This window comes from Patiria miniata, unplaced genomic scaffold (genome assembly GCF_015706575.1).
Source record: "Patiria miniata isolate m_02_andy unplaced genomic scaffold, ASM1570657v1 HiC_scaffold_1, whole genome shotgun sequence".
In the NCBI taxonomy this organism is placed as follows: Eukaryota; Metazoa; Echinodermata; class Asteroidea; order Valvatida; family Asterinidae; genus Patiria; species Patiria miniata.
In genome coordinates, this window is record NW_024037047.1 from 37,220,605 (window position 1) to 37,508,962 (window position 288,358).

The following is a 288,358-nucleotide window of genomic DNA, read 5'->3' on the forward strand; positions in this document are numbered from 1 at the left end:
TGTCCTGCCCCCAGATCTGAAAAGAAGACAGTGATCCAATTTTTCAGACCTGAGTTCAAGAGGGGGTAACATTTACAAGTACTTAACTTTGAAATTGACGAAAGCTCAGTGTCCGGCGTCTTCTTCTTCACCAGAGACCTTCAACTTGGTCATCATGGACCTGCACAGGACACACGGACAAAAAGACAAAAAAGATACTGGAAAAAAAAGAGAACAATGTTAATCACCAGTCACAAATGTACATCTTTCAAAATTCCACAAAATAACACATACACATACAAAGAAAGAGTTCGTTTCCAGCCAGACGCGATGCTATTTCGTTGCTCTTTTCATGCGGTGCGCACTCAATTTGGACTTGTTGTCATACAATAAAGCTCCCAAAATATAAGAACTTTCAGTTGCCTAATTTCAGACATTTTGCGCAAGTGTTGCAAGTGGCTAGATCGCGGGCTTCGGAAATCAATTCTTTGACTTCAACACAGAGACAAGGGCCCACATTACATCAAACAAAACAACACGGTTGTCCTGCCCCCAGATCTGAAAAGAGGACAGTGATCCAACTTTTCAGACCTGAGTTCAAGAGGGGGTAACATTTACAAGTACTTAACTTTGAAATCGACGAAAGCTCAGTGTCCGGCGTCTTCTTCTTCACCAGAGACCTTCAACTTGGTCATCATGGACCTGCACAGGACACACGGACAAAAAGACAAAAAAGATACTGGAAAAAAAAGAACAATGTTAATCACCAGTCACAAATGTACATCTTTCAAAATTCCACATAAATTACACATACACATACAAAGAAAGAGTTCGTTTCCAGCCAGACGCGATGCTATTTCGTTGCTCTGTTCATGCGGCGCGCACTCAATTTGGACTTGTTGTCATACAATAAAGCTCCCAAAATATAAGAACTTTCAGTTGCCTAATTTCAGACATTTTGCGCAAGTGTTGCAAGTGGCTAGATCGCGGGCTTCGGAAATCAATTCTTTGACTTCAACACAGAGACAAGGGCCCACATTACATCAAACAAAACAACACGGTTGTCCCGCCCCCAGATCTGAAAAGAAGACAGTGATCCAACTTTTCAGACCTGAGTTCAAGAGGGGGTAACATTTACAAGTACTTAACTTTGAAATCGACGAAAGCTCAGTGTCCGGCGTCTTCTTCTTCACCAGAGACCTTCAACTTGGTCATCATGGACCTGCACAGGACACACGGACAAAAAGATACTGGAAAAAAAAAAGAACAATGTTAATCACCAGTCACAAATGTACATCTTTCAAAATTCCACATAAATAACACATACACATACAAAGAAAGAGTTCGTTTCCAGCCAGACGCGATGCTATTTCGTTGCTCTTTTCATGCGGTGCGCACTCAATTTGGACAATAAAGCTCCCAAAATATAAGAACTTTCAGTTGCCTAATTTCAGACATTTTGCGCAAGTGTTGCAAGTGGCTAGATCGCGGGCTTCGGAAATCAATTCTTTGACTTCAACACAGAGACAAGGGCCCACATTACATCAAACAAAACAACACGGTTGTCCTGGCCCAGATCTGAAAAGAAGACAGTGATCCAATTTTTCAGACCTGAGTTCAAGAGGGGGTAACATTTACAAGTACTTAACTTTGAAATCGACGAAAGCTCAGTGTCCGGCGTCTTCTTCTTCACCAGAGACCTTCAACTTGGTCATCATGGACCTGCACAGGACACACGGACAAAAAGACACTGGAAAAAAAAAAGAACAATGTTAATCACCAGTCACAAATGTACATCTTTCAAAATTCCACATAAATAACACATACACATACAAAGAAAGAGTTCGTTTCCAGCCAGACGCGATGCTATTTCGTTGCTCTTTTCATGCGGTGCGCACTCAATTTGGACTTGTTGTCATACAATAAAGCTCCCAAAATATAAGAACTTTCAGTTGCCTAATTTCAGACATTTTGCGCAAGTGTTGCAAGTGGCTAGATCGCGGGCTTGGAAATCAATTCTTTGACTTCAACACAGAGACAAGGGCCCACATTACATCAAACAAAACAACACGGTTGTCCTGCCCCCAGATCTGAAAAGAAGACAGTGATCCAATTTTTCAGACCTGAGTTCAAGAGGGGGTAACATTTACAAGTACTTAACTTTGAAATCGACGAAAGCTCAGTGTCCGGCGTCTTCTTCTTCACCAGAGACCTTCGACTTGGTCATCATGGACCTGCACAGGACACACGGACAAAAAGACAAAAAAGATACTGGAAAAAAAGAGAACAATGTTAATCACCAGTCACAAATGTACATCTTTCAAAATTCCACAAAAATAACACATACACATACAAAGAAAGAGTTCGTTTCCAGCCAGACGCGATGCTATTTCGTTGCTCTTTTCATGCGGTGCGCACTCAATTTGGACTTGTTGTCATACAATAAAGCTCCCAAAATATAAGAACTTTCAGTTGCCTAATTTCAGACATTTTGCGCAAGTGTTGCAAGTGGCTAGATCGCGGGCTTCGGAAATCAATTCTTTGACTTCAACACAGAGACAAGGGCCCACATTACATCAAACAAAACAACACGGTTGTCCTGCCCCCAGATCTGAAAAGAGGACAGTGATCCAACTTTTCAGACCTGAGTTCAAGAGGGGGTAACATTTACAAGTACTTAACTTTGAAATCGACGAAAGCTCAGTGTCCGGCGTCTTCTTCTTCACCAGAGACCTTCAACTTGGTCATCATGGACCTGCACAGGACACACGGACAAAAAGACAAAAAAGATACTGGAAAAAAAAAGAACAATGTTAATCACCAGTCACAAATGTACATCTTTCAAAATTCCACATAAATTACACATACACATACAAAGAAAGAGTTCGTTTCCAGCCAGACGCGATGCTATTTCGTTGCTCTGTTCATGCGGCGCGCACTCAATTTGGACTTGTTGTCATACAATAAAGCTCCCAAAATATAAGAACTTTCAGTTGCCTAATTTCAGACATTTTGCGCAAGTGTTGCAAGTGGCTAGATCGCGGGCTTCGGAAATCAATTCTTTGACTTCAACACAGAGACAAGGGCCCACATTACATCAAACAAAACAACACGGTTGTCCTGCCCCCAGATCTGAAAAGAAGACAGTGATCCAATTTTTCAGACCTGAGTTCAAGAGGGGGTAACATTTACAAGTACTTAACTTTGAAATCGACGAAAGCTCAGTGTCCGGCGTCTTTTTCTTCTCCAGAGACCTTCAACTTGGTCATCATGGACCTGCACAGGACACACGGACAAACAGACAAAAAAGATACTGGAAAAAAAAGAGAACAATGTTAATCACCAGTCACAAATGTACATCTTTCAAAATTCCACATAAATTACACATACACATACAAAGAAAGAGTTCGTTTCCAGCCAGACGCGATGCTATTTCGTTGCTCTTTTCATGCGGCGCGCACTCAATTTGGACTTGTTGTCATACAATAAAGCTCCCAAAATATAAGAACTTTCAGTTGCCTAATTTCAGACATTTTGCGCAAGTGTTGCAAGTGGCTAGATCGCGGGCTTGGAAATCAATTCTTTGACTTCAACACAGAGACAAGGGCCCACATTACATCAAACAAAACAACACGGTTGTCCTGCCCACAGATCTGAAAAGAAGACAGTGATCCAATTTTTCAGACCTGAGTTCAAGAGGGGGTAACATTTACAAGTACTTAACTTTGAAATCGACGAAAGCTCAGTGTCCGGCGTCTTCTTCTTCACCAGAGACCTTCGACTTGGTCATCATGGACCTGCACAGGACACACGGACAAAAAGACAAAAAAGATACTGGAAAAAAAGAGAACAATGTTAATCACCAGTCACAAATGTACATCTTTCAAAATTCCACAAAAATAACACATACACATACAAAGAAAGAGTTCGTTTCCAGCCAGACGCGATGCTATTTCGTTGCTCTTTTCATGCGGTGCGCACTCAATTTGGACTTGTTGTCATACAATAAAGCTCCCAAAATATAAGAACTTTCAGTTGCCTAATTTCAGACATTTTGCGCAAGTGTTGCAAGTGGCTAGATCGCGGGCTTCGGAAATCAATTCTTTGACTTCAACACAGAGACAAGGGCCCACATTACATCAAACAAAACAACACGGTTGTCCCGCCCCCAGATCTGAAAAGAGGACAGTGATCCAACTTTTCAGACCTGAGTTCAAGAGGGGGTAACATTTACAAGTACTTAACTTTGAAATCGACGAAAGCTCAGTGTCCGGCGTCTTCTTCTTCACCAGAGACCTTCGACTTGGTCATCATGGACCTGCACAGGACACACGGACAAAAAGACAAAAAAGATACTGGAAAAAAAAAGAACAATGTTAATCACCAGTCACAAATGTACATCTTTCAAAATTCCACATAAATTACACATACACATACAAAGAAAGAGTTCGTTTCCAGCCAGACGCGATGCTATTTCGTTGCTCTGTTCATGCGGCGCGCACTCAATTTGGACTTGTTGTCATACAATAAAGCTCCCAAAATATAAGAACTTTCAGTTGCCTAATTTCAGACATTTTGCGCAAGTGTTGCAAGTGGCTAGATCGCGGGCTTCGGAAATCAATTCTTTGACTTCAACACAGAGACAAGGGCCCACATTACATCAAACAAAACAACACGGTTGTCCCGCCCACAGATCTGAAAAGAAGACAGTGATCCAACTTTTCAGACCTGAGTTCAAGAGGGGGTAACATTTACAAGTACTTAACTTTGAAATCGACGAAAGCTCAGTGTCCGGCGTCTTCTTCTTCACCAGAGACCTTCAACTTGGTCATCATGGACCTGCACAGGACACACGGACAAAAAGACAAAAAAGATACTGGAAAAAAAGAGAACAATGTTAATCACCAGTCACAAATGTACATCTTTCAAAATTCCACAAAAATAACACATACACATACAAAGAAAGAGTTCGTTTCCAGCCAGACGCGATGCTATTTCGTTGCTCTTTTCATGCGGTGCGCACTCAATTTGGACTTGTTGTCATACAATAAAGCTCCCAAAATATAAGAACTTTCAGTTGCCTAATTTCAGACATTTTGCGCAAGTGTTGCAAGTGGCTAGATCGCGGGCTTCGGAAATCAATTCTTTGACTTCAACACAGAGACAAGGGCCCTTAACTTTGAAATCGACGAAAGCTCAGTGTCCGGCGTCTTCTTCTTCACCAGAGACCTTCAACTTGGTCATCATGGACCTGCACAGGACACACGGAAGCTGCCCACCAGAGCCCATCACATTGACAGGAGAACGCTTTTATCACTTCCCGGATCACCCCTAAAAAAAAGTTGTGCAGCCCATCGCCATTTTGAAAAACGATGCCTACGCTCCATTGCAAAATAGAGCACTTTCAAGGTCCAATGTCGTCAAAATTTCATAGAAATACAAGCTCTCAGTCGTGTGCACGGCTTCCGCCATTCTTATTTACAAATTCTCAAGTTCATGGCCTACAATTGTTTTTTAAACGAGAGAATTTGAGGGCATGCAAATCGTGATTTGGCTGGCGTAGGCCATTTTTGGTCCAATTACCGGCTTGCATCATGATACATTTATGTAACAAGAGGTTTCAAACCAGAAGACCAGAATTTTAAAAAGTTCTCTTTGGCATGAAACAGCAATTCCATGTCAAAATTATTCGTTATTTATTGCTGCGTCGACGCTTACTTCAGTTGACACCGTTAACATAATCACTGGAAACAATCTAATGTACATGTAGTATCCTGACGTTACTCCTATGGTTATGTACAAAATCTATGTGGAATATGTTGAGTGTATTAAATTCGAACTGTTTCTCTGTCCCAAATTCGTGTCTTTTGTTGCAATAACTGACCTTTATTGGGATGATATATGATGAAAAAAGTGGCGTAAGGATAAGCGGCGTCAGGACGCAATTAACATTCTTTCCTGGGTACGAAGGACCGGACCAGCCATCCCTAAAAATTTAAATATGACCCAACTTTGTCGGGTAAAGAATGTTGCAACCTGACGCTACCTGGCAGTTGTGTACAAAGTCTGTGGAGAGTCAAAACAATTTTCTAAGTATTTCATAACGAAATTGGAAATGTTTTTCAGTCCCAGATTCATGTCTTATCATCATTTTTGCAATGACTGACCTTCATTGAGACGATATATGAAAAAAACAGCGTCAGGTTGCAGCATTCTTTTCTTTTGTCGGACCAGCTTGAACCTAATCCATGCTGCAAATAGCCCAAATTACATGCAATGGAAAATGTACGTATCTTCTGGTTTTTATTTTTCGAGAAAACGCGGTAAACGTTGAATTATGGTAATAATCAGCGATCAAAAGTATACCGACCCGAGTTTGGAGGAGGATGCAAAAATAATTATGCGCGTAAATGTTAAAAAAATCAAACAGAGTAACTTTGCAGTTCCATTCCCTCCCCGCTACAATATTGGGGATAGGCCCTAAATGAAATTATCTGGTATCTTCCCAATTTCGTAAAAAAAAAATTAACAAAATTGAAATTAAACGAAATAGAAACAAGAACAAATTTTATGCATGTTTTCTTTTTAAAATGAAATTTCAGGACCACTTGCTCTCAAGAATGTTTTTACATCGTATCTCTTCTTTCTTTGAAAAAGTAACCAGAAAACCCCCCCCCCCCCCAAAAAAAAAAAAACACCCTGAAACAAGGGAAAAGCATCCAACCAAACATCTGTGAACACACACATTTGAAACTGGTACAATTATTTAGACAGCACAAAAATGGTGGTTTTAGGTTTTTTCTTAAGTTCAGTATGGATATGACGCGTCATTGATCCCCCCCCCCAACACGAAAACATGGCAAGGCAAAAGCCTCGGTCCGCTACGGGTAAAAGTCCTTTTCTTGTCATCAGTTCATATTTTTAACCCTACATTCCTAAATCCACAAAACTCCTCTTTGCTTAATTGAGGATTTTGCAGGATTGATGCAAGACAACATACATTTCGACCGAATTAGAAGAACTTGCAGGATTGAAGTATAGTGGTCACCCCTCCAAGGACCACATTCAAGAATTAACAAATGACTTTGGAGGATTGAGGCTGGTAGGCTATTTGTAATGTTTACATGGAGGCACTTTTGGCATCAAAAATCCCTCGGGAGTTTTGGGTTAAAGAATATTGCCGCTGCTCTTTTGGAATGGTGCTTCTAATTTGTATTCACTTTTGAATGGGACATTGGACGCAAATAGGGAAAGAATGTTGCATTCTCACGCCACTTTTTCTTTCATCATATATTATCTCAATATGAAGGTCAGTCATTGCAAAAATGTTGAAAAGACATGAATCTGAGACTGAGAAACATTGCCAATTATATAAGAAGTTACTCTGAAAATGCAATCAACTGTCCACAGATTTCGTTTCAACCAAAGAAGTGGCATCAGGATATTCATTCCCAAAGGAAAGAATGTTGCATCCTTTTTTCAATCATAAAATATATAATCTCAAGCCAATAAATGTGGCCAATTTACTGGACTACTTCCGTAAATAAAGGCCACACTTCCACCATGTACAAAAACATGTCGAACTTTGTCAAATTTAGATTTTCGCATTTAGACATAGTTTGTAGTTTATTTTTGCTTTAGAAGCATACTCACCCTCTTTATATGCTAACCAGAAAGTGCTGCCTTTATCGGATGTCTAATTTTCGTGAAATTGCATGTTGAAATTTTGACACGCAAACGTGTGCAAAGGAATCTGAAAATTTCACGAAAATAAACATTTGAAAAAGGCAGCACTTTCTGATTAGCCTATAAAGAGGGCGAGTATGCTTCTAAAGCAAAAAAACCCCTACAAACTAAGCCTAAATGTGAAAATCAAAATTGGACAAAGTTCGACATGTTTTTGTACATTGTGGAAGTGTGGCCTTTATTTACGGAGGTTGTCCAGTAAATTGGCCACATTTATGGGGCTATACAATAAGGTCAGTCGTTGCAGAAAAATGTTTTGAAAAGACATGAATCTCAGACTGAAAAAAAAATCCGATTTTGTTGGAAAATGTTCTCTGAAACTGCACGCAACTCTCCACAGACGTTGTACACAACCAAAGAAGTGGCGTCGGGATACCGCAGTACACCAAGGCCTACATTAAATAATGAAAGGTTTGCGGAAACACCATGTGCGAATAATTTCTCAACTAAGAGAATGGTTCTGAAAAGAACCAGAGGTATAAACTCGACGTTCCGGTCAGTATGCTCTGACCGTCTTCAGGAGAGTGCCTAAACTCTAAGAAAGTGAATACTTAAGTAGCAAAAGGTGAAATCAATGGAGTGTGAAGTTGCATCCTGTGAGGATGCCAAGTAGACAGGATCCTAGAGCAAGCTTGGTGCCCACTGAAGTGGAACAGTCATTATTTAGTATCTTCACCATGCAAAGCCTCAAATCTTACTTAAGGCCTACATTCTTCACCAGGTGATTTTCTGACTCCCATCAGCATCACACTTAATTTTAATACTAACATAAGGTTTGATTTTTGGGACAGGGTTTTTTATTTTAGACAATTATGCGCAATGCGCGTCGGTGATGTAAGATGTTCTATCCTTCATACACCAGGCACTATGAGGGCTCCGATGACCGTGAAATCCTTCCAAGAGGTCCAAGGGATAAACACATGTGTTGATGATCGATTTCATATTCAAATCCAAGATGGCGTTTGCCGCGTTTTCGAGTAACGTTCGCCTCATACAGGCTGTTTGTCAAACAACAAATACAAATCAAGAAAAACATTACGCCAAAAACTCACCAATAAGATCCAACATTGAACAGGTTATAATGAAAGAGAAAAGTGATATTTACATCCAAATGAAGATAAAAACACTGCATGCAAACACGGAAATCGAATGGCGGTAAACTAAACTTGGGGTAGGTATCGGCAGGAATATCCCGCATCGAATTGTATACGAGCTGGGAAAGAAAGTAGGCCCTATGCACCAGCTTAGCCTATTATTCATAGTATCACCTGTACCACGTGTGTATTCACGCAGTTGACATACCGTGTATTGTGCTAAGCGAACAACACACATTTTGCTTCTTAACAGAAACAAAACAAGACACGACCGCTTTAAACATCTGCAAGTGGAGATCTCGCCCAACGTAGACAATCATTCATTATTGGGCCTATGCGTGGCCGAAACAGCCATGGTGCATTCCAGTCTACCCGCCTTAGCCCCTGGGTCGAGAATATTCGTCTTTTCAGATCAATTCGTCTAAAAATTAAGATGTAGCCGAATTCATCGAATTCGCCTCATATAAATCAATTAATTCCGGGACGAAAACGTGCTCATTGCTTGAATTCGCTTTAAAATTGAATGGTATAAATGACCAAATTGGTCTCCGTAAAAGCATATAAACCTCCATGGTATAAAAACGTGTGAATTTTTTGTGTGGACAAAATTGAATATTAAGTTGTTGAATTTGAATTAAAAAAAATAAAAAAATAGCCCGGAAACCTACATTCGTTCAGCAACATCGATTAAGTGCACTTCCAATGTTTAATTTCGTCCGTCAGCAAATTCAGTTCAAGCAAATTCAAACAGTGAGCACACGTTTTCGTCCCGGAGTATTGAATTTTGTCTCGCCTATGCCAAACCTTGTTATTCAGAAATCGATTTCGTCGAATTGATCATAGACAAATTACTGAATGCTTCCAATTGGGAGGTTAGACAAGAACAATCTGTAATGACGAATATTCTGGACCCGGTGGTTAAAGAGGTGTTCATTGCTCAAACTTTAAAACTGAGTTATTTTGTTAAAAGCGTGTGAAAATTGAATAATATAATTCAGGGGCGTAGCAAGGTCTTTTTATTGGGGGAGATTTTTTTTGAAAAGATACTTGCACATCCGTGCTGAAATATTGACACGTTTTTTTTTTATCCAGACACCTTGGCCTCCGTAAAATCAAGGGGGGGGGGGGGGGGGGCTGGTACCATCTCTCGATGAGGGCGCTAATTTGCACTTTTCGGGGCGACATTTAATTAAGTAAAAAAGGCACTCGTAAAGGCTGCTGGCACAAAAAGGGCACTATTTTGTTTTTAAAAAAGGGTACTTTTTCAGAAAAAAGCACTTTTTAACAAAAGAATGGCACTAGGGCGGGGGGGGGGGGGGAGCAGGTGCAAAATGGGCTTTTCAATGGAACAGGGCAGTCTTCACAAAATATTGGGGGGGGGGGGGGACCCTTACCGTAACGTGTTAGTAACGGTGGCTTTCAGTTTCACCACATTGATCCTCTAATGATGTCTCTGTGCATCGGTTATGGCCAGGGCCATTTCTTCTTTTTGGTTTTTTAATGCACGGTTTACCCTTGTTCCAAACATGGCCATTTTAAGATTTTCCCAAAATTGTTAGGCCTACCCCTTAGGCCTATATCAAAAAAAAAAAAACAATCAATTTGCGCACCTGGGATTTGTGTAATTGGGGAGGGTCGACTAATATTTGTGAATAACAGGCTTTTTGGGTGGCTAGTCACAAATAGTTTTGTAATTGAATACTTCATCGGCAAAGTTATGCCCCTTCCAAGTTCATGACATCTCAGAAGTGAAAACGGAGACATTCATTGTAATCAGATATAAGTGTTGGGCGGGGGATTTTTTTAAAATTAAAATCACATTGATTTAAACAATCGCTGATTTAAATCACATTGATTTAAGCACTTGGTTTGTTGGGGTTGTTTTATCATTCGTTTTTGTTTTGTTTGTTACAAAAGGGGAAGATTGGTTTTCGTGTTTTTGTTTTCCTCCAAATCTGTCTGTTGTTCCTTCCTTCCAGCCCAGCTACAAAAAAAAGTAAAACGGGAAGTAGCTGCTAATGAGGAAGGGCGCCGCCACGTTCCTGGTAGGTAAAAAACACATTTGCTGCAACTAAAGCCTAAACTTTTTTTGACACACGTTACATTACAAAGCAGTTTATTCCCCGACAAGATAATTTACTCGATCATGATCGGGTAGGTCCTATGTTGGGGTTTGGGGAAGAGTAAGGGGTAAATTGGTTGAGAATACGGTAATCCTATGGAAATGCAAGTGCAAGAGATACAGAATAAGAACTCTAAACCCGCACATGCGGCTAAAACAAATTTGGTAGATTTCCCTGTAACAGTCAAAATGAAAGTTTTGTTGGGAAGTGTCAAGATCCCTGGGAAAATTGATGTTGGCAGAGTAATTGCAGTACAAAATTAAATCCCCCCCCAAAACAACAGTCCCAGACACGAAAAGACTCTTAGGAGGTTTGTGAGAAAATAGAGCTGCCCCCAACAAAACCCACCTGAACTGGAACTAGAGCAATAACTGACCCTGAAGCTCCATGTATAGATTTCCTGTCACATGCAATTTTTAAATATTTTGCTAGGAATCGTCATATGTGGAAAACTTTAGTTGAAAGACTGTAGTTTGCTATAAGGCCGCCAAAAAACTACAAAACTGAAACAAAAAGTCATAAAACAGGCCCAGGTCGATTGTGTGTAGTTTGGGATAATAATTTCAATAACACCTCAACTGCTCAGCTACTTACATTGGGCTATAACCGAAGACATAATATGTTGGAAGTTGGCAGAAAATATTTTGTAGATAGAGAGGGCAGATTTATTTTGGTAAGAAAAATAATTGGGTTTAATATGAAGACAATGACGGCAAAGTCACGGCACAAAATAAAAATGGCGACAATGCCGAAACGAACGGATTTCTGCCTTCTGCCGTTGCGTCAGATCATTGTTGACTCGTGGAGAAAGTGTTCCTTCCTCCGTGGTTGACGTGGCCTTGTTCAATGCGGTCTCTCGGCTTTTTGTCGAAGGGAGATAATCGGGCCCTACACCCACAATCAACGCGGCTACGTGCGTGTACCACCGACCCTTGTCCGTGCGTGTACCGTATACCACCGACCCTTGTCCGTACGAACGGTTTGGTACTAACTACAACCAGCAAGCACAAACACGTGAGTACGGACTGTACGCATGGTGTAATAAGGCAATAAATGTAGGCCTACTATGTTCTGCGTGTGGGTGTACGTACGTACGTGTGGGGGATATACGCGCCGCGTTGGGTTACGCGGACTAGCTCATGCATGTACATGTACATGTACATGTACATGTACAGTACTGTGTGTGCATGGCTGTTGTACGAGTACGTGTGTGATGTACTGTACATGTACGTGCGTACGTACATGTACAAGCATAGCCTTGCTGTATGGTACAAGTTACTTTCTCACTAGCAGCGTACGGGCATCGATATGTGCACGCAATTATGCCTTGCCAAGTTGATTAGGGATTTTCTTAACGGCGATTTTTTTTTCGGCGAATCGATAAGCCCAACGCCTTGGTCAAGGCTATGGTTGACGCAGCAGTGACGGCATGTGGTTGACCATGAGGCCCGAACTGTCATGACTGTACTCCTACAGCGCTTCAACACTTCGATCTAAAAAAAAAAGTGCAGAAGAAGGAAGCGTGTTTATTTGAAGCCCACTATCGATAAACCACAAAATGAAAAGAATTATAAAACACAGTGTAACTGGCCTATGTGAGGAAAATACTCAAGAAAATAGCCCGAACAGAAATCGGTGACCGAAGTCTGGGCCTGGCCGCAGTTCTAGTTAACACGGTAGCATCCCGTAGGCCTTCCACAAACTTCGTGCCCAATTTCCGGACACCATCTCCTGTTATTTTTGACACAAACGAAATTTGAATTGGCAGTGTCAGACTCGTCAACAAACAAGTTCTCTTTTACGAGATCTTACTTGTAAAAGTCGAGGAAAAGCACCTTTCAACTTTCATGCAAACAGCTCCACTAACGTGTGTGGTTAATACCGTCCGAGTCGAACAATTACAACCGCCACTGGATCATACTGCAGCGAACTATTACTCCACGTGCAACAGAAGTAAACGCAAGATATCAGCAGGGTGACCGTAACGTCAGAGCCGAATTCTGCTAAATACACATCAAAAATCTGTCAGATTTATAAAAAATCTGCCAAATTCCCCAGAATTATTCGAAATACACTATACTCACATGCAGATTGGTAGTATTGCCTTAATTAAGGTTCAAATTACATTATAAACAATCTATAGTCACATAAAGATGTTATAATAGTGGCAAATTTCGGGCAATTTAACACGGATCCGGCCACGACGAAGTCCGTTTCCCAGTAAACCTCGGCACCTAGACCAGCCAACCTGCCCCATTATGCAAGGGTTTGTTTGAAAGGTTTGAAGTTTTTTTTTTTAAATGTACACTTTTTGGTTCAAATTTGCTGTTTTTCTGTCAAATAACCCTTTTTGCAGAAATCTGCCAGAAATCTGCCAAAAAAATCCATTCTGTCCAATTTTCTGTCAAACTCGTTTTTTTAACAAATTTTCTGTGAAAGTTAGCACTCCCTCTTTTTCTGGCGGTAACAGCGACGAGGAACTGAAAGTGTACAACAGAGGGTAGAGACGCGATTCATGCAACAGCTAGACGACAGCCACTGTAAGTATTGTTGATGTACCATCTTCTTCATCTTCATCTGAATACATGGCAACAGGCCAAACTTGGCCCATGACGCCATGGGGTACCCCAACGTGGCGCGGCCCCTAACGAGTAACGTGGCGCACTGTGATTTTTCGCCTGATAGCGCCAAGCTAGGGCAAAAGTGGGCCTAATTTAACTAAATTTCACAGAAAGTGAAATGTCATGACGTTCTAAACACTCCCGTTCATAAATCACGAGTTTATTCACCTGGTACAAAATTAGAAGAAACATTTATTTCGGCGTGATTTTCCGATTTTATTTCGAAGTGCACAGTGATCCCGTTGAAAATCGTCACCGTTTCCACGAAGGGGCGAATTTCATGAAAATCGTCCGTTTTTCTAAACAATTTTTTGTGTGTGAAGATGAATAGATATATCAATATCTACAACCTGGTCAGGCTATACTTAACAAAATTAATTGAAATCTTAATTAACGAATGGGCGAATTTGCCAAAAGTGCCCTTTTTGCGTTTTCACAAAGGGGCGAATTTCTGCACTCTATGGAATTTATAAATTTGCAGTAATTAAATACATTGTCATACATTGTCATACATTGTAATACAATAGCGCGTATATCACGAAAAGGCGAATTTCAGGCGCGTGCACTAAAACGTTTTCACGAAGGGGCGAATCTCAAGGCGCACGCGCAGTGGGGCAGAATCTGCGCGTACTGTACAAAAAAATGCATTGACTCAGCCCGCAGAATAGTCTTGGGGCTAGACGTTGTTCTTGTTTGCTACACCGATAACTTCGCTCGTACCCCCCGCCCTGCAAACAGGACGCTGGGATACTCTGATGAGCTTCACAGAATCTTGTGAAGGAAATGGCCTATGACCTAGGTATAAAGCATCTGGCTGCAGGCGTAAGGCACGTCACAAATCAACCACTAGTCGACTAATGGTCCTTGCCCGAACTTGGCCTAATATATCACTCTTCGCTCGTACCCCCCGCCCTGCAAACAGGACGCTGGGAATGGGATACTCTGATGAATTTACGCTCTGATTGGTTTGATTTTGCGTGACCTGTGACCTGCGCGTCATCACGGTCATGACTCTGCAAGGTTTGAAACGGCCGTTATAGACTGGTTCATTACTCTTTTATTCCAGTTTATAGAGATGTTTTTTATTCGTTGAAAAGCGTAATAATGTTGGAAATTCTGTAAAACTTATCTGTGTTGTAAATTTACAATTCCCGTCACTTGCTCAGGCTCCGTTTCGAATCACGAACGGTCGGATTGCATTATGTGACGCTCAACATTTTGTCCACATGGTCCGCAATGAAGCAGAAATCACATCCGATATGGAACGTGTGAATTTCTATGGGAAATTTTCGGATAGCATTTGCGCACATTGTATGACTGCGGTCTTGAACAGATGCTTTATACATAGGTCATAGGCCACTTCCTTCACAAGATTCTGTGAAGCTCCAACCTCGTCCCCAGTGCTTACTTTATTTCCAACGTTGTTTCCAATAGTAAACCCTGGATAGGGAATTCCTTCCTGCATCCTGATTCGATACCGCAATTGGCTAATAGAAATGGATTTATATTGTGTACTTGGTGTTTGTTATTCACAACGTGCAGTACGTGTTTTCGCGATCATTCGTCACGACTTCTCGAAAATATTCATTTCCTTTTCAGTTTGTTAATGTTAATATGAAATGTGATACTGCGTGTTGTCTCGTTAAGACCGTAACAGTTTAATTAAAATAAAATCATGTTTTCGTAACTCACGCCATGCTCGCGCTGCGACGTATCGATTCTGTTTTTACCCCAGACACCGCATACAAAAACAAACGCAAATGTAACGCACATGCAGGCACCAGACTACTCCTAATTTGCATACGCGTTCAAAAATCATGCACATGCAAATGATCCAATACCTGGGTGAGAGAGAGCAGGTAGTGGTGGGCGCGTACTGCTCGACACCCCGGGGACGAGCCCACCACTACCTGCTCTCTCACCCGTGAACGTGGCTTGGACGTTATTTTGCCCATGTAATAAGTACTCACAATATGAAACTGTCTTGAAATATGTTTGTATTGTACGTCAAAACTTGCATTTGACGAAATTTGAGGAAAATTCTGGCCCCGGTTCATGAAGTCCTGCTACTGGGCTAGCTGCCATTTTCTCCCAACTGACGCATGCGCATTGCGTTTTATTGTACCGTCCTGTTTCGTATGATTCAACGGCTGTTTACTGTCGCAGCTAAAAGAAACATCGTTTTCGACAAGTTTCAAGTCCTTTTCTCTCTCACCGCACTGCACGCGGGTGCACATGAACACGAGATGAGCCGAGCAGCCAATCGTCTTCGGGGTTTTTTTTCGGGGTTGCGACATGAAACAGCCGTCAATCTGTCCAAGCGACAGGAAGCAGGCGGGTAGCTCAGAGGGCTCCGATAATTTTGCACGCAAATGACCCGGGTACTCATCCGGGGTCATTTGTCAGAGTCACTTGTCAGGTTAAAATCTAATTTCGGTAATCCTTACTTTTAGGACCCCGTTCCTATAATAGGAAGGGAAAGACTCACCAAAACAGTCATGACAGTTGACTAAATGACACTCAAAATTGACATTCTGATACTTCTTGGCACATCTGAACAATTGGCAATGACACCTTCTTGAATATCAGCAGGTTTAAGTTTGTGGAAAGAGGGCAGGGCTTTGATTTATGAGGGAAATTCAGGGGTAAAAGACGACGATGATAACCAGAAAACAGCCTCAAAAACCAAGATGGCAAATGTGAAAGCTCGATGCGATGAAAGCTCGATGCTGATTGGCTGATAAAGAATGAACATCTTATATATTTTTAGTCTGATTCCTTGTTTTTGGACGTGCGTGCGTGCGGCGCCGTACGTACATGTACTATTGATCTCATCTTCACCAATCGACCCGAGAAGTTTTCTGCGGTGGAGTCCGCTGCAAACCCAGTCTGTAGTGATCATCACGCAGTGTCCTTCCTATTTAGTGCCATCAAAGCTCCTCCACAACCTGCAGTTATCCGCTCGTTTCTGCAGTACAGAAAAGGTGACATGGCGCACCTGGAGACTCTCCTACATCTGGCTCCATGGTAAGCTTTTATGGATGATGACAATCCCGATGCATCATGGGAAGGCTTCATGGACATCTTCGAAGCAGCAATCCATGACAGCATACCCCGTAAGCAGTGTCGTCGTAGTAAAATCTCACCTTGGATATCACAAGATCTTAAAAAACTTATTCACCTAAAGCATAAGCTATTCAATAAAGCGAAATACTCCAAATCCAGTTCCGCATGGCTCGATTACAAGAACGCCCGGAATCAGGTGAAGAATTCGACTAAATTAACCTACACTAACTATGTTGATGGTCTATTTGCAACTGCGGACAACAAGCGAAGTTTCTGGTGCTTTGTGAGAGACCAAAGAAAATCCAAGTGTCCTCCAGCCTTCCGTCAAGCCGACAAGGTGATCCACAAGCCTGCTGATATTGCTGAAGCCTTCAATGAGTTTTTCACTTCAGTTCATTCGCCTGCAGTCAATTGTCCAGCGACTCCACCACCGTGTTCCCTCCCTATCCCCAAACTCCCTCCAATAAGAATCAATCTAGGATTTCTGACCAAATCGCTGCTAACTCTCACCCTCATAAAGCACCAGGCCCTGATGGAATCTCACCCACAATCCTACGAGCTACTACATCATCAATTGCTCCCCCATTGTTGCGCTTGATGAATTCCTCACTTGCACAGGGTGCTCTCCCCATGGACTGGAAACTCTCAAACATCACACCTGTGTTCAAGTCCGCCAACCGAACTGATATTACGAACTACCGTCCAATTGCCCTAACTTCCGTTGTGTGTAAGGTGATTGAGAAGGCTGTGGCAGATGGTATTCATGATCATGTGTCCTCCTTTTGCCTTGGCAATGATAAACAACATGGTTTCTCAGCCCGAAAATCGTGTGTGACACAGCTAACTAATGCCATCCACGACTGGGCTACAATCCTGGACAAGCCACGCCCACCTAGAATTGACATTGCTTGCCTAGACTTTTCTAAGGCATTTGACATGATGCCTCATCACACGGTACTAGAGAAACTCGCTCGCAATTTCAACATACGAGGTCAACAATGGATGTGGTTGAAATCTTTTTTGACTGGGCGTCAGCAACGTGTTATGTATCGTGGCTCTTTTTCATCATGGTCACCAGTCACATCCGGCGTCCCCCAAGGAAGTGTGCTCGGCCCTCTGCTATTCAACCTGTTTATCACCGATATATCTAATAACCTTTCTTCCAAGTGTCTGCTTTTTGCAGATGACACCCTCATTTACCGGCCAATTCTTTCGCCCCGAGATGAACTCAACTTCCAATCGGACCTTGATGCTCTTGCCCATTGGAGCATAACAAATGGAATGAAACTCAACCAGGGAAAGTCCAAGATAATGCACATGACGCGTACAAAGAAAACAATAGTCCTCCCACACTACACTCTCCAAGGAATACCCCTCACAGTTGCCCCTACCTTCAAGTATCTTGGAGTAACCGTGAACAATAAGCTAACATGGAATGACCACGTCGATGCTGTTGTGTCTAAAGCTAACAAAACTTTGGGCTTCATATGGCATATCGCAGGTGGATCATCGTCCAAGGCTCTCTTGTCACTTTACCGAACCCTAGTCCTGCCTGTGCTTGAGTATGGGTTGCCTGCCTGGTGCCCATACACAGCCACGTTGGCCGCCAAACTCGAGCGAGTGCAAAGACGAGCCACCAGGATGATCCTAAAGCAACAGAGAGGAGCCATGACCTATGAGGACAGACTGCATACACTGAACTGGTTAAGCCTTGAAACTAGACGACACAAACTCACTGTTCAATTTACCATTAAATGTTTGTTTGGCCTCATTGATTGTCTCAGTATTACATCCCATACAGTAGTCAATACCCGTCACCTGGACACAGTTTCATTTAATCACCATTACGCCAGAACCCTAAGTTTAAGGAATTCCCCTGTTCATGCTTTTCCTCGTATATGGAGTAATCTCCCAATCCACGTTAAGGACTCATTGATACTTGATTCATTTCAGTGTTTTAATCGTGAATTATGTGCTCATCTTATTGATGGTTAAATGCCTGTAATGTTTTGTCTATTTGTTGCTTTTGATCTAAATTGTGTTTTCGATATTGGATGAGCGGGGAGGTTTGGCCGAGTCGGGATTCGGGCCCGGGACCTCTGTATTGCTGTTCCAGCGCTGGAACGGTAGTCCAGGGGTCTCGGGTTCGGGTCCTGGTTCGGTCAGATTTCTTTGCTCAACTAATATTCATTTCAAATTATACCAGTCAGTTTTCTTTCCTTCATGAATCATTTAATTTTTTTTTCGTATAGAGTTCTCTTATTAACTTTTGGTTTGTTTGTTTGTTTGTTGGGGTGTTGGGCTGTTTGTCGTTTGTTTGTTTTTTGTTAATATGTTTTGTGTGGGTGTGTGTGTGTGTGTGTTACGTTTGTACATGTATTAGACTGTTCATATAATTGTAACTTTGCTTGTCTGTTTGCATGTGTACGGTATCTGTTATGTTTTTTTCTGTATGGTTTTATCTGACTGTTCTTGTCTTTGTTAAGATGCTTTTTTCAACTCGTTTGTATGTTTCATTGCTTACTTGTTTATCACTTATTGTGTTTCTTACTGAATTATTTTATTTATGCTACTTTTTTATTTTCATTTAAATTCATTTACATATTTAGCAGATATTTATTGCCCCATTTTTTTATTCATATATATTACCCTCCATTATTATAGCATTTTTAATTTCCATATTTATTTTTAACTTTTCATATTACTTGTATTTAATAGTTATATTTTAAAGTTATTTCATGTTACCAACCTAGGATTGGATGAACAGGCTTTTGAGTCACAGTGGTTTCACTTTTGTTCATCCTGGCCATCTTAGATTGGATTGTCTTTACTCTGCTTGTTGAACTCCCTCCCACTTCCACTCTTCCCAATCCGCTCCCCTTCTATACATTCCTCATCCCCACCCCCATTTCTTCCCCATCTCATTCTTACCTACTGTACCTATACACATCTATTCTTTTTGATTGGTATTTGTTACACAATTTATCTTTCATCTTGACTGTCCTTGATGTATGTCATTTCTTACATTGTATGTACATGTACATGTTTGTATTTTGAATGTTTTGGCCGAATAAATAATAATAATAATAATAACATGTACATTACTTGTAGACAACAGCCCAGTACGTGCGCGCATGCACACGTACGTCCGCGCGGCGGTGTGCATGCACGTACTGGGCTGTTTTTTTTATGTACATGTACATATGTACGTACGGCGCCGCCGCACGCACGTCCAAAAACACGCGGTCATACGTCACAGACTGTTTATGCATATTCATGAGTTGCAGCGCGGCCGCCATTTTGAAATCGCATGGGGGAGCATTTTCGGGACGATATTTGTGGAAGATGATGACTGAAAGTCGTCTTTTGGCCAGATGGATGAAAATATTGAGACCAAAGAACGTTTTTTCGAAAAGGTTAGAATTGCTCTACGACTAAGAACCTTAACTGTGGAAATTTTTGTCCTGGATGAAAAGATAATCTCGATCAAAAGATGTAGCAAAATCGCTACATCAGCGGCCAAAAAAATTCAGTCTTTTTGGAAGCATTCAGCGTCTGGTCGTACTACAGAGCTTGCGATAGTACTGTACGGCCAGACGCAGTCGGGCTATCTGATTCCCAGACCAAAAGATTCAGGAATAGTCAGAATCTTTTGGTCTAAGAACCAGACTAACTTACTTATTTTTAGGCTGGTTCCATGACCAAAAGATTCAGGAGTTGTCAGAATCTTTTGGTCTGGGAACCAGACTAATTATTTTTTTTTAGCAGCCAATCAGCATCGGGCTTTCATTATGTAGGGCTTTCACGCGTGTGAGAACTACAACATGCACGTCTGACTGCGAAAAAAGGTAGGAAAGTCACATTTTCTTAGAAAGTGCTTTCAAAACTACAACTAACATGAGTTTATATGAAGAAAAAAGACTGCTTTAGCCTGCAAAAGTCACTTTGGTACTGGACAGTCATCTGCAAAAGTCAGTTTTGAACAGAACTTGTAAAAAATAGAGGTGTCCTAAAAGTAAGGATTACCCTAATTTTATTTTAGCCCAGGTTGGACGAAGTCTTCATTGCAATACGACTAACGTCCAGGACAAGAATTTTCTACATGAAACCACCCAACATTTTTACCAGAGTTTTGTTATGTTTTACCTCGTTATAGAAGCTTATTTCACGCCTACATATGTATCCTTATCTGTTGGGTCGCTGGGTTCAGGAATTCCATATGCGATGCTGACTGACGTTTATCAGGAAAATAAACTCCAAAGCAACGTTAAACTTGTACGTGTTTGTAGTCTCTTTTCATCAGTTTATTCCCAGAGTCGTACGTCATGTACAATGTACATGTACATGATATGTACAAATGTACGTGCGTACGATCTGAAAGCGCGCACGCACGCTAGCGCCCTCATTTGTTTAGTTTTGGTTGGAACCGTGACGTCACTCCAGCCAACCGATGTCACGAAAACGCTCAACCAATGACCAAAGCCGAAACGTGTTTCTGGTAACTGGCGCGAAAACACACTCGGTCATTGGATTAGCGACCGCGCCTTCAAGTAAGTGCGCGTGCGTATGAGGGTGGTTACTAAGCAAATCGCGCGTGCGCACTGCATATTCATGCAGCATAGTCTGTCCCCCGGACCAGATGTGATATGAGCGTCGAGAATAATTGTCCGGTCTAGGGAACCAGACTACACGCTGCACAGACGTACATGATGTACGACTAGAATAGACTCGGCGGTGAGAAACTGATGAAAAGAGACTAAAAACACGTACAAGTTTAACGTTGCTTTCGAGTTTATTTTCCTGATTGACGTCAGTCAGCATCGCAAGGAATTCCTGAACCCAGCCGCCCAACAGATAAGGACACATAGAATACTACGACGTAAAAATTAGCTTCTCCAACAAGGTAAAAATATTGAAATTATTGGTCAGAAATGTTTCCGTTCGGTTGTGAGCACCTGTGTACCCAGGACTCCCTCCGTAACGTAGGGAGGAAAGGGAGTCCTCCAGGGCTAACCCTAATTTCTACATGTTCGTATGGGTCTTTATTGATGGCAAATTTCGTCGAAATTACACAGCCTGAACAATCGGACGGGCAAATTTAGATTTCTAGGTGAGTACTCAACATCCATACGGAATTATGTGTGGCGCACCCATAGCAACCGTGTTGTGTACGCGCGCGTCAGTCTCACGCGAAGGTGGTTGAAGCGCATGTGCAGTGCTGTATTGTTACAAGCTGCCATATGACTGTTGTAAATTTGGCCAATCATTGCCTTCCATTGGGCTGGATCAATGCTGGTTCAGGGGCCATTTTTTCGCTTGTTCTTTGAAGCCAGTCTTTATATCACCGTTAATGCACCCCCACGTGATCGAGTCTCAACCAATCAGAAACCATCAACTCTCCAAGGTATTTATTATTTGCATTTCATGACGTTTGTTGGGCGCGCAGCGTGGCTGGCCATACAAACACGAGGTCATGAACTGAATAATGCATATTCATAATCTTGCCCAAGCGCGCCTGCATAATGCATATATTACAATGCGGCCGCCATTTTGAAATCGCATGGAGGAAAGTTTTTGGGACGATTTTCGTGGGCGATGATGACTGAATGTCATCTTTTGGCCAGATGGATGAAGATTTTGGGATAAAAGAACGTTTTTATCGAAAAGGTATGAGTTCCTCTACGACTAGGAACCTTAACTTTGGAAATTTCTGTCCTTGATGAAAAGATAATCTCGATCAAAATCGGTAGCAAAATCGCTACATCAGAGTTCAGCGTGTAGGGGAGCATTGGCGGTCTGGCCGTACTACAGAGCTTGCGATAGTACTGTACGGCCAGATGCAGTCGGGCTACCTGACACTGTACTCGCCTTTAACCTAAGTTATATTGCAAGGTGTGCCCCTCTATATAGGCTAATCAGAAAGTGCTCTCTTTTTCAGCTGTTTATTTTATGTGAAATTTCCAGATTCCTTTGCACACGTTTGCGTATCAAAATTTCAACATGAAATTTCACGAAAATTAGACATCTGAGAAAGGCAGCACCTTCTGATTAGCCTATAAAGAGGGCGAGTACTGTAGGCCGGATGCTTCTTAAGCAAAAATAAAGGCACAATTGCAGAATACCCCGCCACTCAATCTATCCACCTCATAGCCGGCTACGGAGTAACGGTTGATTGCCCTCAATAAACCTTCTCAGCGCTACTTGTATGTACTATGCGACATGCTCCACTGCACTCCCACTCCGTATCCGCTTAGCCGCCAACAGGGTAGGCCTAGTTGGTTTGGACTTCGAATTTTTTCAGCAACTCTTATTCCTTTTGTGTTGCTTCGTTCTCAAGCAAATTCAAGGGGACTCCCACTCCGTATCCGCGTAGCCGCCAACAGGGTGGTTGGTGGTTACTATGCGTCATGCTCCACTGCACTCCCACTCCGTATCCGCGTAGCCGCCAACAGGGTAGGCCTAGTTGGTTTGGACTTAGAATTTTTTCAGCAACTCCCATTCCTTTTGTGTTGCTTTGTTCTCCAATAATGGACCCTCACTCAGTATCAGCGTAGCTGGCATGGACTTGAATTGTTTATTTTCCAGTGATTCCAACCTTGTAGCCAGAGAATGTAGGGGTGTATTTGTGTAAGGACACAATACTGGAGAACAAATTAGGGCCATGGGGACCAAAAATAAAATTGGTTGTATTAATTTTGTTTCCCTTTTGTAATGCTCGACCGGCCTTCCGTCAATAGAAAATAATAATGAGAAGATAAGTTTTATAGCATCTTTCCTTTATTAGCAGCTTTATGTTGGTGATAAAGAGAAAGTTAATGTTAGTTACACGGTGTCCACTTCTTGCTTGTTACCAGACCATAATTGTCAGAAATGGAGATTATTATAGTTTCTTTTTTGCAATAGAGCTATTCATTGCTGAAAATCAAAAATTTAGAAGATTTTTTTGTGTATAATATTTTGTCGCAAATTTAACAAGTGGACACCGTAACTAACGTTAAATAAAATGAGAGATTTAGCTGTTAAACCATTTTAATAGCAGATCAATTGAAAATGTTATGACCTCTCACAGTAAGGACCTCAGAGGGAAATTCATCCATTAACCCTAACCCACCTCACTCCTCCAAAATCCTCCTGGCGGTTTTGGAGGATTCTAGAGGATTGAGGATGAATGGTGATTGAATCAAATGAGGATTCTGGAGGATTGAGGATGAATGGTGATTGAAGCACATGAGGATTTTGGAGGATTGAGGATGAATGGTGATTGAAGCACAAGAGGATTTTGGAGGATTGAGGATGAATGCATTTTGAGGCAGGACTGTCTGATGATTTTGAAGGATTTGGCGTTGGTTATCCTTCATTTAAACACGAGTGCAAAGTTTTGGGATGAGGAGGATTTTGGAGGATTGAGGATGAATGCATTTTGAGGCAGGACTGTCTGACAATTTTGAAAAATTTAGGCGGAGTTGCAAAATTTTTAAAAATTTTGGAGGATTTTGGAGGATTGAGGATGGTTGTAAGCAACAAGGGCCTAGGGGGTTAGGGTTAAACATTATGTTCCTTTCACGATCTTATATGGACCTCTTTTGACAATCTCTGTATCAAAATGTTACGTAAGTTACATGTGGACACCACATAGGCCTTCACAATTTACATAACTTTATATTATTATTGAGCCCAAAACTGATATTAAATTGTTGTTCTCCATACTACCAAAGGGACCCATTTAAACTAATAAACAGCAATATTCCACTTGAAAGTTGTTGCTTGGAGATATTAACTATTGTATTATACAAAGTGCACATTGTACCGGTAACTAATGCAACTTTGGTGTCCAGCTGTAAATAACGTTAAATCACATGCATGGCATTTGTACTCCTATTGCTCTGGATATCACAGTAAATATTTTAAACTGCTAGATACTCCTTAGAAAGTAATGTGCTCTTCAAAACCATTTAGGTATTATTTACTTTTCTACCCCTGTAGCTTTATAATTACGTTAGGTACACCATTTAGTGGACACCATTTATCATTAGTTACATAGTGTAGAATGACTGATTTTTTTTATGTAGATCAAATGTCCTAATTGTGATTAGATATATTGGTACACATGTAGAGTACAACATCACTGTTAGAGTATTTGGCCTTCCCTCCTAACACATAATGAATCAGGCATTCATTATGTTGAATAAAAATGGACACCAAAGTGGTGACCCACCCTTAAATCTGAATTAAGGAAAGGTCAAGTTTAAAAGTTTATGTCATTGTGTATAAAGGAACTGATATTATGCTTCTGAAGACTCTATCATCAGAAATTACGGTTGGATACAAAGGAGGGTTTATAAAGACCTTAGTAAATATGCTAAATAGGTGGACACCAAACGTAACTTCGTTAAATAGTTTATCTGGCGTCCCAGTGCACAAACCAGAAATATTTTGAATACAGGTTACCTGTATTTGTAAAATTCATTCCATTACTAACAACTACAATACAATATTCATCTGAGGAAATAAATTGTAAGTGTGTTTTTAATTCATTCAAAAAGGCTTACTTGTTATGTCCAGTTTTTAAGTGGTATTTCGAGGTAAATTTTCACCAAAATCAAGAATTTTACCACTAAAAAATGAAAATTGTGGATTTTTAAAAATTTTACTTATCCCTTCATACTTGTACCTAACATGTTAAACCACCAAAACAGACTTTACCCAACTATTTAGTTATCAGGAGTGACAACATTGAGTTCCACCCTAAAATTAGCCAGTATTGTGTCCTTACACATTTCCGAGTGGCAGGGTATTCTGCAATTACTCCAAAATAAACTACATGTACAAACTAAGCCTAAATGTGAAAATCAAAATTTGACAAAGTTCGACATGTTTTTGTACATGATGGAAGTGTGGACTTTATTTACGCAGGTAGTCCAGTAAATTGGCAACATTTATGGGGCTATTTCCCAGGCCACCTTAATCATAGTCAAAAGGCTTATGGGGTCAGGGAACCAGACAAGAGCTTTAATCATCTACTGTGCGTGCGTCAACTTTGGCAAAGCGCACCACGGCTGTTGCCTGTCATTCCAAAATCTTTGACACTCTGTGATGTACCCAGATGCAATACGCGGCTGCAAATGAAGAGCGCACACAATGCAGAGGCTTCAAAGATTTTGGAATGACAGAAAACAGCAGCGGAGCGCTTTGCCAAAGTTGACGCACTCTCAGTAGATGATTAAAGCTATTGTCTGGTTCCCTGACCCCTTTGGCATATTGACTATAATTAGGGTGGTCGGGAAACAGTCTAGTAAATATCAGAGACGCCATGCTTTTCAAAACCAAAGATACCGAATTGAACGATTTTGTGTTATTTAGCAGTCATACTATAGCTGGGTTGATTAGATTTTTAAAAATGTTTATGGTTTTCCCATCTCTTCCCTGTGAGTAGCCGTGGTTTTGTTTGTCCGCATTGTAAAAGATAATTTTCATTGTCCCAATTTCCCTTCTATATCAGCCTTCCCGATATCGCTTTTAATATCTTAATGATTTTGCAAATAATGCCCCTGGCCCCCTACCAACCTGGTCACGGCAGTGGATCAGAATATTACTACTTAAGGCTTGCGCAAAAACGGTTGACCTAAGTTGACTTACCTGTAGATGTTAAGTTCATAGCCTTCTTTTATTGCATGTTGAGAATAGCGGTCATTTTACAGACACGATTGCCCCAATTAGTTTCAGTGTTGTCATTACCAAAATGTTAAGTGATCATTAACCAACTTGAAAAAAAGTACCCTGACAATTTTACACTTATCTAGACATCGACACCATTAGATATTTTTAAAATGATTTTAGAACCCGAATCTCTGAAACAAAATGGTAGGGTCATTAGCATGTTGACAACTTTTCAAGTATCATTCAGATGATGCCTCTGAATGTAGACGAGTACTTAAAACATGCTAAAATGCTGTAGAACTGCTGAATATACATTGGCACTTTAAAAGGCTTTGTGATAAATTGTTAACTTGAACAATTACTGAATTGGAAGGGCTACTGTAAAATTAAATGACGGTTGCCCTTAACTTTTTTTTTGACTGGCCAGCCGGACCAGTTGGCTAGAATTTTGACTGGTCCGCCAGGTTTTTGACTGGTCCGTCTTATACAGCGTGTACCCACCAGTTAATCAGTTTCACATAAGTCATAACAAGACTATAGTCATCAACACCCATGTCATCATGTCACCAATAGAGGTCTATTTTCTTCCTCCATGATCTGAGGGCGCAAAAAAATATATAGTTCTGCCTCAGATTACATGCCTTTTAAAAATAGGGTCGGTCGGTCAGATTTTTTGGGGTTTTTTGGGCCATTTTTTTTTATGCCGCTTGAATGGGGTATTCAATTAGGCCTCGGTATGCGAAGTTTTAGCCTGATTTTATTTTCATTGCACTAATATGAAAGCTATACACAAAAAGATGGCCACAAAAAGTGAATAAAACCTACCTTAATTAGGCCAAAAAAATAGTTCTGCTTCCGATTACATGCCTTCCAAAAATAGGGTCGGTCGGTCGGAAATTCTTCTCTTTTTTTGCCATTTTTTTATGCAGATTGAATGGGGTATTCAATTATATGCGAAGTTTTAGCCTGAACTAGTTTCATTGCACTACGAAAGCTATACACGAAATGGCAACAAAAAGTGAATAAAACCTACCTTTAATTTTTGTCAATTATATATTTACGTTCGATAATTTCAAAAAATAATGGAAAATTCAGGTCGTTCGCACCATATGCACAACGCTAGTCAATACGCGGGGAGCTGGCCGAAACTCCGAGGTGTGTGATGCGTGCGTGTGTGGCGAGCAGCCCACCATGGGCCGACAGACCCGTTTTTACCGTCAACAATTTCGGGAAACACGCGGCATGTATCACTCCAAATACGAGTAGTGCGATCTCAAAATGAACTCTTGAACACAGAAAATACATACACAGATAAGCTAGATCAATTCTGTAAATTAACTTGCAAAGATGTTCTTTCTCCATCGGTGTTTTCTTGGCATTTTTACGATGTCGAATCCGACCAGTTGACAAAGCACGTGCCTGGCGCCTGCATCGATCGGTACTCCTCGAACGAAAGTATGAGGCTCCACGTAGAGGAGCCTCATAGATTAAGAACCACGCAAAATTGTTTTCAGCACAAAACACTAATCAAGTACAAAAACGTCCATCAAAATGCAGAAATTTCCAACAGAACTGCTGCACAGTTTGCCCCCAAACTCCGTACCACACCTCATGACATACTCACAAAATATGCGCGGAACAAACATCGCTGGATTTTGTCTTTTTGTGGGGCTAAAATGATGAAAAATATGCTCTTTCCGCACTGAGCCAACCTGACACTTGAAACGTGCACGATGATTTTCGGTTCGCTCGGAGCGCGCCGCGGGGGGTACGGTACAAGCGAAATGATAGTATGCGCATGCGTACAAGTGCTTGTACCGTACCCCCCGCGGCGCGCTCCGAGCGAACCGAAAATCATCGTGCACGTTTCAAGTGTCAGGTTGGCTCAGTGCGGAAAGAGCATATTTTTCATCATTTTAGCCCCACAAAAAAGACAAAATCCAGCGATGTTTGTTCCGCGCATATTTTGTGAGTATGTCATGAGGTGTGGTACGGAGTTTGGGTGCAAACTGTGGAGCGGTTCTGTGGGGAATTTCTGCATTTTGATGGACGTTTTTGTACTTAATTAGTGTTTTGTGCTGAAAACAATTTTGCGGAGTTAATTCTTAATCTATGAGGCTGGTAGTGGAGCCTCATACTTTAGTTCGATCGCATAGCCGTGCACAGACTAGTTACCGCATTTTCATCGTGTCTTCTAAATTGGCGCGGCGGGAACCAGTCATCGCCGCATTGAGCTGGGTTTACGCACATGATTATAGTCACCGTGACATCGAGTTGCGAAGTAGTCATATCGCGAAGCGAATTTGTAAAAATAACGGAGGTCTCTTTTGAAAAAAATAGTGAATGTAAGTAAGAAACCAAATAAATACAACAAGCATTTTTTTGACGCAGATTTTTTTGGCTGGCCAGCCGGACCACTTGGCAAGGTGTTTCAGCTGGTCCGCCGGCAATTCAACTGGCATTTGGCCAGCGGACCACCGCTAAGGTCGAACCCTGCAATGTGGTACATGACACTGAATATGTATCACGATTCTATTCTATGGAACACCTTCTCGTGGTCTATATATAATGAGAGAGGCACTATCAAAATGTTCAATAGTTGCGTTATAATTTGCATCTCAAATAAGCATCTGAGATTTTGTATATTTCTTTCCGACATATGCCACAGATTGATCCCTATGATTTAAAAAGGGCATGATTCGTTCTTGAGTACATGTAATACTTTTCAAACGAATTGAATAAACTACACTGAACAAAATGATACGTCTCCAGTGTTTTTTTTTTTAATTACATACCTCCGCCCCCTTGTTTTCTAAGGTCGGGCGAATCAGAAAATTATTTTTGAAAAAAGGACCGAAAAGCTTTTTATTTTATGGGTTTTCTTTTGGGGGGGGGGGGGGATGGGAGTTTTCAGGTACTCAGACTGGTGTGGTGCTTTTCCTGTAGTGTGTATTTCCCGTTTTCAGGTGTGAACTGTATTAACCATAGAGCAACCCCGAGGACAGGCACACCGTAGCCCTGGAGCTATAGGGGCGCACATAATTGGAGAGAACGCGTAACGACAAGTACTTTGTGTTCTCGGGCGTTTAATTGTCGGGCTTTTGTTGAAATGTGTGAGTACAGCACTACGTCATACTCATTTATACACTATATAGGCTACACTTGCACCCGAACTGAGGGAGAACAACATATTCTTGCTTGAATGGCAATGAATGGACTGATCCAGTAAGCACCGCCCCATGGTGTTCTGACCAATCACAGCCGTGATTTATATCCAACATGCTTGCACTAAAGTCCGACATGCGTCCGACATGCAGCGTGGCATTGGAGAGGAGCACGTGTTAATTTGCCCAGTGCGCAGTGGGCGGGGCTTGCTGGATCGGTCCATTCACAACGTAAAAGCAGATAATGCCGTGTCTAGGTTTTATTATATGTCTATGATATTTTTGTTTGCGGATCTCGTTTGGGAAAGCTCCCTGGCTGCGTGCGCGCCGAAACGAAAGCAATATTTCCGATGTTCACTTCTCAACGTCATAATCTTCAATTATTTGTGCACAGTGTTTTGTCTGTACAACAAAAATGAACTTCTCGTTCAACTATTTCTTTCAGAGACTAGTACCTGTGCGGTATCCACGGTGATTATTTTACAAAATTTTGTCTATGCCTCTGTTCTGCCTTGCTGAACTTACGACCTTTTTTACGGAAAAAGATGTCTGCAAAATCGATTTAAGAATAAGTAGTGTTCTACATGAAACATTTCCATCAAAACAAAACAGGCACCGTATTTTCTTTGTGAAATGTCAGAGAATTGTTTCCCTTTGGCTAGCTTACATACACACGTGATTACGTTTTCACTTGGCATGTGGAGCGAAATTAAGAACAATCTTGTTCAAAAGATGGTCTGGATTGTGTTGTTTGATCTGCCACGTGGAAGACGCAAAATCCAATACACGTGACGTTAGTCAGTTGGTTCCGCCCCTTAATAGGTAAGACCTTGCGGTACAATGCGGTATAAACAGTGAATTTGTGGTTTGCGGTTTTTCATGGGCGCGCTTTAGCCGCTCTATTTTAACTTAAGTGGTGACTTTACAAAAGCGGTACTACAAAAGAATATTGTGATATTTTTCGGCGTATCGAATTCCACGATGTGTCAATTTTTATGCCCCGCGGCGAAGCCGAAGGGGCATACTGTTTCCGCCTTGTCCTTCCGTGGGTGGGTGGGTGGGTGGGTGTGTGTGTGTGTCCGGACAAATCTTGTCAGCGCGATAACTTGAGAAATACTTAACATATGAACTTCAAATTTGGCTTGTGGATTGTCCTTGGTAATCCTAAGAAGCCTTTTGCATTTGGGGCCGAAAGGTCAAGGGTCAAGGTCACAGTGGCTGAAACAATAGACATTTTGTCAGCGCGATAACTTGAGAAATACTTTACATATGAACTTCAAATTTGGTTTGTGGATTGTCCTTGGCAATTCTAAGAAGCCTTTTGCATTTGGGGCCGAAAGGTCAAGGGTCAAGGTCACAGTGACTAAAACAAAAGAAATTTTGTCAGCGCAATAACTTGAGAAATACTTTACATATGAACTTCAAATTTGGTTTGTGTCTTGTTCTTGGTAATCCTAAGAAGCCTATTGCATTTGGGGCCGAAAGGGTCAAGGTCACAGTGGCTGAAACAATAGAAATTTTGTCAGCGTGATAACTTGAGATATACTTTACATATGAACTTCAAATTTGGTTTGTGGATTGTCCTTGGCAATCCTAAGAAGCCTTTTGCATTTGGGGCCAAAAGGTCAAGGGTCAAGGTCACAGTGGCTAAAACAATAGAAATCTTGTATTTATTCTGAGATCATAGGGATTAAGGATTAATTCATATAAAACCTACAGAAGACACTAATGCTGTCAATGAACGTTCCATTTGACCAAGGTACATGTAAGTTGATGTTAGAGTGGTGTTATGTCATGGAAACAGTCACGGTTGCGGGGCATTTGTGTTTGTAAACACACCTGACTTGTTTTTTAAAGAGATCGATACGATTTCCGATATGAAAATTAAATCGAAATATCGTGAAATATCGTCATACCGAACAGGCTTATACCACTCGATCACCGAGCTAACGGGATCGATTGGCTGGTTTGAATCTTATGTACAAATTCCATCTTATTAAAAATACTTCGCAATTCGATGTCGCGGTGACGATAAACACGTGAGAAATGCTAGCTCAATACAGCGATGACTGGTTCCTGCCGCGCCCACCGCTGTTTCGGCCAGTGTGTAAAGCGACATGAAGTTGTGCGCATGTGCCAGTTTTACATCGAGGTCAATTAAAATGCATAATTCATGAGGGGTGACCTGTGACAGAGGGACGATCTAAAACCTAAAATTATCGATAGGCCTAATAATTGACATTGGGGGCTTTTCAATTTTCATGAGTTTGTTCATAAGAATATCTGTGATGTAATAAACCCCAAAACCAAAGAAATGCGTATCAGCTTAAAATCTAAACTCAAATACAGACGCTCCGTTTCGGTGGTCATTGAAGAAAGGATAATTTTCATGACAAAATTGACTGTGAAGATGAGTATTGCCAAACTTAAAAAATGGTTTGTATAAATAATCAGGTTGTGATCTCTCTGAATCATGCGTTTTCGTAAGAGCAAACCCAGCAAGTGATAAAAAAAACTGTGTTTGAATATTAATTTTTTTTCAATCTTGAACAGAGTTTTCCACAACGCGATATTGCGGTCTAGTATGGTACCCGCGTAATTGAGTCTCATATATTGTTTAAGGACACTTTCGGTGATACACGGTTCTAGATTTCGGACCCTATGGGAAAAATCTCGGGGTCCAATACTGTTTTACATTTTAATTTTGCCGCGTATTGGGACCGAGATTTCCCCTCGGGTCCGAAATCTGGAGCCATGTATCCCCACAGCTTTATGTCGCTTAAGCAACAGCGGTGCGCCGCGCAGGGACCAGTTTGGAAGACATGATGAAAATTTGGTAACCAGTCTGTGCATAGCTATGCGCTAGCGCATAGCATGGCAGGCCACGCGGTGCACTGTCAACTGGTCAGTCGGTTTCGACATTCTAAAAATGCCAAGAAAACACCGATGAAGAAAGAACATTTTTGCAAGTTAATTCACAGAACTTGATCTCTCTTGTCTGTGTATGTATTTTCCATGTTCAAGAGTTCATTTTGAGATGGCACTACTCGTATTTGGAGTGATACGATGCAGTGTGTTTCCCCACAATTGTCCACCGTAAAAACAAGGTCTGTCGCCCGCTGGCCACACATGCATTCACGCATTACTGAGTTTTGGCCAGTTTCCCGTCTTGACTAGTGTTGTGCATATGGCGCGCATGACCTGAATTTTCCATTATTTTTAAAGAATTATCGAGCGATAAAATATTAACAATAATTAAGGTAGGTTTTCTTCACTTTTTGTGGCAATTTTTTTGTATAGCTTTCGTAGTGCAATGAAATAGTTCAGGGCTAAAACTTCGCATATACCCCATTCAATCAACATAAAAAAATTGCAAAAAAATAAAATAAATTTTGACCGACCGACCCTATTTTTTAAAGGCGTGTAATCAGAAGTAGAAGTAATTTTTTTGGCCTAATATAAATGTGTAGCCAAAGTATGCCTATTCGGTTGAGCGCTAGTACGGAGGGTACCGTAGTTCCAGCGCTTCGCTCAGTAGAGCTATGATGTCCTCCATCAGCAGATGCTTTTTGCCGTGATGTTGTTTGAACCGTCATGACACGCTTAAGTTGTTGCGTATCGACTACTTCCGTGTTGCATTTAGAGTACACTTTTAAAATTCAATCCATCTATTTTGATTGTGTTCTACAAACACGCACATGAACATGATAAAGTCAAAATGGCTGCGCCCAGGATGGCTTGAAAGCGTCTCCGCGCGCAAGAATAAAGAGTTAGCGCTCTAGTAACTTAATATAGCTCTATGGTTTCAACGGAGTGGAACACCATAACACAGAAATTTATTGATGTAAATACATTTTATGCATCAAAATTAGGAATATCTATTGATAAACTAGGAGTTCCAAATCCCCTTCTTGTCAGAATAAAAACACCCACGTGTAAACAAATGGAATAGTCCAAAAGGCTATCTGCACATGACATGCAAGGTGGGTATGGACAATTTTTGTTACAGGGTAGAAATATTTAAATCCCAAACTTGGGGTGAAGCTCTGTTCAGTTAAACACGAAAATGGAGGTAAAAGAAATACATTGAGGTGCATGTACATGCACCTCCATGTATTTTTACCTCCATTTAGTGTGCATATGGAAATATATTCTAATTCGTGCCTTTAAATCCCCTTCTTGTTTTTGTCCACAAGAAAAAGTTACGTGAACAAAGAACCTATTGATAGGTTTAATACATGTAGTTGGGGTCATGTATCTTTTCTTTGTGAACTCTGTCTTACTACAATAATCATAACCATTTTTTTTTTTCAGAAGTAGTTTCGCTGAGGTGCACCCTACATTTCCACCATGGCTAAACAGTACCGCAGCCAAAGCTTTTATGTTGGACCACGCTTCTGTGACCTACAGCCCCTTGGTTTTGGGGGTGGGGGTCAAGTGTACTCTGCTATTGATGTGGAGTGTGATAAAAGTGTAGCCATCAAGAAGATAGGACTGGCCAACCAGAAAAATTGCAAGGTACCAGTTCCCATGTTTTGATTGGATGGTGATTCATAAAGAATCGCATTTAATCTTGTCTACACATCTTGAATCAGAACAATTCTTCAACTTCAAATAATTCCAGAATTGTATTAATACAGTAATCGTGTGTAAGATACTGGTAGATGTATGTAACCATAGGCGTAGGTAAGGGGGTATTTACCCCCCCCCCCCCATTATTTGTAAAGACTGCCTTTTTCCATTCAAATGCCTTTTTTTTCAACGGGCTTACCTCTCCCAATAATTTGTAAAGAGTGCCCTTTTTTTACGAAGTGCCCTTTTTTTCTGAACAAGTGTCTTTTCAAAAAAGAATGTGTGCACTTTTTTGTGGCTCCTGCCGTTGTGGGTGCCTTTTTTTTCTTCAGAATATCGCACATGTGTCGCCCTGAAAAGCACCATATATTGGCCCTTTGTGTGCATAATTGTCCGCCCCCATCGACTGATGCTACCAGCCCCCCCCCCCCCCTTTTGATTCTACGGAGGCCAAGTGTCGGGAGAAAAATACCTGTTTACACTTCAAAAATGTGCAAGTGCCCTTATCAAAAATGTTTACCCCCCTCCAATAAAAACGACCGTGCTATGCCCCTGGTAATTCTCTCACAGGTGTATCAAGTGCTTAATTTCGGGGCCTGAACCTTATTTGAAGATTGGTATGATTGGGGGAACTCATTGATAAACCCATTTATACCACGTAAAGAAGTTTGCAAAACTTTGGAGAATGTAACTTTAACATGCAGTGTCTATTTGTCTTGATGTCTTCAGGTTGCACTGAGAGAGGTGCGAATCCTTCGTAAGCTGCAGCATGAGAACATAGTCAAAATACACGATGTACTGTATTCTGATGGTGAGAGAACCAACCACTGTGAAGGTACTACATGTACATGTACTGAAGCACCTGCTTTGTACATAGTGCAGGAATTGCTGGACACTGACTTAAGGAATATCATTGCTGGAGGCACTCTCACCAGTGAGCATGCTCGGCTCTTCATGTATCAACTGCTTCGAGGCATGAAATACCTACATAGCGCCAATGTTCTGCATCGGGACCTGAAGCCGGACAATCTTTTGATTAATTTTGAAGATCTGGTGCTTAAGATTGGCGATTTCGGCATGGCCCGAATCCTTGATCCAGACTACTCACACAAGGTATTTTGCACTTTTTGGAAATTGTACAATTTCCTGTACATGTTTACTGAATCTTTTCAAGGGAAAATACACTGTAGTTCAAATTTGTTATGGTAATCTTCTTCTTTTTTTCTTTTTTTTCCTGGACAATACTCCTAAACAGTTTATGGTATGAACTTGTAACTTTCAATATATATCGACCCTCATCCCTAGTGGTGCATGTTACTCTGACATTGTGATGACGTCATTGGTGTCAAATTTCAAGCAATGAAAGATTTCTAGATTAAATCTTTGAAAATCTTTATAAAACCAACCGTGAGAGATCTGAACTTGATTTTTGCAAAGAATTGATAGAATAATCCAGGATCTTCATTTTATCTTGTATGTGCTTTAATAATCACATGACCCTTCCGGTCGAAACAGGAAGTGCCTTATAATTTAAAAGTGGGTCATTCCATGTCAATTCAACATGATTTTGGACCCGACCCTCACAGATTGAAATGATATTTGGTGTGATGATTGGCCTGTATGAGAAACCCCCTGAACTGAAATTTTTTGTAACTTGGCTTGTTAGTTTTTGAGATACGGGTCAACGAACTTTTGACTTATTAGCATGAACTCTGAACTTTAAATACTTGCATCTCCAAAACTATATAGCACCTACAAAGCGAAGTTGTACATCATATATATATTGTATATGCATAAGCTCTTCGAAAGGCCTCCGTTTCATGAAATAAAACCAAATTGTAGCATGAAGAGCAGACAAAATAGGTAACAAAATGACCGTTGACCTTGAATTACGAAAATAATTATGCTTCAAATTCCATAATTTTGGATATTTTTGAGATGGGCACTCTTAAAGTTTTCAAGTTATGATTTTTTAAAGATAGCATGTCCAGGAAAAAAACTAACTTGCATAATTTCAAACAAATGTACAGACTGCATATGTGCAGGTTTACCTGTACACACTTGCCCTTTACAGCCTTTATGTGTTGTGTTGATTGTTTATGCAGCATCTTGCTACAGTGTAGCTCTAGATAATGGCATAACTACGGGGGTAGCAGGGAGGGGATGGGGGAAGCATGTGTCATCCAGTAGATGTCCTTACCCTGAGGTGTCTAACAGCCTTCCCCCTCCTATGCTAGGCAACTAATCTAAACATGGAAAGGGAGCCAAGACCCAATAGAATTGATTGACCGCTAAAAAAAAAAATCCCACAAGATTACCCTTTAAGGGGCGGAGCTTAATATCGGTAACGGAATTACGGACGGAGGACAAGCATATTTGAGTTCTTGCATAAATTAATAAAACTCTCTGAAGTTTTGAAATTTTAAAATTGGACACTACCTGTTATTTATAGAGTTCAGGGGTGTTGTTAACTACAATGCAGAACAAAGTTGAAAAAATAATCACTCTTCATAATTTGCATTTTAATCACGGTAACGGAATTACGCCTGGGCGGTAACGGAATTACGCCATAGGTTTACATGTAATAGGTAAATGCAATACTTTTACATTGAATTCAACATAAACTCATCACAATACAAATTTTAGAAGTTTATAAAATGCCACAAGGGGAAAGCTAAGTGAAAATTAGCAGATCAAAATGTAAATGTAGGCCTAAACATGTCTGGGCTTCATTTTTAAGGTCAAAGGTCAAGGTCAAATGAAAGCAATATGTATATGTATATTTTTTTTTAACGAAAATCTAATTTTACTATGAACAATTGTATTATCGTATTTCACTAGTTTATCGTGGAAAATACAATAAAACTGCACTGGTTGGCATCTCTGAGCAAGGGAAGATGTTAAGTTATGCCAAGTAGAAGTACAAGTACAGTCTGGTACTCAACTTTCATATATACTTGTTGTGGAATATATTTTCTGTTGGTACCAGACAACGGCTTTGGCAACACATATTTAAAGGGAATGTACATCATTGGCTTTTGCTGTAATTTTAAGAAATGAACTATTTGAGGGGTTAGTATAATAGATCAAATATTGTTACACTGACATGTTTGAAGTTTTGCGTTAAAAAATGCTGGAAAAACCAAGAAAAAAAAACTGTTCAAGTAGTCTGGTTCCCTGACTCCACTAAAGGTAAAATGGATCAATTTATAGATGCCGGAAAATTGGAGGATAAGGGAACCAGACTAGCTGGCCTGCACCCGTTCATGAACATGTAACAAATAGCAAACAAAATTTGGACTGGAAAGAGTGTAAAGTTGGAGCAGTAGTTGAAAAATAGTTGGGTTTTTCCAACGGTGGTCGGCCGACCACCGTTGGAAATGTATACAAAAATATCATTTTCTTGAAAATTACTTCACACCAGGTGCCATAATTTTACAGGATGCTTTAGACTGTCATTTACCAACATCCTAGTAAGGTATTTTGTAAAAACTTGGTAGTTTTATTTTCTGATGTTTGAAAATGTTGTATATTCCCTTTAAGCATCCAAACAACTATTAGCATTTTTTAAATAGTAAAAAAGAAAACGTAAAAGTAAAAAATATCAATGGAACACCTGATTATTTTTAATTATATAATAGCAAATTAAAGAGGGAAATGATTTAACAAGTAATTTAGTATTTAAAGTTATTGTCCAAGGTTACAAGCAAATCTCCTATTTAATAATATGTCATGTACATAATCTGGAGGAAATGTGCATACTTTGTGCATGCGTAATTCCGTTACCGTAATTCCGTTACCGTAATTCCGTTACCGTAATTCCGTTACCGTAATTCCGTTACCGTTTCGTAATTCCGTTACCACTTGGAAAAATGCCAAGAAATTACTATTTTAAAGTTTTTATTTTTCATTTATGTTTGTAGTAGGGTCTTTTCTCAACATACATGATTTGAAGAAAAAAAACAAGAAAATTTGTGAAATAAGTAACTTTTGCCATTTTTTCGGTAACGGAATTACGTGCTAATTTTGACATTTTTAAATGAAGGCCTACACTATATATATATATATTTATATTTTTAGAATTTTTTTTAATGACCCTGAGTAATGTTAGTAACTTGTAACATCATAAAATAAATCAAATCTTTTCCCTATAATTCAGAAAGTAATACATACACTAAATTTTATTTTTTTACTAAATCTGAATGTTTTTAATCATAAATTGCAAAAATCACTGTTTTTACCAGAAATATGTAATTTTTTTCAATTTCGTTTTTTGAACTGAATTCCCCATTTAATTGAGGCCTGGAAAAAGTACAAAAAAGGTTTAATATGTAAATATTTATTTTTGACATTTTTTGCTCTCCCATGGAGAATTGCCCAAATACAAATTAGGTTTTTTTCCTGGACATGCCATCTTAAAAAATCATAACTTGAAAACTTTAAGAGCCAACATCACAAAATATTCCAAGATTGTTGCTTACATCATAAACTAACATCTGAAAAACAATTAAGAAATTTGAAGCATATTTATTTTTGTAATTCAAGGTCAAAGGTCTTTTCATGACAAGTGTATTGCATGAATTTGCAAAGTGTCATGAACATATTTTGCACTGTAAGTCATTGCAAATATTTTTCACAAAGTTTTGCTTTCATTTTTGGGACTCGAGTCTTGTTAGCTTTCGCTCAGGTCGAGTTGAGTCTTCTGGTAAGGGACTCAAGTCAAGTCGAGCTCAGTCATTTGCTCGCAGTGACTCAAGTTGAGTCATTTACCCATAGGGACTCGAGTCAAGTCTGGTCACCAAAAATTGTGACTCGAGTCGGACTCGAGTCATTACAACTCTGATAATCAGATGATGTGTGTGGCTAAGTTTGCGGTAATCATTTCAAAATTAGTGTTGACCTTAATATAGACAACACCTGTGGGTCATTCCGTGCCAATTCAACGGGTGACGTATGGTGCCATGGCACCATAGGTTTTGACGGGACATTGATAGACGCAAACTGGAAGTGCCTTAGGCCAAAAAAAAATAATACTTCTGCATCCGGTTACCCGACCGACCCTATTTTTAGGCTGCGACCCTGAATTGATTGAATAAATAAAAATAAAAGCTTGTTGTCTTTTCTGTCTTCACAAAATACCTCTCAACAACCCATTTGCGTCAAAAAAATGCTTGTATATTTGTTTTCTTACTTAACATTAGCTATTTTTTTCAAAAGAAACCAAATTCGCTTCGCGATCTGTCATCATACCTCGCAATTCGATGTCACAGTGACTATAACCTTGCTCAGTGCAGTGACGACTGGTTCCCACCGCGCCGCGCAGGGGCCAATTTAGAACACATGATGAAAGTGTGGTAACCAGTCTGTCATGGCTATGCGATCGCTAGCGCTAGCATGGCTATGCATTAGGCACGTGCACTGTCAGTGTCAACTGGTCGGATTCGACATCGTAAAAATGCCAAGAAATGGAGATGGAGAAAGAACCTTTTTTGCAAGTTAATTCACAGAATTGATCTAGCTTGTCAGTGTATGTATTTTCCATGTTCAAGAGTTCATTTTGAGATCACACTACTCGTATTTGGAGTATATCACTCCAAATACGAGTAGTGTTTCCCGAAATTTTCAACTGTAAAACGAGGTCTGTCGGCCACGGGCAACACATGCACGGTGCATCACACACTTCGGTGTTTTGGTCAGCTTCCCTTCTTGACTAGCGTTGTGCATATTATTCGAAAGGCCTGAATTTTCCATTATTTTTAAAGAATTATCAAACGTAAATATATTGACAATAATAAAGGTAGGTTGTATTCACTTTTTGCGGCCATTTTGTGTATAGCTTTTGTAGTGCAATGGAAATAGTTCAGGCTAAAACTTCGCATATAATTGAATACCCCATTCAATCTGCATAAAAAAAATTGGCAAAAAAAAAAAATTCCGACAGACCGACCCTATTTTTGAAAGGCATGTAATCGGAAGCAGAACTATTTGTTTTCCGGCCTTATAATTTGAAAGTTAAAAAAACCCTGTGAACTTGCTTTCAATGATGTAAGTCTCTGGCTTGGTTGTAATTTACAAAAGAAATTACCGGTGACGTCATAAAATGTTAGAGCGCCATCTAGCGGCATGTTGAAAAGGTTTAAAAACAAATAATCAGTTGATGCATGTGGCGAAGTTTGCTGAAATCACTTTAGGCCTATAACTGATGTATATAATCAGCCTAATCTTTAGAACAAGTTAAGGTGGGAAAGATTGATGACGTCACCAGACCGGAAGCCCTTTAAACCTTTAAAAACTGCTGAAAAATCAACCGTGACAGATATAATCGTCGTCACGATGACGTCATCAAGTATCAGATTACAAGCAACCTACGATTTCTAGATTTCACCTTTAAGATTCAATATAAAGTCAACTGTTGTTTACAGGAGTTGATAGAATAATCCAGGATCTTCAGTTTTGATAACGTGCAAAATCACGTGACCCTTCCTTCCAGTTGAAACTGGAAGTACATTGTAATTTGAACTACAGGCCCGATTGGGTTGAAGGTTGGTATGTAGCTAAACCGGGATGTGTTATAGATGAAAATTTATGTGATTTCATGATGAAGTCATTACTTGACATGTGACAGCATAATTCAAAGCCCATAAGAATGTAACCACATTTTATATTACCATTTATTATAAACAGAACTACACATCCTTCCTAGATGGAACTTAACTTTACATTTTACGTCACAAAAAAAGTTGCCCTGTGTTTGTCCACAAACATAAATCTAGTTTTATCTTTTCCCTGGAAAGTCTAATTATATAAACTAAATTTCAACAGATTTGATGAATTGGGCACCGCGACATTGGTGTTGCGAGTGCAATTTTAATAAATAAGTTCTACAAGTCGTCAGTGCACCGATTGTATGGTAGATGCACATAGGCTTGGATTGTAGTAGTGTACGGCTGGAAATCTGTATTGTAATCATAAACTACGTCAAACAGAGCTTCAAGGTTGTTGCACGTGGAGTTCAACTGCAATGATTTCCTGCATTTTTTAAGGATTCAGATTTTAGTTGTACAGAATTGCACTGCTTTAAAAATCAGGATGATGAATCTGGGGATGGCGAAGAGAGCAAGAAAAATTTCAGTGGTGGTTGTGAGACCACATGTACGTGTTTGCGCAGTGTACAAAATGTTCTAAATACGCACACATGTTGCTCAAAATTTCTTCGAAATACGGCACGGCTCATGCGCATCATGAAAATTTGACTCACAAAATGCCGATGAAAAATAGAGAACTACATGTATGGGGGCGTCATTGTAAAGGATTCAGTGCATGAGAGATCGAAGTGAATACAGATTATTTTCCAGAATTTGTCTTTCGATACTGGACTATAAATACACACATTTGGAGTAGAACAAGAGCTTGAACAACACCAGGAGAAACCAGAAAGTGTTAAAATTATAACTTTAAAAGGGCTATTTCTATGACTATTTTGCATTGCCCTTTTTTACGAATGGAAGAGGTACACAGACTACCGTAGGCACTCTGCTCTCGCCCCATCTATCTGCCCCCCCATGAAACATTCAGTTGTGTAGTGCAAACAAAATTACACAGGGTAACCGTTTTCTGCGTCCATGTTTATGTCCATACATGTATCATGTTACATGGGTAATGATGCACCAGTCATTGTGTCCGTCTCTTGTGTCATAATGTTGTTTTGTTCTATTTAATTTCACTTAGCTTCAAACACTGAAATGATGTTACTGGTCATTATCTCCTGTCACTAGCAACAAATTTGGCTTGTCTTGATCTGCTAAAAACATTTTATAAATCTTTGCCCTGATTACCATCATGCAGTGATTACCCACATAACTCTGGTGACAGGATACCAGTCATGAAACATCCCTCAGGAAAATGGAAAGGTTGTTGAAGATCACCCGAGTCAGAAACTCATCTCAGTGAGTGGAAAACACCATAAGAAGTCAACCAGGGGTCTATCTATCTACATATTTTACAGGAGGGTGAAATTACAGATATAACGATTTGACGGAAAGTTAGGACTGAGATTTCTTTGGCTGAGAAGCTTTACCATGGAAACATTCGCTGTGATGATATGTGCTACACACAAGACAACAAATCTACGTGTATAAAACAGTCATAACCAGGTGGGGTACAAGGCTTCAATTGTTTTGATCTAGCAAGCGATTACCCATGTAACATTTTGACGGGTGCAGTTATGTGGGTAATTGTATTTTTGACAGTTTGCGTGTATTTACAAGCGAGCTCGCAGCAGTTATGTCTTATTATTTACATCTAGGAAAAAAGTCAACTCTCATACATTGTTAGTGTAGTGTAATACAGAGACTGAACAGAGAACACAAGATATAGTTTCCTGCCCATCAGGAAATGTCACAATATTTAGTTAACAACAAACCCGTCAGCCAATGGTTTTCGTTTTATTTCTGATATATCTTTAATACATACCGGTATCTCTTCTATGTGTGACCGGGTTTAAAGTAAAGGTGTAGAGGAATACACTGGGTGGCTTCTGGCTATATCCTTCCTGATGTTTATTCTAAAAATAGACAGAAATTGCATGTTTTGAACGGTCTTCGCCAAACAGTGATTTAAACCTCGGCGCGAAACTGTAGGTAAGTGCACCTCGCATAATTTAAATGATAAAAGCCACGCAAGAGTGACTACATTACGATGTAAATTAACTTATGAATATGATAGTGAAAAAATAAATAGAGGGGGGCTATATTATTTATACTCGTGACACTCTTCTCCTTTTTGAAAAAATGTCGTCCTCAACTGATTACCATCATACAGATACAATCATACATTATTCTGTGATGTTACTTACCCTATTCAATCTACTTATCAAACCGGGCACTGGTTTTATAAACAGTCGTCAAAATCAATCCATCAATAAAATCGAGGAATATACTCCCGTAACACCACAAAGTAATTATATACAAGTAAAAAATAGATAATTTATACAAAATAAGGAACACAAGGCTTGACTTGTGTGCGTCTTGTACTCTTTGAGTCGGATGTGAATCAAATTTCAACTAGAATAAATAATAAGTCAAATGAACAAAGCAAAGATATCAACACTTTCAAAAATCTTTGATATAGATTAATCATCATAACCCGGAATACAGTAATCCAAACCAAATCAGGTAAATACCTAAACAATACATGATAAATCCAACAAAATCAATGTACATGTACATAGGCTAATAGAAGTACTGAATAATTGCTGAGAATGAGAGCCAGAGAATATTATTTGGGGTTGTGTTCTTGCAGCAGTAATCTGGGGCCAGCTCTTCGTCTTGCTTCAGCCATTGCAGGTCCTTTCCACCTCTCCAATATCAGTTTTCCAGCTTTCAACCTGCTCTTGTATTCGTCTGAAGTCAGATATCTTGTGACCCGATGTTGCCCCGATCACCCAGCGTTTGTACTCAACAAACACGAATCTCTGGTTGTGTTCATTGCATTTGCACTGATATCGAAATAAAGTAAAGACAATTGTATTTCTGTGAAAATAAAAATAAAGACAATATTTTTATGGTCTGCACAAAGATTGAAGAGCATGTGTCGCAGCGTCTTGGTGCAGTGCTATGATGGTTGGTTTTGTGTATGTCTGTATACTTCACTACAAATATGGCAAAATGGAAAATGTGTTAAAACTTCCCTGACAGGTAGTCTGAGTATCACCTGTTATCCACGTAACCAAGTCTCCTGTATAGGCCTAATGTCTATATGTCTAAACCATAGAGCTATATTAAATTACTAGAGTGCTAACTTCTCATTCTGCACGTGGAGACGCTTTGAAGCTGTCCTCGGTGCAGACATTTTGAATTCATGTGCGTGTTTGTAGAACATAATAAAATTAGATGGATTGAATTTTAACGATTTCCCAAAAAGGGCATTTGCATATCCGTGCTGAAATGTAGACACATATTTTTTGGAGTGGGGTGGGGCTGGTATCATCTGTCGATGGGGCCGCTGTTCAAAACCGATGATTATGCACACTAACGGACAATATATGGCACCTTCCAGGGTGATTCATGCGCGAAATCCAAAAAAAAAAAAAAAAATGGCACTCGTAACAGTAGCTGGCACAAAAGTGAACAATTTCTTTTCTTCAAATAAAAACCACTGGAAATATGTTGTAAACTTCATAGAAAATGCTGAAAAAAATTTGTTAAAATTTTGAAAATGTTCATTACTTTTTTGAAAATGACCAAGTATTTTGTGATGAAATATACATGTAGGAGACATTGCTCATGATTGTACCATGTGCATACATGTATGTATTTAATGAAAGAGTCGGCAATACTTGAACATGCATAAAGAACATGCATATACACTGTATCTCTACTTTCCAGGGCCATCTCACCCAAAATGTCTCAACTCGCTGGTACCGATCTCCAGAGCTCATCTTCTGCCCATGTGACTACACAGAGGCCATAGACGTGTGGTCTGCAGGGTGCGTCTTTGCTGAGATGTTGACTGGTAAGCCACTCTTCGCTGGGGAGCATGATCTGGACCAGATGCTCCTGATCCTGGAAATAATTCCAGTCAGTGATGTAGATCTTGTGGAAGTGGAGGACTCCATCCCAAGAAAAATGCTCAAGAACTACAAGGGGACACCTCGTATTTCTCTGTGTGATGCACTTCCAGGTGTTGAACCAGATGGTAAAGAGAACTCCTAAATCTGTCAAAGCTTTCATTAAAGCTTTGATACTGAACATTTTAATCCTTAAACGTTCATGTAAATTCCATTCCAAAGTCAGTACCAATTTTTAAATGAAGTTGCCTGTGATTCTAATGATGGACTTTTCACAACATTTGTGACAATATGAAAGCTGTGTTTTTAATTTTTTTGCTTGAGACATTCCTTCAAGACTCTGCAGAAAACCAAATTGGAAATAGTTCAGTGGGATTTCATCTTGTCCCTGATTGGAACCTGAGCAAGTGCATGAAGTCATACATATACAAATGGACATCACGATGATCAGTTGATATTTTTTTCATAGTGTTCACATATTTTGTACTTGCACAATTTGCTATATAAAATCAGATCAACTTGTAACGTGGCAAGATTCCAAGAAACAGTCCATTTCATCATGTGATGCCATGCGCTTAATGTTTTTAAACCCCAAAGTTATATTTGGTGAACATAACATCATTGACATGCTAAATTCAAAGACATTGTACATGGTTTTCTGGAGTTGCAGTGAATTGACCTATCGCCTTTTCGAGTAAGCCATGCCCATTAGACAACCCAATGGAAATTTGTACGTTACATTTTGTTTGTCTCAGATTTTGTGCATTCTGCGTCCATTTGTCTGCGTCAACGCCATTCTATCGCGATAGGTTAATGGGGCTGATCCCCGATCACCATTTAGGGCTGATCCCCAATCACCGTTTTGAAATGGTAATTTTTTTTCTTTGTTGGCTTTTCAACAAATTTTATGGTAAAGTCTTTCTTTTTGTTCAGATTTTTTCCGGCTTTTTCGCAAATTTGTGAAAAAAGCCTTTGTTTTTGTTGGCTTTTTGAGCGGAAAAGCCTTTGTTTTTGTTCTGATTTTGTTTTTTTCTTCTTTTTGATCTTTTTGGGTCCACCCCAGTCCCATTGACTTTGCACACATTTTTGGTGTGATACACTTTTGACCTAAAACAAAGTCCAATTCCAATGAAACTTATCTCAGGTAAAGATACTATAGTGAAGTTGTGTCTCGAAGAGTGACGTCATGATTACGTCATCATGGGTCATGTGACATCATCAAAAAAGTGCATATTTTGAAGGCCTATATCTACAGAACTGTAAGTCCGATGGGGTTGAAACTTGGCATATTTGTAGACCAGGATGTGTTATAGGTAAAAATTGAGGTGACGTCACAATGACGTCATCGTGCGATTAAATATAATTTTTTGAATTTTTGGAGCTTTAAGCCATATCTCACGAATGCAACTTGCAAAATTGAAAATTCTTTTTGTATTATGTTTGTTAGGTAATATGTGTATCCCCAAAATTTAGAAAAAAAGTTTGACGTCACGATGACATCATCAAAAATGCCAATTTTGAAAACACATATAAGGGAAGGCCCAATTGTCATGAAACTTGGTGGATAGGTAGATGGTGTCACAAGTATGCGAAATCTGAAATGACGTCACCATGACATCATCGGTTGATTTTTAATGATTTTTTAAATATTTAAAATTTTATTATACTAACAAAATTTAACAGTTTGTTTCATTGGATTAATGTCAAACTTGGTGCATATCAATACCACATTAAAAAAAAAATGGCACTGACAGGTATTGTTACGATGACTTCATCATGGGACACGTGACATCATCACAGACGTGCATACATGTATTTACGCAAGTTGCGGTACAGAGCTGTAAAACATGCACAGGACTTCCACAATGTGTATAGCACATGCACGTACGTTGTACATACGCACATACATGTACATCGTATGTCAGTCAGCCCGCAGCGCACGTGTTGCTGAGGTCAAATCCTGTCCACAGTGACCGTTTAAAGCTATAGTCCATCATTGTAATTTGTGCATTTTGTTCGTTTGAAGCAACAAAAGAGTTCAAAATCTAATAAAGGATACTAAGCAACTAACCTGATAAAGTTTCAGCTAAGCTTCAGCTGTACATTCCGAGAAAAAAACAGCATTCTAAGAACTCAATTTCAAATCAAAAGTTACTGAATCATGTTTTGAATTGCAGCTATACGCGACGTCGCGCACTGATCCGACGAATTATAACAACCGCGCGCACATGTGTGTCGTTCCAATACTTGCGCGCGCTGCGCTAAATAACAAAACGAACTACTAATTTAAATTTTCCTACGGTGCTTCTTAAGAATCACCGTTGGAAATGCCTTCTTTCGTTGATTACTTCAAAATGACAGCTTCCCAGAAAGAATAATTTCACAGGGAGTTTAGTTTCCTTACTATCTTTCAACTAAGTTTGTTTTTCAACAATAATTACGCCAGTTACTTTTCGGATGGCTGCAAATGATGGACTATAGCTTTAAGCCGATTTTTCGGCTAACTTTGACAGATTTTATGTTCATGCATAGTCAGGGACGTATTATTGATAAAAAAAATCATAATGCGGAAAAGCCCTATGTTCTGTTGCAAACAGACATAGATCTCTAGTTAGCTGTTCCCAATTTCAATTGGGAACAGCTATTGTTTTCGTTAAAGTTTTTTAGCTGTTCCCAATTTCAATTGGGAACAGCTCTTGTTTTCGTTAAAGTTTTTTTTTTTTTTTTTTTTTTTTTTTTTTTTTTTTTTTTTTTTCTTTTTCCGCTTTTCCCATAGGTTTTGTACACGTTTTTATTCTACAAGCCACTTTGGCAATTATTTTAAATCCGATCAACTTTAAACTCAGCATAGTTATTAAGCATCATCTGAAGATGTGTGCCGAAACTTTTCGTCATGCTGACGTCATCACCTGATTTATTATAGAATTTTGAATATTTAATTTTTCCTATAGACTTTGTACACAGAATTTTTTTTAAAAATGTCAATTTTCAGAGGGCATTTTCGACTCTTTGCCAGTAATTCATTTACACCAATCTTTGTCCAAGCAAAGACCCTTATTCAAACAACATTGTGTAATGATGACGTCATGATGACGTCATCCGGTGTTTATTTATAGGCAATTAAATTGTGACACTTTTAATATTTAAAAATGCATAAGAAATCAACCGTACGCGTCCGCAGCATTTTGTTGCCGGCAAGTGGTAGAGTAGGTTGAGGTCTTTATTTCATTCAGTGTGCGTGAAATCACGTGACCCTTGCTTCCGGTCGAAAAAGGCCAAAACCGGAAGTGGCTTATTATTTAAAAGTGGTAATAGATATGAACTTGCTTTTAACGGTGTTAGTCTCTTGGCTAAAAGTATTCTTCAAATCATTTACCGTTGACGTCATGCAATCTTCGAGCGCCCTCTAGCGACAGGTTGAAAATTTGCAAAAATGTATTTTGAATAGATGTCTGTGGCGAAGTTTGTCGGAATTGCCTAAATATTGGTGTATATGATGACCTTGACCCACTTAAGACGTGTGCGAAGTTTTAGGCGTATGACGTCATCAGACCGGAAGTTATAATGAAAAGACCCTTTTTCCTTAGAAAATTCCTGAAAAATCAACCATGGCAGTTTTTACATTTGTTTTTACTTTAATTGTCTATTGAAGGGTAGGTCTAAAACAGTTCAAAGCTTCAAGGCAATAAGCAAACTCGGACATGCCCTGCGCACGCTTAAAACTTCAGGTTGACAATACCTCTGCTTTAAAACATGCACAGGACGTCCACAATGTACATGTACATGTACATGCACGTACGTTGTTCATATCGTATGTCAGTCAGCCCGCGCGCAGCGCACGTGTTGCTGAGGTCAAATCCTGTCCACAGTGACCGTTTTAGCCGATTTTCAGCTAGCTTTGACAGATTTTATGTTCATGCATAGTCAGGCACGTATTATTGATAAAAACAAATCATAATGCGGAAAAGCCGCATCTTCTGTTGCAAACAGACATAGATCTCTACTTATATGTCTATATCTCGTACAAACAGACCTGTTCCCAAAAATATATTTTTAATTTTATGTTTTCAGAACCCAACCAGCTTCTCTTCGGAAAATGTGTCCCGAACAAGACCATCACCGATTCATATTATAATTTCAATTTAAGAGTAAAATTTGTTTAGAACAAATCATTGAATCATTTTGTACTGTGCAATAGACAATCAAAAACATGTTGGGAACAGCTCTGTGGTTGTTCACTCACAACCACATAGTTCTAGTTTTTTTTTTTTTTTTTTTTTTTTTTTTGGCTTTTCCGCAAAGTTGCGGAAAAGCCTTTGTTTTTGTTCTCATTTTTTTTTTTTTTTTTTTTGGCTTCTTCTTTTTGTCGCCTAAATCCCATAGACTTTGTGCACGTTTTTTCTCAACGCCACTTTTGGCATTAATCTTTGTCATACATCATTCAAAGTTAGCATAAGCATAGTCCCTATAGCAAAGATGTGTCCCGAAAATTGACGTCATGGTGACGTCATCGACTAATTTATTATAGATTTTTGAATATTTAATTTTTCCCATAGACTTTGTACACAGAAATTTAAAAAAAATTGTCGATTTGCAAAGGGCATTTTTGACTCTTTGCCAGTAATTCATTTACACCAATCTTTGTCTAAGCAAAGACCCTAATTTAAACAACATTGTGTAATGATGACGTCATGATGACGTCATCAGGTGTGTATTTATAGGCAATTAAATTGTGACACTTTTAATATTCAAAAATGCATAAGAAATCAACCGTACGCGTCCGTAGCATTTTGTTGCCGGCAAGTGGTAGAATAGGTTGAGGTCTTTATTTCATTCAGTGTGCGTGAATTCACGTGACCCTTGCTTCCGGTCGAAAAAGGCCAAAACCGGAAGTGGCTTATCATTTGAAAGTGGTAATAGATATAAACTTGCTTTTAACGGTGTTAGTCTCTTGGCCAATAGTATTCTTCAAATCATCTACCGATGACGTCATGCAATCTGCGAGCGCCCTCTAGCGACAGGTTGAAAATTTGCAAAAATGTATTTTGAATAGATGTCTGTGGCGAAGTTTGTCGTAATCGCCTAAATATTGGTGTATATGATGACCTTGACCCACTTAAGACGTGTGCGAAGTTTTAGGCAAATGACGTCATCAGACCGGAAGTTACAATAAAAAGACCCTTTTTCATTTGAAAATTCCTGAAAAATCAACCATGGCAGTTTTTACATTTGTTTTTACTTTAATTGTCGATTGAAGGGTAGGTCTAAAACATTTCAAAGTTTTGAGGCGATAAGCAAACTCGAACATACCCTGCGCATGCTTAAAACTTCACGTTGACAATACCTCTGCTTCAAAACATGCACAGGACAGGACGTCCACAATGTACATGTACATGTACATGTACATGCACGTACGTTGTACATAGGCACGTACATCGTATGTCAGTCAGCCTGCAGCGCACGTGTTGCTGAGGTCAAATCTTGTCCACAGTGACCGTTTTAGCCGATTTTCGGCTAACTTTGACAGATTTTATGTTCATGCATTCGCATAGACAGGAACATATTATAGCACTCTTGGCATTAATCTTTTTTAGATATCATTGAAAGTTGGCATAAGCATAGTCCCTATAGCCAAGACGTGTCCCGAAGAGTGACGTCATGGTGACGTCATCAAGTGATTTATTATGGATTTATGAATAATTAATTTTTCTCATAGACTTTGTACACAGCTTTCTCCACAAGTCTTTCCCTATACAACACTGATACATCTTACTGAGTAGTTCTGAACTTCGGCTGAGAATTACTATGAGAAGGAAAAAGAAATCGTATTTTTTTACGCCTTTCATTTGATTGAAAATATTCCCAAGAGTTAGAATAGCAAGTAATATTTTATAAAATGTTTCAGTTTAAAGGAAAATCACGCATTTAAAGGTGCAGTTTTTCTGCTGTGGGATTTTTAACCTATTGACTTTGTACACGTTTTCAAGCCACCATTTTCGTATTTTGGCGATCTGGAATCGTCATCAAAGTTACAGCCAAGAAAGACCCTCATACAAAAATTATGCCAAGACTATGACGTCACGATGACGTCATCACCTAATTCTTTATTGATTTTTGAAAATTTACCTACATATTGTGAAGTCTTATATCTACAGAAATGTAAGTCCGATTGGGTTGAAACTTGGTATGTGGCTATACCAGGATGTGTTATAGATTAAAAATGAGGTGACGTCATGATGACGTCATCCTGAGATTTTATATGAATATTTATTTGTTTGGACCTTTTAGCCATATCTCCCGAACGCAACATGCAAAATGCAAAATTCTTTTTGCATTTGGTCTGTTATGTAATAGCTATTTGCACAAAACTTGAAAAAAATGTGTGACGTCATCATGACGTCATCAAAATGCGATTTTGCAAAACTCATATAAGGAAAGGTCCAATTGTCATGAAACTTGGCGGGTAGGTAGTTAATCATACTAGTATGCAAAGTTCGAACTGACGTCACGATGACGTCATCAACAAATTAAAAAATATTTGTCGATTTTCATTAGTAATTTATTTAGATCACTCTTTGTCCAAGCAAAGACCTTGTGCACACGCACATACATCCTATTGCCGAGGTCAAATCCTGTCCACAGTGACCGTTTTAGCCGATTTTCGGCTAACTTTGACAGATTTTATGTTCATGCATATTCAGGGCATATTATTGATTAAAAAAAATCATAATGCGGAAAAGCCCTATGTTCTGTTGCAAACAGACATAGACCTCTAGTTGCTTCTTCTTTTTGTCGCCTAAATCCCATAGACTTTGTGCACGTTTTTTCTCAACGCCACTTTTGGCATTAATCTTTGTTATAAATCATTCAAAGTTAGCATAAGCATAGTTCCTATAGCAAAGATGTGTCCCGAAGATTGACGTCATGGTGACGTCATCGACTAATTTATTATAGATTTTTGAATATTTAATTTTTCCCATAGACTTTGTACACAGAAATTTAAAAAAAATTGTCGATTTGCAAAGGGCATTTTTGACTCTTTGCCAGTAATTCATTTACACCAATCTTTGTCTATGCAAAGACCCTAATTTAAACAACATTGTGTAATGATGACGTCATGATGACGTCATCAGGTGTGTATTTATAGGCAATTAAATTGTGACACTTTTAATATTCAAAAATGCATAAGAAATCAACCGTACGCGTCCGCAGCATTTTGTTGCCGGCAAGTGGTAGAATAGGTTGAGGTCTTTATTTCATTCAGTGTGCGTGAAATCACGTGACCCTTGCTTCCGGTCGAAAAAGGCCAAAACCGGAAGTGGCTTATCATTTGAAAATGCTAATAGATATGAACTTGCTTTTAACGGTGTTAGTCTCTTGGCTGATAATATTCTTCAAATCATCTACCGATGACGTCATGCAATCTTCGAGCGCCCTCTAGCGATAGGTTGAAAATTTTCAAAAATGTGTTTTGAATAGATGTCTGTGGCGAAGTTTGTCGGAATCGCACAGGACACGCACAGGACGTCCACAATGTACATGTACATGCACGTACGTTGTACATACGCACATACATCGATGTCAGTAAGCCCGCAGGGCACGTGTTGCCGAGGTCAAATCCTGACCACAGTGACCGTTTCAGCCGATTTTCGGCTAACTTTGACAGACTTTATGTTCATGCATTGTCAGAGACGTACATGTATTATTGATAAAAAAAAATCATAATGCGGAAAAGCCCTATGTTCTGTTGCAAACAGACATAGATCTCTAGTTTTCTTTTTCCGCTTTTCCCCATAGGTTTTGTACACGTTTTTATTCTACAAGCCACTTTGGCAATTATTTTAAATCCGATCAACTTTAAACTCAGCATAGTTATTAACCATCATATGAGGATGTGTGCCGAAACTTTTCGTCATGCTGACGTCATCACGTGATTTATTATAGAATTTTGAATATTTAATTTTTCCCATAGACTTTGTACACAGAATTTTTTTTAAAAATGTCAATTTTCAGAGGGCATTTTCGACTCTTTGCCAGTAATTCATTTACACCAATCTTTGTCCAAGCAAAGACCCTTATTCAAACAACATTGTGTAATGATGACGTCATGGTGACGTCATCCGGTGCTTATTTATAGGCAATTAAATTGTGACACTTTTAATATTCAAAAATGCATAAGAAATCAACCGTACGCGTCCGCAGCATTCTGTTGCCGGCAAGTGGTAGAGTAGGTTGAGGTCTTTATTTCATTCAGTGTGCGTGAAATCACGTGACCCTTGCTTCCGGTCGAAAAAGGCCAAAACCGGAAGTGGCTTATTATTTAAAAGTGGTAATAGATATGAACTTGCTTTTAATGGTGTTAGTCTCTTGGCTAATAGTATTCTTCAAATCATTTACCGTTGACGTCATGCAATCTTCGAGCGCCCTCTAGCGACAGGTTGAAAATTTGCAAAAATGTATTGTGAATAGATGTCTGTGGCGAAGTTTGTCGGAATCGCCTAAATATTGGTGTATATGATGACCGTGACCCACTTAACATGTGTGCGAAGTTTAAGGTGTATGACGTCATCAGACCGGAAGTTTTTATGAAAAGACCCTTTTTCCTTAGAAAATTCCTGAAAAATCAACCATGGCAGTTTTTATTTATATTAGTTTTTACTTTAATTGTCGATTTAAGGGTAGGTCTAAAACATTTGAAAGCTGCGAGGCAATAAACAAACTCGGACATGCCCTACGCACGCTTAAAACTTCAGGTTGACAATGCCTCTGCTTTAAAACATGCACAGGACGTCCACAATGTACATGTACATGCACGTATGTTGTACATATCGTATGTCAGTCAGCCAGCAGCGCACGTGTTGCTGAGGTCAAATCCTGTCCACAGTGACCGTTTTAGCCGATTTTCGGCTAACCTTGACAGATTTTATGTTCATAGTCAGGGACGTATTATTGATAAAAACAAATCATAATGCGGAAAAGCCCTATGTTCTGTTGCAAAAAGACATAGATCTCTACTTGTATGTCTATGGGTCCAACAGATAATCAATATTGGGAACAGCTCTGTGGTTGTTCACAACCACAATTTCTAGTTAGCTGTTCCCAATTTCAATTGGGAACAGCTCTTGTTTTCGTTAAAGTTTTTTTTTTTCCTTTTTTTTTTTTTAGCTGTTCCCAATTTCAATTGGGAACAGCTCTTGTTTTCGTTAAAGTTTTTTTTTTTCCTTTTTTTTTTTTTTCTTCTTTTTCTTTTTCCACTTTTCCCCATAGGTTTTGTACACGTTTTTATAGTACAAGCCACTTTGGCAATTATTTTAAATCCGATCAACTTTAAACTCAGCATAGTTATTAACCATCATCTGAGGATGTGTGCCGAAACTTTTCGTCATGCTGACGTCATCACGTGATTTATTATAGAATTTTGAATATTTAATTTTTCCCATTGACTGTGTACACAATTTTTTTTTAAAAATGTCAATTTTCAGAGGGCATTTTCAACTCTTTGCCAGTAATTCATTTACACCAATCTTTGTCCAAGCAAAGACCCTAAATCAAACAGCATTGTGTAATGATGACGTTATGATGACGTCATCCGGTGTTTATTTATAGGCAATTAAATTGTGACACTTTTAAAATTTAAAAATGCATAAGAAATCAACCATACGCGTCCGCAGCATTCTGTTGCCGGCAAGTGGTAGAGTAGGTTGAGGTCTTTATTTCATTCAGTGTGCGTGATATCACGTGACCCTTGCTTCCGGTCGAAAAAGGCCAAAACCGGAAGTGGCTTATTATTTAAAAGTGGTAATAGATATGAACTTGCTTCAACGGTGTTAGTCTCTTGGCTGACAGTATTCTTCAAATCATCTACCGATGACGTCATGCAATCTTCGAGCGCCCTCTAGCGACAGGTTGAAAATTTTCAAAAATGCATTTTGAATAGATGTCTGTGGCGAAGTTTGTCGGAATCGCCTAAATATTGGTGTATATGATGACCTTGACCCACTTAAGACGTGTGCGAAGTTTTAGGTGTATGACGTCATCAGACCGGAAGTTATAATGAAAAGACCCTTTTTCCTTAGAAAATTCCTGAAAAATCAACCATGGCAGTTTTTATATTAGTTTTTACTTTAATTGTCTATTTAAGGGTAGGTCTAAAACATTTCAAAGCTTCGAGGCAATAAGCAAACTCGGACATGCCCTGCGCACGCTTAAAACTTCAGGTTGACAATACCTCTGCTTTAAAACATGCACAGGACGTCCACAATGTACATGTACATGCACGTACATCGTACGTTGTACATATCGTATGTCGGTCAGCCCGCGCGCAGCGCACGTGTTGCTGAGGTCAAATCCTGTCCACAGTGACCGTTTTAGCCGATTTCCGGCTAACTTTGACAGATTTTATGTTCATGCATAGTGATAGTCAGGGACGTTGATAAAAACAAATCATAATGCGGAAAGCCCTATCTTCTGTTGCAAACAGACATAGATCTCTACTTATATGTCTATTGGTCCAACAGATAATCAATATTGGGAACAGCTCTGTGGTTGTTCACAACCACAATTTCTAGTTTTTTTTTTTTTTTTCTTTTTCCACTTTTCCCACAGGTTTTGTACACGTTTTTATTCTACAAGCCACTTTGGCAATTATTTCAAATCCGATCAACTTTAAACTCAGCATAGTTATTAAGCATCATCTGAAGATGTGTGCCGAAACTTTTCGTCATGCTGACGCCATCACGTGATTTATTATAGAATTTTGAATATTTAATTTTTCCCATAGACTTTGTACACAGAATTTTTTTAAAAAATGTCGATTTTCAGAGGGCATTTTTAACTCTTTGCCAGTAATTCATTTACACCAATCTTTGTCCAAGCAAAGACCCTAATTCAAACAACATTGTGTAATGATGACGTCATGATGACGTCATCCGGTGTTTATTTATAGGCAATTGAATAGTGACACTTTTAATATTTAAAAATGCATAAGAAATCAACCGTACGCGTCCGCAGCATTTTGTTGCCGGCAAGTGGTAGAGTAGGTTGAGGTCTTTATTTCATTCAGTGTGCGTGAAATCACGTGACCCTTGCTTCCGGTCGAAAAAGGCCAAAACCGGAAGTGGCTTATTATTTGAAAGTGGTAATAAATATGAACTTGCTTTCAACGGTGTTAGTCTCTTGGCTGATAGTATTCTTCAAATCATCTACCGATGACGTCATGCAATCTTTGAGCGCCCTCTAGCGACAGGTTGAAAATTTTTTAAACTGTATTTTGAATAGATGTCTGTGGCGAAGTTTGTCGGAATCGCCTAAATATTAGTGTATATGATGACCTTGACCCACTTAAGACGTGTGCGAAGTTTAAGGTGTATGACGTCATCAGACCGGAAGTTATAATGAAAAGACCTTTTTTCCTTCGAAAATTCCTGAAAAATCAACCATGGCAGTTTTTATATTAGTTTTTACTTTAATTGTCTATTGAGGGGTAGGTCTAAAACATTTGAAAGCTTTGAGGCAATAAGCAAACTCGGACATGCCCTACGCACGCTTAAAACTTCAGGTTGACAATCCCTCTGCTTTGAAACATGCACAGGACGTCCACAATGTACATGTACATGTACATGCACGTACGTTGTACATATCGTATGCCAGTCAGCCCGCGCACAGTGCACGTGTTGCTTAGGTCAAATCCTGTCCACAGTGACCGTTTTAGCCGATTTCCGGCTAACTTTGACAGATTTTATGTTCATGCATAGTCAGGGACGTATTATTGATAAAAACAAATCATAATGCGGAAAAGCCCTATCTTCTGTTGCAAACAGACATAGATTTCTACTCATATGTCTATGGGTCCAACAGATAATCAATATTGGGAACAGCTCTGTGGTTGTTCACAACCACAATTTCTAGTTCTTTTTCTTTTTGTCACCTAAATCCCATAGAATTTGTACACGATTTTTCTGCCCACCACTTTTGGCACTAATCTTTTTCATATATCATTCAAAGTTACCACAGGCATAGCCCTTATAGCAAAGTTGTGTCCTGAAGAGTGACGTCATGGTGACGTCATCATGGGTCACGTGACGTCATTTTAAATGTGCATATTGTAAAGTCCTATATCTAGAGAACTGTAAGTTCGATTGGGTAAAATTTGGTATGTAAGTAGACCGGGATGTGTTATACATATTTTTGGAGCTTTAAGCCATATCTCACGAACGCAACATGCAACATTCAAAATTCTTTTTGTATTATGTTTGTTATGTAATAGGTATATGCACAAAAGTTTGAAAATGTTTGACGTCATGATGACGTCATCAAAAATGCGATTTTTGAAAACACATATAAGGGAAGGTCTGATCGTCATGAAATTTGGTGGATAGCCAGATAATGGAACCAGTATGCAAATTCCGAAAAGACATCACCATAACATCATCAGCTGATTTTTTTTATGATTTTTATTCATATTTACAATTTCATTGCACTTCCTAAATTTAACACTTCCTTTCACTGGATTGACTTCAACCTTAGTACAAACCAAGACCACAATGCAAAAATGTATAATTGTATAATTGTATAAATGTATAATTGATGTATATAATCAGCTTCATGCTAAGAACAAGTTGAGGGGCAGAAAGATTGATGACATCACAAGACCAGAAGTTACAATGAAAAGACATTTAAACCTTAAAAATTGCTGGAAAATCAACTGCAAGAGATATAATCCAGATTTTTTATTCAAATAGCACAGTTCACATTGCCCTCAAGCCTTCTGGTAATGATGTCGCAATGACATCATCAGTGTACAAGCAACCAAATATTTTTGGATTTAATCTTTGAAAATCACTATATAATCAACTGTGAGAGATCTGATTTTGCTTTTTAAAGGAATGGATAGAATAATCCATGGTCTTCTTTGTTGATATTATGTGCAAAATCATGTGACCCTTCCTTCCGTTCCAAACGGGAAGTGCCTTATAATTTGCAAGTGGAAAAAGATGTGAACTTGCTTTCTACAAAGTCAGTCTGTGGCTAGGTTGTACTTTACAATGAAGTTACAATGAAAAGACATTAAAACCTTAAAAATTGCTGGAAAATCAACTGCAAGAGAAAAATCCAGATTTTTTATTCAAATAGCGCAGGTCACATAGCTCTCGAGCATTCTGGTAATGACCTCACGATGACATCATCAGTGTACAAGCAACCAGAGATTTATGGATTTAATGTTTAAAAATCAATATATAATCAACTGTGAGAGATCTGATTTTGCTTTTTAAGGGAATTGATAGAATAATCCAGGGTCTTCTTTTTGGATATTACGTTTTAATCATGTTTCCCTTCCTTCCGGTCCAAACCAGAAGTTCCTTATAATTGAAAGTGGAAAAAGATGTGAACTTGCTTTCTTCCAAGTCAGTCTGTGGCTAGGTTGTACTTTACAATGAAGTTACAATGAAAAGAGATTAAAACCTTAAAAATTGCTGGAAAATCAACTGCAAGAGAAAAATCCAGATTTTGTATTCAAATAGCGCAGGTCACATAGCTCTCGAGCATTCTGGTAATGACCTCACGATGACATCATCAGTGTACAAGCAACCAAAGATTTATGGATTTAATGTTTAAAAATCAATATATAATCAACTGTGAGAGATCTGATTTTGCTTTTTAAGGGAATTGATAGAATAATCCAGGGTCTTCTTTTTTGGATATTACGTTTTAATCATGTGACCCTTCCTTCCGGTCCAAACCAGAAGTTCCTTATAATTGAAAGTGGAAAAAGATGTGAACTTACTTTCTTCCAAGTCAGTCTCTGGCTAGGTTGTACTTAACAAAAAAAATTACCAGTGACGTCAAAAAATGATAGAGTTAAAAAAATGTTCAAGGAATTTTTAGTTAATTATTATAGCAAAGTTTGCAGTAATCACTTCAAAATCAATATATATGATGAACTTTATGTAGAGAACACATGTGCGGCAAAAAAAATTGATGACTTCATCAGAAGTTAGAATGAAAAGACCTTTTTTCCTTGAGAGATTTCTGTTTTAAATGTCAATGTAAATGTAGGTCTGAAACTTCCATGTGTATCCATTACAATGTTGACGTTTGGATCCCTAATGCTGTGAAGCCATCAAACCAAAAGCTAGCTGTTATTAATACATACACTTATATTTTCCATATTTTCATAGTTACGTCATTTAAATTCATGATGGACATGTTTCCTCTCAGAATTAAATCAGTATTTGCTTCCCTTTTTTTTAACTGATGGCGTCACAAACCAGAAATTACATGTACGTGTACATGGAAATGTATACTGAAATTTATCATAACCTTTTTTAAACAAAATAATTGGTTGTACTGGAAAGGTAAAATTTTGTGATCCTTTGTACTGACAAAGAAATATTCATAACTTACAAAGTACTGGGCAGTCTTAAATGACATAGTTGTCTGCCCGACCTCTCTGCGTTTGTAACTCAACAAACGCGAACCTCCAGTTTTTTGTTGTAATCAATGTGATATCTTTGTGGTCTTTAACTTTTACATATGGGATAATTGATATATATCAAATATTCTCGATATTGGATTTCTGATATATCAATATTTAAAATTCTGATATCGACGGTGCTTACAAAAACCCTATGCCCCCCAACCAGATGTTTAGCTGTAGCAAAGCAGTTCATTTTTTTTTTACATTTCCATTTGTTTATATGCAATAACCTTATGAGCCTAAGCATGTTTGACAGGTTGGCGCTCTGGATAATATAGTATACATGTACATGTAGGTCAGTGTTGGGACATTGCTCTGATGACCATTTCTGATTTTGCCGTGGTTAGTGGCTTCACTTATTAGGTGTTGGGCCTTGAGCCCAAAACCTATTGTTATTCTATGAATTCAATATTCTTGGGTTTTTTTTTTATTCAAGAAAGATTCTTCTCCGGAACTGTTTGTCAAAATGAAAACATATATGAACTTCAATTGTCAATACACGAATGCCCAACCCACTGCAGATTAATTTTTTTGTAATTACGTCATGACATCATTGTGGGTCACATGACGTCACTTCAAAATATAATTTAATCTTTGGATTTCAATATAAAATCAACCGTAAGAGACCAGAACTTGATTTTTGCGGGAATCGACATGATAATACATACTCTTCCTTTTATCCTGTGCGCGTCAAATCACGTGACCCTTCCTTCTGGTCGAAACCGTAAGTGCCTAATAATTTGAAAGTGGAAAAAGATATGAGCTTGCTTTCAAAGATGGCGGTGTCTGCTTGGATTAACCTTTCAAAAAAAAAATAGGTGACGCCATGAAGAGTTGGTGCGCCCTCTAGCGGCAGGTTAAAAAACGTGAAAAACGCATTTTCACTTGATGTCTGTGGCGAAGTTTGCAATATTCGCTTCAAAATTAATGTACATGATGACCTTAATGCAGACAAGACCTATGTGCAAGAAAAAAAATTGATTACGCCATCAGATCGGAAGTTACAATAAAAAGACCTTTAAACTTGCTAAAAAAATCAACCGTGATAGATATACTGTAATCAAGATTTTGCTATAATATAGCACAGTTAAAATAGCTCTTGAACTTTCTGGTAATAACGTCCCAATGACGTCATCAAGTATCATATTATAAGCAATCAAGGATTTCTAGATTTACTCTTTGAAAATCAATATAAAATCAACTGCTACAGATTTGATTTTGTTTTTATGGCAGTCGATATAATATTGCAGGGTGTTCATTTTTGGTATTAAGTGCAAAATCTCGTGACCCTTCCTTCTGGACGAAACCGGAAGTGCCTTATTATTTGAAATTGGCAGAAGATGCGAGCTTGCTTTCAAAGATGTGAGTGTCTGCCTAGGCAGAACTGTATAAAATTTTACAGGTGATGTCATCAAATGTTAGAGCGCCCTCTAGCGGCATGTTGAAAAAGTCAAACATGGATTTAAACATGCATATTTTGAGTTGATGTGTGTGGCAAAGTTTGCGGTAATCCATGGCCCAACACCGTGTGGTTGTTCCTACAACCTCTAATTTAAAGCTATCCTTCTTTTTCCAGAATTGTTAATTTCCTCAGTTTGCTATTACATGTACATATAAATTCGCTTGAACTTTATATTTGTGTGCTCCTCTCATAACCATGTTACGTAACATGCTTCAAAACTCATTGTCATATGTCCCATTTTTTCTTTGATATTTGAACATTTTTTTTAAAAGACCCTTCTTTTTTTTTTACAGCATTAGATCTCCTTAAATCCTTGTTGACATTCAACTCGAATGACAGAGCATCTGCTGAAGAAGCGATCAGTCACCCTTACCTGAAACTCTACTCGTGTGCCTCGGATGAACCACAGGAATTGGAGCCTTTCCACGTGGAGTGTGAGGTTGATAACCTCTCTCCAGTTACACTGCGGAAGATAATTCTCAATGTGAGTAAGACTAGAACTGAGGATGAGGACCAACCGCTGCCAAACTCGTTACCATTGTTGGCAACTAATGATTCAGAAGATGATTACAAGTGGAAACTGGAGATGCTGAACTTTTCCTCAAGGGATAATTCAGACTTAGATTCAGAGGAAGATGCTTTGGAGAAGTTAGACCTAGGAAAGACTTCCTTTGAGCTGACCCCAAAAGGGGTATCTGTCCCGGACAAAAGGAATGAGAAGAATGAAAATGAAGCCAGCAGAAAGTTACATGTGGAAAGCAAGGAGAATAAGCTGCTTCTCTGGGAGCACAATGCATCAGGGAGGGATTCCTCATCGGAAAACCTGGAGAAAGGAACCACTGAGTCTGATGGAGAATCCAGTGAAAAATTAGAAGCTGAAGTTGCAGAAACTGAAAAAGATGTTAAGGGGAGGATTACCAATATCCGATTCAAGAAAGTGGTAGGGGTTGTATCCTCCATTGCAGAGTCGTCCCCAATATTTGACAAGAACGTTCTCTCCAAAACCAACATGGAAAATAAGAATGGAGAAAAGCAAGTGGCAAATGAGCACAATTTGACAACTGATTTGTCTGAAAAAGCTGTTGGCGATAAGCTGCAGAAGGAGAAACAGAAGAACTTTACCAACAGACAAAGTATAAAAGAAACGGAGATACCCTCAAAAACCGAACAAAGCGTGCGTAGAAAAGAGTGTGAGAACAAAGAAATGCACAAAGATCACACTTTACAGTTGACAAACAATAAGGTAATTTATAATGAAGGAAAAACCCTTCAGGAGTGTCTTGAGAAATCTGGCCAAGTTGAAGATGCCCAAAATAGCAACAAAATGCATAGCATTTGCCAGAGTATCGATTGCAAAGGTACAGGGATCCCAGGTGGGGAAGATTCTATCTTGCCTTTACACGTAGCCTCCAGCTCTAATAAGGGAGTTGATTTTCAAGAGAAGTCATTACAGCCAGTGGGATTGGACGAGTTGCTTTTTGTAGAAATCCCTAAAACTTCCAGCATCCTTTCAGCACCACTCTGTTCACCTCCTAGGGATGGGGACAGGTCATCTTCAACACAGAGTCCCAAATCTAAGGGGAGTAACTCACCAAGAGAGAAGAGTGTAAGGCCCAAGAAACAGCATTGGTTTTATATGCATAAAGGGAGTATCAACTAAATGTCATCTATTGTGTGCAACAGATAGATTTTGTTTGTTTATTAATTCAGGATATTATTTTCCTTAGAACTTATTTGTAACATGTAAGTAAGTATTACGTGATACAGACACTTTATCTGTGGCTAGTGGAAACAATGGGCAAGCTACTTCAGTAGGTACATTTTGAGCATGGCACTGTAACCATGCTGACTGGACAAAAAACACAAACCAAGAATTCACTAAATTATATGACCACACCTCATGAGTATTCATGATCAAATTGGAGCACGTCATTGACCGATTCCGCCGCGCGTCTGGGAAGTAAAAATGATACGTACCTATAGGTGACGTCATTCTGGTGAGTATCCAGCTTGCTGCGGTGCGGTATTTTTTATCCCCCTGGCTGTAATTATTATTATCCCCCTGGCTGTAAGCCGGAGGGAGATATTGGGTCATCCTGGTTGTGTATGGGTGTGCATGCCTATGGGTGTGCATGCCTATGGGTGCATTTGTTTATGGTGTGAATCGAGGACAAACACGTGCAACATCATCGTTGGATCGAGTCCAGAAACCGAATCGAGGACTCCTCGGTTGGCAAAGGTGTATAAAACCAATGAGAGCTGTTACGAAAAAGTTGAAGTCCAAACAAAGGAAAAGGGAAGAGGAATAAAAGAAAATCCTCGATTTGCACCATAAACATTTAAAACAGCCAGCATGCCAGGGGGATTTGGCAAGTCTCACTTGCAGTATTTTTTTCTGGTAACACCAAATATTCCCGCTGGAACCCGCCTCGTAGACATGTAGTCTGTGGCATGTAATGTTTATGGAACCAGTCTGTTGTACTCTTCGTGACTACTGCAGTAAAGACACATTACAGAGTGTTGGTATCAGACTATTTCATTGACCCTGACGAAGAACTTGAATATCTTGTACTGAATCATAAGATGCAAAATCTATGAAGGCCGTTATCGACAAGGCAGTGAGTCTATTAAAAAGGCAGGTGTAGTAAAACAAATAAAGCATGGTTTATTTCTGGAAAATTATTCGAATTACTTGTCCCTCGGTGTAAGTCGGCTTGACTACCTCCCGACGCGAACCTCGGGACCAGTAATTCCCACTACCGGTGCTTCCCCTCAAACTATGCTGTATTTGTATACTATTGTTTTAGTCATTGAAAGTAAGTCGTTACGCAATTTGGAGTTATATTGGTCACTTTATGAAAAAAAGATTTACCTGTCCAAATTCTACAACAGTAAGATCATACAATTTTGTTCCGTAAAAAAATAATATGTGGACATCACCTGTTGAGCTGAGCGATATTTATTATGCGGACTGAATATGCAATAGGCACAGCAGAAAGTCCCCATAACACGATCCTAATTTCCCTAACAAGGGGAACCTTCCCCGTTTGGTGTTGGCTAGGGCATGTGCAAAGTTCCATGAACATAATACACAAACCATAGACACTGCATGTGTGTTCTACTTCATGCCTCACCACCTCACTAACAGAGTACATGTATTATATATATTGGCCTCTACCTTGAAATGTGGATCGCTAATGGAACCCCTGATGAATACCATATTTTATTTGGAGCCTGAGATTAAAGGCAAATGTTGTTGGGCAAGAACTGAGTAAATTCAAAATTGGATTTTGGATTTTGCCCTTAAAGTTGCTATATTCGTGCTTTTTCAAAATTTTGATTTTCTTTTCCGAACGATTTTTCAAGGAAAAAATATGTCCTGTAACAAATAAAATTGCTTGTTCGCATTTGCAGGCCATTTTAGAGTAAACAAAAAGTGTTTTTAATAGAGTGCTTCAGTTCAGAAAGTTTTGAGCAAAATTCTATAATTCTATAATTCTATTCATTTGTAGTGACGTTGCAGCTAAATGCTCGGTGGTCGAGTGGTAAGACATCTACACTAGAAAGCAGGAGGTCGTGGGTTGGAGTCCCACCCAAGTGATTTTTTTCCAACTTTCACTCGGGAGGTAACACACTGAGTATACAGTGTTTAAACGTCGGTGAAGGGCAAAACCTATTTTGATTTATATCACCCCGACGCCAAAAAAATTCAATCTTATAATAGGATGAGATTAGTGGCTAGACTACGCTACGCCGCTGCAACCAGTTACCTTTTAAGCATTTTAAAGTACAGATGTCGAGCTACCACCGTAGCGTAGTGGATAGTGTCATGAGTTATGGATACCAAGATCCCTGGTTCAAATCCACATCGTCGCTGCTCACTTTCATCGACTATTTTTCTTCTCTAAATTTATCGTTGAGATAATTTTATTTTAAGGGAAAAAAGAGAACCGAAGTGTCTTGCAACTATTCAAAAGAAAATTGAATTATGCATGTCATTTTGAGCAACTCACTATAGAAAAAAATTCGAAGACCGGCCTGGCTACACTGTGACAACAGTTCCCACATTCTATCATAATTGCTGCCATTTTGCATCTATTCCTCACTGGATAGCAAAACCCATGGTTTTCCATTGTTTCACGTGTCATTCTTAAAACCGAACCCAAGTTTTTTCCTTTTCCTCAAACAAATTTAGTTAAAGTGGTTAGAAATTGCCTCAGATCACACCACAGAGCACACTTAGAATAAACAAAATTGTGTTCTGGATCCGCCCTTGATTCATGGTTGCGTTGTGGCAACGGCACGACAGCCGTATACCATGTACACACGCACCCACGCAGTCGTGTTCTCACACTGTCGATCGTGGATGTCCTATTGTCCCTCTAAACTCACATAGGTTTTGTACACGACCCCAATCGCGGACGAAAGCTGGGAATCGAGGACGATATTGTTCTCTTTTGTTTTGTCCATGGTTTGAAAAGATGAACACGCTCATACATACATGTACATGTGCACCAATGGGCATTGTGGACATACTTGGTATTCTATCAAATAGAGGCCATTTCTATCATGTGAGTGGTGCCTGTCAAATTGAGGACAACATACACAAGTGGTGTGTTTGTGAAAATTAAATGCCCTTTATGCGTATGGGCTTTATTCACAAGTCAGTTATATTCAATTGAAAGCAAGGTGAAATCTTCATTTTTGGAACCTGCGAAGAGAAATGAAAGCAATGACATAAAGTTAATTACAAATAAGTACTAATCTACTCTGATGAATAATTAGGTGTTGGGCCATGAGCCCAACACCTATTGTTATTCTATTAATTTACTATTATTATTCTTATTCTTAATATTTATTCTCCAAGACAAATTCTTCTTCAGAACTGTTTGTCAAAATCAAAACATATATGAACTTCAATTGTCAATACATGAATACATTACTCACTGAAGTTGTGCTTTTCTGCAATTACGTCATTAGGACGTCATCACGGGTCACATAACATCACTTGCAAAAAGAATAAATCTAATCTTTGAAATTCAATATAAAATCAACCGTGAGAGACCGGAACTTGAATTTTGCGGGAATCAACATGATAATACATGATCTTCAATTTACCTTGTGCGCGTAAAATCACGTGACCCTTCCTTCCTTTTGAAGCCGGAAGTGCCTAATAATTTAAATTGGAAAAAGAAAATGAACTTGCTTTCAAAGATGTTAGTCTCTGGGAAGGTTGGCCTTTCCAAAAAAATTACTGGTGACGTAATAAAATGTTAGAGTGCCCTCTAGCGGCAGGTTGAAAAAAAGTCAAAAACGCATTTTCAATGGATGTCTGTGGCGAAATTTGCGGCAATCGCTTTAAAATCAATATATATGATGACCTTAATGCAGACAAGACCTATGCGCGAAAAAAAAATGATTACGTCATCAGACCGGAAGTTAGAATAAAAAGACCTCTTTTCCTTTGAAAATTCCTGAAAAATCAACCCTGACAATTTTTATCTCGATTTGTGCTTTAAATTGCACTTTAATAGGTCTTAAACTTCCCCAGGTTTCGTTTCAATAAGTAAACTTGGAGATGTCCTGCAGCCCCCTTGACATTTGAAGTTGAAAACGCCTATATATACGCCTTGAAACGTTCATTTAATGCCACGTACATTGTGTGTAAAGCAAATGGGGATGATTGCGTACAAGGGGAATTTCCTGAATAACAGCGTGCTATGATTGCGTACAAAGGGGAATTCCCCGTGCTCGTTTCTTGAGTGTTTGGTTTTACGACTGTTGTATGTTAACTATTGAGCTTCATGTAACGGCTGTTTGATGAACCAATGTATTTTAAGTGTTTACCAGTGTTTTGTACACGTTTATATGACAACTTCATAACGCAAGCACATTTTTGACTTCTGATGACGTATATGACGTCATCAGAAGTCAAAAAGTTTTCCCAGACTTTGTACAGTGTTTTTCTATTTTCTCACAAATTGGGCTGGCAAAAAATTTGGGCGCTTTTTTTTTTTTTAATGTTTTTTTTTCTTCTAAAAACACGCGCATTGAGGTAAAGAGTGTATGGCGAGCAATATTTTGTATTGCGCCAATGGTGTGCGACCTTTACTTTTAGAGATATAAGCTATTTAATGGGTTTCTGTAACGATTGTACTTGATAAGTTTACAGTACAGCAGCACACGCGTGTGTACAGTAGATCCTCACCTGACTCTTTTTAACTATCCTCTGTATAATTACTACACGCACTATTTTTCAACCCTCAACCTCAACATTAACAATCAACAATCAACATTAACAACGGCTCAACACCGTGTGGTTGTTCCTACAACCTCTGGTTTACAGGCATGCAACTTTTCCTCGGATCAGCTGATTTCCTCTCTTTTTTTAACTTCCCATGTGTGCCATTGAAAATAGAAAAACACTGTACAAAGTCTGGGAAAAATTTGAATTTCCTCTTTTTTTGTGATTTCCCAGTTGCATGCCTGAGTTTAAAATTTGGGATTAAACATACACTAATGTTTTATGCTGAATTTAAAAACATTTGAAAGTGAGGCCAGATGGCTGCACTATGATACATGTCTGATGGCTTTCGTAATATCTTCTGAAATTAGTGCGTATCACTGGCTATATGTGGTACACACTTTGCATTTCTAAAGTGGTTCCCTGCAAGAGCAAATCTCTTCTGACCAAAACTTCTTGAGTGTCCATTCACAATGCCAAAAAAACCTTAACTTTCACTTTAACGGCCATAGAGCTTCATTGTGTTCTGGCCAAAGTCTTCGATGTTCGTCCATATTCGAGTCGAGTGCCACAGGACAGCCCGCCTCAATGTCACGTTTGCCCGGAAGTGTCCTCATCAAGAAGAATCTCTGCAAGCCCTCCATGACGTCTCTCGTGCAGTCCAGGGATGCCGCTTCACTCATCCAGATATTGGAGGTGCCTGACTAGTTGACGGGACACTGGTTTCACACGGTCCTATAACACACAGAAAACATGAGAATTAAAGCACTGTTAATCTGTCACTGTTGGTGCAACCACCTTATCATGCAGACTGACAGACAGCCGGACAGATGGAGACAGACAGACACCACGACTGCCAGACAGACACAGACACAACTTACTTATCACTGGAATCATCATTCGAGTCGGAGAAGTCGGAGATATCGCTACAGTCCTCATCAGTCACGAAGCCTTCAGCGAATATAAAAAGACCCACCACCCTTCGATCGGGTCTGTTCGCAACAGATTCAGTCTGTGTTCGACCAGCCCAAACTGCATCGTCCTATACGCCGCTCGAGTTTAAACTCCTTCCCGGCAGACGAGACGACCCAGTATCTTACCACGCCTACCGTTGCTGATGACGTGCGTGATCAACTTGGCCCCGATTCTGTTATCGGGCTTCGACTACATCCTTGGTATCAGACGCTGCACAGAACTTTAACGAGAAGGCGCTTCAAAACGTTGACGGCGCCGCTCGTTTGGGTAGCATAACCCATACAGCATGAAGCTATCGTCTTCATTTTGAATTCACCTAACTTTGACCTTCCGGTAGATCCGGCAGGAAAGGTCAAACGACTTTGACTTCAAAATCAAAAAGGTTCATCAAGGTATTGTCCATCAGATCACAAAGTATGAACGCGATTGTTCATTTTGTTCATGAGTTATAATTGACAGAAATTGATTCAGAAGTGAAGAAACCAAGTCAGGTTCTCTTCGAAGAGCTGACAGACCCGATATATGACCACCCTTGACCAAAGCTACCAGCTTGTTCCGATACGAGCTTGTTCCCGCTATCGCACACAGCGCGCGCCGCCGACACTATTACTATACCGTTAGCCTCAACGACCCTTGCGTGTGCTTTGTGTGCATGTACGTACACCCCACACACACTGCCGAAAACAGCCGTACAGAAAGTCGAGGCGGAGGATAGCCTTGACGCAACCGTGTTGGCTCAATATGATAATTAGTACGCGCTATGGTAAATCATAGAGCTAGGACCCTGGGTCCTAGCTCTATGGGTAAATAGTCTTATAGTTGTATGTCAAGCAGGGGCGCAGTCACGTCAAGCGTTACGGGTGTATGTTCACTTGCCTGGTGGTATACTATAAGCAGTCCACATCGAGATAGCACACAGTCTTGACATCAAATCATTTATCAAAGCTCTTAGTAGATTTATTTCTAGATGTGGGAAGCCAGAGAAGATAGCCAGCAAACTTCGTTGGTGCAGAGCACGAGTTGCGTGAGAACCTGGCTGAGATGAACAAGGACAAGGTGTGTTAGGCACTTCACGAGAAAGGCATTGACTGGTAGTTTAATCCGCCAACAGCAAGTTACTTCTGGGGCACATGGGAGCGCATGATCAGATCGGTGCGGAAATCTTGAAGAATCTGCTGGGGGAGCGGGTTGTTTCGGATGAAGTGTTGTTGAACTTCCTGTCCGAAGTGGAGGCAATCCTGAATGCTAGACCACTAACCAATCTGAGTCTGGATCAAAGATGAGGAGCCCCTCACTCCCAACCATTTGCTGCTTCTGAAAGGGGTACCTTCAGTGTCTCCTGGCGACTTTGTCCGGAGGGTTTGTATTAGAGTTGTCGATGGCGCCAGACACAGTACTTGGCGAATCGGTTCTGGAAGCGATGGCTTCGAGAATATGCCCATGCTACAAACGAGACAGAAGTGGAATCTGCCTCAACGAAACCTAACGGTGGATGGCCTGGTCCTATAAGTGGCTGATGACAATGCCCCTCGTGGTCGATGGCCTTTAGGACTAGTCACAGCCTTGTATCCTGTCCAGGAAGGGAAAGTTAGGCATGACGGCTGTCCATCGGATCGAGGTTCGCGGATGCACTGACTTTTCCAGTCCTGATCCAACTGCTGCAGAGAACTTCAGCGGCACATCGATAGCTCTATCGTTGCGGATAACGCCGGACATCTCCATCGATGTGTTCTGATCCACCGTTGTCGATGGCTCCACCGGTACATTCCAATCAGCCGGAGCACGCCGAACTCATAGACCACCGTACTGCTGGGACCAACTCAGACCACGGACAATCGACCACAAGACACTGACCTTCATGTTCAGGCGACGGCAGCCCTGCTGGAGCAAGCAACGGCATTGACTTTCACTTTCGGACCGCTGGTGCAGGTGACAGGGACAAGAACGGTAAGCCAACAGACGGCAGGATCCGGCGATGCAGGACGCATCAAAGAAGACGTGGCCGAAGGTACAGGGAGTACATTGATGCATGGAGCATCAAAGGCCGGGTGTCCGCCGATGCAGTGTGCACCACAGGAGAAGAGACCACTGTACCATTGTTGGCAAGTAGGGCCACAGGTGGCTGGGCTGACCTGGTTTTGGGTCTGGCTACCGCACGCTCCGGAAATAGGTTCTATAAATACATGTATAGGTTGCTTAAAGTGGGTAATAATGGCTCCACGCACGCAAAATATATATCGCTGCATGCATGCAATGCGGTAGTCTGGTTCAAAGACCAAATGATGCTGAATATTGATATTCAATTATACCGACTTGGCGAATACTTTTTCAATTTTGTATACAACATATATCTATATGGGAGTATTTTGAATCACTAGCGAATTCTATGCGAGCATTCTGATTGGTTCAGATTTCATAGTGTATTATAGGCCGCCACGGAGGATCATTTTAATAACTTCGAGGGTTTGCACTTTGTGTTGTGTAACATTACAAAAATCATTATAGGACATGCACGATTCAAGTAAATCAAGCATATACGTACTACATGTAGTTTTATACCAGCCTTGCCGATGGAGTTCGACTGAAGTTCAAGGACAAAATACACCTATCTAACGACTTGTCATTAAGTCTAGGTTAGTTGCAGTAATGTTCTGGTAGCGGTGCGGCTAGTTGACCGCAGACTAGAGTCCGCTTGGCGAAATAAATTAGATCTTCCTTCAGAGTTAAAAAATCCCGTCTGTGTGTCCCCTTTTCTTGCGTTTTGCGTGACTTAGCGGACAAGAGCCCAGTAGGATCCCGCAACATAATTTTAAACTTTAAACATGGGAACAGAATAATGAAATTAAAATGTTGATGCAACTTGCTACAGCGTTACATCAATGTGGAGCGCTGACAACATCCTGTCATCGTGCACACTGTATTACAAAATGTCATCTTCAATAAGATTTGAGGATTTGCATGGTGGAGATTCTAAATAATGAAAGGTTTGCGGAAACACCATGTGCGAATAATTTCTCAACTAAGAGAATGATTCTGAAAAGAACCAGACGTAGAAACGAGTTTTTACCTCTGGTTCTTTTCAAAACCATTCTCTTAGTTGAGAAATTATTCGCACATGGTGTTTCCGCAAACCTTTCGTTATTTAAATGTCATCTTTTCACGACTAATGGGGGGGAGGACCGTTCGCATGTGACGTCACCTTCTGACATCTGCTACTGCAATTTTTTTGCACCGCGCCTGGGGGGGACTGAAAAAAAAATCCATGATCGAAATCAAGATCACGGAAAGCCTCTTCCAGCATTGCCTACAAAAAGATGGAGAACAGTGTGGGCGCCAGCACACACCCTTACTGTACACACCATTTGTCGCAGTGAAGGTGTCCGATGTTTCACCTACATCTCTGACTTCGGCCATCATTCCAGTGTAGTGCCTCTACCATCCCAGTGAATTTCTTCGGACATCAGTAGTACTGTCGGAACCCTGACCTGCCCACAGCATCGAATGTTAAGGCCTTAATGTTATCTCATACTTGGTGATGTTATGATTTGTGTTTTCATGCCTTGCCAGACACAATGTGCGCGTTACATTATCTTAAAGTTAAGGCCTTAATGTTGTGTAATATTGTTATTTCGATAATGGTCTTAGTGATGTTATTTCTGACAAAACGTTGTTATGGCGACATGATCTGAAAGCGTAATTTTTACATTTTAACATCCGAAAATAAGGTCCTGATGTTATTTTATAATGTTATAGCGACATGGTATTGATGATGTTATTATTGTGTTTTCGAAACATTCCATTTCACAACGTTAGATATAATGTTCCACGCACTTTTGAGGCAAGTCGCAGTATTATTGTTTCTAAGACCATATTGTTAAATATCATGACAGCATATTAGACATAATACCACGTTATTAAACATCGATGTGTTAGCTGGGTAAATCTTATGTAAAACATTTGGTAAACACATTTTGATAATATCATTTTTACATACCTGATAAAAACGTCAAATCTGAGGGATTTGAATAACGTGATTAAATTTTGATTGTTCACATTATATCACATTTCCTCCATAAACCTTGTTTTAAACATTTGGTAATAACGTTTTGAAATATCGCTTCAACCAGGGGCGGATCCAGGGGGCGTGGGGGCGCACGCCCCCCCCCTTTTCCTTAAAAAAAAAATTAATTAAATAAGTTAAAAAAAAATAAACAAAATAAAAACCACGATATGAAGAGGGAGAGAGACTCTGAAAGAGAAGAAAAAAATAGGGGGAGACAAAGTTACCGCCGTTTCCTGCTAAGATTAGTTGCACATTTTTTTATTGGGGCTCATACTTTTAAAAAGCGACGGGTTTATCGACGAGACAGAGCGACGAGACAAAAAAATGCGGCGACGCATTTAATGTATATTACATGTATATTATTGGTGGAGTTATAATAGCAGCCGCGCACAATGTGCGTCGTGTCAACGCTTGCGCACACTTCGCAGAATAAAAAATAACAAACAAAACAAACAAACCGAAATTAAACGACAGCTTGCCAGAAAGAATAATTTCACGGAGAATTTAGTCCCATTACTTTCTTTAAACCAAGTATGCTTTTCAACAATAATTACGTCAGTTGCTTTTTGGATAGCTGCAAATGATGGACTGTACCTTCAAAGTACAGATCTAAAGTCATCAGCAGACAAGCGAAAGCAAGAAACTCATAGAAGTGATTATGTTTGTGTCCTTAGAGCAAGAGTATATATGCATTTTGAAACAAATGAAACAAAATTTCTCCTTATAATTTTACAAACTTCTGCTAAAAAAAAAATCAGGATAAAATGGCCAGGAAGCACCTCAGATTGCAGCACAGAGCATCTAGAATCCAAAATTTGTTCGGGCCCTTCAGCGGGCCCCGGACCCCACGCCGTAAGGGCTTCGCGCTTGCATTAGTACTCGCACCACGAAAATCCCCCCTTGGAAAATCCTGGATCCGCTCCTGTCAACATATTGGATAAAACGTTAAATTTGAGGCATTTAAATCACGTTATTAAAAGTGTTTGTATATATCATATTTCCTCCGTAAAAATCTTGTTTAAAACATTTGGTAATAACGTTCTAATAATATCATATTGACATACCTGATAAATTTGAGGCATTTTGAGTTTTTTTGTATATATAATGATAGTTTCTCTATAAATCTTGTTAAAAACATTTGGTAATAACGTTTTGATAATATCGCTCGATTCAGTACCTGATAGAACGTCAAATCTGAGGGATTTAAATAACGTAATTAAAATGTTCTTGTATATGATATAGCCATTAAAATATTATTTTTGAATGTTTTATATATAACATTGTTACGACTGTTCAAAAATGTTATCACAGCATTATGTGTTTTCTGGGATGCATGAAAGTTGCATTCATGGAGACACCGGCGAATTTACGTATTTGTTTTGGTAAGACGGATCCTTTTTTTTTATAACCGTGTGTTGAACAATCTATCGTCCATGCAAGGCTGAGTATGTTCAAAAATAAACAACCATGCTGCGCGCGCGCAGAGGTGATCCAATCAATGGCTTTAAATGGGAGCTAGCTACCGGTTCCCACTGATCTCTATTACATATCAGTGCCAGTCCCCAAATTATTTGTTTTTGTTGGGGGGGGGGGCGTTTAGGCCTTGCCGGCTGCACGAACGTACGAAGGGTCCAACTGGTCCGAAATTGCCTACGCCGGCCAACTTATCACGATTTACATGCCCTCAAAGTCTTCAGTAAATTGTGGGCCATGAACTTGAGGGTTTGTAAAAAAATAAGGGTGGAAGCCTTGCACAGGACCGTGAGCTTGTATTTCTGTGCAATTTGGATGAAATTGGCCCCTAAAATCGCTCTATTTTGCAATTTCGGGAGTGTATGCACCGTTTTTTAAATGGCAATGGGCTTTGAGGATTTTGAAGGGGTGATGTTCTTCGGATGGAATTTCCTCCCAAAAGTTATGAGATTACCCCAAAACATTAAAAAGAAAATGAAAAATGATGAAATAAGCTTTAATTTGATGTGTGTTTCGAACACCTTGGGGAGTTGTTTGAGTATTTTTCCTGAATTTCTGAAGTGGGGGCATTTATCATTGGGGTCTATGCTTTACTTACTGGTCTGCACCCCCGAGGGTGCACTGAACTAATTCAAGCGAGAATTTCTACGCCAGCTGATTAGCATAAAAAGTGCCCCCCCCCACAATTTCTTTTGAAAACGGAGACCGTTTGGCTTTAAAAACGGTGGAATTGTTTAAATATACCCTGTGAAAGTGGAAGGGTGCCACTCTTCAAATGGCTACATTCAGGCTTGGGAACTATCACTTTTCGGGAGGTGATTTTATTTGGGTGTGAATATTTAAAAATGTAATTGGCTAATGTACGTAAAATTGAAAAGAAATGAAAAGATGAAAGACAAGACAATAATTTAATTTTTGTTTCAGAAACCCCAGTGATGTTGGCTTGCATGTTACTTGGCCCTGAACTTTGTTGATTTTACACTGTTTTCAATGGGGCTTGAATTAGTACAGTGGACCCCCGAAGGACAATTGATGGAGCATTGAGGACAGGAAACCAGTCTAGCTGTGCCACAAGCGCGCAGTGTGCCAAACTTTTGTTGTAAAAACTGGTACCCATATCCATTACGGTACTCCACTGACATGATTTGATGGAGGTCCGCGTAGGAAACCAGTGAAGCCTGAAGTTTTTTATCGATCATGTCGATGTATCAAGATCGTCATTATCGTAGGATCTTTGGTTTTTTGGTTTTATTGTGTAAAAAAATGCTGTGCGTAGGTAAAGAAGTAAACTAGCAGTAGCACTGCATTCACGTCAGTGTGTCCTACAATAATTGGCTACGGTGAATGTCAGTGATAATCTGGGATTTTGTAAGGTGAGATTTGTTAATCTTCCATTGTCTCACGCTTTGGTGGCAAGATTTTGTTGTTGTTTTGCCCGTGTTTCTGACTTTTTTTTGTGGTTTACTTTAGCCTGACTTGAGTTGGTAGGCTACTTTAAGTACTTGGTTAGTCATAATTCCTCCTGAAACATCCTTCAGGGATCTTGAGTAGGACGGAGTGACGAGAACACACTGATTATAACTGTACTGTCTCATCATCTGTGTAGACTGGTGTGAGATTCCGGCCGGAAGTGGGACCATGATGAATACACATCTAATAACTTCCGTATTGCTTCTGCTGCATTTCGGAGGGACAGGCGTACATTCCACCTTCACCAACGAGTTTATATCTAACATTGAAGGAGGGCCGGAAGTTGCTGATAACCTGGCAGCAAGTTATGGATACATAAACTTTGGAGAGGTAAGATATTCACAATAGTAATAGGACCCCTTTCCTATCATGCCTATATAGGCCTAGGCCTAATGTTAAACATGTTAAAAAAAAATAAAAGACTCACCAAAACAGTAGCCCAGGTTGGACGAAGTAACGTAGGGAGGAAAGGGAGTCCACCTGAGCTTTAATAACAGCTGACTTAATGACAATCAAAAATGACATTCTGATAGTACAGTCGTTTTCCTAGTTCCGCATAGTAAACATCATTCAGGCTGCCTTCAGCTCAACTACTCCACAAATTCAAGTGACAATGATTAAAAAGTTTACCTTGAGTGATGGAGAGACCACAAAATAATTTTCAAAATTTAAGCTCTTTGTGTTGTGATTTTAAAAGTACGTCCAAAGTACCGATATCACAAATTTTCACACGCACAAAAAACCATATTTACACTTATAATCAGTGGTGGCCCCCACATAAAAAAGTGTGAATATATTTTTTTGTATAGTGTGTGAGAATATTTTTTTTATTATCTGGCGGCTGCCAGATAATAAGTAGCGGCCGCCACATAATAAGTGGCAGCCGCTGTACAAAAAAAATATTTTCACATGCACTAAATAAATATATTCACACTCATTGAGTGGCACTATCCCTCTTCCGTAGGTTCACATACCTTTGGGAAGAAAAGAGAAATTTCAACTTCAATTCCGGAAACATCCTTGTTGCACACACCTTGTTTGAGGCTGCCATTTTGAATTCAGGAAAAAATGGCTCTGGCTCAGCCTTGGCCTAGCCTTGTCTGATGCGGTACACGCCTATCAACAAATTATTTTAAAATTCCAAAACTTTTACCGGCGTCAAAATGTTGTACCTGTGGCGTCAGTGCCCACGTGAATTTCCAGCTTTACATTGTCCAAGGTACTAAAAATTAGCATGCTTGAATGATGTTGTTGTGTCTTTGTTGTTGTGACTTTCCTTTGACTATGGTTGGCCATTAGGGCAAACACAAAGAATAATCAACAAACTATAAATAAAATGCTGTGTAACTATCAAAACACTGAATAATCAACACCAACTACCAAAAAGTCAATAAGATATCTCCCTCTTACATTCTGAACTTGTCACTTAGAACTATGGGGTGTAAATTAAGCTTCTGCCAACTACGGTTGAATTTATTGAGCATGTGGCTGCCCATACAAAATGTCGCTCAGTGTATTGTAAACAAAAGCCTCTAGTTGCACGGAAAGATTTGCAAAAATCTTCGCCGGACCTCTGCATACCACATACGTTAATGAAATATGACACCCTTGGAAACTTAGTCTGAGCATGCGCACATTAATTATTATAATTGTAATCCGAAACCACGCGAGAAGATGCGGTGATGTCACTATGCAAATACGCGCATGAACTTTGTGCTCGCAAAAAACCAACCCCAGAATTCTGCTTTATCTCTCATAATTCAGATTTTTTGGGCGATTTTCCCTTGGCTATAATAATACTCCATTAATTATTGTAATTTTTCAATTTTGTAAGAACCGAGCTTATATTTTTTGCAATGAAAGATAGGTTTAGGCCAAAAAAAAAAAAAAATCGGTCTCTGGTCATGCTGGTTAAACCAAAGTTCCGGAATTGAAGTAGCGACGTGTTTTTTATGCCCCGCGGCGAAGCCGAAGGGGCATACTGTTTCCGCCTCGTCCTTCCGTGGGTGGGTGGGTGTGTGTGGGTGGATGGGTGGGTGGGTGTGTGTGTCCGGACAATCTTGTCAGCGCGATAACTTGAGAAATACTTAACATATGAACTTCAAATTTGGTTTGTGGATTGTTCTTGGTAATCCTAAGAAGCCTTTTGCATTTGGGGCCAAAAGGCCAAAGGTCAAGTTCACAGTGGCTAAAACAATAGAAATCTTGTCAGCGCGATAACTTGAGAAATACTTAACATATGAACTTCAAATTTGGTTTGTGGATTGTTCTTGGTAATCCTAAGAAGCCTTTTGCATTTGGGGCCAAAAGGCCAAAGGTCAAGTTCACAGTGGCTAAAACAATAGAAATCTTGTCAGCGCGATAACTTGAGAAATACTTAACATATGAACTTCCAATTTGGTTTGTGGATTGTTCTTGGTAATCCTAAGAAGCCTTTTGCATTTGGGGCCAAAAGGCCTAAGGTCAAGTTCACAGTGGCTAAAACAATAGAAATCTTGTCAGCGCGATAACTTGAGAAATACTTTACATGTGAACTTCAAATTTGGTTTGTGGATTGTTCTTGGCAATCCTAAAAAGCCTATTGCATTTGGGGCCAAAAGGTCAAGGGTCAAGTTCACAGTGGCTAAAACAATAAAAAATCTTGTCAGCGCGATAACTTGAGAAATACTTTACATGTGAACTTCAAATTTGGTTTGTGGATTGTTCTTGGTAATCCTAAGAAGCCTATTGAATTTGGGGCCAAAAGGTCAAGGGTCAAGTTCACAGTGGCTAAAACAATAGAAATCATGTATTTATTCTGAGATTATAGGGATTAGGGATTTATTCATATAAAACCTACAGAAGACACTAATGCTGTCAATGAATGTTCCATGTGACCAAGGTACATGTAAGTTGATGTTAAAAGATTGGTGTTATGTCATGGGAACTGTCATCGTTGCGGGGCATTTGTGTTTGTAAACACACCTGACTTGTTTTTTTTTAAGCTTGAATTGTACAGACAAGGTGGGCACTATTTTGCTTTTTTTGTGTCCTTATTATACATTGTTGTCCTCCATAATTGGCCTTCGTGCCCTTTATCATTTTGCTTTTGTGCAATTTCCCCATTCCTTGGTGCTCCTCGTTACAAAAATTTGAGGAGGTGTGGCAATAGAGGGCGCTGTTGTAGCTTCCATGTTAATTTGAAAAAAAAAAAGGTTGACGTGCATGATTAAAATCGACGCGCGCGCTGACCAGAGACCGAGAATTTTTTTTTTGGCCTTATCTTGTTCACGTATTTCACGCTTTCCATGTCATGTTTACGTGTCATTGTAGGGAAGTTACCTGCGTGCAAAGGTATAGGCAGATTGACGAGTGTTTCCGTGAGAATCTTGTTTATTGCTGCTGGGGGACTTTTAAATCCTGCGCAAGATAATCCATTCCAATTGAGAAGTACAAATAGTAATAATTAGATTATAATTTTTTTTTTAATTGCTACCATTATTTTAGTAAAATTTGCCATTTTCCTTTTCTTTATATTTAGTCAAACCTTGTCCACCATTACAATTTTCAGTTTCAAACTCCTTTCTGTTAGAGTATTTTGCCTTTTTGGGCATGGTTCATGAATGTCCTACCCTCAGAATTCGCAAATTAGTAACAAATCAATTGTTTATTAGTAAATCACTGGAATTTAATATTAAACCCTTACTACATGTATTATCTTTAAATTAACTTCAATGACAGCGTTTGAAGAGGCTAGACCCAAGACTTCTTCCTCTAAACATGCTTAACCCTACAATTTTAGTTCATACAGACTGCAATATCACTTCAATCAGGAGATATTTTCTTATGTCTCAATAAATTTCTTTTGTACTGTTCAGAAACAAGTCAAATTGTTTGCATTGTTGGTATGCCGTTGTCAGTATTTACTATTTGATTTCTTTAGTGACATTAATTTGACATTTTTTTCTGATTCGGTTTGTTAAAATTTACATCTTATTTTAATTTTTAGAGGTCTTTATCATGATAAAAATAGGAAAAAGGTTACAGTTTATTGTAATTATATAAAAGGGTTATTTTCGAATTAATTTTTTTAAAGCCAGTTTTCTCCAACGCTGGTCGGCCGTTGGAAATTGACACAAAAATACCACTTAAAAATGTCAGCACACCAGGAGCCATGCTTTTACAGAATGCTTTAGACTGTCATTCCCTAACAGTCCAATAAAAAATTTCGTGATAATTCGATCATTTTTTATGCCCCGCGGCGAAGCCAAAGGGGCATACTGTTTCCGCCTTGTCCTTCCGTGGGTGGGTGTGTGTGTGTGTTAGTGGGTGGGTGTGTTCCTGCATTGCATTACGCCTGAGGACAGACAACAAAAGGAGCACAAAGGGGCCATTGATCCTCGAAGGAAGGTGCCTATTGTCCTCGAACGCAGGTTTGTGTGCTTAGTCTATGGGAGATGTTATATTACAGGGACAAAGGAAAACACAAAGCCAATCCTCGGAAGCATAGCAAAAAACGTGTGTGTGTTGGTGAGCTTGTCTTACATACGCAGTGTGGACTTCCGAACAAAAGACGTCCACATAATGTAGGTAGCAGCGACGAAGTGTGGACTTGCCCACGTCCACACAGTGTTTCCCCATTTCTGGAAAACAGGTTTAGAGGCATTTTTGGGTTAGGTTTATCTGTAGCAGAATGAAGAGAAACACTAAAGGGAATCATTGAAAAAAAATTGGGTTGTAAGAGTTTTCACAGTTTGAGAAAAATGAGTTTTTCCACTGGTGTTCCTTAACTACACGAAAAGAAAGGAAAGTCCACACTAGGTATGTGAAACAAGTCTGGGTGGGTGAGTTTGTGTTACATACCCTATGTGGACTTGTGAACAAAAGAGGTCCACATAATGCAGGTTGTGTTAACTTTATGTGGACTAAGCCGTGTCCACATAAGGTTTTGTGTTTAGAGGCATTTTTGGGTAGGTTTATCTGTAGCAGAATGAAGAGAAACACTATAGGGAATCATAGAAAAAAAAATTGGGTTAAAAGAGTTTTCACTTGTACCGAGTTTTCTTAACTACACGAAAACAAAGCAATGTCCACACAAGGTATGTAACGTAAGTCTGGGTGTGTGGGTGTGTGTGTGGGTGTGTGTGTCGGGATAAATCTTGTCAGCGCGATAACTTGAGAAGTACTTAACATATGAACTTCCAATTTGGTTTGTGGATTGTTCTTGGTAATCCTAAGAAGCCTTTTGCATTTGGGGCCAAAAGGCCAAAGGTCAAGTTCACAGTGGCTGAAACAATAGAAATCTTGTCAGCGCGATAACTTGAGAAATACTTAACATATGAACTTCCAATTTGGTTTGTGGATTGTTCTTGGTAATCCTAAGAAGCCTTTTGCATTTGGGGCCAAAAGGCCAAAGGTCAAGTTCACAGTGGCTAAAACAATAGAAATCTTGTCAGCGCGATAACTTGAGAAATACTTAACATATGAACTTCCAATTTGGTTTGTGGATTGTTCTTGGTAATCCTAAGAAGCCTTTTGCATTTGGGGCCAAAAGGCCAAAGGTCAAGTTCACAGTGGCTAAAACAATAGAAATCTTGTCAGCGCGATAACTTGAGAAATACTTTACATGTGAACTTCAAATTTGGTTTGTGGATTGTTCTTGGCAATCCTAGGAAGCCTTTTGCATTTGGGGCCAAAAGGCCAAAGGTCAAGTTCACAGTGGCTAAAACAATAGAAATCTTGTCAGCGCGATAACTTGAGAAATACTTTACATGTGAACTTCAAATTTGGTTTGTGGATTGTTCTTGGCAATCCTAAGAAGCCTTTTGCATTTGGGGCCAAAAGGCCAAAGGTCAAGTTCACAGTGGCTAAAACAATAGAAATCTTGTCAGCGCGATAACTTGAGAAATACTTTACATGTGAACTTCAAATTTGGTTTGTGGATTGTTCTTGGCAATCCTAAGAAGCCTATTGCATTTGGGGCCAAAAGGTCAAGGGTCAAGTTCACAGTGGCTAAAACAATAGAAATCTTGTCAGCGCGATAACTTGAGAAATACTTAACATATGAACTTCCAATTTGGGTTGTGGATTGTTCTTGGTAATCTTAAGAAGCCTTTTGCATTTGGGGCCAAAGGTCAAGTTCACAGTGGCTAAAACAATAGAAATCTTGTCAGCGGGGTAACTTGAGAAATACTTTATTCTGAGATTATTGGGATTAGGGATTAATTCATATAAAAACTACAGAAGACACTAATGCTGTCAATGAATGTTCCATGTGACCAAGGTACATGTAAGTTGATGTTAAAAGAGTGGTGTTATGTCATGGGAACAGTCACGGTTGCGGGGCATTTGTGTTTGTAAACACACCTGACTTGTTTTTTTTTATGTTTGCAAATGTATCTTCTCTTTAAGTTTCACTTCTTGATTAGTGGCTAATTTCTAGGTTTTGTTTCATTTGTAAAGTTCTAAAATTTGATTTTCTTTCATGTTCACAGATAGAGAACTTTCCAGATCACTATGTTTTTCATCATCTAGCGACAGAAAAGAGATCCATCAGACCAAGTAGAGGAGACCACACAGCAATCAAACATGAAGCCGCTGTAAGTCAACTCACAAATGCTTAAATGATACCAAGATTTGACCTTTAAGTCTTTTGTGGAGATCCATGTTTCTGTTTAGAACTGATTTCCTCAATATTAGGGGCCATTCGGAATATTCAATGTTTTAAAATTTCGATCTTTTTTCCAAATTGTGGGTGGGTGGGTCAAGCTAAATAATTGAAAATCGAAATTCACTTTCCATGGAAAAAGATAAAAAAAAGAAAAAGAAAGATAGATCTTTTGACTTGCCTGAACTACGCGCAAGCTTTCTGATATCGCGATGCGTGTTTCTTTTCCAACTTCGTCCCCTGTATGTACTGTACATGTATGTCATGTACGTGTATATAAACCCACTGTGGCATGAGAGGGTGGTGGTTTTTCATTATACTAGCGAATGTTTTTCTCAGCTACCTCACGTTACAGGCACAACCTCGTATGTCATGTCATCCACCTCGATCATCCAGAAAACGACAAAACCACGGTCATCTTTGTGGCTTCCAAAACTGCAACCTGTCATTCCCAACAGCATATCAGCTGGCAAAACACAAGAAAACTGAAGGTCACCAGTGCAAAAGAGGAAGACCGACAACTTCAAGCCGTCACTGAAATAGAAACACATGTACATGGGTATACATGTTCATGTTCAAGTACATGTATATGTACATAAGTATGCAAGTGCATGTACATGTACATGTTCAGTTTTTTATTAATCGAAATTAGGGGTGGGTGGGTGGGTAAAAATAATTGGGAAAAAAAGTCGAAATTTTAAAACGTTGAAAATTCTGAATGGCCCCTTAGAGTGTATTTTTTTTGTCAACCCGTCATATGTGCCAAATAGCCTTCATGTGAATTATTGTGGAGGATGCAAGGGCTACATGCAAATCATCAACATTCCAAATTAATCCATAATGGAGTGGATTTTTTGTTATCTCTGAAAAAGTTTCAGCGTACAGTGTACATTGCACATTGTATGTTAAAATAAAAACAAAAGAAGTTGTCAAGTACATGTACATGTACCTTCATGGCTGTTCTACTCTAAGTGGACATTATACAATTGGATTATCAGTGTTATGTTTCACATGATTGTGCTTAAATGCTATAAATACAGACAAAAGCATCAATATTCAAAATCTGATTTTCTTTCAAACTTTTCCAGGAATGATGGTGAACCCTTGTATAATAGACAGTTACCCTTGTCCAAAATCATCATGACAACCTTTGGTGACGTCATCATGACGTGGCATATCAAATTACAGGCATTTTAAGGTCAAAATTTGCCAAAATACTTTAAGATTTTATAACCGAACTGAATTGAGTACATGTTCAGTTTTGTGAGGTGGTAGTATGTGTTTTTGTCCCGCCAGTGAAGCCGAAGGGGCATACTGTTTCTGCCTTGGCTGTCCATGTGTGTGTGTTTGTGACTGGGGGCGGGCCGCCACTGCGTTATGGGGAAGTTGCTTATTGTTAAGGAAATTAAGACTGAGTTATGGGGACTTTCTGCTGATCCTAGAATATTGTTTTCTCGGGATATACAATGTACTGCATTCACTGAGCTGAAACTGCATCAGGTTAGTTGTTCAGCACCCATCTTTAAATTTTGAGCACTTCTGTTGCTTCAAACAAACACAATGCACAAATTACAAATGATTGACACTACCTATAATTCCTGAGATATGGTAATTAGGGTTGACAGTTAACACTTGCATGACCTTGACATCCTAAGAGGCACATTTTTAGACCAATAGAATTCTAGGTGCAAAGAACAAGAACTATGTACTTATTACATTGTAGAGATATGGTGGCCTCAAAATTGCCTCATTAAAAATACTCATGACAACATAAAATGAGAACAATAAACTGCACGGTAATAACAGAGCAACATATTTTTTTTCAAATGTTGCATCATAAAAATATAAGGTATCAAACCCAGTCCTTCATTTAAAGAAAATCCAGGAGAGCTATAAATCGCTCTCCTCAAATATTTGAGGAGAGCAAATCGCTCTCCTTAAAATATGCAGATAAACAGCGGTAAAACGACGGGTAACCATTGTTTTTGTTTTATTTTGAATATAAGGATTTATTCAAGGGGCTGCATTATTATTGTTTTTTGCATAATAACATATGCTCAAGTTACGTTACTTTTTTCGTTATTGTAACTGTTAGACAAGGTAAAATTTATTTTTAAAAACTAACTAAATGGAGATTAATAAAAGGTTTGACTACTGCTTAGGCTTTTATTTTTTAATACAGTTGTCAATTGGTTCATCACTGGATTATACTTGGAAAATGGAGAGTTAATAAACGGCACATAAAGCAACTGAATATTGGCTTTCAGATTCTTTAAAATTATATGAAATTTTCAGCCTGAACTATTTCAATTGCTCTACGAAAGCTATACAAAAAGGGCCTCAAAATGACACAAACTTGCCTTAAGTTTTATCGAAAATATCTGCCGTCGATAATCTTAAAAATATTGGAAAATGCAGGTCAAGTATGCCATATACACAATCAGTGTTCTAGCCAGGGTGAAATTATAGCGTAGAGGTAATTTTGGTTCGGCGACTTATGCGAGCGCGGAGCGCGAAGCCCTTACGGCGTGGGGTCGGGGGCCCGCTTAAGGGCCCCGAAAATTTTGAACTCTAGATGCTCTGTGGTGCAATCTGAGGCGATTCCCTGCCACTTTCCCCTGATTTTTTTTTTAGCAGAAGTGTTTAAAATTATAAGAAATTTTGTTTTATTTGTTTCAATGATTAATACTCTTGCTCCTGTAAAGTTTCTTCTGTTTTCAAATTTTAGATTACGTTTACAATGTATAAGTTGTTCCAAGATCGATGCTTTCTGATGTTTAACCATTTTTAGTAGTTCCTCAATGTTTTATAAAAAAAATGGGATTTACTTTGTCAATATTAAGTGTGAGAACAAATCGCATGAACATTTCATATTTCAAGAAGCCTTGTGTTGTGTAGCGCTGCCGTAGTAGCAGTAGTTCTGATTTTAAATTTGTAAATAAAACCATCCGGTCGGCAGGGAGAGAAATTGTAAAACCATGGAGGTCTCAGACATAAAAAGTCGTCGGCGATTGCAATTTCAATATGCTACAACACAATGTGAAGGAGAAATCTCATTTTTGTTATGTTAAAAAATATAATTGTAGATAATGACGATGAGAAATAATCACCGGGAATTGCTTCCTATACCGGCCGCGGCCGGCCCCGGCCCCGGCCGGCCCCGGCGTGCGGGCGCGGCGCGGGCCAGCCCACACCGGCTACGCCGACGAACTACGAGACCAAATTTCCCTCAGCATTTGAGAAAGCCACGCATTCGTGGAGCGCTAAAAAACTTGTTTTGTTGCAATACTTGCTGATTGATTTTGTCCTAAGAACAAACAGATCCGTTTTTACTACCAAACTTATTGAACTGTTATTATCAGCAACGAGTAGTGTAGTCAAAAATCCAAATTTTCGACAGCGACATTCTTCGAGAAGAATTCTTCACGTGCGGCCATCTTTGGGGACGGATCCATTGATATCGTAGGGGTGCTTAACCTTTCTTTGGACATCGTTTCTCGAATAAATCCTTTACGAAAATTATGTTCCGACGTTGAAGGACTTATTTTCAAACAGTTATATGTTTCGGACTTGATAAAAAGTATTATTTATAATTTTAAAACAGTTGAAATGCTTGTAAATATTGACCTTAGGAAAGCACACCCGATAGCGCAAAATGGTGTGGTCCACGTCCGTCCGTACGGAGCGCTGTATCTACGCAGCACAAAACAGCACGTGCTTATTGCTATCATAGCGAATGCGTGTGGCGCAGCATCACGGTAGGGGTATCGTACGGGGTACGTGCGGTGGGATCGTTGTTTATTTTTCGCTGTGTCGTACGGCCAGTGCGCAATGCTCAAAGTCGCTGTGCTTGTATACGAACAAACGGCAGATATTTTTTTTTCGCAACCAAAATTTATAGCGTAGCGGTAGCGTAGCGGCGCGATTTAAGCATAGCGCTTATTTCCGAAAGCGTAGCGGGTGCTAGCGCTATTTGATGCTTGGCTAGAACACTGTACACAATGCTAGTCACGACGAGAAACTGGCTAACAACGTCTGAACTTCGCACTAGTACGAGCGTTTGTAATGCACTGTGTCTGGTGGCCCGGCAATGAGACTCGTTTTACAGTATAGGATTTCGGTGAAACGAGCTGCATCATTTCACTTCACATACCAGTAAAACTTCCTCAAAATAAATTCATGAACATTGGAAATACATACACAGACAAGAGAGATCAAGTTCTGTGAATAAGCTTGCATAGATCGGCCTTCTCAATCGTTGTTTTCTTGGCATTTTTACGATGTCTATTCCGTCCGGCGTGCACGCAAAAGACTGTACGGCAGTGCATTGCACCGTGCGCGACTATTACATTGACTGGTTACCGCATTTTCATCATGCCTTCATTGGGACTTAGTGCGTGGCGCAGCGGGAACCAGTCATTGCTGCACTCGCACGTACGGGCCCACATGTCTTTAAATAGAGATCAGTGGTTTTCATGCAGCTCTATGTGATATGCAGATTGTGCACGCACAGTATACAACCGCTGTACACACACGATCTTATACAGTACGTACGAGCTCGGTGTTCGTTCATTTTTAGCGATGTCCAGAGGCATATTAACGTGAGTTTGGGCATTATACCAACGAAAAATACGTGTAGCTTAAGACTTAAAATCCTTCGCGTTTTTATCACTTCTTATTTTTAAACTTCCCGTGTTTGACGAGCCCTCTTTTGGATTTCTGAGGAGCGCTATTTTTGGCGCTCCTTCGAGACAGTCGAGGAGCGCAGTAGGAGCGCCTGCGCGATCGCGCTCCTTAAAATTGAAGGACTGCAAACCCATGACATATGATAATTTTGGTCTAAAATTAACACTTCCGGTGACACCTGAAGTAAAGGTCACATGACCTTGACATCAGTTTTCATCTACATTGTATTTTTATAAAACTTCCCTGTCTATATAAACATACCAAGTTTGAGATCAATCGGTCCAATAGTTCTACATGTATAGTTATGAGACTGTGAAAACTGAACATTTTAATTGGTGTCACCTGATCCCTGATGAAGTCACCAAGACGAAAAGTTTTGGCATACATCTTCAGATGATGGTCAATGACTATGCCAAATTTAAAATTGATCGGATTTAAAATAATTCCCAAAGTGGCTTGTAGAATAAAAACGTGTACAAAACCTATGGGAAAAAGTGGAAAAAGAACTAAAGGTCTATGTCTGTTTGCAACAGAACATAGGGCTTTTCCGCATTATGTTTTTTTAAAATTGAGGTCATGTTTTTCTGTTTTGTGCAAAACTGTGTGCATTTATGTTTTGTCTAACAAATCTCATTCAAAAGAAAATTTGATTTTGGCATATTGCATTTGTGAGATATGGCAAAAGTGTAATATAAAATATCACAAGATGACATCATGATGACGTCAGCTCAATATTTATTTGTAACACATCCCGCCCTGCCCCCAAACCAAGTTTCAACCCAATCTAAATTACTGTTGATGAGATATAGGGTCTTAAAATATACAAACGATGACGCCACATGTCTAATGATGACGTCATTGTAACAATACTTGGCAGTGCTCATTATTTTATTGTGGTTTTAGTCTTTACCAAGTTTGAAAACAATCGGATTAATGAAAGTGTTAAATTTTGTAAGGAGAATAAAATTGGCAATATTAAAAAAAATCGTAAAAAATCTACTGATGACGTCATTGTGACGTCATTTAAGATGTTGTGTACTAGTGTTATTATCTACCCACCCACCAAGTTTCATGACGATCGGACATTATCTTATATGTGTTTCAAAAAAGCGCACGTTTGATGACGTCATCATGACGTCACACATTTTTCAAAATTTTGTACATATAGGCCTACCTATTGCCTAACAAACCTAATACAAAAAGAATTTTAAATTTAACATACCGGTATTGGGTTCGTGATATATGGCTTAAAGGTCCAAAACTTCAAAAATCTATATAAAATCACACGATGACGATGATGTCACCTCAATATTTATTGTAACACATCCCAGCCTACCCCATACCAAGTTTCAACCCAATCTGACGTACTGTTCATGAGATATAGGGGCTTAAATTATACAAGTTAACGATGATGTCACATGTCTAATGATGACGTCATCGTAACAATACTTTAAAGTGCTCATTATTTTAATGTGGTTTAGTCTGTACCAAGTTTGAAAACAATCGGATTAATAAAAGTTGTAAGCAGAATAAAATTGGCAATATTGAATTTTTTTTTAAAAATCGACCGATGACGTCATCGTGACGTCATTCAAGATTTTGTGTACTAGTGTTATTATCTACCCACCCACCAAGTTTCATGACGATCGGACATTCCCTTATATGTGTTTCAAAAAATCACATTTTTGCTGACGTCATCATGACGTCACGCATTTTTCCAAATTTTGTGCATAATCTATTGCCCAGCGAACCTAATACAAAAAGAATTTTGAATTTATCATATTGCATTAGTGAGATATGGCAAAAGTCTTCAAAAATTCAAAATTAAATATAAAACCACATGATGACGTCATGATGACGTACGTCATCTCAAATTTTATCTATAACACTTTCCGGTCTAACCACATGCTGAGTTTCAAGCCAATCGGACATACCGTTCTGTAGAAGGGCTTTGAAATATGCAACTTTGCGATGACGTCACATGACCCATGATGACGTCATCATGACGTCGCTTGTCCGCATACATCTATGCTGTATGGACTATGCCTATGAAAACTTTGAACGATATGCAACAAAGTTTAATGGCAAAAGTGGCGTGTAGAATAAACGTGTACAAAGTCTATGGGCTTTTGGGAAAAAAAGAAGAAGAGGAAGAAGAAGAAGAAAGAAAAAAAATCAGAACAAACAGAAAGGCTTTTCCGCAACAATGCGGAAAAGCCAACAAGACATGTTGATTGTCTACGGACAATGCAACTGGCTTTTCTGCCTTTCCAGACGTTTCAAGTTTATCTTTGTGTGTCCATGCAGAATCGTGTTTTAATAATGTTCAGTTTCATGCATAAATATCTGTGACTTAATGATCATTCAGCGTTCTCCAACTTTGAAAATTAAAGGTCGGTGCGCGGGGTGGGGCGCTATAGGGGCGTTCTGTGCAGTCATAGATTTCTATAAGCTAGAAGCGCTGTTTGCAGATGAACATGCAATTTATGTATGAACAAGCTGATTTACCCGATCATAGATCAGGTAGGGCTTAGTGTTGGGGATAAAAATGTGGGGAGTTAAATGTTAATGGGGGATATAGTTGAGGAGACATGCAGTTATAGAAAAGCAATTTCTGTGGTGTGATCTGAGGCAATATCTGACCACTAAAACCAATTTGAGCAAAAGATCATCTTTGAAAGTTTGGAGTAGTTGAATCAGCTACATGTATTCTAAGCAATATAGAATCATTATTGTAGGCTACAATTTTTATTCTGAAAGAAAAAGTGTTCCTGCATGGCATTACGCCTGAGGACAGACAACAAAAGGAGCACAAAGGGGCCATTGATCCTCGAAGGAAGGTGCCTATTGTCCTCGAACGCAGGTTTGTGTGCTTAGTCTATGGGAGAGTGTTATATTACAGGGACAAAGGAAAACACAAAGCCAATCCTCGGAAGCATAGCAAAAAACGACTGCGTGTGTGTGTGTGTGTGGGGGGGGGGGGACCAAACAATGTCCCCCGTTTTAAAATGGGGGGGGGGGGGGGGGTTTACGCACATGATAATTATGTGTCATGGCAACTGTCTGTAAATGTTCCCGTTGGTCTGTTAAATTGGCATTTTGTGAGGCAGTCGCATTTGGAAAACGTAGTAAAAAGGTTACTAGAGTACACAGGCGAAGGCTGATTGTACAGTTTTGACAATAAATCATAATGCAATGAAACGTGAAGGTGTCATTTGAAATGAAAATGTTGAGTGTTACCATAAAATTACAAACAGTCTGAGTCATGGAGGAAGGTCATAATTAAGTTTCAGTATTGGACTCTTCAACAAACGTAAACTTGAACTTCTTACTATTTGCGAGACCGTCTGCGAGGAAAAAGTCGATTCAATTTTTATTCATGTTGGTTCAACCATCTATACAAGAGAAAGTTTTACTCGGCCTCCGAGAAATGTTTGCTCCTGAAAGGATCCGAGACCGCGGTCTCCCGCAATGCCAAAAATGCCAAAAATGTGGAAAAAATGTGGAGGGTGTCTTCCGCCGGGTCTGACACTTTTTCGTCGATTTTTTTGTGACTGCGTTTAAGATCGCGATATTTGAAGCAATGCATCGATCCTTCGTTGATCCCAAACAGGCCCCCGAAATTATAACGCGACACTGAATTATACGTGGCGGGCAGCGAACTCACAACGCTCAGCCTTGGTGGAAGCACGGAGCTATAAACACATGATGGACATGATGGAAGCAACGGAGCACTATATCACGTCACATGCTTGCGCTTCAAATAGCGAGCACCGTAGACCCAACCTCGTTTCCAGGGTGTGGAGCAGGCTGCAGTATGCGTTGCCATCGACGGTTTTACGCATAGCCCGGAAGTACTACGCAGTGTAGACTTTCGATTGGTCAGACTGCGGCAAGGCATACTAATGTGTAGTCCTTCTGGGTATTCGTTGCACTCGGCGCAGGGGCGGCAAGCAAAGCACAGGAAAGAATAGGGACACTTGGTGGCCACGCACCATGGAGAAAAAATATTTTGCCAAGGTCACCCCATATTACCGTTTGGTGAACACTTTTGCCGAACGGCCGAGTAGAACACGTAAACAAAACCCCTACGTTGTAGCCGCTGACCTCGCACATTCTAGACTCGCAGAAAAGCCAGCACAGGGGGCAGCAAGGCAGTCAACGTGAAAGTGCACACGACGGCAAATTCCTGCGCAAAACGCAGTCATGAAAAATCGACGAAACGGATCACCGGTTAGTACCGGAAAATTAGGACGACCCAAAGTGTCCGACCCGGCGGGAGACACCCTCCGCATTTTTCCACGGACGTGGAGCGATTTTGGCGCCGTGGGAGCCCGCGGTCTCGGATCCTTTCAGGAGCAAACATCGTCTCGGAGGCGAGTAAAGTTCTCTCTTATATATATAGAAAACAGCAATTAGGCCATTTCTAAAACAGTAACACAGTTAAGTACAATACTGGCTCAGCATCATCTTTTTAATACATCAGTGACCAAGGACTCTGAGGCAGTTTGGCCTTGAGACTTTTGACCTGATTGATTTCTACAATGGGCAGGCTTGTCAGTTTGACAAGTGTTGCATTGCTTTTGGCAGTGTTTCTGGCAGTGTTTCTGGCAGTGTTTCTGGCCAAATTATACCCTGGAGGGTAAGGGTAGTCTCACTTGTTTGTCTTTTTTATCATTTTTTTCCTTTTTTTTTTTCAAAGCATGGCAGCAACTTTTGAAGCATCATCATACCCTTTCATTCAAAAAAATAAACAAAAATGTTACATACATTTGGAAGATCGTAAATTATCAGCTAAAATGTGTCAAATCTACCGGCAAAATATTAAAATGTCTGAAAAATCTTTAAAAAGATGGACTTTTTCTTTGAAAATTAAATAACATAATTTAACACATTGATGATGTTTATCACGAACTAAGCAGTAAATTTTTCCACATAGGCCTATCTCCTGTTAAGACTAGCCTTGCATTTGGTAAGTATTTAGCACAATTATTGAGGGCACCAAGGCCAGTACATGTAGGTAGGGCACCAAGGCCAAATAATTTCTGCAGAAGGGGCAGGGAGGCTGACTATAAAAAAAGAAAGATGATTATACAGGCGATCGTGTAGTTTAGGGCCCCTCTTTAGTTTCGATCAAATTGGAGTCAAGGGTGTTTGTTGTCATTAAAAAATTACCGTTTCAATCTTAATCAGACTTCTCTCAGTTCAAATGACACCTTTTTTACCCCTCAGCCGAGAGGCTCAAGGGGTATCGTATTGTCATCGCCTAGGGCGTCCGTCCGGGCAGCTTAAATTCCGGACGATAACTTGAGTTAGAAATGTTGTTTGGAATTGTAATTTTGGTAAGGGGTTGCCCTTAGGTGTAGGCAAGTTGGGGTTGGTTTTGGGGTTAAAAGGTCAAAGGTCAAGGTCACCATGGTGAGTTAAAGGTAAACAGTTTCCGGATGATAAGTTGAGCTAGAAATGAGATTTTTGTGTTAGGGGGTTGCCCTTGGGGGTAGGCAATTTGGGATTGGTTTTGGGGTCAAAAGGTCAAGGTCACCGTGGTGAGTTAAAGGTAAATGGTTTCCGGATGATAACTTGAGTTAGAAATGAGATTTTGGTCTCTTACCTTGGTAGGGGGTTACCCTTGGGAGTAGGCAAGTTGGGATTGGGTTTGGGGTCAAAGGGTCAAAGGTCAAGGTCACCGTGGTGAGTTAAAGTTAAATTGTTTCGGAATTATAACGAGTTAGAAATAAGATTTTTGAGTCAAATTTTCGTAGCGGGTTGCCCTTGGAAGTAGGCAAGTTGGGATTGGTTTTGGGGTCAAAAGGTCAAAGGTCACCGTGGTGATCAGTTAAAGGTAAAAGGTTTCGGGATGATAACTTGAGTTAGAAAATGAAATTTTGGTGTCTACATGTAACTTCGGTAGGGCTTTCCCGTTGGTACAGGCATGTTGGGATTGGTTCTGGGGTCAAAGGTCAAGGTCACCATGTTGAGTTTAAGGTAAATGGTTTCCGGATGATAACTTGACCCTGGCTGAGGGGTTTTAACAGCAACGCTGTTATTTTGTGTAATTTTGAACAGTTTCCTTGGGTACAAATTACGTTTTATGGAACACAGTTTTATGGGTGGTGCCGTGCCTGTGTGATCGACATCTTTGTTTTTGTTTTACGTTTTGTCGAAGTCATCGTCATTTTATTCCCAAATTTCCCTCATAAATTCAAAACCCTGCCCTGTGTTTACAAATTACCTGGCTGCATGTGTGAAAAACAACTGAAATCAAGGATTGTAGTGGTTTTAATAGTCTTATGAATGTTTTTGCAAAAAGATTACGGCAAGGCAAGGCAAAACTGGCCGTGAAGACGGGGATTTTTTTGTGGGGCACTTTGGCCAGTGAGAAGGCAATGAGGGCACTGGCTGTCGTGGCCGTTGTTCAATTCAAGCCCTGGACTATGTTCAAAAAGAATTTTGAGCCAACTAAACTCTGCTGTTAGACCCAATAAAGTCCTTCCATTGCATGAATCATCCAATCAGCTTGCAGGAGAATTCTCCGAGTTCTTCTGTGAAAAGATTGAATCTGTGAAAACTGAATTAGATAGCTTCATCGGAACTATTGTTCCTACTCATGACGCAAAAAGAGATGTTCACCAGTTCTGTACAGTGTTGGAGTACTCGTACTCGAACTCAAACTCGAGTACAACTCGAGTACCAATAAGTACTTGGCCCATACTTGATCATAAGTACTTGAAAAAAACAAGTACTCGGCACGTACTTGTAATTTTGTACTCGGACTCGTCCCTTAACTTGACAAATTGTACTCGGTGAACAGTCGATCCCAGTCGCGCAGTACTCGAAAGATAATTCAGATTTTTTCGATACAAATTTTTCGATACTAAACTTTGACCAAAAATTTCACAGAGTGTATATGAAAATGATGAAAGTATTGCACTGTATTCTTTATCAACTCTAAATCAAGTATTCGTGAATGGGTATTGGCAGCGCTCGCAGTATCACTTGTGCACATATTTTACTGTCCTATTCCTACTGAATACTACAAGAATATCAGTGAAATAAATCGCAACCTTCTTTCCATGGGCTGCATGTGCGTTCATCACACGCGGCATTTTCTAACTAACAAGGCGCGGAATGATCGTATCCGTGGGGAAGAGGTTGTGCTCATCACTCTTTGTTGGAAACGCGTCACATTCTCTGGCGCATGGCGGCGAGTTCGATCCAGACATAGACATGTCTTCTTTGTCAGAAATTATATCTTGGGGGTTTAGAGATCACAAGGAATATTTCGCTAACGGACAGAAGCAGCACAGCGCAGTATGCAAGTCATGTGGGCTGCGGATTTCGGAGAAGTCTGGAACAACTTGACCAAGCAAAAACGACACTTTTTAATATGTGTACGTGTTAATTTCTTGGAATACTGGGTAATTACTTTACATATCACATGTAAGTAACGGTGCTAATTTCCACAATGCTTTGGTTTAAAAATGCACTCGGGATGTACTCGATATCTTTGTACTCATACTCGGCCCGTACTCGGACTCTGAAAAACTCGAACTCGGATTGTTGGCCCAGGACTCGACTAAAAAGTACTCGGACTTGGCCTGTACTCGGCACTGTGTGTACTCGGAAAACTTGGTACTCGAGTTTTGGAACTCGACTACAACACTTGTTCTGTAATTTTCAGAGGTTGACACCCGACGCGATTTGCAAAATTATCAAGGACTCGAATTCAAAGTCTTGCCCTCTCGATCCCATTCCAACCTGGGTGCTGAAGTGGTGTTTAGATGAACTTCTACCGGCTGTTCTTGATATTGTGAACTTCTCCATCACATCTGGGGAAGTACCTGGTAGTTTCAAAGCAACCTAACTAACACCATTGATCAAGAAACCATCACTCGACCCTGATCGTCTGAAGAACTACAGACCAGTGTCAAACCTCTCTTACTTGTCTAAGATTACTGAGCGCTGTGTCGCTGCTCAGTTAACTAGACATCTTGACATGCATAACTTAACATGCCGAGAGACAGTCTGCCTATCGTAAACACCACTCTACAGAGACAGCTCTTGTACGTGTTTCGAACGACATTCTTCGAGCTGTGGATACACATGGGGAGGTTGTTCTTGTTCTGTTGGATTTGACAGCCGCGTTTGATACAATAGACCATGGTATTTTCTTACAAAGATTGTCAAACCATTATGGTGTAACTGGAACGGCTCTCCAATGGTTCAAGTCATATCTTTCCGGCCGCACTCAATCAGTTGTGATTGACGCAGCGCAGTCTGACCCAGCAATTTTGACAAATGGCGTCCCACAGGGCTCCGTACTTGGACCACTGTGCTTCACAATGTACATTGCACCTCTTGAAGAAGTGGTTGCATCATTTGATGGTGTCCAGTTGATGTCATACGCGAGTGATACACAACTCTATATGGTCATCAACTCATCGAAGAAGACTGCTGCAATTTCGGAACTTGAACAATGCATCAACTGCGTGAAATCCTGGATGATCGCGAATAGGCTGAAACTCAATGGTGGGATGACAGAGGTTCTGCACATCACATCCAAGTTCCTGAGGCGGTCAGCACAGTTGGTTTGGATGTCACTCACACAGCGTCTGCTGTACGCAACCTCGGGGTAACATTTGATAAACATGCTGGCATGACCACACACATAAACAATGTATGTCGGGCTGCAAATTTGGCACTACGTAGGATCGGGCAAATTCGTTGATCAGTCAACTGCTGAGAAACTTGTTCACGCATTTATCACCTCCTGCTTAAGACTATTGCAATAGTTTATTTTATCATTTTTAACCTCAGCTAAAAACATGTTCATACATGTATGTGCAGCAGCAGGATTCTAGTTAAACAAGGGAGTTTGGCAGTTTTGAATCATCATCTTGCATTGAAAAAAAAAAACATTTAAATTTTGCCGACGCACAAGGCTATGGCGATACGCGTGCAGACCAGAAATCAGAAACTTTTTTTTTTTGGCCTTACAGTTTGTCGGCCCATCTTCAAGGCACTAATTTAAACATAAACAAAAAATGAATGATCAAAAGCTGCTTCGGCATAGAATTTGAACCTTTCTCTATGCCTTAAAATATCACAATAACACTCACTTTTGCCTATTGAAACAAAGTGCAAAGATGATTACCATGACTACCAATCCATGACTTAATCAGCCAAAAACACACAAGTTTTTTGGACCCCAAATCATGCTAAACTAAATTCCATCTCACTGTCACAACACTCAAATGCAAGATGTCGTCGTCCCCTTTTTTTGATGCCACACTTGTTTGTTGTTGTGATGCTTGTACCAGTAGTTCTAAAGATATAACAAATTTCCATTTGTTGACTTTGTCCACTTCTTTATGGAATTGTCAGAGACTGGAAATTGTTGTAGAGAGAATCAGAACATTTTTGTTTTTGCTTTTATTTATTTTTTTTAAATTAAAAGCCTTCATTTTGTGATTCTTGAGTCAAAATACTGATATCAGCTACAGTACATGTACATGTAAGGTACATGTACATGTATGTATCTTTTCCAATATTTCATTGAAAACTGGTTAATATTAAAGTATGTAAGCTATCTAATTTAATTTTTTAGTAGTTTATTTATGATTGTGTGTAATTAATTAATTTTTTCGTGTATTGCATGTATGCTTAGCAATTTTCCTTCATGGTAGGACCATTAAAGTTGAATTGAATTGAATTGAATTGAATTGAAAGCCAGGTACTGGTACATGTACGTACTTTACAAGATTGAAGATTTTTTTCCCACGGAACTTAGGAGACGAAAAGGAGGCTCGAAAACTGGATGTTTTTTAAAATTAATTTTTGTGTGTGTGCAAAACTCAGCTTTTAAGTTTTCATACTGACCCTATCACGTCATCAAATATCAGTAGCAACAAAAGGAAAAGTTCCAAATGATTCATAAAACAAATTCAGTCTTGGAACTTTCTTGCACAGTATGAACAATGTGAAAGGCACAAAGGTATGTACAGAAAAAGGCTCCTTTGACTCACTTCAAGTGCAAATTTACATTATGTATCTTTTACTTTGAGATGTCTTTACGTTCCTATGCAACGTATTCAACAACTTCGCATGTTTCATTGTATCGTATCTGTTGTCTATTTTGTAACACAAGTGTGTCCTGTATCAAATTTGTGCACATGTATAAAATATTCCATTTTTCCTCTGTCTCTGTACAGGTAAATTGGATTGAGCAGCAGAAGATACGGAAGCGAGTAAAACGTGGTGTTGAACGGATCAATGATCCTAAGTACCCTCAACAGTGGTACATGGTATGTAAATGAGCACCCATGACAAAGTTTGCATTTTTATGATTTATATAGTTCTTTGGACAGGTCAGTCTGAAGAAAATAATAACAGAAGAGCTTTAACAACTGCCGATTACAGTGAAGTCATCAAACACTAACATTGATGATAAAAGTAAGGATGTGTTTAAATCTGCACTATTTCTAATACTGTATAAGATATCACAATGCCAATATTAAAACAAGTTTTTTTGTTTCTGGTAATTGGACCAAAAAAAAAGATGTTTTGTTTCTGGTAACTTGACAGACGTTAAAAAATTGGCTGAATGAAAAGTTAATTTAGAATGTTTTTTTAAAATATTTTTTATGTTGAACCAAGCGAGAAACTGTCGCGATTTGCACATATAAGACAATACCGTTCCAGTCATTTTTAGCAAAATTGCATTTAAAAAATTAGTTTCTTAACTCCATCAAAACTGATGAGGAATTCTTTCCAAAATCTGACGTCTAGACGTGCATTGTTTCTAAAGCAAAATTCTGAAAATTTTTGAATGGAAGATATTGTCAATATTGCCAAAATTCTGAAATTTTCTGGATGGAAGATATTGTCAATAGGGATTCATGTTTCCCACTTCCACAGTCCTAGCAACAAGTCGGGCTGTCTGTTAATATTTTGTATTGACAGTTATGTACAATGACCAAGTTTCATCGTTACACAACAAAGCATAATGGTGTATTTGCGAATTGTACAACCATATCCTAACCAAAGTGCTAAGGATTTATGTAGTAAGCTCATTCTGACTAGGCTTAAAAAGCGGGCATTAATTACCACTAAGCTACCACCCTGGGATTGCTATCACATCAATTTATCATCCTTAGACATAGACCTTTCAAAAAATGTATTTAGATTTTGCCACCTCAGGTGGTACCAATAAGTCAAATTTTGGCCTCTGGCCAATGGACTAAATGGACAGAGAGAAAGTAATGGCAAAACGATTGTATTCACACAAAATGGAAATTAGTGTGTTAAACTCCAAGTAACTCATGTTTGTGAGCAGTATGGGTATCATTGCAAATTGTGTGTTCTTGGACCCAAGAAAATAGCATCACAACCACATGTTAGTTTTGCTTGTGATGTGATGAGTAGATAATGTCTTACGCTATTTAAAGGCACCGGTAAACTTTCTGCTTCCAGAAACATGTCACTCTTTGAAAATAACTAAAAACATAATTTCATCTGTTTTTAGATGCATTCATGATTTTTTAGACGAAAGCATGAAAATACCCATGATTAAGGGAATAAATGTGTGTTTGGGAGGTTTGGGATTATAACACTCTGTTTAAGATCAGTTTGAGTCTGGATGGGCGATAATTACCCGAGGCGAAGCCCGAGTGTTTAATACCGACCGAACACACATATATTCCCTTTCATGAATACCTTTTCGGTCAAAATATCACTCAAACAAGTCAAAAACTAGACATTGCTAACTTTTTTGCTCAACAATTTTTTCTTCATGTTGTAACAAACACCCCTCTGACTGTAATATGGAATGTCCCTCTACAATTACTTACCTTATCAGGAGATCAACGCGCGCATCGCGCGTAGTGCGCGACATCGCGCAGAATGCACCTGGGGCGTTGCGTTGTGAATTTAGGACTATAAAATACTGACGCACTGGTAGTATTGCGCATGCCTATGTGAGTATTATGAACGTTCAACCAATAAAACAAGAGGCACTGGAGTTTTAGGAGTCCAAATTTCATGTGACACTGGAAAAGTGTTTAAGACCAGCCAGCCATGTCTTTATAATCAATTTAAGACCGGCCACGTGACAGGCTCTCGACCAATAGGAATTAGTATAACTGTCTTAGGTATTTATGAATTTAAAATAAATAGACAAAGATCAATGAATATCAAAATTTGTTTCGGATGAAACCAATTGTTTCACAGGCAATATGCCCTACTGTACAGTGAATGTATTGACCTGCCATTAGCCCTCAGAAACCTGACGTACATGTCATGCACATGTAGTCACTTCTTCTAATGCTATGGCAAGTGTTCCTGTCATGGCAAGTCTAATGCCCAATTTCTTGGCTCAGCTTACTGTCAATGAAAAATCCCTGCTTACAATAGCAGAAAATTCTGTGATTACAGTAAGTGTACATGTATTTCACGGATTAGTGAGGAGTTTTGGCTTATGCGCATATGTTGTGCTTACAGGGTTAGTAGCACAATTTTTCTGCTAGCGTGGTTAGCCCAAAATGGTGATTGTCATCACGGAATTCTGTGGCTATAGCAAAGACATGAAATTGGGCCCAGTTCATTTCTGCATTTTCACCAAACCTTGTCTTCTAGCAGTCTTTGTAATCAATTTATGTATTTAGGTACGTGCTGAGCTATTTGCTGAGTACTTAGCTCTCTTGTGCGGCGGGCTTAAAGTTCCACTTTCTTTTTGAACTAAAACAAGCCAGCAGAATAATTAGCTGCCCCATTGACTGAATGTTCGATGTACATGTAACATTAGTTCTCATTGGCCCAAACTTCCTAATTTGATTGGCTGACACAGTATGCATAAATTAGCATTGGATCCCGTTTACAATCCTGTGTTTTTGTTTTTCACAAAAACATGACATTCTCATGACATCTCAGGATCTTGTGGTGACACAAAGATTGCAATGGCATTTTGCTCAGTAAATATTTACACATGTATTCATACATGTACAGGTTGGCATGTACTTGTTCTACATAACCCCGAGGACAGACACACAAAGAAAGAATGGATCCTTTCAGTTTGTTCAAAACAGTCCTCTGTAGTAGGTTGTGAGCTTAGTCTATGCCAGAGTGTTATATTAAAGGGACAAAGGGAAACACAAAGCATTGTCCTTGGGAGTATAGTAATTCAAGAGTGGGTGCATTCACAGTGTATGTGTGTTTCCAAGTAGTGGAATTCTTCAATGGCGAAGATGCTAAGTAAATTGTACGTATCACAGCTTATCTCTTTAATAGTGTGAACTGTATACACATCAATTAATTAATTTGATGTGTGATATATAAGTGGGAGTCTTATTAGGCAATTTCTTAGGCATTATTTCCAACGAGTGATTTAAAACACCATATGAGAATTTCTGAGAATAAAGCATTGGTCATGTTGGTTCATTTAATGATAAAAATGTTGTATCCATGCATGCTGTCTGAGAGCTTGTAGGAAAAAAAATCTAAAGTGAGCAGAGTTTGTGTCATTGTTCCAATGATTATTCTTGGATATTTTTTACACTCCCTCTTAATACAAAAGAACCGCAAAGATGCACCCAACATGAATGTGGAGCCTGCATGGGAGATGGGCTACACTGGCAAAGGCATTGTGGTCTCCATACTGGATGATGGCATTGATTACACTCACCCAGATCTGGCTAAAAACTATGTAAGTTGCTACCTTTGTTGCTCAGCAGTGACTGACTTGAATCTTAAATTTCAAAATGTTGTTAAACAAACTTGCAAAGTTTGCAAAAGGAAAAATATCAGTGGTGTAGTTGATTCCAGTACAAGTTCATCTCAAGTCCTCCAGTCTCATATTGTCACAATCTATATATTTAAATGAATTGCAATAACACAGTCCTTAGTTATTGTTCACCTTCTGTAACTTTGAGCTTGGAGATTTAAGCTTTTAAGTTGAAAAAAGAAGAAGCTGTATTTAAACTTTTGATTCTTGTCTGCCTTTCTTAGGACCCCCTTGCCAGCTGTGACATCAATTCCCATGACGATGACCCGATGCCAAGTGCTAACTATGACCAAACTAACAGGTAAGGATCTTTATCAGATCTGTCTTATGCCTTTGTGTCTCATGAGGTTTGCTTAATGTATGTAGTTCTGTGTGTATGACATTGCAGACCTGTTGGGCTTTTCAACTGCAAGAGCAGTCTTAATAATTTGTTGCTGCAGATTCACTATAAAGGTCCCCCTAGGATGACAGTTCCCCCATTTCATTAAAGAAATGCACTTTGCAGAATGTATTATGTGTTGTGTTATACACCGTTATTGTTTTGCACATCGCATCATTTAAAAATAAGAGCATGAGCACAATACACCTGTGCGTCTTTTCCTAGTGCACTTTCATAGTTCACTGATGATCCCAATTGTTTTGTGGTTCACTCAATAAATTGAATAATACGTTGGAAGGAAATGCTTGTCAGCAATCCATGACATTGACAAACACTTTGGCTGACTCTTTCGCATGTTGTCAGGATTTTACATGTTATAACATGGTGATGTTCTGCCTACAGCTACTGCTGCTAAGTACTGCACCATGGCCATAATGGGGGTATCCTGTGCAAAACTGCTGGCATGGGGGTTGGTCGCAAAACTAAATTTTAAATTGAGCTAAGTTCTTTAAGTGAAAAATATCAATGTTGCAGAGTTTAAAATGTGTCGAGTGATGGAGAACAACGGATTTGGTTGGTAGCAGTGTCATGTCCGGAGGGAAGATAGGTTGTCTGGTGCAGAATCGGGTACCAGTGCTGTACGGTGGATGTGCACACATGTAGGCATGCACAGTTGTGTTTTACTATACGCCTGAGGACAACCTATTGTGTTTCCCTTTGTCCCTCTAGTAATGTAACACTTTCCCATAGACAAAGCACATAATCGTATGATTGAGGACCGGTTTTAACAATAGGCACCGTCGTCCGAGGATCAAAGGCCCATTTGTGCTCCTTTTGTTGTCTGTCCTTGAGCGTAATACAATACAAAAGCGCACGATCCAGGCATTAATGATAAATGGAGTCACTCTCGGCCACCCACTACGTCCAGTCTGGTAGTGTTTTGTTTGTTGTCTTTATTTATTACTTTATTTATTGCATGTACTTCACTTTCTTCATTATTTTATTTATCACACATTACAATTCATAATACATTTACAAACATTTTAGTTTGTGCCATAAGGGGGCTTGAAGTTGTGCACCAATTACTTACATGTATTACATAAACACACACGCATGGCGCGGGGACAACTTGTGCTTCGTGCACGAGTGGGAAAATTGTTGCAAATTATATTGGGAGGTGTGGGATCCGCAACATTGTTCGACTGTATATAATGCAAAGTTGGATCTATAGGGGTTAAGCTTTTGATACGATTATTTGTCTGTGTTTCTAGGCATGGAACACGTTGCGCAGGTGAAGTAGCAATGGAAGCTGGTAACAACATATGTGGTGTGGGAGTGGCATATAATGCAAGCATTGGAGGTATGTTATTCTTATTTTATTACTTCATTATTTTTCTTTTTCAGTCATTTTGCCCATAGCATTTGTATGCGTCTTTTTGTCTCCAGCACTTTGGGCACTAAAATTAATCCGATTGCCTTTATACTTGGCATATACTTACACCAGCATCTAAATTTGTGTGCCGAACATTGACATCATCATGACGTCATCATGAGTAATGTGACGTCCCATTATATGCCATTTTTCTGTTGTGACAATTTTCTAGCAGAATTCGGCTAGATATGACAGATTTGGCTGAATCTACAGAACTACAGGTCCGATTGGGTTGAAACTTGGTATGCACCTAAACCGGGATGTGTTATAGATGAAAATTGAAGTGACGTCATGATGACGTCATCATGGGTTACGTGACGTCTTGTCTAGCTTTGGTAGGGGGTTGCCCTTGGGAGTAGGCAAGTTGGGATTGGTTTTGGGGTCAAAAGGTCAAAGGTCAAGGTCATCGTGAGAGTTAAAGGTAAATGGTTTCCGGATGATAACTTCAGTTGTAAATGAGATTTTGGTGTCTAACTTTGGAAAGGGGTTGCCCTTGGGAGTAGGCAATTGGGATTGGTTTTGGGGTGAAAAGGTCAAAGGTCAAGGTCATTGTTGTGAGTTAATGGTTTCTGCATGATAACTTCAGTTAGACATGATATTTGAGTTTGGAACGTCAGTTTGCCCTTTTCGACAAACTCCGGCTGAGGGGTTTCAACAGCAACGCTGTTATTTTTATATTATTTGCAAAATCACATGACCCTTTCTTCCGGTTGAAACCAGAAGTGCCTTGTAATTTAAAATTGGTGAAAGATGTAAACTTACTTTCAACGATGTATGCTCTGGCTGAGTTGTTCTTTACTATTACCATAATATTATAGTTATAGATGAAACTTGATGTGACGTCATCATGACGTCATCACGTGACATGCGACATCATAATTTAAAGCCCTATGAGAATGTAATTACATATTATATGCCACTATTTATTATAAACAGAACTACACATATCTTCCTTGATGGAACATATACTTGAAACTTTACATGTCACATGTCACAAAAAAGTTACTGAAACAGCCCTGTTTGTCCACAAACATAAGTCTACATGTAGTTTTCTTTTCTATCTTTGGTTTTTGACTAAAAATTGCAGAAAAGCCATTGTCTTTGTTCTGAATTTTGCTCATTGTTTTTTTCTGATTTTTTGTTTCCTTTTTTCTTTTCGCTTTTCCGCTTAAGCGGAAAAGCATTGTTTTTGTTCTGATTTTTGTTCTTTCTGTTTTCTTCTTTTTATTCCACCCCAAATCCCATAGACTTTTTACAAGTTTATTAACCGCGCCATTTTGAACCCTAAACAAAGATGTATTCTAATGAAACCAAAGCTATGTAAGGAACCCATAGTGAATTTGTGTCCCAAAGAGTGACGTTATGATTACGTGATCGTGGGTCACGTGACGTCATCTTAAATGTGCAAACTGTAAGACCCTATATGTAAAGAACTGTTAGCATTGTTGGATTGGGTGGAAAACTCGGTGTGTAGGTAGACCGGAATGTGTTATAGGTAAAAATTGAGGTGACGTCATCGTGTGATTTTATATCAATTTTTGAAGTTTTGGACCTTTAAGCCATATTTCACGAACGTAGATGCTAAATTCAAATTTTTTTCTGTATTATGTTTGTTAGGTAATAGGTTTAATCATAAAATTGTGAAAATTGTGTGACGTCATTATGATGTCATCAAAAATGTGATTTTTTTAAAAACACATTTAAGGAAACGTCTGATCATCATGAAACTTGGTGGGTAGGTAAGTAATAGTACTAGTACACACAACTTGAAATGACTTTGCGATGACGTGATCAGTAGATTTTTTACGATTTAAAAAAAAATATTTACAATTTAATTCTGCTTTAATACAAAATTGAACACAACACCACCATTAATAATGAGCACTGCCAAGTATTGTTACGATGAAGTCATCATGGGGCATGTGACATCATCATGAATGAACATTTGTCAAAGTTTTCTATTGATAAATCTATCAGACTGATTGGCTCAAAAGTCTTTATGAAGGTAGTCCAACACTTGTCATGGAGGGAAATTAACCTAGAGTCAGGGTAAAAGATTTCTGATCACTATAACCGTTTCTTGTGCAGAAAAGCCTATGTCCTGTTCATCAAACAGGCATAACTCTAGTTTTTCCTTCTTTTTTTCTAACCCAAATCCCATGGACTTTATACATGTTTTGTTACCCGTGGCATTTTGGACCTAAAACAAACTCATATTCTAATGAAACTTATCCCGTGTAAAGACCCTATAGTGACATTGTGTCCTGAAGAGTGACGTCCCGATGACGTCATCGTGGGTCACATCATCATTGGTCAAAAAATTCACATTACATTTTTATTTCAGAAATTTCAAAGACCCTTATGCTCAATATTTTCCACTAAGGCATTTGAACTTTGTTCACTTGTGTTCTCTACAAGTCTTTTGCATCATCTTTTGCTCGACTCTAATCCATTTAGCTGTACATGTAAGTCTAGAAAATTAAGCCTGCAGTCAGTACCCTTATTTTTACATGACCTTGAATGTTTTCTGCTGAAGCCTTTACAAACAGCCAAAAAGCTGTGTTTTTCCATGTGGCAAGCATGTTTCTCATTTTTAATTTTGATTGTTCTAGAAAACAATGTACCGATACTGTAAAGAAAAAAAAAACAGAACGAAAGATGCAGATATTCACACAATAATTAGTGAAAACTTTCACCAACTTTTATTTCATGTAAAAAAATGTAGGTATCAGAATGCTTGATGATCAGGTAACAGACAGAGTTGAAGGAAGCTCGTTGGCAGCACGGCGAAACCATATTGATATTTACAGTGCAAGTTGGGGACCAGAGGACAATGGAATGACTGTTGATGGACCAGGCCGTCTAGCTAAAAAGGCCTTTCATGATGGAATAAAGAAGGTATTTTTATATATATAAATGTTGGAATAAAGAAGGTATACATGTTGTCGTTTATGTATAGAGATAAATAAAAACCTCATTCATGGCTTGCTTATCCAAATGTTGATTTTAAGAAAAGGTATGTATTTAAATGACATATCTGTGACAGTTGGTGGTCTCATTAGTTGTCCATTTGACTTTGGATGTATGTTGCAGGGTCGAGGTGGTAAAGGCAACATTTTTGTCTGGGCATCAGGTAATGGTGGTCGCGCCAAGGATAACTGTGGGTGTGATGGCTACACTAATAGCATCTATACAATATCAGTCAGCAGTACATCTGAAAGAGGTGAAGCCCCATGGTATCTGGAAGAATGTGCATCAACATTAGCCACAACGTACAGCAGCGGAAGCCCAAAAGAGAAGAAAGTGGTCAGTGAAATCACCTGTTAATTAACCATTTTCTTCAGGTTTTATTATGTCCGTTAGTAATGGGCAAGCGATGATTTTTTAAATTTGAAATGAAATTAATCTTTCTGACATTTGCATTTCATCCTGGGTCAGTTTTATACTTGGATTTGCACCCACTGACGTATTATATGAGCACTGTGTACTCAGTATTGTCCTAAGTGATTGTAAGAAAAGAATCACAAATTAGGAAGATGGGACTCAAACCCACAACCTTCTACTTTTATAATACTGATGCAATCATTTGGCTGGCAGGTTTGAATCTGATAAGCAGTTGGTATCACAACTTAACCATTCATACAATGTACCCATTCTTGGTTGCTTTTCTCTGTTTTCTTCTCCAAACTAAAGGCCTGTTTCTCTATTACCTTATTTTGCATCTCTTTTATTACAACAACAAGGGAATTGTCATCATTAATACTTGAAAATGAATAGGACTACCGCAAACTGCTTACTGACTGGATTGACCTCAAATATACAAATCTAAAAAAATTAGTGCGGCCTGACGTTGCGAACTTAACAAGTTCTTCTTCAAAGGCAAAATGACAGAGGTACAAGAAACAAACAAAACAAGGGGGGGGGGGTTACAAGGAAAAAGGAGTGCAAAACTGAAAAGTTGAAAAAGGCTGACAACATTGGGGGGGGGGGGAAGAATACACCCAAGAGGTATAGGACAAGAAACACAATAAAGGGGGCCACTTTGCTACTGTCACGTTAGCAGTTTTTAACCCTCAGCCGAGAGGCTCAAGTGGTATTGTCATCGCCTACGGCATCCGTCCGTACGTTGGCCCCTTGTGGGGTGATGTTCCTTTCAGAACACATCACCCCACTATTTTCACAATAGAAAAACATCACCCCAGAAGAGAATCTTTAGAAAAAAGGGATAATGGGAACACAATGCTATCACCCCACAATTCCGTCTGGCTAGACCGTCCGTCTGTCCATCCGGGCAGCTTAGTTTCCGGATGATAACATGAGTTAGAAATGTTGTTTGGGGTTGTAGCTTTGGTAGGAGGTTTTATGGGAGTACGCAAGTTGGGATTAGTTTTGGGGTCAAAAGGTCAAAGGTCGAGGTCACTGTGGTGAGTTAAATGTAATTGGTTTTTTCGGATGATAACTTGAGTTAAAAATCACATTTTTGCTGTCTAACTGTGGTAGCGGGTTGCATGCCCTTGGGTACAGGCAAGTTGTGATTGGTTTTGGGGTCAAAAGGTAAATGGTCAATGTCACCGTGGTGAGTTAAAGGTAAATGGTTTCCGGATGATAACTTGAATTGGAAATGAGATTTTGGTGTTTAACTTTGGTAGGGGGTTGCCCTTTGGTACAGGCAAGTTTGGATTGGTTTTGGGGTGAAAAGGTCAAAGGTCAAGGTCACCGTGGTGAGTTAAAGGTAAATGGTTTCCGGATGATAACTTGAGTTGGAAATGAGATTTTGGGTGAAAAGGTCAAAGGTCACTGTGGTGAGTTAAATGTACATGGTTTCCGGATGATAATTGAGTTTGAAATGAAATTTTGGTGTCTACTTTGGTTGGGTTTGCCCATTGGTACAGGCATGTTGGGATTGGTTCTGGGGTCAAAGGTCAAGGTCACCATGTTGAGTTCAATGTAAATGGTTTCTGGATGATAGCTTGATCCTGGCTGAGGGGTTTCAACAGCAACCCTGTTATTTTTCCTATGGTTGTGATTATTTGTTTAATACCTGAAACCACCAAAGAAGAATTTCAACACATGAATAGACATACAGCCTTTTGCTAAAGATAGTTTGAGTTGATTATTTATATTGCTTTTTGACATTATCCTCAAATTTGCATCAACCTACCTAACGGAAAACTTAGGTAAATTTTCCGTCCATTTTTGACGGAAATTTTAGGGTGATTTTAAAAATTAAAAAGGAAAGAAAAAAATGATTCAACACATATTACATGTATTATAGGCCTACATGTCCATTCACATTTTAAAAACTTTTTGGGTGGTTCTAGGCACTGTCAAATAAAATTAAAACCATTGCAAAAAACTGCTAACATGACGAACGCAAAGTGGTCCCCTATATTGTGTTTCTTGTCATGGGCAATGGATTAATCTTATATTCACAGGTTCATTTTTAAAAGGGTTTCTTGGGCAAAATAGTATTGGAAAATTTTACCAATAAGAACTTTTCTCTGGTAACTTTTTTTACAGGTTGCAAGGATACTTAGAACTTCTTAGAATTTCACTTGCTTGTGAAAGTTTGGGTAAATAAAAAAAAATAAAAAAATAAGGTTGCACCACAAAATGGGTTGCACCTCATTAGAAGCCAACATACTCTTCACTAACTGAGGAGGAGATGTAACATGTGTATTCTCATTGGAAAATCCACCTAACAACCTTTTTTTTTAAAACAGATTACAACCGATTTAGGGGGCCGCTGCACTGATGATCACACTGGAACATCAGCCTCTGCTCCACTGGCAGCAGGACTGTGTGCCCTAGCCCTCCAATCTAAGTAAGTGACTTGCACACAAAAAGACAGTACATGTATGTCCCAATGAATACTTGTTCAAAGGGTGTAAATAATTTATTCCAGTTAAAAAAATAATGCCTGGCCAAAAAAAACCAAAAACCCAGAAACTAGAAGTGTGTTTGTCATGTGGACAGACACAGCTGTTTCGGATGATTGCAAATGACTTAGTGTCTTGTTTGTCTGTGCCAAGTTTCACGTTGATCTGAATACATATAAAATGCCATATTTTATATGTATAGAAGACAATATGAAATCTGTAAACATTCATAAAAAGTCAATTAAAGGTGTCATCATGACGTCACTTCTTGTTTTGCATAATAGTCACTCAGTCTCATTACCTACAAAGTTTCATGACAATCGGACCTTCCCTTTTACACAATGTATGTGTTTTAAATTTTTTTTTATTTTTGATGACTTCATGATCAGGATGTAGGCAGGTCCTTAAAAAGTCTTAAAAGGTCTTAAATTTAATTATAAGTTAAGGCCTTCAAGAGCATTAAAAAGTATAAAATTGAGTCCTCAAAGGTCTTAAAAATACAATAATGAACAAAACGTGGGAATGAATTTTCTGATCAGCTTGAAAATAATTACACGGTACGTAAAACAAATTGGCAATTGGAGCGCGTATCAAACTTTCCCATCTCGCACTTGCAGACACTGCACACTGTATTTACTGAGCGCTACATCCATGGAATCCCAAATCAACATGTTCATCAAGCGCTGTTCATGGACTGTGCTGCATGCACCAGGCAACGGTCATACAGAAAATCATGCTTTAGTGGACTGCTGCTAAGAGAAGGATTCATTTAGAGAGAAAAAATTTTAATCACAAATCTTACTTTTCCAAATTTATTTCCAAAATTTCTATTTTTCTATCTTTTGCAAAGTCTGATTTTTAAAGTTATATTTCAACAAATTTGATGAAAAGGGTGCAGTAAAATCTGTATTGTGAGCGCAATTTTAATCTGTTCTACCAGTCGTCAGTGCGTAGATTGGATGGTAGATGCACATAAGTAAGCCCCGGATTGGAGTAGTTTACAGCTGGAAATAAGTCAAGCATTAACGTGTGACAGGTCTGAAATCAAAATTATGTACACAGAGCTTCATGTTGCATGTGGAGTTTGATTGCAGTGAAAGCCAAATGGTCGCGTTATTTTCAGAGTTTTCAGCTTTAGTTGCAGTGCTTTGAAAATCAAGATGATTATCTTGGTGATGGTGAAGAGATCATGAAAGACACATTTCATTGACGGTTGTTGGGAAATAAAATAATGCCATTGTTTTCCCACGTACGTGAAGTGCCACGTTTTAGTGAAGCTGTATGATATGTTTGATTGAATGGTGCACTTGTCTTGGACCATTAGAATTTTTCCTCGTCTTTCTCAAGTAAGAAAATGAGTGAACTTAAAACAGTCGAGTCATATTTAGCGATCCACATATGGTAGAGGTGTTAAAACATTTTCGTATCAAAACTTGACTTTGGAGGCCAAAAAACAATTTTTTTGGCTTATCTTTATAACGATGGGAGGGCTTCACCTCCAACATGCATATAAAAAATTGTGTAAGTAGTTAATTATATGAGAGGAGAAAGAGAGCCCTCAATTGTTTTTGTCTGAAAGATATCGACTCTGTAACAACCTCCCCCTGTAACAGCTAGCATTAGTTTTCTCCCACAATAGGATTATTTTCTAACTACTCTGTATCAGTGGTTTAGAGGTCTCTGCTGATTGTAACATCTTTTACTTTACGTATTTTATTTTGTATGTGTTTTCTTGCACTAGTTCTAACATGACATGGCGTGATATGCAGTATGTGATTGTGATGACATCTCACAACAACAGTCTGAATGACGGTGGTTGGCTTGTCAATGGTGCTGGATATTCATGTGAGTCTTGGTTTGATTGCATTGTGTCTTGAGATTCATAGCGTAGTACGGTATATCAGCAACACCACCAGCATATATTTATCTCATTGGCTGTACCTTACATGTTTTGTATTTGGATCAGAATATATCACATATACCCCATTACAAAGGAAAACAAGTGATCCGCGGACCATCCCTATATCTTTTGTGTTCTGAAAGAGAGTTAATTTTGTGCATTTTTAAACAACGACCTCAAATGATCCCTAGATGACCTTTGACCTCCAGATTGGCTTGTGGAGAAATCGAGATTTCCTGATTTTCTTCTGTGCAAGTCCAGACAAACACATTTAACAGAAGTACTCGGAAGTACTTGTACTCGGAAGTACAAGTACTCGTACTTGGAGACCCGTTCTTGTACTCGGAGGTACAAGTACTCGTACTCGGCAACTTAAGTACTCGGTGGTACTCGGGAAAAAGTACTTGACTACAACACTGCTTCCCACCCAAGGGTCACTGCATCCAAGTTACATCCAAATTCATGAAAGCATATAGAAGTTACACATTTTTGTCAAAAACTTAACCTAAACTAACAATAGGGGTCTATGCAGAGCTGCCAACTGGTACAGATTTTTGTACGGAAATTCATGAAAAATACGGAAATATGGATTTTAGTTGATAATCTTCGACATGCAATTTTTTCGCATTTTTAAAACTCCGGTCATGAAAGAAATGTGATATTTCCATGCAATCTTGCGCCGATATCGCTTGCGGACATAGATTAAAAGAAGAACATCGCCCGGCTCTGTAAGATGAATGAATCTGACATGAATACCGGTACATGTGTAACTGTATATATTCTGGGTTTATCATTTCTTGCCAGTGTTTAGGAAGACAAATTGTGGTGCCCAGTCAGAGCGCTAGAATTAAACATCACCTGCACCAAAGATCTACGGGGTGAAGCATCCTATCTTTTGACCAATCCTCGCTCAGAATCTGCTGAGCCAGACAAATGGGCATCTGGAGCTGCAAGAAAGACCTTAACTCTAACCCTCCTTTATCCTCCAAAATCAACCTGGAGGATTTTGGAGGATTGAGGATGAACGGCAAAATAGTGTCAGTTGGTTTTAGAAGATGTATTGAGCCAAGGTCGAAGGCTGTACCTAGCATTTTTTATGTTCAGCCACGCATAATACAGCCTGACAGTATACTGGATACCATCCACACTGCTTCTGGATATCATTGGCACTTCATCAACAGTGATTGTTGGATGATTTTGAAAGATTGAGGCAATGGTCACTCCTCAACTGAACACATTCTGGAAATAATGGATGATTTTGGAGGATTAAAGCTGTATTCAATTTTTTCATCATTCATTCATTCTACCGCATAGACATCTGGGGTCCGACGCACTGATCTCCTGTGTCCGCGGTTTGAAGCCTGGTTCCAAAGCTTGTCAACCTTGCTGGGCGGTCCCAGTTGCTCGACCCAGGATGTCCTTGGTCGGCCTCGGGGTCTTGACCAGCCAGGTGCTGGGGGAATTCTGCCTCTGCTGTTAATGGCGATGTTAAGTGCCTTCTTTGCTGGGATATTGTCGGCGAGGCAGGCAGTGTGACTGAAGAGAACCTCTCTGCGGTGACGGACAAGAGTCCAATGCTGCCTTCAGATCGACGTAAGCCACATGCAGGGGTCGATTCAATTCCCGATGCAGTTCTCACAACAAATGAAGGGCAAGAATGGTGTTGACCTTGGAGCACCCAGCAGTGATACCAGACTGCTCTGGTTGTCTGTGTTTTGTGAGTAGAGGGTTCAGATGTGCCAGTAATACATGAGCGAAGACTTTCCCAGGGACAGAGAGAAGTGTGATAGATCTGTAGCTGCTACATTCGGTGCGGGGGCTTTCCCTTTATACAGGGTGATGATGCCTTCTTTCCGTTCTGCTGGGACTTTGCCAGACTGCCACACACGAGTGAAGAGCTTCTGGAGGGCTGAGCTGATAGGGTCAATGGGGCATTTTAGGAGCTCCGGGGGAATGTGGTCTGGTCCAGCTGCTTTTCCATTCCTTAGCCTATTGATGGCTGCCTTGACCTCTTCCACGGTGGGTGCATTCAGAGAAATGTCGGGGTCAAGATTCAATTTTTACATGGTTGCAATTGGAGGATTTTGCAGGATTTAGGATGTTCCCATCCAGAAGGATCTGGAGGTTTAGGGTGAAAGCACTGGCAAGACTAGCAGCCTGGAGATCCCATTCATATGAACCTAAGTGTTCATGTGTCCAGCTTATGGATGTGTCTTAACAGTTTCTTGAATTATTTGTTCGTACTAGATTCAGTTAAAAAATTTTCTGGGCATCGCAATGCAGTCCCTTCCTTCCCTTTCTTGTTTTTAACAGAATTGGATGTCGCCTTGATCAAGGTGTTTGACAATAGTGTCTGATGATCGAAGGTTGGCTGCCATATTAACCATGCGCTATGCACTCACATGTACTGTGCGAACAGCGACCTCACGTGGCTAGGCTATAATATGCAAATCAGTTGGTGCTGGTCGAACGCCTTGGAACACCTGTCGCAATTGCCTCTCTTTCTTGGGCAAGGTTCGTTATTTTGTCCCTAGAATTAAATCGAGTTATATTTGGTCAGGAGACTCCAAGCTTGAAGGAGAATGTAGCTAAACTGTTCAGCTCTCTATCCATGTAAAATGTGAGCCACCACACCAAGAACTGAATAGTAATAATCTCAACTTTATTCGCAAACGAGGTCATCTCTGGAAATCCAGTGAGAAAATGACGAACATTAGCCAAGGCAAATAGTTGTTGCTAGGCATTAGATCAGCACCAACTGATCTGCATATTGTAACCTAGTCGCATGAGGTCGCTGTTTGCGCTTTGTATGTGAGTGCATAGCGCACTGCTTGGCTACTGTATTATGTTAGCGGCCCACCATTGATTATCGTACACTATTGTAGAACGCCTTGACCAAGGCTATATTGGAGATGACATATTTTCTCCCCACATCTGCAGGGTTTCTGTCTCAGAAAATATTTATCCCCTCTCCCATGCCTCCTATTTCTAGCATATTCTCTACATCAAAATAAAAAAGGGAGAGTATTTTGTTATTTTGCGGGACATTCTTTGTGTTGGATTTCATGATGGTCTGTTATTATCAGCAGAATTTTGTGTGCATACGCATTGGGATTGCATTCATAGGTATTGGGGATGAGCATATTTTTTTAACAATAGAAAATCCCTGCAGATGTGGTAAGAAAGCTTTTGATTTTAGTAAAATGCATCAATTTTTTTTATCAAGTTATATTTCGAGTTATACTTAAAGGTAGAGTATATCATTTGTCATTTGTGTATTTTTTTCGTATGAAGCAACAATAGTACTCAAAATCTAAAGAAGAGTGCTTATCAACTAACCTGATGAAGTTTCAGCTCAGTGATTGCTGTATATTCGGAGAAAACAATATTCTAGGATCTTAATCTCAATTCAAAAGTTGCCGAGTCATGTTTTGAATTACGCCCATAATCTGCGTCCAGGACACATTCTCATTCAGCCGATTGCAGCTACGCGATGTCACGCACTGAATTAAGGGAATTATAGCAACCGCGTGCCCGTGTGTGTTGTGTCAACGCTTGTGCACACCCATTCACGGCTTCGCTAATGGAAATTTCCAAAAATGCGTCCTTAGACTTGCCTTTGGGTAGACTGAGTTTATAAACCCCATGCAGAACCTTTTAGAATAATTGTTGTGGCTTAATTCATAGAGACACTGGCAAGAGCAATATAGTTCATGCCTCTCAGTGCCTTGCTAAGCAGTGCATGCAACCATACAATGTAAAGGCAATTTTTGAAATTTGACAATTGCTTTTTGGAGCCACAATTTGTGATTTTGAAGAATTTGTTTTGTTTGTTCCATGTAGTTAGTCATCGGTACGGCTTTGGTTTGATGGACGCTGGGGCAATGGTTCAGCTTGCAAGGAATTGGATCAACCTGCCAGAGCAGCTGAGCTGTGAAATCAGCTTAATATCAAGTTCCAGGTAAACTCAGATCAATTCAGTGTGTCTTTTTTTGTTTGTTTGAGGGTAGAGGGTGGGCGAGCGAGGGCAAAGAATATTACCCTTCAGTGTTTAACAAGTTTTGGCAATTATGCTTCCACTATTTGTGACTTGTATTCCCTTTTTGACTCTGCCAGGTTTGAAATGTCAGGCCCTGATTTTTTATGCCCCACCTGGCAAAGCCGAAGGGGCACACTGCATTTGCCTAGTCTTTCCTTGGGGGGTGTACGTGAATAAAAGATACACCCCGAGGACAGACGAACAAGTGGAGAACAATAAATTCTTTGTTTGTGTACATGTATCAACATTCAAATCGTGGACCTTGAACAGTAGAGGACAATAGGGTGCCAAAGGTCCACTTTTGAGGTGTGTACAAAAATTTGGAGTTCTTTTTTAAAAGTTTTAAGTATAAGCAAAAGAGGGACAATAAGGGTCCACGATTGAAGGTGTTTACAAAGATACCTGTCTGAGTGAGTATTAAACACGGCAATCGTGGACCTAGGGCAAAAGGGTTGGGGCACAAACAATACATCCGCGATTGACCGATCAACCATGATTGGAATTCGTGTACAAAACTAATGAGTTAGAGTACAAACAAAGGAATGCGGATTTGGGACAATAGGGGGTCCACGTTTGCCGGTGTTTACAAAGATGGGTGGGCGTGTTCATCTATTCAAACCATGAATGAAAAATACCAGAGAACAATAGAGAACAATATCGTCCACGATTCCCAGCATACATCCACGATTGAGGTCGTGTGCAAAAGCTATGGGAGTCTTCCAAAAAAGTTTGAGTACAAACAAATGAGGGACAATAGGACGTCCACGATCTACGGTGTGAACACGACCATTTGCGTGTGTGCGTACATCACTCAGTTTGCCCACCATAACTTAAGAAGGACTTGACATGTCAACTTCAAACTTGGTATGTGGATTGGCGTTGAAGTCCTCAATAAGTCTATTGATTTAGGACCCTGTAGGTCAAAGGTTATGATAAAAAACCACAAGATTTATCCTCCCTTCCACCTCATTTGATGCATGATATTAATTATGTGTTGTTTGTGTGTATATTTGTATTACCATCCCTTATTGTAGGACAGTGCACAGAATCTGCAAGCATGTCAGTAAAGAAGTGTAATTCATCTCAGTGGGGCATTTGTGTTTGTTAACACATCATTCTTTTTTCTTTTTTTTTACAAACATATTCTCAATACTTACACTTTTAACTATGAATGCAGACATTGATGTTTGGAATACATACATTTTAAAGGTATATAGTCTATCATTTGTAATTTCTGCATTTTGTTCGTTTGAAGAAACAAAAGTGCTCAAAATCTAAAGAAGGGTGCTGAACAACTAACCTGATGAAGTTTCAGCTCAGCTTCAGCAATATATTCCGAGAAAAACAACATTCTAGGATCTTGATTTCAAATCAAAAGTTTCTGAATCATGTTTTGAATTGGTCCTGAATTCAGCTTCCAAGACATGTTCTCACTGAGCCGATTGCAGCTACGCCATGTCGCGCACCGATCCGACAAATGATAGCAACCGTGCGTGGGTGCATCATGCCAAAGCTTGTGCACTCTTCGCCAAATAAAAAAAACGAACTACTAGCGGAAATTTCCAACGGTGCGTCTTTCGTTGATTTCTTCAAAATGACAGCTTGTCAGAAGAAATAATTTCACAGGGAGTTTAGTCCCCTTACTATCTTTCAACCAAGTATGTTTTTCAACAATAATTACTTCAGTTACTTTTTGTATAGCTGCAAATGATGGACTGTAGCTTTAATACATACATTTGTACTTCAAAGGAAAAAACTTGACATAATAGTCGGGCAGGAATTAACCTTATACAATGTAGGTATTGTAATGTTGTGCAACAGCTACTAGTGTGTTTTGGATTCTGTGGTTCTAAAAGAAGTTGTCTTTGGTCAATGTTTTGACAGCCTGCTCTAGTCATTGTCAGTCTTCTGAAACGTTGAAACCAAAGACAAGTTGTTTTCAGAGTTGATAATAAGCAGGACAAGTTCTTTTCAGAACTGAACATCTACTGAGCAGTAGTTATTATCTCATGGTGTTACCGCAAATGAAAAACAATCTAGAATTGTTATGTTACATTCCCTCAGCGCATTTACAGCATGTGGTGTATGGTGTGATGCAGTGTATCATATACGTGTACATTGTACATGTATGCAGAATTGTAACGACTCAATTCAATGACTCGACTCGAGTCTGACTCGAGTCAACATTTTTGGTGACTCGACTCGACCTAGTCCAAATGTCATGCTGTGGCCGCTTATCGCGTAAAAATATACGGCGCATGTATCACAGACTCCCACCTGTGTAATGTATGTTGTAGCCCTGGTACACGTACGCACACTGTACATACGTACGTGCCTAGGAGAGAGAACTCCCGGACGGTGGCCCTTGGGGTCGCAATTGCTTAACAAAGCTTGAACCAAATCTAAGTTGGACCAAGCGTCACCCACCCACTGAGATTCAGCACCGCGCAACCTGCCACTTCTGAAAATAAGCCCGGACAAACAGTCGTCCAAACACAGAAGTGTGTATTATTATAGATGATGTTTGTGATATATGCCGATTAGCAACAATTCTAATATTGAAGAGTTGTGTGTCAAAATTGGTATTACTTTCATGTTTGCAGGTCTTGGTATGTACTGTATTAACACGGCAATTATCCGCTAAAATAGTTTAATGGTTTATTTCCATAGAATCATGAAAGAATTGTTAATATGGATCCTCATGCATTTTCACTTGTTTGGGAAGTAAAATAGAGTTCCTGTGCATAATTGTACAACACTTTCATGTCACACGAGTGAAATAAATGAATTGATTGAGGATGCTTTAATATTTTGATGTGTAATCCAGAAAAGTGTGGATGTTCAATTCATATCAGAAGTGCATTTTGTATTGATCATTAGTTACGATAATAGACAAGTTTAATGGGTAATGCAGGCCAAATAAAACATTCTTTATAAACATGATTTACAGGGAAATCAAGGGCCGTGGAATGCTGGCAACTTTTACACTGAACACGACAGCTTGTGAGAATGGCCCCATTTACTTGGAGCATGTCCAGTCTACTGTGGATGTCACATTTGGTAGTCGGGGTGCCCTGGTTCTCACTTTGGTCTCACCATCAGGAACTCACTCGAAGCTCTTGGGCATTCGACCTAAGGACAGGAGGAAGGGCAGCTTTAGTTCCTGGCCCTTCATGAGCACCCACTTCTGGGGGGAGAGAGCCAAAGGGGTATGGACACTGCAGGTGGAGAACGGCTTGCCGAAGAGCAACTCAGGTACCTTACAGTTTCTGGCTTAAAAGACAAGAGACTATCCTTTAGACATTTTAAAGGGAATATACATCATTTGCTTTTGCTGTAATTTTCAGAAATGGATGGAATTGGGGGGGTGGGAAATATTAGCAAATATAGTTACACTGACTTTTTTGAGGTTTTGGGTTCGAAAATGCTATAAAAACCAAGAAAAACAATCATTTTCCTGTAGTCTGGTTCCCTGACTCCATATAAGAAGAAACAGAGCAGTTTACATACATTGGGGAATTGTAAGTCAGGGAACCAGTCCAGCTGGCTTGTTCCCGTTCATAGGTGTGTAATTGATTGCAAACAAATGCGATGGTCAATTGGGGCCAGTATTTGAAAAAAAAGCCAGTTTTTTTCCAATGCTGGTCGGCCGACCAGTGTTGGAAATTGATACAAAAATACCACTTTTCTTGATAATGACAGTATACCAGGTGCCATGATTTTACAGGATGCTTTACACTGTCATTCACCAACAGTCCAGCAAGGTATTTCAAAATGATTTGGTAGTTTTATTTTTTGATGTTTGCAAATGTTGTATTTTCCCTTTAACTCTTGGATATATCTTTTTGAAGGCAGTTCCAGTGGCAAAAGCACGTACATGTAGATTAAACAAATGACAGAAATTCTTAAATTACTACTGTTACACGATTGAGAACTAAAGGTTGAAGATGTTGAATGGATTACCCTTCAACTGTAGAACTCTATTAATGTCATTTCAACCAACATGCTTGGAGTAAGTAAGTTGATAGCTGTGTTTTTGAGATGGTCAAAGAGATACATGTACAGCCAAATATAATGCAATCCTGGTTTCGACGAGAACACTGCAAAAGCCAATAGTTGTCATTTGTGACCGCAACGTGCAAATTTTTTTGTGAGAGAAAGTTAAATCCTTTTTTTTGGCTAATACATGAAAATGGTTATTACCAGTATTTTCATTGACCCGGTTAATTCACAAAGGTATTTTTATCAACATTTTTAAAAATACATGTAGTTTTGAAAACATGTTATCAATTGAATCCAGTTATATGGGCTAATCCTGGCTGTGATAATAATGATAGCTCATCCTGTGCTGCAATTTCAGTGGAAAACAATGGATGTCATGGGTCTTGTATGTATCACAAACGGATAATTGTTAAACCATGTGTTCATTAGGTGAGGAATGTTACTCAAAGTCTTATTCATAAACAGTTGAATTTGTTTTGATTTGGTGCATTTGGGACAGTCCAGGAGAATGGGGGTGGGGATTTCGATTTTTCACAAGCAGTGGTACGTTTATCATACCATCTTTTGAGAAAACATCTGCTTGTCTATCATGTAGCATTTGAAAACCAGCCCACTATGGAAAATTCAGTTTGTCCTATGCCAACTCCAGCAATTTTAAACTGCACTCATTCCGACAACGGTAAATTCCTTAAATGTAATTTTTCTCATTTCATTCTTACTATCTTCCTCCCCCCACATTCCTAAAAATTGGGGATCGAGCTACTTGTTACCTATGCCTTAATGTGTCGAGAGCCCATCATGTGGATGGTTTTAAACAGCTGATAAAACACTGTCTGGCTTCTTTTAATCACTACACTGGCACCGCTGCGTTCTGCACCACTTCGGGCATGCGACTTTTCCTCGGATCTGCTGCTTTCCTCTTTTTCACTTCTCATGAATGCCATTACTAATTGAAAAACACACATTTTTTTCTAAATTCCCACTTGCATGCCTTCACATTGCACAGTATGCACCACGCATGAGTCAATCTCCATATAAAGAGATTTTTAGTACTACTGGTGCGAGGCACATACCATAACATAGAGGGGTTAAGCACCCTTGATATCAGAATTTTAATAATGGATATATCAGTTATCTTTATGAGAAAGTTGAAGTCCATAAAGATGACACTTTATTTAAAAAAACAAAGAAAAAAAGATATCAAGGAAAACCAAGGCACATATTCACGCGTTTGGGCATGATCGATCGCACCTGTTATTATGTTTGATTGTATCCCAGTACTTTAATATTGTGCGGAGGATGATAGAGGGAGCGAAAGAGTGACTCCTTGTTTGCACAGGGGACGTATTAACTGGTAAACCCCAAACATGACGAGTGGTGTCAACCAACTCTCCGACCCTTCACTTACTAAAGGAATCAAGGATAACTTTTATAGTAGATTGTTTGAGTCTATGAAAACAATGCACTTTCTAGTCACAGTGTTCAAGACAAAAATTCACCTTTGGTTCTAAGATTTATAGAACGACTGTCATCAGTGGCTTTATATCATTTCAAATAGCTTATTCTCAGAAACTAAAAAACAATCCTTCGACATTTCTGATATAATCAATGAAATGTGGCTTTTTGAAGTGTAAATTGTAAATATGCATGGATATTTACAAGTATGCAAATAGTGGGTTAACTGCTGATAATGGTAAAAGAACACATCTGCTTTATCAGCAATTATTTTAAATCCAAACTTTTGTTGTTTATGCATGTAAACAGGGCAGTTCCGGGGATGGGTCTTGACACTGTGTGGCACAGATTCCCTACCAACAACTGCTACACCTCCCAAAAAGCCGGCGATCAGGCAAGGTAGTAAAAGCCCTATCAAGGAAATGATCGATGATGTTGATCACTCGAGGGTTGCCATTCCAAGGAGCTCAGATTATTCTCCCTGTCACCCTGAATGCTTCAATAGCTGCAGTGGCCCTCTTGCAAGTGATTGCTGGAAATGTTTACATTACAGGGACAGAAAAACAGAGTAAGTTGGTTGCAGTCAAATGTATCGGGCTCTATTTACAGAGATGCCACTTTTCCCGTTTTAACCGGAATTCTGGTTTTTAAAAAAATCTCACAAAATTCTGGTTTTTTTCAGCCGTCAAAATAAACCGGAAAAAGAGAAAAAAAACTGCGGGAATGCGTTGATTTTTACCTCGTTAGCGGTCTCAATGGAGTACATTTAGGCGCACTCATGGCACAACGTTGTTCGTTGAAGTAGTCTTACAAACAGTCTTTGTTGTCACCGAGCCTGCATGCGATACAGGCGGCCAGTGTACTTGCACGCAGTATACAATGACGCCTCGCGCATGTTTCACCGGGTGGGGGCGTGTTGTGCGCTAAGCACACATAGCATTCAGCCTGGAAATCAAGTCTATCATTTCAGTTATCGGTTGTCACCAATCGCAGGGATATATGTGAATACCAAAAACGCTGGGTACCAGCCATGTTTTTGTCGAATGCATTGCATAGTGCAAAGGTCATGTGCACCGACAGCAGATTGTGGAATAATGCATGTTTTGTGTTAAATATTACGTTGGAAATTCGGGTAGGCAGAATAAATATTAGAATATGGAAAAAGTCAAAGTAATTGAACGAACCGACAGCTTAAAGGCCATAGAAGCAATGAACGGAACTGGGCCTGGCTACAAGATAAAGATGGCAACGGGGACTTTGTGTCGGACTTGTAGAGGCTTTTCGAGATACTCAAAAGTTCCGGTTTTTTCAAGCAGCTGTTCCCGTTTCAAGCAGAACCAGTTCGGTTTTTTCAAGCAGACCCTGTGGCATCTCTGTATTTAAATGTATCACGTAAGGTTAAAAATAAAGCGTAGATCCTTCTTAAATTATATGTGTTTACGACAGTTTACAATTGTGTATCGATTAAAATACATTGTTAAAACGTTGGAATAATTTTGCAATATAATTCTCAGCAAACATTTTTTATTAAGCGATTTAGACTGAGGAACTTGTCATCAGTGATAAAAGTTCTGTAAGTTGAACATGATGAAGGATGAAGGATTCTGGGAAGTTTTCAGTAAATATGCCCAAGACATCAGGGTATATAAAGGAAAGATTAAAGTAAAACTACTTCATACATGTAATTGATCATTTTCCAACAATGAAGATCTAGAACATTTTTTGCTGTTTTGGCAACTTGCCGAAACATCCTTTGTTTTTGTTTAGTTTTTTGGGGGGCTTTTCTGCAAAGTTGCGGAAAAGCCTTTCTTTTTGTTCTGATTTTATTTCTTTTTTTCTTTTTGTCGCCAAAAATCCTATAGACTTTGTACACGATTTTTCTACACGCCACTTTTGGCATTCATCTTCGTCATACATCATTCAAAGTCAGCAAAAGCTTGGTCCCTATAGCAAAGTGTTGTCCTGAAGAGTTCACGACGTCATCATGGTGTCACCATAGGTCACGCGACGTCTTCTTAAATGTGCAAATTTAAAAATTCTATATCTACATGTACATGTAGATAACTGTTAATTTGACACTGTTTTTGATCTGATCGATTCTAAACTGGATGCAGACCAAGACCACACAGTAATTTACCTATCGCCATTTGCGAGTTACCATGCCCCTAAGACAACCCTATGGAGTTTTTGTGTGCTAAGTTGTGTTGTTTGAGATGTTTCGCGTTCCTTGTCCGTTTGTATATCATGTAATTGGTCAATATTTCACAAACTGCATTGATGGGATTCTAACGCGATTCTATCACGATAGTTCAATTGGGTGCAAGGACAAGTTACATAATGATGTCATCACGAGTCATGTGCAAATATTTGAAATGTATAGAGAACTTAAAGACTGATTGAGTTAAAACTGTTCTTATATAACAGCATGTGTTAAACTGGAAGTGACGTCATGATGACGTAATCATCTGATTAAATATGGATTTGTTTCTTTCTCACAATTATCCTACCTCCATGATAATTATATCTCAACACAGACGCTACTTAAATTCACATTTTTGTCCTTGATTACATTTGATAGTTTATGCATGTACCGGTAGTAGGCCTTATTGTAGTTAAGATAGAATATCTAACATCGTCCTGACATCATGATGAACAAAATTCTCTTCAGGCGATTTTGAAAGGTACATATGTGTATTTGTAAGCGGCATCCTCTTGTGGTAGAAAACACAACTGCTTGCCTTTTTGGCGTTTAGTAATTTTGCAGGGCTTATTTTCCAAGTGAGAATTTGTGAAATACTGCAAAGGGACAAAAATATTGCAACTGGCTTCGTGAGTCTGTTCTTCTCACTTATACAGTGAGATGGTGATTTCTCCGACTCAACATTTGCAGGTACCAGTAACTGGCAAAATCACTTTGAAGAAAACCAAAATAGCCAAACTAGTTTATTTTTCTATATACAACTTTGGCTGATGAATTTCCTGTTGGTTGTTTTGGGTTGGGAAAGGCACACACATGACAATAGTTTTGAGTGAAACCATGACCAATACAAGTGCTTTTTTTACATAATAAATGCCTTCATTATACATGTCGATGTACTATCATTAGTGCTGCAGCCGAACCGCCAAACCGAACTAAAAATAGCCAAACTTAGCCTTCCGAACCAAACCCGAACCGAACCGAACCAAACCCAAATGTCGGTTCGGAAGAGTTCGCAACGGAACGGAACCGAACCAAACTTTGAGGATCAGTTACAGCACTAACTATCAATTTGCCCAATGAAGACAATGTATTTAATTGTACCCCCCACCTCCCTCCCCTGGAACATGAGAAAACTAGTAGGAACGAAGTTTTACCTCAGAGGAAAATGGTGCATAAAAGTCTCCTCGTGAGAAATTTTAGTTGAAAATGTGCTTTGGTGAATAACATGAACAGTAAACATTTATAGCAAAAAGATAATGAGAAGTTGCTTTTCATCAAAACACTTCAAAACCAGTGATCTGCAGTACCTTTTACAATGTAACTGTGTGTCAGGAAAATCTCACAAACACACGGAAAGGGATATTCAAGCAGTTAAAAAAAATCATAAAATGTCTGTGAATCCTTAGTGAATGCAGCCACTAACTGTTTGCCCTGTCCTTGCAGTGAATGTATAACTCACTGCCCAGATGGTTATTATGATCCACCTGAAGTGCATACCCGATGCAAGGCTTGTGCACCCACTTGTCTGACATGTGCTGGGCCCAGTTATTCTGATTGCCTGTCATGTCGTAATCCATTCTTTCTCATGGAGAGCTGGTCAGAATGTGTTCAAGTTTGTGATCAGAAGTTCTACGAAGGTAAGCTAACGTTCAGCAATTTTGTTTTTTGTTTTTTGTTTTTTGGTTTTTTTTAGAACTTTTTGTAGAGTGTGTTGCTTTTGTTTGGGACATAGGCCAATGCCATAAATCTGGTATCTTTTATCTTATGTGAAGTCAAACCCTCACATGTGACCTTATCACTGTCATGATTACTAAGGCATGCACAGTTTGACCAATGAGTCCATATTTTTGTACAGTCTAAATTTCATTCTACACTGGCAAAGCCAAATTGTTTGTTCAGATTCTCAACATGTTCTCATTTTAGTTCTACCATTGTTGCACAACCTGGACTGCCTAAATTGGAGATGAAGTGCAAGTTGTGTGATAACAATCATTCGCTTCAGCAAAATGCCAATGAAGCACCCTTGGCTCGTTTCCATGGCAATGAACCTGATCGGATTTTAAAAGTCTATTTTAGTTTCTTATTCCCCAAGTCCTGTCATTTCACAAATTATTTAAAAAACACACACATTTTTGGACCTTGGACACTTACATGAAGTATTTTACCAAAAATTCAACAACCCTGTTCTAGCCCCATAGACTTTGAATACAATTTCTGAAGTCATATTCCAAAGAAATTTGGCACAAAGATTTCAGTCTGGAGTTGTGTATCCAACAAAATGCAACTTTTAATAACCATAACTGTTACGAATGTTTTCTGATTATTGGTTTATTTTGTTTTGTTTTGTCTTTGTGTGTTATTTTCCGTATTAGATATCGAGACCAACACCTGCATCCAGTGTGCTCCTTTGTGCAGCAAGTGCGAGGGGAGCCCTAATTACTGTTCAGCATGTGAACCTCATGCTTTGCTTTCTAGTGACAACACTTGCCTGTCTACCTGCTCTACCAATGAGTACCTAGAAGGCAGCGCTTGCCATCCCTGTGACAGTACCTGCCACACCTGCAGTGGAAGTCAGGACAATGACTGCTTGTCATGTGTGCCTGGTAGTGTGTTAAAGGAGCGGACTTGTGTAGAAGAATGGAGATGCACAGATGGATATTATGTGGAAAGAGGTTCCCTTGGCAATGGCAAAGAATGCCTCAGGTACGAGTGTTTCATTTTGAATGATTATGTAATCAACATTCATAAATACCTGAGACAATTCACCTGTTCCATTTGATTGAGAGCCTTTACAGGGTGTCCCCCCAAAAGTAACCTAAAATCGAAAGGGATAAATATGACCAAACAAATATGTTTGATAAGGTCCCACAACAGTGACAGCAAGTTATTATGGCATGGGAATTGGGGTTTAGTACCTAAAAGGGCGCAATCCAGATGAAAATTTAATGTGAAGTTTTGCAGAGCTTTGAGCAACCTATCATAAGTTATATTTGCTAAAAAACCTCCAACAGTAATCACAGGTGCAATGCCATGATTGTATTTGTTTCTTGCAGAATGTTAATGCTTATCTTCTTTGGTTAATGGCATGATAAAACAAACCAATAGAGCCTGAAATGATAAGGTCACGTGTTGAGCTTCCTGGATCCCTGTGCGGCCCGCTTAATGGCATATTACATTGTCATGTTGCCCTTTCACTTTCTATGATATTTAGCAGAATGATTTCTTACCGTAACCACCCAAACAATTACTCATATTGAAATTTAATCATGGTAATCAAGTAAAAAAAAATTACTGAGAAAAAGGTAAAAATGAATGTATTGTATGACATTTCACATCCATCATTGTTATTCCTGGGCCTCCTTTCTCTGTCCACCTTTATTTTCATATTGTTTACATAACCAATTTACCTACCTACAGCTGATGGGGTTCTTGAGCCAAAATAGTTAATGCAAGATTTTAAAAACCCTGAAGACATCTTGGTCTTGTATTTAATTCTCACTTTTCACCTGATGATCACCACAAATTTCAGAAATGTTCTATCTTCTGACGCTGATTAGGGGTATGCATCCACAAGTTACACTAGTTAGCAATATTGCACTAGTTAGCAATAAAGTTGGCACGATATTTCTCTTTCAAGTCAGGCAATTTATCAGTTTCCGTAAATTGATGCTAGTAACGTTTTTAAAAAGGCCCTTTTGGGATGATTTTCTTAAGAAGTTAATGAACCTAAATGAAATATAAAGATAACTGCAAATTGAAGAACTTTTACACATTAATTTTCCTGATCAAGGGTCCCGGAAGTGGGCCACCAGGGGTGAGCTTTCAGGCTGTATTTTTTACTGCTATGATGTGGGACATGGTATTTTTAACTCCCTTGAGGACACATAGCAACCTCGGCTCTACCTTGCATGCACTTTTCCCTTGAAAATAAAAATGCCATGTCCCACATCACAGCAAACAACACTTGTTAAATATACATGTAATCTGACTTTTCCTTCGATAGTTTTGTAAACAATCATTGAACTGCTGCAAAGGCCTTTAGACACTGAATTGGACATATCTCATGACAATTTTTAAAACCTGTTGGATTTGTATGAAATGACAATGCTCATTGTAAATGAGAAGTTAGTTGTGGTAACTTGTATAAATCCATCCCTTTCTTGTTACATTTTACAGGTGTCATGTTTCCTGTAAAAACTGTAAGGGACAGTCCTCGTCTGAATGCACAGAGTGCAATACTGGGGATATCTTACAGGATGGAGCCTGCATCAAGAATTGCTTAGCTGGATACTTCAAGGACAGTAATGATGACTGCCTTACCTGCTCTTATGGCTGTGATCATTGTACCGAAGAAGATAATTGTGTTCAGTGTCAGTCAGAATTGTGAGTATTTTCAGTATTTGCAACAGAAAATCATACTTGTTCTGGTGTTTGCTAACATCAGAAAATGTTGCAAGTGGCTCTAATGAGTTTGAAAATGTCTGACCAGTGCTTGGGAAAAATAGGAATTATCTTTTTTTTATCAAGGCTTGAACTGGTGCAGTGATATCGATCTAGTACCTTTGGCAAGCATTATTTTTCAATGAACAGGATTGTTAGCTATTTTAAAAAAAATAATATCTCATGTGAGCTACAGGTGCTTTTGAAAATTAGTAGTTGAAGAAAATTTGATTTTCACCCCCCAGCAAGCAAAATTCAGTCAGCTTTCATACCACCGTAGTTGTACTCCCATGTGCCTGCCCACAATGCGATGCAGCACGGCGCTGTTGTAAATCTGTCTCTTTACTGTTGATGCAATGGTAGGAAAGATATACTAATTGTTCTTTCCAAGCACTGGTCAGTCAGTCAGGACATAGGATGTTTTGCTGAATTTGGCAATTTGTCTGAGCTCATGGCTGCATGGTAGCTATGTAGTTGCCATAAACCCATGGGAATAGCAAGACTTTCTGGTCCCCAATAGCTGAAGTGGGAATTTCCTTCTAGTTTGCATTTTTTTTAAAGGAGTGTAGGTTTCCTGGATATAGCTGGAATTCCGGCTTTTTCATGAAGAAAATTGATGATGACAGAGTATGCTGTCCCAAACATTGAGTCCAACCCGTTTTTTCTTAGAATCATCACAAACTCACAAAAGGGATTAATTTCACATGGTGTTTCCGCAAACTTACCAAGCTGTTATTCTCACCATTCATGCTTTCCATTCTCATTCAAGAAAATTGATAAAAAAATAAGAGAAAATTTGAAAAACTGCCACATCTGTTACACATTCGTTGATTACTGAGCCTGTAAGAAAATTGGGTATGTGCTACATGTCCGCCTGCTAGACTGGTTTCGTACCGAGTCCGTTTGATCACGTTCATCCGTGATGTGCACATTCCAGAGTATCATTAGCCTTACCAAGGCTATCAGTTTGTTCCCATACGAGCTTGTTCCCGCTACCACACACCGTGCGCGCTGCGTACTAGACCGTTAGCCTGAACGACCCCTGCGTGTGCTTTGTGTGCATGTACGTATGTCTCACACACACTTCCGCAAACAGCCGTACAGTAAGTCGAGGCGGAAGATAGCCTTGACGCAACCGTGGCAAATTCCTTATGTGTTTCTTTTATATTTTCAGTTGAATTCGGCCGAAAATTTCTGATGCGCATATATTACACGATATCCAATCAAAGCCTGTAAACTTTGACCCGTGACATACATATTCATGTTGCCCACAAATTACTGTATACACCACGTATGTTCACTCAAAAATAAATGTCCAGGTATTTCAATCCCATTTTAAACCATTTCTCCAGTTTTATTCCAAACAAATGAAATATGCCGCTATACGAATGAACCTTTGTTCAAAATGATGATACTTAACTTCCAATGTACAGTATTGTGAATTCGACAGATCAAGACAGTTATATCCGCTAACGTTTATTGTCGGTGCAACAGCGTACACTATCACGCCGCTACTCGTACCTACCCGTGACATTCTGACAGCGAATGTAGGTAACAGGTCAACTCGGACCCAAGTCAAATCGTACCCATTTAATCGGATGCAGGTTAACTCGTATCTATAAGTCATGTCGCACCCGTATGAATTAACTGCAAGAAACGAGCTATTGACTTTGGGATGGAAACACGAAACTGTCATATAGGGACATGGTGAAAAAAATCTCTCCCTGAATTCGTACCATGTGCAACATATATCTCATACATACGACATATGTATTTTAATGCGTACGTACGAATTGAATGTCGTACCTAGTACGACATACGTACATGTATGACATGCAAGTCGTAGGTATAATATAAATCGTACCTGTATGTCGTATAAGATCATACATACAAGTTACAATACATATGTCATACGTACGAGATACAAGTCGTGCTCACAAGATATGTCGTATGTATGACATAATCACCAAACAAGTCGAACATAAGAGTTAAAATGCATATGTTGTACACACGAGATATAAAGTCGTACTTACATGTATGCATACGACAAAGTCGTATGCGACATATGTCGTACCCTGTCGACTCAACATATATCGTACGCACGACATATATGTCAGACCGGCACCTGTCGACATTATGTCATATGTTTGATAATACCCTGTACATATGTCATACCCTGTCAATATATTAGTCGTACTCTGTCGACATATATATGTCGTACCCTGTCGATATATTAGTCGTACATTCGACATATAACTTATAAGTCGTTCATACAAGTTAAAATCAGTCTTAAGTTAGCTGAAGGAGAGATATTTTTTTCCCATATCCCCTCGACAGCCTAGTAGAAATACCCCCCAAAACTCAGCAGTAGATTTATTCAATATTGTGAGCGCTTTTTTTGCTGCTGACCGAGAGCGCAGCGTGTCTTACCGCATAGCGCAAGCCTGGTCGGTGCCTACACTAGACGGCTCCGACGTGGTCTCTGTGTGCGGTGACATCTTTTTTTGCCGGCGTGCGGTTTGTACCGTTCGCCGTTTTTTGAGATCTATTTTTTCATCCTTTTCATTTCATTTTTGACCCAACTATGTATAACTTTATAGATAGTATTCTACTGTGTGATTTAAGATTTTAAGGGGGTGTTTTAGAATAATTATTGTTATCACTATGCCGTCTGGTTTTTAAACCTTTGGTCCCATTATGCAATATAATAAATATTCATTTTTTTTGGTCAGCCATTATCCAATGAGAGAAGACTATTTACCATAGCGAGTACTGATTATCATATTGAGCATACATGGTTGCGTCAAGGCTATCCTCTGCCTTGACTTACTGAACGGTTGTTTGCGTAAGTGTGTGTGGGACGTACGTACATGCACACAAAGCACACGCAGGGGTCATTCAGGCTAACGGTATACCAGTGTTTCGCGGCGTGCGCGGTGTGCAGTAGCGGGAACAAGCTTGTATGGGAACAAGCTGATGGTCTTGGTCAAGGCTAGAGCGTCATGGAAACAACATTATGAATTTATGAATGACTATTTTTGAAAATACTATTATTATTAATCCAACCAGATCAATGATTTGGTGTAACAACAATATGAATATTAAATCTGTATGTCCCATACTATATGTACAACCAGCAGCAAACATCATCCACTTACATGTTTCTTTAGGCCAAAAAAAAGTCTCCGGTTTCTGGTATGGAGCTAACCCCAAAAGTGGTGCGGTGACGTGTTCTCCCCCCCCCCCTCCCCCCCGCACTTTTTGTTTCTTTAAATGTCGGCTGATGATGCAGATGACGCTTCGATCCCCATAAAACTCTCAAAAATATCCTTCAGAGTGGAGCTTGAGGCGACCTCAGTAAGGCCAAATGGCTTTAGAATTCTGCACCCACTTATGATCTCGACCGACTTGAACAGTCTTTGGGAAGTTTGGATAGTCAATATGTATATATTTATTTACTTTGACATTTCTGTCCGAGGTTGTGGAAAAGGTTATATAACCCATATAAAATCCACAATTGTGTTAAAATATTAAAACAGGAGTATTTATATATAAACTAACTAAAATCGGGTGGTGCAATAAAAAATATTGTAGAATATAGTATAAATGAATTAAAAGATACTTCCAAAGAATAAAAACCACAAAAGAATACAAAAAAGAATTACAAATTAAACTTAAAAATTAAACAGCAAATGTAATAAAAATGTGTAAATCAAAAGCTAGGAAATATAACTAGTTAAAATATAAACTATAAATAGTGAACAACAAGAACAAGAACACAATTTTTTAAAGTAAACGTTAAAACAGTTTTGAAACCTGGGGCTAAGTTAAAAGATTAAATAATCCGACATCATCATGACTTTTGTAGCGTGGCTTGGGATCCTTATAGGAGTTCCCACTGTGACACGCTTGAGCGCGTTAAAAAATGTTGTGCCAGAATGGTTTTTGTAACCACGCTACAAAAGTCATAATGAGGACAGATCAGTGAAGACTTAGAAATACTTAAGGAGGCACTTTGAGTGATATCACCTGGAGTGGCATTCCAATCATTGGCAGTGCGAACAAAATATGAATTCATAAAATAGTCAGTTTTAGCAAAGGGAACCTGGACTGTCAAAGCATGGTCATTTCGGGAAATTCTGTCAGGAGGACTGAATTTACAAAGGCTATTGGCATCAATAAGGTTGTTCATTAGTTTATAGGCCATTACAAGTCTCGAGTACTTTCGTCTGTTTTCTAGTGACGTCCATCCTAACTGTTGTACTAAGACATTGTATCCGGATTCCCAGTCCCTGCAAACCATTCTGGCACGTTTTTGAATGCGCTCAAGCGTGGCACAGTGGGAACTCCTATAAGGATCCCAAGCCACGCTACAACAGTCATAATGAGGTGGAATAAGTGATTCGTAGAGCTGTGTTTTTGTTTGGCCAGAGCAGTTTGCGAAGGACCTTCTAATAAAACCTAACAGTTTATTGCACTTACCGGTATTGTACACTTCATTACACTGGTCGTTCCAGTTTAATTGCTTGTTTATCATCACTCCCAGGTATTTTTCGCGATCTGTCTCCTGCAATTTTTGGCCCTGTAGAAAGTAAACGTAATCAGTGGGATTGCGTTTTTTTGACATCTTCATAATTTTGCACTTGGTGATATTGAAATCAAGCAACCACTTTTTAGACCAATCGCCTAAGAGTTTTAAATCATACTGGAGTACATTACAATCTTCTAGAGACTTAATTGGCTGATAAACAATGCAGTCATCTGCATATATAATCTAATAGTACCGTAGAATGCACATCCTTAGTTATGTCGTTAATAAAACAATCAAAAAGAATAGGACCAAGGATTGTCCCTTGGGGGACACCTGATTTGACGACACTCCATTTGGAAAATTAACCATTAAGAATGATTCTCTGCTTTCTAGCTTCAAGAAAATTCATAATCCAATTCAGGTTACGATCACCAAGACACAAACTTTTTAGTTTCTCACGAAGGAGAATGTGTGAAACAGTATCGAAGGCCTTGGAAAAATCCAAAAAAGCAATGTGAATGCTGGAGCCAGATTCTAAGGTGCTACTCCAATCATGGATTGCGTCAAGTAGTTGAGTATCACAGGAGCGTTTCTTTCTAAAGCCATGTTGAAATGTTTACAGTTACTAGTCAATAACATGTATCAATTGGAGTGAGTCATATATATTTTTGAAAAATAATTTGTTTCTAACTTGGTCATTTTCTTTTGACTAGCCCTGTACATGACCCACTCTTCTGTGGGAGTAGTTCTGAAACTTAACAAAAATGTGGTGTCTTTTGACTAGTGTACTGGTTGATGGAACCTGTAAGCAAGGCTGCATTGATGGAAGCTATGAACATGAAGGCTCCTGTCTGAGCTGTCATTCCCTATGTGAGACATGCATTGGTGGTGGGCCAAAGGACTGTACCAGCTGCAAACTAAGTAAGTGCACACAACACACTTCCATGGGCTGTCTACCCTAGGCATGTCTCTTAAGGGTACTTTACTGCAACAGTCTTTCAAGGGGGTGGGCGAGTCAAAACTGCATTTTCAATATTCTGTTGTAAAACATCGTCCTTCTGTAAGTACATTAATTAATGATGCAAGTGGTAGACATCGCAATAAATGAATATTTCACAAAGATAACCTCAAATGCGCATACAATATATTGCATAAAAAGACAAAGTAGGTCATTTGTGATTCATATGTTTTCCTATGGAACAGGAATATTTGGTAAATTTTCAGCTGCATGGTAACAAGCATGTGTGCCCCTTCCGTATGGCAAATCTCAGTGTACAGAAGGGTGTAACAGTAAGCCAACTTAGATTTGAAGTTTCATAAGGGGACAGGCTTCTCTGCTAACTAATGTTGGCTAAATAACCACTGTGTCAGTGATCATTATTGGGTTGACATTGGAGTTTGCCTCCCACGGAATGATGTTCTACTGCGTGAAATTAATGCAATACTGTACGTATTTACAATACTTGATCCACATGCCTGTCCCTCTATGGAAAAGGTGAGGTATAGCAACATGGCATGTGCAACAGGTGCAAAGTAGGTTTGTGAAAGCTGCGTATATTCTGTGTATGTAATAATCTGTTATTCCAAAGTGCATGGTAAAAGCTTTGTATGACTGAAGCTTTGCTAAAAAGAAAGAATTTTGGAGAGTAGAATTGGAAAAATAAAAGTCAAAGTGTAGGGTGCTTTCAGGAACTATATTACAATTGGCTTTCCTGAAGTCATGCTGATTTCATTAAACTTTTGTAGTGTCCTCAAAATATTCATTTGTTGTTAAGGCTAAAATATAAAATATACTAAATTTAGTCATAAATTTAGGAAAAGTATACTAGTCACGCTTCGTGCTTGATTTGTGTGGCATATAATCTTAAATTAGATCTAAATATAATTAGAACCAACACAAGAGTTCTAAATTGACATTTGTTGTTCTAAATTTTGTAAAAAAAAAGACATCCCTAACAGTGTTTGACATTGAACCCATTTCTTGCCTTGATAGTGGAGGCTGACCTGCGCTACCTTCTGGAGGGTGCTTGTGTTCCTTTCTGTCCTGAGGGTCAATATGAAGACCAACAAACCCTCAAATGCGAGGAGTGTGATGAGACATGTAGAACCTGCAGTGGATCAGAAGTTAACAACTGTCAGAGCTGCTATGATGGGTTTCTTCTCAATGGAGATGTTTGTCAGGAGCAAGAAGGGAAATACTGTGACCCAAAGTGTAAAGAGTGCATGTATGGCTCTGAGGATAGGTGTAGTTCTTGTAATGACGGCAAATACCTACAGGAGTTTGAATGTGTGGACAACTGTGCAGCTGGCTACTTTGCAGATGAAATTGGTACGAGAGGTCAATGCTTTGATATAAGATAATTATACCAAATATTTTGCAGCCCCAAAATAATTCAGGTTTTTAGGTGGTTGACTGGGTTTCCCCTATATTGAAATTGATAATATAGGCACAGTGAACCAGTGTATGTGCAGGGCAGATCTGTGCGCAGAACATCCCAATTAAAAGCTGATGTTTGTTGTTTTTGTGTGTGTGTGTGTGGGGGGGGGGGGGGGGGGGGGTGTTTAGTGGCTTGGATGTTCTCTTGCCATTCACAATTTGTTACTCCAAAATCCCAACAAGGTTTTTGTTCAGTGCACTAATCTGGGTAATGATCCGGTGTCCCATCCTCCGCATCCAAAAAAAAAAAGGATGTGGGGTTTTATCCCAATTCCCCCTCCCCTCTCGGATTCAGCCCATGGTGGGAGACATATGGAGCCGCTACGGTACATGCTCTCTCTGTTTTCCAGAAACAACAAACATAAGCCAACAATGACGAATCCAATCTTCATGCACTTGACTATAGGAAACAAGTATCTGAATAAAGAGTGAGCTATCCATCATGCTGTATCCACATCTCTTTCTCCCTTACACATCCTCACAGATGAGTGCGTACGTTGCAATCCATCATGTAAGACGTGCAGTGGGGCATCTTCCCAGGATTGTACATCCTGTAATGAGAATCGGTTCCTTTATGACTCCTCTACCTGTGACAGCCATTGCCCCTACACCACGTACGTAGATAGAAGTGATGGGACTTGTAAGGACTGTCACTCCACTTGTCAGTCTTGCAGCGGCCCTGGAAGCGATGCGTGTGAGACCTGTGAAGGAAATTTGTTTTGGTCTGGTAAGAAGTTGAATCAACATATACTAAAATGTGACATATGGATACATTTTGTCAATTGTCAATCTGGGACCACATTGAGGTCCACTTCACCGTCATGTAAGTGAAATCAGATATGCTGTTTCATCTGTTGACTCCATTAACAGGACACTCCTTTGGAATTTTGACATCATTTCTACATAGCTATTTCATATACATTAGTTAAAGAAATTCTCAAGATTCCTGCAAAGTCCTGTAATTCTCAGTGAAAATTTCTTTCTTTCAGAATTCCCAGGAATTTTCCCACACTAGTCCCAATCCAAACCAGAAAACCACAGATGACTCTTGTTGATCAGGAAATCTAATTGATTTAGCTGGGATACCAAAACATGGTACAGAACCCAAGACTCTGTAAACCCTGATAAACTGACTCAGGTGTCATGCTGACATGCTTCAGCTGGGATACATAAAACAAGACAAAGCTCCCAAGACTGTTAAACCTGACAGGCTTCAAGCCCATACATGTAGAGTGAAACACCACTATAACAAACATTTGGCTCAAACAAACATCTCCTTTAGCTCCCAAAATAGTAAATTCTATTATAATGCACAATCCCTATAAGGAACGACCATTATAAGAAACATTTTTACGAACCCCATCGTGTTCGTTATAATGACGTTCTACTGTATTTGAAATTTGGTATACTATCACATTGATTTTAGCCATATTTGCTCTGGACTTTTGTGTGGAATTTTTTTAAACTCTGGGAATTTGACCAAGACCATGGTAGAAGTAACCGAGCTAGCAATAATAGTTCATTTACCATTGGCTGTCCTATTCCTCAATAATACTAATGTACATATACCCTGGGTACCAGGTTATAATGTTTTCTTCAATAATATCAGTTATGAAAACAATGTCCAGTTTTGTTCATTATATCTATTACATGTAGAACCTTTATTTAAAAAAAGAGTGCATTGCATAAAGAAAAGATTGATAAGCCAGCCAGAGAAACCGTGCTTAATATGTTGGCATAAGAGTTGCCAACATTGGCAACTGATGTTTTAAGTTCAGGTTTAAAGTTACAATGATAAACATCTTAAGACTTTTGTAACTGTGTCGTCGGGCAATCCTCGATTCGAGAAGTTGTCACTTTTGCTGCTGTCTCCCTCACTGTTGATGAGTGGTCTTGTGGATATATATTTCACGTCTCATGAGAAAGAGTTTGTATCCAGCAACTACTTTATTACTGTAATCTGAATGATGACCAGTCGTTTAGGGAGTGGACATGTGGTAGATCTAGGAATCATACAATTTGTCCCAATATGCCTGTAAATTTCATTCTTTACTAAGAAAGCCTGTTTTAATTTAGTTACTTCCACTCCCAGGAAGCCCTGTTCCATGCCAAAAATCATGTTAAGTACATATTCACATTTGGAGAGAGAAAAGAAATTTATTAGTCCAATAAGAATAATTGCTTTTCTTCATTGATTGAACGAGTAGTTGGTCAATTTTGATATTTCGGTAGGTAAGAGTTCATTAATACATTGTACAATGTACAGTGTAGGCATGAGTTGATATGGTATGCAGTGAAGTAGAGATAAGATGACTTGAGAATGTTTCCATATTTCCCAAACATTTTCAGTTAACAAAATCCTGCACTTACCAACTTTAAATTTATTGAGAACGTCATCCTGGTCAAATTTGATTTGAATTCTGATTTTTAAGTCTCAAATATGACTATTCAGAGATAAAAGTTCTCTGATTTTAATCTGAATTATATTTTTTTCAAATGTCTTTCTAATACAGTGTAATATGATCTTTATCCAACATGTTAACCCTGAAAATCTGCTTTATGAAAATGCCATGCCCATGTTGCAAGTGCAATTGTAATCTCTTCTAGTTGTCACCAGCACACATTTTCTGTGGTAGAACACATGACCAAGCTCTGATTTGAGATCTAAGATTTTGTACAAAATGCAGCACTTTTTAATTTGTGAAAATTAAAAATAAGTGTTAGTTGAAAATGCTGTAAAGGATAAATGTCTGTGGTTGTAGTGGTTGAATGAAAATGATGAGAATTCAGATTTGCAGCCTACCTTTGGGCACTTTCCCAAGAAATGCGGCCAAACTTCTTTGTTGATGAGCTTTAGATTCATTCAGTTAGATAATGGTACCATAAACCACCCTTAAACCTTGGAATGGAAATCTGGAACAAGTTTTTTATCTTAAAATTAAGTTTCAAACTCCCAATTCTCTGGAATTTGTAAAACAGGGTCTACTCAACTTGCCTGTAGAGCAATCTACTAAATGCATATTCCCTAGACCAGCAGGTATTTCCTGCTAAGACTTTTAGACAGTAGCGCCCTCTGGTGCCCTACCCATAATACCCCGCGGTATACGTGCCTCGTGAGCTTCCTCTTTTCTCTTAGTGGCAGGTCGGGTAGGATGGATGTCATTTTACTACCCTTTTTTCGCTTGAGAGAAGTTTATTGATTAAGAGAGTTAGTAACAACAGTCTGAGAGTTTCTCATCGTCTTCTTTATTTGTTCGTTATATTTATTCGATTATTATAAAGCGTTCAATTATTATAGAACCGATCTGCCACAAACTGGGGGGGGGGGGGGGGGGATTGCTCTCCTATGGGGCAGGCCGAGGACTCTGCTGTTAGCGCTGCGTCCAACACCCTCAGCCAGTGCCGGCTGGGGGCGTTGACAGTTCCGCTGACCAGTTAAAGGGACCTCGGTCTTCTTCTCTGGTCACTTCAAGCAGAACACCCAAACAAAAGGCACGCTCCAGCAAGGTTCTTCCAAAATATACCTCCTGTGCCGGAGCAAAGCCTAAAATGGGCCGACAGGGCAGGCAGGCTCAGGTACGAGCGCCGCTATACCCGTGCCCTTCCTCGATCATGGGACAGCCCGAGGGGACTAACCGCCACGCTTCAGTGGACTCTAGTCACCCGTGCCCTCCCGACACAGTGCCGAGTACCCCTGGTTGCCGGGACGGGCTATTGTACGGGCTATTGGACCGACCAGCACTCGCTCAGCCCACGGGGCCTGAGGTGCTGTCGGCCGGGTATGATGTGAGCGACGCAGAGCCGGTTGCCTGGGGGTGTCCCCGACCCGACGGTTCCCGTTCTATCTTGCTCTGAGGGACCATTTTCGTATCGGATTGTTTCTGTTGTTCGGGGGTCCCCATGCCCAGGTGCCTTTTGGGCCGTTCAGTTGATTTCAGCTACTCTATCGGCTCTGTCTGCAGGTGGGCCCCATTGGTGGCCCCCCTGAAGCGGCGAGCCACGCCCCACAACCCTCGGTCGTTGGTTTCACCTCACAGTCTTCTGTCACCGGTCACGGTTGGGTGGCCTGTTGACAAAGGGACATACCGCACACAGTTAGCCGTGCTCCAGAGTCCCTACCTGCAGTGAATACTTCACAGTTATCATTCATTGGTTACAGTTGCATGGCCCAAGCACAACGAGATGCATGTACATGTACATGCACATGTATGTTCACGTATACCACACATGGTTGCGTGCACCGGAGGCCTGGCCTACAGCGAGCGCTTCACATTCACTGGCTGTGGGCCACTGTCGGGTGGACCAGAGACAACGGGACCTACCGCACACAGTTAACCGTGTGCCAGGATCCCCGCCCGTGTTTAGTCTTCACCCTTCTATGTCTATTATCCCCGAGGGCGTTGCCCAGCCACCGCCGTGTGGTTCTGTACAACTCGCCCCTCCAGACGGCTCTCCTTCACAGGAGTCAACTCGGCCTTCGCAATCGGCTGATTCATCCGATGACGACAAAGAACCAGACCAATTACAGCAGCTGTCCATCATGGAAAGGGAACTCCATTTGCTGCAGAGGGACATGAGCCCCCTCCGCCCTATCATAAATCTTTCAAGCGAAGGAGGGACTCCACATCTAACAGTGACAAAGAGTCTCCCAAACTTCCGTTGGATCAAGTGTGTGTGGAACACATCGACAGCATTATGTCAACAGACAAATGGTGTCCATTTCTCAGGCGGGAATGGCTGTATTCTTATTCTTCTAATCGGATTTATTGCACCGATCCCACCGCGGCAAATGCTACCGGGTTGAGGACTTGGTTTTTTGGCCCACTCATCGCAAGCCTTGCAATTGTTCTCGGCTTCATCATGTTCATTGTCGGTCATATACATTTGTAGTATTGCCTGGTGGGCACGTTAATGAAACGGCCTGTCTGAGTTCGGTTGCGAGCCGTGCTCTGTAGCCCTCTACATTTGTCATGGCTGGGTGACTGGAGGACAAAGGGACACGCCGAGCAGTGCTTAGCTGTGCGCCAGTGTTTCTTGCTGCACTGAAATCGCTACACTTTTCATGCACATGTACATTGTACAGCATACAGTACATGTACACTCTCCATTTGTCTCCGAGGGAGTTGTTCCACCACTGACTGTGGCCGTGTGCAACTCGTCCCTCCAGGTGTGCTAGAAGGTTTTCGTTTACGGAGTCAATTCGACCCTTGCATTAGGATGGTTCATTTGATGGCAGCTGCTCTTCACAATGAACCCCAGCCTGAACATAACATCAGCGACTGGTTGTGATGCTTCTGTAGATCAGGCTTGTGTGGATCACATTGGCAAGATTGTGCCTGCATCCAAAATGCCTGCTGCTCTTCAAGCAAGAATGTGATCATTACCGTTTTCCGTTAGCCGATTTCAGTAATTTTGTCGCCACACCTTCCCTCTCCAATGCAGCTAAGGACAAGCTGCCAGCGGTAGAGGGACCACATCATGAATACACTTTACAGCAGAATTAAAGTGGACTCGGCGATATGTATATTTATCCTCATGAAGTACAATTATGCGTAATCTTTTAATCTTAACTCGACAGTCTCAGCGGACATGTTGACCCATATTTTTACTGTCAATTCCACGGTCTGCACTCGGTACTCTATTAGTTTACACGAGTGCAGACCCTAAAGAGTGCAGTTCCTAATGGAACTGTTTCTCCCATCAAAGGGCGCCCGCCAAAGATTCAAGTCTTACATTTGTACCTTCTAACGGACAAAAAAAAAATTTGCGGGGGATATTGATGTTTACATCCATATTGGTCGATGACGACTACTCAGATGGTCAATCTCAGAAAGCCATCAACTCCATGGTCAGGCTAGCGCAGGTAAAGAACAAACTGTTCTTTGTTTTCTCAGCTGCATACCTCTTGAAGATTGCTCTTGGTGATTTGTGTGGCCGCGCTATCAACATTTTCTGTGTGCCACGCCACATAGGTCTTCACTGGTAACAACGACTTTGATTCGACTTAGTTGTTTTGATGACTTCCATAAGTGACTTACCTGACTCATGACGACCTCCACCTGTCTGTCTCGTGGGAGCTCGTTGTAGAGACTTTGAGGCTGACATCAATACCATCTGGCCAACACAGTGTTGCGCCCCTCGCGTATTTCCATTGGGGAGATGTTTATGGGATTTAGTTGACTTTCATGTACATCAGCATGGGGAAAGAGCCCTGACCTGAAGGGTACACAACTGCAAACAAAGATTCCAGCTGCAAATTCATGTTGGCACCATCCAGCCTTTTCCACATAACTCCTGGCCTCTGCTCAGATAGTAAAGGCAATTTGGCTGTGCTGCAGAAACAGAGATTGGTGGCATTCACCTATTTTCCTTGTACCAGCCCAGTCATCACTGCATCCAGTGCAGGCCATGCCCTGACTTGTGCAGCGCCTCCGGTGGTTCGACATTGCCAACCTCACAAGGGTTTGCCTCTCACAGATCGCAGCCTTCACTAACTGTCATGGTAGACATCTTACCCTGGTGGTTGACTACCCACCACCCGCATCTAGTGGCAGATTGGTGAGGCCCTGTGTGAGCATCATTCAAGTTCCATTAACATGCTTGAGATGCTGGCAGTCTCGGAGAAACTCTGATGTTATTTTTTTATAATCAGTGCTGTGCCAGATGATCCTGGTTCGATGTGACATTGACATGGTTGTGGCTTACATCGACAACAAGGTGGGCAGGCAGCCTGCTCAACTGTGTACTCTCATTTGAGAACTCCCCCATTGGTGTTTGCTTCACAGTTTCTTGCTTTCGACAGTCCACCTCCCAAGCAAGGACGACATTGCTTCTAACGCCCTCCTTAAGGGTGGTGCATCCTCCCGACAGAGGTAGCTGTTGAGCAGCTAACCACATGTCAATCTGACTTGTTTCACGAATTAGTCACATAATTCCGGTCTACTGCGCGAGGGTTCCTGACCCCTGCACGTGGCAGACGAATACACAGATGATGGAGACGGACGGGCTATTTGCGTACACCTTCCCGTCATTCCCTCTCATCCCTCAGGTACTGAATCAACTGGAGCAGAAGGATAACAAGGTCTTCCTCTTAACTCCCTGTTGGTCCCATTGATTGGTTTCCCAGGGCTATAACCATTCCCTTGGTTCACCAGTCAGTGGTACAAATGTACTTCCGAGGAGAACAATATTCTGTTCCAGCGCAGCTTAGGTTTTCTTCACCCGGCTCCGCAGGAATTTCTCCTGATGTGCTGGGTGCTGTAATGCAATTCCTCTGCACATCAGACCTTTCTCAAACAAGCTGCGGCTTTTGCAGCTTGCACTTGAGGGACTTGTAACACGACAGTAGATTACTTTGTGTTAGACAGTCATACTCCCAGTCTGTTAATTAAGGGGATGTTTGTTTTAACACCCCTGAAAAGCAGGACCTCTTCAATGCCTTTCTTATCCAAAAACGTTATCGACACCAGAGGGCGCTATTGTAAAAAAAAAAAACTCTCAGGGGAAATACCTGCCGATCTAGGGAATATGCATGAGTAGATTGCTCTAAAGGTCAGTTGAGTGAAGTAGACCCCAACCACACTATATGATTTTGTCTTGCTGTAAAAGGGAATACATGTTCATGATTGGCCCTTTATCATATACAACTCGATGTATACCGTCCGGATATCCAGACTCGAGCTTGTGTCAGGCATCTAGTTTCGGTTTGGTTATTGTAGTAAACATAGGCTGTGAACACAAACATTTAAACAACTTATGATTATTTCCATGATCAGGCTACATAGGCGGCCTACTGTCTGTGCTGTTTTTGCTTTTCACCTTGAAGCACACGTTTTGTTTTGAAATTGCTGTTCACTTTTGAAAGAGATAAATATATCAAAATTAAAACAAATCGGCCCACATTGCTTCATGGAATTATGACTTAACAAATTTGGGATTGCATGCAGCCTGATAATAAATCAATTCTCTACAGGGTAGGCCTTTTCTTGCCCCGTGTCAGAATCCATAATGTTGGGACCAGGAATTAGTATAATTGTAAGGTGGATATATTAGTGCAGAAAAGTAATCCTCCAAGGAAAAACTTTACCAGAGAGTTGCAGATTCCCAAAAATGTAAATTATTTCCTTTTTTTTTCATAAAATAAAACACTCCAGTATAATTTGTTGCAGACCACTCACATGAGAACTTTAAGGAAATGTGTTGTACATGCAAGAAAGGAGGTTGTTAATTGACTGCATGATTAATTTAAAAAGTCCAAATTTTCAAGACAACTAAGTTAATGAAAGAAAATGTAAAGAAGTGATGCAGGAAATTAAATTAGATATATTTTTAAAATTCTCCCTCAAAAAGGGAAATGGATCAATATGCCTCCTTTCCTTTCAATGAGATTTACATGTGTTTTGTTGTTGACTGTTTACCTCCTAGAGGAGTTCTTTCACTGAATGCATGCCCTCCTTTTCATGATTTTTTGTATTGTTATTTTTACATTCTGTTCAGTTCATCATCGGTTGTTTTGCTCAGCTACTTTTTGTGGAATTTCTTGCTTTTGAATGGCTATCTGTGTTTTGTTTGTTGAGGTCAAATAAGTAATAATAATGGTATTAATAATAAAACAGCCGAAAATGGTGCACTTCAGAGACATTCCCATAGACTTGTGCACAAAATTGACCCGGTTGACCTAACCCAACTCAACTTTCCCTTTTTCTAAATGACTCCCCCAACTTAAATACTATCTGACTTTCCTACAAAGCAACCCCAAACTCCTCCCTAATGGGTACATGGACTTGTGACCTTAGGGAGACAGCGAAATGGCTCCCTAATGTCGGCTGTCTCCCAAAGGTATGATGAATAACTAACGAATGTCTCCATTAGAACCCTAACAGTCCTGAATCCTCCAAATTCAATACGATTTTGCACAACCCCTAGGGAGTTAGGGTTAGGGTACATATAGAGTTGTATCTCAAAGTAACAGAAAAACCTATGTACTTCTGTACTTATTAAAGAACTGTGACACACTATTTCAAAAAGAAAAGAACTGTGAAACAGTATAAAGAATATAATATTCAAACAAACAAACTATAAAGTTACAGGTACATGTCTTACATGTAGATTTATAGTCATGAATACGAAACTGTATCGTGTCTTTTAATGTACTTTTCAAATGGGTTTTTACCCAAAATAAATGGCAGGTGAGCCCATTATGTGTGCATACAAACCAGAGCTAGAAACAGTGTTTCCCCAGGCTAATGAACTGAGCGAGGTGGTAACAATTCAAGTTGATGATTGAAACGAAATTTATAGGCCTACAGTCTGCAAACTGAAAAGAATGCAGCGCTCACAAAAATGCGCGATGATTCCAAAAACACATCGAAATTGTGAGTTCTTGATACATGGAGGTAAAGGAAAATGCGCATATATTACACAAACTGAACATTTTTCAATTGATATTTCCTTTTTTGCCAATCTTCTCAGCGAGGTGGTGATATTGGCAAAAATTGAGCGAGGTGGTCACTGAAAGTAGCGAGGTGGGCCACCTCACGTTTAAATGGGCAGGGGAAACACTGCTAGAAACTAAGGTAAAAGCTCACACATCCTGACAAATACCTTTTCATTTTTGTTAAGTTATGTAACGGTACCAATTGGTAAATATTTGTTAATAATACATTCCCATTGTTTGTGTTTTTTTCATTGTTGTTTTTCAGACAATGAGTGTGTGAGTGCTTGTCCAAATAGCACATATGGTGATGAAGGTGAGCAGCAGTGTATGAAATGCTACCCAACTTGCAAAACTTGTGATGGGCCACTCTCTGAAAACTGCTTGACTTGTATTGCTGGCCTGAAACTGACTGGTTCAATTTGCAAGCAAGGGGATTGCCCTCACAGGACCTATAAAGATGGTAAGTGTGAAAGGTAGTAGGTACCATATGCAGCAAAGTCAATTTTATTAAAACAAAAATATATATATAGTCCCCTGAAGAAGGTGCACCGCACCGAAAGCTCGGGAGTCATTTTCCGGTGAGCACTGTTATTATTTTTACTTCTTGTTATATGTACCTTACAAATTTTAAAAAAATGGAATACACTTTTCATCATATTTTTATGCACCATAGGCCAAGTTACATTACATTTGTTGTGAAACATCGTTTCATGTCAGAAATAAAATAGGTAATTTTATTGAAGTGTAGTGAAGGGATTCTGCCACCAGGTACCATGATAATGACACCAGACTATGTAAAGTCTGTGGAGCTTTGCTTACAGTGTCCACTTCTGCAAGTGGGAAACCTAGAAGAGCAAGATTGAATTGTCCAAAAGGTCTTTACATAGCAGTAAATATTAGACAAAAATGCAGTGTCGTTGACTTCAGTCACTGTTTATTAATTTTCTTGAGACTTCAATTGACTTGGAAAAAAAATTACTTGTGACTTAACTTGACTTGAATAAATTCGACTTGCTGACATTAACTCTTTTGTAAAAAAAACACAAACTTTCGGGCGTACGCAAAAATTGGTTGAACAGAAAGCCAATAATCTGGTGTTCATGTAGCGAGCTAGGCTTCCTGCAAGTGTGTGTATATGTATGCGGGGATCGTCAAGGTGGTTTTTGTGCGATGCATGCTGGTTTAGGCCATGGAAATCAGTGCCGTTGGTTACAGTTGTGCTACAAGGCACCAAATTGCCGTGCTGTACATTACTGACGTGTGTAGAGAAGCTGGAGAAAGTGATATCATCATCTACTATCATCATTTTCTGATACAGAATTGAGCTGTAGCAAGAATTCTTTCTATTCGTCAAAAACAAAAACACTTCGCAAATGAATGTCAAAAGTCCTTAAAAAATTCAACGTAATTGAGTCTACTTCACTCAACTTACCTGTAGAGCAATCTACTTATGCATATTCCCCTTTTACGCTAAGCGTTTGCACAATAGCGCTCTCTCTTGTCCTACCCATAGTGCCCGCAGCATGTATGCCTTGTGAGCGTCCTCTTTACTCTTGGTGGCAGGTCGGGTAGGACGTGCTTATAATATGCTCTTATTATTCGTCATTATTTCTGCTACCCTTTATCACTTAAGAGAAGATTTGATTAGAGAGTTATCAGTAGAGTTATAGTTTTGTCTTGTGAGATTATAACTTGGAAATGAGTCGTTTGGAGAGGACTGGCCCTGTCACATCTGGGGGACAGACTGAGTTCTCGGGAGTCGCTGCTGGTAGCGCTGAGCCTCCTGTCGGCACCCTCAGCCACAGTCGGCTGCAGGCACTGGCAGTTCTGTTGACCGAGAAGAGGACATGAGACTGTCTCCATCTCTGGCCAGCACAAGCAGAACAACCAAACAGAAGGTGCGGTCTGGCAAGGTTACTAAATAAAATGTATACTCCTGTGCAAGAACCAAACCTAAGAAGGGTCAACAGGGTAACGTGGCTCTGAAACGGGTTTCACTACACCCTCCGTCCCATCCCCAAACAAGCGGCAGCCCGAGGGAAATAGCCTCAACAGTTCAGTGGGCTTGAATCCCCCGTGTCCCCCCCCCCCCAGCACTGTGGCAAACACCACTTTTGTATGAGCCACTGGACCGCACACCAGAGGTGCTGTCTGCCTCTCGCCATGGCATGCGCTCGGACTCCTTCCTTGTTGACTGCTGCTTTGCACTGTGTAGACCATGGTCTTTGCTCAGTGCTTGATCTGTTAAAACGATCCTGGCAGGGCACCCACAAAAGATTCTAGTCCCTGGATGATTGCATGCAAGCTGAGGCAAAGCGGGAATTCCTTCAGTTCTAGTACAAAGGTATCCGCTACAAATTCACATACTATTTACATGTAGGCTGATACATGTATGTGACTTTTTTTTTTCATTGTGGCCACCAAATTTGCCGCCATCTTGAATTTGAAACATAATAGCAAAACATGATACCAGAAATGAGTTTTTGAAGGTGTAAAACATATAACTAGCCATTTTATTTATGCTTTTATCACATAATTTGGCTGATTTATGCCTTTTTTCCAGTTTTTACCATTTTTGGCGGTCATCTGGGATATCTCCTTCGTATCGGATTTTTTTTACTGTTTACATCCAAAATGTGTTTTAGGACCCTAAAAGGCACCCCAAAAAATAGGTGAAAGTTAGTTCTGGGGAGGGGGGGGGGGGGTTTGCATGGGGGGGTCCCCCATACATACTCAACTCTATTACTCATCAACTGATTATTCAGTTTAAACATTTTTCAACCCGCCGCTAGACGGTGCTCCAACATTTTATGACGTCACTGGTAATTTTTTTGTGTGTGAGGGACAACCTTGGCAGACACTAACATCGTTGAAAGCAAGTTCACATGTTTTTCCACTTTCATATAATAAGGCACTTCTGGTTTGGATCGGAAGGAAGGGTCGCATCATTTTGCGCACACAAGATAAAATGAAGATCCTGGATTATTCTATCAATTCCTGCAAAAGTCAAGTTCAGGTCTCTCACATTTGATTTAATATTGATTTTCAAATTTAATCTAGAAATCTTTAACGTGACGTCAGGCAACCCATTATGTCGTCATCATGACGTCACTACAATTTTCATCTATAATACATCCCGGATTAGCTTCAGACCAACTTTTACCTCAATCGGACCTGTAGTTCTGTAGATTAAGGCAGGCCTTCAAAATATGCACTTTTAATGTCACATGACACGTGATGACATCATGATGACGTCAATGTTCTACACAACTGCAGGTGCTGGTCTAAGTGTGTGCCATGTATAAAGGCAAGCGAATTGATTTTAGTGCCCAAAGTGCCATGCACGATAAAAACGTGTAGAAATGCTATAGGGAATGGGTGAAAAAAAAAAAAACAAAAAAAAACAAAGGCTGTTTCAGCAAGTTTGCTGACATAGCCAATTACTGGGGCTACGCCTCATGTCACGTGCCCCTGTAATTATACAATACCATCTCGCATGGCCCACTGCCTATACACGGTGCTAGTCTATGCATAGTAGATTGCTCTACAGGTAAGTTGAGTGAAGTAGACTGCCCCCACAGAAGTGTGGATGGGGTCTACGAATGAATACTTACCTGAAGAGCATCCCTCCCCCACTATTCTCGATGTTATGGGTGCTCCAACTTAGCGCTCAGGAAAAGAGGATGCTCACAAGGCATACATGCCGCGGGGCCTTATGGGTAGGACACGAAAGGGCGCTATTATGCAAACTCTTAGCATAAATACCTGCTGGTATGTGGAATATGCATAAGTAGATTGCTCTACAGGTAAGTATCCGTTCGTAGACCCCATCCACACTTCTGTGGGGGGGGGGGGGGAATTAAGTTTGTAGATATTTAATCACATTTTCAGACTATTTTAAATGCAAATAAGGTGTTTGAAAAAGCAAATTTGAAAATGGCAAAATTTTATTTTCAAATTCTCTCTACATGATGCACACTTAACAAGTCCCATTGCGCACATGTAGCTTAGTCTGGTTCCCGTCTCTACTGCTATGTTCAGATAGACTTAAAACAAGATTGACTTCAGACTTGTGACTTGACTTGGAAAAAAATTACTAGTGACTTGACTCGAAACAAAAATTTACTTGCGACTTGACTTGACTTGTGAAAATTAACTTGGTTTACAACACTGCAAAAATGCCTTCTAAGTAAAGGCACATCTTACCACCAAAGGTACTCACGATACAGTGTGGTCAAAATTGTAGCAAGGTACTCACTATCAAGTGTGGTCATAATTGTACCATGGGGGTGGGTTTGTACTAGTGTCACAGAAACGCATGAATTACATGTGATAAATTGATCACACAGCTATTTGACACTCGTAACCTGCCTCTCCTTTTCATTAGGTGATGTCTGCAATGACTGTCATGACACCTGTCAGACATGTAAGGGACCGGAGGCAGATGACTGCCAGATGTGTGACTATGACCGTTTCCTAAATGAGGAGAACCAATGCATAGAGGTGTGTAATCCTGGTTACTACCCCGACTATGAGAACAATATCTGCCGGCCATGCCACAGTAGCTGCAAGACATGTGTGATGGAAGGGCCACAGGACTGCATGGATTGTGAGAATGGTAGGTGGCAAGAAGTCAAAAGCCAGGAAACTATGCTATTGTTGTGTTGATGCATCATGATTAAGCATTACAATATTGTTCAAAGTTGAAGGAACATAACTTATACCACAAAGAGCTGAAATTGTTAATGGAGTCCATTGTATGTGGCTAGCAAGATACGTGTCTGATTTTTTTTTTACAACTATTTATTTCTTCTAGTTTATTTAGCACATTCGTGCTTGCTCTTTGGCCCTGGCCAAAACAGGACACACGACTCCTCCCATCAGTGATATAGCCACCCTCATGAGAAACTCTTGAACAAAAATTGTTCCTTCCTGGGTAAACATTTTCTACAGGTACATTGGACAGCAATGGGCAATTGTGTGCCCCCCTCCTTTGCATGCCTCTTCATGGGTGGCCTTGAAGAATGCATGTTCACCACAGAACCATGTTGCCCCAGGTTCTGGTGGAGACGTATTGATGCTGTAGTTTTTCTTCTGGACCAGTGATGAGGACAGTCTCGTGACTTTCACTAATGACATTAATTCCTTGCACAGGGTCCTCAGTTCATCAGACTCATTTCCGGGACATCACCATCCGCAAGGAAGACATCTCAATATCCACTGATCTCTATTCTAAGCCCATAGACACCCACCAGTACCTTTACTCCTCCAGCTGTCACCCTCGGCACTGAAAGACAGGTATGGCTTTCAACCTGGTTCTGCGACTCGGAAGGATTAGTTCTAATGAATCTGATTTCTCCCATCATGCACAGGTACTGGAGAATAAGTTGGTTGCCAGGCCTCACAGCTCCCGCCAAGTTCAACGTGCCACTGCCAGAGCCAGATCTATCCTCAGAAATTTGGCTCTCAGGGAAAAGACCCCCAAAACTCCCTTGGTCACCACCTTTCACCCTGATTTCCCTTTCCTCCGTAAAAGCATTAATGACAACCATCACATTCTTCATATACTTCAGATCGCCTTGCCCGCGCCATACCTGACAACCCGCAAAATCTCTGAGACCATATTGTGCGAGCCAAAGTCGCCACCATGGATGCATCCCCTCCCACCCACCATGGAACATTTAAGTGCAGTTCCAGATGTGTAATTTTATTGTCACTGCTTGTGAATTTCAGTTCCCATTCCTCTAAAAAAATTCATCTGCAACTACATAACATCAGAGATGTGCAACAAGCCACTTTATTTTGCTGACTCCTAAGGAGCACTTTTTTAATCAGCAAAGAGATACATTGTCAATTACAGGCTGTCAATCACTGCCTGGAAAGCTTTCCAGTGTAAATTGAGGGCTAAGCTTACATACATGTATATGTATTTTTATTTTACATTGTTTTAGAGAAATTGTGTTTTCTCTCACTTTTAGTGAAGAGTCATTCATACCCATAATAATCAAGAGGATAATTATGTGAATCCTTGTTAGGGACGAAACAATATATCGATACATGTTGAAAGCACATGCAGCACGCAGGTATGAGTTTAAGATAAATCGTGATACGTAGCATATCGTTTGGTATGTATCGGATGTGTATCATGTTGTGACACAAGTGTAACATGTAAGCCCTATTCCTTGTTACCATTTTTTTCTTTATTTTTGTTGCATGGGAAGTTAAGTCCACACTCCTCCAAGTGTTTCTCATTCCCAAACATCATTAGTACTCAAGAGTTATACATGTAAATACTCATATTAGCAATCATGCAACCACTTGCAAAGTGATATGAAAATTGATGTACCCATTGATATATTTATGAAAAAATCGTTCATCTTAACAATTCCAACTAAATTTCCTGGTTACTTTCAATATTTCAGATATTGATTCAAGTGGAAATTAAGCTAACTTCTAATTATTAATGAATCTTCTATACAAGACCCTTCCTATACAAGGCCCTTGCGCACGGAGGTGAAAATCATGCCCGGGCAGGGCCACAAACAGGCAAAGGAGTATGCGTACGCCACGCTTTTATGCTATGCGAAAGAGACCGGGAAGATTGTGATGGTGGGCAAGGCTAGGAACCAACGGTGCTTTCATCATGTCAACCAGAAAACTTGCAGTCTACAAGAGCCAACAACGCGTGGATAGACTCATCAAACAAACTAAACCAATTAGTTCTTGCCAGAAATCAACGCACATTCCAATAATCAGAGATGAAACTTTTCCGATTTTAATCGGAAATCCGACTTTTTGAATTTTCCAACGCAATTTTCGATTTTTTTACAGTGTGTCCCACAAAATTTGATTTTGTAACGATTTTTCACAAAATGTCATTTTATTTCAATCATAATTTCGATGAAAAGTCGATGGAAATGGCACGTTAAAATCATCGCGAACGTAGTTTTAATCTCTTTCACCAGTCGTTATTGGAGTGTTTCAACGGTAGAAACACAGGACATAACACTGATTGGAGCCTTCTCCGGCTGGACAAAAGGTTAAACATTGACAGGCGACATGGAAAATCACTGTGTCGCACGTGCGTGCGAATATGCAATGGTACTACCAGCGTACGTTCCGCACCATACCGTCCGCTAGCACATGGCGCCGGTCGGGAACGGGTAGCCTTGAGAACGATCCAGTGGATGAAATCATTATGTTGTGCGATTTTCGGAGGTTTCAGATTTAGTTGTATAAAATGCAATGCTTTAAAGATCGTGATGATTCTCTCGAGGATAGCGAAGAGAGCATTAGCAAAACATTTCACTGGCATTTGTTGGAAGAGAAAGAATATAATGCCTGATTTTTACCCACGTATGAATGCAAGTGGAGTAGTGGAGTTGTGTGGATGAATCATGGACATATTGAAGCACCATGAACGGTGCCCTTGTCTTTTGGACTTTTCCCTCGACTTTCTCAAGTAAGAAGTGAACTTCTTAATGATGACTCCATTACTCTAACCGTAATTCAGGCATTTTATGCAATGAAAACACTGACCATTTTTTTTTCATCGTAAAATTTTGTTTGAATCGAAAATAAAGCAGGAGTTGGTGTCCGGAAAATGGGCATGAAGTGTACTGTACATGCATGTACATGTACATGTGTGTAACTGCAGCGCGGCCCAGATTTTGGACACGTATTTTGTTCGGCCTTTTTTTCCGATTTTTTTGCTATATGCCAGTTTCATCTCTGAATAATAGACACTTCCTGAAAAATGAAAAAAATAAATAAAAGAATCCCTTAACCTACCTGTACCTACCATTTTTTTTTCAGCGTCCTCTTCCTTTTCCTCTAATTGTCCGAGTCCCATACTTCTCTTTGATTCTTCACGTCCTTTATTTAATTTCTGACGTCTTTGTGTGGCTATATTTTTTTCCGACTTTAACTCCCATTATACAGTTCTAAAAAGAACACCTGCACCTTGCGCGAATTTTTTTATAAAGGTAAAGTTGGAACTAGCAAAGATAAAGAAATTTCAAAATTTGGCTAAGTCTGTTGGATTATTTTGAGGGCACTACATGTGCTTTTATGTTGTACCAACCTACTCATTTTGTCATAAGTTAACTAAAGAGGATGAACTTTAACTAGCTTTCTTGTACTTCTCAAAGAGGGTGCACTTGGAAACATGGGTGTCGTCATCTTGTTTTTGGTCGCCGTGGCCTAAAATTGCTATAATGAATGACCACTTATAACGAACAATCTTTTGTGGACCCCATCACGTTGGTTATAGTGAACTTGTACTGCATGGTGGTTTGATCCTGTTTAATTCAACGTGGAGCCCTGAGAATGTCTCAAAATGGGTTGAGTTACTGTTTGTTCGTTATTTACTGTAGGATGAACATTAAAGCATTTGATAAATCTTTTTTTTTTTGTACAGGCATGTACATCTTATCCAATGAAGATGGTGTTTTTTGCGTCAACCATTGCCCGGAGGGCTTCTACGTGCTTGAGGAAGGTCCTGATGATGACAGAAGCTTGACCTGTCAAATGTGCTCCCCTCAGTGCTTGGATTGTAGCAGTTCCTACTCTCATTGTATAAGCTGCAGGGATAATACCTTCCTTTTCAGGGATCAGTGCATTCCCAGCTGCCCAGGGTGAGTTGACCTTGTGTGAAGATTGACTGATGTCAGCCCTTAAACATCTTACTAGGATTCTGTTCGGATCCACGCAAATTTCATTACTTGTAGTAAGTGGTCTCAAAACTTAGATCTTACATGTTCTGTTTGACATGCACCATTTGTTGGTCAGTTCTGACGACCAAAATGTTCTGATCCAAATGTTCTATGTATTTTTGAGTTTGATACTAGGGCAGGCTGCAGCAAGGTGTACATGTATCTGTATCAGCTACAGCCAGTTCTCAAAATTTAAAGTAGTCATGCCAAAAATGGATGGATTTGGGGTTGGTATTTTATAGCAAATACTGTTGCAATGACCTGTATAAAGTTTGTGTTAATATATGCTGAAAAAGCCAATACAAAAAATGTTGTTGTTGTAGTCTTGGTTCCCTGACCCTACTTCAGACGAAACACAGCAATTTATAGATGTGGGGAATTGTCAGTTCAGGGTACCAGACTAGCTGGCTTGCACCCATTCATAAATGTGTAAAACTGATTGCAAACAAAATGTGGACTTACTAAATCTTGGTAAATCTTGGGGTAGTATTTGAAAAAAGTCTCTTTTTTTCCCAACAATAATAAGTGATACAAAAATCCACTTTTCTTGAAAATAGTGCTGCAGCCGAACCGCAGAACCGAACTAAAAATAGCCGAACTTGGCCTTCCGAACTGAACCGAACCCAAATGTCGGTTCGGAAGAGTTCAGCAAGTAGGCCTATTTGTTGATATAGTCCAGCGGATATGTGACAAAATATCGATGAATTGTGCACTTTTGCATAAAAGCGTGAAACTTGGCACAGATGTTTATATTCATGCGAGAAAATGTTTTAGATGTGGAGCCATCGTGAATTTACCCTTTTAGGGGCGTGGCATCCATTTAAAAAAAGGGGGGCGGGACTTGTCGTGCCCGCAGTGAAAACGGTTTTTCCCACTTGTTACAAAAGCAGGAAACTTCACAAAGACATAATTATATAGATTATTAGTGTTTTCCAGATTCGGAGCCACCACAAAAGTACCTTTTTGGGGGCGTGGCAGCCATTAAAAGAAAAGGGGGGGGGTTTAATTATTATGCCCAGTTTCGAAAACATTGTGCCCATATTTCATAAAGGAATAAAACGTCCCACAGACGTTTATATTCATGAGAAAAAAAATTCCAGATGTGGAGCCATCTCGAACACACCCTTTTAGGGGCGTGGCAACCATATAAGGAAAAAGGGGGGGCGGGGTTTTCATTATGCCCACCCTGAAAATATTGTTTCCACATTCATAGAGAAATGGAACTTTCCACAGACATTGACATTCATGAGAAAAATTATTCCAGATGTGGAGCCATCTCGAACACACCCTTTTAGGGGCGTGGCAACCATATCAGAAAAAAAGGGGGCGGGGTTTTCATTATGCCCACCCTGGAAATATTATTCATAGAGAAATTGAACTTTCCACAGACATTGACATCCATGAGAAAAACAATTCCAGATGTAGAGCCATCTCGAACACACGCTTTTAGGGGCGTGGCAGCCATATTGAAAAAAAAAGGGGCGGGGTTCTTATTATGCCCAACATGGAAAAAAATGTGCCCACATCTCATAAACGAATGAAGCTAATTCCCACAGACATTAATATTCAAGAGAAAAAAAAGCCACTTGTGAAGCCATCGTAAACAGACCCTTTTAGGGGCGTGGCAGCCATAGTAAAATGGGGGGGGGGGGGGTAGTCATGATGCCCCTATAAAAGAAAGTCATGCATACCTTTCATTTATGGATTAAACTCCACACGGACAATATATTCATGAAAATCTTTCCTTTCTTTTCAATTTGAAGCCATCACAAACTTATCCTTTAAGATGCATGGCATCTATTTTAAAAAAAATGGGGGGGGGGGTGCTACTAATCATTTGCCCACCATCGAACTTTCATAAATGACTAAACTTCACACAAACTTGGTGCAAGATAATACATTCATATGTAGAGCTACAGCAAACTCATCCTTTTAGAGGTGTGAGGAGCCTACTCACTGTGCCCACAATTGCAATTTTTATATTTTGTTGTTGATTTCTTATAATGTTGATTGGCCCATAACCTATATTATTTGGTAATACAATGACTTACACCAAAGAGCATGGGTAAGTACCGGTAGGCTAACCCCAGTTATAGGGTTCAATGTGTGTACTTGCACCCATATTATCATGCACATCTAAATTCCAGAGTGATTTCATAATTACAAATACACAGCACACAATGGCAGCTCTAACATTTAAGGGACATGGAAAACCTTTTTTAACGGGGGGGGGGGGGGGGGGGGGAGTGTCAAATCCCCCTACCCCCTACCCGTTGCGCCGCATTGACAGCAGATTGTGTAACAACACGATGTACTCGCCTCACAAAGTGGTGGACACATCCACTATGACTTCACATTCAATGAATCTGTGTACCCCCACCACACAACACCTCTGTTCTCTTAAAAATGGTATATCAAGCTCTGATGAGTGGTTTTTTTTTACCCAGACCAAATCCATTAAAAAAATTTATACTTTATACAGGTGCGACACTGCATATGCCTTTTGGTCTGTCAGAAAAAAAGGCAGGGGAAACAATGTATTTGAAGAAGTAACACTAGTCTTTCCAGGACTAACTGAGGTACCCCAGTTTATACCCCAATTCAGATATTGCTGCAGTTGAAAGGTTACCAATAATTCTACAGATGACGGAACCAGTAACTGGGTTGATATAGATGAGGCAAGAATGCATAGTGTAACAAAGGGTTTGCCAACAGTAACTTCCAACTATAAAGGCGGCCCTACTCCAACACATTGAACAGCTATCTGAGGTGGATTTTATTATATGAAACGCGGTCAAAATTTTCCACGTTGTGCATATTGAGTACCCCCCCCATTTTAAAAATGGATGCCGCGCCTCTAAAAGGGTAGGTTTGTGATGGCTTCACATTAAAAAAAAAGAAAAGATTTTTATGAATATATTGTCCGAGTGGAATTTAATCCATTTATGAAAGGTAGGCACAACTTTCTTTTATAGGGGCATCATGACTACCCCCCCATTTTATTATGGCTGTCACGCCCCTAAAAGGGTGTGTTTACGATGGCTCCACGTGTGATTTTTTTCTCGTGAGTATTAATGTCTGTGGGAATTAGCTTCATTCGTTTATGAGATGTGGGCACATTTTTCCCATGTTGGGCATAATGAGAACCCCGCCCCCCTTTTTTTCAATATGGCTGCCACGCCCCTAAAAGGGTGTGTTCACGATGGCTCCACATCTGGAATTGTTTTTCTCATGAATGTCAATGTCTGTGGAAAGTTCCATTTCTCTATGAATGTGGGAACAATATTTCCAGGGTGGGCATAATGAAAACCCCGCCCCCTTTTTTTCTGATATGGTTGCCACGCCCCTAAAAGGGTGTGTTTGACAGGGGTGTGAAATCTCCGCTATTTAGCGGATTTCCGCTTTTTTGTTCAGCGTGCCACATTTTGTTTTCCGCTTTTTTTCTTCCGATGGTCCAGATTTCCCCCCGCTTTTTCCGCCGCGCGTAAGCATTGATTTTATTTCCGTTTATTTTCCGCCGCCGCCGCCGAACGCACGCAATCCGCTCTCTACAACATACACGTAGCTCTGAGATGGGGTGCGTGCAAGCGAGTATTCAATGTACATGTACTGTACGTACATTGTACGTACGTGTGTACTATACGATGCCATGTGCATGCATTTTTCAGCTCGAAGCCGCATGTGTACACAACAGCATCAGGGGAACGAACAGTCATTGCGCTGTGATTGGCTGCAGATAAATATGAATATTCACACATGCGCCATGAAGCGCGTTGGGACTCTTTGCGGCCGTTCCTGTGTCTATGCATGTAGTGACACGCGATGATCTCCACAATAACTCGTTGTAAACATCGTCTTGTTGCAAATATAAAGCCTTGAAATATGACTAGTAAATTGTCGCCGTGCCGCGCCGGTAGAGGGCATCATGCGGGGCAAAGTTCATGTGTGCATTTCATTGCATGTACGCATCCTGCTATGCTGCGTATTTCGCTGCATGCTGATACGTACGTTAGTGTGTCGTTTCAAATGTTTCGAACGTATTTTGACATTATTAATTCCGCAAGATGTCAGTGCAACACAAATGTGTTATTATCCAAAGAGGTTCGGAGTTTGATACGGACATTGACAAGACCGATCCTCAGGTTACGAATCCGTGGAAATGGATTTGGATGGAACACATGGTTAATGGGCAGAAATTAGGCGACTCGATCAGAAGCCGGAACACGCGATGACGATGTGTATCATCTGCAGTACATGCAGTAAGGAGTAAAAATATGGAAAACATGGTCGAATTTCCCAGTTTTCATATACAAGTTGGCCATTTAGGCAGTTTCAAGCCAATATGAAGGAAAAGTTAACTTAAAAACATGCATAAATTGCAAAACATTTTCGACCAATAGTTGGCCCAGGCATGCCAGGAGGCTTTAAAATGCACCACAGAGCATCTACATTTCAAAATTTTTCTGGGGCCCTTGGGCGGGCCCCGGACCCCACGCCATAAGGGCTTCACGCTACGCGCTCGAAGGTTCGGTTATTTACAGGTTCAGCTATTTTCAGCTATTTTCTTGGACTCCACTCACACCCCTGGTTCGAGATGGCTCCACATCTGGAATTTTTTTTCTCATGAATGTCAATGTTTGTGGAAAGTTCCATTTCTCTATGAGTGTGGGAACAATATTTCCAGGGTGGGCATAATGAAAACCCCACCCCCTTTTTTCTGATATGGTTGCCACGCCCCTAAAAGGGTGTGTTCGAGATGGCTCCACATCTGGAATTTTTTTTCTCATGAATATAAACGTCTGTGGGACGTTTTATTCCTTCATGAAATATGGGCACAATGTTTTCGAAAGTGGGCATAATAATTAAACCCCCCCCTTTTCTTTTAATGGCTGCCACGCCCCCAAAAAGGTACTATTGTGGTGGCTCCGAATCTGGAAAACACTAATAATCTATATAATTATGTCTTTGTGAAGTTTCCTGCTTTTGTAACAAGTGGGAAAAACTGTTTTCACTGCGGGCACGACAAGTCCCGCCCCCCTTTTTTAAAAAGGATGCCACGCCCCTAAAAGGGTAAATTTGCGATGGCTCCACGTACGTCTAAAACATTTTCTCGTAGAATATAAACATCTGTGCCAAGTTTCACGCTTTTATGCAAAAGTGCACAATTTTTTCACATATCCGCTGGACTAATAGTGCTAAGAATGCTAAAGCTTGCAGAGAAAGGGCGAATTAACGCGCACGGATGATTGAATTTACCGTGTTGAAAAGTCACCGCATTCATCTTCATTATTTGCGATGTTCTAGCCAGGCATACAATTGGATATCGGGGCGAATACGCTTTGAAAAAATCGTACGCACCTCAGCACCTGCAATTCTCTCAATGAAAAGCGTGCTCTGTTTGGACCAAACCATTTGCGGTGAAGGGTGTGTTTTCCTCTGCACAATTTACCAGCATTTTCATTTTTTTTCACTGTGTCAAAATTACAAATAATAATTTTATGGAGTCAGAAACCTTTCCCGCGTTCAGAATAAGTTCTTAATCATTGCAATTTTTTGTGTGTGTAAAGAATTTATACGAGAAACGATGTAATCTCCCAAAAGAGGGTGGGGCACCCCTTTACAAAATTAATGTATCCGTCCACAGAATGAGAATTTGATGAAAGTTGCGAATCGAAAAGTTGATATATTTTTTTACGTTAGCTATTTTTCAGCTTGTTGCTAAAAAGAATTATGATTTCATAAGTTTAGTACAGTAAAAGGACCTGTTTGTTCTTAGAACAAAACTAATCAGCAATTATTGCCGCAAAGCAAGTTTTTAGTGCTCAATGCATGCTCGGACGGAACTTGTCAGGAAAACAAATCAGCACGTGTGGGGCCGGGCCGGGATAGCCTAAGGGCCGTGATAGGTATCAGTAACATATATGTAGCAATTTACGATGGTCATTTCTCAACGTCATAAACTCAAAATTTTACGGTATTTTGTTTACACAACAAAAATGAGATTCATTCTTCAACTTGTGTTGCATAGCATGTGGAAATTGTGGTGCCTATTTCTGTCAGACGTGCGTTTGTTTGAACAGGGGAACGGCCCATATGCTTTTCATTGTATCCCTATTGTACCATGGACATGTACATTTTGTATGCAATTCCGAAGTCGAATCGAACTGAACTTCGGAGAAAAAAAATTGAACCCCAACCGAACCGAACCGAACCAAACTTTGAGGATCAGTTGGAGCACTACTTGAAAATGAGAGCACACTGGTTGCCATGATTTCACAGGATGCTTGAGACTAGTATTCATTTGCAGTGAATAATAGTTCACTGAACCTCACATACAGTTGAGTAAGGTACAGTGAAATCTCGATGAGCCAAAACTGTTAACTCAAGAACCTCGTTAACTCGAAGTAAACATTTTTCAAATCCAAGTATGGCAAATCATGTATAAATATGCCCATTCTAACTCGAAATTTTGGACTGTAAACACCGGTTAAGTTGAACTAAAAATCACCAGATGCAGAAATGAACTTGCGTAATAAGGCCACAGAAAAAAACCCAACTGGAATCATTTTGCATAGTTAAGAAATCTCCCACAACCGCAATCAATCAACCCAAACTCGCTTATAGAAAAGCAACAAAGAGGCTATTAGCGTCCGTAGTATCGTTGAAGAAGCCTCTTCACTGCAGGGTAATTCCATGTCAAATCACCCAATGGGTTAAACCCCACCCCCTTCAAATTTGCTCATATTTAGTATGTGGGGTAATTTAGGCTGAAAAAGCTGAAATTTTAAGTTTTAGCGCCATCGGAAAAACGGTTTTTGTGCTACCGCCCCCCACTGTTTGGCAATTTTGGTCAAAATGGGCGTGGCCGCCAATTTTCAAATGACCATATTTCCATAACCTGTGGGCCAAATTTGTTAATCTTGGTTTCTTTTGAAAGGTAACATCATAAGGAATCCAAATTTACCATTACTGTTCATGTTGGAGTAATTTAAAGTATGATGACCTTTTGACCTTTACTTTGAACTTGAATTTGACCTTGTGGATCACGTGACCTTGAGACGAACTTAGATGAAAACTAAACCCCAACATGTTTTCTACAAAATATCCAAAAATTGGGTGTATAATATTTTTTGTTTGGTTTCTAGCTCATGTCAAAGTTGGTATACGTGTTGAAAAATGTGATATCCCTGTACTTGAACATATTTCAGGGACAAAAAATCCCTACTTTAAATCCATTAGTACACTGCATAGGGATATCACACATTTTGCAACACGTTTGCCAACTTTGACATGAGCTAGAAACCAAACAAAAAATATTATACCCCCATTTTTTTGACATTTTGTAGAAAACATTGTGGGGTTTAATTTTCATCCAAGTTCGTCTCAAAGTCGGGTGATCCACAAGGTCAAATTCAAGGTCAAAGTAAAGGTAAAAAGGTCATTATACTTCAAATAACCCTGACATGAAAAATAATGGTAAATTTGGATTCCTTATGATGTTACCTTTCAAAAGAAACCAAGATTAACAAATTTGGCGTACAGGTTATGGAGATGTGGTCATTTGAAAATTGGCAGCCACGCCCATTTTGACCAAAATTGCCAAACAATGGCGGGCGGAAGCGCAGAAACCGTTTATCCGACGGCTCTTAAACTTAAAATTTTAGCTTTTTCAGCCTAACTTGCCCAATAAACTAAATATGAACCAATTTGAAGGGGGTGGGGTTTAAATGTTAAAAATGTTTGGGTGATTTGACACGGAATGACCCTGCAGTGCAACTGACTACGTTCCAAGTGAACCGTGACTAATCTCACAGGAAGGCCGAAGACGCAAAGTGGCCGCAATGGTCGTTGTAATCCTTTGAAGAAGTGCGCCTAGTACTACACACCCTGGACAGGCTGCGTAAAATGATCGCGAAACGTTTTTCGTAAGTCATTATTGCCAAACCCACTTCGTTTTTTTCACTTGGGATGCCATTGCATACAGCGTACACAATGCCATTGCGATCAGACTCCAGTCCATAACCACAACAAATCCTGGCTTTCGAGTTAGCCTGATCGCTACCGCTTGCCCAGTTGCAGCCAGCGCGCTGGTGGTCCAACCGCGGGCTCCTTGCAGTGGCCACATGACCTTATTGGAAACGCATGCCTGGCTTTCGAGTTACAATGTAGGCTGATTGCTACCGCGGCTGGCCCAGCTAGCTGCAGCTTGCACAATAGCATGGCCTCTATCAATCAATAGGACCGGTCATGTGGCCTCACAACAGAAAACCCCGAGCGATGCATCAGGTGGTGCTCGCAATGCGTCGTGTGATCGCTAGACTAACATCGATTGACAAACGAAACAAAGATTTGCTAGACAAAGTTACACAATTTGAGTGGTTTATTGTTGTATGATATATCTATAGAACAGACACTTTTAGGTAAGAAAAATATAAAATCTGAGCAAAAAGATGATTTATGATTGAAAAATACATCATTAATACCAGTAAAAAGAAGGAAAGTGAGCCAAATAACGTGTCACGCATAGCGAGTTATGGTGAAAGCCATTTATGGTCATTGGTATACATTCATGGTATTCATGTACGTAATCAATGAAAAATTGGGAACTTTGCATAACTCAAACTTTGGATATCTTGAATTTTCTATCCATTCCTTTGAGATTTGACTTATCGTGAACATCAAAACATCAAAAAACTACCAAATTATTATGACATGCGTTGTATTTCATAATAATTTGGTAGTTTTGTTTTTTGATGTTTGCAAATGTTGTGTATTACCTTTAAGGATCTCTGTTCATATTTTCTCTATTAAATTGTGCTTTCAGGGGATTTATGGAAGATGTAGAGTCCAATCGGTGCCTAGTCGAGGACAGAATCTGTCCCCTGCATTGCACAAGTTGCAACGAATGGGGTGAATGTCTAGGTAGGTGAAATACAAATTTTTTTTTTTTTATAAAGTAGAGGTATGATATTTTCTTGATTTAATTCATATTTTCGATTTTCGTGTAGAATTTTGTTATTGGTGTCATTTCCAACTCACTTTTCTCACGCAACATGAGGGAAAATCCATTGTACAATGATCACGTATGTCAAGCCGTACATATTGAATACGCGCACCAATTATCGCATACACCATGTCAACGTGCATGTAGTTTGGGTGTTACATCTTTGTGTAGTTGGTATGTACACAGTAAGGGACTGGAAGTTATCTGCCGTGGAAACTGGTGAAGTCATTGCCGTAATTACTTGGATGAATACCTGTCAGAACTTGGCACTCATTTCAATATGTGATTCATTTATTCAGGCAATTCAGCTTTACCAGCCTGCGATGCAACCCCATATTCAACCGTACATTCATATATGCATTCAAATCTAGAACACATGCAAAGGTGGTGCAAAACTCTCGGTATTTTCTACACAATCACATGCTGAATCAAAGGTTAAATTCAGACAGGACATTTTTGACCCTCACGTTCGAAAGTATTTTTAAAAAAAAATACCCGGGAAAACATGATGTGATTGTACTCCACATGCAAGTCTGACCTAGGGCTTTACTGCCTCAGGATTCGGCTGGATTCATGTTGAAGGTCAAGGTAACAGGATACCCACATGGTGTCTTGCCATTTTTAAACTTGACGGAGTTTTTGTTTGGCCTTGAACGTACACATTTCCAACAGTGAATAAAGCCATCAATATTAACACACCACACACATTGCATACCAAGCAAGCGGCAAATCATGTCCCATAGTGATGAGAACATGAGTGTTTGAAGCAAAGTTTGTGAAAAGAAACGTGTGTAGAATTTAGATTGGCACTCTAGCTGCTTGATTTTTTAGGACATACAACTTGTCGATAATTACAAAAATTGCAAATTGTCAAGGGTATAACTGTGTCCCTATTTATATACTACTTTTCAATGAACTTTCAAAGTTTTTATTATCGTGGTTAATGTATTTTTGAGTCTAGTATACAAAGTAACAGTAAATAATAATAAAAGAGTTCGCTTTTTAACTTATTATTATTCAAGGAAAAATGCACAAACATGACAAATGTGTACAGTCGTGTAATGTCACATAACATTTGAGCTGGTTTCTAGGTTTGCTTAGCACAACTTTGCAGATGTGTGCAAAAATTTCAACTCTATGATGGTGTTATGAAATTTGCTATTAATAACACAAATATTTCCACTTATTCTGCAGCATGCAAAGGTGGATATCAAATTTATTATGGTGAATGTATGCAACCAGCATCACAGTGCGCTGAGTACAAATACCGGGCTGTGGACTCCAGTGGCAACACACTATGTCGGGATTGCATTGCTCATTGCAAACGGTGCTTGGGACCACGTCCCGATGAGTGTTTAGCATGTGATACAGACTACCAGCTTAACAATGGACATTGCAGGCAAAACTGCAATGCTAAGCAGTTTGACCAAGATGGTGTTTGTGTTGGTGAGATGTAGTTGTCTTTCTCTAATATTCATAAAAGACCTGGTAACTTTTTGACATCTTAAATCAAAATGTTGAACATGCACTTTATTTGAATAGAACATTAAATAACCTTAAAAAGTGGACAGATTTACATGTACTCATTTCATTCCGAAATGAATTTCCGATTTTCATTCTGAAATGACTGGTCATGTGGTAATGTCATCAGGTGTTGAATAAGAAGCAATTTCGGGCAACATTTTGACCAACTTTATCCACAAATGATGAACTAAATCAAATATAATGTTCAGACATGGACACCTTTCGTTTGGGAGCAAACTTGCTTGACCTTTACTTCTGATATTACCAGAGTTCAAAGTAAGGTTAATTATAATGTAAAGGGAGTCTATATCCAAACAATGCATAAATGCATACCTAATCGATTGCGTAATACTCATGGGATGACATGGGACTGTGTGTGATTTGATAATCATTGTGTTATTTTGAAATATCAGTTTGCAACTTCTTTTATGTTATTCATAAGATGAGGAGTGGTAAGACATGTGCACTAAAAAGCAGGAGGTTGTGGGTTCAAGTCCCACCCGACTGCTTCCCCCCCCCCCCCCCCCCCCAGTTTTCACTCGGGAGGTAACACACTGAGTATACATTGTTCATACCTAGGTGAAGGGCAAAACCTAATATTGATTCTTTTATGGTAAAAATGAAAAAAGGTTTTATATTTTTACCATACCTAGCAAATCCAATAAGATATTGTGATAATATTTTGTGGTGTGGTAAGTCTTAAATAGGGATTATCCTCCGAGTTCAAAATCACCTTACTCTTACTTCTAGTTATCGGAATTCCAATGACAATTTAATGCAACATGAAACTTGAAATATTTACTATATATCCAGACGAAGTATTCAAACCTTAAACCAATATTTCCAAGACCTGAAGCTTATTTACAAGGGAATTCTTATCTGTAGTTTAAATGTTCTATTCTTAAACATAGCATGCCACCCTTCCTGTGAAACCTGTGAAGGTCCATCTCCATATGAGTGCACAGCCTGCCCAGAAGGCATGGTCCATACCACCAGCAACTCCAATCTGGGAGAGTGTAGCATTGGATGTCCTGAGGGAACATTCCGTGATCAGAACCAATGCCTTGCTTGTCATGATACCTGCCAGAACTGTGATGGCAACAGCCAAGACAATTGCCTCAGCTGCAAACCCCATTTCTTCCTGACAGGTAAATCTTATTGTGACTGTTGGTCCGACCAACAAGTTTACAAATGAATCGGAGCACCACATTCTTTCAATCACATTTAGAAGTATTTGTCACGTTTAACATGGCTCACAAATTTCTGACATGATGAGATTCTGCCAAATTTGCACTTCTGAGAATATTCAAGTTAACTTATTTTATTGTTATCCCTGTAGTGTTTCAAAACAATTCAACAGTTACTGCCCTGAAGAGTCGACAGTTAGTGAAATCTAAATTGTCCATTGATGTACATCAATTAGATTCTTTTTGCAACTTCAAGGCATGTGCACTACAGGTACATGTACCTTTGTTCACAATCAAAACAATGTCTCTAATCTTTTACTCAAACCAGTACCTTTATTTCCACTCATCTTCTACAAAACTTCTTTTCGTTTACAAAGTACCAATAACAATGAGGTTTGTAAATGGAATGACGCTGACATTTAAAGTTTTTTGTTCCTTAATTAAAGTACGGACCTTTTTGTGGATGAAGATTTGGTAACGGAATGACAGCCATGGAATGACTAAAGGTTTACCCTGTACAAAGAGTGTACACAATGATTATGAAATGCAAATGGCTGAAGTCAACTAATACAAAGCAAATGCTAATTAATCTTAATCTAGGTATTTGGTATAGTTACTAGTTTATGACAGTGAGTCTCCTTTGTCCATTTATGTCAAACTGATAACCACTAATATCCAAAGGATGTAACTTTAACATCATAATGTGATTGTGCCCTCACAAATTTTAGGATATGAGATGTACCAAATATGTTGGTCAAAACTGATTTTTGGCCAAACAGTAATTCAAACATGAGACTTTGACTGGAGTATTTTCTAAATATCAAAGAGAACAACAATAACTCAAATAAGGTTTGAGTTTATATCTCAGTGAATACATTTTAATGTTAGTAAGAGCAAATACTGGTTCAACTAGACTTACGTTTGTGGACAAACATATGGCTGTTCAAGTCATGTTATAGCCTGATAGTTTGCACATCCCAATGTTGGTACATACATGTACCACATTATCACCAAATCGGACCTGTAGTTCTGTTGATATAGGCCTTAAAAAAATGCATCTTTTAATGTGATGTCACATGACACTTGATGACGTCATCATGACGTAACTTCAGTTTTCATCTATAACACCTCCCGGTCTAGGTAAAAATTAAGTTACAACACAATCAGTACTGCAGATATTGGCCTTCAAAATATGCACTTTTAATATGACATCACATGTCATGTGATGACGCCATCATGATGTCACTTCAATTTTCATCTATAACACATCCCGGTCTAGGTACATACCAACTTTCTGCCCAATCAGAACTGTAGTTCTGTAGATATAGGCCCTCAAAATATGCACCTTTAATGATGTCGTCAGTGTTTGGCACGCATCTGCAAGTGATGTTCCATGTGTGCCAAGTATAAAGGCAATTGGATCGATGTAAGTGCCCAAAGTGCTGGGAACAAAGAAAACGTGTACCAATGCTATGGGCAGATGACAGAAAAAGAAAACAAAATCTTGACGAAAACAAAGAGTGTTTCGGCAGGTTTTGTGATTTGATGATGGAGGTATTTTGAGTTGGACAGTAAACTTGAGCAAAGGAGTTGCAGCAACGGTTTTGGTTAGTCCACAACAAAAATAAAATTATCAATCAACATCTAAAATACAAACATTTCCACTACTGGGCCCAATTTCTTGGCTCTGCTAACCACAGAATTCCGTGAAAAAAAAAGAGTTTTAATTGTATTTTTAGGTTTTATTGTTGTTCTATGAATTCAATATTCTTGTTTTTGTTATTTTTATTTTTCAAGACAAATTCTTCTCCAGAACTGTTTGTCAAAATGAAAACATTTATGAACTTCAGTTGTCAATACATGAATGCACAACCCACTGAAGATGTAGTTTTATACCCCGGCCTCAGCCAAGAGGCTTGAGGGGTATTGTCATCGCCTGAGGCGTCCATCCGTCGGTCTGCCCTGAGAGTATGTCGGGCCGTCCATCTGTCCGGGCAGCTTAGTTTCCGGATGATAACTTGAGTTAGAAAATGTTGTTTACGATTGTAACTTCGGTAGGGGGTTGCCCTTAGGAGTAGGCAAGTTTGGATTGGTTTTGATGTCAAAAGGTCAAAGGTCAAGGTCACCGTGGTGAGTTAAAGGTAAATGGTTTCCGGATTATAATTTCAGTTGTTAATGAGATTTTGGTGTCTAACTTTGGAAGGGGGTTTTCCTTTGGAGTAGGCAAGTTGGGATTGGTTTTGGGGTCAAAATGTCAAAGGTCAAGATCACCGTGGTGAGCTAAAGGTAAATGGTTTCCGGATGATAACTCGAGTTAGAAATGAGATTTTGGTGTCTAACTTTGGTAGGGGGTTGCCCTTGGGTACAATCAAGTTGGGATTGGTTTTGGGGTCCAAAGGTCAAAGTCACTGTGGTGAGTTTAAGGTAAATGGTTTCCGGATGATAACTTGAGTTGAAAATGAGATTTTGGTTGCCCTTGGGAGTAGGCAATTTGGGATCGGTTTTGGGGTCAAAGGTCTTGAGTTAGAAATGAAATTTTGGTGTCTAACTTCGGTAGGGGTTTGCCAAAAAGTACAGGCATGTTGAGATTGGTTCTGGGGTCACAGGTCAAGGTCACCATGTTCAGTTAAAGGGCAATTCCACGGTTACTCACGTTACATTTTTGATGTACTTTTGAGTTTCCTTGGGCTGTAATTACCTTACTGAAAAGGTTTAATAACTGTTATCCCCATGGTAGATAGAGTATAGACCTAGACCTACCTCAGCACCAAAGATGACATCCAGAAAATCGTGTTATGTGTGATAAACAAGATGCACAATATCGGTTACTCACGTTACGAAAATGTAACGTGAGTTAGTATCCGTGGAATTGCCCTAAAGGTTAATGGTTTCCGGATGATAACTTGACTCTGGCTGATGGGTTTCAACAGCAACGCTGTTATTTTTACAATTACATCATCATGACGTCATCATGGGTCACGTGATGTCACGTGAAAAAATAATAAATTTAATATTTGAATTTCAATTTAAAATCAACCGTGAGAGACCGGAACTTGAATTTTGCGGGAATCGACATGATAGTACATGCTCTCCATTTTATCTTGTTTGCCTAACATCACTTGACCCTTCCTTCTGGTCGAAACCGGAAGTGCCTAATAATTTGAAAGTGGGAAAAGATATAAACTTGCTTTTAACGATGTTAGTGTCTTCCTGTAGTAACCTTTCAAAAAAATTATTTGGTGACGCCATGAGGTGTTGGAGCGCCCTCTAGTGGCAGGTTAAAAAACAAAAGGCATTTTCACTTGATGTCTGTGGCGAACTTTTTTGGTAATCACTTCAAAATTAATGTACATGATGACCATAATGCAGACAAGACCCGAAAAAAATTGATTACGTCATCGGACCGGAAGTTAAATAAAACAATCTTTCAAACTGTATACTCGGCGTGTTACCTCCCGAGTGAAAGTTAGAAAAAATCACTCGGGTGGGACTCGAACCCACGACCTCCTGCTTTCTAACGTCGTTGAAGGGCAAAGCCCAGTTTGATTTATATCACCCCGATGCAAATTCCATCTTAAAACAATCTTTAAACCTTAAACAATTGCTAAAAAATCAACCATGAGAGATATAATCAAGATGTGGCTATGTATAGCCCAGTAAATATAACTCTGGAAGTTTCTGGTAATGACGTCTCAATGATGTCATCAAGTGTCATATTACAAGCAAATGAAGATTTCCATATTTAATCTTTGAAAATCAATATCAAATTAACTGTTACATATTTGATTTTGTTTTTTATGACAATCGATACAATATTGCAGGGTCTTTATTTTGGTATTAAGTGCAAAATCATGTGACCCTCTTGGTTGAAACAGGAAGTGCCTTATAATTTGAAATTGGCAAAAAATGTGAACTTGCTTTCAACGATGTGAATTTCTGCCTAGGCTGTACTTTACAAAAATATTACAGGTGACGTCATAAAATGTGAAAGCGCCCTCTAGCGGCATGTTGACTAAGTTAAACATGGCTTAACCCTAACCCTGCCAGACGCAACACAGTGCACCAGGTGGAAAAGAACTGGTGCACTTTGATTCATTCAGCTGCCAACACCAGTGCATGAATGGCCAGCTCTGAAATGATGAGAGCTAAGTCCCACTGAACAATGCCACAGTTGTATCCTGCTGCGTGCAGTGACCACGGACTCTGAGGCAGTGTGGCCTTGAGACTTTTCCCCTGATGCATCTTGCTACATTTGGCAGGCTTGTCACTTAGTCAAGTGTTGCATGTTGCTGCGTTTGGCAGGGTTCTAGCAAACATACCCTGGAGGGTTAGGGTTAAAACATGCATTTTGAGTTGATGTATGTGGAAAATTTTGCGGTAATCCATGGCCCAACAACACCGTGTGGTTGTTCCTACAACCTCTAGTTTATTTTAGTATCCCTACTTCCATGTGACTTGGAATTAAAGTCAATTATACTTCATTTATGGGTAAAATAGTCCATTCTTTTTCACAACTATTTTAACATTTTTGTAAATGTAGCAGGACGGCAAAAGGAGGCTGGCCCTCTAGTTAAAGAGGACCATTGTTCTAAATTTTATGCAAGTAAAATTATTTACCTATGACGACGACAATGACAATGACGACAATGAGCTACCGAACTTAGATTTAAATTTATTTCTACACAATAATCAAGACGATCATATTCTTTACACAAGGCAATAATCCATGATAAAGGTAAGGCACAATAAAATAGCACAGGGATAAAGGTCAAATGTCAACACATGGCTGGCTACATACATTACAGATTACAGATCGTGAATCATCCGGCCTCAAAATGAACACAATATTCTCATAAAATGATCACCTTATACACTAAAGTACTCACAGGGATGAGTCTATAATACTAACCTTCCAAAATGATATAAATTTGGAGCATGGCCAGAGCCATGCTCCCTACAAAAAGGGAGAATAGATGCCCCAAATTTGTGGTGGTCTTCCCTGTTCAAGTCTCACAGGAGAAAACTTGTTACAAGTTGCCTTTGTGCTTCCCGCGCGAATCACTCGCGAAACTTTTGGATTACAACAGAGAACACACTTGGTCTCCCTACATAAACAAAAATAGGATTTATAATTAAATGCATTATTTTTACCCCTAAAACAGTGAATATTTAAATTTGAAAGTCAGATCTACAAAATGTGGACTTTAAGCTTTCATTTCGTTCAAGTGTCATGAATGTTTTCTTTTTTCATCGCGTAACTCTTGGATGGAATTGCCCTTAGATGAATGTTGTCCTATACATGTACATGTACTTCCTTTCTGTAGGGAATCAGCGATGTGTACAGACATGCCCTGATGGTACCTACCATTACCTTACTGATGATGACAGTGGTTCTCCTAGTGAGTTTGAATGTCGCCCCTGTCACTCTAGTTGTAACACCTGTTATGGCCCACTGGAAAGGGAATGCACCACATGTCATGACAGTATGTACCGTCTGGACCACGAGTGTGTGGCACACTGTGGAACAGGGTAAGCTGTAGAAATAGACCATTTCACTACATTATACAAATATTGACTGCCTCGAGTGGTGTAGTAAAACTAGCCTCCTGAAGTGATCCATGGCCATTCTATTTGCCGAGGGAAAATAAAATGCTTCATGGATCACCAAGGGAGGCTAGTTTTACTTCACCACGAGATCAAGATAAAGCATTCAGTATTTGTTTTATAACACTTCACCCACAGATTCTGCTTGATTTTAATATTTTAAAGTATTTGAATCTGAACACAATTAAAAGAAACTTCAATTTCAACACAAATTTGGTGGGAAATGTATTTCTCTCTTCCAAACCACCCCTTCAGGAAATGTTTGACCCCAACTCTGTGGCGCGCTCTCTTGGGAACAATACGCACCACGCGCAACGCTTGACGCGCACACCAGCATGCATTTGCACACCAAAACTGCACCATGGGAATCGTACTTTGGTTGCTAATGGTAGAGTACTTTGGTTGCTACGGGTATAGTACTTTCGGCCGTGCCCTGAAACATAGCAAAAATAGAAATTACCATGTGACTCGCTCTCAGCCAATCAAGACACAGAATCTGTGGGTGAGGTGGTGTAATCAGTTCTATGCAAGCATGGTAAGTAGAGCACAATTTGCTTTGCAATGCATTGGAGTAAAGTTTTTTTTCAAATTCCCTGTCCTTTTTTTTAATTCATAATAATGTCCTCCATCATTCGTTCATGTATCAGTGAAGTAAGACATGTTACTGTTGGTGTTAAGAGTTCCAACTTGCAAAGTATGTTCCTTTGCTGACATGCCAGATGTCAGTGACATTGGATGGCTGAGTGTGCCTATGTGGATCTAAATTAAGAGGCAGTTTCATTGTTGTTCGTACGATATCAGTATTTGTTTCAGTGTTTGCCCAGTTTCCTCCTTCTGCTTCCATCCCCATCCACAGGCCGGTTGGCAACAGTGACAATGGCCACTCCTCCCCAATAGAAAAATGGCCGATTTTCTAATGGATTTGGTTTGGGTAAAACACTCATCAGAGATATCATTTTTTAGTGAACGGAAGGGGTGTATGGTGGGGGACACAGATTCATTGAATGTGAAGTCATAGTGGACGTGACCACCACTTTGTGAGGTGAGTGCATCATGTTGTGACCCGATCTGCTGTCAATGTGGCGCAACGGGTAGGGGGTAGGGCGATTTTGTACCCCCCCCACCAGGAGGACAAGAGAACGGATGAAGAAATATAAAAAAAGGAAGAATGGACTGGAAGTCAGTATTTTAAGTCACTTTTAACGTATATTCATAAATACCTAAGACAGTTTACGCATTCCTATTGGTCGAGAGCCTGTCACGTGGCCGGGTTTAAACGGATAATCAAGACATGGCTAGTAGGTCTTAACACTGTTCTAGTGTCACATGAAATTTGGACTCCCATGAAATCCGGTGCCTATTAACGTTTCATTGGTTGAACGTTCACATTCCTCACGTATGCATGTGCGATACTACCAGTGAATCAGTATTTCATGGTCCGAAAAACACACTACACTTGCCAAGCTGCGTTTTGCACGACATCGGGCAGTACGCGCACGCCAATGCTCTTATAAGGAAACGACTTGTGGAGGGGCATTCCATATTATAGTCAGAGGGGTGTTTTGTAAAACATGAAGTAAAATTGTTGAACAGAATGGTTGGCAACGTCTAGTTTTTGACTTGTTTTGATTTTTTTACCGAAAAGATTTGTTTCTTTGACCGAAAAGGTATTTATGAATGGGAATAAATATGTGTTCGGTCGGTATTAAACACTCTGTTTAAGACCGGTAGGAGTCTGGATGGGTGAAAATTACCCTCGGCTTCACCTCGGGTAATTATCATCCATCCAGACTCTCACCGGTCTTAAACAGAGTGTTATAATACCTTCCGAACACACACTTTTCCCTTATTGAAGACTATCGATATGACCAAAAAACGTGACTATAAATTATTTTGAACAGCACCCAAGCGTCAAATGAGAAACACCCCTTCCCCCCCCCCCCCCCCCCCCCCCCCCCCCCCAAAAATATAAATATTTCCTTGGCCCATTAATGTTAAATTTCTGGTCTAAGGAGTGTGCAGTGTCAGGATGGACTCGTTGCTCTTTGTTCTTTTCAGCAGAATGTCTTCAGGATGCAGAATTGCTTTTATTGACTTTCTGTCTTCCCTTCCACCTCTTTCCCAGGAACTACCCTGGAAAGCAGTCAGTTTGCCAGCCCTGCCATTTTGATTGCATATCATGCTGGGGTAATGGGGACAACCAGTGCATCACCTGTGCCAATGGTAAAAAACTGTTGGATGGTCTTTGTGTGGATGAATGCCCTTTGGACCATTACCTTTCCCTGGACTTTGGTGCTGTGTGCAAGCCATGCCACGTCAGATGCAAGACCTGTTATGGTGAGAATACAATGTTGGCACATTGTTTAGGGTAAATTACAGACAGCTAAAAAACCATCAAACCAGATGGTTCTAGGACTAACACTTTTGCACTTATCTAACTATAACTTCAAAGCTAAACCAGATCAGGGTAGGGAATGGAGGAAAGCAGCGTCCTTCTTCCACTCCATTTGTAGTTTATATTCATGAGTTGATTACCTAATGTTTGGCAGAAATGATGGTTGGCCCATACTTTTTATTATGATGTTATTTGGTTGTGCTGTGGTCACAATGAGAGGGCACTTTTCACATTGTTGCCAATGCTTGGTCAAAAACAGTATAATTTCTGCTATTTTTTAATCCAAATGTATGTAATTGGTACAAATGTTTCAAATTTTAATTCAACATTCATAGTATTTAAGTTTTCTATGATAAAAATACTTAGGGTGTGATTTTTGTTCCAATAACTAATTTCTTTCTGACCCAATTTGGCAGTGTGCTGTCCAGATTGGATTGCAGACTGCATTGCAGTTGTTTCAACTTACCTTGACTTCTGTTCTAGAGAGAAGAGTTAGGAAAAAGCAAGCACGCTTTGAATATGAACCAAATGCATATTTGTATCAAAATAGCCATCTGACTTTAATTTGATTATATGTTTGATTAATTCCATCGTTTTTATATTCATTCCCTTTTGTTAGACATGGGCCCCTTCAATTGTCTGTCTTGTCATGAGGGTTATGAACTTGAAGACAATGTGTGTTACAGCAGATGTGACCTTGGCACCTACTATATCAATCATGTAAGTGCTTTTATCAGTGTAGACCTGGGCCCAATTTCATGGGGCTGCTAACCAAAAATTCCACACTTATCCTCACTATTTTTTGCTAACAAAGGTAGCAGAAAAAAATTTGTGTTAACCTTGCAAGTATAATTCCTCAGTAAGCAGGGAAATATGCTTACTGTAAGGCCACATTTTTTTGCTACAGTAAGCAGGAATTTTTCACTAATGGTCATATTAAAGCCATGAAATTTGGCCGTGCTCTTTTTAGTCGAGCAGTGACAAACAAGTGACACATTTTGAAACATCATTTATCAAAACTGTTGTGTGCTTAAACTATCCTAAAACTAGAAATTTGTTGTCATTGGCATACATGTACTTGATACATGTTCTTGAATTAGTAGAATGTATATTAAGGAGAATAGTGAACATGAACAATTGGACTGTCTGGGTTTATGCCACTTGTGCTTTAATATATGTAAACAAGTCATGAAAGGAAACTTGTACAAGATTGAAATGCTCAGCTGCTGGCTTGTGTCACTTATCCTGGGCTGTTTTCATGAAGTGCTATGACACTTCCCAAGCAATGTCTTAATCAGCCTCCTGTCCCAGGTACTTTAATTCAGATATCATAGCTCCACAATTTTGTTCTTGCCTGGCCTTTATGAGATTTTGGGTTGATGTCTTGTGGATCTCTTGCAAACATCAGTTTCCTGAAGAATGTAAACATTGGAGTAGGGATGATTGGCACAAAGTCCTATGGACTAATGAATCGAAGCTCAACCTATTCGGAAGCAAGCAGAGAGTGTATGGTGAAGGAGGAATAGTGCAAGGCTCATAGCTGATTAAATCAACTGTCCTACTGTCAAACAGCATGGTGGTCAGGTGGTGGAAATGGTTTGGGCTGCAATTTATACGGAAGGAACTGGTGATTTATTTACCAAAAAAAAAAAATGGATCAGTGGACAAAACCTGCTTGTTAGAGACACCGACTAGTAGTGTAGGGGTAGCCAAAACATACCTCTTACTACTGTTGGAATTACCCACACCAAAAAGAAGCAGCTGGGAAGTTGAATATGATGGAATGGCCACCCCAAAAGTCCCGACCTGCACCCTGTTGAACAAATATGGGACCCTATTGGCACGTGAAATTGACAGATTGAAAGAAACGTTCAAAGAAAGTCTTTGGATTGAACTTCAGAAGTGATGGAATGACATGCTTTGAAGAGATTGACAAATATATAGACAATATATAGGCTTGCAAGATGCCAAGCTGTGATTGCTGCAAAAAGGGACCTCACAAAATATTGACCTCATTAGGTTTGTCTATAATTCATGTACATTTTTTCCTTCATAATAATTAATGCTGGATTAATCACTTTTCATTGCTCAGTTGAGTAACTTTGAAAAAAAAAGTTACTTGTTTTGCATGAAAGACCTGTTCCCAAAGACTGTTCAGATATTCTGTAAAAGTGGCTCTTCACCAAAGTGCCTATTTGTGTCGTTGTTTTACATGAGAGCTGTTTTAAGTGATCTGTTGTAATTTGTCACCTTACCCAAGACTACAATCAGCTAATGGGGGTGGAGTTTGCTTACAGTGTTGAAAACATCATTCTAGAAAGGTTTAACAAAAGTGGCATTAAAATCTAAAAAATTAACCTGATACCGCAGGCTAAATGCATGAAATGTTTTCTACAGTATATCTGGCACTGTTTTACTTTTACCGGCATAATTTCTTTTCCTCCAGACGCAGCATTGCATGCCTTGTGACCCAAAATGCCAGGAATGTTATGGAGCAACTGACAAGCACTGTATTGCTTGTCACAGTGGCCAGTCACTATCCAAAGTAGATGATGAACACTACACATGCTTGAGTTGCTGTAAAGAAGGCTTAGATGAAGCAAATTGCTGTCAGTGTAACAAGGGTAAGATTTTTAATAATTTTAAAAGAAATATAAAATTTGAAACCGGCATTAGGTCATCCCCGATTCCACTTGCAACAAGCACACAAAACATGCCGTGCCACAAAACTGGAAAATCGTGAGATTATTGTGAAACAAGTGGCATCTCAACACAGAATAACCGCAACCATACTCATAGTACAACTATTTAGCCGATTGACTGTTGTCATGACGATTCTGTGGCATAGACATGATCACGTGTCTTGTTCAAAATGGTGGCACGCATGCTGAAGGAAGATGTTAAGACAAACTGTATCTAACCAAGATTTTTCTATGTGAAAGTTTATAATTGTTTTGATGCTGATTTAATTCTGATAAAGTGTGAACATAACCAAGCATGTAAAAGAGAAAACTAATAAAATGTGATGTTGAAGAAAAAGAAAAGCTAGTGAATTTTTTGGCTCAGCACGTAGCTCAGGTTGCTCGCACCGGTGAAGTTTTTGCCTCCCAAGGCAAAAATGATTAAACCGGACAGATATTTGCCTCACAGAGTTGTAAGGCAGAAAATGCAGCAGAAATTGACCGCACACGGTGTGAATCAATGAGCTGCGTGAACATTTGTTAGGTTGACCTTGGGAAGTGCAATTATTTGACACAGAATGACTCGTTAATACGTATACAATGCTTTTTTGTCAGAATGCCTAATACTCAATAATCTTCTTGAATGACCACTGAATATCAAACTAGAAAATGCTCTCTGTATTTCTAAATAAAAAAATGTTAAACTGGCTGGCTTGTATTATACATGTAAAATAGAATAATGAATCAGCAGTGTTTGTATAAACCATATTACATGTGTTTACAAATTGGATATTGTGGTCATGTGATGCCAGCTTTCAGCAAACGGTTCTCTTCTGCACTGCAGAAATGTGATTGATGTAAAAGTGGCAACATAAACTGTTTAATGTAGGCAAATAACATGCAAACTATGGTTGAATGTTTGAGTCGCCCGTTGGTTGCTCATCGGTTGTCCGTTGGTATGACGGTCACAGCTCAGTCAACCATGAAATGTAATGACATGACCAGGGTGTCATTCTAAAGAGGAGATTCAACCCTAACAGAGGATATCTCCCTTTGATTCACATGTGCCCTACTTCTGTTCCAATTAGCAATAATATCTCCGTTTCCCCCCCCCCCCCCCTGTATAGTCATTTGGTGACATTTCTTGCAGTTTTCCCACTCTGTTTTTGCTTTACAAACAAATGTGCAGAAATTAAACATGAAATGTGAAATGAAAGTGCATTAAACTTAATTGCTCTATCACATGACTTAAGATTAGCCTCCAGTCAAAATGTCCACAATGTGTATGCTTAAGTGTATTTTCTAAATATTTTCATCATTATATTGCATTCTAAATTTTCATTTCAACAAATTGATATCTGTACAGATGAGCAGTGCATGGAATTACAAGGCAATGACAATAGTGAGCAGCCTGTGGTCGGGCCCAAGCTTAACCATGGTGCGATTGTCTTTGTTTGCTTCCTGGTCTTGGCTGTCTTCGGCCTGTTTTTTGGCCTCCTGCAAGCACGTTCACGTAAGAAGCTCTGCTGGAAGAACACGTATGAGCAGTTACCAGCATTCTACAGCAACAAAGGAGAGCAGCCCAAGATCACACTCAGACAAAATGCCTTGCCTAGTAGTGATGAAGATGACTACTTTGACGACAGCGAAGGTGACATCTAGACCACAGATTTGAATATCATGTTCATCCTAAGGACATCCCTTCAAAAATCACCATTCTTATGAAATGTGTCAATATATCAAAGATCTTGGCCAGCCTTGTTTTGATCTTTTGTGGGTTAATTCTGTGCCAACTGTCCAAGAACTGTCAGGTGAAAGACTCAGATTTGGAAGAACTGTTTAAAAAAATACTCCCGTGAATCACATTCAACCATGTGAAAATTTGCTATCATTCCAAGTCGTTTGTAAGGTCCTTACCTTACAATCTAAGTTTTTCTTTTTAGTCTTGAAAGCCTACCTTAAAATTGTCACACGGGACTCAACTAGAAATGATATGAGCAGTAAATGCAATACATTTTCTATAAATCTGCTATCGAAAGTCCCTTGATATAAAGATCTTCCCCCCAAAATTACACCGACAACAGTTATTATTTTCTTTAATTTTTGGAACACCCTGGAGGCTCCATGGAGACTCAAAAAGGTTTAGTTGTACATATGCACTAGGTGCATATCTTTAATTTTTTAATAGATTTGACCAACGACTCGGGGGATTTTTTTTGGGGGGGGGGGTGGCCGGTCAGGGTCTGATAATAGGTCCATTAAGAAAAATGTATAAACTACACTTCCTGGATGAGTAGTTGACCAGGTTGTCCTTTACCCCTGTAGCTAATACTTTTATATGTTAAAATACTTGATACAACGCCTGAATAAATCCCTGTCTTTCCAAATAATGAACATTCCACATTCATGCAAATGGAAAGAACCTTTCACGAGGTGATGGATTGAATGGAACATTCCACAAATTTGGCTTCACCTTGTGGAATGGAACATTCCATCTGTCATCTCATGAAATTATTCTTACCATTGGATGGATGTGAAATAAGTCATTATTTGTATAGTATCTAAAAAAAAAAAATAATAATGTCTCAAATTCTTCATTTTAAAATTGGTTTTGGGAAAAGAGATATCTTTAGATTTTTTTAATTCCAGAAATATTAATTTGCTTTCATTCACCCCACTGACCATTTTCAAGTAAGTGCAGTGCGGTGATATTGGGGAATAATGATAAATATGCACATGTAACTGACGCAACAGCAAACTGGGGTGTGACTTTTTTATCAGTAGGCCAATTCTCACAAAGGACTTGTGGAATGTGTTTTTTTTTCAAGTCCCCTCCAAATCTTAGATGGACATCCACCTGCAGGCAGTCTGCATGGAATGACCTTCATGCTCACAGTAAGCCTGGCTCAAATAGGAACAAGATTCATTTGCAAAAGTCTACCTATGCCTTTGGGTTTGGGTTCAGGGGCTGATTAAGGGGCCGATTTCACGAAACTCGTCTTATCTTTGGACGTCTTGGGACTTAAGACGAGTCCCTGTTCTAAAATTGATCATAGCTAAGACGCATTCTAACTTTGATTTTGCTAAGACGCATCAAAACTACCAAATGTTAAAGCTCTATATCCTTTTTTCTAACATAAATATATTCATAACTTAACTGGACAAAGTCTAATGAAATAGTTGTCTACCCAACCACTCTGCATTTGTAACACCAAATGTGAACCTCTAGTTTATGTTTGTTTTTACCGCTTGATGAACCAGTCATTCAAAAACGTGCAAAACCAATTTCCTGTGTGCAGACGAAACACAAACTTTAGCAAGAAACATAACTCTACTTAAGAAATATCACATGCAAGGTAGTTCTACACAAGATGCGATGGAGTCATTCTTGCTCCCCGTTTTAAAAAAGGTTGACTAGTTATTGGCGTATAATAACATTTTGTAAATAAGTTATTTTTATGAAACCTACCCACATATCAGAAATCATTTCAAATCTGTTTCTACAGCAGTTTTCTTCCTCGAAACTGTAACTCCAGGCCGACACTCGTCTTTAACAAGAAGATATTGCAATGATTTCCAGACAATTATTACAATTAATGCATGTATTTATGAGGTAAGACAACCCGCAGAAAGATCATAAGTGAAGACGAGTTCAGCCGCGTTGTTAAGGAAGTTATGACGTGTTGAACGCGTCTTAAGTTTGGTGAAATCGATCCTAGGACCAGTCACAAATCAAAATGGGGTCCGCTCATAACTCCGACATCTCATAGGTTCGACTCTCATAAGTCCGACAAAATCGCATCCCCTAACCAAATAAAGGCCCATAAGTCCGACGCCTTGTAGGTCCGACACCTCGTAGGTTCGACAATTAAATTACTTTTATTTCTGTCCATAAGTCCGACGCCTCTTAAGTCCGACAGCCATTATTAATTAATACAAACATTGCATAAAATGTCAGAATGTTAGCGCCTTATTGTTAGAATTAGCGATGATTGACATTAACCCTAACAGAACGCAACCCATCAAACCCCAACAGCATGTTTTGTTGGAATCTGTCAGGATGGGTACAGTACCCGTAAACTGGCAGTCTTTTACATTGGGTTGGCACACCTTATGAGACGTTGGACCTATGAGGCGGAATAAATAAATGTTATGCCTCATAGGTCCGACGCCTCATAACTCCAAATTTCGGACTTATGAGGCATCGGACCTATGAGGCATCCGACTTATGATACGGCCCCATTAAAATGAGTAACCCTTCCTGAGACTCTTTTTAGAGTTTCTTGAAATCGGCCCCAGGTGCATTAGTGGTAGTGCATAATGACTTGACTCTGCTAAGCGCAAAATATTTTGTACAATTGAACCACTGCCCATTTTATCAAGACCCTTACAACAATTACATGTATTGCCAGCAAGGGCATCTTTGCGGAAGAATTGTCAAAAATGGAAAGCATTCATGTATGAACATCAAGAGATTCTGTAATGAACTGTAGCAGAGGCTGCAGATTCAAGGGTCTGGTCCATTGTAAGGATGAACAGTTAGCCGAAGTGAAGTGCCTTTTCAGTCATTACATAATGAAATTCAGCATTTATCTAGCCTAGTCATTAAACCTGTGTAGCATTACTGGGGAGTGTATTAGTTTGTGTGTTCAGATTACTGTTTAATAATGGTGTAGTGATTGAGAAGAGAGTCATAACAACCTTATACCATGTGATTGGGTAACATACACGTGGGATACGTGTGTCAAAAGAGATGTACAGTAGTCTACTTTACAATGTAAAGCATTGGAATTTGGAAATGGTAACCAATTACATATCCAAAGTGAATCATTTAATTATGTCACTACTTATATTGCTGCTTATTTCTTATTGATGAACAAAATGCTCAAACAAATTGTTTTGTAAAAATGGACTAGAATGATACCCATGAAGGAGAGACGTGGCTCTTGTGAGCAAGTCCAACAGTATCATCTACACTCCCCACATTAGTGTTGTGCAAACCAGACCCAAAACATGACTTTACAGACCCTTACATGTACTTGTTTCAAGTTATGGGCTTGTAGATGCTGGAAAAATCAAGAAAACCAACCAAGGAAACCAATCATGTTCTTGTAGTCTGGTTCCGTGACCCCACTTAAGATAAAACAGAGCAATTTATAGACTTTGGGGAATTGTAAGGTCAGAGAATCAGTCTAGCATGCCTGTACCCCTTCACAAGTGAGTAATCAATTGCAAAGAAAATGCAGAATAACTGAATATGAAAACTTAGGAGCAGTTTTTGAAAAAAAAAGCCAGTTTTTTTTCTTGAAAATGTCAGCACACCAGGAGCGACGATTTTACAGGATGCTTTAGACTGTCATTCCCTAACAATCCAGTAAGGTATTTCGTGATAATTTGATCATTTCGTTTTTGATGTTTGCAACTCAGTGTTGTATCTTCCCTTTAAGCAGTAATTTCTTCGAAAATTAATAGTGAGTATTTTTATATCATTTAACATGTCTCGTCGTGATTGCAGTACTTAAATTTCCTGTATTAAAATCACTTTTATATGGTCAACATTTGTATTAACTCTAGTAACTACATTTTCAATGCAGGTTGTAAAAAAGTTTGTGTACTAGATTTGTTTTTTCTTAAGTGGAGTGTTACATGTATGTATATTTCATTTTTAATAAGTTCTTGTAGAGTACGCAGTACTGATGAAGATGAAAGCACTTTAACAATAAATATGGGAACATGTTATTCTTAATTATTGTACACCTTTAAGTTATTAACTCATTTACAGAAATCATTTTTTTGAATTTATAACAGCTGGTACTTTTTCTTACAGCTTTTCCATAACCTTTTGGCCATTTGTTACACTTACAGAATTTTGCTTTTGATTGGAAATGATATTATACTCCTCCCAGGATTTGTTTCAAACTTGGGGTGCCTATGTGTCAACAAAACACTGGGGTTTTCTGAGTGGGTGATCGGACGGATTTCTGATAAACATTTGTTATCAAACAAGTTTGCGTTCTCCCCACAACTGTTTTCTAAACAGTTTCATCAACCCTGATCCCACAATGCGCATTTTACTGTAAAGTCACAATGGTGTCATTAATCAAATTTCAATCGATATCAGTTTTAAAAATGAGCAAATTGTATTATTTATACTCATGAACAAAATGGTTAATTGTGTTCGTAATTTGTAATCTGACACACCATACCTTGATTAGGGGTGTGCTTTTAGAGATAATGTTGGAACACCTTATGTGTTTATATGTTTTTCTCAGTAAGTAGAGTTCTGTGGATGCCCCTTATGGCAATGGGTACCTGGGTACCTGTACCATTTCCATAATGGGTATCCACGGAACTCTACTTACTGAGAAAAACATGAAAACACAAAAGGTTTGCAAATAATTTAAAAATCTAGCAAACTTATACATCATTGTCATTTGAGTGCGTTCGATTTCTCCCCCCATCTTACTCGCGCCTGGCTCCTCGCGTAATGACAGACATGCGCAATGGAGTTAAATAAACGAACGGTTTTGGGTAAAGTTTCGTGCAAGAGCTGGAAACATGGGCGTCGCCAGGATTTTTCTAAAGGGGGGCACAACATGTTTTCCCAAAAAAATCCTGTTTTTCTCAACATATTCTCGATTTATCAGTTTAAGAGGGACATTTTGCCCCCCCCCCATTAAATTTACACCAATATGACTTCTCGTTTCTTTTCTTTTTTGTTTTCTCCTTTTTTTTCCTTTCCTTTTTTTTCTTCTTTTCGGGGGGGGGGGGGGGGGGGGGGGGGTGGTAACCGGCTCGGCGAGTCGGTCACTTTGGCCAGGCTCAAGTAAGTGCGAGAAGTCATGTGAGAGATTAATTGAACGCTGTCGCACTTGCATGAGTAAGCGCGGGGGAAGTAATCAAACGCACTGCTTTATTAAATCTGAAACACACCCAAAATGGATGTATTTTTTAGGATGTTCTTAAAATGATTGACAGAGATCAGATGTGGTGAAGAGTCCAAACTACATGTAGTATTCAGAAAATTTCAAATGGGTACATGTATTCAGAAAAAAACGTATACTTAAAAAAAAAAGAAGATGACAAATATCCTGATGATGTCATTGTGATGCGACTTTTGATGCATATATTTTTTATGGAGTTGTGGTGGTGTTTTAGAAACGATCACAATGCCATGTTAAGTCTAAAAAAAGAAGGAAAAGAGAAAAAAATAGAATTAACATTCAGCAATTTGTTTAATGGGAAAAAAAAGTTGTGACAATATAAAGTAGGTATGCAAAAATACCCAGGTATCACGAACAGACTTTTGAAATATTGAACAACTTGGAAAGTAAATGTGACATCATCATGACATCACTTGTTATTTTGTACTGATTATTTAGTATTAGTTTACACAAAATTTCAGCTTGACTCAAACTCACTTCTAGAGATATTGGACCTCTGGATATCTAAGTCAATGTCATATGACACATGAAGATGTCATCATGACAGTATTGCTTCCAGAATATATCACTGTTGATCTTTTTGTGGGCCAAAATTGATTAGGATACATGTATCAACTGTAGAAGTGACCAAAGTCCCATCCAGAAAAAAAATGTACAATTCTGGTTAGAATCGGTGAAAAAGAATATACAGGACAAAAGTAACAAACACATGTAGCTTTTCCAGGAGCTAAACCCAGTTTATATTTATTGCTGAAGCTTTGACATGTTTGATGACATGGTTTACAGTAGGTCCTTGCCCCTTGTGCAGCCACAGATAGGGGTGAAGTTGCGAACTTTTTTAAAACACTGGCCTTTGTCAGTGGATTTTAACAGCATATGACTTAATTTAACTAAAAAGAATGGTAGTCCATTTTAGTTAATTGTTTTTTTCTTTGCGTTTTTGTTTTTACTGGCATGGTGTAAGCTTATATTATGCAATTAAATGTAATGAGAAGTACAGTATACTGCAACATCTAGTACTAATTGTGAGAGGAAATTATTTTGTACCCAGTGTTTTTTACAATGTGTATTTTTGTACTAGGGTTTTCAATAAATAAATGATCATTGTTTACCGGTAGTTTACTTTCTGTCCCCAGTGCTTGTATCTAAATTGCAGTTTTGAATTGTTTTCACATGCTTCTTTCAAAACAGTGGAACGAAGCGATGCATCCAAGATCTCAATGGAAAGCTTGCCGCCCATAGTTTATGATAAAACAATAATTATGGTGATAATGTTTATTATACAAATATTGAGTGGCTCAGCGTGGAATGGGAGGAATATTATCGCAACTTAAAATCTGGACTTTTCTATTTCACAAGGCAAAGCCGAATGAACTGGAAAAGTCCAGATTTTACCGAGCGATAATATTCCTCCCATTTCACAATTTAAAGCCACTCAATATTTGTTTCATATAACTGACATATACATCCTTGTCATTTGATATATTTGATCTTTTATTTCAATACAAAACTGGAGGAAAATGTATTTCTCTCTTCCTAACCACCCCTTCATGAAAATGTTTGAACCCAATGCAATACGCGCTACGCGCATCGCTGAACGCGCACACCAGCATGCATTTGCACACAGATACCGCGTCATGGACTAACTGTTCAATAGTATTTCCCATTCCCCATGGGTGGATAGTACGTTTTGACCCGTGGCGTGAATGGGAGCAATAACGAATACCACGTGATGTGAGTTCCACCAATCAAATGACAAGGATCTGTATGTCAGTGATATATAGTTTAATATTACCCCTTTAATATATATCGTGTTTTGGGGACACCCTGTATTTCACCATTGGGATTACAACAGGGGAAAGATGCAACACCACATACTGTAAATTATAGCTTCAAACTTTAATATTAACACAACCTCTTAAATAGCACAAATAAGATCAAGAACTAACTTTTCACCCTACAATGGGTGCATAAAATTGTTAACAACACACACTGGTTTTATGGCAATTGAGAGAGGCAAACATACAGGATCATGCCTGGGATACACTTTAAATTTAACATCCAAATTGTCACAACTGTATACTGACAGTAGAAACACATGTAACTTGTATTTAAAAGAGTACATCTGATAAGGGTGTTAAAATGTAATGTACTAGGGGAGAGGTTCAATTAAAAAAATCAATAAAAAACAGTAAAACATGTGCCAAACTGCTAATCTTAAGTAACTACAGAGAGATCAACAGGAGTGTCCCTTTGTGCGTTACCTTTTTTTTTTAGGACACCCTGTAGATAACCATGGTATCACTCAAATGGACTGCCAGGTCAATTTTCTAGCCAATACAAAGTTGTCACTTTTGAATGAGACATTGAACAATAAAACATACCCGTGTTGCTGAAAAATTACTCATTAGAAACACAACAATTATTAACTTCTTGCAGGGTTGACCTGTTTCTGCCCCTATAACATTGATACTGGACCAGGTACCAGTCTATAAGTAATTGCAGGATACATGTATTATATTATATATCTGTGGGCTGAAGCAACCGTGAAATAAAAGCTTTTCCAGGTTTTTTGTTTTTTGGTATTTCCAAACCACTTGATGGTGGAATTATGTTTGGCCAAAAACACCATTTTTAATAAAGACTAAATATATTGGCCAAATTTTACAATCAAGTCAACCACCACAAATTCTGACTTTCGAGAGTCATTTGTACCATATGTGTATGGTACTTCTCTCTGGTACTTCATATTTTGCAACACTCTGAGGCCCCGCCAGGGAGCCATATTGGCTACAACCACAGGCCGTGTACAGCAGCCAAGTTCAACACACGATGGGTACAAAACCAATGGCAACCACTGACGTAACGTGTACATGTCCACCGCCAGAGACTGGGGGAAGCCTGACGATTTATCCCGTCATCCGTCACCCGTCAGTTTGGTTTTTGAGCGATTGCAAAGATCCTAAATGCCTTTAATACCATGTCTACTACGTGATTTACAGGCACAACTTTGACAACTTTCCTCTTACAAACTAAAATCAATGAACTCAGTTCCAAACTTTTTACAAAAATACACACCAACCAAAAACGTGTTTGTATGAACCCCATGGATTAAATGCAATTCATTTGAAGGGATCCAAATCTGCCAAGTTACATTCTGACTAGATTTCAAACACTATTTGCAAACACTGGGTTAGTTTAATTGATGGCCGACATTGACAACAATGTCAAAGAAGAGCCAATCATCTTTCAATGTCAATTCCTCAACTTTGACGGCTTTTAAGTTTGTATTTTTTTGAATTACGAATACAGTTGAGCCTTGACCCATACCTTGGTAGGGAGACTTGTGTTCAGTGTCCATGTAGATGTATCCAAATAATTATATTTATAAATGATTTTCAAATGTCAAATCAAGCAACACTCCAATTCCTCTAGCAATATAATGTGATGGCAGCTACCATATTTCTTCTATCAAACTTATGAGTCCATCTTTTCCATAAATACTCTGCTAAAAAAGGAATTGTAATCAAAGATAGTGAACAGAAATAAAACAATAAAAAATGACTTCAGGAGACCTTGTTTTACCTTCAGAAATGACCTGGATGGATCCTGAAATGAGTTGTACATTTGAGTGGGTTATCATGCTAATTGATCACATATAGCCTTGGTAAAATCTGAGCAGTTAGCCTTTCCTCCCAAGTCGCCTGTTAGCACCTGGGAAGAACAACAAAAAACACATATTAAAGATTTAATAGACAAACATGATAGCCTTTAGTTTTCACAAATCATATCCAGACAGCACATGTTAGAAAACTGCCTCACAATTTTAAGAGTTGTTTTGTGTAGCTTTGTCCATGCAAATAAAAATTGATTGATTAAAAAAAAAGAAGAGATTTATATATATCCACAAAATAAGAGATTACGGTTGTTTATAACAATTATGTCAATGTCAAAAAAAGTTTTCTTACAAGTAAATTTGGGTATTTCTTTGAATTTGTTCAAGTCCCCCATGTTAGGCGACCCTTTGCCATTTTTTTTAGCCCAATTTACGGAAACCTAATTTATACGTACAATACATTATAAATATACAAAAATATGACAAAGCTAAAAATATAATAAGTTTTGTACTTAATATCAAAATATCATAAAAACATGGGCAGCAGTAAAGTAGAATTCAGGGCAATGGGGTGATTGGGGAAGAATATGAGGAAAATATGACGGGACAGGATGGAAACAGGTCGGGCAATGTAAAGGGTAGGACTGAGGGTAGTGGAGGGGGGGAGGTGAGAGGTGGGAAGAGAGAGAGGGGTAGCATGGAAAGAGAGGGTCCGATAATGAGGCAAACGTTGGAACAGGGTAGGGCAGGGTAGGGAGGAGCAGGGCTGGGTAGAGTTAGGTATGGAATAAGTGAGTTATAAAAACAAATAGCGAAAAGTCACTTATACATGTATGTCATATATTTCAAAAGGTGGGAATTCAATATATTACCCGGCAATTGTGCAAATTAGGCACCCTTCCAAAAAGAATTTCAGGTGTCACCCCTTCTTAATATCTTCTCTAGGGCTATAAGAATATATCTGCCAAGTTTGGTGCTTTGGACCAGTCGGTCACGATCTTGTCCAAATGTGGATCTAAGCGGCTCGACTATCACAAGTAACACAGGATGAACAATAGAGTGCCTTTATCTCAGTACGTCTGAACAGCCTGTGACATGATAACTTGTGACAAACTCTGCTACAGCGCTGATGACATCCAATTACAAAATTGGAAGCCCAGGTGGTTTCCAGAAAATGGACACACGCACAAATCAGGCAGAGGGTTGCCTAATATGGTGCACTTAAAATCCCAATAAATCCCAAAGAACCACTCTAATAAATTTTTGTAAGTTCATAAATTACTTGTAATTAGAAAACACTGTCGGGCCTCACAAAATCGGTTGTCCGACATCCCGGAACAACAAACATATTGTATCAGACAACCGAAAGTTCCAGGTTGCCAGCCCGAGGGGCATCCACTTTTTTTCACCAAAACTCACACATTTTTACACTTTATTTCAGTCCATGGCATTTTTGAAAGTTCCTGAATCCCATACATGTGCACAGTGTCGAACAATAATCATGATAACGTCGACATTTTGACTCGGCTGCTTCGCTATCGCCATTTGATGTTGGTAATCTACGCATTAACCAATAACGGCTACCAGCCAGAACAGAACAGTGGTCAATTTCAATCTGTACATATGGTCCGGCTACATCATGCAGTAAAGTTTCGCATACGTAATGTCTGAATGTGTGTAGACAGCAAATGCAATCCTGGACAAGCATTACATTTCACTGTGTGGACTTCCGAACAAAAGATGTCCACATAAACCAGGTAGCCGCGAAGTTGTGTGGACTTGCCCACGTCCACACAATGTTTCCCCTCTCTGGAAAACAGATTTAGAGGCATTCTGGGGTTAGGTTTATGAAGAGAAAAACTAAAGGGAATCATAGAAAAAATTGGGGTTGAGAGAAAATCACAGTTTGAGAGAATTGTTTCACTATTTTTTTCCCTAACTACACGAAAACAAAGGAATGTCCACACTAGGTATCTAAAACAAACGCGTGTGTGTATGTGTGTTTCTAATAATTTTATGACCAGACCACTGTACACCATGTACCAGCGCGGCACAGAGCGCGGGTACCGTACACAAACACGCAACCACAGTCGGCCACTGCCTGACGCGCCACTTGCAAAATGGAGATTACAAAATTTTTGATTTGTCCCGGGACGTTGGACAGCCAATTTTGCAAGCCCTGAGCCACTTCAGGTAAGCAGCCATGTACATTATTAGGATTTGGCCTTCAGTTTCGGGCAATATTAAAGTTCTTTATTGGGCAACTGAAATAGAAATTTGGGCAACCAGATTTCAAGCACCCCTGCCCGAAGGGCAACTCCTTTTTGGGGGGGGGGGGGGGGGGAGGGGGCGCCATTTTTCTCTCTCCAAATTCCAATATTTAATTTAAACAGATTCTATAGTCCAAATACATTGATAAATGAGACCAAGTTGCATAGGGTGTGTACTACAGGAAAAAAAGAAAATAAAACTAAAAGCTAAATCTTTTGACATAACTTTTAATAAACTCAATTCCAAATTGTCTAAACACAACTTTCTACTCCCCATAAAAAACACAAGTTAACAGTACCTGGCCCTCTTTGATGACTGTCAAGGCTGCAGACTCAATCCTGTTGGCTAGTTCATTCAAACCCATATGTCTGAGCATCATGACTGCACTGAGTAGTAATGCTGTTGGGTTTGCCTTATCTAGGCCTGCAATATCGGGAGCTGTGCCATGAACCTGTGATGCAACAAACATGGTTGGCATGTCAAATCTTTTCTATATTTTTACAATTTTGGTATTTCAATATTTTTGCTTTAAAGCATAGCACTTCAACATTCTGGTACGAATGCCTCATAAGCAAAATCCTATTTTAAAGAATCCAGTGCTGTCTGTCTATCTGATGACTGTCTGATGTTTGTGTGTCACATTTTTTGTAAAAGGCCCGTGAGTGTGCATAAGCACAAAATACAACGATTATTGTATGCAGGTTCTTAACCCTTTCCTCACCATGGACGACTTTTGTTTACAAGGAACTACTCCATGCTGGTGACTTGAATCGACCAGGAAACCACACACAGAACACTCTCAACACAAATTAATTCACTACTTTTCGGACAGGCGAAATGTTGGTATGTTTGGCCGCCAAGTTTATTCACACTGTTAGGCCTACCACTACAAAAATTTACGAAAAAAGCCTGAGAAGTATCCACGCACAATTTGAGGTATGGAGTGCCATTTGGTCATTTAATAGTGAAATGGCTTGCAGTGTTAGAACCTGAACCAGATTAACAAACAGGCTTAAATTTCTCATGTGTGCACATTGGGGGCAACATGCAAATTGGGGTCAACCAGCTAGAGCGTGGCATCCCGCTAGTGTAATTAATTTATAAGTGAATGATGCAAGAGGCAGATATCTCAACGATTGTAAGTATGACCACCCTTACCATACGGACCTTATACATACAGCTGGTCTGGGCTGGAATTTGGAAATGCTTTTTAACACTTGGATATGCATGAATTAACACTTTATCAATTTATTTTTATTTAATCAAAATAACATAGAATACTTGCCAAGACGGACACTTTAGATAAGGTCTACATGTACATGCACATTACTAAAGTGCCCCGCATAAATCACCTTATCAACATCAAGAAATAGGCCTTTGTATTCTGTGTCTTTGAAGTACCAGTTATGAAAAGAAATTTGTATCTGGAATCAGTTCTAAAGTGGCTGGATTTGTTTGCACCCTAATTTTGGACCTTGAAATTTCTTTGCCCAATTATTATATGAAAACCTCACATTTCAAGGTATACTGTGTGCACTTTTATACCGGTAGTTTTATATTCTGCTTGTTAATGATCCTTCCAACTATTATTGTTTTGTAGGCAATTCATTTTTATCCCCCTGGCTTTCAAGATAGACAGGGGATATTGCGATTGCGTATTCCTTCATGTGTTTGTGTGCGAGTCTGTTTCTGCATTCACTTGATGTTGAACAATAGAGGACAATAGGGTCCCCAATTCCTGAAACTCCCCAATTTAGAATCGTGTACAAAACATATGGGAGGTCTTCCTAAAAAGTTAGTGTACAAACAAAAGAGGGACAATACATGTAGGGGGTGCCCGATTGCAGGCAAATACAAGGGTGTGTGTGCGTGTTTATGATGTAAATCGAAGACACACACGTGCAACATCATCAATGAATCGAGGACTGAAACCGAATCGAGGACTCCTCAGTTGGAAAACGTGTACAAAACCAATGAGAGCTGTTGCTAAAAAGTTAGAGTACAAACAAAGGAAAAGGGAAGAGAAACAAAATAATCTCCTTGATTTACACCATGAACAAACGTGCGTGGGTGAGTGTGTGTTCCATTTCAGTCATCAATCTCAACCAAACTTGAAAGGTGGTCTGTGGAGAGAAGGCCGACGTAAAAAAAAATCCTTTCCAATATGGATATTTACGAGGTCTTAGGAGAGATTCCAATGACTCTAACATGCGTTAGTCCAGTGTCTCACTGATACTCTCCATTCAACCCAAACTCCCCATTCAACTGAGAGCTGGTACCTGCCGGGTGGACAATCAAGCCGTCCCTGAAAATTTGTCCTTACTAGCTGCCTGTACATGTATACAAACTGCCAGGATACCAGGGGGATCACGCAAGTTTTACTTGCAGTATTTTTAAATCTCAACTATCCTGATGAAAAAGATCCTCAAAACTAAGGTTAATAACTAGTGTAATATATGCCATAGCATGATTGACAGATACACTCACCGATTCAAAGATAGCTACCCCATCAGCTCCAATATTGCCACTTGGCGTTACACCAAGACCACCAACCAAACCAGCACATAAATCACTGAAGAATAACAACACACAGTTTATTGTGAAAGCCTAATTGACAAACAAACAAGGCAAATTTGTTTTCCTTTTTTGTATGAATTTTGTCACATATGATTCCATAGCAAAGATGTGTTGTTAGAGATTATACAGTGGAAACTACTCAGAGAAATAATTACAAGATACCTTAAGATATCTCCATAGAGATTGGGCATAACCAGCACATCAAACTGTGTAGGATCTTGTACCATCTGCAAAGACAAGAATGCCAGATATCCAAGGAGCAAGGAAGGAAAATATCATACGTTTTCCAAATATGTCGCCCCCCAGTCGCCCCCCAGTCGCCCCCCACTGAGATTTTGAGTTTCTAAAAAAATTATCATTGATCTACATGACGCCGTGGGCGTCAATCCTGGGGGGGGGGGGGGGGGGGGGGGACAGGGGACATGTCCCCCCCCCCCACTTTTTGAAGGGTGGGGGACACAATATCAAATGTCCCCCCCCCCCAGATTTTTGAACTCGTGTCTCATTTACAGGGCCCTATTATGTACTACAATGTATTTTTTTGCTTAGAAAATATTGGTTAAAGTGGTCAGAAATTGCCTCAGATAGCACCACAGAGCATTTAGAATCCAATCCCGAACCCCACGCCTAAAGCTCAGAATTCTGGTAGCTGATTCAATGACTCCAACCTCAAAAACAATGTTCAAAAAATTTTCTTATGCCTTTAGCTGAGAAACCTCGAAAATTATGTTTAAATTATTATCTTTTGTGCTAAGATAATTATTGGTCAAAGTGGTAAGAAATTGCCTCAGATCACACCACAGAGCATCGAGAATCCAATTTTGTTCGGGGCCCTTAAGCGGGCCCCGAACCCCACGCCTATAGCTCAGAATACCGATAGCTGATTTAATGACTCCAACCTTGAAAACGATGTTCCAATAATTATCTTTTGCTAAGAAAATATTAGTTAAAGCATGGAGGAAAGTGGTAAGAAATTGCTTCAGATCACAACACAGAACATCTAGAATCAATTTTTTTTTCGGTGCCCTTAAGCGGGCCCCGAACCCCACGCCGTAAGGGCTTCGCGCTCGCATCAGTTCTGATCAAGGTATGTCCCCTCCCCCCACTTTTGAGAAGCGATTGATGCCCCTGCATGACGCCCCCCCCATAAAATGTTCCAGCCCCCCCAGCGCCCCCCCCCCCCCCCCCCCCCCCCACTGAAAAATTCCTGGCTACGCCACTGAATGGAGATGTGCTTGGCCGGTATTAAACACTCTGGTTTTTTTTAAGACCGGTTGGAGTCTAGAATGCTGGTATTTACATGTATCAGCATCCAGACTCCAGCCGGTCTTAAACAGAGTGTTTAATACCTGCCAAGCACACACTTGGTTGCGAAGGGCGATTTCTAAAGGTTACGTAACACTTTATTTTGAATGAAACTACATGTACACACACATGTTCACGTTGGCGGGCAAAATCTTTGAAAATTAATTTCTCCCGTTTGGAAGACTGTATCTTCATGCAACTTGATCCAATGATGTGCTAAAAATCGTAGTAAATAAGTTTTACTTTTTTTATAATGGAAAAATAGGCCTGCTACGTGCATATTTGAAAGCTGTAACACAGGCATTAGCAATGTCTGTCCATCTTTTCAAGTCTCACAAATACTAGTAAGGTTCCTATCCATTATGTTCTGCAGTAAAAATTTGCGTCAAAGCCTCCTTCATGAGTTATTTATTGATAAATTTCACCCTTTGCCTGCTTCCATTGGTCAATACCGAGACCCATGCCAAGTCACGCCGTGTGACGCTAATGAATATGCTAATATGCGATCGTCCATTGTGTGGCCAGGCCGAAATCGGTCAACTCTCTGCTTACATGTTGATCTACTCTTGGAATGTGACAAAATTGGAAGAGGAAAGAGTGTAAACATTTGTATTCCCTCTCCTCTAGCATCTAGTCAACATGATACAACATAATTTACAATTTTATGACCAAACAAAATATTAAAGAAAAGTAATCAGAAAATTATGAATTACATGTACATACTTATATAATGTAGCTAAATCAAACAAATGAAATGAAACCGAACAAGAATTTAAACTCTGTGTATTTCTTTCACTTTGATGCTTGATACTAGAGAACAAATAATCCATTTTCAGATCCAACATCAAAGTACTGGGGTACTGTGACTGGAAGTGGCGAACTGCCATTATCCACTGGGTGAAAACAATGGCATGCCGTAGCACCAAAAGCACTTCAGCACGCACATACACACACGGTCAAAATTCATCCCCCGTGTTAAGGTCAGTGACCAGACATGACATCATGCCGGAACCCAGAATTAAAAGAAAACGACAAATTCTGCCATTTGATTTACTAAAAGGTGAAAAGTTTTGTTGTTGAATGGATTCATTACCAGTAAACAATGCAACTCAACTACAAGCAAATGACTCAACTACGGGAAACAGAATAGAATGAAATCAATCTTTCTGCAACGCAACTTGAGTCACTGTGAGTGTCAATGACTCAACTTCACTAAGTCTATGGCATGACTGCACTCAAGTCACTGTCATTTGCTTGTCCATGCTTTTTGGGGGATTTCTTTATTTTCTGTATTTTGGCATCTCTTCAGCACACACACACACTATTGGGATCACATTGTGAGGGTAATTCCATTCACCTGTCTCTTTTCGTTAGATTGTTCGTCCACTTCTCATGTACGGTAAAGGTCTACACCCAGGTAATAATGCAGATCACTTATACAAGATTTCAATTTTTTTTATATTCAAGGGGAGTTTTATACATTGTATATTCAAGGGGAGTTTTATACTCAAGTGAATTTTGAAGCAGAAATGATATCAAAGTGTTTACTTTTCGGTTTGGGATACAAAAACGAGTGAGTGTTGAATTATTAAAGTGAAAGGAAAGAGTTCTCACATTGAGACAGACTGTGTCCAGATACATCTCCCTGAATCTGATGTCCCTGTGCTTCTCAGCTTCTTCTCTGCAGCACTGGAGAAAAAGACCATCTGACATCCTCCTACAAAACACATTGCATTCACATACACTTTTACTACCTACGTGTATTAATCTGGTAAACAATGTGCATATGATGTGTTGAGACTGGCATTTCAATCCAGCCAATTCAGCTTTCTATAGAACAGGCATCCCACACTTTAATAACCAGCAGAATCACGGTTGTTATCACTACATGTCGATGCTTGTTGTAGTATAAGTCAGAAAAAAAACTCTGTATTTGGTACAATTTATAGGCCATATCACATAATGAGCATCAATACATAATTTAATATTTACCTTTCACCATTAACATAAACATCTCCCTGAAACCAAAATCCCATCAAAAAAGAGTGATCATGGTACACACGGCCACTGTTATGTCAAATTGGTATCTATCGGACATCTGCAGTGAAAAGCAGAAACTTGTACATAGGTTCAATCCCACCCTGTTAAGCATGTAATTTTTCTCATCACAAGCACTTGAACAGCATTATTAAAATGTCGGTGGAAGGCAAAACTCCTTATTAAATTTACATCTCTGCACAGGGAGACTTAATCCAAGTCATCACTGGATAAGCAATACATTAATGCAGTACCCGCTGCTACCGTATGTACATCAGATTCAAACCAGCCAACCGATCCCGTTAGCTCGGGGATCGAGTGGTATTGGCATCTGCACTAGAAAACAGGAGGTCATGGGTTTGAGTCCCACCCGAGTGATTTTTTCCAACTTTCACTCGGGGAGGTAACACACTGAGTATACAGTGTTTATACTTCGGTGAAGGGAAAAACCTAATTTGATTTGAACAATACATATGGTGTACAGGTAGTTCAGTAATACAGGGTGACTAAAAAAAAAGGAACTCAAATGGCACCCCTTGTTTTTTGAAGTACATGTAGTTCAGCATGTAGCGCGTTCAAGATATAGGATGTGAAAGCCCAAGTAAATAAGCTTTCTTTTAGTAAAAGAATAATTCAAATTGTCATGTACTTTTCCAGCTATGGACTTTTAAACACAAACACAGTTTATAATTTTGTCTACGAATCACAATAAAGGTAAGTGATACTTAAGCAAAATATGAAGACAATTCATATTAAAAAAAAGACACATAAAAAAACTCTCATAACCATGATAGCTCGCACTTATCATAACATTTATACACCTTCTGCTTCCAATGTTAAAACAACAAGCTGTATAATGTCAAGAGTTTATAGTCTTGCCGTGCTTTCTACTTGGCTACCATGAGACATGGGATTATTCTGATATCGTTTTAATGATATGACATGGTTTCATTTTACTGAAATATCACGTACCTTAAACGTTCAAATTTCCATAACTGGAAAAGTACATGAGTGATTTGAATGAACTATTAACTGGGCTTTCACATCCTAGATCTGGAAAGCGATACTTGCAGAACTTCCGTAAAAAATAGGGGGCGCCATTTGGTGCCTTTTATTTTTTTACTCATCCTGTATTATAAGGCCAAATGTTACAGTATTCAAATGTTTCCTATCAAGAAAATGCCATATTCCTGAAAATAAATCTGAATCTAAAACCTAAGGCCAGTTAACATTAATTTTTAGGTTTTCATTACTACCCACCCCCCCCCCACCCCCGATATTTTTTTGTTTTCCGCATGAAAGCAGAAAAGCATTGTTTTTGTTCTGATTTTTCCTTTCTTTTTTTCTTTTTATTCCACCCCAAATCCCATAGACTTCGTACAAGTTTTTTTAACCGCAGCATTTTTAACCCTAAACAAAGATGTATTCTAACATGTCTAATGAAACCTAACCTACTGGTATGTGAAGACCCCAAAGTGCGTTTGTGTCCAGAAGAGTGACGTCATGATTACGTCATCATGGGTCATCTTAAATGTACAAACTGTAAGATCCTACATCTAAAGAACAGTAAGTCTGATTGGGTTAAAACTTGGTATGTAGGTAGACCGGGATGTAGTTATAGGCAAAAATTGAGGTGATGTCATCATGACATCATTGTGTGATTTTATATCAATTTTTGAAGTTTTGGACCTTTAAGCCATATCTCATGGATGCAATATGCTAAATTCAATATTCCTTTTTGTATCATGTTTGTTAGGTAATAGGTATATTCACAAAATTGTGAAAATTGTGTGACATCATTATAACGCCATCAAAAAAATCGATCATCATAAAAATTGGTGAGTTGGTAGATAATAGTAAGTAGCACACAAAATCTGAAATGACTTTACGATGACGTCATCACAGGACATGTGACATCATCATGAATGAACATTTTTCAAAGTTTTCTATTGATAAACTATCTGACTGATTGGCTCAAAAGTCTTTATGAAGGTAGTCCGACACGTGTCATCAGGGTAAAATGATTTCTGCTCGTTTCTGCCTTTTTGGACAAATTTGATAATAAACTTTACTAATTAAAGATGACATTGTTTTCATATGCAAGGGCTGATTGGATCGTCATAAAACTTGGCGGGAAGTCAGACAATGTTATTTGTAGGCAAAATCTAATGTGACGCCATAATGATGTAATCGGTTGATTTCTTTACAATTTTTTTTATGAATTTCCAAATAGATTTCTGAAATATTAACAAAAACAAAATGCGGAAAAGCCTATGTCCTGTTCATTAAACTGTTAAACAGGCATACATGTAGCTCTAGTTTATTATTATTAATTTTTCTGAAGGTGTTATTTTTTCTCCAATAAATTTTTTTATCAGACAAATTTAATCACCAAATCCATAGGCACAGTCCCATTGATCTACAAGCAAACAGTGAAACATCACTTTTTGCACACCGCAAACGTTGCACACACACTTGATGCGATCGTCTGCTTGCAGTAACGTTATTCTGTGGGGCGGCTTGACCATTGTGTAAAGAAGGGGATATATCTTTTTTTTCCCAGTCATATCGACATCACCTTTACACGCTCTGAAAAAAGGTAATCCCCTTCTTTAGAAAATGGTCGAGCCTCCCCACAACATAACTTTACTGCAAGCAGGCGATCGCATCAATTGCATGTGCAACTTTCCACGTGTTGAAAGAGCGATGTTTGTGAGTGAAAACTCTGATTTATTGGAAAAAAAATTTGGTTTGAGGTCATAAAACAGTTGACTGGTATTTAATATTTTGTAGTTTCAGGTTTGTTGTGAATCTTCAGTATTCAATATCAATCCGAAGCAAATACCATCTTATGAATAGTTGCGTCTTCTTCAAGGTTTATAACCATAAATTGAACTTCAACTCCCTCAATTTACTTTGGATGTGACAAAGTGGAATTTATAAAATATGAAATACAAATTCCACTCCCCAACGATTTTTGTCAATCTGAGTGACGAACACCAAAACAATAATTTTAGCTGGTGTCATGAGAACCCACAGTGAGACAATGTTCTAGCATTAACTTACATGATATTAGCTTTGTGCACTGCAGTGACTGTCTGTCTGTTGTTAGCCTTGGCAAACTCAAAGGCAAACTCGGCCACCCTTCTTGAGGCAGGTTCAGTGATTAGCTTGATGCTCTGGACAACACCTTCAACAATCTGTGACACACAAAGCAAGTGGAACACAGCAAAAGACCTTAGATCAGTAGATTGAATGTGGACCTACTTTTCTTTCACCAAACTGATTATCAAATTGTGAGCGATTTTAGCAAGAAGAAACACACAGTTTCCTTAATCAATAGTATTAAAGAAATAGCACAACTAAACACATGCTCATCATTTTCCCGTGCAATATTCATTTTGAGGATAAAATCACTTGACCGTTACTTTCCAGATACATGTACCGGTATTCAAACTTACAAGAATTTTAAATGTGATCAGACACCACAAATCAAACAAACCCCATACATGTATGTTTCATGTAACAAACTGTGGGCTGATAGATGGTATGACATCTAGAAAAGTGCAGATTCTTGTAACATACTAAATATGCAATATCGACCTCACATGTAACAAAAGTGAGCCCATAATGCAATAACTGCACCATCCTGAAAGAGTAACAATGTTTACATGTAAGTGTAATGTGATAGGCCTAAACCAACCTGTAATGAGATAATAAGCCCATGATGTCCAATAAGGGATATTTTAAACTGAGAGATCCTTTCAGCAGTTGGGCGCTACAAATTGTCTACACGTTTAATTGTTCAGGGACCCTATCCAGTGGAAACAACATTCCCAAAAGTCACAAAATAGGTCAAAATATACACCTAGCTACTGTACATTTTTGTTTTGGCAACTTCAAAATTGTATTCATTTTTCCCCAGACATAGACCGTGTGCCAGAAATTGTAGTGCGCAGACTCATTCTTGACTGTTGGTAGCAATTTACTTTTCCTTTTGTGACACAGATTAATACAAAGGATGTGGCCAGTGGACGTGGACAATTTTTCTTCTTTTATAAGGAAACTGGGTCCTCAACAACATGATTACCACCATTGTTTTTTATTCCTTTTGCTCAAAACTTTGATAGCAAGAAATTAATTAATGTTACCTCCCAAGTGAAAGTTGGAAAAATCACTTGGGTGGGACTCGAGCCCACGACCTCCTGCTTTCTAGTGCAGATGTCTTACCACTTGACCACCAGGCTAACGGGATCGGTTGGCTGGTTCAAATCTAATGTACATGTACATAGCATCCGAAACAGCTTGTGTTTGTCCACAAACACATTTCTAGTTTAACTATTGGTTTATAAAGACAACGTCTAGACTATTGTCAATTCATCTATTTACCCTGATTAAGGTTACAATGTGACTTTGGCTAACTTCTGGATTTTTGGTAGGGATTGGAGGTTATGAGGAGAGGGACATGCAGGGTTGTAATACTCACCACGTGTTCAATACCACTGTATTCTCCTTCTGTGTTCTCTCGGATTGTTACCAAGTCCACATTATCATATGGTGTCTTGTACCCATCTATTGACTTGCAGGGCCTGACATTGGCATACAGATTAAACTCTCTATGGAGATAAAGAAGGTCATAATCTGAATCAATGTCTTTTTCTACTTTCATTCTATATCAATACATTACAGTTCATTTTAGGTATTTCAGAATCACCCGCAGACAGCAAATTCAAATCTTACCTGCACACCGAAAATTAAAAACGTAGTTCTATAGGCTTAACAAAATCCTATATTTCTCACTGGAAAGCTTTCGCCCACCTCAAGCCGGGCAGCCCCCGGCCATTAAGGTGCTGGCCTGCCACAGTCCATCTGCTTCAATGGGTGCTTGGAGCTTAGGGTCACTAACTGCCCTGTCAAGTGGACTGCATCACTGCACTAAGCAAATTAAAGTCAAATACAAGAAAGAAGAATCAAGCCTTTTGCTTTGCAAGCTGGAACGTCAGGACTACATGTATGTGTCCAGGATTGTCTGAAGATCTTACACAAATTAGCAATGTTTAAAAGACCGCTGTCATAAACAACATGCTTCTTGGGCTCAATGTAGACATCGCAGCACTCCAGGAAACTTGTCTCGCTGGAAGTGGATCACTGAGAGAGGAGGAACACAACTTGTACTGGCAAGGCAAACAGTAAGATGAACCACGATTGCATGGAGTAGGTTACTATCAAAAACTGTCTACTGAGCGCAATCGAACCACCATCCAAAGGCTCAGAATGCATACCGTCGGCCCAACTGTCCACCTCAGTAGGCCCAGTTAACCTACTCAGCGTTTATGCCCCAACACTCTCTTCTCCACCCTCGGTCAAAGATCAGTTCTACAAGGAACACAAAACCACTTTCAGTAACATTCCCAAATCAGAACACTTGTTCCTGCTGGGTGACTTCAATGCATGGGTTGGGGGAGATCATGATACTTGGCCTTCCTGTCTAGGTCAATCTGGTACCAGAAAAATAAATGAGAACAGACAGTGACTATTGGAACTGTGCACTTACCATGATCTATGCATTACCAACACCGTCTTTTGCACCAAACCCTGCCACTAGGTATCATGGCGACATCCGCATTCTAAGCACTGGCACCCGATGGACCTTATTATTACTAAACAAGCTTCCATCAACAAGGTTCTAGTTATACGCAGCTACCACAGCATGAACTGCGACACTGACCACTCACCAGTATGTAGTAAGGTCAAGCTACAGGCTAAGAAGATCCATCATTCCAAGTCAGAAAGCCTTACTCTCATCAACACTGCTAGGGTCTCCTATCCCCAGCTGGCACAGGAGTTTGCTGATACCCTTGACAAAGCCCTCTACAGTACACCTGAAGGAGACACTGGTATGACCAAATAGAGCCACATCAAAGATGCCATCTACAACACAGCAATGTCAGTCTTTAGCAAATGTGAAAAACAACATGCAGACTGGTTTAAAGCCCATCCAGATGTGATGGAATCAGTCACATCCTGTAAATGAACCACACTTCTGAACTACAAGAAAAAACCTGCAAGAAAACACTTGCAGTCCTAAAACCCGCAAGAAGCACAACACAAAGAACGGCCACACAGTGTTAAAATGACTACTGACAACAACTTTGCAGCCACATCCAGCTGGTCTCAGACACCGCAAACATCTAGGGAACGTATGCTGGCATAAAAAAACCTTAAGCCCAAGCATCATGAGAACTGCCCCTCTCCAGTCCAAATCCGGACGAAATAGCAACAGAGTCAGAACTCAACGTCACCATATCCGGGGGGGGGGGGGGGGGGGGGGGAGCACTGACCCCCCCCTCCCCCTGGAAAAACAAAACACAAAAAAGGAAAATAAGAAAGAAAAAGAGGGGCGAAGTCATATTGCTTTTGATTTAATGGGATGGGGGAAAATGTCCCTGCACACCCTCAAAAAATGATAAATCGAGAATATGCTGGACAAGTACAGGTATTTTGGGGAGAAAATGTGCTTTGCCCCCCCCCCTCTGAAAAAAATTCTGCCAACGCCCATGGATGCTGCGTTGACATCACACTGAGGAAGGCCTGCAGTGTCTCATAAACAGATTTGAAATTGCATGCAGTTCGCCTGACCATCAGCCTCAAGAAGACCAACATCATGGAGCAGGGCATCAGCATTGCCCCATCCATCTCCATCAATGACCACATCCTCGAAGTGGTCCAGGAATTCACATGGGTTCAACTTTCACCAGCAACCTGTCCCTCGATGCTGAAATTAGCAAATGCATTGGTTCTGCCATGTCAAGATTGGCCATAAGGGTGTGGAAAAACTGTGCCCTCACACAGAACATGAAGGTCTGTGTGTATCAGGCTTGTGTTTTCATCACTGCACTCTATGGCAGCGAGCCATGGACAATACACCTAACAAGGACATTGCCTTCACACATTTCATCGGCGCTGCCTTAGACGTATCCTTGGCATCAAGTGGCTAAACTGTGTGCCAAACCAGAAGGTCCTTGAGGAGGCAAACATTCCCAGCATGTACGCCCTCCTGTGTCAGCGACGCCTGCCATGGCTCAGCCATAGGCACCGCATGAATAATGGCAGGATACCCAAAGACTCTTCTCAACAGCCAGCTTGCCATTGGCACCGGAGCTACTGATCGCCCTGCTCTCAGCTTAATAAATGTCTGCAGACCTGTGCGAGATGAAACAGTGCAACATTGACCCAATAAATTGGAACCTGTCGCAAACAACTGCCAAGCATGGAGGGCTGCAGTATACAGGAAAAGTGTGGGAGAGAGAAGAGAAGAGCTCTGAGGAATTGATAAGCCTTCACATACAGCACCTGTGGCAGAGACTGTCACTCTAGAATAGGACTCTACAGCCACAGCAGACACTGTCCCACCAATCAGTGATACTGTGCGCATGGACATGTAGGTATATACAGTCACAACAGTTCACTTGTCAAGAACTGGGAAGTAAGCTATCTTCAGTATCCACTCATAGAGAAGTTTAGGTGTCAGAAACATTCAGAACCATCAAGTGATTAATTCCTCTTCTTAACAGAATACTATAGGAAAGAACAATACTTGGTCGATGTCTTGAAAATCAAGGAACTCTAACATTGCTTTGGTCCTTAAAATATATCCATTGTGTTTTTTATGATGCATGAGAAGCTGATCCTCTATAAAATACCACAACTTCAAGATCTTCCATTGCAACCAGCGACATCACGTATTAAAGAAAACTGTCCTAAAATATAAGAACAGCAAAGATCCCCACTCATTTTAATTTTGAAACAGATGTTTATTTCTTTAAGTTTTCACCCCTGCTGTATATATGAGGCCCCCCCCAAAAAAATGCCCTTTGCAAATTATACCCTAGCTGGACTTGATCAACTATTCAAATATTTGAAATGTGCCTAAACTGGCCACTGCTCGGGATTTGCATGTGTTTGCGCTTGACGAAAACTGACAAAGAGCTTATTATTAATAGTAAAGAGAGCAGGTAGAGGGAATGGCCGATATTTGACCATTTAATAGTCTCATGAAAGCTCTGAAAATCATATGCAAAAGTGGCTTTCAACTAAAGTGTGGCATTTAGTAAACAACAAAACTACACAACAATTAAAATAACATTATAGATGTTTTTAATCATCTCCTCGTGGCCACATTTTTTCAAAATAATCGAATATAAAAATGCTATTTGAATATTTGGTTCATGATCAAATATTGAAATATTCGGTGTACTCGCCAGAATGATGGATTAGAATTTACCAAGGGTTACCATGCACTGTGTTGAGCTCACTACGGGAGTACTGTATGTCACTTTCAAGCTATACTATGATGAATAATGTAGGAACCTACTTGCGCAGAGCCAGATTGAGACTCATGTGGCCCTTGCCAACTGGTGTGGCCAGGGGCCCCTTTAAACCCAGCTTGGTCCTTCCCATGCTGTCGATGGCTTCAGGAGGTATCCTTGTCTTGCCATCAGGTCCTCGAACTGGGGTCACATCCACCGACTCCCAGACAATAGGAACCTGGGATATTCATGTAACACAGAACTCTTCGTAATCTCTCAAGTAATTGTACATAGAGACACTTTGTGAAACAAGCTTTACAGATAATACATTACATAATTACATACATAGTATTTGTACATACATGGAAAAACAAGTATTAGGCAAGCAAGCAGCTTCTGAAATAGAGACAGTATTTTAGCAAAGAAGAATGTGGTAAATATCTTAAAATGTCTAGGTCAAGGCTCACAAAATTGGCAGTCCGATGTCCCGAGACAATCAAAATATTTTGTCGGACAACCAAAAGTTCCAGGTTGCCAGCCCGACGGGCAACCACTGTTTTTTTCACCAATACTCACACATTTTCACACTTTAATTTAGTCCATGGGATTTTCTTAAGTTGCAGAATCCCATACATGTGCACAGTATCGAACAATAATCATGATAATATTGACATTTTGTACTCAGCTGCTGCGCTCTCGCCATTTGATGTTGGTAATCTACGCATAAACCAATAACGGGTACCAGCCAAAACAGAACAGCGGTCAATCACAGTCTGTACGTACAGTCCGGCTACATCATGCAATAACATTTCGTGTACGTAATGTGTGTAGGTAGCGAATGCCATCATGAGTTTGTCTTACAGTCACTATGTGGACATACATGTGCACAAAAGATGTCCACATAATGCAGGTTGTGTTGACGTTATGTGGACTAAGCCGTGTCCACATAACTTTTCGCCTTCTCTGGAAAACAGGTTTAGAGGCATTTTCGGGTTAGGGTTATCTGTCGCAGAATGAAGAGAAACATTCAAGGAAATCAAAAAACAAATTTGGGATTGAATTAGTTTTCACAGTTTTAGTAAAGTTACTTTTTGTATTGAGTTTTCTTAACTACACGAAAAGAAAGGAATGTCCACATAGAGTATGTAAAACAAACATGGGTGTGTGTGCGTGTGTTCCAATAATATTATGACTGGACCACTCTACACCATGTACCAGCGCAGTGCGGGTACCGTACACACGCACGCAGCCACGGCCGCACTCTTGCAATGTGGCAATAGCGCAGCAGCCGAGTACAAAATATTTTGATTGTCCCAGGATGTCGGACTGCCCTGAGCCACTTCAGGTAAGCAGCCATGTACAAAATGTACATTAGGATTTGCCTTCAGTTTGGGGCAATATTAAAAGTTCTTTATTCATGTTATTAGGCAACTGAAAATGAAATTCAGGCAACCAGTTTTCAAGCATTCCTGCCTGAAGGGCAACTGCATTTTAATTTTTGTTGCGAGGCCTGTGGGTATACAGTTACAATATTTTGAAAGTTAAAAGTTGAAAGGCAGCAAGAAGCTGGCAATAAATTTCATTTAGGAACAGTAAATACAATATTTTGTGTAATTGCAAAAGGATTCAAAAAGGTTTTTCTTGGCAAATCCTGTGTTATGTGTGCTACATAAGCTATACAAGTAGAATTGATCAGAAATTGCATGTACCTACCTCTGCAGCAGCAAATATTTGCTGCACTGACGCTGATATTTCAGGGCCAATGCCATCTCCTGGGATAAGTGTAACAGTTTTCGGCTGGAAAAAATACAAAATTATAACTATGTATTATTCTCTTCTTTTTTTTTTTTAAAGTAAGATAACATTTAAAGAGTAGGATTAAATAGGGTCATTGATTCAACACTTGTGATGGTCATGTATCTAAACCAGTCACATACCTGGTCAATAAAAATGACATCATGTATAGAACGCATTGCATACATGTACATTGTAAATAACTTTGTATCAACGCAAGTATCCAGGGTGTTTGCAGGAATTGATAGAATAATCCAGGATCTTCATTTTATCTTGTGTGCGCCTAACCACATGACCCTTTCTTCAGTCCAAACCAGAAGTGCCTTATAATTTGAAAGTGGAAAAAGATGTGAACTTGCTTTGAATAATGTAAATTTCTGGCTAGTTTGTACTTAAAGGGAATGTATATCATTGGCTTTTGCTGTAATTTTCAGAAATGAACTATTTGAGGGGTTAGTATAATAGATCAAATACTGTTATATACAGACAAGTTTGAAGTTTTGTGTTCGAAAATGCTGGAAAAACCAAGAAAAACAAAAATGTTCAAGTAGTCTGGTTCCCTGACTCACTAAAGATGAAATGAATCAATTTATTGATGCCCGAAAATTGTAAGGTAGGGAAACCAGTCTAGCTGGCCTGCACCCGTTCATGAACATGTAACCAAAATTTGGACTGAAAAAAGAGGTAAATTTGGAGCAGTAGTTGAAAAATAGTTAGGTTTTTCCAACGGTGGTCGGCCGACCACCGTTGGAAATTTATACAAAATACCACTTTTCTTGAAAATGACTTCACACCAGGTGCCATAATTTTACAGGATGCTTTAGACTTTCACTTACCAACATCCTATTTTAAAAGGTATTTCGTAAAAATTTGGTAGTTTTGTTTTCCAATGTTTGCAAATGTTGTATATTCCCTTTAACAAGCAAATTACAGGTGACGTCATAACAGAGCCGTATAGAGTGTTGCGACACGAGGGTCGCACTGTTAACCAAAATGGCGGATTATGCATCAGTGCACATATGTAATTCATACACAATAGTCGCACACTGCACTGTACACATAATGAACGGCCATCTTATTTTGGTTCAACAGTTTGATGTTGTCGCAACTCTCTCGGCTCTACGTCACAATATGTTAGAGCGCCCTCTACAGGCAGGTTGAAAAATGTATTCAATGAATATTCAGTTGATGCATGTGGCAAAGTTTGCTGAAATAACTTTATAATTGATGTATTTAATCAGTTTCATGCTGAGAACAAGAAATATTGATGATGTCACCAGACATTTTGCCAGACCGGAAGTTACAATGAAAAGACCTTTAACCCTAACCGCCCTGAATCCTTAAAAATCCTCTTTGCCAAAGTGAAGGAATTTGGAGGATTGAGGTTACATGGCAAAAGTGCGTTACTGATTTTGTAGGATGCACTTTGTCAAGGTTTTGGGCCGGACCTTGTGTTGTTTTTGCTCAGCCATGCATAAATATAGGCCTGGATTATGCTTGAAATCCTCCGTACTGCTCCAGGATGTCACTGGCCAAGCTTCAACAGATTGACAGTCACTGCCACAGGATTTTGCAGGATTCAGGCAGTGGTCACCTTCCACGGACCATTTTCAAGAAATAATGGAGGAATTTGCAGGATACATGAGGCCAATTTGAGGATTTTGCAGAATTGAGGCTACATCGTAGCAAAAAGGCCTAGGGAGTTGGGGTTAAACCATTAAAAATTGCTGAAAAATCAACCGCGAGAGATCCAGATTTTTTATTCAAATAAAAACATAGCTCTCAAGCTTTCTGGTAATCAAGTATCAGATTACAAGCATGACAAGCAACCAAAGATTTCTAGATTTAATCTTTGAAAAATCAATATAAAATCAATTGTTAGAAATCTGATTTTGCTTTTTACGGGTACTGATAGAATAATCCACTGTCTTCATTTTTGATATTATTTGCAAAATTACGTCCAAACTGGAAGCGCCTTATAATTTGAAAGTGAAAAAAGATGTGAACTTGCTTTCAATGATATTAGTCTCTGGCTAGATTGTACTTAAGAAAAAAAATACCAGTGACGTCATAAAGTGTTTCAGCGCCTCTAGCGGCAGATAAAAAAAATTTAGAATGAATTTCAGTTGGATGTTGGATGGTGTAGCAAAGTTTGCAGTTATCGCTTCAAAATTATATATGATGACCTTTATGCAGAGAACACATGTGCGTGAAAAGAAATTGATGACATCATCAGATCAGAAGTTTGAATGAAAAGACCTGTTTTCCTTTGAAAATTCCTGAAAAATTAAACCTGAGAGATACAATGTTTGTTTTAAATGTCAATGTAAAAGTTGGTCTGAAACTTCCCTGTGTATCTGTTACAATGTTGACGTTTGGATCCCTAATGCTGTGATGTCATAAAATCTGAAGTTAGCCGTTATATTTTCCACATTTTAATACATTACATATATTTTACTTCATAATGGACATGTACAGGTATCCTCTTCGAATTAATTCAGTATCGAGTCTCAGTCCAACTCGAATCCAAATATCGGTGACTCGGACTCGTGTCACGATGTCAAATGGCTCAGACTCCGCCTCGACCAATCGGACTCAGACTTGGACTCGACCTGCGTGACGTCGGACATTTTTTACAAATGGAATAGAAGGTTTAATAGTGGCATGCTGAAAAAGTGAAAAGTTGAACTAGTCTTCAGTGTCTTTTTGCAAGTTATGGTTGTGGAAAAATCCTCATCCCATGCGGCGTGGGCAACTACCTAAAGTTGCAAAACAATTCTACATGTATGGATCATCGGGCCCATCCAGCATGACCCCATCCAAAGTGGATGAACTTTAATTTGTTGAATTAAATAAATTAAAAATGAACACACAATTATTAAATCACCAATTTCTTTTCAGATCCATAGTACATGTTCACCAAGATGAGAGTATGTTGTGGTAACTGGATACACCCAAACTTCCCACAAATGTCTCCCACTTTGCTGATACATGTATGGAACAAAATGCAATTCCAGAGAGCAAAACAACTGTTATTAAATAGTGTAATTCAACTTTCATGCGGCAGATGAACCTAAATAGACCGATCCAGTATTAGTGCAGGGGCATAGCAATGTCATTCTTATTGGGGGGAGGGGGGTGTTAAACATTTCTATAAAGGGTACTTGCACATCTATGCTGAAATGTAGACACATTTGTTTTCTCAAGATACTTATCCGTGAAATTTATTTTAAAAAAAGAGAGACTGTAGGGACTTGACTAGGAGAAGGTGATCCTGCAGCTGAAGAAATTTGTTCTGAACTTGAGGAACTATGCCCACAATTCACAGCAGCAATCTTACTTCTATTTCTGAGCGTTCTTTCCTACTTCAGCCAGTGCGATATGAAAATGGATTCATGTGAACAACGGACTCCTTTTTTGTGAGCGGTCCTTTTCCAATTATCTATGCATGAGCATGCGCAATACCACGGCGCAGTCCATATTTCATAAACCTTAATTCACGCTACACCGCTTGTCCAAACGAAATCATCCATGGTACAGGGCCAGTATTGGGTTCAATGCTCTGTATGCGCACCTCGTGGCTGACCGCAAACTCGCAAAAAAGGCTCTGTTGGGCAGTTTTTTTGTCTCCGACTCTCCGTGACACATATGGGAGTCTGTGTGGTTTTCCCCGCTTTTGTTGTGACTAGCCAGAGTGAATGGTCCTGGCCTTCACGGGATTGAATTGCAATGTAGCCGATTCTCGGCTCTGGGTTTTGTGCCCAGAGAAAAGGTAATTTAATAGAACCGATTCTTCTTGGGCCGGAACTGAGCATAGCGGGTATCCGGTTCTCGAAAAGATTGTACTCGCGGTTCCGGTTCTCATATTGGAACCAGGTAGAACCGGGGAACTGAGGGAACCTCATTTTCCCCCAATCTGGCATTTTCCAGAGTGACCCCTGCTGTCTTCACGATAATTGAAATTAAGTGAAATGTCAAGCCGAAAATTCAAAGCTCACCACATGCATGTAGAACACAGAAAACCCTCCCTGTCTTCTTGAAGCAAAAAACAACCCTTTAAGTCATCTTTATAAATTGCTGTTGCATGAAATCTACTTCTTACACCAGACTTACAAACACAACGCTTCTTTCTGTCCAAAGGCATTATCAATGTGGCTTTTGAGTTTTAGTGTCAAATCTAGAAGTTTGTCAGTACGAGGTCAATGTAAACGACACGGTTTAAACTACGATCGCAAGCCTAGAATCTTGACAGTGAATTATTAACGAACTGCAGAGTGAGGACGGCACCATACTATTACAGAAACGTGCAAAGGTGCGACGTTGAACAAAAGAGGGTGCCATAAAGAAGTCCGAGTTCGCAATAAGTACTTAGGACCCAGAGTATAAAAGCTAATTTAGGAATGTAGTCACCCACCACAGACATTTTATATATTTTAATGTGCATGCAGACCTAAGAACCAAGATACAATTACATACACATCTAGTACAACTAACATCTTTGTTACAATTGATGCATACCTAGCCAGGCAAAACTGACCTAAATCTGCCAGTCTGATTTTTTTTTCTTGCTCTATGTGAATCTCTGGTAAATCTCACAGAACAGAAGGAGGAAAGACAACACAATCCTTAGCTTACCTCTTGCGAGAAGTATCTTCTACCAATCAACCTTTTGATGCTTGGTGCCTACAAGTCAGGAATGAAATCAACAGAAGCAGAATATCAAAAGGACAAACATACATGACCCTCACATAAGGAAAAAATAGTACAATCATTTTTGGACACACTCACTGCCACTTTGGTCTGAAAACGGCAGGATAACTTGACTCAATAGATACAGAAACAGAATTCAAAGTAACTAGGACTCTACAAATTAACTTTTATAACATTGGTCATGATCTGGCGATAGTAGGCTCCAAGATAAATTTTTCATTCAAGCGCTAGTAGAGCCTTTTCCTCCTCAAAAATGTTTTTGGAACCTGCCCACTATCATGCCTATAGGCCTAATTAAAACAAGGTGGTTCTTGAACCATGCATCTCGCCTGCTTTAGCGATAATCTTTAAAGAGTGACTAAATTTTAAAATGAGACTAATTTTACATTCTCAGCATATCGTACAACTTGACCACAGTTGACCTTTGACCTTGGTGTGTGACCTTTGACATCATTTTCATATGAAGGTTGCCATGTTGCATCTACGACCCAAGTGTGGTTCCAAATGGACTTCAACTTTTCAAATGAGGCCAAGTTGACAATTTCAGCCTGTTTTACAATTTGACCTCAGGTGACCTTTGACCTTGGTATGTAACCTTTGACATCATTATCATATGTAGGTTGTTATGTTGCATGTACATGTGTATGACCCAAGTTTGGTTTCATTTGGACAGCAACTTTTCAAATAAGACCAAGTTTACATTCCGCCTATTTTACTCAAGTTAGTTCTAATTCGACCTCACCTTCTTAGATGAGACTGACTTTACTAAAATACCACATGCCGGTACATACATGTACCATACATATACATGTACTAGGCCGATACATTATTTATTATTATTCATTCGGCATTTAAAACACATACAAATATTCACAAAATATTAAAAAAAAAAAAAAAAAAAACAAGAAAAAGAAAGCCAGAGGCATATGCCCAGAACTTAAAAAAGTTTACCTAAACCCTGTGGCCCAAAGGCCTTCAATTCCAAAACCAATAATACATACAAACTAGAGACATAGTGATTGCATAGTCTCTTTCCCGGACAAGTCCAGGTGACACAACAAAATGAGGAATGGCCCAGCAGATGCCTGCAATATCCCATTCTAATTCATGGCTGCCATCTTCTTGGAATTTCCACACAAAAAATACATCAATTGATTATTCCCTCATTCACCTGCGCATAAATAGTTATTCATTGGTATTTTCTCATTTAATAACCACTTTTACAACAAAAAGCGGAGTGTGATTACGAAAGACCCATTGTTGAGGGCCCCATGTACACGTACCGCGTCTTAAATGGGTGGACTCCATTCCCATCTAAAACTCTAACACATAATGTACATGTACATGTAGGCTGCATTACTTTCCTTCACAATTAATCAAATAAACAAACACACAAGACATGTCATATTTAAGGTAAAATTCCTAAAAACCTGAACTGGTATTTTGATACTAAGCAGCCAAATTCAATTGTATAGGAACATTGTATGGGAATGATTGCGTGTAACCCAATGCAGTTTCTTTGTGATGATGTGACTAGCTTTTATTAGTAGTTATGTTGTTATATAACAGGGCCTTGGCCTTGGCCTTGAGGGTTAAGCCTTGGTGGGTCAAAGCTTTGGCCTCGGCCTTGGATGACAGAGCCTTTGCTCCAACGCTGTCCTGCAGCAATTGTGTTGACGTTCAAATTGCTGCCAAACCCAAACCGACTCACACTTTGACATGTTTGGACGGTTTGCAGAAAATCCGGGAGCTTCAAATCGACGATAAATTTTCTCCTTGATTTCGAATATTTTGTTCATACACCACAGTCGTACAAACTCTTCCATCAAATGTTTGTTGAATCAAAATAAGTTGTAGAGTCTCTAATATTTGAAAATTGGCCAAAGAATGACCGTATGTTATTGCCTAGTTGTATACATGTACAACACCACGTTCACGGGTCTGGGACTGGGCTAGACCTGCGAACCTATACAACGCCACGCTCCGGTATCATTTCAAACCTAGCGAAATCGATCCGCCATTCATCATTTCATATACATGTTACGTACTTACCTAAATCTTTGTGTGCCTATCTGTACGTTCAGGATGTGTCATTTCAAAGAAATTTGCCAAAAATGAAGACTCATACGAACGTGTAGAAATAAGATTTTAATGTCAACTGGACAAGTACCCAGAGTCATTTGTGTGCCAAATTATTGGAGCCCTCCAAGCTACCCGTCTGCTTCATGTGACGCATACAATTATGGTTGTCGCCTGGAGAGATTGACGGCTGTTTCATGTCGCATCCTAGATCCAGGGAGGACGGCTACTACATCTTTTTTGTCAATAAGAAGACCTATGGATTGTCTTTGTGCCTATGGATTGTCTTTGTGGTGAACTTAATCGACATCCCAGCTCACCAACAAGATCAGCAAGGACCCTTTCCATGCCTAGCATTTTTACTTTTTTTCTGCTACATGTATTACATGTATTAGTAGCAGGTGTAGCGCATGAAGAGCAACTGTTCAATGTTGTCAATGTAATGGCACCAGAGGTCAAAAGTGTAATGACTAATGACTGCATTGTTTTTTACTAAATTATAGAAAAATATATAAAGAATATTCTTTTATGATGAATTCAATTTAACCTGTTTTTGTTATTATATATTTTTTTTATTGAAAAAAAACCCCAACAATTAAGCACAAGAGCTAAATGTTCAAAAGTAAGGTGTAAATTTGCTTAGCAGTTTTTGCTGAGGAATTCCTTGTATTTATAAAGTAGGTCCTTGTTATTTGTTCAGAAAATAACAATAAGATTTCCAATTTCGGTCTCGCCAAATTATTTTTGCGTCGCAGCGAGCAGTGCGGTGTGTGGTGCGGTGAGAGGATAGGACTGGAAACTTGTCTAAAACAACGTCTATTTTAATAGTTGCAACAGAAAACAGCCGTTGAATCATACAAAACCAGATGGTATAATAGTTAATACAATGCGCATACGTCAGTTGGGGAAATTTGGTAGCCGAAATGGCTTCCTCCAATTTGCACGTAAAGGGCACAGCGTACCAGTGTGATCCAGTCTGGTGTCCAAGGTGTCGAGCAGTACGCGCCCACCACTACCTGCTTACTATTAGAAACGAGGTCCGAAATAAAGTGAGCACTGGGAACAAGGTTGGTGTGAGTCCAGTAAATCACATGAATCAGGAGGAGGTTGCAGGACATCGAGATCTTGCCAATTCTTGGGCCAGATTTTACGTCAAATTTCATTCAAATGCAAAGTTAAAATTATTTTAAAAGTTTTTTTTTTTCAACGCGAAATGTACGACGACTTTGATGAGTTTGTGTTGGCCACCAATCTGTTAATGTGAGCTAGCCATACTACGCATGAGTGAAGTGAACAACGCCATCCAAACAAGATGGCGGCCAACACTAATCAACAAAGTTGTCCTACGTTTTTTCGGGTTGAAAAAAAAAACCTTTTCAAATAATTTTAACTTTGATTTATATGCTGAAGGTGTTCTTTGATGCTATTTCTACCATATAAAGCTGTTTTTGATGTTCCAAAACTTATACAACATTTGTTGACCCTGGGTTGATGACCATTGATGCTTGTTGAAGCCAGTTGACGCTTGTTGACGCATTTTAGTAGGACCCTTAGCCCAGGTGGACTCCCTTCCCTCCCTACAGGTACATTATGGAGGGAGTCCAGGGTATGAACTTGAAGTGCTCAAAACAGGGCGAAAAAATTTATGACCAATATTTTCAATATTTTTACCTTGTCAGGAAGCCAATTTTTACATCTTAGTATTCTTTGTGTCCTTATTCCATACGTGATGTAGCCTTTAGTCAAGTCCCACAAGCTTACCCGGACACGTGACGCACCCCGGATGCTGACACGTAAAAAAACTAGGACGAGCGGCGTAGCCGCGAGGGCCTTTACCATCTCGTGGAGAACGCTTATGTTTTTCTTTACATTTGTCTACCGATTTGGTAGACATGCATAATGCATTACCCGTTGTGAATTGACCAATGAAAATGCAGCATTACTAACATAAATCATGCAGCCATCGTCTAGTCTGGCGCCAGACAGCCATGGCGCGCGTGCTGTTGCTGGTAACCGCAAACCACCGTTAGATGATTGGTTTATATTGCTTGATTTATATTACGTGAATAAATGAATTAGTGATTAGTTCCACGAGATAGTAAAGGCCCTCGCCGCTTTGCCGCTCGTGCTAGTCTTTTTACGTGCCAGCATCCAGGGTGCGTTACGTGTCCAGATGGTCCGGGTATAGGCGCATGGGACTTGATTAAAGGCTATGTGATGCTGACCGACGTTAATCAGGAAAATTAACTAAGCAACGTTAAACTTGTACCTATTTATAGACTCTTTTCATCACTTTCTCACCAAGTCGTATGTGCGAACACGTACACGAGCTAGCGCCTACCGTACTTCTACGTCTGCACAGCATGAACACACAGTGCGCACACGCAATTTGCTTAGTAACCGCCCTCAAACGCATGCGCACTAACTTGTAAGCGCGGTCGTCTATCCAATGACTGGGCGTGTTTTCATGACTGTGACCAGAAGTGTTTCGGCTTTGGTCATTGGTTGAGCGTTTTCTTGACTTCGGTTGGCTGGAGTGACGTCACTGTTCTCACCAAACTGGAACCAAGGAGGGCGCTAGCATACGTGTGTGCTTTCTGACGTACGTACATACGTAGGTACATAAGCACGCACGTACGACTGGGTGATGAGAAAGTGATGAAAAGAGTCTACAAAAACATACAAGTTTATTGCTTTAGAGTTATTTTCCTGATTAACGTCGGTCAGCATAGCATATGGAATTCCTGAACCCACCGGATGCATTATCATAATCACTACTCATTATCATAATCAATGCATCGTGCTCAGTAACGGAATCGCGCTGGGACCATCAAATGAATGCTGGGCAGGTATGTCCACATCACGTTGTTCAAACATGAGATGGAAATCTAATGTGTTAATTCACGATCGATCGCGAAAGGAGCTCTCGGAATTGAACGGGAAATTTCACTTTTCATCCGACTCATAAGCAAACTTAAGTATCTCGATTTTAATCTTTGATCTCTCCTTGTACCTCAGGTGGCTTATCTAGTAATTTGGAGGCCGTTTTGTGGTAAATCTGATGTTTTTGTTGGCCAATGTTGTTTTATGGGTGGTCAACAGCAGTCGGCAGAATAGTGTCGCGTGACGTTTTCTCATGGTTTCTGGATAATCGCCACCAAAATCATCGAAAAATTTCATATTTTAGTCTTCGTTGTTCTGTTTGAAGTCGATTATTAGCTTCATGAATGTCTGCTGCATCCTATGAGGTATGGATTATGGAATCTGGGTCGGGATAGTCTGAGTCGTTTTTGTAATGCACTGGGGATGTACAGTCCGGGATTCTTACGAACTGGTGATTGTAACGTAGTTGTGACTCCAGCTCTAATGTGATAGGCATTAGAGCTGGAGTTACTCAAGCTAAGATAAGGACATATATAGAGTATGTGGGCGTGAAACAAGCTTCCATAACGAGGTAAAACGTAAAAGAAAATCTTGTTCATGTTTTGGGTGGTATTGTGTAGAGAATTCTCATCCTGGACGTTAGTTGTAATGCAATGAAGACCAGAGTTGTAATGACTCGAGTCAATGACTCGACTCGAGTCCGACTCGAGTCACAATTATTGGTGACTCGACTCGACTCGAGTCCCTAAGGGTAAATGACTCGACTCGACTCGAGTCACTGCTAGCAAATGACTCGACTCGAGTCCCTCATCAGAATGACTCGGCTTCGACTTGAGCGAAGGCTAATAAGACTCGAGTCCCAAAAATAAAAGCACAACTTTGTGAAAAGTATTTGCAATGACTTACCGTGCAAAATTTATGCTCACTTCGCTTTGCGAATAACAGTCATGTATAAAATATACAACGTGACATAGACTCCCACCTCATGGTTCTAGAACACACAAAATACTATCCAGGAACCAGATTTTTAAACACATTTTCTAATTCGCTGTTTCATCATTGGCTTTAGGCGATTTCTTATAAAGCTTATGACTTGACTCGAGTCACTTCTCGAGTCACTTCTTTAAAATGACTCGACTCGACTCGAGTCACTTCTTTAAAATGACTCGACTCGACTCGAGTCACAAAAATCAGTGACTCGTTACAACTCTGATGAAGACATCCTCCAACCTGGAGGCTAGACCATTTGTACTATTGTAGGACCATTTATAGAACCCTCTACAAATGGTCTAGGACTGGGTTACTTAATATACATGTAGTTGAGTATGTATGGGGGACCCCCGTGCACCCCCCCCCCCGAACTAACTTTCACCAATTTTTTGGGTGCCTTTTAGGGTTCTAAAACACATTTTGGATGTTAACAGGAAAAAAAATCCGATGCGAAGGAGATATCCAAGATGGCGGCCAAAATGGCCGCCAAAAATGGTAAAATTGTGAAAAAAGGCATAAATCATCCAAATTATGTGATAAAAGCACAAATAAAATGGTCAGTTATATGTTTTAGACCCTCGACAACTCATTTCTGGTATCAAATTTTGCTTTAATGCTTCAAATTCAAGATGGCGGCCAATTTGGTGGCCAATATGGCCGCCATATTGGTAACAAATGGAAAAAGTCACATATCAGCCTAATAGTATGATAAAATCATAAATAAAATTGTAAAACATGATTTTGACCCTCTCAAATTCATTTCAGGTACCGGTATCTCAAATTCAAATTGGCGGCCAAAATGATGGCCAATATGGCGCCCAATATGGCCGCCTTATTGGTTATTTTTTTTTTTAAAAGTCATATGTCAGCCGAATAATCATGGGCGTCGCCAGGATTTTTTCTAGAGGGGGACAAAACATATTTTTTTCCCAAAAAATGCCTGTATTTCTCAACACAATCTCGATTTATCAGTTTTAGAGGGGGGCAGGGACATTTTGCCCCCCCCCACCATTAAATTTATACCACTATGTCTTCGCGCCTCTTTTTCTTTTCTTTTTTTCTTCTTTTTTTTTCTTCCTTTTTTTTTTTTTTTGTGCTTTTCTGGGGCGAGGGGGGGGGGGGGGGCAAGTGCCCCCCTTCCCCCTCGCGACGCCCATGCAAATAATGTGATACAAGCATCAATACAATGGTCAGTTATATGTTTTTAACCCTCGCAAATTCATTTTTGGTATCTCTGTTTTGCTATCATGCTTCAAATTCATGATGATGGCCAGGAGGGTGGCCAATATGGCCGCCAAAATGGTAAACAAAATCGAAAAAAGTCATATATCAGCCATAATATGTGATAAAAAAATCAATAAAATTGTTAGTTATATGTTTTTTACCCTCACAAATTCATTTTTGATATCTCTTTTTTACTATCATGCTTCAAATTCATGATGATGGCCATGTTGGTGGCCAATATGGCTGCCAAAATGGTAAACAAAATCGAAAAAAGTCATGTATCAGCCATAAAATGTGATACCCCTCATTGTTGGGTCTCAGATGCTGGACCTGCAATCATCAGGCGTGAACACAATAGATCACCTACTATAGTGGGTGGGTGCCTCAGCCAGAGTCTGGCCGATTTAAAGAGGATTAAACTAACAGGCTGAGCTACTGGGTGGCCTGTGCTTAAAACGGCAGTTGATGGAAGCCCAGCCTTACTATGGTCACTTAGACCACCATCTTGAATTTGGAACATGTTTGCAAGTAAGACAAATCTAGATATGCAGTGAAGTCTCAAGTACATAATCTCAACTTTCCCTCATACATATCATTTACATATATGGCCAATTTTTTCCATTCCATGGTGACTCGCGTGACATTTGAACAAAATGTAAAGTTTTAATGCATTGCTGTTGTTAACCTGGCATTTATTCAACTCAAATTACGGTAGCATGTATTTGAGTCAGGGCATTGTGAATTTATGGTTTAATTTTTATATGATTACAATGTACTTTAAAATCGCTATTTTTTCATGTATCACAGTTTCTTTGACGTGACTTGCGTGACAGGATAGAAAAAGGGATTTTTGACATCCCTTGATTCAAATAGCTTTTCCTAGGGATCTACCAGTGTTCTAAAAGTTATTCTTACTGAACTTAGAACTTAATACCCTCACCCAATACATGCATACATGTAAGTTGTATTGTGCCAAATATCCCTTGTTGTAAGAAATGGCCTGAAGAAAATGTGACTCGCGTGACACAAATGCGTGACTCGCGTGACACAGTAGCTTTTCACTTTCACATTATAACTGTAATTTTAGTATAACAAATCAAATCATAATATATTAATAAAAATGATTTACCTGTGAATACCTTAAGAAAGAGTGTGAAAACTGCTATTTATCCCTTTACTTTGGCAAATGTTGGGGGTGGAAATCTGGTTTTAAACACAATATCCTTAACAATGACATGGAGAGAAAAAAATGTTTCGGAATTTAAGTTACGAAGTGATGTCATCAATCCACGGGTGATTATTTCAGGAAAACAGTTGTAATTCTCGGTCATGTAGAGTCACAGTTTCCTTAAAAGGTAAGAGCTGCAATTAATGATGCAGTTGTATAGGAATGTATACAGTACAGTCAAATCTCGTTTGTACAAACTCTGTTAATACAAAATTCTGGTTATAACTAACATAAAGCCTTAGCCCCGACTGTGCATTTATGTGCACAATGAATAGGACTGATGTTCCTCTTAATACAAAATTCTGATATAACAAACAGTTTGGCTAGGTCTGAACGAGTTTGTATTAACAAGACTCGAATGTATATACATTTGTAAAAAACTGATTCAATTTATTGTTACATACCAGTAACTAATGCTTTTAAAGACTTAATTCCAATTCTATCATTTAATATGGCATGGTTTTCTTTGTATTACATGTAAATGAAACATTCCTGGCTTGTGACCATACGCGGATCCAGAGGGGGGGGGGGGGGGGGGGGGTTGGGGGTCAAACCCAACCCCCCCCCACCAGCTCTATAAAAAAAAACCAATCTCATACAAATTCGTAAAAATAAGTCGAAACCCCCCCCCCCCCCCCCCCCCCCCCCGCTGTAACCCCCCCAAAAATTATACTGGTCTAATGTCCGCCTGTTTCAAAATACGTGTGTTAATAATCGTCGAATTTGAACAGCGCCCCCGATTGAAATTGGTACAAGCTCCCCCCCCCCCCCCCCCCAGTTTTTTATGTTACGGAGGCCAAGTGTCCGGAGAAAAAAACGTGTGTACATTTTCAGATTTTTGGGCTGATGAAACCCCCCCCCCCCCTGCGAAAATTCCTGGATCCGCCACTGGTGACTCGCGTGACATACATCATGTGTGACTCGCGTGACATTCTTGAGATAGTTTTTTCTACAAGGAATGTAGAGCAAATAAGAATATTCATCCTTTTATGGATAGACCACCACTATTTCATTTACAAATATCAAACACTAGCTGAATCCCTCTCTAGTTATTAAGTAATCTGAGCAAAAGTCCTATTTTGTGACTTGCGTGACATATTTTTGAGGGTGTTTTCACGATGAAATAGTGGGAAAATACTTAAGACATTTGGAAAAATTCTCAATGTTTTATCAAATAGACTGGAATAGCTACCAAATGTATGCAGATAAAGCACAATCTTATGAATGAGCTTCAATTACTTCCTCAGTTTGTGATTTATACCCCTGACCCTCCGTTTTGCCCACAAAATTCATCCATGTTCAGGAGGCTGATTTATTTTAAAAAATCTTTTGAGATTTACAATGTAGATGGTTTCAATATTCCTCTTACCAAATATAACTAACAAACATTTATTCCTTTCACTTCAATTTTTGAGTTTGGTGATGACCCTTACATGGAATGGCTAATATATGGCTATTCTTAAATTTGACCATTTTGGCAGCCATATTGGCAGCCATCTTGAATTTGGTTCATGGAAGCAAAACGAAAGAATGCTTGAAATGAACTTGTAAGGGTGAAGAGCATACTATCTAATAATTAAATGTATGCATTTATCATATTATTTGGCTAATACCGGTATGTATCATTTTTCTCACATTTGACCGATTTTAGAGGCCATTTTTGCGGCCATCCTGGCCGCCATCTTGAATATGAAGCATGATAGCAAAAAATGGGATATCAGAAATGAGTTTGCGAGGGTCAAAAACATAACTAACAATTTTATGGATGCTTTTATCACACTATTTGGCTAAAATATGATTTTTTCCCCCCATTTTTTTCTCATATTTAGCAGCCATATTGGCCGCCATATTAGCCACCATCATGCATTTGAAGAATGATAGAAAAAAAGCGATACCAGAAATGAATTTGTGAGGGTAAAGACGTATAACTAACAATTTCACTTTTGATTGTATCATAATATTAGGCTGATATATGACTTTTTCCATATTTTACCAATATGGCGGCCATTTTGGCCACCAAATTGGCCGTCATCTTGAATTTGAAGCATAATAGCAAAACAAGGATACCAGAAATGAGTTGTTGAGGGTCTAAAACATATAACTAACCATTTTATTTATGCTTTTATCACATAATTTGGCTGATTTATGCTTTTTTTCAAGATTTTACCATTTTTGGCGGCCATATTGGCCGCCATCTTGAATATCTCCTTCGCATCAGATTTGTTTTCCTTTTCCAAAAAAATTGGTGAAAGTTAGTTGGGGGGGGGGGGGGGGGATCACGGGGGTGCCCCACATGTACATACTCCCCTAATACTTAACTTACATGTATTCCATGCCCATGGGTAAACTTTTTGGCAATCATGTATCTATCTATGCGCCCGGTTCCTAAAAGTTCCTACACCGGCGACTGTTTCCTGAACGGCGCGCATAGCCGTGCATGCGATATACATGTGCAGGCTGCGCGCGCCGTTCAGTAAACAGTCGCCAGTGTACGCGTGCAAACACGATATGCCTGATTGTGAATGCAGGCATGCGCTCGGCCGGCACGTCATACGTCATCAAGTTTGACCTCACAATTTGAATGAATCGCACACAACAACAACATTCAAGATGGCTTTTACCAGCACGACAGCTCGGCGAGGCTGGTTTCCGAAATGAAGGTGCAATTTCTCTTTTCTTCTCTAAGGTATGTGAACCTAACCACCATCATTTGTATAGTTTCCAATTCCCACTAAAGCCACAGGGGCGAGTAAGGCAGTTTGAAGACTGTTTTTGTGGTGAAATCTGACAATTTTGATTGGGGGTACGATTGAAAATGGTCAAAACACGTTAATGGTAACCATATACGGCCACGTACCTAGGACTCTACTAATCGCCCGCCCATGTCCAAAAGGCGATCTGTAGAGTCCTAGTTACTCGGACTACTGAGGAGTTTAGTCCGAAACTGGCACATATGGACTCCAGAAAGATGTCTAAATTTCTCGAAAAATTTGAAGACAGAATAGGCCTACCTAATCTACCCAGAGGGCAAAAGATGAGAAATCAAAGAATACAACCATATACAGTGGTAGGTAAAAAAAAAAGTGCCAAAACAGGGTGCGCCAGAGAATGGACTCGACTCCTCAGCAGCAGGTTGGAAAACCAGATGTGTGGCCTAACGTACAGCGCAGCAATACGGAGGCCACACAAGTGGGGTTAGCTTGGACCCTTCTATCGCCAGACCGGCATGTCCATGATGTCCGAATGCTTAAAAGGCGGTAAGTTGGGTCCAAGTTACTCGGACTAGGCCTAGGCCGCCTACACGGCGATCGTGAAGTGTAGGGCCCGGTTCCTAATATTAAGGGAACAAAATCCACTTCAAAATTATTGGACCTACCAAACTAGTTGGCGACATTCTCAATAAGCAGGTATGTCATACTCATAGACAGAGGGCAGGGTTTTGATTTTTTGAGGGAAATTTGGGGGTAAAATGACGATGACAGTGCAATCGCAAGGCAAAACCACGCTGGAAAATCATGATTTCTACCCATCTGTTCAAAATTGCAAAACAGGTGTTATTAGAATTAAGAAAAGTCTGTTTTTGATTTTGATGTAAAGGTGATTTTTGAGCAATAAAAAACAAAAACATTTTGACTCCTAATTTCATCAAAACAAAATAGGGGCCCTACACTTCAAGATCGCCACCGGCCTAGCCTACACGATCGACGATCGCCAACTTTTTTTCGTGGAAAACGAGTACGGGCCTAGTTGAGCCGAAAGCAGCCTAAATGATGTTTGCTATCCGGAACTAGGAAAACAACTGTAGTATAAGTAACTGATTAATTCCCTAGCCCCACTAGTGTGGCCGCGGTATGCTGCGCTGAACCTCTGGCCACACACCGCGGTACCGCGCACTACTGAGGGCGTTTTCATTAAAATTACGGTCCGTTTCTTACATATGGTTGTATTCTATGATGTCCCATCTATCACTTCTGGGATGCTTAGGTGAAATGATGTTCAATTTTCCGAGATATTCTTGAATCTTTCTGGGGCCCATATGCACTCGTGAAACGTCTGGTGATGGCAGCCATTTTGAATGTGACAAGAGATGACCTCAAGCTGTGACGTCGCGTTTATGCAAATTGCTTGTCGGGCGAGGGCGGGAGTTGCAAATGCGACAGCTGTTTCCTGTACCATGCATTTATCGTCTGGGGGCCACGTGCACTGATCTCCATTCAGGATCCACGGCACAGGAAACAGCCGTCGCATTTGCAACTCACGCCCTCGCTTGACAAGCAATTTGCATAAACGCGACGTCACAGCTTGGGGTCATCTCTTGTCACATTCAAAATGGCTGCCATCACCAGACCTTTCACGAGTGTATATGGGGTCCAGAAAAATTCAAGAATATCTCGGAAAATTGAACATCATTACACCTAAGCATCCCAGAAGTTAGCCCCACTAGTGTGGCCGCGGTATGCTGCGCTGAACCTCTGGCCACACACCGTAGTACCGCGCACTACTGAGGACGAAGTTTTCAAAAAAATTACGGTCAGTTTCTTACATATGGTTGTATTCTATGATGTCTCATCTATCACTTCTGGGTAGCCCCACTAGTGTGGCCGCGGTATGCTGCGCTGAACCTCTGGCCACACACCGTGGTACCGCGCACTACTGAGGACGAAGTTTTCAAAACAATTACGGTCGTTTCTTACATATGGTTGTATTCTGTGATGTCCCATCTATCACTTCTGAGATGCTTAGGTGTAATGATGTTCAAACTTCAATTTTCCGAGATATTCTTGAATCTTTCTGGAGCCCATATGCACTCATGAAACGTCTGGTGATGGCAGCCATTTTGAATGTGACAAGAGATGACCTCAAGCTGTGACGTCGCGTTTATACAAATTGCTTGTTGAGCGAGGGCACGAGTTGCAAATGCGACGGCTGTTTCCTGTACCATGCATTTATCGTCTGGGGGCCACGTGCACTGATCTCTATTCAGGATCTACGACACAGGAAACAGCCGCCGCATTTGTAACTCGCACCCTCGCTCGACAAGCAATTTGCATAAACGCGACGTCACAGCTTGAGGTCATCTCTGGTCACATTCAAAATGGCTGCCATAACCAGACGTTTCATGAGTGCATAATTATGGGCTCCAGAAAGATTCAAGAATATCTCGGAAAATTGAACATCATTACACCGTCCTAAGCATCCCAGAACAGAAGTGATAGATGGGACATCATAGAATACAACCATATGTAAGAAACGGACCGTAATTTTTAGGTAGTGCAGGCCTTCATTTTTAGAAATTCGTGGAGCTCAGTTAATCGTTCTCCTGGGAAATCCGAGGAGCTCAATTTGAGCACCCAAAATTGCTCTCCTGGGAAGTCCGAGGAGCTCAATTTGCATGTTTTGTGCTCAAAGTAAAAAATGAATCCAAATCATTTCCTGAAGTCTTTCATATCATGCACACACACTTGCATCAGAACTGAGAAACAGATGCGACTGTTCACTACAAATTGAGTGCTTAATTCATGTCAATTTAGGTTTAAGTTTTACTTGTTTGTGAATCATCCGGATGTGGAATTGGAAATAAAAATGAAAAACAAAGTGGAGTTGATTTGTGGTTCTTTAGTGTTTCTTTTTTGTTCTATTTTACTTCGTTTTTATTATATTCACTTTATTTTATTTTTATTTTTTGTTTTATTTACTGTTTATTTCAGTTTTTATTGATTGGTTTTTTTTTTATCAAATAGTTTGTTTTGGTTTACTAACTTTACTAAAAACCTGTTTTTGTTTAAATTTGAATATGTATCATGTGGTGTCACCGTGTTTTTGAGGGGTTCTAAATTTATATCCAAATTGATGAATAGAGCCCCCTCCCCCCCCAAAAAAAAATCCAATTACTTTAAGTCTGGTCATCATACATCTGTCAAAGAAATACTTTTTTTGTCAAATAAATCCTCAAAATTAGTAAAATAGAAAAGGAAAATAATTATATGAATATTTGGTTTTGGGCACAAAAAATAAAAGGATCGAAAGTAAGGTCACAGAAATGTACAAGTATTAAACGCCATAACAAAATGTCGAATGGTACTACGCACAAACAATGTCACCGTGCACGGGTGGCCAGTTGACCGGCCGCGCTTGCGGGCATAGCCCGGTAGTCGACACACGGAAAAACGCTCTGCACTCTATCGTTGTGGGACAAATGAGCTCAACCTTTCGTAAGGTATTTCCAACCCAAAAGTAGGTGGTTTTAATTGCTCAGCCCATCCATTTCATAATTGTTTTGTGTTTTCACTTCATCGGAGGTTTATATATTTAGTTTTACATTATAAATATTTATAAACTAATTTATAAACTGATCTCAACCGAAATTATTCTTTCATTTTATTCACTTAATGGCGGTGCACGTCTGAATGACGATCCTGCCAGTACCCGTACCCTGCCTTGATCATAATGGAACGTGCTACATGTCGTTGATGAAAAGAAAATGGCTAATGTTGTCCATGTACATGATGTATGGGATGGCTCGAGTCTAGTTACTGCGATATTTACAAAATCCTTGCGATGATTATGGGTGGATTTTACGTAGGTATTCGACTTACTTTTGTTGATTTTTTTTGCAACAAAATCGTTCAAACATCGGGATGACAAGTTAAGAAATCAAGTATATAAAATTTGGATTGACAAGATTTTACTGTTGGCTTTATGTAGACAAAAACTGGAGTCGACAATTAATAAGCTTACAAATTTACCCAGGAGCGCTATTATTCGCGCGCCAGAAACCGTGTTAAGGAGCGCGAAGGAGCGCGATCGCGCTCGTGCTCCTTAAAAATGAAGGCCTGTAAGTGGATATTTTGCCGGAGGTAATGACGGCAAACTAACGTTTACTAAAGGTTTGCCGGCGGCAATCCATATCAACAGAGGGCGCTGTACTCTTTAAGATAGGGCTGGATTATAAGATGTATTAAATTCCCACCAAAAGTTGTGTAGCACGTTTGGTGTAGTGGTTAAGCAAAAGCTCTAGTGAGCGGGATGACTCGGGTTCGATCCCGATCCCCGCCACATTTTAAAGTTTTTTTTTCCCATCCCCAAATAAATAAGAATGTTCTTCTTTTATTATTTTAACATGTCTCAAACATTTTATTGCAGAGCATTACATTTCTTTTTCAGATTTATGGCTCTGGAGGATTTTTTTTAAAGGGAAATAAAGTCCGAAATTATAAAATGGTCTGAATCCCATCTTGTGAATACGACTTACGAGGTTACAGCGATAATATTGGAATGGAGCCAGACTAAAATTTGTCACCGGAAAATGTTTTAGTACAAAAAAAGGAAAGATTTCCATATACGAAGTTCACTCAACACTCTGTGTACAAACCCTATGAGAGTGGACTGAAAAATTCTAAGTGTTTTCTAAGAAAATGCTTGTCATGCTTGTATTTTCTCACTGCTCAAATTGACTTTGATGACATGAAATTGCTATCTGGGGGCTTGTTAGTCAATACAGAGGAAAATTAGTAAACTTCGCATTAGTCCGAGTAACTTGGACCCAACTTATCGCCTTTTTTAACATTTGGACATGGTCTGGCGATAGTGGGGTCCAAGCTAATACCGCGACCTGGACAACATCATCCTGTCACTGTCCCAAAAACCAACATTTGCCAACAAAAAACATCAGATTTCACCTTCAAAACGGCCTCCAAATTACTAGATATGCCACCTGAGGTACAAGAAGACATCGATAATTAAGATGGTTGTACTGAAGTTTACTTACGATCCGAAAAAAAAAGTGAAATTTTCCGTTCATTTCGGAGAGCTCCCCTCGCGATCTTGAACACGTTAAATTTCCGATCGTGTTTAATGTTTGAACGACGCGATTTCTTCTACATGCCCAGCGTACATTCGATGATCCCCGTATCCCGAGTGCGATTCCGTTACCGAGCGCGCGCGATGCATCGATTATGATAATGAGTCACGTTTGTAAACACATACATGTGCATTTCGAACTGTAAAAGGGAATCGGGAACCAGCTTGAACTGGTACCCGCCATAAAAGCTGCGCTAGTTCCCGACTCCCTATTATCGTTTGAAATGCACATGTGTTAAACGTGATCCAGTCTACTCATTATCATAATCAATGCATCGCGCGCGCTCGGTAACGGAATCGCACTCGGGATACGGGGACCATCGAATGTACGCTGGGCATGTAGAAGAAATCGCGTCGTTCAAACATTAAACACGATCGGAAATTTAACGTGTTCAAGATCGCGAGGGGAGCTCTCCGAAATGAACGGAAAATTTCACCTTTTTTTCCGGATCGTAAGTAAACTTCAGTACAACCATCTTAATTATCGATGTCTACTTGTACCTCAAGTGGCATATCTAGTAATTTGGAGGCCGTTTTGAAGGTGAAATCTGATGTTTTTTGTTGGCAAATGTTGGTTTTTGGGACAGTGACAGGATGATGTTGTCCAGGTCGCGGTATTAGCTTGGACCCCACTATCGCCAGACCATGTCCAAATGTTAAAAAAGGCGATAAGTTGGGTCCAAGTTACTCGGACTAACTTCGCATATGGTAATCTTGCCCAAAAAACAGTAACTGGGAGTAATTGCAGAATACCCCGCCACTCGGAAATACACCCCTAAAATCACTGGCTACGAGGTTGGAATCACTGCAAATTGCAGCAAAAGAAACAATTCAAGTCCATTGCCAGCTACGCGGATACTGAGTGGGGGTCCATTATTTGAGAACGAAGCAACACAAAATGAATGGGAGTTCCTAAAAAAATTCTAAGTCCAAACCAATTACCCTGTTGGCGGCTACGAGTACGAGGCTACGGAGTGGGAGTCCCTTAAATATGCTTGAGAACGAAGCAACACAAAAGGAATGGGAGTTGCTGAAAAAAATCTACCGGTAAGTCCAAACGAACTACCCTGTTGGCGGCTACGCGGTCACGAAGTGGGAGTGCAATGGAGCATGACGCATAGTACATACAAGTAGCACTGAGAATGTTTATTGCGGTCAATCAACCGTGACCTCGTAGCCGGCTACGAGTACGAGGTGGATAGATCGAGTGGCGGGGTATTCTGCAATTGTGCCAGCAACGGCGCATGTTCAGTGCATATCCGGCAAACTAACGTTTACTAAAGGTTTGCCGTCTCCGGCAAAATATCCACTGCCTAATTTTTATGAAAACGCCCTCAGTAGTGCGCGGTAACACGGCGTGTGGCCAGAGGTTCAGCGCAGCATACCGCGGTCACACTAGTGGGGCTAATAAATTCCCATACTTTTATACAGGACGCTCTGCCTGGGTCTTATTATTATCCATAAATTATGACTTACTTACCACGTATCGCCACATGCACGACATGCGAGCCGCCATCTTGCATGTCTTAAAAGTGGTGAAGTTTCAACCACGTCCCCAGCAAAAATCCTAAAGATACGAGTGTGACGCGGGGTCGAGGAGAGTGCCGCATGCGCCGGTCAGCAATTATTTTTTTCTGCAACCAACAATAGTCAGTATACAATAATTCAACGGTAAGACTAATTTCATTCGGTCACGTGGGTGACCGAAATGTTCCATTCCACAAGGCGAAGCCAAATGAACCAAATGAAATTATTCTTTCCATTGCACGAACGTGAAACAATCATTATTTGTTTTATAAAACACCTGAATAAATCCTTGTCATCTGATTGGTTGACTTTTAATAGCTAATTTATAAAGGTTAAAATCTGTTTAAAGAGGTTGTGGAATGCTCGAAGACATTTCTGTCATTTTTCGGGTATATGCAGTCTAAGGTGTGATGAAATAAAAACGACTCTTGTTTCTGTCATGAAATGAATACAAAAGGTACTTTTGAGAGCTGTTTTTCAGGTCCTGTTTCGACCCGAACGTGCAATTTGTGTAAAAGTCGTCGTTGGGGGCAGCAAACAAAACATAGTCAATCGTGACGTAATAAACAGGACACCGATGCAGCGTAGTTCCAGCGAAACTTTTTGCAATCATATTTATATTAACTAGTGCAGTGCCCGTCTGAAATGTGCATGTTCGGGAAACGCAAATTGCTTTGCCGCTGGTATAGGTTGCATAATTGCAGAGTTTTGGAGAACTGCTCGTGCAAACAACGCACGCGATTCAATGGTGTTGTTTTCACAGGTTGAACGCACACTTACGTCAAATTTTTGCCAAGTTTGAAGTTCGACCACCTACAATGGTCGCTCAGTCGACTGCAAAAATAATGTGCCCGTGCACATACGAAAACATGGCATGCAGTGCTATTCACCCATTGATCCATTAGTATTCACCCATACTGGACAATGTATCGCCCTGCAATGCACGTGCGCGTGCCCGTCCTTTTTGCATTGTTTGCGTCATATTGAGCACGCGCGCTTTAGCTTAAACATGACGTAAACAATTGAAAAGAACGGCAGTGCGTGCGGGTGTTATGTTCTAAGCTACTAGTGCAGGGCCCGTTGAAAATGTGTATGTTTGGAGGGGGCAGAGAACTGCTCATTCAAACAACGCACACGACATGTTGCTAGCTTTCACAGGTTGAACGCACATTTATAGGTTAAACGCGCACTTTGTACACGTCGCCATCCCCTTGCACTGATATTTACCCATGCTGGACTATGGTATCGTCCTACAGTAAAGGTTGCTCATTCAGTCGCTTACAGTAATTGTTGCTCAGTCGACGACAAAATGCGTAAACCCGTGCAGCCTCTCACGTCCTCGTACGCGTACAACCGTGCTGTACCGTCTAAAATGTGCTTGTTTGGGAAGCGCAAATTGCTTTGCCGCAGGTATTGGTTTCATGCTTGCAGAGTTTTTGAGAACTGCTCGTGCAAACAACGCACGCGATGCAATGGTGTTGTTTTCACAGGTTGAACGCACACTCACGTCAAAGTTTGTGCCAAGTTTGAAATTGTTTGGGCGAGTGTTTCTCAAAAAAAAAAAGCTTCAAAAATAGCGCAGATATTACTCACCCCTACTGGACAATGGTATCGTCCTGCAGTAAGGTCGCTCAGTCGACTGCAAAAATAATGTGCCCGTCCAGCCACCACGTAGGTACGTGTACAAACGGTAACATGGTACGCAATGCTATATATTCACCCATACTGGACAATAGTATCGCCCTACAATGCCCGTGCGCGTGCCATAGAGTTATGGCGCGTGCCCGTCTTTTTTGCATTGTTTGCGTCATATTGAGCACGCGCGGTTTAGCTTTACACGACGTTAACAATTGAAAAGAACGGCAGTGCGTAGTGTTATGTTCGGAAGGGGCAGTTGAGAACTGCAGCTCGTGCAAATAACGCAAATTATTCAATGGTGTGAACGCACACTCGCAAGTTAAACGCACAAAATGTCGTCACCCCCCCCCCCCCCGGGACTGATATTTTCCCCTACTGGACAATATAGTATCGTCCTACAACTGTAGCCCTGGTGTAGTTGTAGGGCGATACCATATTGTATTAGAGTTGCTCAGTCGACCGCCTACATACAGTGCAGTGATGGTTGCTCAGTTGACTACAAAATGCATGTGCCCGTGCCCGTGCATGCCACTCACGTACGAAGACATGGTGTGCAGTGCTATCGCCCTACAATGTGCCCGTCCTTTTTTTCATTGTTGCGTCATATTAAGCACGCGCGCTCTTGCTCAAACATGACGTAAACAATTGAAAAGAAAATCAGTGCGCGCCGGGTTCTAGGCTATATTCTGGCGCGCTAGGCCTCAGAAAATACTTCTTTTTTGCAGCTTTTTCGACAACCCCTGGTCCAAACCACTTCAAACTCGGCACTGCACATTCTGCTGTCCCGAGCAATGCACCCGCCGATTTTCAACTCCATACGGTGCCCGGTTCTGGAGATAATCGGCGGACAGACAGACAGACAGACAGACGGACAGACAGACAGACAGAGATTCCTTGAATTGTAGTATAGATATACTGCCACGTTTGCCTCAGAAAATACTGCTTTTTTCAGCTTTTTCGAGAACCGCTGGTCCAAACAACTTCAAACTTTGCACTGCACATTCTGTTGTCCCGAAAAATATACCCGCCGATTTTCAACTTCATACGGTGCCCGGTTCTGGAGATAATCGACGGACAGACAGACAGACAGAGATTCCTTGAATTGTAGTATAGATGCAAACTGTTCAACAGGTTGAGAACAATCATATTCAATTTATCTTTATATAACTGACATACAGATCCTAGTCATTTGATTGGTGGAACTCACATCACATGACATTCGTTATTGCTCCCATTTACGCCGCGGCTCAAAAAGTACTATCCGCCCATGGGGAATGGGAAATACTATTCAACAGTTAGGATCATGACGCGGTATTTGTGTGCAAATGCATGCTGGTGTGCGCGTTCAGCGTTGCGCGTAGCGCGTATTGTTCCAAAGAGCCAGCGCTACAGCGTTGGGTTCAAACATTTTCGTGAAGGGGTGGTTTGGACTAGAGAAATAGATTTTCCTCCAGTTTCGTATTGAAAAAGAGTTCAAATGTATCAAATGACAAGGATCTATATGTCAGTAGTATATAAAACAAATATTGAGTGGCTTTAAATTGTGAAATGGGAGGAATATTATCGCTCGGTAAAATCTGGACTTTTCCAGTTCACTCGGCTTCGCCTCGTGAAATGGAAAAGTCCAGATTTTACCTTGCGATAATATTCCTCCCATTCCACGCTGAGCCACTCAATATTTGTATACTATTTAAAACAGCGCCACCACCAGCAGCAGTGACACAGTTTGGAAGCTCTATTCACAGTGCAATAGAACTTCCATTGCACTGTGCGCTGCACGCCACGCGCGTGCCGTACGTTGGTACAAATAATTCAATGACATGTGATCAACGATCCACCAATCAGATGACGGGGATTTATTCTGGTGTTATATAATCGAGAATATGCTCTGGGAAGAGTATCTATGGGATCTTTGAGGCAAATGCGATGGGTTTACCTTCCTAGGTGATACCCAATCCTCATTCAGATGCAGTACTTTGAGGATGGTTTCTATACCTGTGGGTCGGAGAATCGTAGCCAGGACTGAGTTGAGATGGAGTGTTTAAGGGTTACAAAAGAAGCTTGATGGTCCTCTTGCCAGAGAAATGGAAAATCTTTGTGAAGAAGATCGCTGAAGCGAGAAATTCTGCGCAATTTGGGGTGTAGTGTGAGACAACTTGTTGAAGTATGCTAAAGAACCGACGGTTTCCATCAGGGCGATGAGACGTTCGGTCGCTCGTATTGCTTCCCAAGGGAGACCGAATATGTACTGCAATGTCGTTGGGTTGGACTATTATCCTGGCTTACTGATAAGCCGATGAGTGGGCGACGAAAGCTGCCGACAACCAAATTGTATGTTGTCAGCTCTTCAGACTGCTATGCTCGAGACGGGAAGACAAATACCCTGCTTTTGACGTCCAGCTTTGAGAAGAACTAAGGCGTGTGTTTAGCTGCTTGGGATCCAGACACATCCTGAATGGGCCGTATTTTTGGCAGTTGTTGTGACTGAGCGGCACCCGTCTGTGCAATGGGAGACTTTTCGTATGACCCAGTCTTTATCCATCTTTTTCAGCTCGGCCTGCGGTTTTGGTTTGACATGAGCGCTGCACCTATACGTGGCGGATTTATGTGGAGCTCTATGGTGGAGCTGAGGTGTAGGAAAGCGCGCATCTAAGTCATCGAAGGTATCAAACTGCGTTGGCAGCGGGTCCTTCAGGTCTTGTATGTCCCGGAGTGGTAGCCGTTAGGGTCAGCCCTTTGGTTCTTGTGGGGGCCTGGGGCTTGGGGGTTGTGTTCCCGTGTGGATTGTCACTCAGTGTAGGGTGCGGCTCGTAGGGTACGTGCGGCTCGTATAGGGAGCCCAGCGATAGCTGGTGCTGGCACCGTTGACCACTTGGAACTGCCAGTCATTCTGCCGGTAAGGTGTATCGAGCCATGCCAGATGATTCCGGAAACGGTATATGCCTTCATTGGGAGGGTTGGTTTCTCCACTTGTATACGTATATTTGACGCATCCACTATGTTCACTATGTTCTTTCAAATTGGTAAGGTATTTGCACTCGCGTTAATGTTAACCTGGATGTAGAGGTGTTGCTAGAGACGATCTGGAGAGATCACACCCAGTGTGGTGAAGGCCTTGACTGGTCCTCGGCGGTGCTCAGCTGTTGTGCCCATCATGTCCGATGCTGATAAGGTAATGGAGTTGATGATGTTTCGGATGAGTTGGGAACATCCAATCTTCTTAAGATGTCTTTTCTATAGGTAAAAATTAGATTTTCCTGTATGCACTTATCGTGAAAACTTACGCAAAGCCGCTATACTGATTTGTTTTTCCCTGGGGGGGGGGGGGGGGGCTCAAAATTATGCAGATATGTAACATTTTAAAAGAAGATTATTCTCTGATTAATAGCACCATCCCTGTGCTTGATGAGACAATGCCTAAAAGTGCCCTTTTCCCTTTCTTTTTAAACAGTATTAAGCTAATGCGCGGATTTGTACAGGATTTTGTTTCGAAGTAAACAAAATATTTGTTAATTAATTGTTGAATTAATTAGTTAATTAAATAACTGAATTAATGAAATGAATTAACGAATTTGTTATCTTTTAAAAGAAATTATGTATTTTTAAATTATACAGCGTTTGTATTGTACTATATGTAAGTCAAAGCATTAAAAAAATAGTATGAATTATTATTATACCGTCAAATTAATTAATTGTTGAATTTATTAATACAATTAATTAATTACATTATTATATGAAGGCATATTTTTAATTTTGAGAAATTATGCATTTTTTAAAAAGTGTACAGGGCTTGAAATGTAATGTAAAGCAACTAAAAAGGTAATATGAATTATTACTATGCCATCAAAATTAATTAATTAAATTATTAATGAAGTTATTTTTATGTTTTAAAAGAATATATTTATTCATAAAGAGAATGATGTTTCGATCAGATCTGCACTTATCTTTTCTTGAAATTTTGTTCCCGCATGAAACATTGCCTTTGCACGTATCCTAAAGTAAGAGGAGTGTACTTTTTTGAAAGAAGAATTAAAATTTTTTAATTATTCATTTTGAAGCAGACTGAAATTAGTTAGTAATTTACTTCAATTCAATATGGCCAACTCGTTCATGGGGCCCATTAATTGACTTGACTAGGCTGCAGAAACAAAGAATGGCTTCTTGTATGCAGCTCTATGCACGTTGTCACGTACACGTGTATATGTACGTAGGCTACTATATTGTAATAGAGGGAATTGGAGGCTTTCAGGTCAACTCGCTCCGTGACTGACTCGGTCCATGAGCAACTCGGTCCGTAACCAGCTCGGTCCCTATGGGAAAATGTACGCAAAAAGATTGCATTTCTTTGTGACAAGGCGATCCCAATAGTATTTAAGGCGGCCCACCCGTCGCCCGCTGAGCTGAGGTTGCGTTAGACTTGACTCAAGTCGGAATTGCTTTAATTAAGTCGGTATCTTTAAAAAAAAAAAAAAAAAAAAGTAGTAAAAATCACTTTGTTTACTTCTTTCCAGATGCCCGACAAGGTACACTTCAGCGCGCGTTCCACTTCAGTGCCGTATAACAATGCGCACACACTGTACGTACATTGTACAGCACGCGTATTACATGTGTGTGCATGTATTGCAGAGCATGTACATATACATGTGGTGCAAAAGTTAGCAATTCCGACTTGATCAATCTGCCATCAGCACCCCTCCCCTCGCGTGAACGCGCACGTATTCATCGATGCATATGCAACACCATCTCTATGCATATGCAGCAACATCGCTTGACCAATCAAAGTAACACATTTTTGAAGTCTCGTTTATTATTTTCAGTAGGTACGGAAGGCTGGATAACAATCTGCAAAAGTTTTAAAACGTAATCTCAATTTGTAGAGTTCAAACACATTATATTGGGATGATAATGCTAAGATCATCTGCTCTTGGATTGAATTAATAAGGAAATAAATGTGTGCTCCGGAGGTTTTTATCACTCGTTTAATACCGCTTAGAGTCTGGGTGCTGGTAATTATCAGCACCCAGACTCTAAGCGGTATTAAACAGAGTGATAAATACCGACCGAGCACATATTTATTCCCATTCATATTTACGGGATTTTTTGAACGAATTAATTGATAATTTTTTACGGATAAGGTATTTAATACCTTATCCGTAAAAAAAAATCAAATAATTCGTTTAAAAAATCCCGATTTTGTTCAACAAGTTCACTTCATGCTTTTTGAAACATCCCTCTAGCAAAATAATGGAGTGTTCAGCTGGCGAGTAAGATGTAAACAACCCTTTTATGGAGATTGGCGCGCGCGTAACATGTTCTGCGCGATGTCACGCAGAACGCACCTGGGGCGTTGCGTTTTGAATTTAGAACTATAAAATTCTGACTCGCTTGTAGTGTTGCGCATGCCTACGTGAGGATTGTGAACGTTCAATCAATGAAACGGTAAGAGGCACTGGATTTTTAGGAGTCCACATTTTATTGTGACACTGGAAAAGTGTTTAAGACCAGCTAGCCATGTCTTTATCGTCCGTTTAAGACCGGCCACGTGACAGGCTCTCGACCAATAGGAATAGCTCAACTGTCTGAGGTATTTATGAATAAAGAAGACGACATTCAAATGTTATTCAAAACAAAAGATAATTTTTATTGGGGTTAACCTGCAAAAAGATGTTGAGATCCATTGATACCGCTTCATGTTGTGCGTACCCAGAGCCGTTTCAAAGCATTACGTACGCGTGCGTGTATCTGTTTCTACTCCTCACCATGGGATGCGTGTGCGTTCTCCGCGAAACTTTGGCTGCGCGAATACGCAGACAGCGCTGATTGCGTATTAGGAATAACATCAAAACAATCTGCGCGCGTTTTTAAGAATCAAAACGCTCATTACCTGAAATATTGTGATATGATTGGCTTCTACCGAAATCGGTAGAAGCCAATCACATCGAGAATTAATTTCCATAGACTGTGTACAAACGTGGAACAAACCACAGAGGGGAAGAAATCCACAGAGGGGCCAACATGAAAAATATTTATTGCAGCTTTGCCGTTATTCACTACCCACACCCCACTGACAGTGGTCAGTGACATCCTAGACCTTACGATTACAGACTTATATAATACTGCGGCCGGGCGCGGCACTGTCACCGGCCTGCATCAAGGCGACGGCCGGTGGGGCTGTGCGGCCAGGCGCACAGCCCCATGGCCGGCCGTACCGTACCGTGCACCGTGGCGATGGCCGGTGGGGATGTGCGGCCAGGCGCGGCACACTGCCCGGGCACCGGCCGTGCACTGTTTTTCGCACATTTTCCCATCGGGACCGAGCTGGTTACGGACCGAGTTGGTCACGGACCGAGTTGGTCACGGACCGAGTTGGTCACGGACCGAGTCGGTCACGGACCGAGTTGACTCGGACCGAGTTGGTCACGGACCGAGTTGACCGGCACGCAATTGGAGGCGGACTTTTCCAAAATGGAGTTGCCCACAACTGTGATAAAAAGAAACTGTGACGGAAAATTAACAAATTTCGGCACATTGGGGGAGGTAAGCAGCAGTAGTAACACGGTAATCCTTAGTCCCACCAACTGGGGCGCTTGACCTCCTTTTTTGACATTTGGGATGTTGGTCTGTCGTACATGTACTGTAGGCTAGCCCCATATGTGGACATTTGTTGTGCCCATTCTTGAAAATCACGCAATCTTAAGAATGTGCATGCACATTCTTACGATTGTGCGACTGGATCCTTGCGCAATCTTCGCAAAAAATAATTCTTCCAGATTGAGCGCACATTCTTAAGAATGCGCGACAAGATAACGGTCTTGTTGATACTGAGCACCTGCTGCGCTTGGCAAGTCTAGCATCCTCGTTCACTGAGTCTTAATAATTATACTGTTGCAACGCAAGGCGCTGAAAAGTAGAGTGGATATGAAAAGTATACGCGTATTGGGGGGGGGGGGGGACCGGGGAAAAAATATGAGACATAATAATAGTGTATTGGAAAGAATTATGATTTTTGGGATAATAAAAGGGGGGGGGGGGACGTAAGAATGAAGAATGTGAAGAATGAGAATGAATACTGTGACATCTCATAGTGCTAATGCTATTTCTCATTTAAATTGCCACCAATTTATTGTTCACACCCCCATCATTACGCCGCAGAGCTGGATTCTATCTAGTCAAAAGAGAATTTGTTTTTCGTGGCATGCATATGATACATACAGGGACTTGTTACTTGTCTCTAGCCTAAACAAAGCACTTCCCAGACTAGTTCCCAGTCCTCCGTTATTACAAAACTTCCCATAGTGGGCAGAAAAAAAGCAATAATAACAGGTTTAATTTGATTCAAATTATCGTAGTTATACGAGTACAGAAGCATAGAACATTTTCTTTCCTTTTTATATGAATTGTTTCCCTTTTAACCGCTATACATTTCATTTAACATAATTATGGGCAAGATTACCATATGCGAAGTTCACTAATTTTCTCTGTATTGACTAACAAGCCCCCAGATAGCAATTTCATGTCATCAATTTGAGCAGTGAGAAAATACAAGCATTTTCTTAGAAAACACTTAGAATTGTTCAGTCCAATCTCATAGGGTTTGTACACAGGGTGTTGAGTGAACTTCGTATATGGAAATCTTTCCTAATTATGTTGTGCAATGTTTGTTAAGATTGTGCAAAATTCATAAATTGTGCACGTGATATTCCTAGCCAATCTTAAGAATGAGCGCTCATTCTTAAGAATGCGCGCTCATTCTTAAGAATGCGCGCTCATTCCTAAGAATGCGCGCTCATTCTTAACAATGCGCGCCCATTCTTAAGATTGCGTGATTTTCAAGAATGGGCACAACAGACTGCCTCCGTAAACAAATCATAGGCAACACATCCACATGTACAAAAACGTGTCGCACTTTTCCAAATTTTGATTTTCACATTTAGGCTTAGTTTGTAGGGTTTTTTGCTTTAGAAGCTTACTCACCCTCTTTATAGGCTAATCAGAAAGTGCTGCCTTTTTCAGATGTCTGTTTTTCGTGAAATTTCCAGATACAGTTGCACACATTTGCGTATCAAAATTTCAACATGAAATTTCACAAAAATTAGACATGTGAAAAAGGCAGCACTTTCTGATTGGCCTATAAAGAGGGTGAGAATGCTTCTAAAGCAAAGAAAACCCTACAAAGTAAGCCTAAATGTGAAAATCAAAATTTGGCAAAGTGCGACACGTTTTTGTACATGTGGATGTGTGGCCTATGTTTACGGAGGCAGTCCAGTAAATAGGCCACATTTATGGGGCTACATGTAGGCCTACTACTACAGTACGAACATCCCAAATGTCAAAATTCCCTAACATGGCGCACTTCGAAGCTTACCCAAATTTCCTTGTATAGTGTTACCAAACCTCTTTGTTGACAAACCTCAAATTCATGCAGTAAAATACTAGTACTTTTACCTTATTAATGCTTGCTTTTTAACCTCTGTGAACAATTTCGGTTTCATAAAATTTAATCCGAAATTCAAGAACGGTGGCATCCGGAAATTGGGCACAAATTGGCGGAGTTTTCCCTAACGTGGCGCACTTGAATAAATCTCGGAAAATTCCAGATTAACTTTAAAGAATTTCTGTAAACCTGATAAATTCTGATTAATAATTATTATCTCTACTTACTTACCCAGCCAGATGTTAGTCAGAAAATTATTTTCTTATTTTTCCTGGCATTTTCAAAGGGTTCACTTTGCACTTGAAAATACAATCGGAAAATCACGCCAAAATAAATTTTTCTTCTAACTTTGTTCAAGTAAAAAACCTCGCGATTTATGAACAGGAGTGTTTAGAACTTGATGAAATTTCACTTTCTGTGAAATTTCAGTTAAAACTTTTGCTCTAGGTAGGCGCTACAGGCGAAAAATGAAAGTGCGCCACGTTGGGGGCTGCGCCACGTTAGGGTACATCAACAATAGGCTAGGCCCTCTAGCTGCCTAGCGCCCCAGTGGGACTAGGTAATCCTTATCTTTAGGACACCTCTATTTTCACGAGTTCTGTTCAAAACTGACTTTGGCAGATGACTGTCCAGTAGTACCAAAGTGACTTTTGCAGGCTAAAGCAGTCTTTATGGGCCTATTGTTTCCCCCACCCCTCCCCCTAGCCCCATAATGTGGCCAATTTACTGGACTAGGCCTAGGCCTAGGCCTACCTCCGTAAATAAAGGCCACACTTCAACATGTTCAACCATGTACAAAAACATGTCAAACTTTGTCACATTTTGATTTTCACATTTAGGCTTAGTTTGTAGTTTATTTTTGCTTTAGAAGCATACTAACTCTCTTTATACTTAATAGGCTAATCAGAAAGTGCTGCTTTTTTCAAATGTCTAATTTTCGTGAAATTTCATGTTGAAATTTTGATACGCAAACGTGTGCAAACGAATCTGTACATAAAGTATGGTTGAAGTGTGCATTGGTGATTGGTCACAGCTGTTCAAGAGCACGGTGCTGTATACAGTGTGGAAACACACAATGTGTATATTGTACATTGACTGAGTACGACAGGAAAAACGTATTCGTACTCCGTCACGTAGGATGTAAACAACCAGGTTTTTTTTGTCTTTTCTCGGGAATGGTAAGACAGGTTGGTTTCCTTTCAACCAGATGTTTGAAATTGGGATTTCAGAACCTTGTACCCCTTTAAAGCTACCGGTATAGTCCATCATTTGTAATTAGTGCATTTTTTTCGTTTGAAGCAACAGAAGTGTTCAAAATCTAATAAAGGATACTGAACAACTTACTTGATGAAGTTTCAGCTCAGCTTCAGCTTCAGCTTCATATTCTGAGAAAAACAGCATTCTAGGATCTCAATTTTAAATCAAAAGTTGCTAAATCATGTTTCAAATTGTTTTGAATTGCAGCTTTACGCGATGTTGCACACTGATCCAACAAATTATAGCAAACGCGCGTGCGTGTGCGTCGTTCCAATGCTTGTGCACGCGCTGCGCCGAATATCAAAACGAACAACTAATTTAAATTTTCCTACGGTGCTTCTTAAGAAGCACCGTTGGAAATGCCTTCTTTCGTTGATTTCTTCAAAATGAGAGCTTGCCAGAAAGGATAATTTCACAGGGAGTTTAGTCCCCATACTATCTTTCAACCAGTATGTTTTTCAACAATAATTACGCCGGTTGCTTTTTTGGATAGCTGCAAATGATGGACTTGGGCTTTAAGTCCAAAGATTTATGAACGGAGCGTGCATGAGCGTGTGGCCACGTTTACGGGTCGAGGTGAAACGGTAGGCCCATATGTATCTCCTGGCCTTGTTTACAGCTTTTTAAAAGTAAACAATTTCAAAATTCGAGTAACTTCATAATTATCGAATCAGGATGATAAAACATACATGTACATGTACATGTACTGGTTAAAATTCACAAGGAAAGAAAAGAGAAAAAGGACTAGGCTATTCCTTGTGGCGAATGTATACATATATATAAAGCACCCGGCAACGCAAGGGACTTGACCGGGGCCCGTGACGCTGCTTACCGTACATCATTAGTTCTGGACGCAGTCTACCACATCCACTGCCGTGATGCGTGCCGCACGTGTATTCGAAAACAGCCTGATGATCTGTCGTCTCTTTGGACTGAATATTCACCAGAATAACCTGGGAATTGTCTGTAGGTCACGAAGAATGTTGTGGTAGGACTTTTGATGCTCATCTAGAGTTTTTTTAATGAACATAATACTATGAGTCCTTGGATAAAACATTGCTGGTTTTTTTACGGAAACGTCACAAACCTACCATTCATCAGAGCCATGTTGTCCGGTGTTTTCAGTTGGACCAGTTGCAGTATCCATGTTTTCGCTGGTCTCTTTTTCGTGCAGTTCGGGCTCAAATTTATATGGAAGAACGGCTTGGAGGTCACCGTTTCCTTGGTCAACATACTCATCAAAAAAAAAAAAAAGCGATGGACAGGAATGTTAATCTCTGCGAGTCTTTGAAAAAATGTTGATGTTTTTACTGCTTGACTCCGAGCCACATGTTGCTGGGGCGCATGGGGCAGCAGTAAACAGCCGTTGTATAAATAAGTCCTGTTTATTACGCACAATTTTTCTGATTTTACGAATTTGGCATGAAAAACTCGACGTCTGTTGATTTCAATTATGTGCTCGCCGACCAACGAATTACTCGATGAATTTCAGTTTTATAATCATACAAAAAATTGGGAGTTTGTCATTATGATATATATGGGTCTACTCTACAATAAAAAAAATACAAGAAACAAAAAGACGTTCAGCATGAAAATGTGATATAGTATACTGCACAGTGTAAAAGTGAGGGATTGTGAAAGTCTTTTCATATAGTAATACCATAATTATTGTAATGACCATATCAGCGTGTAAATCTTCTTTCTTTTCTCTTGTAGAATAAAGCAGTGCATCACTGGGGGGAGTTTGTACACATGCAGTGTCCAACAAAGTCAATGCATATGGTTGATATGGACTTAGGTACTCTAACTCCTAAATCTCTTGAATTGGAAGGACCTCATTTGCACCAGCCAACTGCACATCATGATACACTTCCTCATAAATCGTAAGTTTGTGCAATATGCACTTTAAAATATGTTCTCTACAAGCAGCACCGTTGCCAGCTCCTGGCATTGGGGGAGGGGGGGGGGGGGGCACAGTACAAACTAGGGGCCACACCATAAAAAAGAAACCCAAAGATATACCTTTCTACACTTATGGTTTTTGTCGATTGGGGGGCCAGTTGGTTGCTCGTCGGGGTGGGGCTGGCTTAATGATTTTCTCAAGGATTGAATCAACTTGTAAGCAGTTGAACTAAAGGGCTTTTTTTGTAGAAGACCTAGAAACTCAGCTGAATGACACCCAGTTCTGCCCCAGCAGCAGTTCATTACAGGACCAACATCAATTGACCAGCCTTTTCCATTATACATGGACAAGCGCCTATGATCTCCTTCAATCCTTATGTCGGAATTCTGTCTGTTGCAGCTTGCCAGCTGAGCTGTGCCGTCCTGATGCCATCAGCATTCACACCATTCAGTTGATGAAGCACAACCGCCGCATCCGGACAATTATTGCCGCTTCTCAGCAGCTGCAAACAGAAAGCAATGTACATGTAAGCGAAAGATTCATCCATTTATAGGCCCTATACATCTATTATTATATGTTATAAATATATATATACACATGTATTTTAGAGTAAAGTATTAAAACCTTCAGCTTTTCGTATGCAACAGTAAAGTGATCAGAGGAATTCAAAGCATAAGTGAAAGATTCAGCACAATTTTAAGGAGTTTGGTAAACCAGAAAGTCTCAAAAAGTGATGGAAGTTCTTGTGATCAAACCAATGTGTGCTATCAGGATTCACTTCATATCGAATAATTCATGTAGGATATTGTATAAGCTTGATCAAATCCTACGACCACAAAATCGGTAAACATGTACATGTGTAACTTCGTAAAGGTACACGTATGTATGTATGTATGTATGTATGTATCTATGCTTGTAAGTTTTGATTTACTTGACTTACTGCTGTCCTGCCGCAGATTGAGGAATCTTTGGAGCTAGCAGTCGTTTCACCATGGAATTCCAGTAGGGTCTGTTGTAGGCTAATCTACATGCTTTGGATATTGTAGATATTCTGAGATCCAGGCAGCTTTGTTTGATGTTGTCCAACCAATGCTTGGGCAGGGCTCTGTCCAGTGATTCTTCCTCCTAGGGCAACTTTGGGGTATCTGGTGTTTGGCATACGAATCACATGACCAAAGTAGGACAACTGCTTTGCTCTTAGTATTTTATCAACGATCGTAGGTTGTCATTTTGTTGCCTCCCTTTTTGAAGTGTTTCTGATTTTGTCTCTTCTTGATATGCCTAGGATATGTCTGAGGCAGGAAATCTCAAAGACTAGGAGTCTTTGCTCTTCCCGTTTCTTCAGTGTCCATGCTTCAGATCCGTATGTAGCAGTTGACAGGATGAGTACTTTGTACAACTCAATCTCAGTGTCACAGCTTATATCTTTAGATTCCCAGAATGAAGACAGTGTTTGCGTGTTGCCCATGGCTAGACCTTTCCCATTTTGATGTCTTGGCTGCTGGTAGATTTGTCGGTTAGAACACCGCCCAGGAAGGTGAATGTTGGTACTTGCTTCAAAGGCATGTTCTTAATAAGAATTGAACTATGTGTGCTCTCTTTTGTGATTATTTGCACCTCTTTTTACTCTGGTTAATGGTGAGACTGAATCTGTTGCTTGATATTTGAACCTTGGACATCAGTAGTTGGATATCTTCTTCAGATTCGGCAAGTATGACAATGTCATCAGCAAATGGTAGGTTGTTGATTGTTTTTGCCTTGGACTGTGACACCTATGTTCATTTCCAGATTTGCCCTGGTGATGACTAGCTCAAGTAGGATTGAATTTGCTGCGATGATAGTATGCAACCCTGTCTGACGCCTGTAAGGATTTTAAACCAGTCCGTCAAGCCGTTGTTGTCTCTCACAGCGCTCTTGGAGATGATGTACAAGGCCTGGAGTAGTCTCACATTCTTGCCGGGGTAGCCCAGGTGTCGCATAGTAGCCCAGAGTCCTTCTTGCCACAAGATGTCGAAGGCTTTTGTAGTCGATGTAGCAGAGGTACAAGGGATTTCCTATTTCGGTGTACTTTTCTATTATTTGTCTCGGAGTGAACATCTGGTCTATCGTGCTTCGACCAGGTCTGAATCCAGCTTGTGAGTCAGATAATATTTGTTCTGTTCTTTGCTCTTTGTTTGATTGTGCAGAATGGAGCAGAAGACCTTCCCTGCAAGACTGCGTAGACTTATACCCCTATAGTTGGCGCAGTCCAGTTTATCTTTTTTTCTTGAATATGGGAACAATGATGGCTTTTCTGCTTGAGTAATGGGCGTGTCTTGTAATACGCTAGTGTCTGATTGCAACTGCTTCATAATGTAGCATTTCAGTATACAATCAGCATTTCAAATGTGTTGTCAAATGATCAGAATATTACATACAGTACATTAAAACTGATGTGATTATGGGAGGGCTTGAGATCTTATCGGCATTTCATATCTTTTAAAAAAGAAACTAAATAGGCCATTCATTAAAAACACAACTGTTTAAATAATGATAACGACAGGATATATGTTTCCATGTCTAGGTTTATGTGATTTTTTCAAGAGATTTGAAAGGCATATCAGATCATTTATGTATTTTTTAATTGAAGAGGATATCAATGGAATTTTAGAGATAAAATTCTTTTTGAAATTCACATTATGTTGTATAAAAAGTAAATATGTGTTATGGATGGCACATTAGCTTGAAGCTAGTTGGAGTCAGCAATACTGACGCATTGGACAGGGGAGGACCGTGAAGTCTGGTGCTAGGAGCTTGTAGTGTTCTTGCTGGGCTGAAACATAAATAGTTCCTCTGTTACTTCTAATAGAAAGGAGAAGACCGAGGTGCAAGACCAAGATTGCAGTCATTACCAGCGACACCTCTTATGCTGGTTCCAACTAAGAGGACCTGGGCTTCTAGCAGCGACAACATGGGCCAGTTAGAGCAGCATGATGAGTGAGTCTTTAAAAAGCCCCTTGTACACCTTTTGAATCTAGATGTTTGTGGACAAACCTATGGCTGTTTCTGCAATTTGTTGTATTTTTTGTCATCTTATAGACTGATATAACATAGATTTGCGGTAGAAAGTTGTATAGTGTTCAATCATCAGTGCCAATAGTTTGGAAGCTATAGGCTTATAAAAATGCACCTTAAATGTGATGTCACATTTCATGTGATGACGTCATCATGACATCAGGTCAATTTTCATCCATAACACAAATCGGCTTTTTTGTTGTTGAAAACTTTCAAAGAAACTTTATTCTTTCTTAAGAAATTGTAGAGAGGAGGATGCCATGAAAATAACGTACATGTATGTCACTGGGACAGACAAGACGATATCAAATTACCATTTTTTTGATTGATGAAGATCTTTTTAACAACTGAGAATAGTAAGGGCCATGTAAACCCCAATTCATTTTTTTTCTAGACTGTTCAACCAAAGAAATAACTTGAAATAAAGACATGTTTACAGCTTCTCTGAAATAACGTTTGTTACATGGACAGATAGTAATAATCACGTTTGTGACAGCAAACTAAAACGATACTGATACTCAACCATGCAAGGCCGAAAATCGTATATCAGAATGCTCTACGGTGAGTGCACGAATAACCTTGTCAAGTTATACCAACGTTGTTGTACCAGACGTTGCAAACTGATAAATAAACTGACTTTTCTAAAGAGATGTAGAGATGCAAATGTAGTCCCAAAGAGTCTCCACCTACGAGACCTAATACAAGGAAACAATTCTTTTAAGCAAACATACATTACTCATGGAACAGCAAACACTGATCATTAAAGATTAACATTTGAAATAACTTTAATGAAATGCCATAATAGGAGAGACAATGTTTAACAAGAACACCAAGAAATTTGGTAAACATTAGCATGTCAATTCCAAATACTGGCAGTAAAGCCAAGTAAACAGTAAGCCAAGTGTCTGTTATGCACCCAGTGATATGTTAACAAACCACCAAGTACAACTACATGTATGCTACACTTCTGCAGTATGCTCAAATTTCACTTATGACCAAACAAGTTATTACGAAAGTTTAGTGGAGTGTTGGAGTGAACATAGTGGTCATAGAACACTGCTGGGCATTCCCAGCGTCCAATTTTCCTGGCTACATCAGGATCACAGCCTGTGTCAATTGCAACTGTAGCTGCTGTGGGTCGGAAGGATTTTGCACTGAAACCCCGCCCCCCAAGTCCAGCCAGACCTATAGCGGAATTAAGCTGATCTGCAATTGATCCAGCTGACAATGCTCCGTATGGTCTCTTAACCCTTACCCTACTAGACCCTCCAATGCATGCCAATATGTGCCTCAAGAAAATCTCCTATGTTTTTTGCATGGCCCTCCAATATCTGCCATGTCATTTCAAGGGTAACTGGACAGGCACTCCAATACATGCCACAGAGAACAATGAGAGTCCTCTGATAACAAAGTGAGTGCCCCCAGCTGGTCAGTATCAGGCACCCTCCAGGGCCTCCAACTCCTGCCAATTGGAGCCTTCACTGTCAAGATAGTTTATCTGCCAAGAAACTGCAGCTGGAGGGCATTGGCATAACCAACTGACATGCAGTAAACTACCCTCAGAGAGTAAGGGTTAAGAGTGACGAACAGTTGGTCATCCTTGCATAACAGCCGATGGGTGTGGGATTTGCGGATGTAAGTGTGCAGGCAGGAGACTGGGTCCACCCACTGATTGTCCGCTGCTGGGATGGTAACTGAGAAGCCTTTACGGTGAATGTCATTCTTGATCCCGAAGAACTGGATTGACGGTGTTCCGTTCTCGTGGAAAGTAAGCTGACTTTTGCACATAACCATAGGCTCGCTAGGTCCATTTTCGTTGAACAGTACACCCTTAGGTGCAAGGTCGGATGGCCTCGCCATAACCGCGAGTGTCAAGAGCGTTATTGCTTTCAAGCGTAGACGCTTTAAGTCCAGTCCTTCATTGTCACCCCAAGATTGGAAGAGACTGACAAAAGGCTGTATTGGCATGACAGATGAACGTGTCATTGGAGCAGTGGTACCACTCTTTTCAAGAGCGGTAATCAGTCTATGAAGCTCGGCAGAGTTTGTCGGATTGTTCTTGCCTGGAGAAGCCTGATAAAGGGCTGTCAAGGCAGCCATGGTGCTACGCAAAACTGACCGTGGCTTTGAGGATGAGTCCGCCACTAAGCACAGAAACTCTGCTAATGTGGCAGTGTCATATGGTGGATACTGCAATTGTCTTTCCACACAAAATTTGCGAAGTCTCTGTAATTGGCGGTCATATACACGCATGGTAGTAGGCGCCCAGCCGAGTATGCATTGTGAGCTGGCCCTTGGTGACCAGTTCAACAGTTTTAAGTGACTGCTCCAGACACTCGCCAAGCCATAAGTTGCCAGTGGGCATTCTTTAGTGGTTCTGGTCTTACTCCCACTGACCACACAGTCCGTTTTGAGTTTGGGAGGGATATGGGTGGCGCTATTGACATTTCTTGAAGCGTTTGATACCAGATTTGTGCTGGCCAACATGGTGTGATCAATGTTGCTGTTGCGTGTTGCTGCTTGAGTGTCTCTATCACTTTTGGGATAGTCGGAAAGGTGGGTTTACATAATTGTTTTCCGACCCCCAATTGTTCTGAGCCATAGCATCCACTCCCTCCGATCTTGGATCGAAGAAGCGACTGTTGTAGCGGGGTAGCTGTGTGTTGAGGATTGTTGCACAGCGATCGATGGTGTGAGGGCCCCATTTTCTGTTCAGCCATTGGAAGAGACCCGTGTGAAGTCGCCATTCATATCGCGGGTTGAGTCGGGAGAGGGCATCGGCCAAACTGTTGTCCCGGCCTGCTAAATATCGTGCGGTGATGGCGATATTGTGTTGAAAAGCTAATGCCCATATCGCTGTTGAAATATCTGACAAGTCCTGTGCCGGGCCCCCGAGATGGTTCAAGTAGGCCACCGTGCTGATGTTGTCGGACACAATTTCGATTGACTTCCCCTTTACTGTGGGGAGGAACGAATGAAGTGCCATAAGTACTGCACACATTTCGCGATAATTGGAGGGCATGTTGCTCAACCTTTCGTTCCAAAAACCTGCTGCTTTTTGTTCGAGGATCCATGCTCCCCAACCTGTGGACGATGCATCGGTAAACATTTGGAGTTCCACAGGTCGTCGCTGTATTGGAGTGTGGTTCCAATTGTTTAGGGCCTTGCGCCACCATTGTAGGTCCTTTATCGCTGCTGGCGTAAGTTTCAGACTGTCGTGCCAAGAAGTCTTGGTTGCAATGACCCTGTACACATTGCGAAGCAACAGTTTTACAGGTAAGATCACCTGTGCCATAGACACACACTGTCCGGCTATGCGTGCAAGGGCCCTTGCTTGTATGGTTGGTTTTCGTAGCGCCCTCTGAATGTCGCGCCGGAGTTTTCGCGTTTTCTCTTGAGGAATGCATATTGTTGGCACAGTGCCCGGGCAGGTTGAGATATTATACCCGATCCACAATTTTGTTTGTTCAGGTACCAATGAGGATTTGTCATAATTAATTGTCCACCCAAGATCCTCAAGAGTGGCAATTAGGAAGTCTGATTGGGCAGCAATATTACTTGGGGATGCCGCAAGTAACCAGTCATCAACAAACAGGCTGCACGTAAACCACAGACCCTAACATATTCAAGAACCGGTCGCAAAACTTTTGCAAAGAAGTAAGGTGAGGCGTTTAACCCAAATGGAAGTCTGGTCCAGCAATAATAATTATGATTCCATTTAAAACCTAGGAAGGTTTGATGAGATTCACAAACAGGCACATGATAAAACCCATCCTTGAGATCAATCGTAATTAACTGGTCCTCACTCTTCACTAATGAATAAACAACGTCAATTTTCTCGTTAGAAAAACTTGGGAGCATCAATGTAAGAATTCACAACACGTAAATCAATAATAAGTCTCCACTTATTTTTGCCCTTCTTCGGTACCACATTCAGTGGAGAGACAACTCTAGGTTTAAAGGCACATCTGGCAATAATACCTTTCTGAAGCAAGTTCTTAATCTCACTATTCAAAAATGTTATTTGATCACTTGCAAAATTTCTGTTAGGTAATTCAATCACCGGTGGGTCAGTGGTAAACGGTAGTGTAACACCGCATTGAAGCCAACTAATAACAGTAGGCGACGCACCTATTTCTTGCCACTTGGAATAGTTAGAGAGTGGCATGATTCAGAACTATTCTCCTCCATATTGAGGTTGGTTGGGAGGATAGTTGGCTGCTAAGCCATGGAACACATCCGTTCTACCTTGACGACGACCACCTACACCTCTACTATAATTTCTATAAGAATAACCCCTGCCTCTGGAGGCATATGACCTAGTATTTGAACGTGCCCCTGATGCTGGTTTTCTTGAAGCTGCGGCTAGTTCTGCTGCTAATTTTAGCTGGTTCACCCCTCGATCAGAGAAGCAAGCATTGTTTTTCTGAAAGCTGCGAAACAACTTGGAGGTATCCTCGTCGAATTGTGATGCCACAATAACTGCCTCGTACTCACGCTGATTGTAGTCCAAGTTGGCTTTCAAACTTACAGCCAGCTGGTCCAAGAATGCTGGATCCACACTTTCATTCTTGTGAAGGTCGCTGTACGCTAGCTGAAGTACTTTCAGAGCTGTTTCTACGTAGCGACTGCTCTTTGTAGCAGAAAGTAAAGTGCCCTCTCAGTTTTATTATTGGTACCTGATGGGCAGGGGCCCTCACACAGCCTGAGGGAAGAGTCCAGATGTACTCGTGAGACGGTATCCTTAACCGCACTGAATTCCTTTTGGATATCTTCTTTACTGATGGCGGCCGCACCGGTGTCAGTGGCTGGTGTGTCTGCCTGATTATCACAGGCGCAATCGGGCTTGTCGTGTGGTGTCGTTTTGACCACACTGTCCTTTGTAACGGCTGACGTTTCCTCCAATTTCGGTGCAATCCTCGTTTCTAGTGCCGATAATCTCTTCTGAATATCGTTGAGCAAAGTCAACAGTTGTGTATTTTCACCAGAATCGTGCTCTGCAACAGACATTTTGTGTCAATTTGACGATTTTTTACGGCATCGAAAGCCGGATCATGCGGTGTGAATGCGCGATAGAACACAAGACCCCGGATGTCATGACCTGAATTGTAAACAGGGCAGAGGTCATGACATCCAAGCCAACAGTGTGGGGGCGCTGTTCCATTGTAATTACTGTGCTTGAATCATACACACTGCCAATAAAGCCCTACTCCGATCACAAATTGCCTCCACCCGATGTTTCCTATACCGAACTGATCAAGAAATAATGAGTAGGAAGGCTAGTCTCCGTACGACTATGCACACAACTGATTATGATAAGATATCAGCCCTCTCGGAGATCCAAAAATTCCAACGCCTCACTTCCTCTCACACAAAAAGAATAGACAGAGCCTCACGGAACACGTCCAAAAACAATCGGAACAATGATGACAAGGAGAAAACGAAGTTGGTGGTAAACCTCAGCCAACGCCATCTTTGTAAAACGAAATCAAACGTCTTAGCCTTGGGTATGAGTTTTGCCACCTACCCTAACAAGATTCCAGTAGAGGAGTTCATTCAATCGATTGAACCTTCTATTCGTAAACTTGGCATACAGAAAGCAGACGACATCTGTATGCAAGTACACCAAGTCCTGAAGCACTCAAAGCCTCCCATATCAAACATACATGTAACAAGACTGGAACACCAGGCTATCAACAGCCTCTGCAATGTTACTTCATTACACATTCTAAAGGCAGAATGCAATTGTCATAATGGACTGCACAGAGTATGATCAAAAGGTTCAGGATATCCTCAACACAGATACCTATGTATATCCGCCTAATCATAGCACAGCCTTACCGACTCCGTTATACAGGCATCTTTGCCCTCCAGCTCCAAATGCCCAAGATTCTTAGGCCAACCAAAGATTTACAAACCCGATAAACCACTCCAACCCAATGTGTCTTCAACCTACAACCTCGCGCAACACTTAACATATCTCCTACACCCACTCGTTGGCAACACGCCTCACCATGCACCCAATTCAGCAGGGTTCATCAACACCATAAAGGGAATTCAACTACAACCCGCCGACATGCTAGTGAATTTTGATGTCAAGTCTTTATTCACTAATGTACCGACTGAAGAGGCATGCCTCGTAACCAGTCTCAGACCCCGAACACACCTGACATGCCGGTTGCCGTCCTTCCATGCATTGGCCATGCATCGCACAAGATCCAGCGTACCCTCCATGAAGTCAATATTAAGGTCTACTACCAAACCCGGAATAAATTAGAAGTGAAATTGAACACCAACAAAGACAAACACAATCCGAGCAGTCAAGCAGGAGTTTACTGAATTCCTTGCTCGTGTGGCAAAGTGTAGCATAATCAGCACTGCTTTTCCCCTCCATTTTTGCATGCGGTTGCCCTTATCAGAACTTGCTGTGTGACACAGTACATGTATTAGAATTTTTTTTAAAGATTTCTGTCTGTTTTCACAAAATGTTAATTTTGGGGTGTGATTACACAGCATGAGCTATTGGTGAGGGGGCCACCTCCTTCCCTTTAGTTTGTACATGTACACCACTTCTTTTATACAAATATCTTGCCTATTTTTGTGTAATTTTAATTTAAACAATGGAGATGCCTTACATGCATATCAGGTTGGGTTATATAATCCTTTTATCTTTCTACCATTCTATTCTCTTTTTTTTTTTAAAGAATATGCAAGCCAACAATATTAAACACTAGTGTACAAAATGAAATGTTCACATCCAGAAAACTGAGCAGGCGAGCCGTGGCTACAATATGTGCACATGCGGGCTATGAAAGTAAGTGGCTGATGACCTTTGATATTCTCATCTTTACTTCTGTAGAACGATAGTTGCCATACCCCTCCCCTGTCTCCCAAATGTGTTTCCCCTCTCTCTTGCTAACATTTTTGGAGCATTTATTTTTCATTATAGCTATAAAGAGGAAATAATTGTTTCAGAATGAAAGGGAACAAATTAAAGAAACATGAAATACTCAACTAATACAACAGCATAGTTTTAACGCACACTTGAGTTTACCCACTCTCTGGCTAGAGCTGGATTTCCTCATCAATGAGATTAAGTCCCAGGTGATCCCGTTTCAAAGGCTGACAAACATGTTTGCTGCTTACCGGTATGACCTATCGGGTGTCTCCAAAAAAGTATACCCATTTTTAAACATAAATTATCACAAAATCCACTGAATATTTCAGAAAAAGAGGTATCCAGAAACTCCAAGACAGACGGAAATTGTCCATGGTGTTCTAATTGTTGGACATTCTCACAAAATGTGAAAGGCCATGTGTCAAGATAAATCAGGACATGAGCACAGAATCATTGACAGATGATTAGTGGCAAAGCAACTGTCACTGTTTCCCAACTGATCCCAGTGCGTGAAATTAGACAAAAAAAGTGGTCAGACAAAATGTCCGAGCACAATCAAAAGTGTTCTGCCATTGTCAAGTTTTGATCTGCCATTTAGCGTTCCAAATTTGATTCACGCGCTCATTTCTATAGTAAGCCACGTTGTGAGAATTTAGTAACAATCACGCACTTAAAGCATACAGCGCAACACAACGTACTTTGATCTTGCTAAATTCTCATTACATGTATGCGCGTCAATGTCCTTATCATACTCTATATTTCGACTCGTCACTATACAGACTCGATTCAAGTCTGCAGAAAACATAACTTAAACTGGGTGAAATTGCAGTTCTGAATGTCCAAAGAGGCTCGATCGAATCATTATAGCAAGGAATAGAGGTTGAATCAGGTCCAATTTAACACTTTTGCCCAATAGAAATTAACTGGGAATTCCACAAACGGCCACTGCTCATTTCCATAAAATGACTTGAAAAGTACAAAAAGTTGTATTAACTGATTTGTAGAAGAAACACGAAGACTGCTGATCGAAACACAATTGATCAACTTGATTTCACGTCTATTTTTTGGCAAACGGCACGTACGTACGAATGCCAATCTATCGCTGTGCACGCCGCGCTGTACTAGACTGTGTAATGATTGGGGTGTAAACGCGTTGCATCTATTGCGTGAATATAAGACAACACGTACATGTACATGTAGTTAGCAGCCGCTCAGCGTACGGTAAGTATTACAGACCGGATCATCGGAAATAAACAACAAAATACTTTTGAGTGCAAGCGTTTATTTCATACTTCTGAAAAAGACAACTCCACAAAGAATACATAAATCGCTCGGACATTTTGTCTGAGCACATCTGCATTTGGTCGGACAAACCATGAAAGTGGTCGGAAAATGTCCGATGTCGGACTGTAATTTCACGCACTGTCAGATCCCTTAGATTCCAAGGGGACCCTTGCCAGAACTGCCTAGAAAGATTTTTTTAAGAGGTTCATGCCTCAGCAAATTCAGCCTACTGGCAAAGGGAAATGTGCATTCTGGCAGGCATTTGCCACCTGGATTAAAATCGATCTGAGTATGTGATGATCATTCACGCTGAAGCATCCAAGTCAAAGCCAAGGCATTGTGCCAACTAATGTCCAAAATAACTGCCCATTCTGGCAACTAGGATGCCTCTGAAAGCACTGTAATAGCCTGACTTTTGCATGACACCTTTCACTTTTTGGTATCGCTATATAAAACTTTTAAAAGATGGAATTTTGCGTCGGGGTGATATAAATCAAATTAGGTTTTGCCCTTCACCGACGTTTTTTAAAAAACGTCGGTGAAGGGCAAAACCTAATTTGATTTATATCACCCCGACGCAAAATTCCATCTTATAATAGTTTATGCGGTACCCGCTGCTATGTACATCAGATTCGAACCGGCCAACCGATCCCGTTAGCTCGGTGGTCGAGTGGTAAGACATCTGCACTAGAAAGCAGGAGGTCATGGGTTCGAGTCCCACCCGAGTGATTTTTTCCAACTTTCACTCGGGAGGTAACACACTGAGTATACAGTGTAAAAAAAAAAAAAAAAAAAAAAACGTCGGTGAAGGGCAAAACCTAATTTGATATATAAAACTTGTATGATGATGCCCCTCTTCATTGCATTTAATGAAGTACATGTAGTTGTAGCTGTGAAAGCTTATGCACACTTTCACTTTAGTTAGTCATTTAAGGTGATACCTTACTTTTCCATTTGATTTTGCCTGACTAACACAGCTGCCCACCACTTGTTTGTATAGTGAGCCAAGAATCAGCCACAGAAACCCTGACTGATGTTCTTCATGAGTATTTGACTAAGGTGTGCAAGTTGCTAAGGGGGGCTGTGGACAAGGAGGCACTGACAAGCTGCACTGGATTCCAGGTGGGTTATGTCAACACAGGTGCTTGGATTGAAGTCTGCATATTTTAACATTCAAATTTGAGTACAGTTTTCTGGTTTGGAATTTGGAAACTTGAGATTTGAAACCAGTGTTGAGAACAACTGTCAAGTATACGGAGCACTTTGACCCTATTTCCACATTTGTGTTCCTGGCAAGAATTTATTACAACATACCTAATTTCGTCTTTGAATAGAACTGATAACTTTTTTTTCAATTTTAGAAGGACGATTATTATTAATAAATAGATTCTGATGTCAGCGGATTTTTGTCGATGTTACTCAATAAATTGATGCAATGGGGCATCAGTATGGCTGATTATTTCTGTCATATACACAATAGCTTCAAACAAAGCAGTTTGCAATGACGATCACTTTTATGCCACGAGATTTCACACTTCTGTTTGTGAATTAATGCATTTTTCTTAACACAATGACAGACATGAGTGTACAAACTCATAAATGCTCAGCATGAAAGAATATCACATGAGATATCCAACACAATGAACTGGGGCAATTTCTGCAAGCACATCAGCTTACAACTCACCGGTGTTCCTGGCAAGAAGTTATAAGAATGTATCTTTTGTTTTTTCTTCATGTTTTTAAAGGCGAAGTTGGAAATTCAAATATATTCTGTATCTACAATTTCTGTTTTACATATTTTAGAATCTCCAGTTTCACAAGTCAGTAGTCATTTCACATGTCATAGATTGTTGAAATTCCTTTTTTTCTGCTGAGAATAAAAGTCATTGTGCAGATGATGTGACCTGTACTGTAAGTTCATTTCTTGCAGTGTTGATTTCAATCAAACTTTTATAAGCCATTTTCTGGGCTTAGAAACCACTTGTCTTTTCCACAGGATGTCTTGTCGCAAGTCCTGCAAGAGATTGGCATAGGTGACACAGAGACACTCTTCAAATTCTGGAAAGCTGGGATTAAGGACTACCATGCCTTCATACAGAAGAGAAATTCTCAACTCAGGGAGCAGTATGACAAACTAAGGGTGGGTACTGAAGCTCTAGTCTTGCTGAAATTAGTGGAAGTGCCTTATAAAAGAAACCAGGCTCCACAAACTGGCTTCAACCATGATACCATGACACCAAGCATGTTTTGTGGTAAGTACATTCCACTCAATAATCTATGAGGAGTGCCAACATTGTATACACATATGATTCGAGCTCCTGCATCAGTTTAAAGGTATAGTCCATCATTTGTAATTTGTGCATTTTGTTCGTTTGAAGCAACAAACATGCTCAAAATCTAAGGAAGGGCGCTGAACAACTAACCTGATGAAGTTTCAGCTCAGCTTCAGCTGTACATTTGGAGAAAAACATCATGCTAGGTTCTCGATTTCAAATCAAAAGTTGCTGAATCATGTTTTCAGCCATTCCATGTAAGGGTCATCACCAAACTCAAAAATTGAAGTGAAAGGAATAAATGTTTGTCAGTTATATTTGATAAGAGGAATATTGAAACCATCTAAATCTCAAAAGATTTTTAAAAATAAATCATTTGATTAAAAGTTTCAGCCTCCTGAACATGGATGAATTTTGTGGGCAAAAACGGAGGGTCAGGGGTATAAATCACAAACTGAGGAAGTAATTGAAGCTCATTCATAAGATTGTGCTTTATCTGCATACATTTGGTAGCTATTCCAGTCTATTTGATAAAACATTGAGAATTTTTCCAAATGTCTTCAGTATTTTCCCACTATTTCATTGTGAAAACACCCTCAAAAATATGTCACGCGAGTCACAAAATAGGCCTTTTTTTCATATCACTTAATAACTAGAGAGGGATTCAGCTGGTGTTTGATATTTGTAAATGAAATAGTGGTGGTCTATCAATAAAAGTATGAATATTCTTATTTGCTCTACATTCCTTGTAGAAAAAACTATCTCAAGAATGTCACGCGAGTCACACATGATGTATGTCACGCGAGTCACCAGGGTGGATCCAGGAATTTTCGCAGGGTGGGGGGAGGGTTTCATCAGCCCAAAAATCTGAAAATGTACACGTTTTTTTCTCCGGACACTTGGCCTCCGAAAATCAAAAACTGGGGGGGCGGGGGGGGGGGGGGGGGGGGGGTGCTAGTACCAATTTCAATCGGGGGCGCTGTTCAAATTCGACGATTATTAACACATTACAGAATGGTGTACCGTATTTTGAAGAGGCGGACATTAGACCAGTATATTTTTTGGGGGGTGTCACAGCAGGGGGGGGGGGGGTGGGTTTCGACTTATTTTTAGGAATTTGTATGAGAATTTTTGGGGGGGACAGAGCTGGGGGGGGGGGGGGTTTGACCCCGAAACCCCCCCCCCCCCCCCTCTGGATCCGCGCCTGGTGACAAGCCAGGAATGTTTCATTTACATGTAATACAAAGAAACAATGCCATATTAAATTATAGAATTGGGATTAAGTCTTTAAAAGCATTAGTTATGTAACAAGGAATTGATTCAGTTTTTATGCCCCGCGGCGAAGCCGAAGGGGCATACTGTTTCCGCCTTGTTATGCCCCGCGGCAAAGCCGAAGGGGCATACTGTTTCCGCCTTGTCCTTCCGTGGGTGGGTGGGTGGGTGGGTGGGTGGGTGTGTGGGTGTGTGTGAGTTTGTCTTACATACGCAGTGTGGACTTCCGAACAAAAGACGTCCACATAATGTAGGTAGCACCGACGTTGTGTGGACTTACCCCACGTCCACACAGTGTTTCCCCATTTCTGGAAAACAGGTTTAGAGGCATTTTTGGGTTAGGTTTATGTATAGCAGAATGAAGAGAAACACTAAAGGGAATCATAGAAAAAAAATTGGGTTGAAAGAGTTTTCACAGTTTGAGAAAAATGAGTTTTTTCACTGGTTTTTCTTAACTACACGAAAGCAATGGAAAGTCCACACTAGTCATGTGAAACAAGTAGGGGGTGTGTGGGTGGGTGTGTGGGTGTGTGTGTCCGGACAAATCTTGTCAGCGCGATAACTTGAGAAATACTTAACATATGAACTTCAAATTTGGTTTGTGGATTGTCCTTGGTAATCCTTAGAAGCCTTTTGCATTTGGGGCCGAAAGGTCAAGGGTCAAGGTCACAGTGGCTGAAACAATAGAAATTTTGTCAGCGCGATAACTTGAGAAATACTTAACATATGAACTTCAAATTTGGTTTGTGGATTGTCCTTGGTAATCATTAGAAGCCTTTTGCATTTGGGGCCGAAAGGTCAAGGGTCAAGGTCACAGTGGCTGAAACAATAGAAATTTTGTCAGCGCGATAACTTGAGAAATACTTTACATATGAACTTCAAATTTGGTTTGTGGATTGTCCTTGGCAATTCTAAGAAGCCTTTTACATTACGGGCCAAAAGGTCAAGGGTCAAGGTCACAGTGACTAAAACAAAAGAAATTTTGTCAGCGCGATAACTTGAGAAATACTTTACATATGAACTTCAAATTTGGTTTGTGTATTGTTCTTGGTAATCCTAAGAAGCCTATTGCATTTGGGGCCGAAAGGTAAAGGGTCAAGGTCACAGTGGCTGAAACAATAGAAATTTTGTCAGCGCGATAACTTGAGATATACTTTACATATGAACTTCAAATTTGGTTTGTGGATTGTCCTTGGCAATCCTAAGAAGCCTTTTGCATTTGGGGCCAAAAGGTCAAGGGTCATGGTCACAGTGGCAAAAACAAAAGAAATTTTGTCAGCGCGATAACTTGAGATATACTTTACATATGAACTTCAAATTTGGTTTGTGGATTGTCCTTGGCAATCCTAAGGAGCCTATCGCATTGGGGGTCGAAAGGTCAAGGGTCAAGGTCACAGTGGCTAAAACAATAGAAATCTTGTATTTATTCTGAGATCATAGGGATTAGGGATTAATTCATATAAAACCTACAGAAGACACTAATGCTGTCAATGAACGTTCCATTTGACCAAGGTACATGTAATTTGATGTTAGAGTGGTGTTATGTCATGGAAACAGTCACGGTTGCGGGGCATTTGTGTTTGTAAACACACCTGACTTGTTTACAAATGTATACAGACGAGTCTCGTTAATACAAACTCGTTCGGACCTTGCCAAATTGTTTGTTATATCAGAATTTTGTACTAAGAGGAACATCAGTCCCATTCATTGTGCACATAAATGCACAGTCGGGACTAAGGCTTTATGTTTGTTATAACCAGAATTTTGTATTAACAGAGATTGTACAAACGAGATTTGACTGTACTGTATACATTCCTATACAACTGCATCATTAATTGCAGCTCTTATCTTTTAAGGAAACTGTGACTCTACATGACCAAGAATTACAACTGTTTTCCTGAAATAATCACCCGTGGATTGATGACATCACTCCGTAACTTAAATTCCGAAACATTTTTTTCTCTCCATGTCATTGTTAAGGATATTGTGTATAAACCAGATTTCCACCCCCAACATTTGCCAAAGTAAAGGGATAAATAGCAGTTTTCACACTCTTTCATAAGGTATTCACAGGTAAATCATTTTTATTAATATAATATTATGATTTGATTTGTTATACTAAAATTACAGTTATAATGTGAAAGTGAAAAGCTACTGTGTCACGCGAGTCACGCATTTGTGTCACGCAAGTCACATTTTCTTCAGGCCATTTCTTACAACAAGGGATATTTGGCACAATACAACTTATGCATGTATTGGGTGAGGGTATTAAGTTCTAAGTTCAGTAAGAATATTTTTTAGAACACTGGTAGATCCATAGGAAAAGCTATTTGAATCAAGGGATGTCAAAAATCCCTTTTTCTATCCTGTCACGCAAGTCACGTCAAAGAAACTGTGATACATAAAAAAATAGCGATTTTAAAGTAATCATATAAAAACTAAACCATAAATTCACAATGCCCTGACTCAAATACATGCTAATTTGAGTTGAATAAATGCCAGGTTAACAACAGTAATGCATTAAAACTTTACATTTTGTTCAAATGTCACGCGAGTCACCATGGAATGGCTGTTTTGAATTGGGCCTGAATTCAGCGTCTGAGACACGTTCTCACTGAGCTGATTGCATCTACGCGATGTCGCGCACTGATCTGACGAATTATAGCAACCAAGCGCGTGTGTGAATCGTGTCAACGCTTGCGCGCGCTTCGCCGAATAAAAAGAACGAACTACTAACGGAAATTTCCAACGGTGCTTCTTAAGACGCACCGTTGGAAATGCCTTCTTTTGTCATGTTTGTTGATTTTTTTCAAAATGGCAGCTTGCCAGAAAGAATAATTTCACAGGGAGTTTAGTCCCCTTACTATCTTTCAACCAAGTATGTTTTTCAACAATAATTACGTCAGTTACTTTTTGATTAGCTGCAAATGATGGACTCTGGCTTTAAGCAGCCATCGCAGACACAAGCACTCAATAACCAGTAAAAGTATCATGATGGGAAGGAGATCCACTGCTACGTCCATAAAAATCGGGCTGACTGGGCAACATCTTTCAGTTTTCATGACATTGTAGGTGACTTCATGAAAAATCTTAATGCATGGGGATAAAATATTTGGAAGGGGAATCATTGACATTGGTGTGCCCAAACATAAATTTATTGGGGGATATGTCCCTCTTTTGACCACCCTCCTCCCACTAGTTCAATACTTGAGATGTCTAGAGGATTTACTCAAGGTGGCAAACATATTTTTTTTCTGCAAAATCCTGCACTGAATTAGGTGATAATGGCTCTGTAAACTTTATCATAGACTCCTACCACTCCTCTGTGGGGAATTTTGCATCAATAGGATATTAATTATAAGATTTCTTTTTCTTATTCAGAATCCAGGTGATGCAATAGTGTCCAGCGATTCCAAGTCTCCTAGGTAAGATCCTGTTGTACATGCTACCATCAATAAACTTTTCATTACCCACTTGATAATTGGAATGGCTTTTTTTTTTTTGGCTTTTCCGCATAGTGCGGAAAAGCCTTTGTTTTTGTTCTCATTTTTTTTTTTTTTCCTTCTTCTTTTTGTCGCCAAAACCCCATAGACTTTGTGCACGTTTTTTCTCAGTGCCACTTTTGGCATTAATCTTTGTCAGACATCATTCAAAGTTTGCATAAGCATAGTCCCTATAGCAAAGATGTGTCCCGAAGATTGACGTCATGGTGACGTCATCGACTATTTTATTATAGATTTTTGAATAGTAAATTTTTCCCATTGACTTTGTACACAGAAATTTAAAAAAAAATGGCGCTTTTCAAAGGACATTTTCGACTCTTTGCCAGTACTTCATTTACACCACTCTTTGTCCAAGCAAAGACCCTAATTCAAACAACATTGTGTAATGATGACGTCATGATGACGTCATCCTGTGTTGATTGATAGGCAATTAAATTGTGACACTTTTAATATTTAAAAATGCATAAGAAATCAACCATACGCGTCCGCAGCATTCTGTTGCCGGCAAGTGGTAGAGTAGGTTGAGGTCTTTATTTCATTCAGTGTGCGTGAAATCACGTGACCCTTGCTTCCGGTCGAACAAGGCCAAAACCGGAAGTGGCTTATTATTTAAAAATGGTAATAGATATGAACTTGCTTTTAACGGTGTTAGTCTCTTGGCCAATAGTATTCTTCAAATCATCTACCGATGACGTCATGCAATCTTCGAGCGCCCTCTAGCGACAGGTTGAAAATTTACAAAAATGTGTTTTGAATAGATGTCTGTGGCGAAGTTTGTCAGAATCGCCTAAATATTGGTGTATAGGATGACCTTGACCCCCTTAAGACGTGTGAGAAGTTTTAGGCGTATGACGTCATCAGACCGGAAGTTATAATGAAAAGACCCTTTTTCCTTTGAAAATTCCTGAAAAATCAACCATGGCAGTTTTTATATTTGTTTTTACTTTAATTGTCGATTTAAGGGTAGGTCTAAAACATTCCAAAGCTTCGAGGCAATAAGCAAACTCGGACATGCCCTGCGCACGCTTAAAACTTCAGGTGGACAATACCTCTGCTTTAAAACATGCACGTACGTCCACAATGTGTACATAGTATGTACATGCATGTACGTTGTACATAGGCACATACATCGTATGTCAGTCAGCCTGCAGCGCACGTGCTGCTGAGGTTAAATCCTGTCCACAGTGACCGTTTTAGCCGATTTTCGGCTAACTTTGACAGATTTTATGTTCATGCATGCGCATAGACAGGGACGTATTATAGCACTTTTGGCATTAATACATGTATCTACAGAAATGTAAGTCCCATTGGGTTGAAACTTGGTATGTGGCTATACCAGGATGTGTTATAGATTAGAAATGAGGTGACGTCATGATAACGTCATCCTGAGATTTTATATGAATATTTGATTTGTTGGACCTTTTAGCCATATCTCCGGAATGCAACATGCAAAATGCAAAATTCTTTTTTGCATTTGGTCTGTTAGGTAATAGGTATTCGCACAAAACTTGAAAAATGTGTGACGTCATTATGACGTCATCAAAATGCGATTTTTCAAAACTCATATAAGGAAAGGTCCAATTGTCATGAAACTTGGTGGGTAGGTAGATAATCGTACTAGTATGCAAAGTCCGAAGTGACGTCACGATGATTTCATCAAAAATTAAAAAAAAAATTCCATTTTCAAAGTGCATTTTCGACTCTTTGCCAGTAACTTATTTAGATCACTCTTTGTCCAAGCAAAAACCTTGTACACACGCACACACATCGTATTGCCGAGGTCAAATCCTGTCCACAGTGACCGTTTTAGCCGATTTCCGGCTAACTTTGACAGATTTTATGTTCATACATATTCAGGGCATATTAATGATTAAAAAAAATCGTAATGCGGAAAAGCCCTATGTTCTGTTGCAAACAGACATAGACCTCTAGTCTTTCTTTCTTTTTGTTGCCAAAAATGCCATAGACTTTGGATATGATTTTTCTACGGAGCACTTTTGGCATTCATCTTTGTCATACATCGTTCAAAGTTAGCATAGACATAGTCCCTATAGTAAAGTTGTGTCCCGAAGAGTGACGTCGTGATTACATCATCAGGGGTCACATGACGTCATCACAAACATGCATATTTTGAAGTCCTAACTGTAAGTCCGATTCGGTTCTAACTTGGTATGTCGGTAGACCGGGATGTGTTATAGGTAAAAAACGAGGTGACGTCATGATGACGTCATCATGCAATTTTATATGAAGTTTTGGACCTTTAAGCTATATCTCACGAATGCAACATACAAAATTCAAAATTCTTTTCATATTTGGTTTGTTAGGTAATAGGTATTTGCACGGCACGAAATTTTGAAAATGTGTGACGTCGTCATGATGTCATCAAAAATGCAATTTTTTTAAAACACATCTAAGGAAAGGTCCGATGGTTATGAAACTTGGTGGGTAGGTAGATAATGGTACTAGTATGCAAAGTCCGAAGTGCCGTCATGATGACGTAATTGTTTGATTTTTTATGATTTTTTAATATTTATATTTTTATTCTGCTTCTAAATTTGCACACTTCCTTTCATCGGATTGACTGTAAACTTGGTTCAAAGCAAGACCACAATGACAAAATGTGCATTGAGAAGGGTTTTCAAGATGATGTCATCACAGGGCATGTGATGTCATGCGATAAAGCTTTTTTGGGGAATTTTTCTAAGCATTGTGAACAACCTTTAACTGTATCAAAGACTCTAAAAAGTGACTGCAAAAGTACTAACATAACATAAACATTAATAAAATGCGAAAAAAGCCGTATGTTCTGTTTGAACAGACATAGCTCTACTTTTCTTTTTCTTTTTCTTTAATGCAGGAATTCAATTCCTGACTACAATAGTAAGATATGTACTTGTCATGGGGTAATCCAAGCCATGTCAATAGTCAGTTTCACCTTAATGTGTGGTTGGTGTGATTATATTGTAAATGAACACAGCCATGATAGGTAGCCTTAGAGGCACTGTACAGTCATAAGACAGAAAGATCAAAGAGTTAGGCCAGTAGGCATACCTTTTAAAGCTGGCTTTGTACATGGAGCAACAAAACAAACGTAATCTGAAAATATCGGTATCTGAAAGTTATTTATTTGGACATTGCCAGAGTGATTCATCTGCTTTCCTTTAATTCCTTATTTGCATCTCTGCAGTGTCAGATGACCAGTGTCTCACTAGTTTCTGGGGAATGATCATAAACATTTTACCTGTGATATTCAGCTGTTAATACATCAATTAAAGATTGTGCATGTGTAATTAAATGACCAAATTGAAAAGTAAGCAAAATGAATGTGCATGATATGCACAGAGTAGGTCTGACTATGTTTCAAATTGTTTTAGGAGTGTGTCCCACTTCTATTGCAAGAGGTAAAAATAAGTTATCAATGCCGTTCTTTGAACTTTGTTTTTCATTAAATGTCTCATTCAAAAGTTAATAATTTTGTGTTTACAAGATTAGAAATTCAGTTTAGCAGTTGTACCACCTAATATTCTTTTGGAAAAAAACTTAAATTTTGGTTTGCAATTTTTATGCAAAACAGATGCCACCACCCATCCCCCTGCTAATACACTTGTTCATGCTCTCTATTTTATATGTATATTCTGATAGAGGCAGGAACCATATTGCCCTACTGAGTCATTGTTGAACTGAATTATTGTTGGGCCACAAATAATTAGATAATTGTGAAGTAATCAACCACAATTAAATGTGGGCCTGTTTTTATTGGATGTTGGATGGGGGGGGGGGGGGGGGGGAGAGACAGACAGTACATCTTTAAACACTGACACAATGATAATATATTAAAATTTTGTCAATACTGATACAATTGCTTAACTTTGAGTGATACAATTAAAACACACTCAGATTCAAAGAAGAGCCATTCATAGACATCCAGTTTCCAGACAACGAGCAAGATTCAGAGATCATTTCTGATGTGCCAGAACAGCCAAATCAGCCATTGAATTTACATAGTCTCAATGCTATGGAACTAGAGGACCAGAGCCGTGCGACAAGTGGCATGACTGAAGAGGGTAATCACTGGTATCCATCAGCATACATCAAGACAGAACCAGGGACTGAGGCAGGATCAAGGGAAGGGGACGGTCAGGCAAAAGAACTTCAAGAGCACTCTAATGATGAGGTGGGTGTAATTCTATTCTTTTCTCTCTTTTGTGCTCACTGATATTCACTAGCTGCGAACAGTGAAAGATATCTGTTAACGATGAGTGGCTAGGTTTATGACTGGGCCTCTGGTTCATATTCCGCTACAGTGAAACGTCGCTATAACGAACATCACAGGATCCACAGAAATTGTTCATAATAGCGATCGTGCAGTATAGCGATTTTAAGCTGCCAGTGCTCTGATAACTCACTTTTCAATAAATAGCCCTCTGCAGAACTTCACCCTGCACGCCCTGGTAGTTTCTGAAAGATGACTTTGAACATCTGCCGACTATTGAATAACGTAATTACACAGTTTTTTAGCTTACTACCTACAGCAATGGGTGGATTTCCTCTTCTATTCCTTGGGGAAATAATAGCCACTTGTCGCTCTTCTGTTGACATTTTTCACCAACAATGTTCGGTACGTTGTGTACTAAAAAATCAGGAGCAAAGGACGATGTTTGGTATAGCCAAATGTTCAGTATAGTGACATAACCACTGAATTAGGTATGTACCGTACTATGTTACCCCACTTGCCTCAACCCATCCAGATATGCATGTACATGTACATAGTGCTGCAGCCGAACTGCCAAACCAAACTAGAAATAGCCGAACTTGGCCTTCCGAATCGAACTCGAACCCAAATGTCGGTTCGGAAGAGTTCGGCAAGTATTTGTTGCTAGCGCTAGGAATGCTAATGCTTGCAATGAAATGGCAAAATTAAAGTGCACGGATAATTGAATTTACCGTGTTAAGTCACCGCATTCATCTTCATTATTTGCAGTGTTCTAGCAAGGCATACAATAGGATATCGGGCTGATACGCTTTGAAAAAATCGTACGCACCTTGGATTTTCTCAATGAAAAGTGTGCTGTTTGCATGTAATTCATCCAGCGTGGTCAGTATCTGGCCGGCCCAGCGTGACGTAGTACGTTTGGACCAACCAATTGCGGCGAAGGGTGTGCTTTTCTCATTAAAATTTGCCAGCATTTTCATTTTTTTTTCACCGTGTGAAAATTAAAAATTTTTTTTTTTATGGGGGTCTGAAACCTTTCCCATGTTCAGAATAAGTTCTTAATTTTCGCAATATATTTTTTTTTCGTAAAGAATGTATACGAAAAACGATGTAATCTCTCAAAAGAGGGTGAAACACCCCTTTACAAAATTAATGGATCCGTCCACAGAGTGACTCTTCATGGCAGTCGCAAATCGAAAAGTTATTATTTTTTTACGGCAGCTACTTGTCAGCGTGTTGCTAAAATAATTATGATTTCATAAGTTTGGCACAGTAAAAGGACCTGTTTGTTCTTAGAACAAAACTAATCAGCAATTATTGCCATGAAGCAAGTTTTTAGTGCTCAGAAGGGCATGCTCGGACGGGACGGAACTCGTCGGGAAAACTGTCAGCGCGTGTGGGAAAATTTTCTATCATAGTTGCCGGGCCGGGCCGGATAGGGCTGCGACTAACACGGTAACAATTTACGATGTTCATTTCTCAACGTCATCAAGTCAAATTATAACGGGATTTTGTTTACACAACAAAAATAAGATTCATCCTTCAACTTGTGTTGTATAGCATGTGGAAATTGCGGTGCCTATTTCTGTCAGATACATGTGCGCGGTGCACACGTGTTTGTTCGAACAGGGAAACGGCCTCTGTGCTTTTCATTGTAGCCCAATACATTGACATGTACATTATGTATGCACTTCAGAAGCTGAACTGAAGTTCGGAGAAAAAAAATCGAACCGCAACCAAACCGAACCAAAACCGAACTTTGAGTGTCAGTTGCAGCACTACATGTACACGGGTATTAGTATCAGCAGAATAATCAACCATCTAGGCATAACTGACATACTCTAAGGACAGGATATCACTGACCTGCCAAAACAATCATGGCAATTCTGGTTCACCACAGACTTGAACCTTTTCTATTTCTTGTTTATCAACGCTGTGCACTTGCTTTATAGCATGAACACTAAGTGGATGTTTGTGTGCATATTTCATTTGGGGGATCAGGTTGACATAGTGTTACGTTCCTCGCCGTCCATCTCTGTGCCCCAGTTACAAGGCAGCCCAGGCCATCATGTTCATTTGCATTTCAGTCGCTTCCTGATTCGGTAGGCTTTTCTTGGAAAGTCATTCTGAGGTTTTCCTACCACCTCTAAAATTTGAGTTTTCTTTCCGGCTTTTAAATATAGGAGCCCCAGGAGAAGTAAGTCAAAAGACTTCCATTACTATCCTATCAGGAACACTCTCTGGAGTTTGCATACAATTATTACAAGTTTTTCTTGTAATAATTTTTTTATTTTATTTATTTCTGTTTCCAAATTCAGGCAGAAGAAGTGATTGGCCCCAGCCATTCTAGTACATCGCCTGTTGTTGACGTGGACGTCACATCACCACAAGCTCATACTGGTCATGAGATGACCCTCATGAATCCTAGGAAGAAGTAATAACTTGTTTTTGAATTAATTACAACCAAAATGGAAATCAACAACCACAGTTGGCTGTGTACCCCTTATGAGCATTGGTTCAAGCTAATTTATTCAGAACAAGAAAGTTGATGGTAGTTTCTACAGGTCATTGCCTTGAGTCCCTTAAAAGCCAAAGGTCCCCCCCCCCAAAAAAAGTGTTGCTGCATAGTTAATAGAAAATAGATCCCCTCACACAGATTTCTGCTAGCAAGTCCACTCGGGTCTTGGATAGTGGCACAGCTAGAGACCAAGGGGTCAACAATTGGGAGGGGGCCTGATTTCCATTTCCATGTCATCCACAGTATTTGTGGATATACACGTTAGCTACAATGTAAACGCTGGTAGGATCACTCTGACCAACTCAGTCAGAAATTTTAAAGAGGATTTGGGTTTTGATGACTTTTGACTTAACTCATAAAGCATTTCTTAGGTGGCCATTTAAGACATTTTAATTAAGCTTTCATCCACATTGAAATCATTCTCTAAAATGTGGGGTGATTTAACCAGGAATGACTTAGCATACTTCACAGCGTTTTTTTTCTTCTAAATTCAAATTTAACTTTAAAGATTACAAATTTATGAAATGATAGAACGTGAACCTTGAATAGATCAAGAAATGTGTTTGCATGTTTTCGCACGTAACATAAAAAGTAACTAAAAGGAATTATTATTTTGTTTTTGAATAGACTACTGCGCTTTACCAATCTTACAGTTAGGTTATTGTGCACAAGATGTCCAGTTTCCTTCTTTCACATTCTTATCTAATTATCTTCTTTACAGGAGGAAGAAATGAAATGTATGGATGTGATCATCATCTACAGACTGTTCTTAATCATAGACAATTGACCAGTGATGTACTCCATGCGAGTGTCCTGAGCATCGTTCTGGAAATGAATTCAGCATGGCCTCCAGCCTGCAGCATTTTCTATTGCACACAAACACACATCATCGTGAATCATGATAGATAATAATCATAATAAGTTCATTTTAAGTTTACTTACATGTAAAAATGTTATTCATAAATGCCTGAGACAGTTTGCTCATTCCTCTTGGTCGAGAGCCCATCACATGGGTAGTCTTAAACCGCTGTTTAAACACCAGTAAGCAGCGTTTGAGGCTGGTCATTAACAGTGTATGAGGCTCTGCGCCACATATGCAGTGTGCGTACCATGTACGCCAGCTACAACAGAGTGAACCAGTGAGTACGCCGTGCACGATGCACACCATAGAAGTGGCCTAAACATGGACTAAGTTCGTTGTACTTTTCCACATTTTATGACTTTTAATTAAAAAGGTATGTATGAATGGGAATAATAGTGTGATGAAGCATTTATAAACATGATGTTCAATAAAAGCCAATATCGGCAGCCAGTCATGTACATTTTTTGTAACTGCTTAGTTACAATGCATTGCGAGTCAAGGTTTTTTTAAGTAATTAAATGTTGAGACAACATTTTACAAGTATTACCGTTCTTATACTTGTCTGAAAAAAATAAAGATTTACTAAAAAGAGCCCATTTGTAACGGCTGTCCATGGACTGTAATTTCAGTACCCCTAAAAGACTAGTTCCTGGCAAAGCCTCATTATCAATATAGTTTGCACTGCACACTAAATCGGCCTTCTGAACAATCAGTGCAAGGGTGGTTATGACAGCGCATCATTGATAGTTTAAAGGGAATATTGTAGCGGAAAGTGTAGGGACTTATAGCTAGTTTATTTACAACGTCATCCCTATTGCACTAACGTAAATTCACTGTGTGTTGGTGACTGGGCGGAGCATAAGAGCCCAGTGGCTGAATGCGCGTACGCTATTGGTTGCCTAAGGCCCATAGGTTTAGTACATGCATATGTGTTTGTACGGACTGCATGTTCACTTGAGGGCTATTCACGTGATCGCGCGGAGGAGTTGTGCTGTGGACAGCGGACGGTAAGGTCGTATATTGCTCGCGCTCTGTGTTTGGGTAATGCTGACGCGCACTGTGTAAATTGCGCTGGTCCTTACGGTGCTGAAGTTGCGCTGTGTGAGGCTGACGCGCAGCCGTACAAGGGAATGTACTGTACGATACTGACGCTAGCTTGCATGGGTAAAGCGTAAATCAGGTTAAGGCTGACAGCGTATATTACTTACATTGGCGTGCATTACTTACACTTGCGTGTGTTATTTACATTGACGTGCACTACTTACATTGGCTTGTGTTATTTACAGTGGCGTACGTTACTTACATTGGTGTGTGTTGTTTACTTAGTGTACGTTGTTGACTTCGTGTACATTGTTTACTTAGTGTACATGGTTTACTTAGTGTACGTTGTTGACTTGGTGTACATTGTTTACTTAGTGTACATTGTTTACTTAGTGTATATTGTTGACTTACCAGTGCATTGTTTACATTAGTGCACCTTGTTGACTTACCAGTGCATTGTTTACATTGGGCGCATTGCTCAAGCTGTGCGCATTAATTGCTGCTTAGGTGAGCTGTTAGCTGACTTGCATCTGTATTTAAGGGACCCTGATAATTAACCACCTCATTAAGACTCAATCACTACTGCCTATTTCTTGATTATTGTATAATAAATTACGTTCATATTTGTTGTGCCGACAATCCTGTTGTCCATGTGTATTTGTTGTTGGTTTATTGTGCAATTAACAGTGGGTAATCACAATCATCATAATCGGCGGTATATTTCCTCCAAAACGGACCTGCTCCCTAGGCCTTGAGGTCGCTCTGAGTGGTCTCTCGTCTTGGGAAAGCTTGCGTTCGGGAAGATCAGCTACACTCTAATAGGTGTCAGACTTGGTCCCAACGAACTTAGGTTTGGCCCGGGGAGATCCCCGCCACAAATGGTGTCAGAAGTGGGATGATTATGATTGATTAAGTGATTTCTCTGCTAAGTTATTTGATTGCACATTGTGTTTTGACTTGTATTGCTAATTGTACTGTGGTTTAATCGGTTGGTTGTTGTTTGTGATTGTTGTGGTTGTTTTCAATTATGAGCAGAGGCTCGCAGGGTCAAGCAGGCACCGCAAGTGCACAGCGATCTGCTAAGTTTCGCAACTCGACCAGTCGAGGCAAAAAACAGCAGTTCAGCTGAAAGAGTGGACAGCTCGTCAGTAGGTCCTTGGCCACTGAAACGAGAGGCACGTGTCCATGGCGACTTAGGTCTGAAGGGAAGCGAAAGGCCACCAAATCGTAGGCCAAACATAACCCCTGACCGGTACAGCGGGAAAGTGCTCTGGAAGGAGTACTTCCGCCATTTCGAGTCATGCCGTGAGGTAAACCAGTGGAGCGAAGAGCAAGCTGCGAAGTGGTTATCCGCAAGCTTGCAAGGGGATGCTCTACGGTTGGTGGGCGACTCTGGGCAAAAGCACACGTACAGTGCGCTTGTCAAGTTGCTTGAGCGTAGGTTTGGGTCAGCTCGACAGAGTGAGAATTATCTCGTTGAGCTAAGACACCGGCGCCAAAAGCAGAAAGAGGGATTGCTAGAATTAGGGCAAGCAATCCACGAGTTAACGGTGCGAGCATACCCTGAAATACAGGAAGAAGCTCGCGAGAAGTTGGCAAAGAACCACTTCATAGATGCCGTTGACAGCCACTCAATTAGAGAGGGCATCAACAGAGCCCGTCCAAAAACTTTGGACGAAGCAGTCCAGGCTGCCCTGGAGACTGAGAATTTTGAGAAGGTCGAACAGCATAGGTTGCTGGACCGAAAGCCCGCCAAATTGGCAAGGGCTTTAGACTCTGTAACAGAGCAGAGATTAGAGACTCTAGAGGAAAGTCTCAATGGGCAGGCCAAGACATTGAAATCTGTGGCTGAGATGGTCAAGGCATTGTCCGACCAGAGCAAGGGCCAGGGACAAGGCAAGGGCGTGGTGTCTCCGAAGACGCACAAGCCCGGGAAAGCCGAACCTGGAACCTTTAAGTGTTTCAAATGTGGTGAGAGAGGGCATTTTGCCCGGGAGTGTAAAGGAACTCCAAAGCAGGGAAACGACAGTCAGCCCCCGGAGGACCCGCGGGAAGGCTGAGTGGTCGAGAGGGTCCAAAAGTAGACTCGGTGATGAAACCAAAAATGGAAATGGGAGGTCCACATGGGAGGATGGGCAACGAGTAATAACTCTGTCTGATCCAAGCCGTGGTCCTCGGTATGGGTTGTTTGTGAATGGGTTGGTAAGAGCAACCAAGTGTCGATTCTTGATTGACACGGGGTCCACCGACACTCTAATCAGTAGTGCGGTGTATTACCAAATCCCGAAAGGGAAAAGACCCGTCTTGGAGACGGTAGATGTCCAAGTCAAACAGGTGGACGGAAGCCAGTTAGCTGTGCTTGGCATGGCTCTGGTTGAGGTGCAAGTTGGCAGGACCACGCACCAAGTGAAGGCTGTGTTTGCTGAGATCAAATACAGTGGTATCCTGGGCATGGATTTTCTCGTGCCAACAGGTGGAATCATAGACTTCCAATTAAGGGAGTGGAGGCTCAATGGTGAGCGGGTCAAGTGCACACATGATGCAGGCGAGCCCTTTGTGGGACGCGTTGTAGTTTGTAAAACTACGGTAATCCCACCAGGTCATGAAGCTGTGGTCCCCGGCAAAATTGCTCGGAAGGGTCCCGACTTGCTCGGGCCAGCCATGGTCGAACCGGTTGAAGGTGGTGGAGACCTAGCCAAGAAAGGCTTGATGTTGGCCAGATCTCTGGTTGAGACTGAAGCCGATGTTGTTCCGCTGCGGGTCTTCAATCCCGGAAGGGAGAAAAGAGTTGCCCGTGAGGGAACAACAGCGGGGGTTATCTCCCAAGTTGAGGCAAGTTCTATTCATGATGAATTGAACGCGGAGGCAAACACAGGGAAGGAGTTGCCCCTGCATTTGCAAGACTTATATATCAGGAGAAGAACAACACGAAGGCCCCCAGACGCTTCCAGTGTCGGCAGTGCCCCATCTGGTTTGTGCATCGCCAGAGTCTTTGGCGCCACATCAACGATGTCCACAAGGGTGCGAACGTCCTGCACTGCAGTAAGTGCTCCTACCAGGCTGGTGTCGTCTCCACCCTGCAGAAGCACATACAGATGTGCCACCCGGAGCTGTTGGACAACAATGCCCCACCAGGCGTCTCAACTCCAGCCATGAAGAAGGCCAGGTACCACACCAACTCTTCGGAAGAACCGGTAGTGACTGGGGGCCCACTAGCTCCCAAAGACACACCGGTAAGTCTGGCAACCCCCCCACCAGAGACCCCTGCGACCGCCCCACCAGTTGACGAGACAGCCCAAGACACGGCTGTTTTGTCTCTCTCGCCTACCCCCCTGTCCCCCCTGCTGGGTCCAGTCCGGTCTCCACGGCCTGCCGATTCCCCCTATGGACAGCGAGGTAAGTTCCGAGCTATGCTCCAGCTGATGAAGACCGTGGAGGTGTCCCCACCCAATAGTCCAGCACCATCCATGCCCTCCTTGGAAGGCCAGGATTTAGACAGCGAGATGTCCATGGAGACGCCCAGGTCCACGGCCTCTACCAAGTTGACGCGCATGGCCCAGGTGAAGGAGTTCACCAGAGTGGAGGTGTACTTGGACGGAGCGCTGGTCAAGAAAGAAGAACACCGAACGTCCTATATCAAGGCCATCGAGGTGGACGAACAGAACCGACCCACCGGAAAGTAAAGTGTGTATATAGTTCTTATGTTCCCAGTTCTTAAAGTTTATAGTGTTGTGTAAGTTAAACATTTTCATAAGTCTAATATTTTTTTCATAGGTTAAGTGTTCTATTTAAAGTTTGTCGGCCAAGAAATTTAAAATCAATCGAGCGCGTGAATCAAATTTGGAACGCTAAATGGCAGATCAAAACTTGACAATGGCAGAACACTTTTGATTGTGCTCGGACATTTTGTCTGACCACTTTTTTTGTCTAATTTCACGCACTGGGATCAGTTGGGGAACAGTGACAGTTGCTTTGCCACTAATCATCTGTCAATGATTCTGTGCTCATGTCCTGATTTATCTTGACACATGGCCTTTCACATTTTGTGAGAATGTCCAACAATTAGAACACCATGGACAATTTCCGTCTGTCTTGGAGTTTCTGGATACCTCTTTTTCTGAAATATTCAGTGGATTTTGTGATAATTTATGTTTAAAAATGGGTATACTTTTTTGGAGACACCCGATAGGTCATACCGGTAAGCAGCAAACATGTTTGTCAGCCTTTGAAACGGGATCACCTGGGACTTAATCTCATTGATGAGGAAATCCAGCTCTAGCCAGAGAGTGGGTAAACTCAAGTGTGCGTTAAAACTATGCTGTTGTATTAGTTGAGTATTTCATGTTTCTTTAATTTGTTCCCTTTCATTCTGAAACAAATATTTCCTCTTTATGGCTATAATGAAAAATAAATGCTCCAAAAATGTTAGCAAGAGAGAGGGGAAACACATTTGGGAGACAGGGGAGGGGTATGGCAACTATCGTTCTACAGAAGTAAAGATGAGAATATCAAAGGTCATCAGCCACTTACTTTCATAGCCCGCATGTGCACATATTGTAGCCACGGCTCGCCTGCTCAGTTTTCTGGATGTGAACATTTCATTTTGTACACTAGTGTTTAATATTGTTGGCTTGCATATTCTTTAAAAAAAAAAAGAGAATAGAATGGTAGAAAGATAAAAGGATTATATAACCCAACCTGATATGCATGTAAGGCATCTCCATTGTTTAAATTAAAATTACACAAAAATAGGCAAGATATTTGTATAAAAGAAGTGGTGTACATGTACAAACTAAAGGGAAGGAGGTGGCCCCCTCACCAATAGCTCATGCTGTGTAATCACACCCCAAAATTAACATTTTGTGAAAACAGACAGAAATCTTTAAAAAAAATTCTAATACATGTACTGTGTCACACAGCAAGTTCTGATAAGGGCAACCGCATGCAAAAATGGAGGGGAAAAGCAGTGCTGATTATGCTACACTTTGCCACACGAGCAAGGAATTCAGTAAACTCCTGCTTGACTGCTCGGATTGTGTTTGTCTTTGTTGGTGTTCAATTTCACTTCTAATTTATTCCGGGTTTGGTAGTAGACCTTAATATTGACTTCATGGAGGGTACGCTGGATCTTGTGCGATGCATGGCCAATGCATGGAAGGACGGCAACCGGCATGTCAGGTGTGTTCGGGGTCTGAGACTGGTTACGAGGCATGCCTCTTCAGTCGGTACATTAGTGAATAAAGACTTGACATCAAAATTCACTAGCATGTCGGCGGGTTGTAGTTGAATTCCCTTTATGGTGTTGATGAACCCTGCTGAATTGGGTGCATGGTGAGGCGTGTTGCCAACGAGTGGGTGTAGGAGATATGTTAAGTGTTGTGCGAGGTTGTAGGTTGAAGACACATTGGGTTGGAGTGGTTTATCGGGTTTGTAAATCTTTGGTTGGCCTAAGAATCTTGGGCATTTGGAGCTGGAGGGCAAAGATGCCTGTATAACGGAGTCGGTAAGGCTGTGCTATGATTAGGCGGATATACATAGGTATCTGTGTTGAGGATATCCTGAACCTTTTGATCATACTCTGTGCAGTCCATTATGACAATTGCATTCTGCCTTTAGAATGTGTAATGAAGTAACATTGCAGAGGCTGTTGATAGCCTGGTGTTCCAGTCTTGTTACATGTATGTTTGATATGGGAGGCTTTGAGTGCTTCAGGACTTGGTGTACTTGCATACAGATGTCGTCTGCTTTCTGTATGCCAAGTTTACGAATAGAAGGTTCAATCGATTGAATGAACTCCTCTACTGGAATCTTGTTAGGGTAGGTGGCAAAACTCATACCCAAGGCTAAGACGTTTGATTTCGTTTTACAAAGATGGCGTTGGCTGAGGTTTACCACCAACTTCGTTTTCTCCTTGTCATCATTGTTCCGATTGTTTTTGGACGTGTTCCGTGAGGCTCTGTCTATTCTTTTTGTGTGAGAGGAAGTGAGGCGTTGGAATTTTTGGATCTCCGAGAGGGCTGATATCTTATCATAATCAGTTGTGTGCATAGTCGTACGGAGACTAGCCTTCCTACTCATTATTTCTTGATCAGTTCGGTATAGGAAACATCGGGTGGAGGCAATTTGTGATCGGAGTAGGGCTTTATTGGCAGTGTGTATGATTCAAGCACAGTAATTACAATGGAACAGCGCCCCCACACTGTTGGCTTGGATGTCATGACCTCTGCCCTGTTTACAATTCAGGTCATGACATCCGGGGTCTTGTGTTCTATCGCGCATTCACACCGCATGATCCGGCTTTCGATGCCGTAAAAAATCGTCAGATTGACACAAAATGTCTGTTGCAGAGCACGATTCTGGTGAAATACACAACTGTTGACTTTGCTCAACGATATTCAGAAGAGATTATCGGCACTAGAAACGAGGATTGCACCGAAATTGGAGGAAACGTCAGCCGTTACAAAGGACAGTGTGGTCAAAACGACACCACACGACAAGCCCGATTGCGCCTGTGATAATCAGGCAGACACACCAGCCACTGACACCGGTGCGGCCGCCATCAGTAAAGAAGATATCCAAAAGGAATTCAGTGCGGTTAAGGATACCGTCTCACGAGTACATCTGGACTCTTCCCTCAGGCTGTGTGAGGGCCCCTGCCCATCAGGTACCAATAATAAAACTGAGAGGGCACTTTACTTTCTGCTACAAAGAGCAGTCGCTACGTAGAAACAGCTCTGAAAGTACTTCAGCTAGCGTACAGCGACCTTCACAAGAATGAAAGTGTGGATCCAGCATTCTTGGACCAGCTGGCTGTAAGTTTGAAAGCCAACTTGGACTACAATCAGCGTGAGTACGAGGCAGTTATTGTGGCATCACAATTCGACGAGGATACCTCCAAGTTGTTTCGCAGCTTTCAGAAAAACAATGCTTGCTTCTCTGATCGAGGGGTGAACCAGCTAAAATTAGCAGCAGAACTAGCCGCAGCTTCAAGAAAACCAGCATCAGGGGCACGTTCAAATACTAGGTCATATGCCTCCAGAGGCAGGGGTTATTCTTATAGAAATTATAGTAGAGGTGTAGGTGGTCGTAGTCAAGGTAGAACGGATGTGTTCCATGGCTTAGCAGCCAACTATCCTCCCAACCAACCTCAATATGGAGGAGAATAGTTCTGAATCATGCCACTCTCTAACTATTCCAAGTGGCAAGAAATAGGTGCGTCGCCTACTGTTATTAGTTGGCTTCAATGCGGTGTTACACTACCGTTTACCACTGACCCACCGGTGATTGAATTACCTAACAGAAATTTTGCAAGTGATCAAATAACATTTTTGAATAGTGAGATTAAGAACTTGCTTCAGAAAGGTATTATTGCCAGATGTGCCTTTAAACCTAGAGTTGTCTCTCCACTGAATGTGGTACCGAAGAAGGGCAAAAATAAGTGGAGACTTATTATTGATTTACGTGTTGTGAATTCTTACATTGATGCTCCCAAGTTTTTCTAACGAGAAAATTGACGTTGTTTATTCATTAGTGAAGAGTGAGGACCAGTTAATTACGATTGATCTCAAGGATGGGTTTTATCATGTGCCTGTTTGTGAATCTCATCAAACCTTCCTAGGTTTTAAATGGAATCATAATTATTATTGCTGGACCAGACTTCCATTTGGGTTAAACGCCTCACCTTACTTCTTTGCAAAAGTTTTGCGACCGGTTCTTGAATATGTTAGGGTCTGTGGTTTACGTGCAGCCTGTTTGTTGATGACTGGTTACTTGCGGCATCCCCAAGTAATATTGCTGCCCAATCAGACTTCCTAATTGCCACTCTTGAGGATCTTGGGTGGACAATTAATTATGACAAATCCTCATTGGTACCTGAACAAACAAAATTGTGGATCGGGTATAATATCTCAACCTGCCCGGGCACTGTGCCAACAATATGCATTCCTCAAGAGAAAACGCGAAAACTCCGGCGCGACATTCAGAGGGCGCTACGAAAACCAACCATACAAGCAAGGGCCCTTGCACGCATAGCCGGACAGTGTGTGTCTATGGCACAGGTGATCTTACCTGTAAAACTGTTGCTTCGCAATGTGTACAGGGTCATTGCAACCAAGACTTCTTGGCACGACAGTCTGAAACTTACGCCAGCAGCGATAAAGGACCTACAATGGTGGCGCGAGGCCCTAAACAATTGGAACCACACTCCAATACAGTGACGACCTGTGGAACTCCAAATGTTTACCGATGCATCGTCCACAGGTTGGGGAGCATGGATCCTCGAACAAAAAGCAGCAGGTTTTTGGAACGAAAGGTTGAGCAACATGCCCTCCTATGCCTAGATACCGTAACACTTTTGACGGATTGTTCCAACAAGATGAGGATGAAGAAAACGATGAAGACAGTGATGATTAAAGACTAGTAGTTTCAAAAAGATTACTCATTTTTAAAAATAATCTCACAGTGTCTTATAGGAAAAAAATAGTATTTGAAATAGTCTCCCCTTATCACTCTTATACAGTAATTCCTTATGGCTTAGAAGAAGAGCATGCCCATGCATGAAGATTTAAACTTGTGTCCACTGGGTTCTATATACGATGTGGCTTTAAATAGACAGTGTATTGTAAACCGGTATATGTCAGGTACAAAAGACAATATTATTAGAAACAGGTCTGAAATTATAAAATGGGCAGTTTATGATGACTGCATAATATTAGTGCACGTATATAAAGTTATATGCATGATAATGATAAATAAATTCTCAAATAATCCTTGAAAATCATCAGTGTGAAATGTTTTCCTTTTATTTATCTTAATACCCATTCCTTATTATTTGCTTTATTTGTTGACTACCTGGCCCCATACGTCATCCCTCATCAACAGTACAATGCTCCACGTGCACTAAACTGACCAGCAAATAAGTGCAATGACATCATAATTATGCGATGGCCCCCGAATCCATTCATGGCTTGGATATGTTCACAATGCAGGTTGTTATTGAAGCGATTATATAACGGTGACGATAATCCTTTTATCTGATTCCCATGACTGAGTCGTCAACTCAGTGGTCAGATTCTTCATAATTCAATACTCTGCTTATAAAATTGTTCCTCGGTACCGCTAAATCTCAAGCTCAGCATCGACGCACAGCGAGGCATATACATGTGACAAAGGGATGATTTCAATAAGCTTACCGCGCTGCTGAAAAAAAGTGAAATCTTAGAACATTCGAACAACATAGTACATTGTACTTTAGTAGGGACCACTCGGGTCGCGTGGTCTTAAAGCAGGGAATTTGTGGGGGCACGTAACCTCCATCCACACACCGGCTGCCCGGATACAAGGTTATATTTAGATTGACCCATGTTGATGTTTACGTGTGACCTTTGCAAATGTGGCGCTTGTTAATCCAATGCCCCTTCGCTTTTGAAATAAGTAGGTCCATAGTTTTAGAGGGTTTCTTCTACATTTTCTTATTATAGTTGTATAAGAATTACAATTATGTGGAAGTTCCTTTGAGCATATCATGTCAATTATGGGTGTAGTTAATCCGTAACAGAATTTGTTGAGGGTGCAGTAATATTTTAGAGACACTTGGTGATGTGTCCGCATTGTGCGGGAGCGCGCGAAACAGGCACTGCTTGTCTTCCAACTTTTGGACGGCAGTCACTTATTTTGTAGCCGGGAATTTCTCGGTGAGATTTCACCTTTCCAATGCTGTTTGCCAGCATAATCATGTGCTGAGAGGGAAGGTGGGCGCCTCTAGAACCTGTGGCAGTATGTAGGCGCGGTCTACTGAGACCTTCATTTATTGCACCTGGGGATCTTTTCCGACCTGGGGATCTTTTCCGACCTGGGGATCTTTTGTGACCTGGGGATCCTTACCATACGGGATCTTTTGTACTCTGATTCTGCTGATGATTGAATAAATTCTCTATTAATTGTTGAAGATATAATCTGGTGATGCTGTGTAATTCATCTAGATAGTCTCCAAGTTCCAACAAACTTATCCTGATTTAGTTTGGGATCGAACTCCCTTCATCATGCTGTGACACCGCAGTACTGAAATCACTTCATTTCATTTAATTATATATTTAAATTCACTTACTTTGTTTTTTGGTAAAGCATATTACACATTTTGTTCAGTGAGGAAGTTATTAATTTGAAATAGACCTTTCATTTCATGTAATTGTTAGTTTTTTTTATTGTTTTTTTTTTACGAATCTGTTTAACTTTTAATATTTTTTTGATTAACTTTTTCCCCCGTGGAACATCATAGTCGAACATACAGGCAGCTACCTGTAAGGCCTTGAAGGATAATCTTTCCAGAGCTCCAACACTCCTTTTTGATGATTGACATTTCATCTTTTCGTAGGGTACTTAATAAGTTTATCTTTTTTCACATGCTGGCTTTTAATTTTGTGGGTTTTTTACGAATCTGTGTAAGTTTTTATACATTTTTGATTAACCTTTTTTGTTCAATATGGAACCTTCGTTTTTCTTGCAGTGTATGCAATGGTGTTTATGTGGGTTTTGTTTTAAGTACATGTACATGTACAGATAAGATAGAATAGACTTTGTTTTTATACCTTATTTATTTTATTTAATGACTTATAATATGTTTACTTATATTCATTGAATTAATAATGCCATGTTTGAAAGTGTTTATGTTTCAATGTCTTACTTTCCAATTTTATTTTTCCATGAAGATCTCTGTTCTGAATTTATGTGGTTTGAACTAAAAATGAAATAAATCGCTGTTAAATTGAGCAAGATGGCGTGAACGATGTCAAATATGAACATGAATAATTGGTTAAACTTTAATTTTAATTACTTTTGGTTAAAGCGCAATATGTTTCAATGGAAACAAATAATAAAAATGAATAATTAATTACACTTTTAAAGCGCATTTCAAAATAGCATTTCAATGCACTTTACAACGACAAACTGCTGCAATACAGATATTTTACCTGACAACTACAATGACAATTTATACTTAACAGCATCACTGTATTAACAGATGATAAGTGGACAAACTTTATAATATTGTCGAATGATTGAAAACGCTGTCGAATTATTGTAAACGATGGGTCCGAGTTGGTCATGCATGGGTGCGAGTTGGTAGTTGGTCCGAGTTGGTTGTCGAGTGGTTTGGGTCCGAGTTGGATCGAACCCCCCCCCCCCCCCCCGGCCCCTGACTCGGTGACAACGTCACGGCATAGTCAGGGAACCAGACTGCGTGCAACAATGGCGACTTCGGTAGCTTCAGCGCATTCGGCAGGAGGTTTGTCTTTTTATTGTATCGAAATAATTCATGATATTGGTGTATATTATTTGATTTTATTATATCAATGCATAGTAAAACCTCTTTCAAGTCTTATATCATGAAGGTTCTGTAAATAAGGCAAGAAAAAGGCCAGAAGAGAGACGATAGATGTGTGTCCATCGTCCCTAGGAAAGGATTATCGTACTAGTGCCACGTAGTCGTAGTCGTACCAACCTCGTCCCCAGGGTGTCGAGCAGTACGCGCCCACCACTACCTGCTCTCTCACCCTGGTAAGTGGTATTGGATCATTTGCATGTGCAAGATTTTTGAACACGTATGCAAATTAGGAGTAGTCTGGTGCCTGCCTGTGCGTTACATTTGCGTTTGTTTTTGAATGCGGTGTCTGGGGTAAAAACATAATCAATTCGTCGCAGCGCGAGCATGGCGTGAGTTACGAAAACATGATTTTATTTTAATTAAACTGTTACGATCTTAACGAGACAACATGCAGTATCACATTTCATATTATTGTAGTAGCTGGAAAGCCACATATCAAGGGTCGACTCGTCGGCAGGCCTCGCCGTTGTTTTATTCAACAGATGACATGACAAATGACAAGCTTCAGATCTATCTCTTATCTAGCTTTATGATCCCGAAGAAGACAAGACTTCTTTCAGTAGAAGTAAAAACCCTGAAAAATTACAATAAGTGAGGTGGCAATTAAGTTTCTAACAAAGTAATCGGTCTGATTTATAAATATTATTAAATAATAAATTATACAGATAAACCTACCCCAGTGCCTTTGGCTTCCGTTATTTAAGGATACACAAAACAGCACAGCTCACAGCTTGGAGAGAAAGCCCTCGAACTGGTCTACACGTCGCAGACTAGGTATGTCTGGCTATGCCAGGCTCAGACAAAAGAAAAGTTATCGTCTTGCACTTCAATAATAGTACGCCAAAACAGCGTGATCTCCCTGCATCTGCAGCATGCACTGGCTTTTGTGCGCTGTGTCATATAGGCCCCAATGTACACGCAATGTATACATTTGCATCCAAAGAGTATGGCGTGCCTAAGCACGGGGTGACAAAATACGTTTTGATGATTTTCAAATTATTATGAATCGCCACAATTTCCCTGCTTTAAGGATCAGTCGCCCTCGAACGATCCATAAGTCAAAAAGGGTAACTACATATTACTCTTTATATATAATCCTCTTGCATGAATACACACATTTAAAGTATGACTAAAATATGTGAATCTCCCACATATTCCTGCTTTTGGAATTCCTATTCCAAATTTTACCCAACACAAACTGGTTCCATTTCAGTAACTTTTAAACTACACGTGCAAACAAAGTGACTGAGTGCTTTTTCAAGACTCAATATAGTGTTTGTCTGATGATCTCTGCCTGTTTCTGAATGGCATGTTCATTCCAGTTTGTACGCGTATTATTCAGCAGTTGATCTAGCGGAACAACCGGATCTGGGCCGAACATTAGCGTAAAAGGCGGGTACCCCGTTACGCTGTGCGGAGTGGTGTTATAGATATGTACTAGATGGGGCAGAAAATCTGGGCAATTATGACGAATTTTACCATCAAGTGATCTGATAAGGCCACAAAGCGTGAGATTGAACCTTTCGGTTTGCCCGTTGCCTTGCGGGTGGTAAGCAGTGGTTCTCGTTTTCTTTATGCCATATAAATTGCACAGCTCTCTGATCAAATGCTTAGATAGAGAATCAGCTCCGACAGGTTCAGATCTCCGAAAATGTGTTCCATTATTCTCTGAAACGTACTTGGGCTGTTGATGAGACCCTGGGGAAGACGTAAAAATTCATAGGGTCCCCAAGGTACCCTAAACGCGGTCTTATCAATAGAATATTCTTCCATGGCTACTTGGAAGTAGCCATGGGCCATATCTAAAGAAGAAAATACTTTAGCGCCACCAAGAGCCTCTAGGGTTTCGTCTATCCTCGGCAATGGAAATGAATCTTTGGCTGTCTTCGCGTTTAAGCAACTGAAGTCAATACATAATCTGAGTTGGCCACTTTTCTTACGCACAAGAACGATGGGACTCGCATAAGGACTAGATGGTCGACGTATTATGCCCCTATCGAGAAGATCCTGAAGCAGGGTCTTCACTTCTCCAACCTTAGAAGGTAATATTCTCCGATAAGGGAGGTTCACTGGAGTATCATCGCTCAGCCGTATTTTGTGAGGGATGATGTCACAACAACCCAAATCAAAGGGCCCGGCTGAGAAAACATCGATATACTTTTTAATTAATTCCGCTGCCTTAATAGCGTCTTCTGGTGCTAAGTGTTTAAGGGTAAGACCAGGAGACATGACAAAATTGGTGCCGTCTGGAAAAACAAAGGTTTCCCTATTTTGGCTATCTGTCAGTGCATCCTCTTTTAACTCATGCTCATTGCAAGGCAAATTGCTATCTATGGAGTCATTCGGTTCGTTTTCTTCGCGAACACTGGCTACAACACGGTGCACTGACACGTGAAGCCCATCCCCATCCTGCTCAAGGAAAATCTGCTCCTCAGTATTAATTGCAGACTGCTACCTGAGTGAGCGCCGGGATAATCAAGGGCTCTGCACTAGCATTTGCTATATACACGTTAATATTTGCACCGTCAATTTGTCCGTCACCGTCAAGCACCTGACATATGGCCAATGAACCATCTTCGTTACCCGACTTTACTTCTCGGAAACTACCATTGTTAGACAAGCAAAGGGGAATGCTGCTCACTAAAAAAACTCCTTGATATGCAACGAATTTAAGTCGTGGTCGTCTGAAATACACTTGACACTAGCCACGGTTTGCGGGGGCACAACAACACGTTCACACGTGTACACGTCTGCTGACGTGTACTCTGCGGTATGCAGGTCATCAACCAATACTGCGGTTTGCAACCAACGGAGTGCTAGATCCCAGTCTGGATCTAGCTGAACAGACCCAATTCTCTTCGAATTGGCTGCAATTCGCCTCAAAATGTTACAGCCAAGTATAACGGGGCAATAGTTTTTCTTGGAGACGTTAGCGGATGCTGCCGTCTCTCTAGAAACTAAGAAAGTAGCCTTAAAACTTTGGCCCAAAACTTCTAATGAGGTCTCTATGTAACCTTCTACTGGGATTTCGAGATCATTGGCGCCCATCAGTTTGATGAGCTTGCCCACGGGCTGTAATTTCCCCAAGGTGTTTGCTACATGTTTTTGATAAAACTGGCTTGACAGTAAAGAGACCTCAGCGCCTGTGTCAAGCAAACACTTTGTGGTGACCCCATTCACGATAACAGTTGCAGTAGGGCATTTACCGAGGAGCCTTTAATTTACGAATCTCTGAAGCGGAAAGATTGACACTCCCGGCCAGTGGCTCATCCCTTTCAATAACAGAATTAGAAACAACTGAAATATCGGGTACACAGTCCGTGGGTAAAAATACGGTATGAGCCTCCGTTACACTGCCGTCTGCGACGGAGGATCCACGTTTCCCGAGGTATGGCCTTCTGCGTTCTTGCCAGCATGTTCTACAGGCTTTGTATTTTCGATTCGCTTTCGCTTGTAGCAATTTTCAGCAGTATGCCCCGGCCTGTTGCAGAATGAGCATTTGACCATAGGCTTTTTAGGCCGCTGTGAAGTTAGCAAGTGCTTCACACCATCACAAATGACTTTTATGTCTGCATTCATCGAGGTCTGTTGCGCTACTAATTGCTGTACAGAAGTAACAAGCTGTTTTTGGTTCTCTAGAACTTCAGAAAGCGCTTTGCTATCGGGTACTGCGGCGGCCCTATAAGCAGTTGCAGTTGCAACATCAGAGTCATCAGGCGCCGAATTATTGGGGTGTGACTGTTCCGTGGTAGGAAATAATTCCAACGCAAACTCACGCAGCTCACAAAACAAGATATCGGCCCGGCTATGACAGAGTTTTCGCAATTCTCGCTTGACTGAGATATCCTCCACACCTTTCATGAATTGTTCTTTCAAGGTGCTTTCTCGAAGCTGAGCAAGTGCATTTTTCTCTTGCGCATTTACTGCAGCGGCTTCGATCCGATCATGCAACCGAATTAGTACACGACTGTAATCTGTAAGGCTTTCACCTTGCAACTGCATTCGGCCGTACAGGGTTCTTGTCAAGGATTGAACGGACTCTGGAGAACCGAACCGGTTTTTTTTTCAGCAGCGCGGTAAGCTTATTGAAATCATCCCTTTGTTCGTTAGGGGTACATAGCACTTCTTCCTTTGCAATCCCGCCCAAGTAATATAAGGCAGTACTCAATTTTCCCCATCTCCAAGTCCAACTTGCCTACAATATGTCCCGATATCGGCCAACCACTCATGTATGGTCTGATCCCCAGCTCTAGTGGGAGGCCCACAAAATTTCACCAGTCGTACTGTGCTGACTCGCTGGTACTTTAAATTCTGAAATGCCCCTGCAAGAGTTTCTGCGAGAGCTTGGTTCGATTGCAATATGGCATCAGCCACATCTGCAGGTAAGGCCATGGTGCAAATATCAAATTGTCAGGACAATACGGTAAGTAAGTGAGGAGATTCAAGTCACACAGAACAGTGCAATAATTTAAAAAGACTAACACATGTGTGGCATCTTCATTGTGTACAAAAACATGTACAATCGCCAGTCAATCACTACAGTGTATCATTAATTTTCCATAAATACCGACGTGAATCGTGTAAATAAAATATCAATGGGACCAAAAAACACAAATTACACGACCTAATATTCTACATGTAGCTCCAAACCATGTGCCAACTTGCACGACGGGCTGAAATTGAAACTTGAACAAAGCTTAAAGCTTCTTCAAATAATCGCAAGTTTGTTTAAACTCTTAAAACAATTTTTTATAATAAACACATCTTTGATACAGCCCTATAATGATAAGTTCGAACTAAATTTGACACTAGGGGTCTTGTCTGGAAGTGGAAAACGGCATGTCATCCCATCCTTGTCGCCATTCTGTAATAGCTGGAAAGCCACATATCAAGGGTCGCCTCGTCGGCAGGCCTCGCCGTTGTTTTATTCAACAGATGACATGACAAATGACAAGCTTCAGATCTATCTCTTATCTAGCTTTATTATCCCGAAGAAGACAAGACTTCTTTCAGTAGAAGTAAAAACCCTGAAAAATTACAATAAGTGAGGTGACAATTAAGTTTCTAACAAAGTAATCGGTCTGATTTATAAATATTATTAAATAATAAATTATACAGATAAACCTACCCCAGTGCCTTTGGCTTCCGTTATTTAAGGATACACAAAACAGCACAGCTCACAGCTTGGAGAGAAAGCCCTCGAACTGGTCTACACGTCGCAGACTAGGTATGTCTGGCTATGCCAGGCTCAGCCAAAAGAAAAGTTATCGTCTTGCACTTCAATAATAGTACGCCAAAACAGCGTGATCTCCCTGCATCTGCAGCATGCACTGGCTTTTGTGCGCTGTGTCATATAGGCCACAATGTATACATTTGCCACGCAATGTATACATTTGCATCCAAAACGTATGGCGTGCCTAAGCACGGGGTGACAAAATACGTTTTGATGATTTTCAAATTATTATGAATCGCCACATTAATATTAACAAACTGGAAAGGAAAGGAATATTTTCGAGAAGGCGTGGACGAATGATCGCGAAAACACGTCCTGCACGTTGTGAATAACAACACCAAGTACACGATATAAATCCATTTCTAGCCAATTGCGGTATCGAATCAGGATGCAGGAAGGAAGGTTCCTATACAGGGTTTACTATTGAAACAACGTTGGAAATAAAGTAAACACTGGGGACGAGGTTGAGTCGGTATTAAACCGATCACTTCTGCACCTTGCCAACTCGGCACCTTGCCGGCACAACAATACAGGGCCACTCCATTCAGGGGTCAGACAAGTCGACCGTTGAGACAACTCGACTCGGGACAAGTCGACCGTTGAGACAACTCGACCGTTGAGACAACTCGACCATTATGTGCGATAAATGGAAAGACAAGTCGAACGTTGAGACAAGTCGCCTTGCATGTTTTGGGGCCTAGTTTTGGGGATAGTACCGGGGATTTTGACGGTGGCTGATCGCCGTTTGGGAGTGATGACACAAACGTGTTTTTTTTTGGTTGCATATAACAAAGCTGATATAATGTTGTCCGTGCACATCGTTCGTTTTTTCCGGGCCTGTGCGCGCAACCCCGGTCAACGTGGCCGTACTGTGCATGGTGGCATCGTTTTTGCCGGGCCTGTGCGCCCATTTGCCGGTCAACTTGTCCGTAGGCCTACCATGCAAGGTGAGTCGGTGACATCGTTTTTGCCAGCCCTGTGCGCCCACTTATCTCATCCCCAGTCGGTCAACGTGGCCGTACCGTGCACGGTGACATCGTTTGTGCTGGGCCTGTGGGCCCACTTGCCGTACCTGCGTGCTGGGCCGGGCCCGGTCCTCGCGGACAGGGCGCGCCGGCCCGACGCGACGGCCACCGGATTGGAGCGCCCTCTGTGCATCGAGTATATGCCCGTGCCGCACCCGGGATTGGTCCTGCCATGCAACTTTTTCCGCTCCACGTGTATACATTTCCATTAAGTCAAGCTGTCTCAACGGTCGACTTGTCCCGAGTCGAGTTGTAACAACATTTGCTATTGTGTCTGTGGGCAAAATGCTTCGCGTATTACGCGAACGCTCACCACGGGCTAGCCCCATAGGCCTAAATGTGGCCAATTAACCTCCGTAAACAAAGGCCACACTTCCACATGTACAAAAGCGTGTCGAACTTTTTCAAATTTTGATTTTCACATTTAGGCTTAGTTTGTAGGTTTTTTTTGCTTTAGAACATACTCACCCTCTTTATAAGCTAATCTAAAAGTGCTGCCTTTTTCAGATGTCTAATTTTTGTGAAATTTTATGTTGAAATTTTTGATACGCAAACGTGTGCAAATGAATCTGGAAATTATTGGGGCAAGATTACCATATGCGAAGTTCACTAATTTTCCTCTGTATTAACTAACAAGCCCCCAGATAGCAATTTCATGTCATCAAAGTCAATTTGAGCAGTGAGAAAATACAAGCATTTTCTTAGAAAACACTTACAATTTTTCAGTCCACTCTCATAGGGTTTGTACACAGAGTGTTGAGTGAACTTCGTATATGGAAATCTTTCCATTATGGGAATCTTTCCATATCGAGAATCAAAAGTATTTCCTTCGTTATCTTCGAAAGTTAAAAGTGTAGTGCTTGACGAGAATGTCGCACTTTGCCGCTGACCGATAAAGCGCAGCGTGTTTTCGCGTGGAGCAGACCAGGCTATTGTACGCACAATCACTGGTCAATATGATTATCTGTTAAATCACTTGTGCCGCCGCAGTGTAGCCTGGGTGTGATTGCTAATTAAAAGCAGTTTTTTTCTTCAGATTAGCTCATGTTTGTTGTAATTTGAAATGTCTTTTCAAAGGAAAATGTGACTTTCCTACCTCTTTTTGCCGTCAGAGACGTGAGACCTGCACGTTGTAGTTCTCCCAGTACGCATGAAAGCCTGACACAATGAAAGCCTGATGCTGATTGGCTGATAGAAAAACCTAGATTTTGTTATCATCCAATCAGCATCGAGCTTTTAATTCGGGCGATTCACAATGCAGTGCGCCACCAAGAGTTTGCCATGGAGAAATATTTTTTCCTAGTGCATTGTGGGAGATGGTCGACAAATGCGCAATGCGGGACATTTGAAATTGTTAGTTTTTCAGGCCAGAAAGTTCATAAGCATATGATTCAAGTATCTGTTTGCCTTTTTCTTTTTGTTTTATCAATGTGGAGTTTTTTGTAAGGCGGCAGAATGCTTTGCCCCAATCTTTAACAAATTAGCTCAAGTTTCTACTGACACTCGTTCAAATGGGCCATGTTTTGTCGACCGTAAACTTGAAAAACGAACTCTCCGTGGCAAACTCTTGGTGGTGCACTGCATTGTGAATCGCCCGAATTGCGTCTAGCTGTTATTGCATCTAGCTTTCAAAGTTGCCATCTTGAGCCTGTTTTCTGGTTGTTGTCGTTGTCTTTTCCCCCATAATTTCCCTCAAAAATCAAAGTCCTGCCCTCTTCACACGAAATTAAACCTGTCAATATTCAAGAAGGTGTCATTACCAGCTGTTCATATGTGTCAAGAAATATCAAAATGTCACTTTTGAGTGTCATTTAGTTAGCTGTATATAGGAACGAAGTCCTAAAGATACGATTACTCCAGCCCACCTATCAGCCATCAGAAAGCGATAAACATGTCCTAAAAAGTCAAATTTAGCAGGGAAAATATTGAAGCATTTGATTTACTGAGTAAACCTTAGAATTGTTTTCAGACCAGTATCATACTAGTAGGGTTTGTGCACAGGGTGTCAAGTGATGTCCAGGTATGGAACTCTTTTCCCTACTCCTTTTCTCTAAATTTTGCTTTATGCGTGAATCTTTAGGGTTTAAGTAAGTAACAGGACTAACAAGTTGGCTTGAAATTTCCAGCTTACTAGGCTCATCCTCCCTAGTCCGAAAATTTGGAACTCCCAATAGTGGTGTATGAGAGCCCCAAACTTAAGGTATTCAAAACATGCAATTCAAGAAAATAGATTGTGAAAAATATTGAAGAAAAGTCTCCTTTAAAAATTGACTTGAGTCTTCCAACTGGGTTGGTGAAATACTGAGGACCTTTTTTTGGCCACATCAAAAACTTTGGAGAATTTTGCTGGCTTAAGAGTGAGTGAGTAAAATTGAGCACTCACGGTCGAACACTGGAGCCTCCCCATGTCATGAACCTAAAATGGTTCACAATGATTTAAAAAGAATATTTGATAATTGTCAGCAGAAGCTAGAATTAGGAACAGGGATATTTCAAACTTGCAGAAATTTCATTTCCATGGAATTTGGGAAACAATTTTGCTCAAGCAAGGTGCTGCTTGTAAACAATCCAAGTGCACTACATTATTAGGTGGTGTCAACAGTTCCTAGGCATGGGCGTGTAGACATCCAAGACATCCCCCATGATGTCATTGTGAACTACTAAACTAACAAAAAACTTCTGTCTTTTTTGTTTAAACTAGAGGGCCTAGATGCCGAAAAAAACCCAGATTCCAAGTGGAGCTTGAGTTCGTCCAGTGTCTTGCTAATCCACATTATTTGAATTGTAAGTATTCCAGACCATAACATTCAGACTGTTTGACTTTTGATCAACTTGACTGGCAACTTTTTGTCAGGCACAAATCATAATATGTATCACTACACCTTATAAATGTTCATGATCAAATTGGACCACATCATTGGCCGATTGTGCTGCGCATCCGGGAAGTAAAAATGACACCGCCCAGGTGACATCAGTAGTGAAGCCCGTCTAACCAGGATATTTCACCCATTTTTGACGGGCTCTCGACCAATCATAAGTCCGGATTTGGCCCCACGTGACCCTCATTAGCATAAAATGAGCAACGGGAATCTACCATTCACCACGGGGGAGTGTGACGGGCGGAGGGGCTTGCGTAAATTAAAATAATAAAGGCGCGTACCATTATTACGGTATCAAATATTTTACGTATCACAGCAGTGAAAACAATACGATGTACATAGGGACAAATACATAACATAAATTTACGTATAGTACAGTAAAAAGCCCTATATACATCTGAATTGAAGGGATTTTTCAAGCCGCATATCATACTCGTGCCTGTTTCCACTCTATCATAATAGCCTTTGTACTCGAATGGGGGAATCCAGTGACGTCATAGTGCTGACTCATCGAATGATGACAAACAACCGGACAAGTCCGGTCATGTGCATTGTCCGCGGTGTTTTTAAAATCTCCCCGTATGGAATCGTTGTTTGTGGCCGCATTGCTAAGAGAACGTTAGATACAATCACATGTATATGCCTCGCTGTGCGTCGATGCTGAGCTTGAGATTTAGCGGTACCGAGGAACAATTTTATAAGCAGAGTATTGAATTATGAAGAATCTGACCACTGAGTTGACGACTCAGTCATGGGAATCAGATAAAAGGATTATCGTCACCGTTATATAATCGCTTCAATAACAACCTGCATTGTGAACATATCCAAGCCATGAATGGATTCGGGGGCCATCGCATAATTATGATGTCATTGCACTTATTTGCTGGTCAGTTTAGTGCACGTGGAGCATTGTACTGTTGATGAGGGATGACGTATGGGGCCAGGTAGTCAACAAATAAAGCAAATAATAAGGAATGGGTATTAAGATAAATAAAAGGAAAACATTTCACACTGATGATTTTCAAGGATTATTTGAGAATTTATTTATCATTATCATGCATATAACTTTATATACGTGCACTAATATTATGCAGTCATCATAAACTGCCCATTTTATAATTTCAGACCTGTTTCTAATAATATTGTCTTTTGTACCTGACATATACCGGTTTACAATACACTGTCTATTTAAAGCCACATCGTATATAGAACCCAGTGGACACAAGTTTAAATCTTCATGCATGGGCATGCTCTTCTTCTAAGCCATAAGGAATTACTGTATAAGAGTGATAAGGGGAGACTATTTCAAATACTATTTTTTTCCTATAAGACACTGTGAGATTATTTTTAAAAATGAGTAATCTTTTTGAAACTACTAGTCTTTAATCATCACTGTCTTCATCGTTTTCTTCATCCTCATCTTGTTGGAACAATCCGTCAAAAGTGTTACGGTATCTAGGCATAATTCTGTTCAGAGCAGTGTTCAATTTCATGCCCGTAATCAATTTTCGTTCGATATCTTCCACAATTTCTTGATGAGTGCCACTGTCTTTCAGATATAGGTAACTTAACAAAAAATACTTGTATTTGTTGAGAAAGATTCGCTCGACTGCCCACATGGTCTTCCTGTTGGCCTTTTCCTTGGCCCGATCTTTACTCATATCCTCGTTAATGTACTTTTCATATTAAATTTTGTCACTCCACATCTCCTGGGTGGCTTCTATGGACTCTTTCAACCAGTCTCGATATGCGGTGTTGTCTTCCAAATCAGAACTAGACTCGTCTTCATCAGATAATTCGTCATCTTCCACCTCCGTTTCGGATTCCGAATCATCGTCCTCAAGATCTTCGTCTTCATCATACGTAATTCAGTTTCATAGTTTTCCAAATTAGGATCTTCAAATCTACGGCTTTGCCAATCAGGTTCAGAATGATCCTCCTCAACTTCATCTGTTTCAGAATCATCTACAGCATGTACATTTTCTGCATGCCTCTGTAGGTTATATCTCCGTCCGAAGCTTTTGTCACACATGTGACAAGCATAAGGTTTGACTGCAGAAATAACATTCATGTTGCAGTTTTGAAGGTTAAGCTCCGAATGGTAAGAAACGGATAAAAACGTTTAATATAAATAACTACTTATGAGTCACTGCTCATCTGCTCGATTCATTGCTCATTTACTCGTGAGTAACTGCTTTCTGCTCATCTTCTCATTTCCATTGCTCATCTGCTCAATTCATTGCTCATTTACTCGTGAGTCACTGCTCATCTACTCATGAGTCACTGCTCATCTACTCAGTTTCATTGCTCATTTACTCGTGAGTCATTGCTCATCTACTCATGAGCAATATGAGCAGCGAAATTTTTACTTTGAATTTTTACTTTACTTTGATGTACAGAAAAAAAAATGTTCTCGCGACAAAAAGTAGTAGCGCACAGTTCCGACCCGACGCAATCGCGATGTGCCGATGACCGGCACGCGAGCGGGGAAACACGGGACACTCTGCACTGTCATGACTGTGTCGGCCAATGCATTGAAGTTTCTGTGCCCCTCAAAAGCTCCCTTTTATGACTCTTTTCTTATCGGACAAATATGTGGCTTTTATAATGGTTTAATTGTTACTTCTGTCAGCGAACGATGTTTGACTTTTACAGACAATTTCATGATTGTTTATTTATATTCTGTTCACGAAAATGTGAAAAAAATAAACATGTACACATGTACATATTTGTCCTAGTCAGCTAGTACTGTAGTAGGCTTAGCTAGCTAGCCTACTCCATTGTTTTACTCATAAAAATAATTGCGAAGTCTTATGTGGTTTATTTTTCTCCGTCATCAAACAATAAATATCTCTATCTTACGTTTCCCCTTCTCTTGATAGATGTCATCAAAGAGCATGTAAACACACTCAGATTCCACTCATGCAGGGATAAGAAACACTTCCCTCTCTGGACTCAACTGACCCAACGGCAGGATTTCAAAGTAAAATCATCGACTACAGTCTGCAGCAACCACTTTAAATACGGCCAGCCATATCCTGATGAACTTCACCCATCTTTATTTTTGAGAGGATACGACCTTCCTGAGACACTGAAAAGAGCACCGGTGAAGAGTCGAGCATTGGATCTCACTACACCACTGCCGGCCATCTGAGAAAATCAAAACCTTGCTGTACCTTTTCTTAAGTTTTTAGCTGTTTCGGTGTATACACCGAAACAGCTCTTGTTTTCGTTAAG

General features: G+C 40.1%; 4 protein-coding genes and 1 long non-coding RNA gene across 12 annotated transcripts; 4 read left to right on the forward strand and 1 right to left on the reverse strand.

Annotated features, from left to right (window-relative positions):
- Positions 1-19,989: 19,989 nt before the first annotated feature.
- LOC119729721 (mitogen-activated protein kinase SLT2/MPK1-like) lies at positions 19,990-62,319 on the forward strand. 3 transcript variants are annotated; one of them, XM_038202434.1, is made up of 5 exons: positions 19,990-20,045; positions 33,765-33,968; positions 34,752-35,135; positions 44,408-44,717; positions 60,821-62,319. In XM_038202434.1, the coding sequence occupies exons 2-5, from the start codon at positions 33,801-33,803 to the stop codon at positions 62,185-62,187; spliced, it is 2,229 nt and encodes a 742-aa protein (XP_038058362.1). In that variant the 5' UTR covers positions 19,990-20,045; positions 33,765-33,800; the 3' UTR covers positions 62,188-62,319. The 3 variants fall into 3 exon arrangements, with proteins under 3 accessions (XP_038058362.1, XP_038058352.1, XP_038058371.1); XM_038202424.1 differs by lacking the exon at positions 19,990-20,045 and adding an exon at positions 20,436-20,477; XM_038202443.1 differs by lacking the exon at positions 19,990-20,045 and adding an exon at positions 29,258-29,399.
- Positions 62,320-74,498: 12,179 nt separating this feature from the next.
- LOC119729736 (proprotein convertase subtilisin/kexin type 5-like) lies at positions 74,499-176,426 on the forward strand. 2 transcript variants are annotated; one of them, XM_038202454.1, is made up of 31 exons: positions 74,499-74,655; positions 74,889-75,082; positions 81,226-81,330; positions 96,296-96,388; positions 99,655-99,783; positions 100,086-100,162; positions 101,512-101,600; positions 104,398-104,570; positions 104,766-104,978; positions 107,396-107,496; positions 109,293-109,396; positions 113,295-113,412; positions 116,441-116,745; positions 119,257-119,515; positions 122,591-122,784; positions 123,520-123,850; positions 125,324-125,530; positions 130,903-131,039; positions 132,112-132,456; positions 133,040-133,282; positions 142,257-142,451; positions 146,379-146,609; positions 150,411-150,627; positions 159,530-159,627; positions 160,904-161,155; positions 162,145-162,381; positions 167,745-167,949; positions 170,150-170,361; positions 171,039-171,139; positions 172,866-173,043; positions 174,467-176,426. In XM_038202454.1, the coding sequence occupies exons 2-31, from the start codon at positions 74,921-74,923 to the stop codon at positions 174,760-174,762; spliced, it is 5,607 nt and encodes a 1,868-aa protein (XP_038058382.1). In that variant the 5' UTR covers positions 74,499-74,655; positions 74,889-74,920; the 3' UTR covers positions 174,763-176,426. The 2 variants fall into 2 exon arrangements, with proteins under 2 accessions (XP_038058382.1, XP_038058391.1); XM_038202463.1 differs by having other exon boundaries at positions 132,112-132,447.
- Positions 176,427-181,924: 5,498 nt separating this feature from the next.
- Positions 181,925-224,546, reverse strand: LOC119729771 (isocitrate dehydrogenase [NAD] subunit alpha, mitochondrial-like). Of its 2 annotated transcripts, none has more exons than XM_038202515.1 (11): positions 224,408-224,546; positions 206,589-206,636; positions 201,873-201,956; positions 200,225-200,397; positions 196,337-196,466; positions 194,917-195,050; positions 191,428-191,530; positions 188,671-188,735; positions 188,419-188,503; positions 186,230-186,382; positions 181,925-183,758 (listed from the first exon to the last, which is right to left on the reverse strand). In XM_038202515.1, the coding sequence occupies exons 1-11, from the start codon at positions 224,441-224,443 to the stop codon at positions 183,684-183,686; spliced, it is 1,086 nt and encodes a 361-aa protein (XP_038058443.1). In that variant the 5' UTR covers positions 224,444-224,546; the 3' UTR covers positions 181,925-183,683. The 2 variants fall into 2 exon arrangements, with proteins under 2 accessions (XP_038058443.1, XP_038058450.1); XM_038202522.1 differs by lacking the exon at positions 224,408-224,546 and adding an exon at positions 222,836-222,882.
- LOC119729749 (STAGA complex 65 subunit gamma-like) lies at positions 223,327-265,243 on the forward strand. Of its 4 annotated transcripts, none has more exons than XM_038202503.1 (11): positions 223,327-223,379; positions 237,500-237,666; positions 238,086-238,212; positions 240,535-240,662; positions 247,445-247,554; positions 249,923-250,044; positions 250,919-251,062; positions 255,849-255,892; positions 259,868-260,144; positions 262,502-262,617; positions 263,423-265,243. In XM_038202503.1, the coding sequence occupies exons 1-11, from the start codon at positions 223,347-223,349 to the stop codon at positions 263,433-263,435; spliced, it is 1,281 nt and encodes a 426-aa protein (XP_038058431.1). In that variant the 5' UTR covers positions 223,327-223,346; the 3' UTR covers positions 263,436-265,243. The 4 variants fall into 4 exon arrangements, with proteins under 4 accessions (XP_038058431.1, XP_038058422.1, XP_038058403.1 ...); XM_038202494.1 differs by lacking the exon at positions 223,327-223,379 and adding an exon at positions 232,251-232,650 and having other exon boundaries at positions 247,502-247,554; XM_038202475.1 differs by lacking the exon at positions 223,327-223,379 and adding an exon at positions 232,450-232,650.
- Positions 265,244-284,973: 19,730 nt separating this feature from the next.
- LOC119729784 lies at positions 284,974-288,213 on the forward strand. Its single transcript, XR_005271273.1, has 2 exons — positions 284,974-285,026; positions 288,004-288,213. It is a non-coding gene; the product is annotated as an uncharacterized LOC119729784 (long non-coding RNA).
- The last annotated feature ends 145 nt before the right edge of the window (positions 288,214-288,358 follow it).

What these genes read in the sequence shown, in the direction of transcription:
- LOC119729721 (XM_038202434.1), top strand. Translation starts at nt 33,801, where the DNA reads ATGGCTAAACAGTACCGCAGCCAAAGCTTTTATGTTGGACCACGCTTC. An exon ending in ATCCAGACTACTCACACAAG is followed by an intron (nt 35,136 to 44,407) that starts GTATTTTGCACT and finishes TCTACTTTCCAG; the next exon opens with GGCCATCTCACCCAAAATGT. An exon ending in TCCAGGTGTTGAACCAGATG is followed by an intron (nt 44,718 to 60,820) that starts GTAAAGAGAACT and finishes TTTTTTTTACAG; the next exon opens with CATTAGATCTCCTTAAATCC.
- LOC119729736 (XM_038202454.1), top strand. Translation starts at nt 74,921, where the DNA reads ATGATGAATACACATCTAATAACTTCCGTATTGCTTCTGCTGCATTTC. An exon ending in AGATGAAATTGGTACGAGAG is followed by an intron (nt 132,457 to 133,039) that starts GTCAATGCTTTG and finishes ACATCCTCACAG; the next exon opens with ATGAGTGCGTACGTTGCAAT. An exon ending in GTGGCACACTGTGGAACAGG is followed by an intron (nt 167,950 to 170,149) that starts GTAAGCTGTAGA and finishes CCTCTTTCCCAG; the next exon opens with GAACTACCCTGGAAAGCAGT.
- LOC119729771 (XM_038202515.1), bottom strand. Translation starts at nt 224,443, where the DNA reads ATGGCGGCTCGCATGTCGTGCATGTGGCGATACGTG. An exon ending in CGTGCATGTGGCGATACGTG is followed by an intron (nt 206,637 to 224,407) that starts GTAAGTAAGTCA and finishes CCTGACTTGTAG; the next exon opens with GCACCAAGCATCAAAAGGTT. An exon ending in GTGCACAAAGCTAATATCAT is followed by an intron (nt 191,531 to 194,916) that starts GTAAGTTAATGC and finishes TGTGTTTTGTAG; the next exon opens with GAGGATGTCAGATGGTCTTT.
- LOC119729749 (XM_038202475.1), top strand. Translation starts at nt 232,558, where the DNA reads ATGGAGTTGCCCACAACTGTGATAAAAAGAAACTGTGACGGAAAATTA. An exon ending in CAAGCTGCACTGGATTCCAG is followed by an intron (nt 250,045 to 250,918) that starts GTGGGTTATGTC and finishes TCTTTTCCACAG; the next exon opens with GATGTCTTGTCGCAAGTCCT. An exon ending in AGCGATTCCAAGTCTCCTAG is followed by an intron (nt 255,893 to 259,867) that starts GTAAGATCCTGT and finishes AAACACACTCAG; the next exon opens with ATTCAAAGAAGAGCCATTCA.